Raw genomic sequence first — 288,358 nt, forward strand, 5'->3', positions numbered from 1 at the left:
AAGGCCAGCCCCTCCCCAACAATCCACTGGACTCTGGAAACTGCATCGTCTCTCTAGCGAGGCCTTCCCCCACCACGTCGTGCCCCTAAGTCTTTCCCTAGTTCCAGGCCTTTCTCCCAGGCACCTATCAAACTTCTCTGGCGCTGAAATCAGTTATTCCTGCTATTTGACTGAGATACTTGAAATGTGTGTATTATCAAGACCTCCTCACTGTGATTCTTAACAGTAATCCAATCCAGCCTGGTTTCAGAGGGCTGGTGATCTTAATCTAATAAAATACAATCCTCAAGAAACGGAATGTTTAGAATATTTGAAAGAAAGATCAGGGCCATTAGAGCGCTTGTGTCTTAATTTTAGGAAGATTTCTTTCAGTTTTCAAATCATTTCTTTGCCTAAAAACATCTCAAAGTTTCAGGCATTTATAAGACTGTGTTTTAACAAATCAAAAGTGAAAATGTAACACAGTTGGGGATTGGAAAAAAAAATTGATGCAAATTTCACTTCTAAGAAGTCATTTTGAAAACTGCAAACGTAACTCTTTGTAAAATAATTTTACCCACTAAAGAACTAAAATTGGAGGATGGGAAGGACAAGAGAGAAGGAAGCAACAAAAATAACAGATTTTTTACATTACGTTTTTCTAAATTCACTTCTCTACAGTTTTGTAATAAGGAGAGTGCGAGTATCAATCTCCAATATGAAATAAATATAACTATAAATAAAGGAATCCTCCTAAATCTCTGATCTCACATAAAACCAGATCTCACAAAAATACCAAAGAAAGAATCACCAAATTTTATCAAAAGCCAGAGACAAAAATAAGTTCACTTTAAGTCTAGAATCAGTTCATAGATTATACTTAAGAAATGGATTTGGCAGGTTCCTATATTTTGAAACCACATCAGGAAGTCAACAATAGTTCGAAAGCCGCCTTAAACCTGGTGGTTTGGCCTTTTAAAAAGTATTTGCATTTATACCCCACCTTATTCCAGAAAAAATTCTAAATTGCTCTAGTTGGCACGTGGATTAGAGAATAGCCATGAAGTATCTCTCAGACGCTAGAACAAGACCAACTGGTTTGCTTTCCTCATTATCCATCTGTAAATAACATACCATAGGAAGAAAATACACATTTGAGTATTGCACTTAGTTCTTTCAGGGATCCAGCATGATTTTACTTTTCCTTTTCCACAGAATAATTTATAATCATGAATCTAAACATAAAAGTAAATGCTAATGATCTGGTTTACCAAAAACAAAACAAAACAAAAACTGTTAACTAGGCAAGTAATTTAATTTAGAAGTAGATAAATTTCAAATTAATTAATATGCTCACTTGTTATACCTTGAATCATTTCAGTATTAGAAAGAAAAGCCAAGTCACAAATAAATATGTACAGGTATATTATTAGTGTTAATTTTCAGAAAGCACGGATCACAGAAAATTAAGAAAAACTGATGGAAATCATCATTGCCCTCAGAAGAAGCAAATATGAAGAAAATATTTAGCTACCCTATTATTAATGTTGTGTCTGGAATAGTATTTGTTAAATCTGTTAATAATTATGAATGGGAATAGTCATTGGGGTCATGTATTCTCATTATATGGAGAACAGGCAAATTTTCTAATGCTGCAACACCTATAAAGGCCTAGGCTTATCTTTGCTATATGATCAGCACATATTTGTGTATGTGGCAGTAGTGAGGTTAACATGTTTACTCAGTCAATGAATACCATTTTTAATGTTTGTCAGAAACTATACATTCATATGCCAATATAAATACAGAAGAGAAAGGGGGCACTCGTAGAAGGAACAATAAGAAAAATTGTTTTGCAGTTTAGTTAGACTAGCCCCTCTTTTTTCCACAATAGCAAAACTTAAATCTATCCAATAGAAACCCATTCAAGTTCTCTAACCTACTCCATAGCTAAATATGTATAATTACATTGTGTGTTTAGTATAAAATACCTTTAGTAAGCAAAATCCACATGTACTCATGCACTGAAAGTATTATGCTGGTAGTTGTTTCTCATACGGGTTTGTTTTTTTGATTCAAGTGCTCTGAATTATTTAATCCATCATATTTAAGCTATTCTAAATGTTAAAGTGTTTTCAAATCACAATTTATAACAATATGAAAGGAACCTGAAACTATGTTTTAATATTTCCTCATATCTAATGTAAGACTATTGGAAAACTTTCCAATTTACTTCCAGTATGGTATAAGACACTAAAACTAAATGTGGGTAGAAGCAACAATAGAAATATAATATTTCACGTGGTAACACTACACTCAATCATTACTGGGAGTAAAATACATGTTTTCATTATACCATCATTTATTTGTGTCTTCTAAATCAGCTGCTTGATTAATTTAGAAACAATTATTTAACTCTGTTACATTTTTCTTTAACGCTGATATTCCAAATTTTCATTTGATTACCCTAATAATAGCAACTACCACTTACTAAGAATTTACTGTGCTCCAAGTATACGGAAAACCAAGGTAGCATGGTGTATTAGTTTTTTATTACTGTGTGCAAATTATCACAAACTTAGTGGTTGAAAGTAACATATATTTATTATGTTATAGTTCTGTGAGTCAGGCATTTGGGCACAATTTACCTTGGTCTTCTGCTCAGGGTTTTCATAAGGCTGCAAAGTATCAGTCAGGCTGTGTTCTCATTTGTAGGCTTGACTAGGGAAGAATCTGCTTCTAAGGCCATTCATGTTGTTGGCAGAATTCCTTTTCTTGTGGTTGCAGGACTGAGAACCCTAGCTTCTTGCTGGATGGAGGCTGCCCTCAGCTCCTAGAGGCCTCCTGCAGTTCCTTGCCACATAGGTTTTCTCATCATGGCTGCTTACTTCATCAAACCAGCAAGGAGTATCTCTAAAGTCTCTAAAGTGAGTCAGCTATCAGTAGAGTGGTATTCTATCATCTTCACCACGCTCTGTGATTTAGAAGCAAGTCACAAGTTTTGCTCACACTCAAGGAGAGGAGATTAACCAAAGTTGTGAACACCTGGAAGTGGGAATCATGGAGGCTACCCTAAAGTTTGTCTACCACCTGCAGTGATTAATTATACACAGGCTTTGGAATTAAGCTAACTTTGGGTTTTCAGCTAGGTTTTGACACTTTAACTATGTGACTTTGATCTCCATTTCTAATTCCCTGTGTCTTCATCTGCCAAATAGAAGTAATTTATTACTTTATTTTTCTCATGATAAATAATAAAATTGTGGTAAGGAATAAATAAGCATTTTAACCCAGTAAAAGATTAACACAGAAGGCCCAATAAACACTGGTTTTCTTCCTTTTCCCTCTTCTCTTTTTTATTTTAATCTTGGTCTACTGGAAGTCCCCGTTGTCATTTCTACTTGCAGCTGCTACTTTGTTAGCCTGTGTGTAGAGTACATGTGTGTATACCTGTGAGTAGGGTTGTGCAAAATCAACTCTAGTATCAAATCTATAAAAATATTGCAAATTGTATCTGTAATTTCAACTAGGCAAAATTAAAAACTGATAAATCCATAATATTAGAAAGACAATTATTAGACATAGAGGCTTTGAGAGTTTAGAGAACTTTGTTGGGATTGGCTTTTTTTTCCTCCCTTTGAATCATGTTTAATATGCATATAGTACAAAAGGACATGTTACAGCTTAGTAGTATCCGTGTTCTCTGGGTTTGCATCCTAGCTCTGCCACTTCCTAGCTGAGTATCCTTGGGCATGTTAAGTTCTCTAAAGCTCAACTCCTTACAGGAATGATAGTACCCACTTCACAGACCTGCTGTAAGGATTACATTTAAAGTGTACTTAAATAGCATCGCTTAGTGCCTAACTCATAGTCAGTACTTAAAATTGTTAGCGATCATACTTATCATTATAATCTTTACTATCTTATTATTATTAGGAAAGCTGTGTTAATGAAAACCCCTGAACAGGAAGCAGTAACACATGACTATGAATGAGGTGGGTGAAGTGAGGCATGAGAACCCACGAGATCTCAAAAGTCCTCATAAAACAAAAAGGCCAATATGTTAGGTAAGTGGCCAGAAGCATGAAAATTTGCAAGTCAGAACTTGGACAAATAGGAACTAGGGAACAACCAAACTGCAAACTGTGAGGAATGCAACCTAAGACATTAGCAAGAGATGATCACATGAAACCTCAGACATGAAGCCTCTTATGTACTTTCTCCTGGAGCAGAAGTCAACCATAGAACACATCTAATCCAGCATTTGGAATAGGAAACACACGAGTCCTGTTACAATTGGAAAATAGTGATAAATTGTTGCATAGATTAAAGTCTAGTAGTTGGAAATGTGGGCATATCCTGACAAATAAAATTATTTTCAAATTGGACCATTTCCCTAGAGAAGTGGTTATACATATACCATTTTATTAATCCTATATCATATTTTTTCTATGTTGCCTCATGTAATATTTGGTCTTTTATTGTTTCATTTGGTTATTTTATCTATGGAAGTTTTGTCTAACAAACTAAGTGATAAATATTTCTAGGACAGGATTTTCTGTTGTTGCTGTTATTGTACTTTTTAAAATATCCTACAGAATCTGGAACAATATACTAATAGTTGACTTTCAATAAATGCTTACTGAATTAAAAAATAAATATGAATTACTCCCCCTTAGTAAATGGTATTTGGCATAATGAATATTAATAATTCATGAAATTAATAGATGACCTTGAAATTATACTTGACTCTCTCATATTCCACATCTACCATGTTAGAAAATCCTATTCGTTTTACCTACAAAATATATCTAGACTAAACAGTTAGCACCGCTCACATTGCATCCATCCTGGTCCATCTTGCCTGCAGGGCTGCTAACTACAGCTACTGGACTATGTACACTGCTCATGACAGGAAGTCCCATTCACAGAGACTGAACAGTGAATGATGCTTCTTAGAGTTGTGTAGTGCAGTGATCCTACTTGCCTGGATTATTACAAAGTCTCCTAGCCTTTGTCCCCTACCAGTTTATTCTCAACAAAACAGTCAGCTTGATCCTACTAAAATTTAAGTCAGATCATGTCATTCCTCTGCTTAAAAGACTCCAGTGGCTCTGTCTTACTCATACTAAAAGCCCACTCTTACCTCTCTAACTTTGTCTCCTCCTGCTCCCCCCATTTCTCACTCTGCTCTAGTCACAGTGAGCTCCTCACTTTTCATGGGATGCCAGGCATGCTCCTGCCTCAGAGCATTTGCACTTGCTCTTCCCTCTTGCCTGGTATACTTTTACCCCAGATATCCAGATGGCTAACTCCCTCACCGCCTTCAGATCTTTATTCAAGTCTTACCTTCATAGTGAAACATTCCACGACACCTGTATTTTTCATTGCAACACCATGCCCTGCCTACTTTTCGAGTTTATATTTCTCCTTAGCCTTTATTATCATCTAACCCCTCCATGTTTTACTTATTTGTTGTCTGAATCTCCCTCACAGGAAAGCAGGCTCCATGAGTACAGAGGGTTTTGTCTCTTTTGTTTCCCGCTTTACCCCCAGCCCCCGCCAGTACCTGGAACAGTGCCTGGTGTGAGTTGAGAGCTCAATAAATACTTGTTGAAATAATGAATGAAATATAAAGACAAACTGGTGCTTATAAACATAAACCATTTTTTCCCATACATTAAGCAGAGTGACCAATTAGTCTAATGTCTTAAAACAACTGGCCACTGATATGTTATAGGGCTCAAGATTTTTGTAAGCCACTATTAATTTATTGAATAATGACAGACTTGGCTTATTTTACATCTGGAGTATTTTAAGTAATAACTACAGGAAATTATTTTTAAAATATGCAATTCTATAATGAAGTATAAAGACAGGATAGTTAAACATTTATTAGGAAAAAAGTTTTCATTGAAAACCTCCCTAGGAAAGGAAGAAATTTCATTTAAAACTTTTTGAGGAAAAATGTGGTCAATTTAGAAGCCATACATTTTCAGAGAAATAGAAGTCATAGTTGGCCTCTCAAAGGATTTCCTCAAGAACCAGCTTCTTCACCAACTGGGTATGTGACATGACTCACCCACAGCCATTGCTCAGAAAGAACTCCCTAAGCAGCAGGAAAACAAATTCTTACACTGCTATGTAATATTTTTAAATAGAAGGGAAAAAAATCAAACAGGAAATATTTTAGAAGCAAAATAAACAGAGACAAGAAAAAAACCCACTGAGTATCAATAAACCAGGACAATTTCACAACATAATCCAAAGTAAAAGATTAACAACATAACAATGGATTGCAATTACATAATAGACTTTCCTTGTATATCAAAATGCATTAGAAAGGCCATTTAATTTTCATGCTATTGTCTGGTCATTTTGGTTCCCATTCTACCAGGAAGTAAAATGTCTGTGTTTTCTCACTTTATTCTCTTTACTTCTATGAATTCCCAAGCGTTAATAAAAACAAGCTCTTAATCAGAATCTGATTTCAATCTAGAAGTCTTATTTTCAAAAATCTAACTTTAGATCTAGAACAGCACTTTCCCCTTCCAAACTTGTATTTACTACCTTTTAAGGATCTAAATAAAATAAAAGTAATAAACTCAAAAGAAAGAAAACATCATTGAAATCAAAGACTTTTGGAACAGAAGAGACTTCACTTGCAGACAAGGAAATAAAGGTCCAAAGGGCTGAGACAGATAATGTTTTAGCAGTGGCAGATGACTTCCAATCAGAAGCCACGTTTAGGGACTTCTCATCCCTATTCTTTGTCCCACATTATATTGTGGAAATGCTACAGTAACAAATTATTGAAAAAATGAAGAATTATGTTAAAGGGAATTACTTGTTATTTGAATCCAAAAAAATTATCAGATTCCACATCTCCTCCAGAGAAAAGTTAAGGCTTTCTCTAAAATATAGAATTTGAAGCCTCTCATTACTTGTAAGGAAAAAAAAATCTTTTAGGGAAGGTTTTACTTGGTAATAAGTATTAAATAACTTAGTAACAAGTAATCTATGTAGATGAATTTATTATTTTAAGTACTCTTTACCAATTCACAAATCCAAGAGACAATTCCCATATTTGGTTGCAAGAATGCAGTATTTTAGAAAATGTATAGCTTATTTTTTGTGTGTATTCTTCCTTTATAAATATGCAAAAGCCTATTTCCATTCTTCTGAGTTTATCCTAACTTTACTTTGCAGCTCAACATGCACAGCAAAAGAAATGGTAAAGCACTGCATACAGGACACATTTACAAAACTTAAGTATTTTTGTGTCTATTACAAATTGAAAGACAGACTAGTGATAGTTTTATTTCCCCCACAGATCCCTACAACAAGCATATATCAAATCAGTGAGCAAACAAAAAGCCTGTGTAAATGGCTTTGTCTTCATGATTAAACTGGCTCACTGATGCGTGCCAGTGAGTGCTGCTTTGATTCCAGGTGGTCAGCATCTCTCTCTGGTTAATGGCATCCAGAGGGAAATGGCTCTCCTCTGTCTGCCTGATTCTTTACTGCCTGCCTGAGCTGCCTTCATTTTGCCCCAGTTTGTTAGAGGCTAACTCACTACTTGCCCCCAGAATGAGGTTAATTTTTGTCAAAATTTTTATTCCTCTTAATGGTGGAAGAAATATTCTGATTCAAAATCTCTTATTATAATGAAGAGGTAGGGAAGACGTTCCTATACCAATCATCCCTAACCCCCTGCAGTCATCCTCACTCTCACGTAGACATCCAAACATCCACTCACACTCAGGGGGTATTTATCAAAGATGTTTCTGGCTCCTAGATGCTAGTGGTAAGCAAGACTGATTGAATTCACACTCTCATAGCACTCACAATCTGGGGTGGGCTGGAGAGGGAGTATAGAAGAGAGACATTAAGCAAATAATTACAAGCATTGTTCAACAACAGTTGAGATATGTGTCCTGGAAAAGTAAAAGAAGCTTGCCAACATGAGTATAACTCAATATAGGTGAACAGGGAATCCTTGCCCATGGAAGCAGCATTTAAACTGACAAATGAATAGGAAGTGGCCAGAGAAGCAGAACAGTGGTAATGAAGAGTTCCAGGCAGTGGAAACAGCCAGCAGAAAGAAGACATGAAGGAGCTAGGTAAGCAGAGGGAACAGAGGAAAGGCCGAAGTAGGCCTAAGCCAGACCATTCAGGAACTTATAGGTCATGGTAGATAGGAACTTGCTGTGGGCAAAGGGATGACACAAGCATATTTCTGAAAGATTAGTTTGACCACTCTTTGGAGAATAAGTTAGTGGAAACAACCAAGAAAATGTAGCACTAGCAGTTAGAAGTTATGGACTGAATGTTTGTGCCCCTCATACCCAAATTCATATGTTGAAGCCTTTGTCCCCAGTGTGACACTATTTGGAGGTGAGAACTTTGGAGGGTAGTTAGGTTTAGATGAGTTCATGGGAGTGACGTCCCCATGATGGGATTGCTGTCCTAATTAGAAGAGGAAGAGAGAGAGATGTTGCTGTCTCTCCACTATGTGAGGACACGGGAAGAAAGTGGCTGGCTATAAGCCAGGAAGAGGGCTCTCATCAGGAAACGTTTCTGCTGACACCTTGATCTTGGACTTCCCAGATCTCATAACTGCTATATATCTGTTGTTTAAGCTACCCAGTCTATGGTATTTTGTTCTAGCTGCCTGAGATGACTAACACAGTGTCTGAGTGGTCCAGGTGCTGGGCTAAGGTGGTGGTGGTAAAGACAAAGAGCAGTAAACAGATTGACAAGTATCCTAGGAGACAGAATTGACAGTACTTGGTGACTGTTTGGACAGTAATTGGGAGGAGTATGGGTGGTGATGTTCTATTTCTTGATCTGGGTGGTTGTTAAATATGTGTATTTACTTTGTAATCATTTTTTTACTCAAATTTGTTTTGCACGTTTTTTCTGTATGTGAGTGATGTTACCAATAAAAAGATTTTAAAATAAAGCCAAGCATCCTGCTCTCATGGACTTAATATTCTACTGTAAAGGTCCCTGCTCTTGTCTCTGCTGGCTGGCTCCAATTTCAGGCCTCCAGTGGTGGGAAGTGATAGGAAGATGGCTGCCAGCAGCTCCTACTCTACAACTTCCCATGTTCAAACCAGAAGCCAACGCAGCCTTCTTTGCTGACTCTTACAGGCTCAACAAAAGTTCCATATTGCCACTCTCTGGCTCTGATTGAGTGGCGCACTCATCCCAATTACTGAGGCCAGCATGAGGTTCTGACTGGCCAGGCCTGAGTCACAACCAACCCTAAAACCAGAAAGAAATGGAGTCAACTTCACAGGAACACATAAAATAAGGAAAGATGTGATTCTCCAGAGAAAACAAAACAACAAAACAAAACTGGGCCTCATTTCAGAAGAAAAAATAAATATGGGCTAAAAACCCAGGAAAGGTGCACAATGGTTCTCCAGCAAGTGAAAACTCAGATTTGCTACTTCATATTAGGTCGACTTCCCTTTAATCTCTTCTCGGTTATGACACGTTTCAGGGATTTGTACTTGCTTACCTCTTCCACTGCTAACATGATTGCAAATAGGCTCTTTTCTTCCCTTTCATCAACTGAGAAATAGGGTACTCTCGGCTTCTCTGGCTTTGAGATAAGCCAACAACAATCAACCAAACCAAAAAACAAACAAACAAACAAAACACAACAAAAATACAGTTAGAGCTTTAAGGGCCTGCATCTGCTAGGAAGTACAGTGTAACAAAAAGATATAAAAAATAATCAGACCCTGGAAAATAACTTCTATTTCTACCCCCTTCAGAGGCTCCTTTCAGGTGCCTCAGGGGCGGCCTCCTCTGGTGCACCTTCCCTGATCTAACTTACTCAGCTCCTCTGACTCTGCTTGCCTCCACTATACTGTAATTTTCTGCTTACTTACCTGTCTTTCCCATTGCCTCATGTGTTCCTTGAGGACAGGCTTTGGCCTGTATCTTTTTATCACCAGTACAAAGCTCACTGTCTGGGACAGACACGGTGGAGAGTCAATAAATATTTTCTGAATGAATGAATGCTTTATATCCCAACTGCATTTAATTCTGGCAACAGCCTGTGAGGTAGACATTATTAACCCAAGGCTTGGAAAGGTAAGATAGATGACTTGCTCAAGATCACACACAGTTAAGAGGAGTCAGGATTTGAGCTTGGATCTATCTGGTGCCAAAGTCTGGGCTCTTGGCCACTGCCTTGGTCAAAAATGTTCATTTACTTGTAGAAGGTTCAAACTCTAGCTTGCAGAAGTTTTCTGTAATTGGACCTCACCTGCCTTTCTAAGCCTCCTCTCACTTTCATGTATCTTTCCTCACAAGCCCTGAACAGACTTGAGTTTCCCTGCCTCTTCATTTTTGCTAGGCTCTGCCAACCCTGCCTACTAAAATCTTATCCCTTCTTCAAGGATCTGCTCAGATGTCATCTCTTTTATGAAATGCTCCTTTATCCTTTAGCCAGAAGTGACATCCTCCTCTTCATAATTGTCATATTTATTTCCTGAGCCCTGGACATGACATTTACAATACACTAGCTCCTGTTCGAGCTATTTCAGGCCTCTTAGTGCCCATATTAGACTATTGCTCCATGGTCTGTCCCTTTATAGCCCCTAGTACAGTGACTTGCACATGGTAGACTTAAAAAAAAATTTGCTGGATGAATTAATGGTGTTGGTGATGGTTTTTTGGTACACCACCCATTTCCCTGACTGTCTAGGGCATTAGACCATGCAAATCATTGCTAAATCTGCCCTCGTATCCCATATCCTCTTCATATCCTAAAGTCTGTGTTCTCTCTTAGTACTTAAAGGGATATTACCTTTCTGAGCCAGCAGCTATTAAGTCAGAAAATTGAAGGGGCTTTTGATAACTGTTAAAAACATGGTTTCACAAAGAGTTTGGTGACATGGCTTTGTGAAGAATATTTTTTAGTTTAGAAGGCCTAGTGACTATGGGAGAAAAAAATCAGGGAATTTATTCTGGGTCTTTTTAGAGCTGGGGTAATTTGGTCTGCTAACAGTAAAACCTCAAGTTGACCAGAACCCAATCAACTGGCAGTAATTGGCACCTCCAGTTACACACACACATGCACATGCACACGCACACGCACACGCACACACACATGAGAGAGAGAGAGAGAGAGAGAGAGAGAGAGAGAGAGAGAGAGAATTTGCCCTTAATAGAAAGAAACAAATGACAACACCACCACCACCACCACAATATTATCAGAGGTGCATCAAAACAACAACTAGCAGCATGTGTCCTCCTCTCAATAACAGCATCATTTCCAGAAACGAAGCAACTCAAAATTCCATACTGTGTAATGAGATAGAAAAATAGGGTTTACCAGAAAATTCATTTAACTAGCACATGTCATTTCCCACATATTGTGGTTAAGCGGTGTTATATCCTGTGACTACAGGGAGCTGCCTAGGAGTTGTGGGCAAGTATAAATCCTTGAAAAAGAACAACTTTGCAAACTTGTTTAAGGGAAGAATCATAGCAACTAAACCAACTAGAAATGCAAGGCCATTTTCAAAAAGAGACTAGAATCCTCAATGTGCTGCTGGAGCAGAAGATCCTGGTTTGTCTTGTTTTCTGCTGAACTGCAGGCTTCTTCAATGATCAGGTTTCAAGTTTCACTGCAGCAACTGACTCAAAGTGATTATTTAGCCTGCAAAAGTGAAAAGACCATAAAGGAACATGACTGAGGTACTGAAAATTGCAATCAAAGAGGGCACATGAAACTTGCTCTGTTCCTCCTCTTAATCTGGTTGAACAATGCATGAGCAAGAAAATTTTAAATAAAGTTTAATATTAATGGAAATACTAGAGAAGTAAGTATGATTTCATAAGACTTTTTTAAAGGGGTACTACTTTCAATGGCAAATGAGGGGCATGGAGAAAAAGGCTGAAATCAGATATATATATTTTTTAACTGAGTAATCACACATATTAGCATTTAATGACAAAGTCAACAAAATCAAATTTCAGGTGACTAGAATCCAAGAACTTGTGGACTAACACCGAAGATTCTGCTAGAAGAACACAACAATAACTATTGTTGTAAGGTTGGAAGCAAATTAGCCTGGTGAGAAAAGCTGCCAATATTTCTGATCTGTTCACATGATGTTGATAGCTGGTGTATTCACAGCTACTTCCCCATTACTTGGGAAAAAAAATTCTCTGAGTTTCTTTTGTTTTTCTCTATTTCTTGGGTTACCTTCCCTGGGCTTCTTCCCACCTGCCCCACCCCCAACTCTGCATATCCGAATTCTACCTCTTCTTCAAAGAAACTTTTTAAAATAAAGTTTATTCCAGAAAGTGATTCCTGAACTCACTACTAAGAAAAAGCAAGCCTCTCCTCTTTAACCCTCCTCCATAACTCTTGTGAGGTGCTAGTCACCTTCTGCCTTCTGATATGGGCATATATTATGGGGCTTGTTTCCCCTACTCGAACTTAAGCATAAGATTTGCAATTTACCTCTGTATTCTCTGCATTATCATTTCCTTCTTGTATATACTAAGCAACCAACAAATATTTGTAAATAATTATACATTTGTGTTTAATGAATGGAGTAATAGAGATGGAGTTGCACTGATGTAACTTTGTCTTATCCAGATTCTCTTTGACCAATGTCTCATCTTTTCAAAGATTAAAGATGCAGTTCTTATGACTTCCTGGGCTAAGCAAAGCCAGTATTAAGACAGCATATGATAGATATGTTTCAGAATCTTTATCTGAATTAATTTTATAAATTTAATTGTATTTTAATGCCAGAGGGGTCTTGCTATGTAGAGGAACAATATAGGATCCTTTTGAAATATTTACTCCTAATTTAAGTACTTTGTTTTACTTTTAATACACAGGGATAGTTTGCTTTTTAAAAAAAAAGTTTATTTACATAGAATAAAAGTCACTCTTTTTGATACATAGCATTATAAGTTTTGACAAATGCATACTTACATAGTCAAGACAGAATAATGCCATCACTCAAAAAATTCCCTGATGCTGTCCCTTTGTTGGCCCATCCCCTCACCATGACTCCCTGGCAACCACCAATCTGTTCTCTGTCCCTATAGTTTTGCCTTTTCCAGAATGTCACATAAATGGAATCAGATAATATATAGCCTCTTGAGTCTGGCATCTTTCACTTAACAGAATGCATTTGAGATGCATTCATATTGTTGATATATCAAGAATTTATTTCTTTTACTTGCTGTGCTGTGTTCCATGGTACAGAGGCTTAACAGTTGAAGGATATTTGGATTGTTTCCAGGTTTTGGCTATGATGTAGAAATCTGTCATAAATATTCACATACAGGTTTTTGTGTGAATATATATTTCCATTTCTCTTGGTTAAATATCTAGGAGTGGGATTACTCCTAGGTAAGCATGTGACTTCATGAAAACTACCAAACTGTCTCCCAAAGTTTCTGCAGAATTTTGCATCCCCATCAACAATGTATGAGAATTGCCCTGCATCCCAACCAGCACTTGGCATTATTAGTTTTGCTTTTAGAAGCCATTCTAGTGAGTATGCAGTGGTATCTTATCATGGTTTTAACTTGTATTTCCCCAATGACCAAAGATGTGCATCTTTTCATGTACTTACTTGTTATCCATCCTCTTTGGTGAAATATCTGTTGAAATCTTTTTTTCCATTAAAAAATTAGGTGGTTTGCGTCTTATGGTTTGTTTTACTTAAATAATTGTTTAAAATCACATAATTAATTTTGTAGAAAATTAAAATCACCCACAACTATTTTAAAATTTTGGTGTGTGTACTTCCCGCCTATTTTTAATGTGGGTTTAACCTGAATTTCCTTGGTTGCACCAGCCTAAACAAGGTCAGTAAGTATAATAACTCAAATGTTACTCAGGTCCATTTCTACATTTTGCTCACAAAATACTTAAGATAGAAGAATGGAGGATTCTTCAATGGAGGAGCTACATAGCCTCAGAAAAAACATTTTCACATACTGGCATTAGGTAATTGGCCAATAAAAACGCTGGTGTACCAACTGATCACCCTCGGAGAAGCCCATCATTTGACCTGTTCCCCTCACCCCAGCAAGAGCTTTCAATTTACTTCTTCAGTTGATTTTTTTCACCTAAAAAAACAACAGAGACCCAAGAATCACCAGACAATTAAGAAAAGCCCACAATATCATAAATAACAAACAAAAAAGGAACTTGGAGGAAACAAAGATGATACAGGATGCAGAAAAAAGTCTTTTTTTTTTTTTTCAAAAAAGCACTTGAAAATTAAAAATATAATCACTGAAATAAAAAGTCCTACAGAAAATCAGGAGGAGATTGTTGAAGACACCTCCCAGAAAGTCAAACAAGAATACAAGGAGATGGAAATTAGGAGAAAAATGTAAGAAACTTAAAAAAAAAAATCAAATTGAAATTCCATTGTTCAGCCTGTTGGAGTTCCAGAGAGTACAGAACAAACATGAGGCAGAAAAAAAATTATAAATGAAATTCGAGAAAATTTATCTGATGTGACGAACATAAATCTCCAGGTTGAAATATCCAATGCATGAAAAAATAACAAAGACACGATGACCAGACATTAGAGCACTGACAGTAAAGATCATCAGAGCTTCCAAAGAGCAGGGAAATTACTGTATTAAAAGGAAGAAGAAACAATAACTAAGGGCTTCTTAATAGTATCACCCAACTCTAGAAGACAATGGAATATTGTCGTCAACATTATGAGGTGAAATCATGTTTTGCTAAGAATTTTATACCCAACCACCAATAAATGCTGTAAGAATAGAATAAAGACAATTTCAGAGACTCAAGATCTCAAAAATTTGTACCCTTTCTAAGAAAATTACTATCTCTGAGATATAAGGCAGTCAAGAAAGAAAGATGACAAGGAGTCCAGGAAATGGGAGAGCAAACCCAGAGGATGGTGAAAGAAGTCCTGGGATGACAACCAGGCCTCAAAGCTGAGGGCACAGCCAGTCCTGATTAGATCAAGAAGACAGAGGGATTTTTTTTTTTTTGAGGGAAAAAAAATGGAACTGATAGATTATTTGATGATTTTCTGTTTGGAGATTTAGGGAAAAAATATTGCTAGCCATTTGAGATTTGAAAATCTTACATAATTATACACATAATTATACACAAATTCTGGGCTACTGAATTAAAACGTTTTTGCCGTATGACATTTTTGCCAAAAAGTCTTGCCATGTGACATTTAAAGATGATGATGACATTATAGTAGGAGGAGGTGGGGAAAGGAAATGGAGGTGGAAGTTGAGTAAAAGAGCTAAATTCTCAACCACCATAACAGGATGTCAGTAGACAATGTCTTAAATCGATAAATCAAGAAATAGCTGAACGAGCAGATTACTTAAACACAAAGTGGTAAATAATAGATAAAACAGCCAGATATTGAAAGTGGCAGCCTCTCAAGAGCAGTATGGGTAAGAGATAGAGCAGAGGTCCAACTGTATCCCCACAAAAGTCTTTAAGAATAATTAATTTTTAAAAACCATATGCATTATTACTTTGATGAAAAAACATTAAATATTAAATTAAAATATTTGCATACACTCTTCAGATAGAATTGGAGTTGATGGCTCAAAAAGCCTTACATCTTTTAGATTTTTGCTATATACTATAAAATTGTTTTTAAGGGGTTACCCCTTTACTGCTGCCAGCTTATATGGCGTGTATCCATTTCCCTACATCTTTGCCAACCTAGATTAATTTTTTCAAATCTTTACCAGTTGGATGGGGTTGGGGTAGGGGGTGGTTTCCAACCATTATTTGAAATACATTTTCTTTAATGCATCCTACTTATAGTTGAGGTTAAATGGCATTCTCTCAGTTTGCTTCCTATTGAATTCCTGGATTGCTGCTTGATGAAATTATTAATCTGACTGTATGTCTTCACATCTAGACTCTAGATCTGGATGGACCCCCAAAATTGCCTTCATTATGAAGAAACAGAAAATATAACATATCTCAAACAGAATTATCTGCTTTCCCAAACGAGAACTTCTTCCTGACTTTCCAGTTTCTATTAAAGTTCCTATAATTTTGGACCCTTTCCTCCATATTTAATCAGTCAACTAACTGATCAATTTTGACTCTGCGCAGACTCTTATCCTCACCTCCTTTTTATCACCTCTTACTACCCAAATGTTACTTTTGCTTTCAGAATTTTGATAGGTATTTCCAAATTACCCTTCCAAAATATTTTATATAAATTCATATTTCCACCAATAGTGTAGGAGAACAACTTTGTCTTTGAACTGTCAACACTTGGTATTAACAAACTTTTTGAACTTTATCAATCTAATTAGTGAAGACTAGATGACACCTCATTGTTATTTTGATTTGTGTTGCTTATGTATGTAGTTATAATGCATGATTTCTGCCTTCACCTCAGTAAACTGTATTAGGTCACATAGCCAGGCTCAGTGCCAGGGGCTTACAAAGCCAGCATTTTACTTTACAGCTTTTACAATGGAAGGCAGGGAGGAAGGGGGCTAGAATGGATATTGAAGCCATCATCAATTTTTTCATCCATGACTTTTAGGTTTGTGTCCTTCTCCACCTTAAAATTAAAACTTTACTTATTTTAAAACTTTTTATTATAAAACAATTGAAATACACAAAAGCAGAGAGAATAGGATAATGAAACTTTTGGTGTCTATCACCCAGCTTAAAAATGATAAACATTCTATATTTTTGTTTCATTTGTCCCATGCCTAACTATTTTTCTGAAGTCTTCTAAAATAAAGTCTCAGTTATCATATTACTTCACTCATGAATACTCTAGTATGTTTCTCTAACAAGCAAAGGCGTTTAACTGATGTATAACATATAGACATTAAAATTTACGGGTCAATTAATTTTCACAAAATGAAAACACTCATGTAAGTATATCTCATATCAAGAAATTCTAGAACAATACCAATACTCCAGAAGCCCCCTTTCTGTCTTCTCCAGGTTAATACTGCAGGGGAGGAAGAAGCTTTCCTCGACCCTCTCAGAGTCCGTGGCTGGGTCTGACAAACTGACAAAGATAAGCAGGAGGAAAGCATACAAATTTATTTAATATAAATTTTACATGACATGGGAAACTTCCTAATGAAGTGAAGACCCAAAGAAACAGAGCTGTGTATTTTAACTCTAGGTTTGATGAAAAGTGGACAGTCATGGAGGGACAGGATCAGTTCAGGAGCAGGAGGTAATGTAGTAAACTGAGGGGAATATACAAGGTCTCTTTGTTAGGATGCTTCTTGGTGTCCCTCTGTCTTTCAAGATAAGGATGCACCTTTACTCCAGGTAGACGGAGGACACCTCTCACACGAGAGTCTTATGACCTGTTCCAGAGGAGAAGGGTGGCAGGTGGGGTGAGAAGGGTGGCAGGTGGGGTGAGAAGGGGAAGGTCACAGTGACCTTCCTGCTCTGTTGTTTCTCAAATTCCTTCAGTTTAAAATAGTATTTCATTGTATGAAAATTTCATAGGTTTTTAACCATTATATTGATAGATATTTGGAATGTTTCCAATTTTTGGCTATTGCAAAAAGGGCTGTTATGATCATTTTTGTACAAGTCTTGTTGCACATATGCCTTCATTTTCTCTTGTGTGTATACCTAGGAGTACCATCACTGGATGCAAGGGTTCACTTACGTTCAGTTTTAGTAGATTCTTTCAGTTTTCTAAAATTTTTGTATCAAGTTACAGTTTCGCAAGCAGTGTATGAGAATTCGAATTGTTCTATAACGTCATCAACACTTGGCATTGTCAATTGTTATGAGTTGAGTTCCCCAGAAGTAGACTCTGAGAAGGAACTTATCATGCAGGGAGTTTATTAGGATCAAAGGATTATTACTGAGGAAACGAAAGGAAGTTGGCAGGACTGGACAAAGGGAATATTTTGGCTGTGAGGCAGTTTCAACCAGCTACTCAACTGACCCCACAGAGAGCCATGCTTTTGGGCTCTTGCAATAGCCTGCACCCTGCCCCCTTGGCTGCTCTGTGGATACAGCTATTAGATTGGAGTAGAAACTGATGATGGAGGCTGACCGAATCAACCAGCTGAGCCATTTTGTCTCCTGGCTATTTAGTGCCTCTTCCGTGGTAGATGCTCTGAGTGGGTGTTCCCACGCAATCCTCACACCCACTTTATCCGCATTCCCATGTGGGCATCCCACCCCAGACCTCTTCCTCCCTGATCTTCCAATCTTTCTTCTTCCAGGCCTTCATCAGTTGGCCAACCGTTTGCCACTGCTCATGACTATGTATATTCAAACCTCTGGCCGCTTCTCTTTCCACACAAAGTGAATGACAAGTACAATGAGACAAATATTTATTAAAGCACCTGCTCAGTGGTTCTCCATGCCCAGGTCAAGTAAACAAAAATCTCTGGGGAGTGGGACCCAGACATCAGTGTTTCTTTAAAATTTTCCAGGTGACTCCATTCTTCATCCAAGAGTAAGAATCACTGCTCAGGTGTTCAGCTTTCTGCTAAAACTTGAAAGACAATGGTTTTCAAACTTCATTTTGTGTTAAAACCAACTTGTAAATGCAGATCCTTAAGCTCCAAACCCAGAGATTTTGATTTAGGGGAATGAATTAAGGCCCAAATGTTTGCATTTTTAAAGTCACCCAATAGGTGAGTGGATGCAAGTGGATCAAAGAGCTGTGACAGTCTCTGATGTAAGTAAACAAAGCTTTTTGCTTTCAAGTAACTTAAATCTCATAAATAAGCAAGTTATTTTAATTGGCAGCAGGAAAACTTTTAGAAAAGAGAGCTGAAAAATCATTTCTAGGGGATTTTAGAAATTAGATAATTCATTGTCTGCTAGGATGACTTAAATAAATCTGTACTTGAAAAAGAAGCGGGTCTGAATTACTGAGACACCTAATAAGCTTATATTTAAAACTCTCCATAATATTTTTCTTTAAAAGCCAGGTTATACTATTGAGAATCAGTGCCCAATTTAACATTATAGAAGGCTCTTTGCTGTCCTTAGATCCATGTTCTTAATATTCACGGTGGGCTCTCCTTTCTGCTAAAGCCCCCAGGCAACTGGCAGCAGCAGTTTTCACCATCAGGAGCACTGCTTCTCCAACTCATTGTGCGCAAGAATCACCTGGAGCTCTCGTTAAAATGCAGATTCGGATTCAGTAGGTCTGAGCTCCTGTATTTCTAAGAAGTGATAATGTTCCAACATCGTCTGCATTTCTAACATCCCAGGTGATGCTGATGCAGCTGGTCTGGGGACCACAGTCAGTAATTCTACTCCTCTTGTCCTTTCCCTGTAGCCTATACTTCACCGTCTAAAAAATTCTCTCCCACTTTTGTCCTTTGAGTTAAAGCTAACAAATCCAAACTGCCTAAGATGTTCAAATCTGAGAGGTAAACTGATCCCATTATATGTTCTGCCCAGCAAGTAAGAATGAGGACTTAAAGAAATAATTAAACTATAGTTAAGTATTTAAAAACAATGAAAAACATCACCACACTCTTCATATTGATTCAGACTCTTCATGTCCTTTGATTTTAGCCGTACTATTGTCAAATCTTGACCTCTTGTTAATTAACAAGATTTAAACAGATGTATTGATGGAAATGCTGTGCTGAACAACTTGTCTGATGACATTGCAAATAAGTAAAAATTCTTTTGGAAAGCTATTCGGTAATCTATAACAAGAAACGTCAAGTTTGTTTACACCAGAATTGTTTTACTGTTTGATCCCATACTCTCATTTCTGATAATTTATTATACATAATTTACTTACAAACAAATATTTGCTAAGCATTTACTACATGCCCATCACTGCAATGGATGGTGAAATCAACTTAGAAAAAAGCAAAAAGCACTTTCTACAAAGATATTTGTTTTAGTAATTAAAATGAAAAACTTGGAAACTAAATCTTCAACTGGAGAATAACTACGAAAACTTTGATATAATAGCTCAGAGGAATAGTTCAAACATTAAAAATGCTGTGTAGATTACAAAATTGTGTGTAAAAGGAATGCAGATTAAAAAACTATAGAAGCAGAAAAATGAAATAAAAGCTAAATAAAAATGAAATAAATTTTAAATATTTAGTACTTAAAATATTACAATAAGTAAAATGTTGTCATAAAAAAACTTATTTTAAAAACCACACACACACAAAGACACACACACATTCGCAGCAGCATCAGATACTGTAAGGGTTCATTTCTTTGAATATTGATGTAACTTTTAAAAAGCCTTCTCTTACCCAACAAAAATATTTCTGTCCTTTTCTGCCTCCATAGCCTGCTTCTTCCTGCCTGTAAATGCAGGCAGGAGACAGGGTGGAAATCTAGAGCTCTCCAGTGATTTACAGTGAGGAAAAGAACAGTTTCCTGAAGAGGGTGGCAAACATCATGCAGACATTTTTCATCTGTATCAGTGGCATGGATCCTACAAAGCTAAAACCAGGCATCGAGGTATTCTTCTTTCAGCTATTTCTGCTTAAAAGTTATTGGTTCTTGGTTCCATTTTTCTCATATTGCAAACTTTTTGGACATTGGAGTTTTAGTTGTAAATGTTGTCTTGTTTATACTTGAGTTTACTCGATGTTGGAATCCCTAAGCAATTCTAAGTTTGGTAAGTTCCAGGTACAAAGGCATAGTTTAGGGAGGGGAGTGGGAGAGGGGAGCACTTTTTGCTCGGACTATAATGGCAAGCAAAACCCACTCCTAAAACTTGTGTGTGTGTGTGTGTGTGTGTGTGTGTGTGTGTGTGTGTGTGTGTGTGTGTGTGTGTAGGTAGACCACAACAGTTAGTGGGCGATGAATGGCATCAGGGTCGGGTGGAAAGGGGGGAGGTTGGGATTTTTGCAGAAAGAGTGCAAGGCTCAGGGATGCTATTCTGTAAACTATCAATTTTTTTATTCTTCTCTCATCCTTTCACCTACCAAAGACTTGGCAGGGCTGTGAAGAGTAAACATACACAGAACTAGGAGGATGGAGAACGTGATAAGCCTCTTAGCAGTGGTCACTTTATGAGGGTTACTAGAAGCTAGTTTGAAAAACAGTGTTGCTGAGTGGTGAAGAAAGGATGCTCTTATGTTCAGAGTCAGAGTGATGCCGAATCCTTCTGGCCACCGTTCATATGGATGAGTTTGCTTCTGTGCCCTACGTCAAGGAAATAAGAGGAATGCCTCCTGGTTTGCCCTCCTATTTACACCCCTGACACACAGAGGCGAAGGCAGGTGGGGTTGTGCATTCATTAATTTGTATGAAGGAAGTGGTTGTTCGGTGACCTTGGAAAAGTCCAATGCTAACATATTACAGCAGGTGGCAGCCTTTCCCCAGGAGAGAAGGAAGAGCTAGTCTTACCTAATGAAAACTGTTTTTTGGCTTTATAGTTTTTCTTTGATGTAAGTGTAAAGTGATTTATCGAGGACTCGAAGTTACAGTTGGCTTTATAACAGAGGGAAAATAAGCAGGGACCCTGGAACCCGGAAAAGGGGGTGTGGACTCACTTCCAGGACCCAGCCCCTTTCTTAGTCACTGGCTCTGAGTTCTCAGTGGCTGCCATCAGGAGCCTGGTCAAGTTCAGGCTCAACACCAATAGGTGTGGATAAAGGCATCAGCTTTGAGGCTCACAAGGAGGCTCTGAGCAAGAGTCCTTAGGGAGGTAAAGACTGACCTAAAGACACAGAAGCAAGGCAGATCAAGAATTACCCTGCTGTATATTGTGAGGAAGGGCTTTGATAGCAGAAGTATCTCATTATCATACCAGACATGTAAAAAGGCCTTTTAAACTGATCTGCCAAGCTTTTTTTTTTGGAAATATTATTAAGTTCTTCTCATTCAAGTTTGCAAAAGTGCTTAAAAGAAAGCCAGATTTGGCTGGGAAGCTTAACACTGGATACATACCCAGTTTGTCTCTACTTTCTTAACGGTATGATTGCACTTTATTGTTTATCAAGAAGGAACTATGTTACCTATATTTCAATTTCAGAAAGTTTTATGTAAAATGATGTTATTCAAAACTTACTGTGAATAAGGAGACATTTACTGAAGTCCCTACAGATGAATGTGCTTTGTGCTTAAAGGCAATGAGGTGATGAGATGGGCATAGGAGATAGAAATCAAGGAACTAGCTGTGACTATTTAAGTTAATTAAAATTAAATTAAAACAAAAAATTCAATTCCTCCTTTGCACTAGCCACGTTTTAAGAGCTCAATAGCCAAATTTGACTAGTGGCTACCATATTGGATAGAACAGATTACTGACCATTTCTATGATCACAGAAAGTTCTACTAAACAGCACTGGACTAGAGGAAAAACAAGGGAGTCCTGCCAAGTGAAAAGGTGAGTGGTCAAGAACAAACTCTCCTTGCAATACTGAGTATTGTCATAATAATTCCTAAGTGTGGCAGGGGGTTCAAATAGAGTATTTCACATGATTCCTAAGTGTGGCAGGGGGTTCAAATAGAGTATTTCACATGATTCTCACATGAATCCACAGCCATAACAACACTGCCGCCGCTGTTTGTGGAAATCTTACTGCAGGCCGGGCACTAAGGGCTCTGTTGTAATAACTCATTGGTCTCTGCAAAAACTATTATTGTCCCTATTTAACAGATGAGGAACATGTGGCAGAGAGAGGCTTCGAACTTATCTGTGGTTACCTGGCTTGTAAGGAGAAGCTCAGATTCAACCCCTTGTTTTTCTGGGTTGTAATAATTAGAGAGAAGACGTGGAAAATGCCTAGCATACTCTGTATGTGAATAAAATCTGCTTTTAAGCCACTTTCCCCTAAGACAGGGCAACTCTTGGTTTCTCTGTCACATAATTGTCTTTCTGGCTGAAGAAGGCTTTATGCCAGTTCTGATAGAGTAACAATGATGCCCTGTTTGTCAGGATGTGAGCCACTTCCTTCCCCCAACGCAGAACCTGCTGTGTGCACAAGAGAAGCTGTTTCTCAGACGCTCACCTTTGTAGAAACAAGTCTGTTCGGGTGAAAATTTTTAAGTAAAATATTCTTGCTTAACACGAAAACATTCTTATTTAAGATTAGAAGTATATACTGGAAAATGCTGTTTCTTCTAGGTGGCACAATTATGAAGAATGTTTTCCCTTTTTGTTTTCTCATTTCTGTTCAAAATGTTTGCTCTATTTTGTAACATTTCTACATGAATATGCATAATAATATTTTTAAAAAATCAAAGCCAGATACTGCATCATAAAAATTGTTAGTTGATTAATAATACTATAGGCTTTTGGTAATATAGCAAATACTTTAATACTAGCCAATAAAAAACTTTTAGTTGAGTGCTAAATAATACTTTTATCAATAGCAGAGGAAGTGTGGAATTAAGTTGTAAGGTTAAAAGGAGAAATAAACAGTGTTGAGGGACTCAGTGCTTCTCTGTAGGTGGGGACTCGGTTGTTTTACGACAATAGCTGCATAGATGCCTGCTCTATGTCATTCGGTTCAAGGTGAGGCAGAGTCTGGCCCATAAAACAGGAACAGTCTGAATGATGCTATTACTTTTATTATCAGTTAGCACCACATGGTCTTTGAAAAATGAATAAACTCAGTGTGAGGACAGAGAAGAGGGATCTTTTCAAACTACGGTGTGGATGTTTGTCCTTCCCAGGTGAGACTCATTGGGTAAGAGCACGTTGCAATGGCCGAGAGAGAGAAAAAGAGGTTGAGAACCGGCCAGTAATTGCTAAGGTTCTTTTCTCCTACAAAATTCTAAGACTTTGTGATAGTTTTACTTTAATCGTCTGTCTTTATATACTTTTAAAAAGTTATATTCTTTTAAGTGAATATACATTTTAAAGCTAATTTTATTTAAATTTGGCATGCTGCTAAAGGTTATCTTGATATACTTTTAGTTAAACCTGTAGTGAGTCCACTATGAAATGGTAGCCAAAAATGTGTTCAAATATCTAAATATGCTGGTGGATTACAGTTTATAGAATCATTCTCTTTTAAAAAAATTTTTGGGGGGAGGTAATTACGTTTGTTTATTTACTCATTTATTTTTGGAGGAAACAACTGGGGATTGAACTCAGGACCTCATGCATGCTAAACGTGCACTCTACCATTTGAGTTATACCCTCCCCCTAGAATCATTCACTTTAATGGCCAGATAAAGGAATTTTTAAGTACAGAAGTTAACAGTTCAGAGAATCAGGTGATAATATAGCATCAGAGAATCAAGAATTCATTCCTCCCTCCCTCACTTCCCCACCTCTTAGGCTTCCATTTAAAAGCAGTTCCTGCTAACTTTAGAGTGTAATTGAAGTTAGATGGCTATAGTTTTAGAGCTGAGGAAAAATAAAAGGCATGTGAACTCCCAGCAATCATTTGTCTAGGCAGGCAGTTGGAGATGAGAAAGAATGAACTGAAAAAGGGCAGCAGATTCATTCCACAGGTGGTGTCTGCAGCTGCAAGGATTTGGGCGAGACAAGCCTTTCTCAGAAACACAGAGAAATATTCAGCCTTGCCTGCACTCATTCCCTGCACGGGGATAGACCTGGCAGGCTTAAAAAGGAAGCGTCCTGGAATCAGACCAGGCACTTTGTGCTTCCTGTTTGACTGAAGGCATTTTGAAGCGAATAGAATCCTGAAATTAATTCACTTAAAAAATTATGTACACACACATATGTAAACTATGCATTTTATATCGCCTGATGACACCAAATAATCCACCTTTGCCAACTAAATTGTCTTTGCAGATGTCTTGGAGCTACTTGTGTTCTCTTCTGCTTTTCATAGTTAGATAATATTTCAAATAATTTTTCTTTTTGCTTGATGGAAATAACCAGGCTGAGGTCACTGATCTGACCTCACACGTGACATGTTCATTCTTGGTCCCACACTGCACTTCTGGTTTCATCAGTAAGGCTGCATTTAAGCTTTGGTTTATAGAGTTTGGTTTATAGGTGTATCCTCCATTCTATTTAATTCCCATTGTGTGGCTTTCCGAGGTTGTGTGCTTTGCTCAAGTGTGGCTAGATGGAGGAGCTGTTCACACACAGTTCACATGGATTATCTCAAAAGGTAGGTATCACATTTCATTTACAGAATGAAAAGAACTTCAAGAAAGACAGTAGTTACAGCTATTTTTTTCTTTTGGACTTTAAGTGCATAGACTGGAGTTAATCACCCTGCTCAGTTTCATGATGTTATGTGATCATCCATACAAGGTCTCTTCTTGTTTTATTTCACTTTATCTTTTTCTTGTTTTATTTTATTTTATTATTTTCCCCTTTCATCTCCAGCATTGGCAGCCACTCTGATGTATTTAATATGTGCTTGGATATGCATGAATCCCCAAGTTGCTTTTTTTATGATGTTGTTTTATGAATGTATGTGTTTTAATTCTCTATTGTTTAATGGCTCTTATTCTGTTTCTTGCTTTTTTTGGGGGGGGGTGGTAATTAGGTTTATTTATTTATTTTTATATGGAGGTACTGGGGATTGAACCCAGGACCTCGTACATGCTAGGCACATGCTCTACCACTGAGCTATACCTCCCCTTGTTTCTTGCTTTTTTACACAGTGCTGTTTTTAAGTTCTTTCCATGTTCCTTTACACACATCCAGCTTGCTTCTTTGAACTGTTGCATAAGGTTCCATATCATGTGTCAGATACTTTGAACATATCCATTCCTCTAGTGATGGGACACCTGGACTGCCTCTAACTCCCTTGTACCACAGACAACCTTGTTTATTTGTTGACATCTTCATACATGTCTCCTTCTGAACCAGTGTGAAGAGGGTTTCAAAGTCATAGGTTGCATGTGTGCATGTGAACACACGTGCATTGGTACACACACACACACACACACACACATTTAATACTGCCAAAGTGCTCTTAGAATACCTGTATGTATCTACAGTCCCACCGGCAGCACATGAGGATCCTTGTTTCCTTGTATCTTTGCCAAGACTGCCAAATCAAGACTGTCCAACTTTCTTTTACAAATCTGTGTGTAGGGTGATATTTCACACAGTCTTAATATGCCTTTCTCTGTTTACTAGTGACATTGAACTTCTCTTCAACCCTTCTTAGCCATTTGGACTTCTGTTTCTGAGAACTGGATATTCTTTTTGTCAATGTTTTACCAAAGATTCTTTACATTACCAAAGTTTCATCAGGTTCCTGAACTTTCTTCTAGGCCCATCTCTACACTTGTGAAATCTAGTTTTAGCAAGAACCCTGCTAAGTCAGCTTAACCAGATATCTGATCAGGTTCCTCAGCCTCCACCACCTCCCAGGTGTTGTCTGATCACCTTGGCCTGTTTTCAGCAAACATCTTGTTAGTTTGATTTAGCCAGAACATCCCTTACCCCTGCTTTTCCTCTTAGTAATTTTCCATTCACTGACTGCTCCCCCCACCCACCGCAACCCTGCCCATTTACCCATCTTCTATTTGGAGTTGAGCCCAGTCTCTCTCCCCCACTGTAAACTCCCATTGTAGTAGTCCCCATAGCCAGGTGATGGTCCTGAATAAAGTCTGCCATCTTTAAGAAGTGTTATTTCTTTAACAGTTTCTATTGAGTAGTTCATTTGCTTTGCTGGAACTCCTTACATATGTTAGGTTTTAATTCTTTGTTGGTCCGAAATATCTTCTAAGTATTTTCTTTCAGTCTGTCCTCTGTCTGCATAAGTTTATCTATGATGGCTTTCACTGAACATAAATCCTTAATTTTGGTACCGTCAAATCTATCAAAATTTTATCATCATGGCTTGTGTTTTGGGATCTGATTTACAAAGTTCTTCCCTATCCCAAAGTCTCAAATATATTCTACATGGTCCTATATTAGCAGTACCATTTTGTAGCTTTACAAGGGGTTATGAGGTGCTAAAAAGGTGTGGTTATTGCTACTGGGTACCTCTAACATTTGGTAGAACAGTATAGCCACATAGTGGGAATTTACATAAATAAATAATTCTATTTTCATCTCTACTCCTGTTTCTCTGGTAGTGAATTAAATGATTGAGCTGGCATAGACTATCTGGTGGCTGAAGAAACTGGAAAGCCCTTTCTGGTCTGGGTATCAGTAAGTCAACAGCCCTGCTATCACTCTAACCCAACCACCACCATGTCATGCCTGGACTTCTGCAGCCTCCTAACCAACCTCCAGGCTTATCCTCGCCTCTTTCCTATCCATCCTCAGCCCTCTTGTCAGAGTGACAGAGCTTAGAACAGTGCTGGCACACATAGTAAGTACCCAATAAATGTTAGTTATTTTTATGATTATAGTCATCATTATCATTACAGAGTTTGGCACTTAATAAAACAGTTACAGACAAAAAATGTGTTATCTATAGTACATGTTGTACTAGTTAAAGGCTAGCCAGAAAACCTGTGTTGTTTCAACCCTAGTTTTTAATCTGCCTTTTGCTTTACTAAGTTTAAACTTACAACCTGTCTTTGGTCATTCAGCATCTGTCATGGTCCCAAGATCATCATCCTGAACACATATCCTCACTGTATATGACTTGAGTAGCTGGAGACTGATCTCTACAGGTTCTAGGAAATGTCCTGACTTTTTTAAAAACTCAGCCTCTGGTTTTAGTATATTTTCAATTACTATATGCCTTTTTTCCCCATGGATGTCAAGAGTACTGTATTAGTCCAAATCCAGGCAGAAGACAGAAACGACATAGTAATTCAAACAGGGAAAGTTTAATATAAAGTATATTAACTAAAAATGGGATTAACTACTAAGGCGTAAAGAGACCTCTAAAGAATATGGGAACAGTCGAAATGGGGAGCAGCTACTGAGTCTAGGGAAGTGTTACTCAGATTTTTTTTCATTATTACTCTCCTAAGGAGACTTTTTAGATATTTTTCCCCTTTATTGCTCCCTTTCATGAAATTTTAATACTGTATTTAAATTTAGACTGTATATCTGTTTATGTGCTGTGGCCTTTCAGAGGGCAATAAACCATTGTAATACCTAAGATTATTTCACACACACCACCCCACCAAACCAATTTTTACCCCCGCTAAGAATGCTTGCCCTAGGACTAAGGCCAAGTACCTAAGAAAGAAACAAATTTGGAAGAGCCCTTTCTCCCCTCCAAAGCTGAGATTCGGCCTTCACTAAAGAGGGTGTAGCTGTCACCCATTAGATGGTAGAGAGATTTACTGAGGTGCTGCAAGTCAGGGTAGGGAAGCAAGAAATCACCTCCTGGGGTACCTGTGAGACTTGCTGGGTGGTTGAGTGTGGTTGGGATTCTGGCTCCCGCTGGCTGCCACGCACTGCAGAAGGAAAACTATGTCAGAACAAAGAAGAGATGCACTTTCCTCCTGCAGTGGCCCTCCCGTGTTCTTTACTGACAAAACATCACACCAGCTGCAAAGGAGAAATGTTTCCAGGATTCAGCTCCAACATCACAAAGCAGGGCAGTGAAGAGTGGATTTGTGGAGCTGAGAAGAAATAAATTGGTAACTGGAACATGTCTCAGAAGAAATTCTTTCAAATTAAAGGTTTTAATTAAGTTTTGGCTAGTCAAAGATTTATGATGCCAAGGTTTCACCACACTGTGGTATATACACATCAAAAACATCCAGGAATTTGAAAAAAAATGCAGGATATATTGTCAGTAAAGCAATTTATCAATGTTACATATTGTCATTTACATGTGACGTTTATGCCTTTGACCCAATATCAATGAGATTTATCCTTTGAGTTATTTTCTTGAGAATGAAAGTGAATTTCTGATTTGTCTATATTCTTTCTCTGAACAATTCAGGCATAGACTGTTGACTAGCTGACACCAATTTTGTCTTGTTGACAGTAACATTTCTTAGGGTAATTCAATAGACATTTTTATTTACCAGTTAATCTGTTTGTTGTAAGGTTGGCAGTTCACCAGGACCTGGTTATTCTTGGGTGAACAGTTGAAATGAGTTTCTGCATCCCAAAGTAAGGTCTGAACCTCAGAGCTGAGGTACAAGTCATTATAACAAGGAAGCCTGGCCTGAGACTTCACCATTCACCAAATACTGAGTGATCCAAAGGTAATGTCTGCAGCCAAGGGACAGAGCAAAGGTAGCTAATCAGTGTCTTTGGCCTTGTTTGGCTCCAGTGCTAAGTGCTTCCATAATCCTATAACTGCATACCATATATATGTCTCAATTCATAATTCTAGTTTTGACTTGGGTGTGAAATGGCTTGCGGAACTAGGGCATGTAAACCAAGGTCTCTGAAATTGTTTCATTACTCGTAATGTGAGAAAGCTGGTAAAGATTACAAACGTGGTCTCTTAAATAAGCACAATTCTTTGACCTAATCGAAAAGCAACCTTGTATACCCTCCACTGTTCCCTTACACATATATAAAGTCAGGTGGTAAGGGGGATGGAGGGTCATCTTTCTCTGCTCTAGGATGAAAATTCTGGCAGGCCCTTAAATTTTCTGGCGTCAGAGACTGTCAATTTCAGTTATAAACATAGTCTTGAAGCAGAAATTAAATAAGTCTAAGATATTAATTAAAACTCCAAATCTGATTTTAAGAACACATCTTTTCCTTTCCTCCAGCCCCAAACAGCTTCATTCTGAAAGCTTGCAGTGGGAAGACGGAGGGATGTTGGATGGCTCTTCCTCAGCACATCTTGTCAAATGAATGGAAATGTCATTATGCTGGTTAACTTCCTTTTGTTCCTGAGACCCACTCTCCATGGTTTTCTAGCTTCCTCTTCGCCCAGGGAGGCTGACCCTGTATGAATGTATTCCCTTTCTCTTTGGCTTCGAAGACCAGAGGAAGGGAGAAGAATGAGGTCAAGGTATTCATCTCTTGGCTTTTTCCTGGTGAGGTTGTCTGGGTCAAGGTCATTGCTCCCCTTACTGTGGTCTGCTCCAGACAACACTCCCTTTCCGGAGTCTGATAATCAATCCCTTAGGGCCTAAGGGTGTCAACCCCTCTGTCCCTTCTAACCCCTAGTTCCTAAACTGTCCCTTGGGTTTCCATTACAGCCCAAGAACCCCCTTACAAATAGTCTCCTTGAAATGAAACTCTCTTCAACGTATCCTAATTTAAGTGCACCATCTGTTTCCTGTTGGGACCCTAACTGGAAAAAATTCATCAAAATTCATATTGCATAGCAACACTTGAAGTTTAAAAAATCCATTTTCTCAGATTAAGTAACTCACATCACAAAACTCTTAAATTATTTGCCTCACAATATTATTACCTAAAGTACTTCAACAACTACTGTACTGTACTGGCCCATTCTAGGTTCAGCAAAGCCAGAGTTAGTGCTTCTAATCTCTCTAAGTGCATCTCTTTCCCTCTCCTTCAGGGCTCTCTTGCTGATCTCTCCCACTGAAAGGAAATGGATCTAATTGGTTTCAATAGCTTCATGAATTAGTCTAATACATTTCCAGGAATATATGCATTTTAAAAGAGAACTCCAGGATAAAAAATGAAGCTCTAATGATAGAACTTTCAGACTCTGAGACACTGGGAATGGAGAAGTATGTTTGACCTCATCTATTTTGACCAAGATGAGGCCTACTTTTCCTGTATCTTTGTTCTAAAACATGTCACTCAGAGCTAAGTTTTAAAGTCCCTGCTTCAGTGTTTGTGCAGCTGTTCAGGGCTTTCCAGTGTATCACTTATTCAAAAAAATTTTAGTTCGTATCAAGGAAAGCTTATTTTTAGTTTTGAAAGTACAAGAAGTACCTAAAGATTGTGGGTAATTGTTTTATAGTGTGCCTGAAAAATCACTACTATTGCCACCCTTTTTACGTCTTGCCTCTGATCAGCCCTGCCTCTTCAGCTACACTTAAAATGAAAGAAATCAAGTAAACAACTTCCAGCAATCAGGGAACCTTAAAATAGCAGGTGATCTGCAGCAGGTTAAGAACACAGCAACACACTCGCAATCATTCAAATTTTGTCCCCAGCAAATAAGACTAACAATTTATACTTTGATCTGACTTGATTATTTGAAAAAGCTCCTTTTCTGTGACATAAAGAGAGATGCTAGTTCTGTCTTGAAGCCAAGTTTCTCACTAGAAAGCCACGTTAATCTTATGATTCCTCTACATAAAAACTAGTAGAATTGAATGATTTCTTCTATGTGGTAAACTGAAAAAAAAAAAAAAAAAAAGGAATCCATGAGTGCTTGTCAAGTTAAAAAATATTGTCTTTTTCCTCTTCCCTTCTGGATGAAATGAGTTGGTTTCGGTCCACATATATTTACTGTTTATTATCAGCCAGGCACTGTTTAATGCAACAATACAGAGCTGAAGAAGGCAAACCAAGTCCCTGTCCAAGCTGGGTGCATGACAAGTGGGGGGGGGGGGAGTAATAAACACTGTAAACAAATAATACAATTTCAGGAACTAAGGGCTATGAAGAAGATAAAATAGAGTCATTCGTCCATGGTACCTGGGGTGGGATATGGTTCCTGAGTGACATCTCAGTTCAGACCTGAAGGCTATGAAAGAGGCAGCAGTGTGACAATCTAGGGAAAAGCTCTGCTAGCAAAGAAACGGTAAGTGCAAAGAACCTGGGGTCAAAATGAGCCTGATGTATTTGAGGGCAGAAAGATGGGCAGTGTGGCCGGAGCAAGGTAACAGGGAAGGCTTGGAAGGAGATGAAGAGATGTGGTTGAAGAGAGAGACAGAGCCAGGTCAAAGAGTGAGGAGAAGCTATTGGAGGATTTAAAGCAGGGAAGCCAGGAAGTGATAGGATCTATTTTACATTTTAAAAAGATTAAATCTGGCTGATCAGGGGAGAAGAGATTTTAGGAGATCAAACATGGCAGCAGGGAGACCAGGGAGGAGACAATGGCAGAAGGCCAGTGACAGATGCTGGTGGCTAGGCCGAGGTTTTCAGCAACAAGGCCACTGCTGGCCCAGACAGCACTTTTGTGACAGGAAAAAGTCTCCCATCCCCTTTGGTGGTTCGGCACAGCAGATGGATTATATATGAAGCTGGGAAGGAAAGAGAGGAATCCAGAATGACTCATGCTCTCGCTGCCTAGTTGGGTGGATCATGGTAGAATCAGGAGTTCAGTTTTATGTTCACTTTGAGGACCATGAAGTTTTCACATGAAGTGGGTGGTGTACCCATGTTACAATTGAGAACTCAGTAACATTTACCACACTGACATTGGCTTCCCCTCAGCCTGCACTTATGCTGATGTAATGGAGATAACATCTGTGAAATATTCAACCAGCATGTTTGCCTTCCCAGTAAACCCTGTCCCCATGGCTCCCCCACCCATTGAGTCAATGACATGCTTTGAGTCACGGGGAGGAAAAACCCAGCCAAGAATGGCTAAGTCATCATTTAGCTTTGAGTTTCAAAATAGGATTTTAAAAAAATTCATAGCAAGACAATAGTTTGAAATTAAGTGCTTTTGATTAGTAAAAGCCAGGCTTTGTTGAAAGGAAAAAAAAATGTATTTATATACACGGATGAGGCAGAGATTGGAGGACTGCCCCTGAGCAGATCACAGTGCCAGGAAGAACACAGGATATGATGTCAGAGCCATTTTCCCATGACTGGAAAGGAAGATAAAATTTTAAGCAGCGGGCAGGAAGTTGTGAGAGTCAGAGGGAGTAGGCACAGGGTTGTCTCAGATGAGGGGTAGAGGAGACCTGAAGAAGGAGGGAGGCGTGCCCTGCTTTCCCTTCGGAACAGAGAAGTGGAAATGCGAGGGTTAGGCAGTGAGAGGCCTTGAGACAGTTCCCGGGTCTGCGCGTGGGCTGCAGGAGATCTGTGGGACGACGACGAAGGCTAGGGGAACGTGGGGGGAGGAGGCCTGGCCTTAGGCTAAGGAGGTACACAGGGTGTGGCCTTTACCACTGAGGGCCATGGAAGGGACCATGGCTGTCAGTAGCTGGAGTCAAAGGCCAGAGAGAACAGTTTCCTCACCAAGACCTCGAGGCCAGGAAGGCCTGGTGGTTGGCTGACTTCTCCCACACCTCCCCTATAGCCTCCCCTCCACCTGGGCAACATTTTGGGTAAGGGAAGGGGGAGATGAGAACTCTGGGATGAGGGAGAAAGCTTGAAAGACTGATTTCCCAAGGAGACTGTTTTAAACCTAAAGAGACTGAGATACCTTTAATCAGCAAGATCAAGTGTTTTCCACCTACAATGGGGGCTTTTTAGCAAGTCATTATAGAGAACAGAGTTACTGTATATATGTTTTTGCAAATCTGATTTTTTAAGTGTGTACATTTCAAGGCTGCTATATTAGGAAGGTCTGTATCTTTGCTGAATGGAGAGAACTCAGCTTATGACCTCAGTCTACAATGGAGCAGGGAGGGTGAGAGGCGGGAACAGGGGTTGATACTGTCAACACTGGTTGCCTCCAGGGAGGGTAGCTGGGAGACAGACGAGAGAGAAAGACTTATTTTTCACTGTATACCTTTTGTAACTTTTGCATTTGTACCACATATAGGCATTAACTATTCAAAAAATAAAGTAAAATGGGAAAAATAAGTTTCTGAAATAAAAAAAATGCAGATGCACAAAATCTAATATTCTGTGCTTGACAATTAACATTAAATACTTTTCATCTCACCAGGAATCTGAGCCACTTCTTCTCAGTGCACCCTGGGGTTGTTCCTTTCAGTTGTGCTGATGTTGGTTTTGTCAGTGTCTGTCTTGCCCCTCCAGGAAGCCCATGTCCCATCTGTGCTTTGTACCCTAGACACAGTACCACACATCCTGCAGGTAGGGCATCCATCCTACAGGGGAAAACAATCCTACCCACCCAGTCTTGCCTGCCATCCTGGACTGAGGCAAGGAAAGGATGGATTGATGAGGGGTGGATCTGGTTATTCCCACCCCCTTGGCAGCAAATAGCAATGGGGAACTAGGGGGAAGGGCTTGAGTATTGGAGTCAAACTCACCAGGACTTACCTCTGCCAGCTACTAGCTTTGGGTCCTTTGGTGAGTCTTGAGTTTCTTCTTCTACACATTAGAGTTAATACAAACCTCATTGGGTTATCCTAGCACAATGTTAGAACTGTTCTGATTACCCTCAACCCCCAGTTCAAGAGAACAGAGACTAGTTTTTATAAAATCTTACATCCAGCCAAACTCAGCATACGTCTTCTGTTTTCCTTGGTTTCTACCCAAGACATATGGCCCTGCATTCATCTATCATAATCTTTACTCTCATTTACATCCTTCCCTTTATTTTTACTACCTTGACCCAATCTTCCTCTGCTTCCCTCTTTTATTAATGTTTCATTTGCAAGTAACAGGCAGCTCAGGTCTAACTGGTTTAAGTATTAAGGGCATTTATTAACTCAAGGGACTGAAAGTTCAGCAATGGCAAAGGCCTTGGGTTGGTTGCAGTTCAAAGTTACCAAGGTCTTTGTTACCTGTTTCTTTCTGTGTCTCCACTCCAACCCTCAGTGTCAGCTTCATCCCGGCACTGACTCCTCTAGTGGTTATAGTCTGGATGTCAGTAGCAATTGGGCCCACATAATCCCTCGTTATGTCCAGAGGCACTGAGAGGGAGTGAGTCTATGATCAGCAAACAAAAATCTTAACCTTCCATTAATTGGAATAGCATGAGCCAATGATGGTGACTAGGAGATTGCCATGTGCTAATTCACTCAGGTCTAAATTGTCCACCCTTGAGCCAATCACAGTAGCAAGGGAGATGGGATTACCATGATTAATTTAGACCAGTGGTTCTCAACTGTGGGCAGCAACACCTCCTTGGGAGTACTGGGAAATGTTATGACTTGGGGTGTCATTGGCATTTAGTGGGGAGCTAGGAACTTCGAATGTCTTGCAACGGACAGGACAGTCCTGTACAATGAAGAATTAGCCTGCCTCAATGCCAACAGTGTCTCTGCCAAAAAATGCTGGCTTAGACCATCAGGGCACAACCCCCTACCCACCCGTCCACAACCCGAAGCTGGGAGTTTACTTTCCTCTGAGGTTCATAAGCCACACTAGGGTGAATGGATATCTGAACAAAAATGACTAAATCACTCAGCTCCTTCCTAATCTTTATTGGCTCCTTTGTGTCTTCATTTAAATCCCTCTTAACAATATCATTTACTTTCTAGCCCCATTCTCTTGTACCTACCCAGACAAATCCTATCTGGGTGGCAGTGACTCTTAGTATCTCCCAAGGTCTGGGCTCAAACTTTAATTTAAAATGTAACTGGTCACATGACCATCCATTATAAAGACTAAAATTTTCAGCCTCCCTTGCATCTAGATGTGCCATGGGACTAAGCTATGGTCAATGGATTTGGGCAGAAGTGCATATGCCCTTCCCCTGGCCCTTCCTTCTCCCTGCTGATTTGAATGCAAACAAAATTGATGGAGCTGGAGAAGCCATATTGGATGGTCCAAACCATTGGATGACATGGGAGCCAAATCTTGAGGATGGCCAAGTAGAGAGCTAGAAAAGAATTTTGATTTCTGACATAGTGGTGCTCTATTCTAGCCTTATTAGTCTACCTAGATTTTTATGTATGAGAGCAATCAACTTCTTTCATGTTTAAGCAACTGCTATTTGGGTTTTTCTGTCACTTGCAACCAAACATAACTATGTAACAATACTGGATCAATCTCACTGTCTCCCCACACCAACACCGGGGGTTCTAAATGCTAGTGGCCAAATTGCATGACTAAGCAGACCAGTGCCAATATCTAATATCCCCTCCACCCTCACCTGGGTCATTAGAGCTGCTCAGTACTGTTTCCAATTCTCTCCAGTAGCCACTTCAAACCTCTTTCTTGTTCCTCAAACTTTCACCCTTCCTTCTCTTGTTTTCCTCTCAGCCGTTGACCTCTGCTTATTCCAGAGGGAAGATACAAGAAACCAGTAGATAAGAACTTTCCCCCTCAATCGCCCACCTCCAAGATTACTTATATCCACACTATTGTTTTTTCCTTTCCTCCAGTTACAATGAAATTAGCTTGTCTAAGGCTAATTCCTTCCCATGTGTAGTGGATCCAGGCTCCTCCATCTACTGCTCTATCCATTATCTTCCTCCCTTCCTCCACTGGCTCCTTCTTTAATTTTAGCTTTCAAACATCCTTAAGTAAATATCATCTGCAAAGCAAACACACCAAAATCTTTCCTTCAACCTTGCATCCCTGTCCAGTTTTCTTTTCTTCCCTTCTTTTCCCTACCCTTCCTCTCCCCTCCCCTGCTCCTCTCCTCTCTGGCATCTTTACTCCCTTCCCTCTCCATCTCTTTTCCTTTCTCCTCTCCCTCTCCTCCCCTCCATAACCAAACAACTTTTCCCTGTCTCTACTTCTTCATCACTCAGGATCTCCTCAAACCTTTGGAGCATGGTCTCTGCTTCTCCCACTCCATAAAAATGCTGTTGTCAAGGTCACAGACAACTTCCTTGTGGCTAAATCCAATGAATATTTCTCAGCCCTCAACTTGCTTTGCTCCTCAGTAACGTGACACTGTAGTCCACCCTTCCTTAATACATTCTCCTCTCCTTCTTGCATGCCATCGGTCTCTTCTGGTTTTCCTTTTTCCTCTGGCATCTCTTTCTCAGTCTTTGTCAGGGGTTTCTCTTCTTCCACTCCACCCCTTAATGTTAATGGTCTATCTGCCTGGGTCACAGCTTCCTGGGATGATCTCACTCACTTGTAGGACCTCAGGCTGATAGTCTCCAAATCCGTATCTCCAAGGTGAATCTTATTTTGGGGTTTCAGACTTATACATTCAACTGCCAACAGAACTGACTCATTGATCTTTTGCAGTGATCTCAAACTACATCCCTCCCAAGTGTCCTTCCCTATAAACCCGCTTTTCTGTTACTCCAATACAGGGAATCAGCTACCCAGCTACTATCTTGTTACTCAAGCCAAAGCCATGGCTCCTGTATCATGTGGTCAATCAGAAAGTCCTGCCAAGTTTAGTCTTAAGTATGTTAAATATATTTGCAATCCATCCACCTCTCTCCATTCCCAGGGCCACTTCCTTTATGCAGTTCTCCATTGTCTCTCACTTGGGCTCTTCTGCAACCTTTTGTCTCTCTGCATCCAGGCTTGCATATCCATTCTCCGCTGTATAATCAGAGTGAGCTTTCCAAAGTGCAGATCTGACCTCGTCATTCCCATGAGGCTATTAGAATAAAGCTCATCATTTTGCTTTTCTTACAAAAGCCCCATCTTCTGTATCTCCTGCCTGTATCTTTTCCTCCCCTCCTTTCACTCTCCACTCAGTCACATTGCATTTCAGCTCCTCAAATATGCGCTGCTCTCCATGGATGCTGAGCCTCTGCACAAGCTAGCGTCTCTGATGGGAATACTCGTCCCACTGTCTACACCTGCCACCCTCCCCCATCCTCGGCTGCCTCCCTCTCCCTTCAGGTCAGGCTTCTCTGACCTCCCAAGTCTGGTTTAGTGTCCCTCCTATGTGCTATTAAAGGATCTTTATTTCTAATGTCACAGCACTTACACTGTAATCACTTATTTACTCACTGCCTTCTGCTAGATTTTCAATCTTGTGAGGGTAGGGGCCGTGTCTATTTTGAATTATTCATCTTTCTATCTCCAGTGCCACTCACTTAGTAGATGGTCAATATATTTTTTAATTAAATAAATGAGCCAGAAGTAAGCATTCTGTATTCAATACATGCTTCCCTTCCAGGTGGATAAACACATCTGACTAGTCAGGCAATTAGGAGATATTCAGTGGAACAACCACTCTCATGATGCCTGAAAAGAAAGAATCCCTCTCTCTGGACATTTTAGTCTTTTTTTTTTTTTTTTTAAATCACTGAGTTTAATAGAGCACTATAAACTGTGATGCTCATGTAGAGAAAAATATCAAATTAAAATCAGCTCTTGCAAGGGAGAGGGTACAGCTCAGTGGTAGAGCACATGCTTAGCATGCACGAGGTTCTGGGTTCAATCCCCAGTACCTCCACTAAAATAAGTAAATAATAAAAATATCTAAGTAAAATAAATAATAAGTAAAATAAAGTAAAATAAACAAGTAAAATAACTAATTACCACCCCCCTAACCTCCCCCCACCCCAAATCAGCTCTGGCATTCCAATTTAAGTTGTCAACAGCCTTTCTTCTTGAGGTCTCCCCAGGACTCCCACAGAAGAAGGAAAGAGAGAGAGAAAGGTATATCACAACTGTCAGCAAAGACCCTCATTACTTTCCTGCTCCACTTGAGTGGAGGTCCTCTCCCCTATCTTGTGATCTCAAGATTGCTAGATTAAAAAAAAACTTCATCCTTCATGAAGCTTCAGGTGAAGGGTCCAGTTCTGCTCAAATATTCAATGAATATTTAACTGAAGGCTGACTATATGCAAGACATCCTCTTGTTTTTCACAATCTCTTCAGATTTTCTGAAGGATTAAAATTTTTGTCTCCTGCAAGTATTTTATTCTCTTGCACAGACTTCCGTCCAAGAGAGGGGCCTCTACTCTACTGCCAAAGGCCCTCTGGTCTTTAAGAAGCAGAATGAAATCACATAAAAAGTTTCTGATCCAGCCATACGGGTCCAAATCACATTACTCATCTAAGACAGCAAAGAGAATTTTGCTCTGAGCTATTTTTCTAATCATATTGATCATGATGCATCGCACAACTTATACTTTCTCATCCATTCATTCCAGTATATATTAACCCCTGGTCATAGAATAATTTTTCTCCATAAGAAAACAATTGGTCCAGGAAGGAGATCAAATTTTAAACCAAATAGCAAACTAACTCCACTATCTCCAATTTCATTTGGAGAACTGACCTTCTGGAATTTCAATAAAATGTGGCATTACCTTGTTGGCACCCATGTAAGTTTAGTTTGCTTGGATACAGCACCAGAAAACACAAAGCAAATGCTGGCATTTCAGAAATGCTGTGTTGGCTGGAAATGAACCATGCAAACGGAAGCAACTGAAAAGAGGGCTTGAAAGTCAATGTGTTCTTGCCAGTCAGGAAGGTGATGTTCACTGTATACGATTCCATTTTGTTAACTGAACCAAGTTCTCCAAATAAATAGACTTCAATCACCTTTCCACATAAAGAGAAACTTTAAAGAAACAAAGTCATAAAGCAGATTTTCTGGAAATATTCTCACTTAACAAGATGTGAGCTTCCTGTTGTGTATAAATCTTCTCTAGTGAATGCTGGGTCCTCTGGTTACAAGTGGCTTACAAATCAGATCAAGGGTATTTGGGAATCCAGAAGGTTAATAGGTGGCTCAAAGTATCAGCCATAATGAGCAATGAAAATGATAAAAGTTAAATTAATGCAATATTCTCAGAATAAATATTTAAACTAGTACATGTTGTATTAATTCTTTCACTCATATCTCTCCCAATTTGTAGTGTATCTCAATGGTAAGCAGGGGTAATTCATCATAATGAAGAAATGCATGAAAAGGTTTCTGTTTGAATTCCGACTACAACCAAGCATATTTGCAGATCAAAAAGATGTTCAAACCGTGTCACAAGTCAACATATATAATTAAATTCCAACACAGGCTTATAGACAGTTCCTTGGAATTTGTTGTTAGAAATATTTGACATGTTGGGTCACTTCCCTGAACTCTGTCTTCTAAACTATGCCCTTTCAGAGGTGTTTTCAGCTATGAATAATTTAGAATATCCTTTCTATTAGCCATTGAATAGTTAAAAAGGTCATTAGACTAAAGATAGCTCTATAATTCATTTAAGATTCTTTGACTCTGTTGAATTTCAAAGAAGCTACTGAGCTTCCCAACTGAAGAGGCCATAAATTTATTAGTCTGGGACCATCTGTTCTTACAAGTCTAGTTCCATACATAGGACCAGTACCAAGGTCCTAAGGAACTAAGATGAGGTAGAATGAGTTAATTAACTGATTAATTAACTGATTAAAGGGTTGGGTTTTACATCATTAATTAACTGATGTAAAAGGGTTGGGTTTTCTTGCCCCATAGGATAGCAGGTAATGAGATTCATGACCACAGATAGAGTCAAGGAGTTAAACAAAAAGTATATTACAAAATTACAGGAAACACTGGCTTTAGTATAACTGGATCCTCTCTGAAGGGGGACTGTATATCTTGATATTTTCTCACTCCCCTCACTCAGTCTCTAGTTTATTTATAATGAATAACTGCCCATTGTTACTGACTCTGATAAAGGAACACCTAAGGACTGGTATCCGAGGCCAGACTGGATTAAAGCTTGGACTCGTGCCTCGTCTGAAGAATTCCTTGTGTTTGTGAAATTCCACCCAGACAACACTTTCAATGGTTCTTTTGTACTTTAAAGAGGAATTAAAACACTTTGGTAAATAAATAGGGCCATATTTGAAGTTAGTAGCAATAACGAAACCATAAAAGCACTTTAGAACAAACTCTTGATTGTTAATGCTCAAACTAAAACTCCTACAGCATATACCAAAGCAGTATACATTCTTTTTTTTTCTAATTTTTTTTGTGGGGAGGGGTAGTTAATTAGGTTTATTTATTTATTCTTGGAGGAGGTCCTGGGGATTGAACCCAGGACCTCTTGCATACTAAGCACACACTATACCACTTGAGCTATCCCCTCCCCCCACAGTATACATTCTTTTAGTGCTTCTCTGTGAAAGGCAATATCCCAAGAGTAATATCTTTTGACTTTTCTTTCATCACAAGTATCACTTCACAGTTATATTATGTTACCTCTGCAATTAGATACCAACTTTGCATAGCATACCTGACTCAGGGCTTCTTGCCACAGTTCAATTCTTTGAATAAAATCAATCACAAATAGAATTAACATTTGCATTCCAGCAGTGTGACTAATACAGAAAGTACACTAACAGACACCAGCATTTACACACTCAGGTGAGCACTGTTTCTTTCAAAAAATTATCCTGAGAAATAGTTATTCCAAAACTGGGAGCAGGAGTTCACGGTGTATGAGGGCGGAAAGAAAGGAACTGACTGACAGAGAGGTAGAGGTGGTGAGGGGGGAGTCCAACAAAATGCCTGTCTCTGGCTGTTATGATTCCTTCCTGTAATTTCCATACCTGGACACTTGGCTAATTACTATGGTTTTTCTGGTGGGGGCTACAAGTTCTCTAACTTCCCACTCCCACCCCCAATCCTTGTGCAAACTCAACTTGGGAAATAATTACTTTAGGGATCCTAACATGTTAGCCAAACCCATAGTGGGAAATTCCTCCCATAAGCCCCCTCAGCTGCCCCCGGAGCCCATCCCTGCTTTGGGAGCCCCTACCTGCTAGAGACCTCTGACAGCCACTCTGTGGAAGTTCCTTCTCTTGTGCCTGGACACCTGGCCCAGTTTAGCTCCACTCTCTCCACTGAGAGATCTGCCCCTCATGATTCAAGATTCAGATAACTTTATGGGCACTTGAGACTTGGGGTTCAGGTTGCTATTGTTATTCAATTACAGTGTGGATTGAGAAAAATTCTGAGTTGCCTGACAATATAGTAATTTTAACATTTTAATGAGACATTACAATCACCATTTCAAATAACTTATTTTCCAAAGGTCAATTGACAAAGAAGCCTATGGAAAGTGAAGAGTATCTGAATGTGTTGCATTCTTGCAGAGCTGGGGTATGCAAAACAACTGTGCTAACTTCATAATAAATAGAAAAGTAAAATAAGAACTTTGTCACTGAGTGAGCACTCCTGTTGGCTGAATGATTCAAGCAAAGACCAAAGGGCTATAAGTGAAACTACTGGACAACTCTTCATTTCCAAACTATGTAGCCTTTTAGTGAAAAGGATTCTGAAGCAAACCATCCCCTGTATTTGGGAACCATTGTTTACCTGACAACGAGAGTTGATGTTTTTTAACTCTGACACTTTAAAAATAAAAATCATTGAAGTACAATGTACTTATCTCTGCTTCAACAAACAAGAATTTAACTGAATCTTGGTGACTCAAGTAGATGGTAACAGGGACACAGAGGACTGAGGTTCCAGTACCAGGTTTATCAATCAGTAGCTACTACCTAATGAGGCCTTGGTTTCTCATCTGTAACTTAATTGCCAAGATCTCTTCTAGTTTACATTCTAAATTTTAATTAATAGTTATACTGATAGTGATATAGTACAACTTCGGGAAATTCCAGGTTGGGTGGATCTTAGTTTTCCCTTCAGTCTTGGCTGTCCTTCTGTGCCTTTCCTGATCAGTAACAGGCTCAAAAACGTGAATCAATCTCTGGGTGACGTGCTTTTCGGCTGTAACTATTTCTTCTCTTTTTGTTCCCCTCAGACACCATCCAGGGGTCTTCTCCTTGTTGCCCTTCCAACCTTCTAGTCCTTGTCACTTTTTGTAGTATCTCCACTTTTCCATTTTTGTCTTCTCAGCCAATGAAAACACATTTTCTGATTAAATAAATCGCTTCTGTAACCTTCATCTTTTGACTGTTGTTGTTAATGCTCCTACTCAGAGACTATTTTGGTAGCTTAATGGTTCAGAGTCCTCACAGTTTTCTGTAATTATCTCAGAAGTAGTTTTTGAGCATCTACACATGCCAGAGACCATGGCAGTCTTTCATCAACTTGGGAAAGAATTCCCTCAATGTGTTCGTTCCATCATTAAAGCAGGAAAGCAGCAAATATACCAAAAACACAGGCAACAAAACCAAAAATAAACAAGTGGGACACACTAAACTAAGAAGCTTCTACACAGCAAAGGAAACAATCAACAGAATGAAAAGGCAACCTATAGAAAAGGAGAAAATATTTGCAAAGTATATGTATGATAAGGGATTAACCTCCAAAATATACAAGAAACTCCTATAATTCAATAGTAAAATAAACCAATAACCTGATTAAAAAATGGGCTAAGAACTTGAATAGTCATTTCTCTAAAGATGACATACAAATGCCCAACAAGTGTATGGAAAAATGCTCAATGTCACTAATCATCAGGGAAATGCAAATCAAAACCACAATGAGATATCACTTCACCCCTGTCAGGTTGGCTATTATCAAAAAAACAAAAGACAACGAAGTATTGGTGAAGAAGTACAGAAACTGGAACCCTTGCCCACTGTTGGTGGGAATGTAAAATGGTGCAGCCACTATGGAAAACAGAACCACTATATGACCCACCAATCCCATTTCTGGGTATTTATCCAAAAGAATTGAAATCAGGATCTTGAAGAGATACTAGCGCTCCCTTGTTCACTGCAGCACTATTCACAAGAGTCAAAAAGTGGACACAACCTATATGTCTGACAGATGAATTGATAAAGTAAATATGGTATATATGTGTATGTGCTTATATATATATGTGTGTACATATATATATTACACACTGGAATACTATTCAGCCTTAAAAAGGAAATCCTGCAATATGTGACAATATGGATGAAACTTGAGAACACCATGCTAAATGAAATAAGCGAGCCACAAATACTGCATGAATCTACTTCTTTGAAAACATGGCACTGCTTCCTGGATGTGAATTTCTCTGGTTGCAGGACCAGAAATGATTATGAATTTCTGTAGCAGTGGATTTGTTACCACCTTCCAGGCAGCTGCATGGATCTTGTAACTGATCATGTTCCTCTTATGAATAATGTACAAAACACCTTTGCACTAAATAGATTAGCGGCTCACCTTTAGCAAGTTTATAGGCCTTCATTAAATCTATTCATGTACAAATACCACTTCTGGTTCTGCCTCATTCTTTTATAATACCAAATTCTTTATCTTCTCTTTTTCTTTAAAAGATTTTTATAGTTGATGTTTCATATTCCTCATTATAATTTCTGTAGGCCACTTGATATCATTTTTGAAAAATTATGATTAGAGAAAGACTTCAAATTCCACTAAAAAGGTGGGGGGCAGGGAGTGGATGGACAGCAAAATGTGGTGGCTGTGTACACAGGTATGGAGCAAAACTTTCAAGGTTCAAATTGACTCCTCTAATTACAAGTCATGTGAAACCTTGGCACATTACTAGACATTGTCATAGCTGGTTTCTACTGTAAAATGGAGACAACAGTTCCTAACCCACAGGGCCGTTTTGAGTTTTAAATAATATCAGCAGCATAGTTAAAATAGTGCATTCAGAACAGTGCTTGCGCAGCAAACACTCAAATGTTAGCTGTGAGGAATTTTTATGCTGCAGTTTAACATACATAGCTGGGTTTACAATCTAATGTCAACCTGAACAAATCAGCATTCCTATGATAGCATCTAACAGAATGTTTGGACATATTTTACAATGATTACTAGGAAAACTCTTTTGATCTTCTTTACTGCATTTTCTGCTGATAATATTATCAAATACAGGCATATTTCCTTAAGGGAAGCTGGATATTAAAACCTGGACTTACAAAATAGTTTTAAGAATTCTATTTTCCATTAAGTATTCAATTTTTTTTTTTTTTGGAAAAAACCAAACACAACTGTGTTCTGTCATTGCCAGAAAGGATCTGAAGCAGCAAAATATTAAGCGTCAATAAAACAGAGAACTTTTTAAAAAAGAAGGCCAGAGCTAAGGAGAAAGGTGTACCTGAGTGAAAAGGGAGAAAAACTGTATCAGAACATGTTGGCTCAAGGAAGTTACCGCAGCTGAAAACAGAACTTCATTTCCTTAGAGTGCAGCCAAAGCAAAGAGAAACATGAGACGTATCCCAACTCTATTTCAATGAGAGGAAGCTGGCATTAATCAGTAGGAATACTTTGTTTCTAAGCTAGCATAGGGAATATGGAGAATGCTGATGGTAACAAGAACTTGGACATCAGTTTAAAAATAAGCAGAGAGAGACAGTTACTGGTAAGTATCTTGTCTAAGAAGAGTCTCCATCTAATGTCCAAGACTAAGTTTCTGATTCCACAACCAGTGCACCCTCCCCCCAGACTGTTTTTGTAATCTTCTCTGCTTTACTGAACGACAATTCAATCCTTCTAGTTACTCAGGCTAATTAAGCCAAGTCATCCTTGACTCCTCTGCCTTCTTTCACACCCCTTATCTGATCTGCCAGCAATTACTGTCAGCTCTGCCTTCAAAACATACCCAGATTCTGCTTACTTTTCAAACCAGCTCCATTGCCCCCACTTTGATCTAAGTCACCATCATTTCTTGCCAGGATGACTGCAATCGTCTCCTAACTGGTCTCACTGCTCCACTTGAGTCTATTTGGATCCTATTAAAATGTAAGTCGGATCATTTCAGTCTTCTGCGCGAAGTCCTCCCACAGGCCCCCATCTCACTCAGAATGAAAGCCGAGAGTCTCAAGAGGCCCTCAGAGATCTAGCTCCATCCCCACACCCCACTTCCTCTCTGCCGCTTTACCCCTTTGACCTAACCTACTCCGCTTCCCTTTCACACACACAACTAGTTACAGAAATATTCCAAGCACACTTCCATGTCAGGTCCCTTGCAAATGCCTCCTAAGTAGCCACTTCCTTCAGCTCCTTCAGATCTTTACTCAAATATCACCTTTCCAGTGGGGCTTTCTCTTGCCCTACTTAATACTGCAAACATTTCACACACCCACACACTTCACATGAGACCTTTTGTATCTCCTTTCCTGCTTTATTTGTCCCTTCAGCACTGTTCACTATCATGCTGTATCTTTTAATTTTCTCGTTCATTTCCATCTTCCCCCATAGAATACAATCCCCACAAAGGCAGGGTTTTTTTGTTTTGTTTTGTTTTGTTTTTGTTTTCCTGCTACACCGCCCAATGTTTGGAATAGGGCTTGGTGCATAGTGGATATTCAAATATCTGTTGTTTGAATGTGTGGGTCAAATTTGAGGGCATGGCTTTAAAGTATACTTACGTAAGAGTAATTCTGAAAGTGGAATGGGAGATAGAATAACACAGCTGAGTTATGTAGTATTTTGGTGATCTGACTGCTACAAGGTTAATGCTTAGAACACAAATACAAAAGAATGGATCACAGATCTTTCAGCCAGGGGTCTCTAAAGTGGGGCAGAACAAGATGATCCCTTGGGATGAAGGGTCAACATGTTGGAATTACATTTATCTTATAAATTTAAAGAAATAACAGATGGACTTTCACTGGTGCCCTCACTCGGTCTATGTGTCAGAAGGCCACCCATCACACATGGTTCTGATGGAAGAGTGGCGTGGGAGTACTCGTGTTAGATGTAACTATACATTTACATTATTATTTATTCCTTTTCTGTTTTACATGCACTAGAAGATTATTATCTGATGAAGGTAAGCAACCCCAAATTCAAGAAGATAACCTGGTTAAAGACTCCTCTTTCAAGATATTTACCCTGTCTTGGTTCACGACCCTAATGCTTTAGATGAAGGGACATTTACTTCCCTGTACAAATTTAGGAACATTTAGATATTATGATCACTTTAATAAAAGAATTAAGCCATAAAGATGATCTTTTTTGAGAATACGTTCAAGAGACCTAAATACAACTTTTTTCTTTGGTCAGAATACTGACATTCCCCTAATACAACTGAGTAAGTAAAAGCATTTTATCAGGCAATGGCAAAGTGACAGAACTAATAATCAAAATACTTGAACAGAAAAACACCTGACTAATGATTTAAATTACCTGAGTTTTCAAAACTTCAATCTGATAGAAGATGAGCCAGATTTTTCTCAGTTGGTAGGAGGAAACTCGGGCACCTCAGGAAGAACCATTTATGGTCACTGTGGCACTGAACAGTCCAGTATGCAACCTGCAAAGAGCCAACTCTCTAGCAGGACTTAACTTAGAAAAAGATTTCAGTTATTTAACCACTAAACCAGCTCTTTATTAATAAGTAAGAGACTCTTTCCCAAGAGAATTGGAGATTTAACAGCTACATTAAAAGCAAACTCCTCATCTATTTCAAGTGAATACTTTTGGACTGTGGGCTAGATTTGTCCACAGGTTTTCACTTCTGGTTTCCCATCCTCAGTTATGCAAAAATGAACTCACAGAGACAAATTCAAATATCTATTTTGAAAAGTATTTACTTAGTTTGAATAAATTAATTGCAAATAAAAATAGCTACAATATATAGCCTGAATAGAAATGACTAGAACAAATACAACACAGGACTTGATTTCCTTGCATTAGTCACAAAGCATGTGACAATCTAGAAAACTTCAAAATCAATGATATTTCTTTGAAAAAGGGGTAACAGCAGTTACTGATACATCACAACTAGTCAACTTATAATACAAGTTTCCTGACATGCATTTCCTGAGTGAACCCAAATGCTCATTTTTTAAAACAAGGAAATTTTGACAAGTTGAAGTAAAATAAAATAGTTCATGGCTTCTAAGTAACAGGTTTTGTTTTTTAAAAACCAAAAGAAAATTCAATAGGATAAATTAAAGCTATGCTACCACATATGAAAATTTGCTACAGTCAATTCAGTATTATACAACTTTTCAAACTAAAGGAAAACAAATCAAAAGATTAAAAAAAGATACTGTCTAATCTAAAGTATGCTGATTTCTACAAGTGTCACAAAGGGTTTGATGTAGTGCAACTGTCTATACTTTCCTTATGGTGTGTTAAGAAAAAAAAAAGGCTAGGGGGAGAAACGTTTTCTTGCTTTTGAAAGCAAAGAACTTTTTGGGATTAAGGAATAAACTGACCATGCAAGTATGTCCCTCCACTTGGCTGTCACTGGTGCTCATCTGCCAACCAAACATTTCCTTGAGTCACACTGTGGCAACTCTCCTTCTAGGATTCAAGCCCACAGTTAAGGCTGGTCTGTTAGATTAAAAAAGAAAAGAAGAAGAAGAAAAAGAGCACTGTCATTCAACCCTTTATATCTTTCTAAATTTCTTAACACTGGGATAAGGACAAATACAGAGGAGTTAATTAATTAAGCATTTCTTTTTCTAAAAGCAAATCAAGTCACTCTGCTTTCTGGTTAATTTATGCTTTTTCTCATGGGAATGATTTTTTTTTTTTCTAGAAACAGTGAACAGATGAACCACAGTTTATATCAAAAAAATAAACTTGCCAAATGTTGCTGATACTAAAAACAGATTAGTTATCCTGGGAGAAAAATAGATAATCTAGATTAAATTGCATATTCAAAGGAGCATATAAAATGTTTCTTAGCATTAAGTTTTTGTTATAGTACTACACTCAAGAGAAACATTAAGGAAAAAATCTTTCCCTGATCATCTTCAGTGTGGTTAAAAACAAACACCTCTTACACAATGGTAATTAATATGAATTTTACAAAGTATTCTAATTTACCAAATTTCATATTTAGATGGGGGTGGGGAGAGAGGCTCTCCTGTCCTTCTTTCTAACCTTGCAAATCCCTTGAGCTATGCTTGCTAAACTACCATTCACACCAAGAGTGTGAGACCATCATTACCATGCTACTCTATCAAGAACATTCTAAGATATTTTCCATAATAAAGATAAATAGAAAAAAAGTTAATATACATGTTGCTGTATTTTACAATGTTTGCAACAAACTGTAAACTAACATAGTTTGAACCAACAGTACCCTCAGTTATACAAAACAAATTTTCAACACCGAGGATGGGTGATTCAAAAACACTAAAATGAAGGCATCAAATTAGACTATGTCTTTTTCTCCTCAAAATATATTTTCAAAACTCAGAATTCAGAAGTCTGGTACTTTCGGAAATTCCTCTGCTTGAGTTTCTCAGATTTTTGCTCAGAAATTGCTACTATTTATTATAAATGTTTAAAAAAATTCTTCATCTTAATGCAAATGACCAGAGCAGAAAAACTGTGACATGGACAATAGGTTGGAAACCGCAAATCACTTAGCTTATAAATTTATAATGCAGTCCTGGAGGACAACTGTCTGTTAGTCTAGAGGTCCTTGGAAAATAAGTCTGATGTAGCCTTGTTCACCAGCCAACTGATGTGCACAAAAGGGACAGGCTGCATGAAAAGTATGAGTACCATGAGGAAGTGGGATCTGGGACCAATAGGCAGTTGTCTTTTCTGAACACACATGCCCACATGGGCTAAACGCATGGGTTGGAGGGCCGGCGTCCACATAAAATCCAGCTTCACATCCAAGCCACAGAGGGACATAGGGACCAACAGACCTACACATAGGACATTCACGATCTTTTCCATCACGTTCTTCTTTGTTTCCCCAGTTATGATAGCCATGCACATGGCCGCAGTTTAGATACACCCATGGTTGTTTTTCATCAACAACATCTTTCCTCTTCATACTAGGAAATGCTAGTGTGTTGAACCCTACAGGGCACTGAGGTCGCGCTGCATTGATTTCCTGTCTTAAAGCTTCTAAATGCTTCACTGTAGGAGTGTGGGAAAGGCCTTCTGCAGTACGCCACAGCAATGTTGCACCACAGAGGTCAATTAGTGAGCCATCTTGTAACTGATTGGTTTCAATTTCCACCTAGAGGAAACAAGAATCAAAAAACATTCACCGCAGTGTTTAGATTTTTACATAAGAGTTTTGGTCTACTCCTTACTCAAGAATTGAGATTTCCTCCTGTTGTTACTAAACATTTAAGGAACTCTTATGACAGTTATGAAAATATGTTTTAAATTCAAGGATAAAATATTGAGCAGTAACATTAACTCTTTTCAGCCTTATAGTAGAGATAATTTATGATTAAAACATCTGGCTAATAAGTAAGTTTAATATTTCCAATTTGGTAAGTATCTTGATCTAAGATATACAGATGTAAGTAGAAAATACAGAGAGTGCTGTTTAATTTGGGAAAGCTTAAGTTTTAAAATATATTAACATAATATAAAATACATTTTTAGAGAGTCCTAATTGAAACATTAAGATATTATCCTCCTGGCATAGTAGTTGACAGTCAGACTTAGTACTCTACATCAGCAAAAGATTTAGCCATTCTGAGGAATATGTAATGTATTCACTCCAACCCACCCTGTGAGTTTACTGTAGTTAAATAAGAAGCTACATCTCTGTACTTACCATTTTTCCTCTCTGCTGAGCTGACCTGGTTTCACGCAGGCTGAATACATTTCCACACACTGATATTTCTCTCCATATTCCAGGCTTGGAGTCTTCCGTGAACCCATTGCGTGGATGCATAACAAGAACGCCATTAGTGGTCAAGCCATCCATCTGTCCATCTGATGTCTTCCATTTGGCAGCCTTCTCCTAGTAGGAAAAATATCTAGCTTCCATTTATTTGTAATTGGGAAATAAAAGTGGCTATAACATAATGCCAACATTTAGGAAAGAAGCTTTTTACCCCAAGAAAGATGTTTTTTGATGAGTCAAATCCTGCAGCATAAATCCGTGCTGTAAAGGGGGGATTCCGTTCACATATGATTCTACAGGCAAATCTTGATATGGTGCTTTGCACTGACTGTGTATCAGAATTACTTTGACTTCCAGGAACTGTGTCAGTTACCACAAAATCAATGGGACTTTCAGTCGACCGACCAATCTAAGGAAAAAAGAAATATCTATAAACCTATTCAAAGGAACACAGTGGAAAATCCATTCAAGAAAGGCACAATGAGGTGAAATCATTAAGCCTGTGACATTTCTAAAGCTCAAACTTATACTTAACTCTGGGGCATCTATACCCTTGAAAATCAATCTGTCAGATTTCCTCTGATGTAGTAATCACTTAGAGCATAGAATTAAGTAGGAACTTATGACTCAGAACACATGAAACCCTCAGGGAATGAAGAGTTTGGAGTGACTGAGATTTCTAGGTGGCAGCAGATTTTAATTTTAACCCCTTTGGACAGAAACATGTCTACCATGTATTACTCTAGTTTCCTTAACAGAATACAGTGAACATAAAAGTAAATCTTTTATGAGGACTCCAGGGCATTACACTATGAATATCACTGATTTTAAGCTAAAATGCAGTGATGTCAGCTGTTATAAAGGTGTACTTACATTAAAGGCATACACAACCCTGCTTTGAGGTCTTATGTATATTTCAAAGATTTTCTTGTGTCTTTTCTATCAGACTGTCAGCTATCATTTCCTGCTGTTGGGCATATTTGTCTCTAGCAGCATACCCCTCCTCTAACCAGTTACTCTATTCTGCTATGGGCTGAGAAATCAAATAACCAAACTTCAAAGAATAGTATCTCAAAAGGTTCATGGTGAATGCCTAAGGAATTCTCGAGGGAGCAGGGAAAAGGAATTTCAGTGCATTCGCTTTGTGGCATTTATCTTATATGCCTAGATGCCCTTTTTGTTTTCTTCTTGGTTGTTGGCCATATTTCAGAGACAAGGTACCCAGAAAGAAGTTCTGGTGTGTGAGGTGTCAGTGAATCAAAAATACCTTCAGAGGTACTAGATGGTAAATAAATTAACTTCATTTTGAAAGATCAAAGTTGAAAAGAAAAAAGGAAAACAGTGTACTAGATGACAAAAGTGACAAGTGTCACAGAGTTTTAAATGCTTAGGAATCAGTTTATTAATGTATTTGTTATAAAGTAATACCATAAAATTTAAAGAATGTGGTTACTGAGAAAAAATACTGACCCTCTTAAAAAATGATGACACTTAAAAGTCATTCTTTGCATAGTTGAGCCTTAAGAATTCCTTGTATGAGCACACTTTTAAGTAAAACTCTTCAGTGTTTTTAACCTATCATCAAGTATAAAGTCTTTATTTAGTTTGGATAGTTTTAGGGGGAAATTGTTTGGCTAACAAATGTAACATTGGATGTGCCTTCTCCATTTTTAAGAATATGATATCCAAAGAAAATGGTCTCAGACTTTGGAACTAAAAATTATTTCCACTATTCTAAAAAAATTCAGCATTCCATTAAAAAAGTTGGGGGTGGGGTGGGAACAGTGACTTTAAATAAATATTTTGTTATTGACTACAGCAAAGACACCTCTGGGCTTTTTTACCTTCAGTTAATCTTGTAAAATAAAGAAACATTGAAAAGCCACTGGGACAATAATTTTAAGAGCAACACTATCACATACTTATGTCCTATTTAAGTTTGTTTCAAAAAAGCCCAAGGCTTTACAAAACCCAATATTAAGGGAGAAGGTATCATGAATATCATGAATTTTGCTTACATCGTTGGGTTTGGCTATTCTGTCATCTATTAATGTATAAAAACATCAGCACTGGATTGGTACAAAAAATGAGAGAAATAAAAACTTTTACTGCTCCAGTAGCTTTGACCAAATATGTGCTGAGAAACAAGTTTGACTTCACATATATGATATGAATAGTTAGAGACTGCCTGTTCTTTTAGTTGCCTAGAGAGGAAGGTGAGAAGTAATAGCAAAAAAATTCATAAATCTGTGCGAAATATCTCTTGATTCCTTTTTCTGATAATAATAGCTAACAGAGTTGTTATTATACTAGTACTATTAATAGCTAAGTGTTTACCAGGTACCTGGCACAGCTCTGAGTACTTTTTAGATACTAACACATTTAAGCCTCCTAATAGTCATCTGAGGGAAGCTCTAATATCTGCACTTTACAGGAGGAAACTGAGGCAGAGAGTGACTAAGTAATGTTCACCAGGAATTCTGATTCCAGAACCCGTCTCTTAACCACACTACATGGATGTCTAGATATGGGGTTTAGAAATCAATATGTATGCTAATAAAATACATCATTAAAACATGTATTTTAAGCTGACCACAGCATAAGTTATTTACAACGGGGTTTTAACTTTTTTGCATTTTAAGAAAAAAAAAATTCAGATGTTCTAACCTGAAACATATCAGTGTTGCTGTCATGAGTATATTCAACCACCACTGTCTGGGCCCGAGATAAAGTGTATGATATGCTATGCTGGTCCTTGTTGCTTATTGCCTAAGAAAGAAAAGATTAATAAGCAAAAATCAGCAGGCAGGTCAATCAAATCAGATAATCTCTTCATTAAAAAAAGAAACATAATTTATTACATATGTAATGTATTTTCCCTCTGAAATTTAGGGTAGAGATTAATAACTCTTGCATAACCTCAACTGTGACAGTGGGTTCTCAAGGTGAGTGGGATGTAGAATAATACAGGCAGACCTCATTTTGTGCTTCGCTTTTTTACGCTTTGCAGATACTGCATTTTTTACAAATTGAAGGTCTGTGGCAATTGCATTGTCAGATGATGCTTAGTAGTTTTTAGTAATAATGTATTTTTAAAATAAAGAACGCACACTGCTTTTTAGACATAATGTCATTATTACACACCTGGCAACAACATAGTATAAACACAACTTTTATATGCATTGGGAAACCAAAAAATTCATCATGACTTGCTTTATTGTGGTGTTCTGGAACTGAACCTGCAATATCTGAGGTATACCTGTACTTTGAAGCAATTATAGAGTAAGAATGTAAGTTTATTGTTTAAAAACAGTATCAAATCTGAGTCTCCCTTTTAAGTGTTTCAAATTATAAGATAATCAAAACCAAATCCCAGGTAGGAACTGAAATCAGTGGTCAGTACTGCTCTGATAAGGAGAAAATACAAAAATCTTGCAAGTTAAGAGGAATCTTATTTTTTTAAAGTAACTCAAAGAGATATAAAGTTAACAAATAAGCAGAGTTATCTGGTTTTCCTAACCATTCTGGAATCTATAGATGACAAATACTTGCTATATGCTGAGCTAGACACAGAGAAATTCATAGAATGACTAAATATTACCAAAGGAAATTTAATAGGATATAATGGGTATAGGATATAATGCCTATGACTGTACTTCTGACTTATTCCGAACTAAAAACATTGCTACAAAGAACTTTTCAGTTTTATTTTCAGGCATTTTCTATATATATTTGGTGTATACACACACACACACACACACACACACACACACACGCACGCACACACACACACACAAAAATAATATTGGGGAGGGACGAGGAACCTGCACAAAGGAAGTGGAAATAAGTTGCATAAAAGTAAAACAGATACAAAGGCACAAAAGAATGATTATATGCAGCAAAGAGGCTAAATGAAAAAAATTTTCTTAATTAAAATTTTGACATTATAAAATTTTACTTGGTTTCAATTTGTAGTTTATCTGTAATTGCTAAAGCCCTAAAATAATAGTTTTAAGATCATTAAGATTGTGAAACTTCCGGTGGGGAGGATATAGCTCAAGTGGTAGAGCACATGCTTAGCATGCACAAGGTCCTGGATTCAATCCCCAGTACTTCCTCTAAAAATAAATAAATAAACCTAATTACCTTCCTCCAACAAACAAAGTAAAAAAAAAAAGATTGTGAAACTTTCCAATATACAAAGAGGATAAACAAACACTCGGGTACTAACTACCCAACTTTATCAAAGCTTACTAATGCCATTTTGGTTTAATTTTTTCAAAGAAATTAAACTACAGAAATAATGGAGGCTGCTGACCTGTCCTTCCCTACTGCCCCCTCTCCAGAGGTATCCATCCTCAAGAGTGCAGTGGAGGTCTTTTCCATGCATGTGCTTAACATGATTTATTACACATTTGTGTGTTCACAAACATTACAAAATAGTTTTAAAGGTTTAAAAATGTATAATTACTTTAACTCAGTATTAAGCAGCTGACTTTTCAAGGAAATACTCACTCAGTATTTTGGAAGTTAATTCTTAATCGCTAAAGGGATTTAAAAACACAGGTTTTTTTGTGTACTTTGGGATTGTAATCTCCCCCTGCCACTAGCTGGTTTTTTTTAAGCTATTAGACCCTACTCTTAGATCGAGAATAAGAAATTATGTCAAGTTAAGTTCTCCCTAGACTGGAAGGCAGGTTTAACCACTCATCCCAGATGACTGCCAGACTAAACAATTAGTTTTCTTCATGACCTCATTACTGCATTCCTCCAAAATTGAAAGAGTCACTCTTTGATCCCTAAGATTCTTGTTGCCTAGTAAAGATGAAAAGGAGCCAACAATGAAAACATTAGGAGGATGACAGTAAAACTAAGAAGAAAAGTACAGAATTGGATATTATAGAAGTAAACATTAGAACAGATATATTTTCCCTGTTAGTGGTTCTCAATCTGAGGTAATATTAGCTGTGTAAGGGCACTTGGAAATACGTAGGTGCATTTTTTGGGCTGACACAATGATTTGAGGGCTTAAATAGCATTCAGTGGGTGGGGACTAAGAATGTTAAATATCCTACAACATGTAGGACAGTCCTGCATGAAGAACTGGCACATCCCAAATGCCAAAGCACTTCTGTGGGGAAACACTGGAAAGCATCTCCTTAGACTGGATCAATAAGCCCTTCACTTCCACTGCCTGCTTATTATTAGCACATCCCTTCTCTGCAAAGGAACAGAAAGAAACACCTAAAAGAAACTGTCCTTCTTCTACACTCACTGGCTCTCAAATAGTAAAAGAGGAGATCTACTGAAGGCATGCGGTGTCTTGTTTAGACACCACACTGGATATAACACAGTGTCAAAAATCCATCTGACTTCAGGACTGGAGCTATGAACTAAAACAACATACGCCAATTTCTGTTTCTTGTTTATTTAACTTAGAAAGATATATTTGAAATGGTGGAGTATTAATGCATATTCTGGGGCTGCTAAGCTAAAGATATAGATGCTTTCAGAAGTCAAAGAATGCTTTGTAATTTTTGTTCGCTCATAGAAGTATCAAATTCAGCTGTGTTATAAAATCAGAAGTAGAGGAATTCACAGGAAACAGAGAGATCTGAAATTTCCCCTTATTTTCTACCACTCTGGGAAAAGTCCAAATGTCCTGAAATGCTGGCCCAGCTTCTGGAGATTCTGGTTGGGAAATAAAAGGGGGCTAGAAGCATGAAATAGGCCAGGAGATTGAAAAGTTATATTATAGACAATTGGGTATTTGCTTTCATAGCTTTGATTCAATCTGATAATTACTGAGGTCTACTTTGTTCAAGGAACCATGCTAAAAGGTATGAGGGTCATAAAACAAACAATAAAAACAAAGAGGATCCATAGAATCTTTGACAAAGATTCTTAGTTTAAAAATTACCTCATCCAAACATGCTTCTAGTATCTGAATACATATATTATGCACCACACTCCTTGCCCAGCCCAGGCAGGGCCCTCTAGTAATAGTGGGAACACTCTACTTCTCAGGGCAGACAGCTGCACAATTGTAAATACTAGATAAAGTCCCAGCCCTACCCCACTCCCACTTTTTTTTAATAGGAAAAGGAAATGTTTCCTTCTAATTTCCACCCACTTATCCCAGTCTGTCACAGAAAAAAAAGTCCAGTGCCCTTCCAGATAGCAGCTCTTCAAACGTCACGTCTCCAAAGCATCTTCTCCCATCCAAACAAAAGGAAACTTCTGGTATAGAACATGAAGGGAATGCTAGAGAATATAAACAACATGTACCAGTCTTTCAATTTCTCCAAGTTAATTTAGTTTAGCTTTTTATTTACCTTTGCAGCCTGAGGAGTACAAGCAATATGCACAGTGCTGGGCTTCACCCCATTTGCCTTAGGTCTTTTAAACAAAGCAAACCTACTTTTCCTCCTTCCTCTATCGCCGTTTGGGAGAGACCCATTATACCTGATGGAAGGAAAAAAAAGTTTAGGTGATCTCTTTTAAGAACCATACAATTCTAAAACAAATGGTTTACTTTGTCTTAGAGCATCCATCCCCAGTTAATTATCTAATAGCACATTATAAATACCTTGAATTAACTTTAAGCAATTGCTGATCCCTAGACCAGTTGCCTAAGTGTGAAACAAAATGAGATTCTTCCTGGTCACATTCAGTATCACAGAGAAGTACCTTTGGGTTACACATACCTTTGAATTATCTACGTTTTCCTTCCCTCTTTTAGTCAAGATAATCAAGAGCTGATTAATGGCATATCTGACTTCTTATGACTCATTCTATTTTCTTTTAAAGGTGAGTGTTTGCATGTGCTAATACAACCTTTAAAAGTATGTATGAATTGTTTAAAACAGAATCTCCTTTAATTATGAACCAAACACTTTATAAATAGCTGAACTTTGGAAGAGGAATTTTTAGACTTGTTTGTTAAGTCTCAGCTACTCACAAGTACACATTCACATTATGCTCGCAAAACCTGTCCAACTGAGCTGTAACTAACTAGTAGTTAAACATACTTTTGTTGATCTTATGACCATTTCTCCATGATAACGCATATATACCTTAAAGGTAAGCAAGTAAGCAAGGACCAAACTAAGAGGGAAAAAGTTCAAAACAAAACATTTGGGAGTTTACTATGTATTAGGCACTAACTCTATATTATCTCCCCAGTTTCTCTTACATTTTTATCTGAAACAATGGACACACATTCTTACTTAAACAAAAGTTTGTACCAACCTGACTCTAAAACCTATTGTCGTGTCTAGAGCTCCTTTTTTTTTAGGCAGGAGAGAAACAGTTGGGTGAAAGTAAATTTCACAATCAAGTTTCTGAGATCTCTTAGTCAACAGACTAACACTGTGTCTTAATTTTGACAGTTGTGGCAAGTTTAGAATGAATGAACTGAAATAACGGAATCATCTATTCCTCAATCAACTTTTGAAGCAAACAAGCAGCAAGGTCCTGGGCTTCAGAATCATCACATCATGATGTCTATACAACTGTTTTCCTCAAGTACAGGACCATAAGCACAAAGCAACAACTATTTCAGAGGGCAGAGGAACGAACAAACACTAACACCTACATGAAATGACCTAAGCAGGGAGGGAGGGATTTTTGGTAAAGTCAGCTGAGGAAAATTTCTCTGAAAGATGGGATAGGGAAGACAGATGGACTGGCTATGTGACTTCAGACAAATACATTTTTCACTTCACTTCTAGGGATGAAGGTGAGTGAGGCAAAGTTTATGCAGAATTTGAGTATTTATAAAGATGATATAAAAATGAGAATTAAAAGACTTTCTTGATTTGGTAATATTTCTCTGTAGCTTTAAATCCTCTTTGGAAACAGGCAGGATATAAATTCTAAAAAAAAAGTAGTTTTAACCTAGATGTTCAAGTTACCATATATTATTCAATTTTATGCTTATCAGATGGGGAGACCTTACCCTAAGACAATGAGTTCACCATATTTTACTGGTGCTTTGGATGGATGATTTTCTTGATCAGGAGAAAACATGAGCTTGGCTGTTTTTCTCAAATCTCTGTTCACTGGTCAGGAGCCTTGGGACACCTTTTGCATTATTTCCTAGAGGGAAAAAGTTCTCATTAATAATATGAACAATGAATTTCAGTTTAAATAAAGATGTTCCTTTCTAGCAGTTCTCGTGAGTACAATATTATGTAAAGTATCACATAATATATAAAGTGTGTGACATTTCCCCCAATAATGGTTATATATTTGATACATCTGTTTAAACAGATTAAAAATGTAAATCTGGGGACTTCTAGTTCCAGGAAGATGAAGTAGACATACTTTCTCCTATAATTTCTGCTAACTACAACTAAAAACCGTGGACATTATATTAAAAAAATAAGAAGACTCTGAAAAATAGAGAGAAGGCAGACCAGTTAGAGACCTCAGGGCTCAAGGAAGGACTCAGTGGTGAGTTATCTGGGCTTTCTTTTTGCCTGTATATCCCGGCCTTGGAGCTTAAGAATCCAGCAACCTGGAAATGCCAACTGGCAGAGATAAAAAACAAACACACCCAACAATGCCTGCTCTCTCTAGTCAAAGGAACAAAAAAAGGGCACCCTTGGCAAGATAGAAAACTTTTGACACTAACTGCTTTACTGCAGCTTAACAACACAGAAAAACATGGTAACTCTACCACTACCCACGGCAGCAAGAGCTGAATGGGGAGCCCAGACTTCTACCTCATGAGGCCATAATGAGGAGGCCTGACCTCCCCTGGCCCCCGCCCTTGTTATAGGTAGTGTCAGAGCTGGCCAAGTAGAGAGCCAGGACTTCTACCCAGTTGGCTGGTAGTGTGACCCCCTCTGTCTGAGTGGTATCAGTGGAGACCCCTGGAGCCTGGACTTCTATCCTGACTCGGCAGTGATCTCCGACCCTCACGTGTCAATGGAGGCTGAGTAGGGAACCCGGACTTCCATGTCTACCTGGCAGTAATGAGGAGGCTCCCCATATTCCCCTGACAGAGTTATGTCTGGAAAAGCCCATGAAAACAGAAGGTTTGGATAACATCCAGAGTGTCAGAATATAATACAAAAAAAGTCCAGGTTTCAAAAGAAAACCATTTATTGTATCATGAACTAGAAAGAATTAAAACAATGCAAAAATGCTAATCAATAGATGCCACAACTGAGATGACAGAGATTTGAGAATTATCTAACAAAGATTTTAAACCACTTATGATCAAAATTCTTCAATAATCAATTACAAATATGTCTGGGACAAAGTCTCTGCAAAGAAACAGAAGATACAAAAGAGCTCACTGGATGTGCTCAACACCAGAATGAAAGGGATGCAGTAAAGAATCAATGAACTGGATGATAGAAAGTGCCCAATCTGAACAACAGAGAGAAAACAGACTGGAAAAAAAAAAAACAAAACAAAACCCAAAAACAGAGCCTGATGGATCTGTGGGGCTACAGGAAAAGATCTAACATTTGTACCACTGGAGCCCATGATGAAAGAATAAAGAGTTAAGCTGAAAGAGTACTCAAAGAAATCATGGCTGAGACTCACCAAATTTGGAAAGAGAAACAAAACCACTGATTCAGGAAGCTGAACAAACTCCACACAGGATAAAACTAAAAAAAATTGATGACAAGATGCATCATAATTAAACTTTAGGAAACTAAAGGCAAAGAAATTATCTTGAAAGCAGTCAGAGAGAAACTACACCTTTCCTGCAGGGGAAAAACAATTAGAATGACAGTGGATTTCTCACCAGAAACTACAGAAGCCAGAAGAAAGTGGCATGTTTTTTTCAGGTGCTGAAAGTAACTATCAACCCTGACTCCTATACCAGGCAAAAATGGAGAGGAAATCAAGACATTCTCAGATGAGGGAGAGTTAAGACAATTTGTCACTGGCAGATCTACTATAATAGAATGGCTAGAGGAATTCTCTAAACAGAAAAGAAATAACATTAGAGAAAAAAAATAAAACAAAACCCTGGAACATCAGAACAGAAGAACATAGTAGTAAAAATTTTGGTACATTATAAGCTTTCCTTTTTTTTGAATTTTCTACATTGCGTCTGAAAGTCAAAGCAAAAATTTTAACACTGTCTGATGTGGTTCCAAATCTATGTAAAGGAAATATTTAAGGCAATTATTTAAGGCAATATATATATTACACTTCTGGGCATTTTTATTCCAAAGAAATCAAGATTTATGTTCCCACAAAACCTGTACATAAATGTTTATAGCAGCTTTATTCATTATAGCCCAAAACTGGAATCAGCCCAGATGTTTTTTACTGAGCGAATGATTAAACTGTGGTACATCCACACTGTGGAATAGCAATCAGCAATAAAAAGGAACAAACTACTGGTACATGAAACAACACAGATGAATCTCTAGAGAATTATGCTGAGTTTAAAAAAAAATCGAAGCTCGAAAGGTTACATAAATGATTCTGTTTACATAACATTCCTGAAACAATAAAGTTACAAAAATGGAAAACAGATTAGTGGTTGCCACAGGTTGAGGAGGGGTGGGAGTATCAGGGGCAGTGGGTGTGGCTGCAGAAGGGTAACAGGGAAGAATCACTGTGGTGATGGAAATGTTCTATACCTTTATCAGTATCAACATTTTGGCTGTGATATTGTACTACAGTTTTGCAAGATATTTCCATTGGGAGGAACTGGGTAAAGGGTACACAAGATCTCTCTTTTTCTCTTATTATTTCTTACAACTGCATGTGAATCTACAATTACCTCAAAATAAAAATTTTAATTAAAAAATACAAATTTTACACAAGTATGAAAAACAAAAGACTAGCCCTTCTGATAAGCTAGAAAACTCACTACAATAAACAATCCCCACAGTACTATCATGTCTATTTTATCAGCAGCTTAATGGGACCAGGTATCTCCTATTAACTATTCTCTCCCTGGTCTTCCTGTTAGCCCTATTATGAAGGTTTCACAAGAAAACTCTTCTAGCTAATCCATCAAAGTCTCCTGGTTTTATATTTGCACCAATTGGTTTCACAGGCAACTCATGAATGAAAAATGCCTACTTGTCTTTTCCTGCATTATAGTGAAATATGCCTGTATAGCAGCACTTATGGAGAGATGGCAACACAGAATATTTGTAGCCCAATGAATAAGAACAAGTAAAAGGACAAGGCTTAGCTATTCTGACCCCTCTTTTATACCTTGTAACTGACATATACATTTAGACCAGCAATTCAAACACACTATTTTTGTTGGTAAATTTTAAAATTGCTTACTAAATTAAAGAAATGAAACATTCTCAAGAACTATTTTAAGAAAAACAATTCCTCCTTTCAAATATGCTATAAAATTTTCTCATTTCCCCAAATGAATTTGCTTTTGATGATCAGATTTTAATATATTAGATTGCTCAAAGCTTACAGAAACTGGTATTTAGGTATATCATCATAATTATGAGACATTAGGTTTGTGCAGAAATGTTCACTTAAGTAAAATAAACTGTACTGATCAAATTCTCCATTTAGGAAAAGAAACTGATGTGAAGCTAACAAAAACCTGCAACGTAAAAATGTGGAAGTATTTTTAAGAACAATTAACCAAAGAATAATTTTTGTCCCATAAAACAAGACCTTCTGATCTACACTAGACTGTATTTCAATATATGAACATGTACCCATATCCTTTTACTTCCCCCCTAAAGAAGCAGCCCATTTAAAAAAGCCTAACAGAAGCTTAATTAGAGGCTTCAACTGTGCATTTCTTAAGACAATTAAGGTACTGCCATCAAACATGAAAACATTGCTTTGACACATTTCTGATCAAGGACAGTAAGAATTAAAATTTTAATAATAATAAATAAATTTAAAAATTAAATTAAATTTTAGTAACATTGTGTTATCTTGATTTGGATTCCTATTTAGAGTTACTTTCTATTTTTAGGAAGCGGTGGTTTTCCATTTATAGTACCAAAAGATTTCCTTAAAAAAACTTATTTAAAGAAGCCAATTTCAATAGCATTAAATAGTATTAGTGAGTACATAGATATGGCAAAAATCTGAAAGTGATACGAGAATGCCCATATTTGGCTGACACTAGTCTATAGCATGGCTAGCAAGTATTAGCCTATGTTCTAGTTCCCGCTCTCTTTGAACAAAGCAATCTGTTTCCTCACCTCTAAAAATGAAGAGACTAAAGTAAAATGAAGAGAATTTTGGAGGTGGAAATATATGAGACCATCTGGTCCTAACATAAGAATTTACAAGTAATGTGCATATAGAACTACTAGTCCTATTGCCTCTACAGCAAAGGAACAATTTTTAACTTTGACAAGGAATTAGAGTCGGGCTAGCATATGCCCACCATTCTATACTTCCTAGAGCCCTTGACCAAATTAGTCAAGAAAAATAACATATTCCCAATTATTCTTACTCTGGTTAAGTCCCTTAGAAGGCCTGACTTGGGACATTTTGTCAGTGTTCTCAAAGTTTCAATCACAGGAACACATTCAAACTTGGCTCCTATTTCTGTATCTAATAATCTAAAATCTGTAATAAAACACTTCAGTAGTATTGGTTATTTATACACTTACATGACCCAAGATAAAGTTCTATTAAATTTAAAATGGCATTTAATCGATACATAACTGGCAGTCTTAAACTATGAATAAAATGTGCCATGACAGCTACTTCTCCTGGAACCTTTCTCTGCAATTCTAATACATGTTGACAGATAACTGTTAGAAAGAAGTTGCTGTAATCTTTGGGTGTTCTGAAGAAAGATTCATGATCTTCACAATGGTTTAGAATCTTAAAGCCCAGCAGCTGGACAGTGCACTTATGCTCACTTTTTATACATTCTCTGTATTTTAAACTCTGAAAAGATACAGAATTCTTCAAAATCAACTCCTGAAGTCATGCTCTAGAGAACATGAAATGAGATGTACATAAAGTATATTCTAATGTCTCAATTACTGGTCCCACCTGTTGGTATTCAATCATTTGGCCTGACCCCATATATTCAGTCCTATCCCAATGTGATCTAGCACAAACATGAAATGGCACCATGAATTCTACATGAGACTGGAAAAAAGTGATAGAGAAAATCTTGGTAAGATATATAAGGCTGTTTTCTATAATATCTATTACTTTGAAGCTTTGCCTGATTCTTGAAAATTAAGCATGCTGTTCTAATCAGGAGGGACCTTCCCAAGTTAAGCAAATTTTTTAAAAGAAATATATTCTGGAATAGTGTTATTTTCTGTGTGGGCTGGAAAACCATGAAAAGTTAGCCATAAAATATATATTTCTTAGAAATAGTCTCATTAATTTGACTGATACATTCTAAAAATCTGTTCTTTAAAGGCCAGTGAAGGACAACTGTTTTCATATCAAGTCTTCCCAAAGGAAAGACTTTCTGTAACATGTAATTGTCAGTTTTACCTAAAGAGGGAAAACTGGGAAATCAATCTTTGTCCAAATTGCTCCCTCAACACTTTTTTTTTCTTTTATTATCTACCTTGCACACAGCCTTTTTACTAACTACCTACTAAATCCAAGTACAAAATTCTGTCCTGAAAAATAGAAGCAAAACAAACAGTAAGCAAGAGACAAAGCAGATCTTATGAAGATGTTTACATAATCTTTTGAACACTGCAGGCAAGTGAGTAGGCATAAGGGGTGCTGGGGAAGAAAAGAAAATGTTTTAAAATATGGAAATGTTACAATGCTTCTTCATGGTGAAAAATATAATGTGGATTGCATATATTACCTCTGATGAAACATACTTCCATCTACACTAGAGTTCCCTTGTGGCTGATTTCAAAAGGATGATTCAAACAGAAGGAACTGTTTTGGTATATTTGTGGTGGAGCCATTTTACGAAACCAATTTAGCTGATGATTGGAGGGAGGTAAATTTATAGCAGTTTCTCGGTAAGAGTGAAAGTTTAATCACTTTCTTCCTTCTTTCACAATCAGCAGGAATAATAAGCAGCATTTTTCCATAAAAGGAGAGGAGGGATAGGAGAAATAATGGTATCAGCTGTAGGAGTATGAAGTTACTACTTTACTTTCTGTTGCTGTCTTCCAGCTTCTCAGCATTGCACTGAAGGAACTGAAGCCCATGTTCTCCTTCTCAAGATACAGGGCACTTCCTGGACAAACTCCCAGCCTCCCCTTTCCGGGTGGCCAAATGACATGCTGATATTCTATCAGCTACAGTGGTAGCATATTTTCATCCTGATGGGAAAGCAATTAACATCTTTCCCACAGACAGTATTTGTTCCTCTAAAGTAAGGTTTTTCAACCTTGCCACTACTGATATTCTGACTACATATTGACTACAATCCTATGCATAGTAGGAGGTTCAGCAGCACCCTGACCTTTACACTCCCTAGATAGATTAGCACCCCTAGTTGTGATAGTCAGAAAGTCTCACCTTCCCATCCCCCACCCCCTAACTTCCTTCCCATCCTTTACCCTGAGAACCACTGCTCTAATCTCAAGCTGGAGAAGACAATGTTTTTAGGAGGGGTATTTCCCTTATTTTTGGCATAACACTGGTACGTAGTAAGGTATTTAATAAGCGTTTGCTTACTACCATAATCATACTGATGTCTTAAAAGGTTGTTACTAAGCTTTGGGATAGGGAAGGTAATGGCTTTTAAAAGTAGCTGCAGTTTCAGTATTTTATTACATTTGGTGAGAATGGCTGGGAGTGAGAATGGGAGAACTATCATCTTACCCTGACGGTGATGAATAACTAATATTTCTGTGCATTTGAAATACTTTAATATTGTAGCAACCTCTCTCAAGTGGTTGAAGGAAAGGGACTGGAGTTGGGGTGCCCAAAGAAGTAGCTTTAAGGTCAATGCTGGCCAATCCTGACACTTAGTGAAAGACTAATCTGTGAAGGCCAGATAAGGAATGACCTAGGGAACCGGTATCTAGAAAAACTAAAAGCAGGTTTTGGAAAGCATGGGGGAATGCTTTTAAATCAAAAGGGGTATCAATTTGAATCAACCTTGGATTAAAGTCTATCTAGCACTTACACAGAATGTTAATTAGTAAAGTGCTTTCACATAAGATTATTTTATTTGACTCTCACAATAATCCTGTGAATTAGGTAGGAAAGTCTTACTAACTCCATTTTCCAGATAAGAAACAGAGATTGTCAGTCAGAAAGGCTAGTGATTGGTTCAAGGACAAACAGACAATATTTGGCAGAGCCAGAATTGAAACACATGTATTAAATATACATTAACTCATTTAATTTCTATCACAACTATATCAAGTATAATCATTTATCTTATCTTATAAATGAGAAAACTGATGCTCCTAGAAGTTAAGTAGTCCCCTTTTTTTTTTTTTTTTTTTTGAAGTGTAGTTGGTTTGTAACATTAGTTTCAGGTATACAGCAAAGCAGTTTAGTTATACATATACATATATTTTTTTTCAGGTTATTTTCCATTATAGCTTATTACAAGAAATTGAATATAGTTCCCTGTGCTGTACAGTAGGTCCTTGTTGTTTATCTATTTTATATAGTGTACATCTGTGAATCCCAAACTCCTAATTTAGGTTTTCTGATACCAACCAATCACACCCCAGACAAGCCTGGGTGGGGCTGACTCCTAAATAAGAGTAAGAGACCCTATTATGAGACCATTTGGGAGAAAGACTAGAAAGTAAAACAACCTCTAGACAAGTTACACTCCAGCATAGACAAATAACAACTGTGCAACTATGACTAGGGCTTTTTGACATTATTTGAACCTTTGTCACTTCCTCAATGCTCACTGTATTTGTCAACCCTGCTTCCTGGTAGTGAACAACAATAAAAATCAGTAAATGAAGTGGATTTTGCAAGCTTATTTAAAAAATGGGGAGGGGAGGAAGGAACCCAAGGAGAAAAACAGGGTATTACACTAAGACAAATTCCTGGCCCCAACAGGAAGGAAAAAAACACGTATTAGAAATCTGAGTCCATAAACAAGTTTCCATTGTGTAGCACAGGGAACTATATTCAATGTCTTGTAGTAATCTATAATGAAAAAGGACAAGAAAATCAATATATGTATGTGTATGTATGACTGAAACATTTATGCTGTACACCAAAAACTGACACAACATTGTAAACTGACTATACTTCAATAAATTTTTTTTAAGAAGAAAAGAAATGAGTCCAGATAGCCTAGGGACAGGAGGCTTCATGTACTCCCAGGAAAGTGCTAGCCAAGAGAAAACTGCAGGGCAGTATTCCTAACTGGGGGAGGGGATTTAAATACAACCTTGCCACTCTACCCCCAAATGACCACTTAACTCCCCACATCTAGAAAATGTATTTTAAAAGACACAAAGGGTGAGGGGGAAGATACAGCTAAGGACTCATTTTTATTGTCTCTGCCAATGCTTGGCCTGCATTCAACCCTTTTAGATTACCGAAGTACCAAGAATGATAATATGCTTTTCAGAAGGCAAGATTAGAACTTCCCCTAGGTTTAACCACTAAAGTTACGAACAAAAATCTGCAGAAAGCAGCAAATTCGGTGGGATTAGATAGATATTTGAACAAACAACATTGTATAAAAGTATATTCATGGGAAGTTCTATACTTTTCTCAAGTCAGCATCCAACACTGGCAGGCAGCTCGTGCTTGCGCCACCCTTTCTTCATAGCGTCCGACGCCTCCTGGGTTCTGTCTCTGTGCCAAGCACCATTCTCAACACTTTACATATGTCAACTGATTTAATCCCTGGAACGACCTTATGAGGTAGGAACTATTATATTCCTCCTTTTATAGACAAGAAAACCAAGGTTACAACTCAAACTCTAGCTAGCGCTCTGGAACTGCTGAAACAATTGAGTTTAAAATTAAAGTAAATGGGGGTGAGGGGTGGGGAGGAGAGAAACACATTGAGAAACTAAACAACAAACAAGAAAATCCTCCAACTCTTTTCCTACTATAACTCTTCATATACGGAACTGTATCATAGCTTCTGAATTAATGCTATGCAACTGAAACCTTTAACAGCATTTGAATTTACTTGAGTTCTGTCCACCTATACACATGAATTCTAGTCTTAAAAAAGAAAGGGAACAAAAAGGGGAGTTGGCAGGAAGAAGAGTTGGAGAAAAGCAGCCCTGGATAATTCTGACACATTTCTTTAAAAAAAAAAATTTTGAAGAGTCAGAAAGTCAAATATTTTCCTGAACTACTCACTAATTATTTCATTATGATAGTGTTTTCTTCAAACCAGAAGAAACACTTGTGAAGGACTAAGTTATGACCGTCTAGGGTCAACCCTGAGAACTCTGGCCCTTGACCGTCATGAGGGCTACATCCAGAGTCCTTCATGAATTCTCAGATTTACAATCCAGTTCTGCAGCACGCGGTCTTTCACCCTACGAAATGGGGACAATATTTTCCACACCTCAAAGGATTTGTCACTAGAACTGAATGAGAACAAGTAAGTTGCACTGAGATTTGTATGTTGGGCCATCTGCTTGATTCGCTCACTAGATACACAATTCTGAGTCTCTTAAAACTATTCAAACCATGAGAGTTAAACCAGTGATTTTCAAGGACCTAATGTAGTATTAAAAAAAAAAATCAAGAGTTTGTTAAATGTACTGTTAGGCATACAAAGTTGGTTTTAATAATACTTTGTTAATTTGTAGTGATGCTGCCTCATCACTTAAGATTTAATCATTTTCTCAGAGATGCATTTTTATTTCTCAGTATCTGAACAAATGTTTATAATCTGTTCTTTGCACTCGGATACGATGAAGAAAGTTCTAGTTTTCTACTGCTCTGAAATATAATCAAAAGCCTCAAAGATCATTGCAATTAGTTTCAAGGCTGAATACTATATAAATGTTTGATACTCAATAGTGAAAAAAACTGTATCTAAATCAAATAAGATTCAGTATATGTAGTCCCTGCTCTTACAAGGAAGTTAACTTTAATTCTTTTATAGTTTCACAATTCCATCATAAGCTCCATTAAAAAGGAATGGGAAAAGAAAAATACAACTGATAATTCAAATTACAAATGAATCTCCAATATTTTTTCTAACAGTAAAATCAGCTACCTATAGAGAGAAGTCATTATTAAAAGATGACAACTACTATAATCTCACTAATGAACAAGTTTCATGTTGTGAGTTTTAGTTTTCTCTTCACTTCATGCAAAGTTCTCAAAAGTAACGGCAGCTGATCTTTCTCTGACCAAATCATAGTTTTTCCCATAATTTTTTATAGCAGTAATTCAGAGACATTATATGTGGGAGGCTAAGAACATCTATTTTTTAGCAGAGTGAATATTTTAAATCACTCAGTATGGTATTTCTACTTAACTTTTTTCATTAGGAACATAATACATACATATAGCTGGGATATTTCTACAAATCTCTCTCCACTCTTGATTATTGTTATATGTATTACATTATACCCCAATTATTATGATCAATGTTTTCTCCTAATCTGCAACTTTTCTCTTGTCACTGACTTAACTTCTGTGGTATACATAACAAGAGTAAATACTACTCCCTCACAAATAGATAAGAAAATTTGATCAAAAATGAACACACATTACTCAGCAGTATGTAAGTATTCTAGCAAAAACATTGTTTTTCATGACTTTCTATAAAAAGAAAAATCTCAGTTATACCTTTTCTTTTAAAGAAAATAAAATGCTTCAGAAAAGAACACTGCTGGAAACTTATAACTGTTCAATGTTTAGCAGAAAGAGCCCTTTCCCCCTACAATCAATCATCAGATCTAAAATTATTAAATCTCTTCCTATCACATCAGAGGAAGAGCAACAAAACATTCAGGTAGACACATTACCCAAATTCTTATAAAGCAAGACTCTCAATATTTTTTTAAAATTCTTTATAATTTTTCCCTATCTTGTAAAAATGTTTAAATAGTAAACTAGTCAACTCAAAGTCCTAGATCTCTTTCAGAGGACCTCAGGAAATTTATGATCGAAAAACTAGATTCTGAATAAACTGTCAACAGTTAACCAAAGTACAATGAACAGCATCATCATTCTGGCTACCAAACAATTTCCTTGGGAGGGCAATGTAATTCTCAAATTTAATAATGGAAAAGAAAACAATGGACAACACTGAGTTCCAAAGCATGTTAAAAACTAAGTACTGAGCTTGGATTGGAAAAATATTGCAAATGAAGAGCTTTCAGTTTTCTGCTGACCAACAGTCAACAGGCAATAAACCCCTGTAGTTATTTTTCTTATGCTTTCTTTAAGACTGATGGGAGGTGAGATTAACAGTACAAACCTCCCTAAAAACACAAAAGCCTTGGAGCCTAAGATTTATTCAACCCTTCTCTTAAGAGGAAAGGAAATATAACTTATACAGAACACATTTCTAAAACTGAATGTGAAAAAATTAAACATAAACCATCTGATGACTCAAATCATTCCTTTTACAACCCTACATTTAACGTTAAGCACTGACAATGTGACACTTAAAATCAAGCCACAGAACACCTACCTCTTTATTCCATCGCTATCACCACAGCTAGATAAACAACCTTCTAACCAGAGGATAAAATCCAGATAGTACTAAAGCATCTTCCAATTACGCTGGAATCACACACAGAATAGCAGTGTGCTCGGTGTTTTTTCACTTAAGCACCTCATAATGTGTGTGGGTGGGCCTGTGTTATGCAAAATAGGTAAACACGATGTAATTCTAGATTCTATTGGCTGAAGTGAGAATTCACTTCTCCCTCATCTCCTCCCTAAGGAAGTCTGTGTCCCAAAAGGGAAGAATCGGAAGTAAGAGGAAAGCACAGAACAATTTTTAACACAGGCTTAATTTCAAATTATGGAATAAGGTACTTCAAAAGGGAGTGTTCTATTTCTTAAAAGACTGAATGAATTAACTACATAAATGCTCTATAAATGTCAGAAAGATACTGAACTACCTTTTCATGATAGAGTAATAGCCTATTTTAACAGATTTAGTATTATAATCTGTAAGAAACAATCCATTTATAAAAAACAAAAGCATCAAACACAACTCACAGTAATGAAAACATTGCCCTTTTAGCACTAAGAAATGAAGCAGATTTTTTTGGTCTTGCTATAAAATACTACATTATCCCAGGCATAAGAATAGGTAAACATTCAGTCACATTTTCAGTTGATCATGCTTGCTTATTTCCAGCTTTATAGTTTAAAACAGATCAACTGGGTGCTCATGAACATGGAGAAATGACAGCAGTACACAGCGGGGGCTGGCACTGCGCAAGCTTCACCAAACAGCTATTGAAGGCACCTTACTTACGGATTTTAAGCTGCTTTTAGATTATCCTACTCGTATGCTCCATTTGAAGAGTTACTGCCTGCTTCTTTAAATTCCCCTGTACCTTTTCTTAAAAAATGTTTTCTTATGGTGAAGGGTTGTACATGGAACTCAGTCTATTCCTCTGCTTGCTAAGGGCGAATCTGCTTTGTGCTTAATTATATTTAAGATTTTTTAAAGTATGCTAAATTTAAGTCACAAGACCAAATGCCGGTGCATATCTGTTCAATAAGCTGCATATGCAAGCCATCCATACTCTTCACCCATTAAACTGTGTTCACCTTGAGTCTAGGGGGCATATGCTTTTATATGAAAATACTTTTGGTGGCCCTAAGTCTAATAATATCTTGTCACAAAATGAACCCTCCTCTATCTTATGGCTACATGTCTACTTCTGTTGCTACCCAGCATTCCGTAACTGTGTCATATCCCCAGAAGCTATTCGAGTAAATCTGCATAATGTTTATTTTGCTCATTTGGCTGGCAGCAGGCCCACTTAGGTTACTGTGAGGTAAATCAGCTCAGGTAGCCTGCTTTGTCCTGTGCAGGAAACATATTTGTAAAAATGATATTCTAACACTTTGCTATTTGGTGATCCTGCCATGTCATGTGATTCTAAGCTGATGAAACTGCTCAAGAAGCCGGACATGATAGGTCCAATACTCATACTACACAGAATGCAGTTGTGACTGACTCTCTAAGCCTTAAACTTGACTCTACAACAAAACCTGAGGACATGCTGTTCTTCAGACAATATCCTGACTCTTTTTTGGAATTTTATTTCCTGCTCAACTCCTAAGGCAATCAAGATAATAGCTCATACACTATCATCATGAACTACCTTACTGATTAAAAATAGAGCATTAATAGTATAAAAATTCCTTATATATTTCAAGCTCTGTTTCTACCAAATAATCTCCTAAAGTAATATATTTTTCTTAAAGAGCTCTATGAAAACACTGAAGACAAAATCTCCCTATTTCCTAAGTGAGCATGATGAGCAATTTTAAAATGGGACAAAGCCTCATATTCATAAGGGAAAGAAAGGCTAGAATTAAATTTTTAAGCTTTTCTTTCCCAATCTGAATTGACTAGTTACTTTTTTTTTTTTAAAGAACTTTCTTTTTGCTTTTCACATGTGCTTCATTTACAATGATGTCTGATTAAATAACATCATGGAGTCAAATACAAAAACAAAACTTTAAGAAACTTTCTTGGCTGTTAGGAATCAAAGTCAACAAACTTTGGCAAATGGACCTTAATCTCAATGACCTTTCCCCCACTCTCCTTCTGTACCTGGCTTGTCTTGTCTTAAATTTTCTTGTCTTCATTTACAATAAATGAACCTCTGGCACTTATCTCAGGTGGGCTCAGATACCAATGACAGATCTTCAGTACCCTGAACACTTAAAAAAAAAATTCATCCAGAAGAAAACTAAACAAAACAAAGTGTACTTACCTCACAATTCCTATGCCTTTTCCGATGTTTCTTTTCTTAAGTCCTATTTTCCTTCCTATCTGTTGTCGTCTAGGCTTTGATTTCAGCTTTGGACACAACTGATCTCTGGGACCTTGCTTCTCCTCTAATGATCTCTGAATACTTCCAAGGATGCAACCAAGGACTCATTCCTCATAGTCCCTTTACCTCTAGCCACACCCACAGCAGGTGTGTAAATGATTTCCTCCTTTAGTCCTACCTCACTGGTGACACTTAGATCATGTTCTTCTAACCCATAAGGCAAAGTCACACAGATGGCCTTGGATATTCCACAATAAGTTTTTACTGCATACCTACGTGTGCCCAGTTTTTTACTTGCCAAATGCTCTCACTCTAATCCTTTTGAGGAAAAGGTATTTGCGGCCTAAGATTTTTAACAAAGCTTAATTTTTCCTTTTAGGGACAGAAAGAAGAAGAAGAAAAAAGTCACTGGTATTACTGTATCATATAATCACACACTAAAGCAGGAAAGAACCTTAAGGAATATCCTGTCAACTTACTCAATTTTCAATTTCCTCATTTTACAGATGAGAAGAATCTATATCCAGAAAGGGTAAGTTATTTGATGAAATCATAGGGCTAAGTAGGAGAGCCAGCTAATAGATCTTTTGACTTCTGTTAGGCTGTTTCATGAGTTTTGGAGGCAATACCTCAAACACTGAAAAACACAGCAGTCTGCTAACAAGTAACCCATACCTTGTACCACGGTATTATCACATGAGATGGCCAAGTATTTACTTAAGCTCTATTCTTTGCTGTGTGTTATTTTATACCACAAAGAAAAAGCTAAAAATTAGACAAATAAAAGTTTGATGGTATGTGTACCATGGAGATTTATTTCATTTTATCCTCCAGCTGGGTCCTGCTTCCCTGAATTGGTCACATTCCCACTCTGTTGGCTTTGCTAACCTGGAAGTGTCCTTAAACAAACCAAAGAAATCTAGACAAAAGCACTGCCTTAGATAATCCACACAACGGTATGTATCTATATCCAGATACAGGTACATAAAGAACTCTCACAATTAAATATAAAAATATAAATAATCCAATTAAAATTTGGTAAAAGAATCTGAATAAATATTCCTTCCAAGAAGACATACAAATGGCTAATAATTACCTGAAAAAACGTTCGACATCAAAAGCCACTAGGGAAAGGTAAATCAAAATGTCAATGAGATACCATTTCACACCCACTAGGATGGCTATAATCAAAAAGAAATATTGTCAAGAATGTGGAAAAGTTAAAATCCTCAATCACTGCTGGTAGGAAAGTAAAAATGGTTTTTCAAAAAGCACTCTGAAAACAGTCTGGCAGTTCTTTAAAAGATTAAACATAAAGTTATCATATGATCCAGGAATTCCACTCCTAGGTATATATCCAAGAAAAATGAAAACATATGTCCAAATAAAGACTCATCCACCAATATTCATAGCAGCAATATTCATAAAAGCCAAAAAGTAGAAACAACCCTAACGTCCATCAACTGATGAATATAAATAAAATGTGGCACATCCATAAAATTGAATACTATTTGGCAATAAAAAGGAATAAAGTACTGATATGTGCTACAGCATGGATGAACTTTGAAAACATGCTAAGTGAAAGAAGCCAACCACAAAGGATCACATATTATATAATCCCATTAATATGAAATGTCCAGAGTAGGCAAATCCAGAGACAGAAAGTATGATTAGTAGTTGCTTAGGGCTGGGGTCGAGGGTGGGGAATGGGGCTTGGGGAGTGATGACTAAATGCTATGGACTTTCTTTTCAGGTGACGAAAATGTTCTAAAAATTGATTGTGATGATGACTGGGGAACTCTGTGACTATAACTAAAAACCATTGAAGTACACACCTTATGTTGGTTAAACTGTATGGTATATAAATCTTACAATCTTAATAAAACTTACAATAACAAACAAAGCGTTACCACATTTTTTAAAAAAATGCCATAGACTCAAGATCACTGGATGCTAGCATGCACCTGGAATTCAAACACTGATCTTGAACTTGCTACTTTTTGAACCTATAGAAACTGAGGGAAAGAATCATTGACACATTCTACAAGATACATAAGTTTTCACAAACAGAGCTGAAGACTTTCCCAAACCAACTGCTTTTTGTACCAGAAATCACAAAATTCACAATTAGGCTTGTAATTTCTAATCTCATATTCTGTTTCAATCTACCTTTAATTACAGACATGGATTTTTTGGTTTATGTTTTTGCAGACATCTTACATTACCTTCAATGAATGAGAATGAATGTGAATGAGAGGTGTTTCCTCTAACACCAACCAACTTACCAATTCTCTGACACCAACTGGGTATTCAACAATTCAATTCAACTCTGATACTATCTACCTCGAGGTAGCTCAGATTCCACAAGTTAAAAGGCTCAGGCCCACAAAACCCCCCACTTCAGTTGCAAGTCTCAGACTACCCTTCATTCTGCTATAAATTTGGGGCTCCCAAGCCCACCTCCTCATGTCCCATAATTTACTAGTACAGCTCACACAACTCAGGAAAACACTTAACTTACACTTATGAGTTTATTATAAAAGGAAATACTAGCTAGAAATATTCACTTACGGTCTTATTTGGCTAAACAGCTGAAAATAGTTAGAAAACTAGTATTTCTAGGTTACCAGATGATGATACCTCTCCACACCAGGATTATAAAGAGCCACCCTTCTCCCAATATTCTAAACTAGTATTTTCCATTAAATGCTTACGAATGATTTCTTCTACTAACAGCAGCAATTGCAGGCTTCCTTGCACTTTAATTAACTTAGATGATTGAGCAGTTTTCAAACTGAGGCTTGTGGTCTCCTTGCTTTTAATTTTGTGCATCTAGAGTCACTAATAATGCGATTACTAATCCAACAAACACTGAGCATTCACTACAATGCCAGAGGCAACGGGACTACTCAAACTAATGCAAAGGTATTATTCCCTACACTACCACTCATTTACTTATAATCATGAAAAAAAAAGTATAAATCAATTAGCCCAACCCAAATTAGTATAGGATTGGTACCATATTAAAGCAAAAGACCACAGGTAATGTAAGACTTCAAAGAAAAGTGTTACAATTTGGTGGAAGAGGATCCAGGAAAAACTGTACAGAAGGAGGAGTATCTGAGTTGGGTCTCAGGAGACAGCTAGATTTTGGTAAGTGGGGAGATTTCAGGTGAAAGAAACAACATGCATCAAGATAAAAAAGGCAAGGGGAAAAAAATGTATATTGTATGCTCAGAAAAGGGTAGGTTCCCAGGAGTGAAGGGTTTGGTTAGGAGACCAATGAGCAGCTAAGTCTGTGAAAATCAAAGACCATGTAACCTTCTGTAAGCTTGATGCCTATCAGCAAGTAGCGAATAAATGTTTAATACTGAATAACATTACAGTAAAATGACTTTTTGCCAAATTTGGGTAGAACACTGGGATAGTCTGACCCAAAGTATAGGCTGTAGTAAACACATCAAATTCACTTTGGGTATTCTTGGGAAGTCATCTCAAAGAAAGAGTCATCTTTCCAAACAGGTTAAACTGATATAAAAGAAGTTAATCTGAAGATAGAGAGGGTTAGGTTAGCCACTGCATTAAGATGAAATGATTGATGTAAGCCACAGAAAGCCCACAAAAGACACAGGCAGCATGGTTACTTCTTCTAGTTACTGATTCTCCTCACAATGTTTTGGTGATTTTTTTTTTTTTTACTGTTTATTTATGAAAATCTATATTGATGAATACAGAAGGCTAGTGTGGGATCCCTTGGCATTTGTGTATGTTATTGTTCAACTTCTCCCAGAGGAAAGGCGCTTTCCCTAAGGAAGGCAGGAGATCCTCAGTATCACCACACAGAGATGGGTTTGTACCTTTCCTTTTTCTCAGGTTGATGGATCAAGAACAGACCAGCAATGTGGCTCTCTCCTCAAGTGAGATCGACTGCACACATGTTTTTGAAAAGCAAGTATGTAAATAAGAAGCTGTAAAAAGCTGAAGAATGCTTATTAAACTATTTAAAACTAGCCAGGCCAAAATTGATCAAAAGGATTCTGTTTGATATTGGATATAGTTTTCATATTTTTAGGTACTGAGAACCAGGATAAACTTGACTAAGGATGACCTCTAGGGATGAGCTGGGTGGGGTAGATTGGAAGAAAACTAAAGAGATCACTCATTAATTATGATTTTTAATATTTTAATAATAAAATATAAAACTTCACTTAAAAAATAGTTCAGCTTAAAGAAAAAGTATGACAACAATGACTGATTCCTCTTTGCATCTTGACAATAGAGAAAATCTCTTTACACTGTACTTTTTCAACCATGGATAGACTACCAAGACCAGAACAAATGTTCTCTTAAAGCATATTAATTTGCAAAAGCCCAGGATATTTCACAATCCTTTCACTGATATTTATTAAACAACAATAAAACAAGGGAGAAAGAAAGCACAAAATCCATCAAATCCAAGCCATTAAGAGTTGATTTGAAAACTTTTCAAAGACTATGATTCTGTATAAACTTGTTGGAAGACTATTCTTTAGTAGATTATGACATCATAGCAACGTTTCCTAAACAATGTTAAGTGAGTCAGGCTTTTAACATTGATGAATTAATTGGAAGTGGATGCCTTCTGAACTTTGTTGTGTTAAAACTATATGCTGGGTTTTTTTTTTTTTTTTCCATTTAATGCTGTTTTAACTGTTTTTCTTGAACCCTATTTCTAATCAGACTTTGATGGCAATGCTGCAATTTTGCTAATAGCTCTTTTCCTTGTTGTGCAAGGATTTCTGTTCCTGAAACTGGAACTAATCTGGAAAATCTAGGCTGTTGCCTCAGTTTACATTTGAAAGTCAGAATTTAGCTTCCCTCTAACTACATCTGTTAGGACTGACCACTAGACAAGAAGAGATCCTTTCTTGAAACCAGTTCTCCACCTTAATTTATTGCCTTTTCCCCAATCAGTTATCTCAGATGAAAACAGATTCTTCCCATTCATATCATTTAGACTGTATAGCCTAGACTGCAGATACCTGAAAAGAAGAAATGCTATTAAATCAAGTTCCTTTTTAAGTAACTTCAGCTCAAGCTAAAACTGGGTAAATGAAAACTATCAGTTTTCCTCATATTCAAAACTGAAAACCTATGTATATCAAAATTGAGATATAAAGGTGTATGTCTGTTGCGGGGGATGGTTAGTTTTAAAACACAGAAAAATTATACTGTCTTATCCTGAAATTTCTAAAATTGAGGTTAGTTCAGTAAACATTTAGGAATTGCCTACTATGGGAGAGGTACTGTGCTAGGAGTTATAAAGATTAAATGAAAAATATTCCTATCTTAAATGAGCCATTAATATCAGAAAAAACACTTTTTGCTGCTAGAATTTTTCTGAGACTTTCTCTTTTTAATCATATAATGGTCTTATAAACAAATACTGTTACATATGATACAATTCTATGCTTTTAAAACTAAATGGTCAGATTTGTAAATGTTCCTTTTAAAAAGTACTGTGTACGTTTTAATTGCCACCAACATTTCTTTCTTTTTTCCTCTCCCGCTGAAGAATATTTTTTTACAGGACCTTAAAAATTTCCTAAAATTTTACATTTTTTATCCAGAGCTACAGATTGAACTAATATGACATCTATAATGAGCTTTTTAAAAAATTCTTAATTTGATTCCATTGTCATCTTTAATCATTTGTCCTAATTATGCTTCCTGCCTTTACTGGAGTTTTATTGTACAGTATATGATAGTATGTTTCAATTTCCACACATATCTTTGGATTTCATACAGCTTACAATTCTTAGGAAGGATCTCTTCTATTAATATTTTTCACATATTAACATTTGTCAAAGCATTGAGTTTTCTGTAAGTTACCACGATTTTTTTATGACAGAAATGAACAAGATTCTAATTAATATATTGCTCTTTCTCTTTGAAGGCCCTGACATAGATATAAAATTCTATTTGGATCTATAAGTTTGGAGGGTTTTTTTTTTTACCTTTGACCATATAACATTTGGTCTATCACTGTGTTTACTGAGCCAAGTATCCACAAGGACAAACAGCAAAGCTTCCTATTCATTCCACTAAATCAATTAGGTTATTCACACATTTATTGAACGTCTGCCAAAAAGCCTTTTTTTTTTGGTATCAATAAAAAGCAATCTTATAATAAAGGTTTATTTTGATTTGAAGAAAAAAAGCCAGGGTTCTTAAATTCACTGTTACTTTGCAACTCTTGCTTCACTTGCCTTCAATATTGTGTAGGTGGAGGAAAGAAACCAAGACATTCAGAACAAAATGTGAAGTCAAGGGAAATTTTTAGACAGCAATAAATTGTGAAAATGACTTAAAAATGCTGTCAGAACAATCTTTTGTAGAGAAACATAAATGCAGGCACTTTTAATATACCCCTGGTATTCAATGAAAAAATACTAGGCTCAGAATACCATAAATTCGGATCTTATTTGTTTAAACTAATTTGGGCTCTTTTTCATATAACTCAATAAACTACAATTAGAATGACATTCGAATAGGCTTTGTATAATTGCTCTTTTTAATACTTAAAAAAAAGATTTAAATTCTTAATAACCCATGAAATATATTATTCCCTTTTTTGTTTTTATGAAAATGTTCTTCAGTAAATATTTAGGCTATTTATAAATTTTCCAAGACCACTCATTTAATATCACATTATATTGTGGGAAAAAACCACTTTAAATGAGCCATCCTCTATTTGTAAAATGCACTGATACCCATATAAAAACCAAGCAAATTAATACATTGCTGATTCTAGAAGATGGAGAATACAGTCTACAATTTCTAAGACTGCTGATCCATATACAGTCACAGGAATTTCCTTAATAATGACTCCAGTGTTAGAAAATGAATTTAGCACCTCCTAAGGCAAGGTATTCACTATTAAATTTTTATTCAAATCACTGACTACCTACAAAGAAACAATGTAATTTTTGTTACAAATGATTCTCAACTCTTACTTATACCAGGAAAAATTACTGTAGTGGCTGAAATAGAAAGCAGCCCATTTGATGTGTCCCAATAAACTCCATTACTTTCAATTGTTAAGTTTTAAACCATGTGTCTTTTGGAACCACTGTAATTCAAATTCTTTCCAACTTTTCCCCAAGTACAAAATGACATGGCTGTTCCTCTCTGTGTCACACGTATCACACATTTTTGACAAAAATTAAACTAAATATAAATTAAGTGCTCAGTAAACAACAATTATTTTAATGTTATCATTATGTACCTGTAAAAAATTCTGTTAACCTTTCAAGACTCGTTTGATATTCCTTTTCCAATCAGGAAGTCTTTCCTTAACCCCTAAACTCTGATCCTTATATCCAGCTTTGCATTATAGTTATGTATGACCTTGTGCTGTCTACTATTAAAGCTGAACACTCCTCCAAGAGAAAAACTGCTCTGTTCATTTTGCAGCACTTAACAATAAAGAAAAAGATGATGGTAAATATACATTTACATTAGATCTCATAGCATCTTCATTTTAATTTGATGTATAAATCATGACTATTTCTCTGGTGTCAAGAAACGTAAAAGAAAAAAACTGAAACTTCCTAGAAACTATAGAATGTTAAAGCCTTAAGGGGATAGGTGTACTCATTTGTATATATATTTATGTGACATAAGAACTAGAAGGAGGTATCTAAATGATTATATTAGGACTGAAATGTAAATACCATTTTCCACTTCAGTTTTTATTTCTGGTGTTAAAAAAGCAACAGTAACCCTACAACGGGTATCTTATTTTCTTTTTCAGTAAGAATCAAGTTTTCATTTTCTGACTGAAATCAGTCATAGAAATCAGTATGTAAAGCCTTCATTAGTGTCCCTCATCACTACTTACTCCTCCTCTCCCCAAGGCTTTAAGTGTCCAAGAGAGAACCTTTAATTTTATGGTTCTTCATGAATTTTTTGGTCCAACAACCCCGTCTGTTTAAGACATTAAAGAAGTGTTAACCTAGAAAACATGTAAACCAATAAAAGACACAGCCCTATATCACAAGAACCAGCTATCAATAAATCAGATTACTACAGCTAATAGGAAAATTAATAGTATGGTATTTGTTAAAGCAGCACCAAATTTAAAATTTTGATACATTCTCAAAGTTCTTCAGAGGTAAAAAGTCCTAGCAATTCCTATCTATATATTGCTTTAAAACAGTAATTTGGAAGTGAAATCATACAAATTCCAAATTACCACTAAATATTAAGTTAAAAAAATAATCAAGCTGGTCTTCCCTAGTTGAGTGCTAACTCTTAAAATGGAAAAGGTACCATCAAGTGTTAAGTACATCTATTTTCTACTGCCTAGCAAACATTCACCCTTCTGGTGGTATAATGATATCTTCATTTCCTTTTATGGAAATACATACAGTTTATGTGTATCTGGTGGAGCTGACTACACCCTCAAACTCAATGGCTGGGTATATGGCTCTGTCCCAGACAATCTGAGCTTCACATTCCCTTGGCCACAAGGAAAGTGGGCCAGTATGAGCCAAAGAGATGCAGTGAGACTTCTGCTACATTTCTAGGAAAAAGATGGTTAATCTTTCTGGATACACGTGAGGATTTTAGGGGCTGAAGGGACTGAAGTTATCTTTTGCTCATGTAGGGCTGGAGAATAAAGCTAACACTGAGGAAGAAGGGCTAAGAAACATACAGAAATTGAGTCTTGATCACATTATTTGAGCCTTGGGTGGAGCCATTGTTGAAACCACACTTATCCTGGACCAGTTTACATAAACCATTATAAATCCCTACCCCCGCCCCCCCCGACCCCATTTACGCTGGTTTGAGTGGAGTTTTCTGTCACAATAGAAAGAGTCTTAACTGATACAACAACTACTTTAAGTGTTTCACCAAAAGTAAATACACTAGGTCACAGAATTCAGTTCCAAAAACAAGGTAAAAACACTCTTCCTTCACAGATGATTCTGGTTTTTCAAAGCCTACTCTTCTTTGCAAGCACCCACCCCCCACTCAGTTCAAAGGCTTCGAAAGACTTTATACCTTCTGCCTGTCTTTACACCTTCATACTGTCTTTACAAAGAAAAAAATTTGAGTAAGAATAAAAAACCAACAACGGAAAAAAGAAATAAGTAACTGGGGGATGGGGGAAGCAAATCATCTATAGAAACTGTAAATAAATCTACAGAAATTGTAAACCAGATGTGCTTTTTTACTAAAGGCCTAAATGAGTCAGAGACTAAAGCTTATAAAAACAAGTAGATTTAACTACATCTAGAATCTAATACAAAGACATCAAAATACCAAAATCAAAGTTCCTATTCAAAAAACAACTGATAAAATTAAAATTCAAAGAAAAACTCCTTGGGAATTTGAGATGTTAAGATTTTTGAAAACAGACAAATCCCTACATAATTTCAAAAGAGGTAATAATTAATCAAAATAAAAAATTATTGATTTTAGGCATACAACATACTATTCCGCCCCCAAGTCATTCTGAAAATTTTAGCCAAAGAGGATTTAACAGAGTAAGTAAATGACAACAACTAAAGTCACTTAAGAGTAATATAAAATTAGTACTTCCACTTTCTAGGGATTTTGGTGACTTAACTCCTAACAACAAGGGGAGAAAAAGAAATAATACACATGAAGCAAAATGGAATTAAGATGTGTATCTTTGTGCTTCTCAGATCTTACTGAAGTGAAATTTTACCTGCGTATTTTAGATCTTCTACATTTTAAACACCAAGTGTGAGTGCTGGAATGAATTATGATACTCTTAGGATCACAATGAGACCATTAATTTGTAGTCTGTGTGAAAAAGGATACAATAAATTCTTAGTAGTTGAGATGAAGTAAAACAGAGTGGTTAAAGCAGTTCTGGAGCCTGACTGCCTATGTTGACTCCTGGCACTGTCATTTAATAGGTGTGAGACTTGGACCAACTTTACTGAGGCTCAGTTTCCTCCTCTGTAATCCTAAAATAATAATAAGTAATAATCTTAGCATGCATGCAGTGCTTATCATAAGTGCCAGGCATTTTTCAAATTTTTTAACTCCTTCATAGATGTTAACATTCTTAGGAAATAAATAATAATATCATCTGTTTTATAGATGAGGAAACTGAGGCCTAGATCAGTAAATTACCCAAGCTCATACAGCTAATCAGTGGTGATAGGGCTGGCAGCTGGCATGGGAACCTGAGAAGACTTAGTTAAGAGTCTATAATGTAAACATTACAGTCTATTACCTGTCAACAACACAGTATTACCTACCTCAAAGAGTTCTTATGAGAATGAAACAAAATGCCTGGTACAATGTAGTAACTCAATAAAGGTTTGTCATTACAGTTCTTCTCACAGTCAGTTTCTATTTACTTGAATACTTATATTGTTAATTATTTTTAAATGATTACTTAAATATACAAATTATTTCCTCCTGAAGAGAATGGGGGGGGGTGCAATGCTGGAAATTGATTTTTACGAAGGATAACAAATCATCTTCAAAAACTTCTGTGGTCTAATGAGGCTCCCATTAGACCCTGAGCATCAGTTACTCAAATTTGAGTTACCTTTGAGACATACTTGGGAAGAGTTAGAAACAATTATATATACAAGTCTGGAGCTTGGGTTGGAAATATAAACTTGGAAACCTTCAACACACAGATGAAAAGAGTATGGAGTAAGAGAAGGAAACCTAAGACAGCCTTGAGGAATTAAAAACCTTAGGAGTCTGAAAGAACTTAGCAGTTTCTGAAAGAGATAAAAAAAGCAACAGCATCAAGATGCTCGTGTGCAGTATACTGTGTCCTGAAAGTGAAGAAAAATGTTTCAAAAAGTAGGAAGTAGTCAACAATGTCTACAAATGCTGCTGAGAAGTCAGGTAAGATGAATAATGAAAAAGTGTCACTGAATTTAACTATATGGAGGTAAGTGATCACAGCTGTTTCAAAGGAACAATACGATTTTATTTTATTTTGAACATATGTGTATATCTTTTTATCAAGAATAGCAAGCTAGCAGTTGAGATATGTTGGTAATTACACTGATCTTCCTTCTTTTCCCCTCCAGCCTCCATAATACCCATCTCCTATGAGCTATACTGGTTAGCTATTCCACAATGAGACTGGTCTAATGGAACTTCCCTGATTGCAAGCTAAGCGCCATATTAGGTTCTAAGGAGACAAGGAAAATCTTGTTCTTAAGAAACTTACATAAAACAATTCAGTGTCAATGTAATATGGTAAAAGCAGTGTCTAGGCACTATGGAAGCAAAGAACACTTGTCTCAGTTCAGGGAATAGGGGCAGACTGTTTATGTAAGAACAATACCCACTCATTCATTTTCTGAGAAACTACATACACTGTATGTTAGACCCTGAGAACACAAAAACAACAAGCTTTTAGATCTCTGTACCCACACAGCTTATGGTTGAGCGAAGTATATCCAGATATGTTAAAAGAGAAATTCTAATACAATGTGATAAGTGAAGTAACAGAGGTGTTAACCAAATGTCAGTAAAAAGGTTGAGACATTAACCTAAACAGAGAAGCTGGAGAACATTCTATAGAAGAGTAATATTCAAGATGTGCTTTGAAGGATGGAAACGACTCAGCTAGAGATGTTTATTCCAGGAAAAGGGAATAACATATGCAAAGGTTCAAAATGAATTTCATTCTGGCTTAAGCACAGTAATGAAGAGAAGCTGAGGGAGAAGCTAGAGTGGTAGGTTAGAGTCAATTATTTAAGAATCTTATAAGACAAGATAGAACTTGGAATACATCTTGTAGGGAATGGGGAACCAGAGGGAGGGGACTGACAACTCTATTTTTTTTCAGATTCTCAAATTTAACAAAATAAGCCATGATTCTACCTCTCCTCCAGCCTGTCCTTTGCCTAATCTGTCTGTTTTAGTAAGCGGCACCACTATTAGCCCAGTAACTGCTCATACTAGAAACCTGGAAGTCCTTAATAACTCCTCTCTGTCATCCTCCGTAACCTGTCCATCACCATGTCCTATCATCTCACTTTTTTTTTTTTTTTGGTGTGTGTAGGGGGCAGTTAGGTTTACTTATGTGTTTATTTTTAATGGAGGTACTGGGGACTGAACCCAGGACTTTGTGTATGCTACGCACGTGCTCTATCACTGAGCTATACCTTAGCTGTAACTTCCCCCCTATCATTTCACTTCTAAAAGACACTTAGCTCCTCCCCACCAGGGTCTTTGTTCATGCTGGCACAATACTATCCTGCTCTTTGCCTGGCTGGCACCTTCTCACACTTGAGATAGCAGCTTAAGTGTTAATTCCTTAGAAAGCTTTCTCTAACCACTGAATATAACACAGGATCCCCTCCTGTTATTTTCTCTCATAGCACCTTGTTTTTGTATTTACCTGTATTTACTTGTTTTTAGTATCTATCTTCCTCTGTAGTCTGTGATTTTCATTAGGAAGGAACTGTCTCATTCTGTTCTCTCACCATATATTCAATGCCTGCACAGTGCCTTCTACCTAGTAGGCATTCAAGAAATAGTGGTTTTAGGGAAAGAATTTTTAGGAAAATAATTTTGAAAGCAGTATGGAGGATGTGTGAGGAGGAGGAGGAGGATGTGAGGAACATGAGGAGACTAGCATCAGCAAGATCAGACAAAAGCAGTCAGGTAAAAGGAGATGAGCAGCTTACCTAAGATGGTTTAAGTTAGGATGGAGAAAAGCAGTATTTGAGAAGCGAGGCGGAACTGACAGGTTCCTGGCTAGGACATGTAGAGAGTGAAACATTAACTCTCATCAGGATTAGAGGAGGCAGAACAGATACGGAAAGAAAAAGAAAGAGATCTTTTTGACTATGGTAAGTTCAAAGAATTTGGATTAATATGTCAAGTAGGCAGTTGAAGATTTAAATGTAGCATATGGGGCAGGCGGGGGGTAAGTGGGGGTGCCCTGGGCAGGGGGAGGAATAAAAAAACTATACTACTTCCCTCTCTTTTTCCCTCCTCTACAAAACCAAATCAGGATGCCAATAAGAATAATAAAAATAGCTTCTAATTTTTGAGCACCTACTTTATGCCCCACACTGTGCTGAGGGTTTTATATATTACTTCTGTTTCTTTCAAAGTATTTCAAAATGTATTCAAAGCTTTGAGAGATTAAGTAAACTGAGTCAACTGCCCAAGGCGCTAGGGCTGCTATTCCATGGGGGAGGGATTTGAATGGTTTTTTTTTTTTTTTTTTCAAATCAAAGCCTCTTTTTATTACACTACCTTTCTCTAACTTGAATAATCACCTATCAAGTTGGTTCTGAAAAGGGAAAAACAGCAAAACTAAAGAAGCTGTCAGACTGAGAAAACAGGGAATGAGTCTAGGAACAAGGGTCTTCAAAATGAGTAAGTTTAATGAAACTTGATGTAAAACAGTTGGGGAGAAAGACGTGGAGTTAAGATTTAAAGACCTGGCCAGAAGGAACCTCATATTATCATTGTGCTTTTATAAAACAAAGTGTGGTCCACTGCATATAACAGTAGCACATCTGGGACCTTGTTAAAAAGGCAGAAACTCAAGGCCCATCCAGACTTACTGAATCAGAACATGCATCTTAACATGACCCAGATAATCTACATAATATATTAATGTCTGAGAAGCACTAGGTCTGATACCATTACAGAGATGAAAACACTAACCATGTCAAAAAACAGTTTGCAGAGCTAGAACTCAGGCCTCTTGTCTCTCAGTTTAGTATTCGTTCTACTTCGTTGTGTGCCCTCCAAACAGACACAACATCACTTAGAACTTCACTAACCTGAGGTTTCTGCCATAGAAACATTTAAGAGTTGAAATGAGTTGCTCAAATTATTACTGATCATTCTGACTTGTTGCCACTCGACTTGGAATTTTAAGTATCCCCACAAATTTTCTCCAATCGTTTGTTCTTAACATCACAACATATCTTAGACCATTTGGGCTGCTGTAACAGAATATCATAGACCAGATGGCTTATCAACAGAGATTTATTTCTCACAGTTTTGGAGACCGTGAAGTCCAAGACCAAGGCAATGGCAGATCTGGTGTCAGGTGAGGGCCCACTTCTTGATTCACAGATTGTCATCTTTTTGTTGTGTCTTCACATGACAGATGAGGCAATGGATCTCTCTGGGGTCATTCATAAGGTCACTGATCTCATTCACGAGGGCCCTGGTGACCTAATTGCTTCCCAAAGGCCCTACCTCCGAATACCATCATATTGGGGATGAAGTTTTAACATATGAATTTTGGGGGAACACAAACATTTAGTCTGTAGTACTATGTGAAACATTAATGTGCTATCCCTGACCAAAAAGAATTCTCAAATTTGCAAAGTAAGTTTCAACTCTGAACACTTGTATAAAAAGACAGTAAAGACTCGAAAAGAAGAGACTTCCCATAGACAAATTGTTTAAAGTCATGGAATCATAGAGCTGGAAGAGACCCTACAAGGTTGAGGTGACAGGTGGATTTCATCTAGACGGCCAACCATATAGCTGCTGACAGTGCCATCCCAAAAAGAAGTCTAAAGCTGGTTTAGGGTCAGCCATTAGCTATATCCGCCATCAGTTGGTTTCAAAGAGAACTCTCATTAAGTTGCTGAACTTCCTTGTAAAGAAAAGGAAACTAAGTCTCAGTGAGGTTAAGTGAAATATATGAGGTACATCCTAAATAAATGGACCAAAACTCTATGTCTCTTGACTTATAGTATAGTGGTTTTTATCTTGCATCATCCTGCTTCTTTCTGGTACATTTATTCAATAATAACAATTAAAGAATCCTTTTCAGGTAATAGATAATAAAAAAAAACCCTATTAACATGTAACTGGGAATAAACAAGTCCTCAGAATGTACAAGTCATATAATAAACACTTACATATAAGTACATTCAAAGATTTAAATGAAGTCTACAACCTCTAAGTTGTATCATTGTAATCAATGAATGATCTCTGACTCAGCTTGTTTTCTGACAATTTTACTTCATGGTGAGTTTTTCCATGTGACAATTCTTCTTTAGAGTTTAGCCATGATGACTCAGGTACCTAGATGCTATGAAGGAGCTTTCAATTTAAGACGTAGGAGGAGAATGAGGGGGCATACTGAATCATTAACAGCCTACTTAGTTTTGAAACCTAGCAAATCCTTTTTGGAAGCCATTTTAAAGACAACTTCAGGAGGCAAATTCTGGCTAAGGCCTTAAAAGACTGGTGTTTAAGAGCTGAACTATATGCAAATAAAGTGGCAAGCCATTTCTAACAGATACAATCAAGAAGCTTCAGCAAAATGTGATATTCTTTTTGTTAAGTGTTAGTGATGAATTTTTTTAAAAAGGTCTGGCATAACTGAAGTCACAGATCTGCTCTGTGTTGTATAGCTTAAGAGTCTCACCTCAAAATTCATTACTCCTTCAGTGAGCTGATAGGACTAATTTACAGACTGAATCATCCCATTTTAAATGAAAATTACAGCAATAAGTAAATTTTAAAAGCTTTCAGATACATGAAGTCTGTCTATAGGACTGTGGTTTCTAATTAGGAGCAGCCAATACTTTATTCAAGACTCATATTTCACATGCTGTCTCATGAAAAACTTAACTAGTTTTGTAATTTGTACGTTTTGGTCCTCTGGTAAATTTAAAGTATGGTAGTGAGAAACAATTCAAAGAAAAATCCACTACATTAACTGTAGTCTAAAATCAAAGAAAATCAGCTTTTAGTGTTTCCAGTACATGCAGTTCATTAAATCTGGCATAAACCCAGAGGAACATGAAGTACTGTGGATAGTATCTGCCAAGAACCAGGAATATAACACTAAGGTTTTGAAGAACTATACATCTCCAATTGTTTTCACTTATTGTGAAAAAATAAAATTAAGCTTAATTGTGCCTTTTGAAGATTAAGCCAATTGACATGTTGAACACTACAGCTAGCAAAAAATCAGGGCCAGTCATCTCTTAATTCACTCCATGGAAAGAAGAAGTTATAAATGACTCTACCACATTACCGATCTTTTTATCCTTTCCTCTTGACTGTCAAAAAGTAGCTCAACAAAAGTCCAGATACAGTTTTTACCCAAGGCCATTTATGACTATTACTACAGTGATGACGAAGTCCCCGATTGTTTGACATTTTCAGAAAAGACAACATACACCAAGAGTGAAAACAGCTGAAAATAGCTTTTAAAATTCCACTACACTAGTTTAGGTATAAGTTCTAGATGGATGTAGGATTAACTTAAGAGGCTTTCAAATCAATGAGTTTATTACTATTTCCTATATTACTCAATTCAAAAAGTATTGCATCCCATTGGTTAGTTATCACTTAGTGTCTAGCTGATGGAATATAACATCTCTCCACCAGAACACACACCAAAATAAAAAAGGGGCAAGAAAAGAGAATAAAAAGAAGCTAAGTAGGTAAGACACGAATAGAAAATTATACTTGCTATCTACATGTCACTTCTTTAGGCCCTTAATTCATTCCAGGAGCACTTTATAAGTACAAAAAATGGCAGACAAATGTAAAAAACATTGCAGAAGAGCAATGGGCACTACCCAAGCTGGCAAAGGAAGATAAACAGAGCTAGTGGTGGAGTGATGGAGAGATGAAAGTGAGAGAGAGATGAAGTGAGAGACAGGGACATGGAATATGAGTTATCTGCAACACACAAGGTAAAAGGAATCTGATGCTGCAAACATCTACAGAGCCTAAGTAATAACCTGAATTTCCAAATAATTCTTAACTCTTGTTAATCATTATCATCATCATTATTATTATTAATTCCAAAACGAAATATAGGTTTTATCATGGTCAAAATGTTTAAGTCAACATGAATGTCCCTTATGCAAAGCAACCTATTCCCCCCTTGCAATGGAAGCTGTAATATCATTACTATCCTTTACTTTGTAAGTTTGTGTCTTAGCTCATTAGGTCACAGACACTTATGTAGATCCAAGTTACAAGAATTATTTACTCATGGTCATGTTTACTATTTTGTGAGAGCCAGTTTTTATTTTCTTTCCTTTTCTTGCTCCCTCTCCTCTCCCTCTTTCTCCTCCATCATAGGTTATTTATTCATTCCACAAAAATAGAAATGAAAAACAGATTCATAATCCTACCACCAAATCGAAAGACTGAAAGCTATTTCTAAATTGAGCCACACATCAGCATGACCACCGTCTTAGATTTCAAAGTCCTTTCTGAAAAACTACCACCATTTTATTTTATAGATGAATCAAAGATAGCTTGTTAAAGACTTTCAGAAGTAACAGAAAGCCCAGAAATTAAACTTAGGCTCTGTGTTCCATGCCAACGGATTAATGTTTAAAACACATTAAATACTCCAGCCTATCAGCTTAATCCTGATAGTATATGCAATATATGAAGAAAGGGTCTGGCTATCTATCTACCCACCTATAGGATAAAAACTTTGAGTGAATTAAAGACTACATTCCTAACAATTTTCTGAAAAAATGCTTAAAACAGAACCTTTGTTAAAGTATTCCTTATACAGTTTTATATTATATGCTTAGTGGTCACTTTTTGCAATTTATTATATAATAAAATCTCACACATTCTACTTAATCCCATTAAATTCTACATATTATTGGTTGAAGAAAATATTGTGCCCTCCATTACGCATAATTAACTAGAAAAAGAATGTTTTCTTTATTCAATCTTATCAATAGAGTAAAAATCATTGAAATAAGTTTAGTTTCTCAGGTTGGAAAACTTATTCCTATAAAAAATGAACTAGTATAAAATTCAAAACTAGTAATCTCTACATGTATATTGTCCTATAAGCAGAAGGTTTTTTGAAAAAAATCCATATTTATGGAGGGGTTTTGGGGGGACTTTCAAACATTTGGAGGATGAGATTTCATTTTTCTTTAATTTTAATAAAGATTTTAAAAAGAGTTCTTTATGGGAAATCAGCATGTTCTTGAAACAACTACTAATCTGAGGACTGATGCATGAATACAAGACGACTTGAAAGCCAGACTCCTCTCCAACTAAATGTGTGTTAGTCTTTCAGTTCCCAAGTGTATGCCATAGCAACAAGAAAGTTATACAATTTCATTATATTATAAATGCTATCTCTTTAGTCTTGAATGTATGACACAAATGAAACTTATCTGCAATGACTGTTTTGAGTACTTAAGTATTAGGAAATGTACATGGTCTTCTATGTACATGTGTATGTGTTTTAATGTATAAGACAGAACTTAAATATCCAAATAAGTATGGTCTCTTCCATATTAAGTCACTCTCATAAATTATATCCTTATTCTAAATGGTGCAACAGTTGTCCAGAACATTATTAAAACTCCTTTTTAGTCTATAGGTGGATCTGATTTTTAAAAACAGTAATTGCTTTCTCAGAGTGGATCTGACTTTTAGAAATAGCCTGAAGTTATTTCCTATTTTCTTTCTGTCAAAATCCTTAGTCATATCTGATAAATAAAATGAGATATCACGTGGCTAATACCCTCTTTTTCCTTAAAAGCAAGGAGCAAATAGAAAATAATGAGCTATTTTCATGTGTGGCTCTAAAACTGGCTTAGAAGGCAATTAAAAAAAATTCCAAATTGAGTAATTGCTGAAATAAGTGTAGTTTCCAGGGTGACTAAAGTAGAAGACTTATTTTAGATAAATGTATAAAATAAATATTCTTACTTTAAAGGAAAGACAGGCAACCAGGTTCTACACAATCTGGTCTCCTCTACCTTCCCTTTATCTTTCTGACTACCTCCTGCTAGTCTCTCTGACCCAGACACACTGGCTTCTTGCAGTTCCTTGCGTTTCAATCAAGCTCTGATCTCAGGGCCACTGTACTTGCTATTCCCTCTGCCTGGAATGTCCTGCCTCAAGATTACCCGCAAGGCTTACTCCCTCACCTCCTTCAGGTCTTTACTCAAATATCTATCACCTTCTCAGTCAGTCTTTTCTGCATCCTCTTCCTATCCCATTACTGACACCCCACAGATTCCTTCTTCCCTTCTCTGCTTTATCTCTGTGTATGTGTGTAAAACTGTTAATTATAGAAATTTGCAAACATATAAAAAAGTAGAGAGACTGTAAGAAATCTCATGGATCCATTACCTACTTTCAACGATTTTCAGTATGTGGCCAATATTGTTTCATCTTTGCTCCTCTCCTCTTCAAAGTATTTCACATAACCCAGGGATCATATTTTACTCCATAAATACATTGTATCTCCAAAAGGTAAGGACTCTTGTTTAAAAAACATAATACATTATCACACCCTCCAAAATCAACAATTCCTTTTTATCAAATATTCCATCAATGTCCAAATCTCTCCAATTTTTCATCAATGTCTTTTCATAGTTAATTTGCTCAAAGCAGGATAAGGTCCATACAATGCATCTGGTGGTGGATATGCCCCTTTAGTTGCTTTTAATCTTATATTCTCCCTCCCTCTCTTATTTCTTGCAAAAAATAGGTCATTTGTCATTAAAACACAAAATGTTTTACTTGTTTTATTGCCTGTGTCTTGTTATTAGAATGTAAATACCATAAGGGAGAGAGTTTAGTCTGGGTGATATTAACATCTAAACCAGAGCCTGAAACATAAAAGGCATTGATAAATACTAAATGAATATTTGGCACTCATGCCAAAAGCCCACTCCCCATCCAACAACAGAAATTGCTAATCACAGCACTCTTTCCTGCTGAGTCCGAACCAGGGCTCCCAGTTTTCTAAACGTAACACTCCAAGTAGTCACTTTCAGGCAATCAGATTTGATACCCAAGGTGAAATCTATTGGCTATACATCCTTGCTCTAGCCCCCTGCAAAGTAAGAAGTAAGTATACATCTATCTCTAAAATAGATTCAACATACCTTGTATGTTGAAATTTAGCTAAAGTTTAGCATAATAAATTTGACTATTTGATTGACTATATTTCTTGTCAAGTATGTATAACATTTCTTACCTTATTTTGACAATTTAGGGGAAAAAGCAAATTGTAGCCAAAAAATTAACAGAAAAAGAAACTGTGGAACATGGTGGGAAACTGGGGGCACTACATATTTTTAGAACTAGCAACATCCCAAGAGGTTCATTATAAAATAAAAATCAGCGATAAATTCTTTGAAAAGGAAGTAAATTACATGTGTATTCCATTAAAAACTATTTTTTAAACTACATGAATGGTCAAGATTAACTGGGGAATGACTAATGTCAGGATTTTCCCATTTACAGGCAGCAGCAACATATTCTATTTTTCTGTAAATGGTATTTTGAGGTGCAAAAAAGTATTTTAGGGGTGATAAAAGGAGTACTATCTAAAACTATTTCTCTCAAGTGGAGTTCATTGTGGCAAAAAATATCTAAGACATCATGTACAACATTCTGAAAAAATAATCAGGTCTTCTTAGACTTGTTTACAATTCACTTCTCTTAAATTACCTGATGAAGCTCTTTTCCTCTTAAGTTTACTTCTAAAGGAAGCTATGCTAATTGAAAGGCTCCAACTAGATGTTCATGTTTCATTTACTTCTATTTAAAAATCAGAAATCCCCTGACATTCACTCAAGAAATCTTGTGCTTTCTCTTTATTACTTTCAAATTCATTCAACAACAACAAAAAAACAACAAAAATAGTAGGACCTACTAAGTGTCAACTATTTTCAACTTTTGGAAAGAACAATTATTAGAAGTGGTCTTTCAAGAGAACGTAAAAATAGCTAGTGGTATAACTTGAAATTATATCTAACTCTGTGTCCATTACTTCTTGTTCTGAGGTTCCCACACATTAGTCTGGGGGAAATTGTTCTCTGGCAGAGGTCAAACTTAGAAGAAAAAACAATAACCTCCCCAATACCACATGTGTAAAGCAAATCTCCAACAACCAAAATCCCTTGAAAGAATGATTTCTATTTACTTTTCCTGCGTGATGTATTTAGAGGGAATCTGGGAAAGATGGCTAGAGATCTATAAACAGAAAGTGCTAAGTGGAATTCACTGTTTATGGAGTTTAGCTAGAATTTTGTCCCCTGTGTAATGTTGCCAGGAATCTGTAATACTGTACTCTTTAAAAACGTCTTCAGTAGGTTTCGTTCATTCTATTAATTTTCTTCCTTCTTTCTACTGGCTTTTAAATTTGTCTTACTCTCCTCAGTTAAAATTAAAAAACATAAATGTAACTTTACAGAATAACTTTTCCAAAGAAATGCTTAGAATCATCTCTCAGTGCCATTGTGTACGTGTCATTATGTTTTCAGATATGCAGTTAAAATAGACGTAATAAAATAATCCATATAAGCCTGTGTGATTTAATAAATATGAGAAGAGGTCTATATAGATGTCCCACAGTAAATGTATGTATGTGAGACTGTTAGAAAGATAGTTTTCAATTCTAAATCCTCCAGCTGAAAATCTCTATCAGCTACAGAAGTTTCTGTCTGAAAACAGTTGCTCACAAAGCAGTATTACTATAGTCCTTAACAGCTGACCTAGTGGACAATCACCATAAGGTATATTCTGAATTGACAGACCTCAACATACTGGTGACACTTTGACAACCTGAAAGGATGCTGAAACAAAGTCGGATGGAAACATATTTAAGCCTCCCCTTGAAACTTGGTTCAGCAGCATTCAGCAGTACCTGCCCTGTCTTTCTGCCTTTTTCAGTTATTTCCTTTAAGGGATCCCAAAGAAACTAGGAAATCTGCAATGCCAGTTTTTGACAGTCAACACTAATTTCTGCCTTTGGACTCCAGTGACTGAGCAGACAGTGTGTTAGTAGATTCCTTAAAGTACAAATGCCTCTGGTAAATCTGGTTTGTAAATGCTACAGAAAAAGTTCAATATAACCAACTGTAAGGTCACTTAAATGCAATTTTAAGGGGAGCACAGATTTCTCCCCTCTCCCCCACAAATCTGCCACTAAGGCATAATTCCCAGCTCACTTCTTTTTTTCCCAAGTCAATAAACACTACTATTATTACATTACAGCATTTCTGTAACACTACTAAAAACCTAGGTGAGTTTTCTCTTTAAAAATCCTTATATTTATTAGATGAAGCATTATAACCACTTTATTAGGTACAACTTTCCATACACTTAACTGTTCTATTTTTCAACTGTTCACTTTAAACTCAAGATTTCTTTTAACATACTACAGAAAGGGGATAGGTTAGAGGGTTGAGGGAAAAAAAACCAAAATAACAAATATCTTTTTCTTTTTTGATATAATCACCAGAATCTAAAATCCGGGGGTGGCTATAAAATACAAAATTAAATTCAAGAGAATTTAAGATAATTGAAAGTACTGTTACTGCAGTTCTGACATTATTCACCTCAGGAAACAGCTAGTAGAAATGATGCTTGATTTAAATTTTCAGCACCTTCTAGTTTGGTTCAACTACCAAAATAAACAAACTTGTCCTCAGAATTAAGTATTTTACTCCAGAAGAAGTTGTTGGTGTGAATTTTTTTTAAAAAGGAATTCATATGCTGTATTTGTACAAGGGCAATGTTTTGAGAGATGTAAATCTGATCACTCTGAGAAAACATTTTCTGTGTTAGTTATAAAGAAAACGTCATAAACTGAAACAGAAAAACTGAAGAAACTGAACCTCCTCCACAACTCAAAACTTTAAATTTACACTACTATGCAAACTAAAAAAAAAAGAGAGAGAAAGAAAAAAACCCAACAAAAAACTCTTTAACGTTTCTCCTCAGTTATAGAATACATATTCAATGTAGAAAAGGACAAAGCCAGTTCTGAAACAAAAGATCAGCTGCTATGAGAACAAAACAACATTTTACAGAGCAAGAGAAGTACACAGCCTTTGAACCAAAACAAACAGATGACCTTTTTGTACACTTAATGCTTCAGTTCTTAGCACAACCAGCGCCTTATGGATAGTGTTCACTCAATTATTTGATGACTAAACGATAGGAGGACTGTTGGTGCTATTAAAACCAAGATACATTTCTTTGTGTGTAGAGTTTAAAATCTGTTAAACCTACATTAAAAAATCCGTCTCCCCCACCCCCATCATGGCTTTCTTGCCTCCTACGAGACCTGCATGTACAAAAATAAAAGTAGATGAGTGAGGTGAGTTTATGATGTACAGTATTTTCCCCACTCGGAACATTTTTCAAGAGTCCTTTGAGGTTTTAAGATTCAAACACTATGTAATAAGAGTTATTATTTGAACTACCTAACAATTACCCAGACTTCTTTTAGACTTCAGTTAACCTGTAAGTAAAATGAGTATCTTTAACTTTTCCACGGGGCACTGGAGAACAAGTTCTTACTCATAAATGCTTTCAGATCCTCAGACACCAGGCGCGGTGGTAGATCACGCATATCCATCAATTAGAGAGCTCCTCTGGACCTCAGTTTACCCACTTACGGAAGCTGGTGTTTTAACTTGTTTCGTAGGGGCCCCGGAGGTGTAATTAATTAATGTTTTTAAGTGCTGTGAGATCCAGAGATGAAAGGAAACGCGAGGGACACGCAGAGATGATGACAATAATCATAACAATAAAAAGAATGACTAACTTGGAAGTCTGTGTTACGTAAGGAAGGAAAAAGAAGTTACCAGATTCTCACAAACAAAAGAAAAGCCCACCGCCCCCTTTGTTTCTTTTTCATTTCTGTCTTGCTCCCCGCCCCCGCGGATCTCCTCTCGGGCAGCTGGCGGCCGGACGCCGGGCGCAGGGCGCGGGGCTCGGGGCTCGGGGCTCGAGGCTCGGACTTGGCTGCCGCGCGCCCGCTCTCAGGCGAAGGGGGAGGGCGCGCCGGGCCGGCTCCTGACAAAGGCGCTTCCTCCTGCGAGGGCGCGGGATGCAGGCGCCGCAAACTCAGCGCCCGGGCCGCCTACGGCGCGGGGGCGCGCAGGCTGGCGGGGAGAGGCGGCCGGCCGCCCGGGAAGCCTCCGAGGAAGTTGCGCGCCCGCCTGGCCCGTGACCCTCGGTGGCCCCGCCGCGACCCCTCCCGTGGCGCGCTGCGGCCACACTCACCGGACAATTGCTGGTGGCCGGAATCCCAGCACGGCCCCGAGGCGTGGAGCGAGGGGGTGAAGTATGCGTGCGCGGGGAGCGCGAGCAGACAGCCCGGCGTTCCACCGCCGCCTTCCTCACCAGCCGGCAGAGCCCGGTGAGGGGAAGTTGGCCACGGAGCCGAGCACTGAGGAACCGCGGGCTGAGGGAGAGCCGCGGGGCCCGCTTTGTGATGCGCTCCCGGAGGACTCGAGGCAAATCCGAACGCGCCGCGCGGCTGGTGCTGCTGCTGGAGGCGGCGGCGGCGGCGGCGCCCCCCGACGGTCCCTCCGCCTCACACCGCCTCTGGGTCACTGACACACACTCCGAGGGAGGGGAGGAGACTAGCTGGAGGGCGGGGCCGGAGGGAGGGGACGGGGCAGGGCCACAGCGGGAGGCGGCGTCGCGGCGCCGAGTGGTCTCTTGGGAGTTGTAGTTCTTCCACCAGAGAAAAGAAGGGATACATTGTTGAGGACGCGTCCCGCTCGCTCTGCACTGCGCATGCTCGGGGGGAGAGGTTCGGCCCCACTGTTACTATGGTCACCGACACACCGAGGAAGGGAACGTGTTCAGTGCTGCTGGTGACTGAACAAGGCCCTCCTTGTATTATGGATCCTGCTCTTAGCTAGTCCTTCTTCCTTCGCTCCACCCCCAACTTCTAGCCTCACCACTCACAAGTGCCCAGTGAAATCTGACTTCTTCACCATATCTTTGTCTTCCCTGTTGCTTAATTTTATCCCATAAATTTCAAATCACAAATACCCACATCCCTCCCTTCCTTTATGCCTTAAATTCAAGGTTTTTTTTATGTATTCGTTTTTGGTTTTTTAACCTAAAACTTGTAAAAATATAGTTGCTTTCAATAACTTAACATAGGTTGCAAAACTGTTAGGAATATCACCACTATCAGATTCCCCTAGTTAATTTCTTCATTCAATTAGTCACGTCTAACTTTAAGGCCAGCAAAGGTAAAGTTCGGGATTAAGATCACTTATCTTACTTGATCGGTGCAAAATAATCCAGATTTTTTAATTTTAAGGCCTACAATGTTTAAGAAATACAAATTTCTTAAAAGTATAAGTCCAAAAGATAAATGGAAAGTTGAGAACTGTTTACTGTATATACACTGGCAAACGTTCATTTGGCAATGAGAGAAGTCTGAACCAAGGTCTGAGTATGCTGTTGGGCTGGTCAGCTAAGTCTACACCCATACAGAGCACCCAGGTGTGAACAGGTGGTGCAGAAGGGTGGTGAAAGGTAGGACATGTTACTGGATCCTCAGAGGACTAAAGGCAGCCTGTCCCAACCTCTTTTGTTATCCTTCTCAGCCTACCTAGAACCCCATACTTAGGAAGAAAAAGATTAATGTTGAGAAATCAGAAACACAGGAAAAGTTGAGGTTTCAGACACAGAGTTTCAAGATCAACGATCTTTATGTTTGCAGACCACATAATTATTCATTCAAAAAACATTTATTGAGTATACTATGTCTCAGGCACTTTTATTAGTTCTCAGAAATAGAGATACAAGAATGTAAAAGAAATTTATTGTTTCAAAGTGTTTACTGTGCAGAGGTGGAGACAGGTAAATAAACAGACTCGGTGTGATAAATACCTTAATAGGAATGTAAACCAGGTGCTTTGACACACAGCTCCTCCAGACTCAGGCGAGGTCAGGAAATGCTTCAAAGAATATTTAAACTTGATAATGACTAGGAGTTAGTGTGTCTGTGTGCTTTGGTGGTGGAAGGACAAGAGGGAAGTTAGTGAGAGCACTGGGGGCAGGAGTGGAGGGCAGCAAGAGCAAAGAGGCATAAGACCAAAGAGTTCAGCATTGCTTGTGGCAGGATGGGGTTGAAGGGAGTGGCAATAAGAGGCACGAAAAGATAAAGGAGACAGATCATGAAGGCTCTTGTACAATAGCTAAGGGATGCAGACTCTTTTAGAAGCAATGGAAAACCATGCCACAATTGGAAGCACAATTGGAAGCAGATGAAATTTTGATAAGATACGCGTTTTAGAAATGCATTTCATTTAAAAAAAGATGAGAGCCTGAACTGACACTGGCAGTGGCAAGAGACAGAACTGAGAGAAATCAGACACATTTAAGGAATAGAATTAATAGAACCTAGTGAGTAATTTACCTGTGTTTGAGGGTGAAGGGTGAAAGAAGGTTATCAATTATGATGCTTTGGGTTGCAAGCAGCAAAAAACCCAACTCTAACTGGCTTAACCAATAAACCAATATTGACCTGTCTAGATAGAAAGTCCAGTGAAAAGACAGGCTATTGGGCTGAATGATTCAACAGCCCAGTGATGTCATTAAGGACACATTTCTTTCTTGTTTCATTGTTTTTCCTTCCTTAGCATTGGCTGTATGGTTGCCAACAATTCTTGTGGCTGTAAGTTTCACCATCCAGGCCCAAAAAGAGAAGAGGGAGTCAACCTTTCAATAAGGAGAGAAAACTCCTTTCCTAGAAGCCTCAAGAACTGAATCATGGTGGCCAGGGGATGGCGTGAGGCTAGTTATCTTAGGATAAAGACATATGCCCTGCACCTAGATCCAAAGCTGTGATGAGAAGGTTGGATATCCCAATGTAAATTGAGGTGACTACCCAGAAAAACAAGAAAGAAGGCTGAGAAGGGGGGGACCACAGTATCTACTGCAAGGAAGGAGAAGGATGATAAGTCATAAATGTTTGGCTTGTATGATTATGAGCTAGTGTTGCCATTCACCGAATTAGGGAATACAGGACATTGAGCAGCTTTTGAGGGGGAATTTGATGAGTTCACTTTGGATATGCTGAGTTTGAGATAGCTCTGGATCTAGGTGGAGAAGTGGAGTAGGCAGTCATATATATGACTTTAGTCAGAAGATACAATTGGAATATACCATCACATAGATAGTAATTGAAATTATGAGAGTGGATGAGATCAGCCAGGGAGTGTATGCACAGCAGAAAAGGAGGAGTCAATAATAGTACCCTGGGGAACACCTGCACTTAAAGAGTAGGTGGGAAAATCATGAGGATGTCTGGGAACTAGTGAGAGAACTGGGACATACAAAGTAGGAAAATGTCATCTATAAGCAGGAAAAAAGTGTCAATAAACAAAGCCAGAAATGACACAGATGGTAAAATTAGCAGTTGAAATATTTAAACAATTATTATAAATGTTCTATATGCTGAAAGAGAGAAATTAAATGTATAAAAAATAGAATTTCTAGAGATGAAAATTGCAACTTCTGAAATAAAAATTTCACTACATAGGGTTGACACTCAGAAGCAGATTAGACACTCGTAAGAAAAGATGAGTAAACTTGAAGACATAACAGTCAAATCTAGCCAAAATAAAGCACATAAAGAAGAAAAACAAAAAACAAAAACAAAACAAAACAGAAAAAACAATCAGAGAGCCTGAGTGATCTGTGGGATAATACCAAGTATTCTAATATATGTGTAACTGGAGTTCCAGATGAAAGAAGGGTGAGGAGGTGATAGAAAAATTATTTGAAGTAATACAGGTGAAAATACTTGCATATTTGATGACAATTTTAAACCCAGAGACTCAAGAAGCTCAGTGAGCCCTAAGCAGGATAAGCACACACATTCCCACACACTACACAAAACCACTGCAAAAGACATCATTAAATTGTTGAAATCGAGTGATGAGAAGAAAAGATTAAAAGCAGCCAGTGGAACAAAGGTAGATTATGTATAGAGATATAAAGGCAAAAATTCAGTAAACTTCTTTAGAAACTATGCAAGTCAGAAGACAATGAAAGGGCATTTTTAAAGTGCTGAAAGAAAAAAAGGCTTCACTTAGAATCCTATATTTAGAGAAAATATCTTTCAAAAATGAAAGCTAAAGAAAACAAAAGCTGAGAGAATGTTGCCAGCAGAACTGCACTACAAGAAATGTTACAGCAGTATCTTTGGCATAAAAAACCAATACCACATGGAAACTTGGATTTATACTAAAGAATGAAAAGTGCCAGAAATGGTAACTATGTGAGTTGATATAAAAGACTTTTTTAAAAGATAATTGACTAAAGCGAAAAAAAAAAAAAAGATAATTGACTAAAAAATTAAATAAGTAACACTTATAACATATGTAGAAGTAAAGTGCTTGACAATAACAGTTCAAAGGATGGAAGGGGGAAATGGAATTACATTGTTAGAATTTACATTGTATGTGAAGTGCTATACTATTATTTGAAGGTAAATTGTGATAAATTAAAAAGCGTATTTTGAACATTAAAACAGCCATCAGAAATAAAACAAACAGGTATAGCTAATAAGATAATAATAAACAGGTATAGCTAATAACAAGTACAGCTAATAAAAACAGAAATATAGGAAAATTCTGTGTCCCTAATAACCATGGAGCTGACATACAGCTCTAGACTTTCCACTGCCTGACTTCCTTTAAGTGAGAGAGAAATAAACTTCTATCTTGTTGAAAGGAAGTTATTTTTCAGCCTATGATATGCATAGCTGAATCTAATCAGAACACCCAGAAGCCTAAAGTAGAAATAAACTGTACTTCCCAGAATCAGGTAGCCCCATACATTGCCCAGCATTTGGTCACATGGCCTACAACATCAGCAAAGTTCTGGAGTTCAGATATTTGTCACTAGAATTCCAGGGATAGGTCATCTTTTGTATGAACATCACTTAATTCAATCAGTTTTTCTTGAAGGAGCAAATACATGCAAATTGTTTAGTGTAATCCTTGGAATATAGTAAATGCTCAGTCAGTATATATTACTTTGAAGCAGAGCCACCAGAATAAGGTAGACACATCACAGTTTAGAAATATGGTGAGGTTTGTACTCCAAAGTCAGGTGTGGAAAATCTGAGTGGCATTCACTTATGTATAAAAATCTGTGAATCTCTTTTTGACATTGTATCCACCACACAGTTCCATATCGGTCTTCAAAATCTGCAGTCCTTTGACTAGAGGACAGTTCAGTCATGGAAAATGAGTGCACTTCCAGTTACCATCTACTCAGTCTACCTGTCTAGTTTAACACCTACATTCCCTTGACCAAAGTAGTCATCTTTTTGTTGCTTATCTGCTGTTTCAGATTTGGTATATTCAGATATCTAGTCATTTTAGTACGAAAGTGAATCTTGAGGGACTGATAAATTGGATTATTTAGATCTCCTAAATTCTAAAAAGCTCTTGATTTTAGCAAGTTGATCAGTAAATTTCAACATTCTCTCTACCATATGACCATATAAAAATCAACTAACAATATGCCTCTAGTCTCCCCCAAACAAATATAAAAATGCTATTTAGGATATGAACATAAGGAAAAAAAATCACAATATTAATACCTTTCTCTAAAACATCATGCAATAAGTCTAATTTACTAGTAAATGATGCAGAGAAAATTGGACACACCAAACTTTTCTTATGACTTAGAACTGTTGCAGACTTATTTTTCTCCTTTTATTGGAACTGTTTCATCTGCTGCAAAGGAACATTTCTTTTCATGTTTAGTCCAAATTTTGCATATTTTATACCAACAAATGATTATATCCTGTTAGTTCACGCATACTGGAGTTACTATTATTTTTTTTACTAAAAATGCAGGCAGACTTCTCTTCGGGATCAGGAAGGCCCTAGACTGCATACTAAACTTTAGCTGAGATTCTTGGATTTGAGAACAATAGTGTGTGTGTGCCCACGTGTGTTCATTTTAATATTCAGATATAGGTTATCTCTCAAAACTTCTACCTTCCAACATTCCTCCCCAAAATAAAATTTTTCTTTTCTAATGTCCTCAAAGTCTCCAAATAGCTCACAGTCAACATGGAACATGTTCCTATTTTAAACCTGTGAATGGCACACAATTTGAAGGCCTGGGCTTTCACTCAAAAGATTTGTAGGCCCCAAATGCTGGCTCTGACATTTCAGATATATTTGGAAAATGTCAAAGACAAGCTAGTTAAGATTTTAATGTTTTAAAGGAATACGCTTGTACACCAAAGAATGCAGCCTATATATTCTCAGCATTAGTTCAACAAACATGTGTGCCAACAGTTATTTTGGAACTTTAAAAAATACTGAATAATGAGAGAAGTGGAAAACTCAAGAAGAGGAGATTTAGATTGTGTTTCCATCCCTATTGATTTGTTTACTCTTGGAATAATTACCTGTATTTTTGTACCTCAAATTTCATGCATTCATTCATTCACCAAATACTTATTGAGCATATACTGTGGAGCCAGGCCATGGACACAAAGATGAATTAGCCATGTTCCCAACCCTCAAAAACCTTATAAACAAGTAAATGGATAAGTGCAATCAAATTTTATGGGCACGTTTCTCGAAGGATGTTTAGGGAATAGTGAGAATGCAGACGGGAATAATCAATGTTGTGTGAGAATGCAGTCAGGAAGCACCTCTAAGAGTAGTTGGTAGTTGAGCTGAGTCCTGAAAAATAAGTAGATGCTCACCAAGTAAGCAAGGACATTTCAGTTTAGCTATCACTCTAATAAAAGACATGGAAAAATGAAATAGCCAGGCCTGTTTAGAGAACTACAAGCAGTTCAGTACGGCCAGATTATAGGGTATGATGTGGGCACCCTGAATGATGAGGTTGGGGAAATTCTCTGGGATCAGATCATGGAAGTCATTGTATGCCATGCCTTGCCAAGGAGTTTGGCAATGAGGAACTGTTGAAAAATTTTAAACAGAGGAGTGACATAAGTCATATTTATGTTTGAGCATGGTGATCAGTGGAGAGAATATGCAATAATTCAGGTGAGAAATGAGGGAGAAACTAAGTAGCTATGGGGCATGAAAAGAAGAGAATGATACCAAAGGCACTTAAGAGGCAGAATGAACAGGACTTGATTGCTGATTGGATGTGGGAGGTGAGGGAAAAAGAAGAGAAGTATAATGTTGAGGTTTCTGATTGTGTAACTGGGCATTACATGTTGGAGTTATTCACTAGTAGAGTGAACACTAGAGGAGAAGCAACTTTGAATAGAAGGATAGTGATATATTTCTCTTTTTAAGAATATTTTATTTTATTTATTTCACTCTGGGGGGGAGGTGATTAGGTTTATTTATTTATTTATTTTAGCAGAGGTACTGGGGATTGAACCAAGGATCTCATGCATGCTAAGCATAAGCTCTACCACTGAGCTATACATCCCCCTGCCTCCCAGGATAGTGATAAATTTCATTTCCAACAGTTAAGCCTGAAGTGAATTCTGTGATAACCAGTAAACATGAGATATATAGTTAGAACTCATCCCATCACTGAAACCAAGAGTGTGGATAAGATCACCCAGGAAGTGTGTAGAGTAATAATGATGACAGTATTTAACACTTATTGCATTACTGAGATCTTACTTGTGCCAAGCATCCGCTATACAGTATTTCATTTAATCTTTGCTACCACCCTATGAGATATGTGATAGTCAATTTCATGTGTCAACCTCACTGGGCCAATGATATTTGCCAAACATTATTTGGTCAAACATTATTCTGGGTGTGTATGTGAAGGTGTTTTCACATGAGATTAACAACATTTGAACTGGTAGATCGAGTAAAGCTGATTCCCTCCCTCATGTGAGTGGGCCCATCCAATCAGTTGAAAGCTTATTTGAATAAAACAAAAAGGCTGACACTCCTGCAAGTAAGGATTTTCCTCCTGTCTGACTGCCCTGAGCTTGGACATCCACCTTCTCTGCCTTCAAATGCAAACATAAGCATTGACTCTTCTGAGTTTTGAACCTGGAGACTTTCAGGCTGGAATTACACCATAAGCTTTCCTGGGTCTCCAGTTTGCTGACTGTACGTCTTAGGACTTGTCAGCTTCCATAATTGTGTAAGCCAATTCCTTATACTAAATCTGTGTGTGTGTGTGTGTGTGTGTGTGTGTGTGTGTGTAACTATCTCCTATTGCTTCTGTTTCTCTGGAGAACCTTGACTAATAGAATACTTGTTCCTTTAACAGTTGAAGAAACTAGGGTTTATAGGCTTGAGGTTACTCAACTATACAAAACTGTGGATCTAGAATTCAAATCCAGGTTGTCTGAGCTCAGAGCTTGACCCTTAGAACCAGAGAAAGAATCTTGAGGAAAACCAACTTTAAGGGCTGGCAAGGGGAAGGAAGAGGCATCCATAAAGGAATCAGAAGGAAGAGCAGAAAGTAGGAATAAACCCATTATGCATTATCAAGGAATCTAAAGGAGAAAAGTGTTTTAGAATAGGGGAGGTGGGGTAAAATGAGGTTTGAAAGAGTCTATTACATATGGCAGCTAAGAGGTCCTAGTATGTTTTTCCAAAGCAGTTTCTTTTGAAGTATATCAATATTGACAATGAAAAGAAATAAGAAATTTTGAAATATTATTTTATCAGAATTTTTTATTTTCTTATTCAAGATTTTAAAAATCTGATAAAAGAAAAAAAATTAAAAATTAGACCTGGGTCTAACCAATAAATTACATGGTGATGAAAAACTAACTAATGCTTTCTAGATTCAGACCAGGTAAGGGTTATCATTAACATATAATATTAGAGCTTTGAGATATTCCATTAATTATTCACTTTAATGGATATATTATTGAGGAATATATGTTCATTAGGTTGTAGTCAGTTCAGTTTTTCAGACAAGGTTTCACAGGAAAAGGACAATAACCCTGACTGTGATACAGGAAATGGGATTCTTTTTGCAAAACAAAATATTCTTGTGAAAATCCAGATGGTAAATGAGTGCTCTTTTAAATAAACTAAGATGTCTCCTAAATTTAAGAGTCTATGAAATAAAACCAATGGATGTGACAATGTCCTTAATTGATTCTTCCTTGTTTTTCTTCCACCACCCCTTTCCCTAGATTGGCTCATGTTTTCTTTATTTCCCTCCTTTTATCTTTCTCATAATATGGTTCTCAATTAGTGGGGTCACCAATCTCTTAGAGGGTATTTAGAAATATGTGAGGGCATTTTTTGTTTTTCTCGATGACTGAGCACTGCTATTGGCATTTCCTAGGCGGGGCCCAGACGACTGCATAGAGAACTGTCTCACTCAAAATGCCTGTTGCAATGATGGTTATACACACCACACCCACCATTCCAATGGTTACCCTTAGATTTTTAATAGGGTATACTTCAGTTAATAAAGTGTAAAGTTAATCAACAATTTAAAGCAACTCCCAAACAATACAATGAATTCAGAAAGATTCTGATATACCCTGTCTGTCCCACCTTCCATATTATTGTTAGTATTTAGTTCCACCTTATTCTTAACTCCCTAAAAATCAGTTGCCATTGTCATTTTTTTACAGTAAATGCTTATTTATATTTATGTGTCTACATTCTCACCAACCTTTATTTTCTGTTACTTTCATTTTAGCTGTTCTAGTGAGTGTGTAGTATCCCACTGTAGTTTTTATTTCCATTTCCCTGATGATTAATGAAATTGAGCAACTTTTTATAAGAATATTGGCTATTTGAGAATCCTTTCTTTGAAAAGTATAAGTGAAAATTTTACCCATTTTTCTAGTATACTCTTTCTTTTATTATTAATAGAAGTTCTTTAGATATTCTAGTTATAGGTCCTTTATCAAATATATACATTTTCACCCACCTGAACTAGTTTTCATGCACGTTTCTTAACTTGGGATTCTCTTATCACGAAGGTAGTGTAAATTCATACGCTACACTCACCAATTATGGAGCTTTGGGTTTAAATTTCTCCCAGGAGGTTTTTTTTTTTTTTTTTTTTTTTTTTTTTTTTTTTCTATTTCTACTCAGAGCTCAGAACAGAAAACAAACTGCTTGCTACTTGTCTAGTCTGGTGGACAAAGCTCTCCCAGCTACTTTTCATGGATTGTGCAGCTTTTTAAAATTCCTGGCATTAGCAGGAGACCCAGTTCTAACCTCTGTACTCCAGGCAGGAGGACACATCTCCTGTCCCCATGTGGGCACTGAACCTTGACTCCCAGCCCCTAAGGCCTAGATTCAGGTCTCTGGTTTCGAGTCCCCTCCCCATGACACAACTTTTTTTTTCCCCCAGCAATAGGGATTTCTTTCAAGCTCAATTATGTATTTCATTCTTGTTTCTGTTGTTATATTTACCCACCATGTCCACATATTTGTATCAGGAAAGGTGACTCCAATTAGCTCTGCCTTTCTGAGGACTGATTCTTCACAACTAGCTCTCCTAAACCCCACTGCTTTAATATTTTCTCCAGTAATTCCCCCATGCAGTTTCACATCCTGCCTTAATCATCTGTGTCTCCTTCTGCTTGTCCTGCCTCCACAGTTGCCTCTCAGAGATCAGTTTCTTCACAACCTCACGTGACTGTGTCATGGGACAAAACCCCTAGCCTCCCAACCTGAGTCACCACACATCCCCTTCTAGTGTTACCAGCCCAGGCTCCTGTCCTCAACCTACCCTGACTCATCTCAGATACAGTACAGTTGCACAGTAGTAGACATACAGTTCCATCCATTTGACTAGACTTGGCCAGCCTGGAGTTTTTCAATTTATGAGAGTATTTTTAAAAAATTTATTATTTGAAAATCTTTTTATTATAGAAAATTTTAAATATATAAAATGACAGTGAATAGTCTAATGAACCCCAATTTCAAATACACAGAATGACAGAGAATAATCTAACAGACTCATTATCCAGCTTCAACAATTTCCAATTCCAGGTCAATCTTGTTTTATCTCTACCTCCCCCCACTGGTTCATTACAAAGCAAATCCCAGATGCTATATAATTTCATCTGTATTACAAGATGTGTCTCTTAAAAAGTGAGTATCTTTATTTTAAAAATATAATAATAATGCAGTTATCACACCTAAAAATACTTTCCCTTGAATATTTCTTTAATATTTTTAAATATCCAGACAGTTTTTATGAATTGAGATCCAAAAAGGAATATACATACCATTGGTTGTTACATCTCTTAAGTCTCTCTCTTTGTAAAAAAAAGAAAAACAAGTTTGTATTGTGGAAATTTCCAAACATATACAAAGTAAGCAGAATAATAAATGGGCTCAACACCCAGCTTCAACAGTGATCAACAGTCTATCATTCTTATATCATCTATACTTCCAGTCACTCTCCAATTTCCATTCCATTAATTTTTTATAGTTTTTTTTGAGGTAAAACGTACATATATTTAAATATACAAATCCCAGTGGTACAGTTTTGACAAACAAATATACCAGGGTAACCCACACCTCTTTTCTCACACAGGACACTTCCATCTCCCTAGATGGTTCCCTTGTGCCTCTTACCTCCTCACAGGCAACCACTACTTTGATATTTTTTAAACCTTAGATTAGTGCCTATTCTAGAACTTTATACTATTTTACGTCCATCTTCTTCTCCATATAATGCCTGTGAGATTCATCCATATTGCTGGATTAATTTGTTTCTTATAATTACTATCACTACTACATATGTTTATCCTTTCCCCTGTTGTTGGATATTTGCTTAATGCAAGTTTTTGGTTATTGAGAATAAAGCTGTTAAGAACATTCTTATATAAAACTACCAGTAGTTAAATCTCTTTTTAGCTTCAAGTTGTGTGTATATGTGTGTGTATGGAGGTTGTTAGTTGTTGAAGAATCCAGGTCATTTGTCCAATAGAATTTCTGGACAAATGGATTCTGGATTCTGCTGATTGCACTCACATATGTTTCACATGTTCCTCTGTCCCTTAAATTTTCTACAAATTGGTAGTTATATCTAGAGGCATAATCAGATTCATATTCAATTTTGTTGAGACTGTTTCAAAGGTGGTGTTGTGCACTTCCATTAGAAGATTCATAGTGGTTGATGTCCTTCTATTTACCACTGTAACTTTGGGATAGATTTCTAGAAATACAATTGCTGAATCAAAAGTTAGATGTACATATAATTTCACTAGATTTTATAGGACTTTCAGGGGCATATTATAAACTATAATATGCTGTTTAGTGAGGTATTAACCAGTTGCAGTAATTTTACTACACGGAAATGCACACACACACCACCAAATCTCATTATTGGTGGTAGTTATGTTTTATAAAGTCGCTGTGAACACTTAATTAGCAAATGCTGAATGATTGCTCCTAGAGGAAATACAGGGTTAAATTCCTGTGAGTGCCTGGTCCCAACATTTTAGTCAGCTGATCAATACTAAACAAGTTTTATGTGTACTTCTGTTTAAAGACACCTTATTTAATATATATTGTTGATTCATTAACATTGAACTCACAGTCAACAACACTATAACTCACGCTGAAGGAAGCTTATTTAACATACATATTTTCTCTGAAGGCAACATCACAGCTTTCTTGCACTTAGGAACATTAGACAGAGCCTCAGCACTATGTTTGTGGGCCACTTTAAATAACGAAATCACCAACAAAAGGCACAAAAATGTGAAAAATTTGGCACTAAAAGGACCACAAAATGGAAACTTGTTTACAGCATGAGAGTTGAAACAAGAAGGCTGAGCATTGCTGCACTCAGTCTTAGCTTATAATGTGAGCACCAGGTGATTCAAATTTGGCTGCTCTCCATATGTTCATGAAGGGTCTGCAAAAGCACTATGAGTATTGATTGCAGGGGTGGGGGGGTTACAAGTAAATTTTAGTGAGTAGGTAAGTTCACAAATATGTACTTCGTGAATAATAAGGATTGGTTGTATACATAAAATAGGAGGTTTCACCTCTTCCCAATCCCCAGAAATTGGGCAAGTAGAAAGGTTTCCTATTTTCAGCGAACTTGATGGACTATAATCCCAAGAGACTTGGGCTTGATTTGGTATCCTACTCCCAAATATGTATAGAGTTAAGGGTAACCATGACTCACTGTGATAGGAGAAGATGTAAGTAAATTGGGTTTTAGATATGCTAACATTTTTACTAAAAAAGAATCCTGCCTAAACGACAAAAAAATCATATATAGAGGCAGAAATGGCATGAGGTCTAGAAAGATAAATATAAAAGTGTCTAAGGAAACTAGCTAAATATATGACTTGAAAGAAAGAGAAGACTGAGAATTGAGTACTTAATAAAGGCAAAAAATCTAGTTCTGAGATATTTCAATGAATGGGAATTGAGAGACATACTACCTAATGAGGATGTCTGGTGGCCAGAAGAATCAGTTTACCTGGGAGCTAAGATGTAGAGGTGGGGCACAAACAGAAAAGACTTTGCCTCACCAATGAAAAGGAAAATAGTCCTGACTTGGACTCGAGGGTATATATATATGGGAAGCCTTAGTAAGAATAGACTAAGTGATTGCAGAATATGGATAAAGAAAATTGTCTCAATCTTGGCATGAACCTTAGAGAACAATTTGTTCTGAGTCTGATTAACTAATTTAGTGACATTAAATTACTACAATAAATAAAACTGAATGCCTGTGATTTACGTATTGAGATTGATTTTACTCCTCCCAAGACATCTGTAAATTGTAGTCATACATTTTGTTTTCTACTTCACCTAGTAACCAAATGCTGGAGTGAAGAATGTTATCTGGCGTTCTAGAGGGGATGCAGAAGATAAAGGCCACGTTCTCCAAACATTACCATAACAATTACCCATTCCCACCTCTAACCCCAGAAACTATTCTCTTAGAAGGTGACAACAGAAAATATACCACTATACTTTTGCTTTGCACTCATCCTTAAAACTTCTCTCTAGGTCAGATAGCCAGACAAAGGCATTTCTTGGAGGCAGGTCACAGAGACATTCTAGTGCCATCTTGCTACCCTTGACCACAACACTTGTATCCCTATGCTGAGAGACTCCAATCTCCTTTCCAACCTCAACCAGAATTCCTGTAAAGCCCTTATAATTTCCTCGTCTACACACTCTCATATTAGCATGCCCTAAACCACGGTTTGCTTGCCTGGGTCTCCCTTTGTTTACTGGACATCCTACTTGTACTCACTGGTTTCTCTCTGGATTTAAGAATTTCAAAGACTATATATAGGAAGTGAAAAAAATAATCCCTTGACATAGAGGGGAAAATAGTGCTGAAAAAGCCCACCAGTGTTATACACTTTTAAAGAAAGCAACTTGGCTAATAAGATTATCATTATTATGATAGACACCTACATTTTAGTTTCTGGCTGACCAGACTTAACAATATTTAGGAAAATTGGGGGAAGTAATTCTTACCTCCCAGAAGATTAGAATTCAAGAAAGCTCTGCCACTCAGAAGTAGTTTTACTGATTGAGAAGAATAAATTCAGTGAAAGAATTCAGTAAAAACCTTGTCCTGTCCATACAAAGTAGAGGGATTGATATAAAATAACAAAATAAGCTCTTCCATAATTGCAGATTCAATTTAACTTTTGTTGACTCCACTTCTAAATTCCATTGTTCAGTAAAAATCCCTATAATAACACTTATGAGATTATTTTGCTATCCAAAGCAGTTTGTTGCTATTTACCCCTCAACCGAAGCTATCATTTTTTACTCTCCAATCCAAATTTCAACAGATAATACAAATGGAGGCTTAGACTGGGCTAGGGAGAGCAGACAACTAGGTGATATGTAATAGTAAAATCAGAACAGGTCAAATTACTCTGAAGACAGATCCTCATGTAAAGCTGTGAGAGTAACAAAGGGCTTGATTAGTGATTGTGTGTAATGCTAAATTTAGAGTTAGATCTGAGATTTGAGGATGGTCTTCACTGGCAGTCATTGTTGCCTCTCACCTTCCCCCTTGAAAAAATGTCTGCTATGTGTGTTGTAATCACTGAGCAAATACCAAATGCCTTCTGGGATGTTCTGATCTTGTCAGGAATACCTCCCTCTTTCAAGCTCTCATCTGCTCCATGGGAAAGTTTTTGAATTTCCAGTCTGTAGCTTGCCGCACCTAGATCCTGGCCAACCAAACCTCACAAGTGTGTGGTTCAAGAGGTCCCTTAGATCGCATGGGTAACCAAACATGTCCAGGGAACAGAAGAGAATTAGCACATTGGTGATAACATCTGCCTGTTTAGAGCTAATGTGTAACTCTTAAGGTAGAGGAAAGAAATTGCCATTAGAGTACTGAGTTAGGATCAACAGTCAAGTTATGTTTTGATTGATAAGCATAAGAAGGAACACAATAAATACCTTGCTTTATAGGTATAGAGTAGTGAGATGGATACAAAATAAGAAAATAATCCCTTTCATAACTTGAGGTTCAGTTAGCACTTTTGTTTATTCAATTTGTTTATTCAATTTTTGTTTATTCAATTTAATTGAACCATGAATGTGTACCACTTAAAAGATTATTTTGCTATCCTCAACAATTTGTTACTATTCACTCTTCAGCAATAGCTATCGGCTCTCAGTTTTTACTCTCTATTTCTAAATTCCAACAGATTATTCACCTGGAGGACTAGAAGGAGCTAAGAGTTGAAGACAGATAGGTGACACTTAAGAAATGGAATGCATAATGTAAATATCTGACAGTTCTATACGATTATGAAACGAGTTAGGTGTTGAGATTTAGAAATAGAACTACTGTGAATTTTTACCGATGACATGCTGAATTGTGCCTTGGCTATTGACACGGTTGGCCACACCATGTGAATAAAAGGCAAACGTTAGTACGTGAGAACACAGGCAAATTGGTTAGCTTAGGAGAAACTTCATATCTATCTCTATAAATGTAACAGAGAAAATGGAATCAAATAACATAGTAAGAAAAAAAGAAAAACATAGGTTATCTCACATTTTATATGGTAAAAATTCCAATTATCTTGAGATCATTTATCTAGCAATCAAAATAGGACCCCCTAACCCAAAGGTAAGAGTAGAACTTCTGAGCTGCTAAAGAAAAAAATTAGGAAAGAAAGAAAGAAGCAAGATAGAAAGGAAAGAAAGAAAGGAAGGAAGGAAGAAAGAAAGGTTTAAAAAGCCAAATACTAAAGCACACACTTTATTAGTAGTAATTTTTCTAATATTTAAGCTTATTTAAATAAACTTGATTATTTCATTTCAGGGGGCACAGAAGATTAGAAGCAGTAAATCGTTTATTGTTCTCCAGTCACTACAGTCATTATACATAACATTTACTGTGTGTTAGCTATGTCTGAGGGACAGTTACATATATAGCTAATTCAATCCTATGAAGTATGTGTTATGAGTCGCCTCATTTCACAGACAAGGAAACTGAGGTGGAGAGAGGTTGATAAATTTGCCCAAGATCACACAGTAGAAGCTGATAGGGTCAGGATTCAAATACAAGTGTTTTCCCAGAGACCACACTGTCAGGTATTCATGGAAGACGTCAGGTGATGAACGGGTCAGGGGGGTTCCCGCTGTACAGTCTACAAGAGGTGAGGAAATGCAAGAGAAGAAAGTTGGCAGGAGCCAGAACTGACACTGACAGCAGAACAAGGTAGGAGGCTGAGGGCTGGGGAGCACCAGTCCCTTTACAGTTATTATGTAACTCCCTCTTTGCAGCCATTCTGCAAGCTAGCATAAGCACTTTTCAGACAAAGAAACAGAAGCTGTAAAGAGTTAAACAAATTTCCCCCAATTGCATAATTAGTCAGTAGTGGACCTACGATTGGAATCCTGGTCTGCATGACTTAAAAGTTTAATTTCTTTCTCCTCCACCTCATGACTCTAACAAAACCCTCCAAACAGAGGAACTTAACATTTCAGTCTAGACCACTCTGTATGAAAGGAAACAGCCCTGAACACACTACACCAGCCTGCGAGGAGGGTCTTGCGTAATGCATAAAACGGTTACGTGTAAAATGGTACAATAAAGAATGTGTAGAATTGAGACCTGAATAATCAAGAACCAGTTACATTGTGTTGATTACTCTCTGTTTAAGAAAATGTACAGCATATTTTTCAAAGTCTAAAAATAGACATGGTGAAAGTAAAACTAATTTGTGGGTTTAAAGAGATGAGCTTCAAGTGTCTGGAAAATTTTTTGGAATATCTCTTTTCTAATGAGACCAGATAAATAAAGTTTTCTATGTTTGGAAGTAGTACTAATAGACAAATAAAGGTTAACACTCTTTTGTGTCACAGGGCTCAAGAAAAATAGTCCCAATACTTTAATACCAAGTTGGATTCTGCGTTAATAATGAATCATATAGCATCTAAAAAGTGTTTCTACAAGTTATAAGAAATTATAATTTATCAGGAATTCAAGCTATTAGAAAGGTAAAATAATGGGGTTTCCCCCCCCCCATGCCATATTTCTGGGAGGGGAAAAAAAGGACACCAGATGTTCTTCAAAGGCTTCTGAACTTAAAATTCAGGTAATCAATGCCAAGTAAACAAAGGGTTTACTTTAAAGAACAGTGTATACAGCATGTGTTAAATGCAATGTTAACTGTGTTTCCTACACTTTCCCATGTACAGGGCTGTATTCAGTTGGTCTCATCATGATAATTATGATCCATAATGTGCCTTCTGAGCTCTAGAAAGGCAAAGAAGCTAAAAACTACAATCAACAGAATTTGGGTGTAATGTATTTATTTCAATCTTTTAAAAAAATTAGCCAACTATTGCTTATCAAGTAGCTTTCAGATAACTCAAATATTAGTTAGAAAACATTACGTTCCAGTAATGTCAAGGGAGCATTTGAAAAAAGAATTGATGGAAAGTATTCCTAGAAATATAAGAAAACCATGTTTTCATCTGTTGCATATTAGTTTTATTGACTTGAATGCTCCTTTGAAGTCCCATGTCCTGCTTAGGTGTTTGCTTAGGTGTTTGACGTATTTTTAATAAAAATTTGTAATAATTTAAAAATAGCTACTAAAATTGTTTCAATTGGTCAATGATCACAGACAACATTCAAACAAACAAAAACACTATTCGTTACTGAATAGCTTTAACATTTTACTGTGTTGCAAGAAAACCATGTGTGGGAGATAATTACTTAATTTAGACCCATATATTTGTGAACTCAAAGGTGGTGCTTTATGTCAATGACAAAAACATAATTACAAATAAAGGTTAAGTTTTGTTCCAGCCCTCTTGTTAATTGTGGGTTTTTTTTTAATCAAAGAAATGGATGTAGTTTAAAGTACAAGAGAAAGGAAAACATTTTCTTCCTGAGCCTTCACTTTTTCTAAATTTTCCAAAAGAGTTCCAACGTTCATATTCTGCTTAGAAATCACGTTACACCATTCACTTTGATTTTTGTCTCAAAATGTTTGGATCATAGAGGATAATGGTCTAAATATTTTTTAGGAAAATCTTACTTTTACTATGATTTCTAATGATATTTAGGAACATCAGAGTTTCTAAAGTTAGGTTCCACACTCATTAGAAACTTAGAATAAATAATTAATTGAAAGTAACTGATTTTGAATAGGTCTTCCGATAGACTTCATACATTTTATGAAATAGGATCTGAGTTTATAACAATAGAGAGAAATCTATTTACGAAGCTTTCTTATGCTAGAGATACTCTGAAATTTCTTTCTTCCAGCTTAGATCTTCATACGGTGCATGTATACTGATTAATCCGTACGTGAGAAAGAGTCTATCATCTATTATTTCAACCATGTAAGAGAACATACTTCTTTTAAAAACATTTAATATAATTATATTTTCTAAGGAATCATTTAAATATTGAATCAGAATGGCAGGACTTGTCAAAGCAACAACTAAGTAACTGGCCTAGAATGGTACTTCGCACACTTCGATGGGGCTCAGATGGTAGGCTCGTTAAGAGAACATAATGTCCTGTATCCTCCCCTTTTAAAGGAAGCATTTTAGCAGAAGTAGAAAGACAGGACATACCTATTTCCTGCTTATTAAAGAAAATGTTGAAAGGGAAACTTATCTCCACCTGCTTGACATCTTCTCAGAAAAGACTAATCTTTTAATTTCCTTTCCTTTTTCTCCTTACAATTTTTAATTGGTTCACATGTTCCAGACCTCAGGGGACAATGTCTTCTTTCATTTTTAATGTAGCATATCCTCAATTTCCTGATGTCCATGCATACACAATAGATGTGATATTGGTGGCTCTTAAGACATACTTATCTTTGTGTCATACTTGTATTATATATCTTTTGTGACAGTTATGATGTACTTCTTACATCTCCAATAAAGATTTTAAATTTACTTCTTTTTTGAGATAATGCATATAGATGTCCCCTAAAAATTATATTTTTATATATTATATATAATTATACATAGAGATAGAAAGTTAGAAATCAGTGTCTTTATTACTGACTCATAGTATGACCCTGAAGGTATTTTTTAGTGACAAGATCATACACATGTACCAAACAGGGAGGCTCTTAAACCATCTACATATTCATATAGATTGGATCTAAAAGCTACCACAGAAAGCCCAAGACTCAATTCAAGTCAGGAGACTAGAACAGAAAGAACACTTCATTTTGTACTTGATTTCCTGGTGCTGTGTCTTTATATAACTAAGAAATGATACGAATTCACATAATCATGGCCAACAGCCAAATCTCCCACAAGCACTTGTGAGTATATGTGTAAGTTCATGAATAGATATAGCAAAGATTCCTGTCTTTGTAATTCATAAACTTTTATGTCTAGACAGAAACAAATACAGTGCAATGTTTGAGCTATATCTCTGTGTGTGATAATAATTTGTAGAGGCCATTTAGCCAGACTAAAAATATGTGAATTAAATGTGGTGCTTCTAAACAGAGCCCCTCTTTTTTCACTCTGGAGAAAATAATTTGCTCTTTTACTTAACTATTTTTTCCCCTATGACTCAAGGGAACCCATGACTTGAATATATTTTTCTTGTAGGTATTTTAAATAACATACTATAAAAATAACATATAGTGAATTCAAATTTAATTAAATAGGGAAATATTTAAGAATGCAATTTTTAGACTATACTCTTTCTTGAAATTTAGACACTACTCATCCTTGAAATTTTGGTGAGCCTCAAAATTCATAAATGTTTTTGCCCTTTCTTAAATAAAACATCATTCCACATGTAATTGACAAATAAAACCTTATATATCACGGTATTATCATTGTGTCTATTCATCATATATGACACACTACTTCATGTGATTGACCAATTTATCTGGCAGGGACTTGTGTGACCACTATTTGCCGCTTAAAAGTCACAATGAACTAGATGTTGATTTTTAAACTTAAAGAGAGCATTAGTGATTTACTAAATTTTCTCAATGTAAGTTCATCATTTGGGCTGAACAAGACCTCTTGCCATCCTTTAGGGTCAAAATTCATTCTCCGGTTATGTCATTCTACTTCCCTCGTGTTCGTTCACCAGCATGAGATTCAGCAGCAGGTTGCAAGGTCCCTATTTACCATCATTCCGTCTCGCACAGCTCACAGTACTGCTTCTTCTTGCTATACCTTTGATATCTCCAAAAATCCTTTTTACTAGCTCTCTCCTAAACATGCCCTCCGGGACCTACAATTTCCTTTAGCTCTTACCCTACCCCTCTCCTTCTTTTCCCAGTCAAGTTTCCTGAGAGAGGGCTACATTCAGTCCCTCCATTTTCTCATCCTTCATTCATTCCTTTATTCTTTCTTTATTCTTTTTTTTTTTTTTAGTAAAATATGTATAACATAAAATTAGCCATTTTACATTTTTCAAGTGTACAGCTCTGTGGCATTATGTACATTCACATTATCATGCAGCCATCACCACTATCTGTCTCCAGAACTTTTTCATCTTCCCAAACTAAAACTCTATATTCATTCAACAATAACTCTATTCCTCCTGCCCCCTACCCCTCCATGAGCCCCTGGCAGCCACCATTCTACTTTCTGTCTCTGACAGCTCTGTGTACCTCATTAAAGGGCAATCATACAGTACGTGTCCTTTGGTGACTGACATTTCACTTAGCATAGTATCTTCAAGGTTCAGCCCTGTTTCCTTTATTCTCTTCGTTCTGACCCTCCATGTCTCCATGTCATTGAAATGTGCCTTGCCAAGGTCACCAGTGAACCCCTACTTACTCACTCCTCTGGAAAATTGTCTGGCTTGATTTTTTAGCAGCATTCACCGCTCTTGGAACTTCTTAATACTCTCCTCTCTTTTCTCTTGCAAGACATCCCTGTCTCCCGATTTTCCTCCTACAGTTTCTAGCACTTCTTTGTGGACTCCCCTCCATCTTAAATACTGTTTTTCTTTTGTATCGATGTACATTTTAGAATATTCTCCTTGGGTGATCTTGTCTATTTCCATGGCTTCTACTACCATCCACATGTGGATTCCGACTCTATCTCCAACCTAAATTTCTCTCCTGAGCTCCAGAGGAGGGCACATATCTGTAGCTGGAGATCTCCACATGAATGCACCATGGACAATATATTCAGAACTGAACTGAGCCTATTTCCCTCCAGATTTATATCAGCAAATAGATGGAACCAACCTCTGAGTCATTCTTGACTTTTTAATTTTCCCTACCCATAACATTTAATTGATGTCTTAAAGTTTTCTCAGTTTTGCCCACTGAATATCCCTGGGAATAGTCTGTCCTCTTCTAGCCATTCTCGCTGCTACCGCTGCTTGGCAGTTAAAGTATCACTCTTCTCTCTGGGATCACTGTCACAGCGTCCTAATCAGCCTGCTTCCCTCCTTCAGTTTCATCCTCATCTAATATATTCTCTACCTGTTGCCAGAATGATCTTTCTACAAAGCAAATCTGATTATATCACTCTCTGAATAAAAATTCTGAATGCCTTCTCATTGCCTTCAGGAAGAAGTCCAAACTCCATAGCACGGCAGGTCATGTTCTGCAGGGTCTGGCCTCTGCAGCTAAACCTCAGCCCTTACTTCTTTCCCTAGTGTGTTATTCGTTCCCACAGGCCTGATAAACTGCCCTGAATGCACACTCCCCAGGCTGCCACGTCTCTGTACATGCCCTTCTCCTGGGTAACTCCTGCTTGTCCTTAGGACTCAGCTCCAGGGTCACCTTCTCCAGGAAACCTTCCCTGGAGGTGGGTGTGATGGATGTGATGGTGAGCTGCTTGGATTCCCCTACCCTCCTCAGGACGAAAACACTCACTCTCCTAACTCCTGAGAGTGCTGGTAGCACTTTACATCTCTGCCAGATTTCATTTTGAAGACTACCTTTGGTTGAAGAGAGCCACTTACTTAAGGTCATGCCTTCCTTCCTAGGGGCAGCTCATATGCAATGACTAATCACAGAAGCATACAGAGGTATAAGTGCCTGGTCCCACTGCTCCAATTGGGATAACTCTGCAGGCCATCCTAGCCCCATATTTCTCTCGTGGAAAGGCTGGGGACTTTGCTGCAACTGCATCACAGCCGAGCTTATTCTTCTGTCCAGTTTTCACTCCTTTCTACAGGTGTTGATCATGAAAGTAAGCCTTCCGCACATAAATCTCCATCTCAAAGTCTGTTTCACAGGGAACTGAATGGTAACATTGGGTTAGGACCCTCAACACCACTTGCTTAATCCTATCATAACTCTTATCCTACTATATCATAATTGCCTGTTTCCTCGTGGGGCTCTGCTTAAATTTAGTGAACAGCTCGAGAACAAGGATTTTTCAACCTTTTCACCTTCACTTCCTTTGCATCCTCACTCATTAAATCTTTCTGAATAAGTGAATGCATGAGATCACCATCTTCAAAAGCCTTGGGGGCTTTCCCAAAATCAATTCAATCCTTCCTGAATCTTATTTCTTCTAGGAAGAGCCCCAGAAAATCTGGAATGTCTCTCCCAGAATGTATTTTAGGTTTGCGGCTGCTTCTGCTTCATGAAATTGTGAAAGCATGGATTTGGAGATCTGGATTTAGAAGACCAGATTGAATTCTGTCATCATAGCTGTGTGACTTTGGGAAAATCATACAACCTCTTCATGTCTCGGTTTGATCAGCTTAGAAATAGTAATATCTAGCCCATTGATATTGTTTGGTGGTAAATAAATGAGATAATGTCTGTGTGAAGTATGGTGCATAATGGAGACTCAGTAAATTTTAGCTCTTTTTTTTTCCTTTTTAGATTGAACTTACTCTTTTTATAGTAATTTGCAAAGAAATAAATTACAGTAGTTTGGTTCTACTGAGATGATCTCATTAGCTCTTATTATCTTCTCCCTCCTCCTTACCACATGGCAAAAATCTATCATTCTCTGCTACTGTTCTTATTTTAGAAGGGATAAAAGGGTTACTGAAAGCATCTACTCAACAGTGAAAGTCCCTGCTTGCTATAAGATTTGCTATTTCTCGTGAAGCATCAAATTTGCTAGTGGCAAGAGGTGTGGCTAAGGTGTGTTTGAGAGTGAATCAAAGGTGAGTAAATGACATGAATGTAACACTACCTGATGGGTTTCAGTGAAGCACAGGAAGGGCTAAAATGATTAACATAAGGCATGAAGGAAAGGTTAAAGGTATGGTAGCAAGTATCCCATATTTAATAACCTGATTCACCCATATTTCCAGTTTTCTCCTCAGTCCTTGGAAAAATCCCATTTCTCATCTTCCTTGAGTAGACCCTGTAATAAACTCTGGCCAATGGCTGCAAGTAGCAGTAATAGATCACACATAGGGAGAAGTATTTAAAAGCCAATGATCAGTTTTCAGCTAGAAGTCTGGAATGCTGAAGGACATATGCCCTAGACAGTCTCCTCGACCTGGAGCAGATCCTGCAAAATGTGAGATAATCTTCTGTTGTGTTAAACTACTGAGATGTTCATCCTTGTTACAAAACTTAGCCAGTTCTGACCAATGCACTGGGGCTCAGGAAAACTCAGGATGAATCTGAATAAGTAAGACATCTCAGGAAAAACAGTATTCATGGCCAGCGGTCTCAGAAAATAGAACTGGAGGGGTGTTCAGGATCCTTGCTGTCGATCACTCCTGTTCCACTACTAAAGTAACTTAGATTCTCCCTTTGCATCTGCTCTTTCTGTGTCGGTCTCCTCCTACTTATGATTGCCAGTTGTCTTTTTCTGCATTATTGCATCCCTGTTCCATTCGTCTTTCAAAGAGCTAGAACTCATTTCGACACCATCAGAAAGTGCTCTTGAACCAGATGAATTCATAGGCTGCTAAATAGTCTTCAAATCGGCTTTCCTTGAGTCAGATGCCTTCCTCTGGTCCAATTAGCAAACACCATGAGATTATGTCATGAGATACAAAACATGACCACCTACGCTTAAGGAAAAGGTTGGGGTCTCCCTTGACCTCCACATCCCCTGCCATCCCCTTGTCAGGAACTGTAGGTTGAAGTGCTGTTAGATGGTGCTGTAGATATGGTAGGCACCGTGTTGGTTTGCACAGTAAACTGGGATACAGACCCTTCAGGTGAGTGAGACAGAGGCTAAGATTTCAGTGCTTTGCCCACTGGGCACAGAACTGGATGCACTGGTCTTGATGTAGAAACTGACCTGTGACTTCTGGGTTGGGAAAAAATTTTTGTTGAGCTGATTAGTCTTCCTAGATGAGACAGGAAAAGTGGATCCAATGACCCTGGGTCAAATGCAGGAAATTTCTGGCCTCCTAGATGCTTGTTGATCAAGAATGAGATATTTAATTTTGAGAAATTTTTTGGTTGATAATAGACACAAAAGGTGATCGTTATTTTAGAGTAGTGCAGTAATTAGTGATTTTAAAATGGTTTTGGCATCAAAATATAAATGAAGGACTATTTCACTTCACCCTGAGCATTGGGTTAACTTACTCATAAGTGTGAAATAAGAGCTTCCTTCTGCTCATCATCCTGCCATAGCCTCTTACAAATATTCTTTTTAATGTATGTTAGTCTTTGTTTGGACTGTATTTATTTACCGTCTTAAAATGTTTATTCTATTTTAAACTCCACTCCTTAACCCAGCCCCCATTCCCCTGAGACACTTTCTTATCTTTCCCCAAATACTTCACTGACCCTTCAAAGAGCTTCCACTCCCTAACTGCCCTCCAGTTCATGCCCGGTCAAAATCCTCATTGCCTCTGAGATGATCTCAGTTGGGACTAAAAGGAACTATGCCAATTAAACTGCTATAAATTAAGCTAAGAATTGCTGATAGTTAAGTGATGAAATAAAAACAATGCAGAAAACATTGTTGATCAGAGATGCCTTCCACCTGTTCTTTAAATTATTGCAGTTAGGTTCTTTCAGTTTCTTTTTGACACTAGAAATAGAAGAGAGATCCCCAACTCTAGCTCTGGGTCAGAAGTCATGACACAGGATTGGGATGGTGAATTTAATATTTTTTAAGAAACTATCACCACATCTCAAGTAATTTAAGAGACTATCATTTACAAAATGCATCCCCATTTCAGGAATGTTAAGCTGTGAAAGAAGTGTGCCATAAATTCTACCGGAATATGGTGGAGGGTGGACATCGGGTTGGTGCACTGGGGGAAGCTGCAGTGAGGGAGTGGCAAGTGTGTTGATCTTTCACTGACACCAGGTTCCGTTTCCAACCCTCCCCCTTATTAGCTGTGTGACCCCGGGCAAAACATTTAACTTCTTTGAGCCTAAGCATTCTCATCTGAAAAATGGGGATAAAAATAGCTACAGGGTTATTAGATGTTTTACGTAAGACACTGTACTGACACATAGCAGGTTCTCAGTGGGTGTTAGCTGAATTTGAATCAGCCTTTTAAGCACCCTGTAGACTTGAGGAAAGAGGTTCCTGTCCTATCAAGAGAACTGATAGATGACTGGAAAGAATTCTCTAGTTGGGAGAGAAAAGGCCTCATCCTTGGAGACCCAATCACCTTTGTATCACTGTTCATTAGATACCAATTTCCCTGTTCCTTCCTTCATTTGTTCCTTCACCCAATCATTATTTTTTGGGTCCCTACTTTTGTCAGGCACTGGGGATAAACAGATGAATAAGACATAGAGGTCTCCATGGATCATAGAACATAGTAGTGAAAGAAAGGCATGTAAGCAAATAAGAAACATTAGACAATCTATTCATTAAAATTTTGCAACCCTTTCCATTAAAGAAACAATTGAAAAAAAAAAAAAACACAAACCTAAGGTAGAGTCCTAGTATCTTCTATGATTTGTAAAATGTCATAGAAGCATGGGGGATCTAAACTGAGCTCTATCACAAAGAAAATTGCCTTCTTCAACTTTTCTCTCTTGGTAGAGTTAATTTTGACTTTGGCATCAGGACACATTTTGTTTTCCTTCTGCTTTCACACTCTGCATCTGTTACCTTCTCTGTCAGGCAAGTACAGAAAGTAAATCATCAGGCAAGAGACAGAGCACAGCACACATCTAGAATCTGAAACAAAATTGGTGGCATAATTTTAGCTTTACCTGTTTTCAGAGTGCTTTGTGCATGGAAAACTGTATCTACATGACTTTCAGTTTTTTCTGTGAGGTAGCATGGCCCAGTGGGGAAAATAAAGGCATAAGAATCAGAATAAGTTTAAATTTTGGCTTTCCTGCTTACCAGTTATATGGTCAAGTGGTCATTTATGGTTATATGGTCAAATATGGTCATTTAACTTCACTGACTCTCAGTCTCCTCATTTGTAAAAATGAATGATAATAATACTTATGGGACTATAGTAATGAACATATATGCCTACACATAGTAGTCCCTTAATTAATATGTTACAATTGAAACCTTAGGACACCATCAACAGATAACTGGATAAAGAAGTTGTGGTATATTTATACAATGGAATACTACTCAGCCATAAAAAGAATAAAATAATGCCATTTGCATCAATATGGATGGACCTAGAGATCGTCATTCTAAATGAAGTAAGCCAGAAAGAGGAAGAAAAATAACATACGATATCACTCATATGTGGAATCTTTAAAAAAAAAAGAAAAAAAGACACTATGAACTCATCTACTAAACAGAAAGACTCGTAGACATAGTAAACAATCTTACAGTTACTGGGGAAAGCTTCATTCATTCATATGGTCTTATGTATATTTTATATTTTAGGTAATAATCTAATGCTATGTTATTTATTTTGCTATTCAAATTGTTCTAGCTTTGGCTATGGGGAGCCCTTTCATAATGGTTCCTGTGTCCCTTTGATATGTCCATATACTTCGTTTTTTGGAGCACGCCTTTCTAGGACTATAACATGCTTTGGGCTCATCTTAAATTTTCTCCGCCCCATCCTAGAATCAGCCATCTCTCCAAAGAGCCCTGGTTCCTTTTATTGGGGAATGGCATTTAGAAACCAAGATCTTGGTGATAGAGATGCTCAACCAATATTTTCTGAGCATTTTCTGTATGTCTGGCACTGTTCTGGGCACTGGAGATAACAACAGCAAAAATCTCTGACTTCAGGAATTTACATTCTAATGAATCCTGAAAATTAAAGGTGATACTATGAACAAAATGTCCAGAAGAACACTAAGCTTATATAAGTACTCAAAAATGTTAGTAACCCTTTCCTCTCTTCCTCACTATACTTACTCTACAATTGTTCAAATCCCTTTCTTGGGGATTGGAACAAACCGGGTTGTGCTGGGGGCTGGAGTCCCATATAGGAGTGGCAGTAGGGATTGTGGCTGGGGCTGGTCTAAGTAGCACATATGTCCCACAGAGCATGTTTGAAGTGTTCCCAAGAAGGTAAATCAAAGCCTGTAAGAGAAGATTAGTATCTAACCCTAACCCAAGGGGTACAACTCAAACTATTGAGGAGATGAGTCAAAAACTCAGAATTTCAGTTGATCAAGACCAAGTATGGAAGCAGAGTACAAGTTGAATCGAGTAAAAAAGGTCCCAAGTGAAGCCATTAACAAGGTAGTAAACTGGGTCTTTATTGGGTGCTGCCTCCAAGGTACAGGAGTGCCTTACCTGTGTATAAACCCAGGCAAGGCAAATACTTGATCTCTGAATGTTCGTTTCTCTGTTTTACATCCCTGTTCAGGTTTCCCGTCCACATTCTCCAGCTGCCCTGCCATGCGTTTCAGAGTTCAGGTAAAGAGCCCACAGCCACATGGAGGAACTCTTAGTGCAAGCATAACATTGATAACATGATGGCCATACTGTCACCCAGAGTGACAAAGCAGGGACTGGAGAATAAGTTGTTAATGGCTGTCCCCGGAATTGAGGCTTACTTAGGGAACACCATGTCTCTCAGCTTTCTGCCTTTGTGTTCAGTTCCTCTTTGGTGCTGGGTAAACTAGGAAGTGGCAGCTTGGGAGGGTCTGTGCTGAGGAGTGGGAGCCCATGGTCTCACCAGGTATCCAGATTGTGAACAAGGGAGAGGCAGAGGTCAGCACCAGGGAGGTAGTAAGCAGTCATGCCTGAGACTACAGACAGAAGGAAAACCCAGGAGGCCAGAATGTGGGAGGGCTCAGAACTGGCAGGGAAAAGTAGTGCAAGCTGGGATATACAAAGAAGTACAGAACAAAGGCTGAAGGTTAGGGCTCCGCTGCCCAGTTACCTGTGGTGACAGCTGCTGAGGGGTGGGGCTTGAGGGGCTGAAGGCGGTTTTCCAGGCCCCGTCCCAGAAACTCCAAGGGACTAACATTTCCCCTTCTTTTCACAGTGATAGTAAATTGTGAGCAATTATCTGTTATGATACAATGATATATAATTATAAGATAATTCACAACCATACTGATTATCATTATAAATATATACATAAATAATAATAAATCAAAAATTTGCCTTCTGATACCTTTCTGAGATAATCTTTATTTTTTTTTAACATTTTTTATTGATTTATAGTCATTTTACAATGTTGTGTCAAATTCCAGTGTTGTTCTACTCCGCCATCTTCTCTATTCCGAGATAACCTCTTAAGAGGCAGAACTCACCAAAATCTAGTGAGATGAATCCAGAAGCAAGGTAGTCTTTTAAAACAACTGTATTTTTTCCCACATTTTTATGGTAATTTTTATTAGATGTCTGAAATAGATTTGAATTTACAACAAAGTGAGATATTAGCATTCTCCTACTATGGCTAGATTACAATAGATTTATAGGACTCATAAGAAAAGCAAAACAATACATTTTAAACAATACAATGAGTTGCTCCTGCCTCTCTCAGCCTCATCTGGGGATAGGAAGAGAGCAATCGGTTGTTACAGCAAGTGAGGTGTCCCCTCATCCATTTGCAGCCTGGCCCCTTGACTGCGGCATCATGGAGCTTGGAGGAAGGACAAGGTGAAAGAAGAGAAAGAACAGTGTGGGGCAAGATTATCGTAAAACCTGTTTTCCTGGCATAGTCTTGCCACAGGCATACTAACCAACGCTTAAAATGCAAGTCAGGAGCAGTGCATGGGCAGTCACCCGGGATGATGGCAGGGATGACACGATTTGTCCTTAGAGTCAAGCACAATGTCCTCTCACCTGTTTGCACATCAGGACATTTGAAGAGGGCTTTCTGTGCCTTAGAGTCTTAGCTGCCTCAAAGTGGAAAAGAAAACCCAGTAAGATTTTTAACTAATTTCTATGCCTCCTTGGCAGGTATAATATTATACATAGTAAATATCTAGGGGAAACCAAGTAGTCACATGGGAAAATGGTATTTCACACCTCTATTCTGGAATTATGTGCAAAGTTTGCTGCATCCCTCATGCTGAGTATCACATAGTTAAATTGATAATTACCCTAGCTGAACATGATGCTCCCAAATTAAATTATTAGTCATTGTTCTGTTGCATAAAAATATCTGATGTCTCAACTCATGGACAAAGTCTGTAATAACAGCTGTTGGCTTAGAAGTTGATATTTACCAGCGACTTAAGAAAGGTTGTAAAAATTGATTAACAAAGGCTAAAAAAAAAGAGTGAAGAATTTAAGAAATTATCAGGTCCTCTGTTAAAAAAAAACCAAACCAAAAAAAAAAAAAAAAACCCTTTTCTAAAACTTTGGATTCAATTTCTAACAGAAGGGTAAAACTGAAAGGGCATTTGCTTCCTCAACAATTGAGCACCAGATACACAACAAATTCATACTGTATAGCACAGGGAACTATATTCAATATCTTGCAGTAACTTATGGTGAAAAAGAATATGAAAATGAATATACGTATATTCATGTATGACTGAAGCATTATGTTGTGCACCAAAAATTGACACAACATTGTAAACTGACTATATACTTCAATAAAATATACATACAAATTAAAAAATAATTAAATTTAAAAAACAATTGAGCTCAGCAGTCCTCTGGCATGTATTAGCTGTGCTTAAAATTCCCCCTTTGTGCTAAAAAGGAAGTACTGGCAGAGCAAGTAGAGCTGGGAATGCTGCTATCCCATCCCCCTTTATCTTTGATTCCTCCTCACTTTTCTCTTCTCCCCACCTAGTTCTCAACGTTCCCTCCCTCCTTAGATATAACCCTCAAGCCTCGCGTCTTGGCTTACTTCACTACCTCCTTCTTCCTTGTCCCCCTCTTCAAGGCAATGCTGCACTGTGGTTATGAAGAACACGGGCTCTGGAAGCAGATCAAGGCTTCCCATTCCAGCTCCACTGTGCACTAAGTGACCCTGGGTAAGCTACTTCATCTCGCCTTGTCGCCACTACTTTGCATCAGTCAAGGTTCAATTAGGGAAGCAGAACTCCTAGTGTGGGAGGCACTGGGGAAGTAAAGGTCTGAAGGGGGAGTTGGAAGATCAGAGGGGTCACCCATCAGTCCATCTGAGAAGGCAGACATATCCGACTGCCTGAACATGCCTGTGAGTAGACAAGCTGGTGGAGAACTCTGTGGGGAGCTGTTGCCTGAAAAGGTTGGCATCCAAGCATCTGGTGATGTTGAGCCTGACTGGGAGGGCCAGAGGTCCTCACAAAGAGCAGGATGTGGACTAGAGGAGAGCAAACTGCTGGAACCTACTGGCACCGCCATGTATGCCCATTGCTGCATCTAACCATGAGGACCTTCGGAGAGTAATGGCTGCTGCTTTATTCTGCCTTCCAAATCTCATGCAAATTCCACTTTTGGCCAAATCAAACTCAGAAACATACAGGGAAGAGGATTCTGGGGAACTTAGGTCTAGTTTACCCAGGTTTGTATAGTACAAACCATCATGTAAGTCATTTTCAAAGTGCAGTTACTAAGAGCTCATAACTCATGGAGATGTGAAAAGTAAGAGACAACACATGTAAGGAGAGCACTTATCACAGCACTTATCTGACACACTGCAAACATCCACTAAATGCTCAATGTCATTTCCCCCTCTTTGTAATCCACTTCCTTTTAAGTTGCATGCTTCTAGCTAAGCACTCTGACCAAATTTCTCAATGTCATTGTCATTGTATCATCAATATTCAGGATAATTAGTAAATGATGTGGGAAGTATAATAACAAAACAGATATTATTTATTGAGTACTTACTAGATGACCTCTTGTATGCATCAACACATGTGATGCTAATAACAACTCTATAAGCTAGCTATCATCTTCCTTCACAGTAAAAGATGAGGAAATTAGAGAGGTTATTTATTTGCCCCAAATTGCACAAGATTTAGACAGTACTAGTTGAGAGTGGCATAATGTAAGCCCATTTTAGTTATTCTGTTTCCATTAAGAGTGGGAATACCACCCACAGGAAGGTCATCTTCGAAACACAGCACCTTCAAAACTGACAAAGGATCTCAGAACTCCTGTTATCGTTTCACACAAAATTTGGACAAGTTATAAACTTGCCCTCCATGGTCTGGACTATAATGTCAGTGGTCGGAAAGAACTCAGTATGCAGCAACGTTGGGCAAAGCAGCCTTGATCAAGCCAACAGAAAAGTGAGGTATTTAGGGAGGGGGATGGAAAAAAGTTGAAGAAAGGTTAAAGTTCGTTCATTAAATAGATCTCATTTTACAACCTAAAACTTGAAAAACTTGCTTCACATGGACTCATGACTTTTACTGGAACGCAAAGTTTGTCAGTTTATTCCAGCCAGTAACCCTCTTCCCCCTGCCCCAAGCTCAAGCTGTCCCCTATAGCAGAAACTCCAAATCTGTAACTCCACAGATTGCTCTCAATGGGCTTCTTCAGTCTTTTAAACATTTTCCAAAAATTTACATGTTTTCAGATGGGTTTTACAGTTTCCACTCATCTCTATTTTCTGTCAGCCTTACTTCACTCATTGATGTTACGTGCCTTGACCTAAAAGGCATTTGAGCTTCCAACACTTGCAAAGTAATGGTCTCTAGGAGCACAGATTTCAAAGAGATTGGTTGGTCTTGGATTTCCACATGGAAATCAGCAGAGATGTGGGGCGTGGACCTTCCCAGTTCTATTTTCTACTCATTTGGTCCCTCATGGCTCCACCCATTCCTTATGCTGTGTGACATTCTGACAACCCCTATGTTTACCTTCTAAGAAGCGAAATCTGAATTGCTCAAAAGCCAAGTGGTGAAACCATGAAATTTCACCTTTGCCAAATGTGACATGCGTTTTTTAGACAAAAAATCCTGAGATATAAGGGCTGACTAAGTACTGAAAGAGTGAAGCAGAAACTCTAACAATGCTAGTAAGTAGAAGCAGGTGCAATCCCTGCAGATGCACTTGAAAAAGGGTTAATTGTGTACTTTCAGTTTGTAGGGCTTGACGTTTTAAGGTATGCTATTAGGGAAATATTTGATTTCCTATGGTTTGGAACACCTGTGGTATGAAAAGTTGAAGGTACTAGAATATGATAAATGATAATGTTTTAGTGATGTCAACAAGCATGTTTGGCATTGAGGTGGCTACCTGTCAAAAACAGCGCTGGTAGTCATCACTTTTATTAATGGTCACTGAAACCTGGGACATGAAAGTGATGGTTCTGTAAAATGCATTTGGTCCAAAAGCTGGTTTCGGTAGTGTATGATACAGATTGACAAAAGTTTGTGGTATGTAATTTAAAACATGTGGGTGCAGTTAAGGTAACCATAATATTAACTAGAGAGAATCTTTTTTTTTTATATAAAGATATGGAAAAAAATAGAATTTTTAGAGTCTAGCTTGCTACAAGGAGGCATAGAACCTTGCCGTTTATCACAAGAAGCAAAGCCTCCTAGGGATTTGTATTTGCAAACTTCTCCTGGTGTGCTTGGTTTCCTGGTTTATGTACCTGAATCTGAGAACCATATCATCCTTACCATTCTCTTATCCTCTCTAACACTTACATCACTACAGATGCTTATGCTTATGTAGGTATTTGAGTCAAATCATTACTTTTAAATAAGTATAAATGTTATAGTTTTGTTCTCCTAACCCCTGGCAACTTTCCAATCTCTGCTCTCAAAAGAAAAATACTTGCTTATACAGTACAGAATTAGATGGTTGTAACTAGAGTCTCAGATTCTTTAAAATACTTAAGTGCTGAAATAAAAAGATCTCAGTAAATGTATAGAATATTATTTATTTGGAAAACTATACCAGTTTAACAGATAATTAGAATTTCAGAATGTGTGCAACCATGCATTTAACACAATTGAGTAAATTAATACAAACCCAGATTCCTCACACACTAATGATGACTCCTAAAATACATTATATCTTTCCCATTTTTATTCTAAGCATAGTACACAGAGGCCTGGCCTGTGTAATAAACACACTTTTAGAACAGTGGATTTTCTCAATTTCAAAGATTCTTTTGAGCACTCAGGGAAGTGTATAGAACTATAAGCCCTTGGACCCTCATTAATCAAAGCAGCCAAATGATTTGTCAATGTTTTAGAAGAAAAAGAGGTGAAATATTCAGCTTATACTTAACATTGAGTAGAGAATAGTTTTATAGGAAAGGGGTTTAAATCACATAGCTAATATTAACAATAGCAGCAGAAATAATGAGCTGATTGAGCCTGGAAAAATAATATTCTCCTTGGGCTAGAATTTTAGAATTACTTGAGCTGGACTGTCCAATAGAACTTTCTACAATGATGGAAACGCTCTATAATCTGCACTGTCAAATATGGTAGCCAATAGCCATGTGTGAATATTAAGTATTGGAAACGTGGCTAAGGCAATTGAGAAATTGGATTTTAAATTTTATTAATTTTAATTAATTTAAGGCTAAATTTAACGAGCCACATATGTGTAATGGCTATTTTATTGGACAGTACAGTTCCAGAGTGTTAATGATAAAGGCCCTTTCAGCAAATTCTTTAGTTCACTCATTTATTCATGCACATGTTTTATATATTTTTACATTCATTAATTCAACAAATATTTCTTGAGCACCTTTCTTGTTTCAGGCACTGAGAATATGATGATCAAAACTGACTAGGGCCCTACCCTCATGGAGCTTATACTGTCTCATGGAATAAATGAAAACCAATTAAATAATCACACAGCTGGTGGAAATTAGGAGAATGTGAGGGCTGTAAGATTATCCTATGTGGCTGATTTCTGTGAGGAAATCCAGGCTTTCAACTGCTTTAAAGTCTTCTGATTTCCCCCAGGGGAGTGACCTCTGACCTGGGATCTGAAAGATGTTTGGCATTTTGAAAAAGGATAGATTTTATCATTTGACACTACAGAGATCAAGCAGGGCTGGTTGAAACAAATTTAGATAAGTATCAGACTGACTACACGTGTAAACAAAATCACTGTTTCTCTTCAGAAAGAAGAGGAAGAATACCAGGAGCCTGGTGGCTTAGAAGCATTAAAGCTGTCAAAACTGAAAGTAGAGCAGTTGATCACAGTATATCCAGGGAGTTTCCAAGTCATTCTGTCTCACAGTGAATAAAGGCACATAAAGGCACAGACTCTTTAAAGTGCTTCTTTCTCTTTTATTGACGTAAGGTGTAGAAAACACACATACACACACGCACGCATGCCTGGGTATAATTAAGAAATAAGAAGTTAGGTAAATTACACTTCCTTAAAGAAATATTTTGATGTTCTCAGAAACCTATACCCGTCCTGAATACTAGGTAAGTTTCTGATATGGACAAACTACGTCTCTTGTAAACACGCCATGTGAAACAGCACTGATCTCTTCCACCGAAATATTTCCCAGTGCCCTATGGTGGTCACCTGTGAAACAGACGCTCTGAAGGTTCAGGAAACAAAACTATCCAAAAGGAGCATAAATAGTCATCAGAATCTAGTTTGCATGTAGAATTCCAATCTCCCTGGAAGTTCTAGCTGATAATCTAATTTAACCATGAAATGATATATGATGATTTGAAAATAATTATGTACTCTTAAATGAGAAGCCACTAAAGCACAGCAGCACAGAATTAAAGTAGCATGTGACACTCTCTAATTTTACCATCTGTAATTTTAATTTGGGGTTTGGAGTCAGGGTGGCAATGCCTCTTCAAAATATTCTGATTTTTGTAAAAATATCCAGGCAGAATATCTAGAAGTATACTCTATCATCCTCAAAAGAGTAAGAAAGTGTATCTAGCACCTCCCCCAGTGCAGTACTTCATGTATCTGTCCGGTTTTAGGAAATGCTGCCAGATGGCTGAGCTCTAGTCCCTTTCCATCCCCCTTTTCCTGGCATGTCTGAGAGCATCTGAGTTAGGCTAGAGGCATGCCTATAGCACTGTTACACCCTGCTTAATTAACAGAAATCACTACATTACATACCTATGGACCGTTTCAGGGGTATGTGTTGGATAGAGCCACTAGGAACTCATGAGTCAATGCAGTGTTGAATGCTTTTGTCTCACCTACAAATATTGACATATATCCTTCCCTGAGCCAACAAGGAAGATCTCCATGAGTGATGAGACAGATGGGACACTGCTCTATAATTCAATTCAGATACCCTGAAGCCTCTGAATTTAATTGATTGTGCTGAGTTCAATTTTCTATAAAACCAACACTGACTGTTGTTTTCATCAGAATACATGCTCCCTCCCCAGAGGCAGGCATAGCTACTCGGAGACCCCTGGGTTGTTACGACCCTACACTCAGGCTTTCTAATCTATAGTTTCACATGGAAGAATTCTCTGTGTGTGGAGGGGAGGCAAGGAGGAACAGCAGTTTGGGGAGGAGAATTCAGTTCATTTCACTGGTAGTCACTAACCCCTCTCTGTCCAGTCACTCATCCAGGCCCAAACTATTATATTACACATTTTGTAGCCTTTTGTATGTAGCTTATTACATAAGCAAATGATCTTGTGGGGTACTTTAACTTTTTATAAGGTAAAATTTCAAACATATCCGAAAGCAAGGCATACTAGTGGGATAAAGCTCTATGTACTCCCATCACTCAACTTCCCTGTGATCAACTCATGTCCAGTCTTATTTCATCTGCACCCCTACCTACATACCCTTTTCTGTATTATCTTGAAGCAAATTCATGAATAGTTTGCACTTAGATGGAGCAGTTAATAGAGGAGGTCACGTTTCCCCTAAAGTTGACTTTGACTCTTCACTTTGACTCTTCTTTTCCCAACGAGAAGAAACTATGATCCTTGAGATTCCCTAACATTTTATTTCTACCCTTCTTCTAGCACCAATCACTTCTTGTCTGCAATTATAGGTCTTTTTGTACATCCTATCTTTCCTACCAAATCTTTAGTTCCTTGAAGGCAGGACTTAGGACTAAATCATCCAGCATTCAGTAAGTACATGTTGGATGAAAGAAGAAATGAACAAAGATGTGTCACAATGACTAAAATCCAAATTCAGATTAAGATAGGTACACATCCAGCACCAGGAATCAAAGAAACACACATCTCTTCATCTGTGATTTACTCCTTCTGTTTATAAATCTTAAGTAGAGAACTTGAGTTTCTCCCAAATGGCCAAAGCAATCTTTAGGGAAAATATATTTATCTTGAATGATAAAGGACTTAAATATGGTGGGAAGATGTATTTGTTATTTATGATAATGTAAGAGAAAAGCAGTGGTTTCTTTTAGCTATGCATTAAAAAAATACAAATTTGAAAATGGCTATCCACATGTCGCTTGGAACAACAAGAGAAGCTTGGAAAGGACAATGTTCTTCCACGGGGGAAGAAAATGGACTTTGGAGTAAGGCAGGCTTGGCTGCAAAGCCTAGCCCTGCGTACAGCAAGTCACTTAATCTCTCTGACTCTTACCTTCCTAATTTACAAAAGCGAAAGGAGTTTTTTCTTGCTTCACAAGATTGTGAAAGATTAAATGAGATAGCATATGTGAAATCTCCCAGCACTGCCTGTCATATGGTTGGCAGTCTTACACATTGGTAATACTATTAGCAACTGCTTATTAAGAGCTTCCTATATGCTGGTACAGGATTAAGCAGGATACAAGTACTATTCTAATCAATCTTCACAGTAACTTTGAGAACAGTGTAGACATTTCTGTTTTGTTGATGAGAAAGCCAGGCTCTAGAAAACTAAGTAACTTATTCAAGGTCACATAACTAGTAAGAGGTGGAGGTGGGGTTTGGAGATTTCAACTTGGGCATCTGACACTGAAGAGGAATTCTTTGTAATCGCTGGGTTGCCTGACTTTCATTAAAATTTCTTTGAAATTTTGCATAGAAAAGGGCCTTCCTTAAAACTTTAAGGAAAATATCTTTCCTTTCAATCACTTATTGCTGTTGTAATCATACAGAACAGAACCTAAGAAATATGTAGTTTTCAATAATTGGGAATTTTTTTAAGTGGGAGAGTTAACAATGGAAGGATGAACTTTTATTTTAAACACGTATAAGAACAGTGATCAAACGGAAAATTAGTATACTTATTTAAGGGATGTATAATACACAGAGACTTTTTGGTAACACTAATTCTAGTGATGTAGCAGAAAAATATACCTAAAGGCACAACTAAGGCACCAATAGAAATAGCAACATCAAAAATGTATAAAATTTATAAAATTTGGAAGATCTTAAGTGAAAAAGTAGTGCTTAGTGCATGATATATAATGAACATGGAACAGGTAGTTGTTGGATAACATGAAGGATAAGTCATAAAACTTCCAATATATTAAGCCACTCAGAATCTGAGGCAGTGTCCAGTGCCTAATTAGGTCTGAGGAAAACCTCTAAGAAAATGTATTTTCTTTTTCTCCTTCTCCTTATTAAAAGTTCTGGCATTTCCTAAGTCTATTAGTTCCATTGGTTATCCCAATACAAAAGCCTAGAAAGGCTTCCTCTAAAATATTCAGGTTGGCTATGAAAGTTTGTCATCACTGTCCTCTTTGAATAAAAATATTTAAAGGGTTTGTTCTTCTAGAAAACGCAGTCCAGCCTAAAAACTTGTCTTTAAGATTGAGCTGGAGTGGCTGGTCCCTACAAGTCTCCCTGTTCTGAACAGAGATCCACTGTAGTAAAAGAAAACTCTAAGTCAAGTGTCTGAAGAACAGGGTGTGATTTAGCTAAAACTGCCAATTTTGTTACAGCATGTTTGGAAAAGTTGCCCCCGAACCGGCTGTCATGAGTATTTGTTAAATTTAAATAATTCCCATTGAATCTTTGGAAAGCAAATAGTTGATGTCCAAGAATCTCCCAGGATAAGCCGCTGGAAAGTCTCACCAGGGAAGGAACCTCTGTCCGTGGCACTCACCTCTAAGTGCTCAGGGCCCAGCACCTGGCAGGCGTCATAGAACTGTGCTGACTGTGGAATAAGGGGAAATTATTTATGCCCCAGTTCAGCTATACCAGGAACCTAGCTTTGTCCTTATTCTTACAGTTAAAGTTTTCCCTAAGTGATCTCCAAACTCCTGGGTATTATAGTAAGCACCCCTCAAGTAAGTTTTAGATAATAATCTTGATATGGTCCAAGTCACATGTGGCAAAGATAAACCTGCCCTAGTATTGTCACATCCTAAAACTCCCCATGGATTTGGACGCTGGCAGAGATAAAGCAGACCCCGAGATGGTCTCAGCTGGACAAATGTTGAGTGGAACAATTGCTCCCTCCAGTTGCTTTTGACACAAGTATTTGTTGGGGTGGGGAGTGGAGAAGGAGAGTATGTTTGCTATTCACAAATGGGCTCTTTTCTTTTTTATCCTGCAGGCTTTGGAAGCTAACAGTAATTCATTAATACTACAGGGTCCTCAAGGTAGGACACACAGGTCAGACACCCTGTACCCTGTGGGGCACCCGGACTTCTGATCCACTCAGATAAAGGGAGAGACGAAGGAGCAGTAGCCACCTGCCTTTATCAGAAACGGTGCTTGGTGCCCTGTTAGTGCTCTGCCAGTCAGTCGGCTTTGGCTTGGGTGTGCGCTGGGCAACTCCCCAGTAAGAGGACCTCAGGTGGAGAAAGGCTTGAGGGAGGTGGGCAGCGTGATAGGTGAATCACCAGATTGAAACACGAGCCAAATATATTCATCTGGTCCTTATCTCATCTTTAATGTAAGCATGTGAGGAATTAAGTTACTCCTGTATGTTAGGGTGTCTCAGTTTCCCCAAGTTTTGCTCTCCCCAACTTTAGCCATGGTGGAGAATACACTTCTAGCCCAAGGGCTGCTGCCTGCAGCAGGAGATAATGCTCTTGCATGCGTTACTAAGCACAGCGTGAAATTAGTCCCCAAAGGGAGGAGGCGTGACCAATGCGTGTCAGATGTTCCGACTTTCTCTGAGACTCCAGCCAGGGGCAGGGATGTGGCTATCTATCGGGAAGACAGGATTTGGGGAAACAAAAAATCTGCAGGCAACCAGAGTTCCAGGCTAACCCCAAAGTATAAAATGTATGGGGCAGGTGTGTGTGGGAAGGAGAGGGGGTGGGAGGCAGTAGAATAAAAGAGTGAGGGAGGGGGAGATCTTTGCAAGCCATTTATTAGGGCTCTTGTTAACTGGCCTGGCCACTCACCAGCAGTATGACTTTGGGCAAGTTAACTTTTCTGGGTCTCACTGTCCTCCTTTATAAAATGTCATCAGGTTGTTAAGAAGTCTAAATGAATACATGGAAAACACTTAAGTCTGTACCTGGCCCAAAGAAAAAAAAACTCAATAAACATTAGCTCTTATTATCTAGCTCAGGCTTGCTTTTATGATGTGATTTGATTAGCTTGTCTACAGTTTGTACCAAGACATGGTTACTATGGAACATAGAGGTTCCACTGCATATCACTTAATAGTTTGAGTAAAATCATGTACGTCTGTGCTCGGAAAGGCTGGAGATGCCTAAGAAATTTTCTTAAGAAGGATTACATCTGCCGCTAGATGTGAATTATTTGGCTAATTCAGTGTTACAACTAACAAGAAGAATTCTTAAAAAAGGCTTTCCTTACATCTGCCCTTACTTGGTAATATAATAGGATGCTTAATGGCTCACTCTCTCACTTGTTCAAAAAAAGGCAATTAAGGAACTTTACAAAACATTTGGTTGCAAAGCCTGAAGAGCGTGCACAACTCAAGAGCAGTTCCTTTCTTCTGCAGGAATACCTTCTCATTAGGTCTTGGGTCAGCCTGCATCTGAGTTTCGAGAGAGAGCATGCTGGCCTGGGGCAGGCCTCTGTACCAATTTACAGCAGGATCTGATCAAAAAGCCCATGAGAAGAAGAAAGGTGAGGTAAGCTTCCAAATAACTACATGGTCAAGACTTCACAGGACTTGAAATTCAACATCTGATCTAGGCCAGAATGTGCTTTTGAGAAACACAGGGGAGAAATTATTGTAAATGTGATATGTTAGCTGGCCCAGTAGAAGGGGGATAACAACGTAAAAAAATTTTTTTTAATTTTTATTATTTAAATCCTGGGGTGAGAGGGAACTCAATAACCATTTAGGTTAATCTTAGCTACCTATCTTACCAAGGGAGTCAAAACACTTGATACAAGGTCATTTGAGATATAAAACCAGAATAATACATATGTGTAATCATTTAATCCAAAACATAAATCACAATAAACAGTGGGGAGGGGTGGGACAAGATAGGTCATGGGATTAAGAGGTATAAACTACTAGGTATAAAATAAATGAGGATGTAATGTACAGCACAGAGAATATAGCCAATATTTTATAATAACTTTATATGGTGTTTAATTTATAAAAATATCTAATCACTATGTTGTGTACTTGAAATTACTACAATGTTGTAAGCCACCTGCACTTCAAATAAAAATTTTTTTTAAATCACAACAAACTTGGCTAATTTTGGTTAGGAAAAAAAATCCTTGGTGTGTGTTCACTGGAGTCTACCTTCATAGTGTAACCTAGGGAGGAACTAGAGCTGGAGTTACTGGAAAGTAATTATTGTCTAGTATCTTCTATAATTAGTCTATGATTAATAGGTCCCTGGACGGAAATTAACTCTGAGAAAAGCATCATAGGGAAACTCAATTTTAACCTAGGGTTTTTCAAGCTCATACACCTGGCAGTGGCCTAAGGAGCAAAATGGGTTAACTGAAGTGGGTTGTTACCCAAGGGTTTGTGTTCAGTCTGAATTTTGCTCTTATCTTATTAGGTTTTCAGGACAAACATTGTGAATGCTTCATAAGTAGAAAAAAATTAGAGTTATAAGTTAAATTACCATGTTTCATAAAGAGGGAAAGAATTAAAAGAGGAAGAAGTTGAACTTGATACTTTGCAAGTTTCGTGGCAGAACTTTGGAGTTTGGATCTTGCCTGTTGGTGATGGTGTAATCCTGAATAGGTAATTCAGTTTCCCTACGTATGGACTTGAGTAAATAACTTAATCTTTCTGGTATAGATTAGGAATACTTTATGAACAGTGTCTACACAGCAAAAAATAAAGGAGTGCTGGTTGCTTGCTTTAGGTGATCGGTGAAGATAGCAGAACCAGCCAAGACAAGTCTGAGATTTACTGCCCTTGACCTGTCTGCCTTAGTTACTTACATGGCCTTAATTAGCCAGCTTGGTGCAGACTTCCCTTCACTTTGTACTCAGCAAATTTGACTGCTGTGTTGTTTTTCTCCCCTGTGAAAATGAGCAATGTTTATACTACTAAGATCTAAAAGAAAAATTTTGAAGATGACTAAGAACTAGAGTGGAAAATTTTCGTTTATGAAGCCCCCGCTTTCTACTTTCTTTTATCACTCAAAGGGTGGCTCCTCACTCCCTGGGGTCACCTTCAGCTTGCTCAGTGGCCCTCAAACTTGACTAACTTCAGACCCACCTGGAGGGCTTGTTCAAACAGATGTTTGGGCCCCACCCCCAGAGTTTCTGATTCAGTAGGTCTGGAGGGGGTATCTGAGAATTTATATTTCTAGTAAGTTCCCAGTGATGCTGGTGGGGCTGTTCTGGGGACCACACTTTGAGAACCACAAAGGGAACTGGCCTCCTGTCAGCTACTTAATTGTCCCCATTATATCTTCCCTTCCCCTCTTCCCACCCCCAGACCTTTATCTCTTCCTTGGGCCCTTGATTCCATCACTGCAAGTCACCAGTGGGGCCCCTGACTTCTAGCTGCTCCCTCTGGGTGGCCCCTGCTGGGAGCTGATGTGAAGGAGGCCTTACTTCCCCACACCCCCTCTAATGCAAGACTCCTGATTTTTTAAATGAAAGGACAGAAATGACCAGAGGGAATTACAAACAGAAGCGGATAAGGTGAAACTAAAGCTAACGTGATCGTTTTAAGACACGGAAGCTTGGGTTGAAAAACCACATCTCTGGCCGACTGGAGATGGTGGCTCCATTATAATGACCACTGTGTGCCATAGTAGTGACTCCTACTTCCTGGCCTGGAGAAGACATTAGAGGGAGTCTAACTGAGCCCACTCTTTCTGTACTGAGGAGTGAGATCCAGATGGGTGCCCTGGCTTGTCCAGGGTTAGTCAGATGAAAAGGAATAGAGCCAGAGATCAAACCTAAGATCCTCTGACTCCTGCCTGACTGGTTCTTTCCACCACATCACTGCTCCCCATGGTTCCTTCCTCTTCCTTTGCTGTAAGTTCAAGAATCTGGTTTCTTCACAGACACTACCGAGATGTGTAAAGTCTCACAATACAGAAATCTTATAGGCCTGTCTGGGCTTAGACTCCAATTTTCTGAAGAATTGGAGGAAACAAAGTGACGTCTGAATGTGAGGATAAGGAGAGACTACAGAAGAGGCCCAGAGGTTTATGAGAGATTCCTCACATTTTCAGGAACCTTACAGTGAGCTCCAAAACATCTTCCTACGGTTGCCACACAACCAAGATGGAAATCAAGCAAGGAAAAAAGGAAGCTGAGGGTGAGGTCTGGATAAAGATTTCCCTTTCCCTCTCAAGTTTCTCTTCTAGCACATGATGCTGCAGAAGCAAGATTCAATGACATCAGCATCTCTGGTGAAAAGGAAGACAGAAGTGGAGGTACGTAGGAAGGGAATTAGCAGTCTGGAGGCACCCGACCTAGCAAATGTAACGTGGGCGTCTAGCAGCTTAATTAGTGGAAGCACCAACTTAATGTGGCCTCAGTTGCAGGTTTGGGCCCAGATTCATCTGTGACTTGACCTAATTCAAATCAACAAGTAAATATTAAGCATTGATTATGTGCTGGGTAAGTGTTGTGGGACATTAAGCATAACATAGGTTCTTCTCACAAGGAATTTACTATCTAGAAGAAGAGAGAAGAATTGTATATAAACCAAGGTGCAAGACAGAATGTGACTGCGCAATTCAGGAAAGCTCTCTTGGAGCCCTAGGCTATGGCTGTGGATGAGCTCCTGGCCAACATTCTGTGCATCTGGGCAACTATCAGCAGGTTTAGAGAAGCTGAAGTAGCAGGCCTGTGCTAGGGTGTTGGTGGTCGCAGTTAGTTGGGAGATTTGGTGGTAAAGGGTTATCAGTTGACTGCAGAAGCAACTACATTCTTCCAACTAGCTTTCTGTGATCGTTGAGGCCAATTTTCAATTTTAGTCTATATATGTGCTCCCTAATTTGGGTGAGGTCCCTCTTCCTACTCACAAATCTGTGCTTGCACATGACCGGTTGTTGTTCTTTTCACGGGGGTAGTTAGGCAACTAAATGATTGCCATGTGCAAATTCAGGGGTTTGGAGACAAACACAACTGTGTTAGTGGTTGTGTAACCCCAAGGTGGAAAAGGAAAATTAATAGGCAACCTGTGAAAATCATTTCTAATGTTTTCCCTTCTGGACTATCAAGAAATAAAATTACACACTTGGATTTTGGAACATGATAGACGGGGTAGACATCTATCTTAAACAAGGAACAGGGCAATTTTCTAAATAGCTGATGATGCCTTGTTATTTGAGTCAGTAGGATCTATATCAACAACGACAACAAAAATAAAACCAAACCATGAGATCCTGAATATTTTGGGGCCATTCCAATCTCAGTTTAAGTGGGTCTAGAAATAAAGCCTAAGCACACCCAGGGTAGGGAGTCTGAAATTCTGCATGGCAGAAATGGCTGAGTGATCACCCCAAATTCATCTTCCTCCCTCCATAATGGAATTGTTGTCAGGAGGTGGGCTGAAGTCCAAAGAAAGAGATGATCCAACAAAGATTCTCATGTTCCTACAACCCTAGAACCACTTGCCCCTGCTTGCCCCCTCTTCCTTGATGGAGCCCCAGAAAGGTGCAAATAGGGTAGATGCAAAGGAACATTTCCACTTCTCGTTTTTGCATCAGGCTGGACCCTTCACGTGGCTGGACTCTTTTGGAAATGCTGGAAGAAAGGGGTAGGGTCATTTTGGAGTTCCAGAGCCCTTGGAGATGGGCATGCTGGTTGGGTGTGAGGGATAGGATGTGGGAAGGGATAGAAAGGAAAGCTTGTGATGGAGCCAAAGTGATCCAAATGCCCAGAGGCTCCAACGACCTAATACCCAGGCACCTTGGGCAGGACACTCTTAACTGTCTTGTTTGACAGGATGTTTAGGCTCCTGAGAAGTGAGTAAAAAAAAAAAATTAATTTTATCAAGAAAAAAACGAAAATATGCTCCAGTAGGTGAAAAAAATTGTTAGGTGTTTTTGTGTATGTGTTTGTGTGTGTGATTCTTATTATCATGACCAGAGGACTTATTTCCACATACAATAAGTTTATGGGGAAAAGACAAAACATAAAAATGATTACTCATAAACTAGAGGAAAAGGTCCTTGGTGATGTCTAAGCTGCAGAGGCAATAGCTTGCAACCATTAAATCTGCCATTTTCCATGCTCTCCCTCGCACCCACCACAGCAGCACGGGATGGGAAGTCTTGTCATACTCCGTGCTATGTACTACCTGGCTCTTTTACAAATCTCACCGGCCCTGTCCCATCATCCTCTGACTGTGGCCTCACTCCAGTGATACTGGTCATTCATTCAACATATTCCATATGACAGATAACTTCCATTTTTACCCTGGCAATAATCTTTTGCTATTTCTTAACTTAGCATCCTCTTGGTGATGTTAATGGATGCACTGTAATCAGAAAAGGTAGATGGTGACCAGGACTGAGCTTTGCTCCTCACTGAATGTGGTACTGTACCACATTACCCTGCCTATTACCAACACTCCCAAACTACACCACCAGCTCCAATTCCAGAATATTCTGGTAGACAAAACTGGCCTTATTATTCCAAAACTAGTCTTAAGTTTCTTCTTTGCTTTATTAAAAAATTAAACTAAAATGTGTGAAAATTGGGAGGTAGGTGTATTGTGTGAGTTGAAGCCTTGGCAGCAGTGTGTAAAATGTGGGAATAGTTGAAACCAAGAGTTAGACTGTGGCATGCTTAGTACTACAGGCTTCAGTGAACAACAGGGATATAAAGTAATTAGGTAATTTTTGCTTCTTCCTTTCACCTGAAAGGAAGTTAGTAAAGAGTAAAGTCCACCTGGTTCATACTAAAAATACATTGAAATGTTCAAAAATACAATAGCAAAAGATTTAAAAAAGCCAAATCTTGGTGTTAACAAAACGTAAGTATTGTGATTCAAACTTTATATTTTGTTGAAAGTGCCTCTACATTTGCATTTCTATTATTTCTAGTCTATTTTCCCAAAAGAGCAAACTGGAGTTAGGGGTGAGGGAACTGGCAGAACAGGAGGCCATAAAAGTGATGGAACGCCCAGAAGGGATATAAGAAACTAAATATTGATCTTTGTTCTTTCAGTGAGAACTCTCAAGTTTCTAGGGATGTCATTACAGCTATGGTGGCATTGGTTAATCTGATCTGCTATTCAGCTGTGGTCTTGCTCAGCACTGAAAGAACACTTTGTTCATGAGCTTCAGCTGACAACCAGAGAGCTTTCTAAAGCAAGGGTTATAGAGAGAACATTCCTTTCCATGTGTTATGTAAGATATTCAAGGTATGCAGGACTCTGAGGCAATAATAAAATTTGCTTTAAAAAATGACACAACCAAAAAAAAAATGACACAACTTATACATTCAAATTAGTCTTTATCCTTCTAAGAGTCATATTGGAAGACATATATACTCATCCTAGCAAAGCACTGCTCAAAGCATTTTGGAAATTTTTGTTTCAGAGTTGCCTTTAAAACCAGGGTTAAGGTTTGTGAACCACTTATGACTAAATATTTAGCATTTTACCTCAATTTTTAGCCATGACACAGAAGACTGATTACTTGTTTTCTTCCCCTTGGATTTAACTTAAATAATTTGGGATATTAAAAAAACTAATTTAATCATTCATCCATTGATTCATTTAATTAATAAATATCCACTTGGTGCCCCTTGTGCCAGGCTATGTATTAGAAGTTGGGGATTCAGTGATGCACAAAACAGAAATAGTCCCTGCTCTGTTGATGCTGATGTTATAATAAGAAAGACAGACCAAAACCACCCCCACAATATCACGGTAACAAAGAAATTTGAAAAATACTTGCCAGTGGGGATAAGTGGTATAAACGAAACAGATAAGAAGCTGAGCTAGAGAAATAATCAGAAGAAACCAGTTTGTTAAATGGGAAAGGTGATATTTAAGCACAAATTCAGCCGTTAAAGATGTCTACTTGCCATCATTAGGAGTATTCAAATAAATAAATTTTAATTTGGAAGATAATTTTGAAGCCTGACTGGACTGGGCAAAGCCTACTTTCCCACAGCAAATTTTCCTTCTGTGGGATATGAAAGGGTGACCCTAATCAGCTAAGTGAGATAGCTGTAGAGAGTGATACCTCAGTTACCACAAATAATCTGTGATAGCAAATAAGCTGTATCTCACTTGGTCGTCCTGACCAATTAGGAACACCCCTTTCTTTTCTTCTTTTGGATGAAACAAACACACCCAATTTTCTCCCCAGGTGGTTGAGCCATCTTAACTATCCCATCTGCAAGGCCCCAGGATCTTTAGTCCTTCATCTACTTAAGGATCTCAGAGCCACCTGGGCAATGTCCTGGAGGTCCCCATCACTGCAGAGACGGCACCACTTTATATTGTGTCCAGTACTTGCAGGCCAGACTGGGAGGCATCAGCATTATGTTTCAGTTCTCAAACTCTTTCTCCAGGATGATGCAGATGATCCTAAGAAAGATTCTAAGGCTGTGCCCTGGCTCCATGAGAAACTGTGCTGAGAACGATTAATGGTGTCTGCTATGGTCTTGGAATGGGGTCACATCATGTCAGTTTGCCAATTATTGGCAATGTTGAGTTTGATCATTAGGTTAAGGTAGTGTTTATCAGGTTTCTCCAATGTACAGGCATCTTTCTCCCTTTGTAACTAAGAAATACTCTGTGCGGTGACATTTGGAGACCATGTTAATTTCCATGTTGAGACCATGCTGTTCTCCAACAACATTTCACTGCCAAATGACTTGCCCAGGTTCATAGCTAGTAAGTCACAGAATTGTGACAGGAACCTGTTTCTCCAACTCCTAGCACCAAGAACTTTCATTCTGCTATGCTGGTTCCATTTATTAGCATGTGAACATTTCAGGTAGGATGTGAAGAAGCCAGGGTTTCTAAAGACTCTAAGAAAATCTAGGTGCCACTTAGACCTTTATAGTTTATTAAATGCATTAAGAAATAAAAGTTTCATTAGAAACTCCTATTTCACAGGAAATAATTAGATTTCCCTTGGTGTGGCCAAGGAAGCAATAAATGGTAACACTGCTAGATATGAATTATTACTATTATTACTCAAAAGAAACAGACAGATATTGTAGCCAATTCTCTTACCCCCCTCCAAATAGTCTTAAACAGGTTTGGATCCTGTTTCCTCTGCCCTTCTTCACTTTGAATACAGTGTAGATTTGTTCAACAGAAGACTGTGTGTTGCGTGTGAGTCCCAATATCTTTCCTTAGAATCATTAACTATAACTCTCAATCAGATGGATTAATGTTCAATTTCATATTTTAAACCACACTGTGGTGGCTTTTATATGAGTCAAATTCCCATTGTTGAGTCTTTCTAAACATCAGAAGCTGTCTCAAAGACTTCCTGCAACAGTGGAGTCCATGGGGTAATCGTATCCGGATAACAGGGTTGAAACATTTCATAATTTAATGAGTTTGTAGATTTCTTATTCCCAGAATTAAAAAAGAACCTCTGTGAATGTCAAATTCGGTAATTATCAAACTGAACAGAATTTGGCTCTATTTAACCAACTGGCACACTCTCTGCAGATAACAACATGGTTTGATATTTATAAAGGGCCCATTTCCCAACCCCCTCCACTCAGACACCAGAAATTCACTACATATAAAACCTTACATAATTCTGTAAAGAAATTCACTTCTCTGTAGCTTTCTTAGTCTCTAAATTAGATATTAAAGAAGCGGTATCATTCTTTTGGTGCAGGCTTTCAGCTTCCCCTGAAATAAAGTGACTAGTTATGGTCCAGCACACAAACTGGCTTGGATTTTATGGAATTAATGAAATAATCATAATCGTAATCATAGAATACAAAGTCCCCTTGGTGTTAGAGTAACAAACAAATTCTGGGGAGAGAGATAAAAGAACAGGATGTAGATTGAGATTATAAGTGGCCTAGGCCTAAAAAGCTTCTGGCATTAGGTACACACATTTAGATTTATTTGAATTAAAAACATAAAAGCATAATTTTTGCCTTTAATTAAAAAATTTTTCCAATAGAACTCTTGTCAAATGCCCAAAGAAATATTAAGCTGAGTAAGAATAATAGCTCACTTTCATATTCCAGGTGTTTTACATGAACATCATTTAACCCTCACAGACAACCCTTTAAGAAGGTATGATGGTTATTTTCCTTCTTTGAAAGATGAAGAAACCAGAGCCCCAAAAGTTTAGGCAACACTGTATAAGACAATCTGGCTCGCAAACCCAAACAAACAGCATAACGCAGACTGAGATCCTGAGGTCCCAGAAATAGGCAATATCACTTCCCAAATTCTGCTGCCTCTCCACAGTGGGGGTAGGGAGATTTATAGTGCTTTCCATAGAAGAACTGTTAAGTGCTTCTCTTGAGTATTATGATTACTTTCCACAGCAATCCTTTCATGCAGCTTATAAACCAAGAGCTGGCGGTCCATCAAATGGGAAAATGACTTGTGTAAGGCACACATTATGCTCCTGGGAGATCCTGGTAGAAAGTGAAGAGGCTCTTACCTTTACTCCTGGGAGTTCACTGATGGCTAGTACTCTTCTCAACTCACCATGAAAGACAAATAGCCTTCTTCCTAGTGGGAGGGTACTCATTCAATGCTTGTTTGGTGTTTCTCCCTAGTGGCCAACATTCCTGGCAGAGAAAATGAAACCAAGATAATAACCATTGTAGAGATTCTGAAATTGCTTCTTATCTGAATCTATACTCTAACCCTTCTTTAGTGCTTTCATAAACCATCTCACACTGAGAGAATTATTTTTTATGACTCATAGATGTATTTCCATTTTTATCCTCTTTACTTTCAAGGAGATCAAAGGATGAAGAAGATTCATCTTCAGAGCTATGTTGGATTTCATTTAACCCTAATGCATAGACTGTGGACTGAAATAAAAAAAGAAATACACTCAGCTTAGTATTATGTATAAAAATTGATTTTATAATTTTTAAAAGCTTTACAAAAATATAATCCAATTATAAAATTCATTCACTTAACAAGCATTTATTGAATTCTTTTCTTAATAGGTGCTAACATACAAAAATAAGTAAACATCACCCCCACCCTCAAGATACTTAGTATATAATATCGTGTGACCATTTATCTGGGCCTGCCTGGGGCAATCTTGGTTTACACTTGTTTCCCCAATGTAATTATAAATAACACCCCCTTTCATTCTCAAAAGTGTCCCAGTTTAGCTGATAAATTATATATGCCCCAGCAATATTTCCCACTAGATGATGTTTTTGAAATACTTGTAATTCTTCAATGTAAATAAAAAGTACAAAACAGTGAAGGTCCAAAAAGTGTAGTGATACTGTGTCTTCAGTTTGGAATCACTCTTCCTGTCACTGTGTGTCCACTAAAGTAAATTCATTGGTAAAGTGTGGCATTTGGTTTTACATTATTTTTTTTTAAATGCAACTACTATTCAATCTCTGTTGGGAGGATGAAATAAATCTGCTGGCAAACTTAAAAAGATGAGAAAATACTGCAGTAAATGGAGATAATAGTGTGCATCATAAACTCAACTCCAGTTTTGTTAGAAGCCAAAGGTGACTAGGACACAGGAGCCCTTGGGGGCCAGGGAAGTGTCAGGTGGAGCAGACAAAACAATGGTTGGAGGCATTTGGGGTCATGAGCCTCTGAACTTAGAATTCAAGGTGGTGTCCACCTTTCCCTCTCTTGGACTCTTTGGTCCCTACCCATTTCTATAGGAACTGAACTCATTGGCTTTTAAAGTCAACTGCAATGTGCTCTTGTAAAAGGTTGGTGTCTGCAGGACTTCTAATCACACATCATTTTGTGTACTGTTGTCTGAATATGTATATGTACGTGTTTTGATATTGAAGACAAGCTATTTTTAGTTTCCTTTTGGGTATGTTTGGAGAAACTCTTAACTGTTGCTATGCTGCTATGGTAACGGTATCCACGAATACTGACATGTTTACAATTGTTTAAAACACTATAAACTTTCCAGGGCAAAGGCAAACAGCTTACTTCCTTCAAAGTTGCTCCCTGGTTTCCTTTTTTATTAGTTTATTTATTACTCTCAGGCCCATGTTGGAATCTGTTTCATCTGCGTCTGCATTAAAGGGCTGGTTTTATTGCTGACGTGTATCATCATTTAATTGATTTCACATTCATAACTGCAGTAGTGCTGAGAACAGATGAACGTTTACCCTGAAGTCAGAAATATTCCTTGGTCTTGCTAGGAACTGAGAATTAAACACCTCCTAGACTCCCAAATGAAAATATGGAATAATAACTTTGGAGGGTATGTAGACTATCAAGAATTTTCAAGTAGGATAGTTATTTAAATGTAACTATTATTATTTGTGTATGCAGAATGAATTTATTCTAATTGCCTGGAAACATGTAAACCCAAAAAGGAGTTTTCTGGCTTATTCCCAGCATGGAGAGAAACAGGTGGCTAAGAATCTACAATTTTTTGGAAAAAGAATCTTAACAAAGCCACATGAATTGAGTTATTAAGAATCATGTTTGTTTGAAGGTACCAGGAAAGAAATTTTTGGCAGGATTGTTGTCTAGGAGTCAAAAAGTATTTTAAAGTGGAATGTGTAATTGTGAATCATACGATGGTGAGGTCCTTATGATGTAAAAGGACACACGCTCCAGCAGAGCATAATATTTTATTGGACTTTAAACCTAGAGTACTTACTCCCTTAAAAACTTCTCTTTTCCAAAATTCAACATCTATTTTGGGTAAGCATATAGTAAAGAAAGTTTTAGCTGTCTACTTTCCTCTCTCTTCTACTAAAATCTTATTTTTTGTCATCTTCCTGAAATGGTCATTTAAAACCACAGATCAAAAAAAACACCCAATGAAAGTCCTATGTGAACAGGAATGATGTGTGGGGAGCTGGGTGACCTGGGCCTCAAATACATGGAGCAATCAGGAAGCCATAGAGCCAATAGTCCCCCCACCCCCACCCCCAGGCCTCTTTCCATTAGTGTTTATGTATTTTCTCTGCTACCACTCATTGGCGGATATTCCATTCTAAGCCTTTCAAAGGACAAGGCCTATGTGATTTTTTTTTTCCTTTCCTTGTGGGAAGGATTCCTCCCAGTCTCTTGGAGCTTAGCAGCAGCTAAGAAATGTGACCCCAAGGTCACATTCAGATTAGAACCCAGTAAAACCTGATGGGTTTGTTACTGCAAGGCTCTAAAGGAAACTCACAGAATGACAGTGGTAGCTGGCGATCCTACCAAGGGTACGGAGGAGAGGGTTTACAGGGGGTCCTAACGGGAAGCAAGCCTGGCTTAGCAGACATCCAAGTCAAGAGGCTGGGAGCTCCTTTCAGCCCCCTGGGGTGGGAACCTGGGAAGAGTGGGTCTCAAGTGGCTCTGACAACCGGGTCCCTCTAGGGTTGCCCTCAGGATCAGGATGAAAAGGGGGAAGCCGGGTGGGAGCAGCAGTGCGGCTTCTCACAGAGCGCTACCCGGGCGGCCGCTAATTGGCTTGCTGCTTTCAGATTTCTCTCAAGAAGCAGATTTCCGTTTCTGTTCTGCGGCCTCTGAGGGGATTTCCCAAGTTAACCTTCTCTAAGCTTTCTTGAGGGACTGTTTTTGAGGGCTGGCGGGGAATTTACCTCTTCTGACCAAACTGTTGGCGGGTGAGATTTATTGCCGATCCTCATCTGGGGGTTTTCTCACAGGCCTCTCGCTACTTCCTGTTTCCCAGGAGCCTCCGCTCTCTGGGAACCGAAGAGCGTTCGAGAGAAAGGGACAAGCAGACTTCAGAAAAAAGGGAGGGGGCTGTATCTGGTACAGTGGTGCTCCTCTCCCCTCCTCCAGTTCTTTGAGAGCTTGTTTGGAGGTTCTAGCAGGGGAGAGCAGCTACTCGTATACGCTTGACGGAGAAGAACGGTCCTCCTCTATCGGGGACCGTTGTCCTCTTGGACCGAGCGCGCAGCTTCGGGAGGGACGCACATGGAGCGGTGAGGGAGGAAGGGGACACCCGCCTAGCCAGCCAGATCGCCTGAATCAACCCTGGCGATCAGTGGGGTGACATTTGTCGCAGCCAGATCGCCCTCACAATCTCCTCCAGTTCTTTGCCATTAGTAATACTGGACTTGAAGATCCGGCCCAGGGACCTTGCTGAGGGCTTCACCTCGATTACACTAAACGTTCCTCAGGAAAGTGGGCTGGACACTGAAATTACAAACCACACTGACCACTGGTTTATTAGAATAGCCCTCCTGAATTTGGGATGGATGGAAACTCCTATGTGAAAAGAAATCGTTAAAAAATGGTAATACTTGATGGTAATACTTTACCACTTCTTGAGCGCTTTCTGTGTGTCATGCATTGGTGCTGGGGGCTTTGCATCCATTTCTCACTCCGTCCTGGCAACAACCCAGGGAAGCAGGCCTTATTAAGACCCATAAACAGAGGAGCAAACCAAGGCTGTGAGAGGTTAGGTAATTTAGCCAAATTTTCCTGGTTGGTATTAAAAGAGCTCCAGTTTTGTGGAATCCCAAAGCCTGCGCTTTATTCATTCAGCTATAAATTTGTCCCAAATTTGGGATTTGTTTCAGAGCTCTTTTAGGTGCTACTACCAGTAAAGTAGTGCAGAGGACACTGAGAAGTAGCAACCCCCCAAAAACCAGGGGTAAAAATATTTTATGGGCAGGGTTGACAGTTGTTAGCTTAGCTCTGTGCACCTGCCAGGCCCTTTTTGCTGTATATTCACTATTTTCATGTCACCTGGAAAGTGATGCCGCTGACCTGAGAGTAGGCATCAATATATAAAAGAAACTCCAATCAAACCAATTAGTCCTTTCTCTTAGAGAAGCCTTCTATCTAACCACTGCTTTTCACCTTGCTACTTTCCCCCTAGCTTTGTACATTTTATCAAGGTTCTTAGAAATAATTCCCCTGAGAACAGGTCCCAGAATATCTCTGACCCTGCTCTGACCTAGGGGAAAATGACATTTTAGAATTTCTCTATCTCCTTCATTCTCAATTACTTTGAAGCCAGATCAGCGTCTGTGTGTGCATGGGTGCGTGCGTGTGTTCTTGTGGTACGAATTTCTTAGTGGGACAGAATGTTAGCCACAGTTGACATTTGCCAAGTTCTCCATGTATTTTCAGTTCCACTAGAGAAGTTACTAGCACAGGAGAGGGTGTTGGGGCAGCACCAGGACTGATGCAGCAGTTCCTAGGAGATTCTAAGAAACGGCATGCACCTGCTGCATTAACGCCCCTTTCCCACCGCACACTTTGCAGCAGTTCCTCCTCTCTAGGCTCTGTCTCGGAGGGCTCCTGACCATACCCTCTTTGGTATCAAAATAGTGAACTCCGAGAGCCACCAACTGTTGAGAGTTTACTAGCTGCTGAGTGATTTACCTGCATTAACTGACTTGATCCTTGCTTATGAAGGTAGACAAAATGATTCCCATTTGTTTGGGTCTGAAGGTAGCCTTATTAAAACAAAACATCCAAATTATAGTCAAAATCAGTCACGGGGATTAGATCTGACTTCTGAGACACCACTCCTCCCATCCCCTCACCTTCCCAACACCATGGTGCCCTCACACTGACTCACACTCCCTTTTCCCCTGTTTTATTGGAAGTAGGCACTGGAAGCAAGATTTTTCCCAAGGTCCTGGGAATAAGGAGCAAAGGGAGCTGAACTCCTGCTTCACGGCGCTATTCCATCACCGGTGAATGGGAGAAACACCCAAGCATCTATCAATTTGAGAAGCCTCCTTCTGCCTCAAGGATCTTTTATAATGGAGATGATTTTATAATCTCTGGAAATGGCCTTGTACAGAAAGTAATATTAATGGTTTATTAAATAACTCCACAGTAAATAACTGTGTTTAGGACATACTTGCCTGCTTGAAAAAAAACAGGGCATTCATTTGGCAATTATTAATTTTTCATGCTAATACATGAAGAAAACACATATGAAAAATGGGGGGCCACAGCCTCATTTCTTTGTACTCTTTTAAGCAAAAGTTTTCTAAAGGGATATCTATACTTGCTGCTTCTAATTTCTCTCTTCTTATCATCTCTTAAAACTCACTTCAAACATGTGTGTCTCCCATGAACGCCTCATTGAAACTACTCTTCCCAGAGACGCCAATGACTACACTTGTCTAAGTCCATCCGTCAGTTCTCAGGCCTCAGCTTAGGTGTGTGTCAGCAGCATTTGACACAGCTGATTCCTCCCTCTTCTCTGGAAGAGTTTCTTCACGTGGCTTCTGGGACACACCCTCTCTTGGGCTTCCTCCTCCTCACTTTCTACCTTCTCAGTCTCCTTTGCTGGTCCCTCCTCTCCTCCCCAACCTCATAACCCTGGAGGGCCCCGGGGCCTTCTTCCTGGGCCTCTTCTCTTCCTTACTCCCTCCCTTGGTGATCTCACCCAATTTCACGGCCTTAAACATGCTGCCAAATGTGTATCTCCAGCTCAGATTCCTCTCCTGAACTCCAGAACTTTATCCAACTGCTGGCTTGACACATCAGACTTAGCAAGTCCAAACTCGAACCCTCATTCTCCCTTCTCAAGCCTGCTCCACCCACCGTCTACACCTCAGTTGATGGCGACTTGATCCTTAATTAGTTCCCACCAAAAACTTCAGCGTCATCCTTGACTCCTCTCCCTTTGTCTCCTTTCTCACATCTAAATCTTGTTGGCTCCTCCTTCAAAATACATGTGGAATCCAAGCACTTTTCACCACCTCCACCTCCACTAGCCTGGTCTGAGCCACCGTCATCTCTCTTGGGTAACTGCCATCACTTCTCAAGCCTCCCTGCTGCTACCCTTGCTCCTTGCTTCTCCTACAGGCCAGTCTCAAGAATTGAGTTAGAGAGATACTTCAAAAATAGAGTCAGACCATGCCACTCCTGCTCAAAAAGCTCACAATGGTGTTCTGTGTCACTCAGAGCAATACAAGTGTCCACAAAGGCCTGTACAACCCCATCACCTCTGTGGCCCCAATTGCTACCAACTTGACCTTCAACCATTCCCCTCCAGCCATGCTGGTGTCCTTGCTGTTCCTCAAACACCCTAGACCTTTGGCCTGGAATGCTTTCCCTGGATAGCCACGTGGCCCACTCCCTCTCCTTCTCATGTTCCCCAGGTTTTCACCTTCTTAAAGGGGCCACTCTGCCACCTGTTTGAACTGAACTGGCCTTCCCTCTCCATACCTAGCACTCTTGATTATCTTACTCTGGCTTAATATTTCCATTTTCCATAACATTTATCCTTCCTAATGTCTATTGACGTTACTTACTTGTTTTGTTTATGGTTCATTCTCCGTTTCCCACCTATAATGTAATCTCCATAAGGACAGGGATCTGTTTATTTTGTTCACGGATGTATTCCGAGCTCCAGATCAGTGTCAGCCACCTGGCAGGAAATCAGCAAATATGTTTGAATGAATGAAAATTCAGATCTTCAGACACAGAAATGACAGAAATGAAAAAAGTCTGCAAAGATCATATCTGTGTTGATTCGGTGATTTTAAAAGGGATTTTTATCTCTTGCTTCCTGATGACAGAAATGAGCATACAACTTCATAAATTCACATGTTAAAAGCACCCACAACAGTTTGTTCACTTCAACTGTTGGTTTTGAAGAACTTGATAAAACATCTTGTCCTTCAATACCCCCTTTTTTTTTTTTGGTAAACCTCCTTTTAAATACTCAAATAACCTGGCTATTTCTGCTGGACAGAAAGGCATTTAGCTGAAGGATAGAATTTATCAGATCTCACGGTCAAAACAACACCTCAGTATTTATTCTCTGTTGTCTTTGAAGGATAATATTCACGGTTCCCATCTGGACGGGACTCATAGTGCTCACAGTACTGTGAGGAGCCTTGAATTCATGTGACCTGTTTTCTCCGCTGAAAGTGGGAGGGATTCTGACAGCAAGTCGGTTTGTGGGTGAAAGCATTGACACCATTGGTCCAGGTCTGACGGCCGCCACAGCTGTTACATGTTTATAATAATACTTCCTTTTTGAGACATTTCAAGAAGTACTTTTCTCAGTAGTATGAGGTAGACTACATGTACTAATGACAGAATTTCTGAGGTTGCTGGTAAGTGTTTCCTGGTAAGCCTAACCACAGCATGATGGGTGCTTAGTAAATGATAACATGGTTGGTACAGAGGTTAAAATAGGGTCACTCATCTCAATGTTCTTCTCTACAGATGGCCTAAAACAGTAAAAGCTATTTTATTCTCTAGTTTTCACCTATGCCTTTTTCTTTACTCCAGGGAAGCCTTAAGTGGATTTGCTATAACTGTGTTATCCATGTGATAGATAGAATCTGTTATTATGATTAAATAATTGATTTAATTTTTAAAAAGCAACTGTTATTTATAGTGGCAGTTCTATTACTTAAAGGAACTTTGGATAGATCAAAATTTATCACTCAATTTTTAACACTAGGGCTTGATATTACTGTTGTATTTTTTATTAAAAGCGTTAGAGGAATATAAAATAATTACAGGAATATGATAACACTGTAGGAAGTTTGGACAATAAAAAAAATTACCTGTAACCCCATCTAACTGTTAGGATCAGTTGCGAACCAACAGAATAATCAGTCCAATGTTGGTTATATTTAATCAAGTCTTAGATCCCCTGAAAATCCACTTATTAATTCATTCATTTGGCAGTAATTTTTTAAGCACCTGTCTATACCAGGCCCTGTGCTACACTGAGGGTATTTTGTTGGTTCACAGGAAGAGGCCAAAGTCCCAGCACTTGGCAACCATCAGCTGTTTTGTGACTTCCTTTTCTGCCCAGAAATCTAGAAGTACCATACTGGGGGATGACAGTCCAGCGGTGACATGGTCACTCTTCTGCCTTGCTTAAAGACAGTGGCACTAATTCCTTTGCTTCTCTACTCTGTCTGCAGATTACCTGGGTCTGGATTGTCCTTAAATCTCTGAGACAGGCTGAACGCTAAAAAATGGGTTGATAGTCCTAAAATAAAATTGTGAATCAGGTTTGGAGTCTGATGTAAAAGCCTAAGAGACACAGGTTTGTTGCTAATTTAGATGACAAATGTCATCAAAAATGGAAACCAAAAAGGTTAGGTAATTTCTAAATTAAACACTCTTTCTTAGAATAATTACCATGTTACAGCATCTATGTACTTTAGTAGAAACTGAATAACACTTTATTGCTCAGAATAGTGTTCTATTCTTGTCACCAAATAATAGTTGAGTACATGCACTTGTACTCCCTGACTGTGGGAAGGGTGTTGACCTGATTGCTGGCACACCCTCTGCAGCAAAGCTTGGTTTCAGTGGAATTTTTCAGGTACTAAAAAAATCCCCTTTTTCTATGGCCCATTCATTCACAGGCAAGAGACCTGAACTTCCTTATTTATTTATTTATTTTTCTAAATCTAAATGGACTGAGTCAGACTTATATAGTCACCATTAAGAACAGACCCTGGCAGCATGGAGAATATGATTTGAATCTCTTTTCCATAGGAAACTGGCTATGGAAAGGGTAGGCCCTTCGATCATAATTTGAAAGGCAAGTTACAAATCCTCTGGTGAAACTTTCTCAAGCTATGACTGCAGCAAGAAGAACCAGGAATGCTTTTTTTTAAGATGAGGAAATACAGCTGGTCATTTTGGACATTTCCATCTTGATAGCTTAGCCAGTGGAAGAAGGTTCCTGGGCTTAAATAATAGCTCTTCAGCACTTCGTGTTTCTGAGTCTGAATTTAAGGCATGCACATCCTTAACAACAGTTACAGAATTCCACAGAATTTTGTCTAAAATGACATGAACTGGTTGTCAGTATCTAGGAGACAGTTCTTCACTAGGACACAGCATTGCCTTTATTCAAAGGCCATACATGCACAAGCAAACAATAGCTGTATTTTGTATATTTTTCTGCTACTTTAATGCATTCAAATTTCAATTACGGGAGTACAAGACATGAGTTGTATTATTAACCTCCCCTTTATGTTTCTTAATGAGGATTATTATTTTTTTCTTTCTGAGTTAAAAAGAAACCCTTTTAGCTTAAAGGCCTGTGTATTATAAAAATGAATAATCACTATACAGAGACTACGATCACTCTGCTTTTTCTCCCTTAATATGTGCTCTCCTTTCTTCCACAGTAATAGAGCCCCTGATTTTTAAGCTAGGCATGTAGCTGTCCAGTAAGAAAAAAGGCTGTTTCCCAGCTTCCCTTGCAAAGGACTGGGTGGAAGTTTTATATGGCAACTTCTAGAACATTCCTTAAGTGACAGTTGGTGTGTACCTCTTGCCCCTTCTTTGTCCCTTCCTCCATCCTGCTGCTACAATTCTGGACATGCTAGCAGGGGTTCTAACTGACATCTTGGACCATGAAGACAAGGGCAACATAGTAGATGGGTGGGCAGAAATGGCATACCAGCTTGCCTACCCTTGGAGTTTTATATGAAAGAAAGATAAACTCCCCTGTCTGAATGCATGCTCTTTTGGGTCTATGTTTCTCAAAATGAAAAATAATCCTCATATATGCATTTATAATGGAAAATGTTGGACTATTTAATCTGACATGGAGAAATAAACATACTGTAGCAGACACCTATTCGCTCACCTGCCCAACACCATTTCCCAGAACTGACTCTCTCTCTGCCACCATCCACTTGGTTACAGTGGGAGTTTCTAAGCTCAAGAACATGACCTCACCTTTGATTGAAGGATAAGCCCCTGACCCCACCTGGGCCCATCAAAATCTTTCCTCAGGAACTTGAAAATAAAAAGGAGAAACAGAGATTAGCCTCTTTGAATTGTCAGACTGTAGTAGTAAACACAGGAGCTACTGGAAGCTTTGTTTTCCACCATGTGTTGGGAGAAGTAGAAGAAAACAAGCTGTGAGGAGAAAGAACAATGAATCAGAGACAAAGAGAGAAGCAGAGATTTAGGGATGGAGGCAGAGATGTCTAGGTTCCCCTCTGATGCCTGGTTGTCTCAGCACTGTTGGTTGCTTACTTAACATCCACTCTCCACTTCCTCCTTTGTAAGCAACGCTGATGCTCTGGATGCCCCGTCCTTAGAGGGGGCTGCAGATTGGCTAAGGCAATGTGTATGTGGCAATCCCCTGTCAACTGTATTGACCCAGTGATGGGCATGCATCTTAAATTGGCTCAATCTGATTGAAAATTTATATCCCGATGTCTAGCAGGGAGGCTACTCTTTCTCCTGCTGGACATGAACAAGGAGGTCTTTGTCACGACTTTGCCATTGTAGATCTAAAGCAGCCTTAAGAAATATGCATATGAATGGTTCTGAATATATTCCAGCAAAACAGGTGACCAACCTGTGGGCTGTCACTTGCCAATCCCTGTTATAAGCCAACATGAGTCAGAGTTTTCTGTCCCTTGTTGCCCAAACTACCATATATGACACACAGGCCCTAGTCCATTTCTGAGGGCCAGCTGCATTTTGCCCTGGGAGTCTATGAGGAACTCAAGTGTCCAGAGCAGAAGGCTGAAATACTTAACAAAGGGTACAGCATAAACACCACCCAACCATAAATACATAGGATGGTTATCTTGGGGTGAGTTGGCTGAAACTCTCATTATCCTTCTATTAAGTCCTCTTTGTTACTTAAGCCAGCCAGAATTTGTTTCTGTTATTTCTAAATAAAAGTATTTTCACCATTCTTTTTAGATTTTCATTTTGGGTTACTGCTTTAATCATTTTACTCTTTTTGTTGTTGTTGTTAAGATACTGATCAGTTTTATATTATTTCTTCTTTTTGGTTCTTCATTTCTTAAATTCAGTATTTCAGTGCCAAAATTATAATACTGATCCTTTTAAAAAATTGGGTAGACAAAAACTTTCCCTGATAATGAGCTCTTTTTGGAATTCCTGCAGGCCTTATGATCAATAACACACAATCTAGCACTTGCCACAGGAGGTATGACTATAAAATAATGAAAAGATTTTTGCACACATGCCACTGCTCAGACAGCCAATGTATTTTTTTAAATGCAGTTGCAACTAAAAGTTATATTCCAATAATGTGGCCATTTCTCAAAGTATCTTCAGAATTCCTCCAGTCTCCCCACCTTATTTTAGTATCTGATGTTGATGGAGATCTATCACACTGTCACCCGGCTTGGCTCTGAATGAATTCCTGCCATTTGCAAAAAAAAATAGATACATCTGAAATATTTGCAATCATCGAGTATTTTCTTTTTCCCCTCCCTTTCTCACATATATATTATGTGAGAAGCTATGCCTAATATGCACCTTTAACTCTTCTACCTGCTGGTGAGATAAAGTTCCTATTATCAATGTGTTCATAGTTTGAAAGGGGAGAAAGTAAATAAATAAGTTATCATGTAACCCAAATTTGTGCAGGCTTCACCAGTCCCTGAGTACAAATATGGTCTTCCTAAGACAAATAACCCAAATTTCACAAGCTCTGCCCTACTTACCTACGTGGGAACGCAGCCTCCTGCCAGGCTGTTGACATGGGCTCCCACACTAACCACATATACGTTTCCATTTCAGGTCTCCCCTGCTGATCTCTGCTGCTTTCAAGCCCCAAGGATGACAGGTTTTTGGGGTTGTTTTTGTTTTGTTTTGTTTTTTGACTTCCAAAACTTTCTTTAACGATGGAAGAAAACAATACTATATTATAGTAGTTTAAGACTTTTCACATTGTTTTCAAGAAATTCTAGAAAACAATTTTACAGGGAATAAATATAGTAGGCAGCCTGACTAGAAGCCAGCATCTCTGGAACAGTTCAGAGCAGAAAATTGTTACTGTTTTCCAGGCTGCCCTGCAGCAAAAAGGAAGAGGCAAATTTAACCCAGTCAGCAAACGTAGAGCTAAAAGACAGGAGAGTGATTGAGGCCATATTTTCTTCTCAAGCTCAGTCACTTGCCCCTCCTTTTTTGGGGTAGATTTTAAAAGAACATGAATTTCTACAGATGGTGCCTCTTGGTCATCACATAGCAGCAGTGAGCTCCAAGAAGGCAAAGTCTTTGTCCATTTTCTTCAGTGTTGTCTTCTTTGGGCCCAGAACAGTGCCAGACACTTACTAGCAGCTCAAGACATATGTGAACAATAGAATGAATGAAAGAATGAATGATGCCAATATTAAGTTTGCCCTTCAGTCCACATCTCACTGTGACCCAGCAGTCTTCTGCTCAGAAATGGGAAGAATGCCACTTGCCTCACTGGTGCTACATTTTGTTTTCTGGGTCCTAATGCCCTTCCTCTTCCAAAGTCCTTGGTGATCACAGCCTTTTTCAAATTCTCTCTCAGCTCCTTTCTCTAAGAACTTAGGCCTGGTCCTGGGGTCATTGGTGAGAAACCGACATACTTGAACCCCAACTATGGCCCAGGCTCAAACTTAATTTCCTGACTTAATTATAATACGGAGTGATAAGAATTACACTTAGATGCACATATAAGGACATAGCAAAGGAGACAAGAAAGTGAAGACAGCAGGAAATCAGAGGGAGGGGGACAGACGGTGTAGATAGATGGTGAATAAAACTGCCTGCGTCATAGTCCTGCCTGTATGTGCCCTGAACATTTTGTCTTCATAACCTGATTGTAACTTCCTCTTCCTTGTTTTATAATTTCCTCTTTCCAAATATGCAATAGGTGCTAGTTAAGTATTCGTTGACTGGCTGACAAAGAGAATTAAGACCTTAGTGGAGCCCCATTGCTTTTCCCCTAATATCTGCTTTTCCATATTTATTGCTCTCTGGTCACACTGGTCTATGAGATACTGAATAATGAGAACTCAATAAACCCTCATTTGTTCAAATCAAAGACTACTTAGGGACTGTACACAATGTATCAAGTATTGTGCTGGGTGGAAAGCCACCAAGATAATAAGGCGTAGCTCTAAAGAAGCATGCAGTGGAGCAGTGGAGATAAAGCAGGGCAAATAACTCTAATGTAAGGTAGAAAGAGTTCCATGGTGTACTAGGAGATCACATCATTGGCTGCGAGAACACAGAGGAAGCAAACAGAACTCTAATTTGTAAGCTCTGAGAAGGTTACACAGAGGAACTCTGTGAAGAATAAGCAGGATTTTTAACCAGTGGAGGTGGGTGGGGGAAGCAGGCAGGCAGTGGGAACTCTATGAACAAATACATGGAGGTAAAATTCAATCTACAGAGAACATATACCACAGATGTTTCCAGTATTTTCCCTCATTCGTTATCAGTTGTTTATCAGTCTCTAAAAACATCACCAGTAGAATAGCAGTAGGGCACATTTTTTTCGAGTTTGCATTGAAGGAGAGGGTTTCAATGAACAATGCTGCTGGCAGTATTTTTAAAGAAAGACCGAAGTACCACGCTGCATGTGAATTGGTTATACCAATTGTGCATGCAAAGCAGATGGCTGTTAAACATTTGTTCCATCCCCGGTATCGTCTGCCTTCTAAATGCTACAGAGTAGCCAAAATGGAGAATTCTATCATGTTAAAGGAATTTTTGCCTATAATTTGTTTATAACACACTCTTGACTAACCAGCAAGCTCCCTGCTCCCTGGGGGCTGTGCTCCAAGTGCACGCACATTCCAGAAAGATTAGCCTTTCCCCCTGTTGCTGTTAAGAGCCCTAAAAGCCATGGAAATCAATACATACAATGATTTATCACTGACAGATTAAAATTTTCTATTGATTTCTTCTGGAATGGAAACTTGTGGCCCCCAAAGAGCTTTATTCTTTTACTTAGACAACTAGGCAATCAGATTGTAATTTTAAGTTTTGAATGCTTTGGCAACAGTTTTTAGGAAACACACAGAAGAAAAACAGCAAGAGGCCCTGGATAGTTTCAAAGTCTTGCTGATATGTACAGAAGAGAATCTCACCAGCCTGCTGGTGCTGACTGTGAGCCTCGGTCCCCTGAAGCAGACGCTCTGTCCCTTGCCATAGATCTGATGATTCCTGTCAATTTGCAAGCACCAGAAATCTAGTGGGCCCCTTATCCTTCTCTCCTTTCTGGAAACAGCTGTCCACCTGAAATGCACTCTGAAGCTATCCATCTCAACAGACAAGCAGGCAGTTAGTATTTGGAGAACCCATCATTCCAGCAGGCTTTATACTCATGCTTTTCAAACTTGAATGTGCGCATGAGTCTGCAGGGGACCCCATTAAAGCGCAGATTCTGATTCTGGAGTGAGACCTGCGATTCCACAGTTCTCACATGCTCCCAGGTGTTACCTGGGGCAGGATTTTAAACTCATCCCTCTCCAAGGCAGGAAGGACAGGTGCTGTGACAAGGGCAGGGTGCTAAGCACTCAAAGGCCCCAGATAACAGGATGCCCTGACCAAACATCCCACAAACATGAAGAACAGAACCCAAAGGGAGAGTCTGAACTCTTCACTGGGAAAGCTTATCTGCATTTATGTTTCTCGGAGGCAATGTGGGGATGGGATAACAGAAGAGAAAGAAAATAGATGGTTCACTCTTCTACTCCGCACATTTCAATCCCTACTCCGTGCCAGGCACTTCAGGCACAGGAAATATAAACACAATAAAAACATGGACAGAGAAGTAGTCTATTTTGGAAAGGCAGACATTGAAAGCATTCCATTCAACCCCTTTATTTTTGTCAGGAAACTTCTACTCCAAGAAACCCTATAAGGAATCCAGCCGTTCAGCATTTCCCAGGAGAACAACATTATCTGTCATTGTGCTTTGTGTTCAAAGATACTTCTGGCAATGATGTTACTATTCCTGTGTGTGAGTCTGGCAGAAAGCCCTAAGATGTGACCTAATTTCCAAATAGCGTGTCCTTCTGGTGAGCTGTTATTAGTAAAACCTGCCTTAGTTTATGACTCTACCCTATAGAGTTTGAGAAAATATGAGGGCGAAGGAGATTTCCACCTGGATTAGTTTTGTGCCTAGATGATCTTTTTGAAATAATAGCTTAGGCTCATTATATGAAGAGATCATGTAGAAACCAACACACCATCTTTTCTTTCTGAGAGAAGGGCTCTTAAAAGCCTGAAAGTGGAAGATCATTAGGTAATTTGTTGTTAGCTCAAGAAGGGCACATCCTGGTATATTTACAGTCACGCTGCCCAGGGGGAGAATGTTTATGGTATGGACCTGTTTTATCAGCCTTCTCTCCTGAGTGGATCTTGAAAGTTAAATTATAACACTGCATTATGCTTAAAAGGGAAGGATGCTTCATAGAAAAGGCATTTACTCAGCTCTTGAGGGACTGTTGTGCACTGATCAAATGACAGATGGCGTTCTGTTTTCACGATGTAGGAGTGCTAAAAGAATGTAGGGTCACAGTGAAGCCATGGAAAATCAGAGTAAAATACGGTGCAAGTTGTTCTAAGCCTGGTATAAGAAGAGGAGGTACCAAGAAAATGATCCCAACCACCAAGGAAAGGAAACCGAAATGAAAAATGACGGTACTGCAATTTTGGGGAAGCAGGTGTGCCCCCAAATTTAGCTGCAGGATGTTGAGTAGGTCACCAGGATCTCTGGGCCTTGCTCTACTAGTACAGCAGATAAGAGGTTTTAGAGGTTTTAGATGATCTTTAAGTCCCTTCCCAGCTCTGTTAACACTGAGTGCTTCCTATGTGCTAAATGCACCAGAAAACAAGCACCCTCACATGATTATCGTCTCATCTCTGGGAGGGTGGTTGGTTTGGTTTTTTTGTTTGTTTGTTTTTGTTTCTTTTTTTAACCATCCACATTTTGCAGAAGAAGAAACTAAGGTTCAGAGAGCTTAAGAAATGAGGCCAAGATTACCCATCTAATTGGAGACAGAGCTGGGATTCAAACCCAGGCAACTTGACACCATAGCTAATGCTTTTAAGCTTTACAATGTGTTGCCTTAATAAGAATTTTATGGGTAAAGAAGGAAGGAATGTTTTGTAACTTTTTTATAAAATCAATTGATAGGGTGGGGTGGTCCCTCACAAATGTTTGTTATATACCTGCTTGATAATTCTTGACATACTGGAGTTTGATCCTGCTAAAGGAAGTTGTAACCGGTGTCATAATCTAACGTCCAAGAATTAAGACGTCAGAGGAGCAGCACACACCCTCCTCAGCTCCCTTAGCTGCGGGTTCTGACAGCTTACGTTTCAGGTTCTGGCCTGCTCATCTGAGCCCACTTTGTCAGGCCAGGCTGCTAAAAATTAGCCACATGAGCACTGACCAGCGACATCTAGGATTCGTGTTCCTGTCTCCTGAACTCCAGATCCTGGGAATTGAGAAGGGCTGGGCTGCAGACAGCAGCTTCCTCTCACCCTCCTTCCAACAGAATTTCCCACGCCCACACAACAGGGTTCCAGAGAATGTCCTAGTTTACACACTATTTGCACTCTGGCTTTCCTCCTGAGACTAGAGTTCTGCACTAAACACCACCCTGCCTGGATGGGGCTAGCTACGGTCCCCAGCCCTTGGAGGCAGTGTGGCAAAGGGCAGCAGTGCTTGCCACCTTAATGATTTTTGCGTATCTGTACCCCACCTGTATATATTCTCATTTACATAATATATAATAAGTGTGTATATACATATATATATATAATAGATTTAAATGGACTCACTTTAAAAATTTAAATAGCTTAATCCTTTTGAAAAAGAAAACTTGAAGATTTATAGTTTTAAGTTTTATATTGCGGTCAATGAGTTATTTTGAGTTAATTTTTGAAAGACGGTGAGAGCTACAGATTGAGGGATTTTATTTTCTGCATATAGATATCCAATTATTCCAGCACTATTTAGTGAGAAGATTCTCTTTTCTCCAAAGGATTGTCTTTGCATCTTTGTCCCTCTCCTTGAGAGTTGGACTAGAACCCAGTTCCAGTTTGTTCCTTTTCATTTCTAGCTGGGGAACCAAACTGTGAGCTACCACGCACCTGGCTTCAACTACTATCCCTTCTAGGAGGTCCCCGTTGCCCAACCATTAGCCTGGACTCTAGTTTGCTATATCTTTAGACATTGTAATTTAGTCTCTTATTGACCTCTTTTTGGTTATTAGTGATATAATTCTCCTTTTTCTTGACAGTTTACTAAGTAACACAGTCCCATTCTCTGCCAACTCCTTAAATTCTCTCTCTCTCTCTCTCTTTTTTAATCAACTTGCCCTTGATGTCCCCAAAGTCACAACTTGCAAAATGAATTTGAAATTCTGTAAGGGGTGGGATAGGGTAAGAAAAGTTTCGAATTTTGTACAAAAGAAATGGGTGGGTATTCACAAAGCAGTGTCACTAACTATTGGCATGTCTCAACTGGGATTCACTATTTAAGGGCTCTTGGGTGTAATGAGTTACTTCCCTCATGTGAGTCCTGTTTTAGGGTAGGACCAAGGAATCTATGTACTATCCCATATCTATGTACACACAAAGGTGCACAGACAGACATTAATATATACACATACATAGATATCTGCAAATATTTTGCACTTAACTGTGGCTCTCCTTCTAGTTAATTTACAGACATATTTTATAGTTATACTATGGGGGAAATTTCTAAGTTATTGGATCTTAGAGACTCTGAGGGATCATCTGGGTTGGGTGGGCTGTCAACTCTGATAAAATGGTGGTGATGGCTTTGGAGCACTGCATTGAAAAGGCCTGCCAGGCCGAGTTTAGCTCAGTGGGGAAAAAGAGCTTTCACTGATTAGCCATGCCTGCCATGGTTGGGGGTGGTGGCATGTAAATGGTATATTACTAACTCTAAGCTAAGACCAGGACGTTCTCTTTTCCAGTGCAATAATCTCTTCTACATTATCTTTGAATGCTGGCCTCTATCCACTGCAGGAGTACTTTTGGTAATTGTGGGTTTGCTATTTTTCAGGAATGCTCATTGCATTGTTGAAGAGCTTACATGTTTAGTTCAAAATCTATCATTGCAAATTCCAGTCATTTGTCCCATTTCTACTATTTGGAGCTGTACAGACCAAGTTAATACCTTATTCCACATCATAGCTCTTCACATATCAGAAGACAGCTATTATATGATCTCTTCTCCTAGATAAACATCACCATTTTTTTGTTTTTTATTTTTCAGATATTGTGGTTTCTGAGGCTCCTACCATCCAGGATATTACTTAATTTTTTCTTGCTACCTTTCAAGTATGCTACTCAGAAAGGGACAAAGAATTTTAGACAGGATCTGACCAACTGGAATTAACTGGGACTCTTTCTTACTGGGTTCACATACTTAACAAGCTTTAGTTTACACTTGAAACATGTCATTTGCTTATTTCACACTGAACTTTTTAGTAAATGTAAAAAAAAATTTTTTATATGAATTACTTAATTAAGTTCTTCTCTTTCCTGAGTTCATATTTGAATTTTTACCTTTTAAATTGTATCTTAATAATAACTGCCCTCTCTTGAGTACCTGCACTGCATGGTCTATTTGTATTTCCTTCCATACCTATGAAGTATTCTATTCCCATTTTATAGTTGTGAAAACTGAGACACAGATATGCTCAATGTCTCAGAGCTACTGAGTTGCAGAGCTTGGAATCAAACTCAGTTCTTTCTGGCTCTAGAGTCTGTTCTCTTTTAGGTGCCAAAATGCTCAATTTGATAATTTTTAAATCTTGAATCCATCACAGAAAAAAAAAATGTGGGAGGAGATAAATAACCTGTCCTTTCGTCAAGATGTCCTTTGTTTCCAGCATTCTGATGCACCAGTCAAGCACTTCATTTAAATAAATAAAAAGGAAGTAAACTGGCCTGACCAGTTCCTGGTGAAGTTGATTCCCAGTGGTCCTCTTTTTTAAGTGCCCACCAGCTGCCTGCTTAACTATTCAGTCTAGAACTTTGTTGGGGATTAATGGCAAGTTCATCAGTCTATAATTTCCAGAATCCGTGATTACTGGGATATTAGATTGTGCCCTTTGTCTGGTCCCTACTTCCCATAAGATCTCATGGCTGCTCTCTGTGGCTCCACCCTCACATCTGCATCTGTGTTCCATTCTCTGGGGTGGAAGTGCAGTGGAGAGGGAGTCTGCCCTCCTTTAAAGCAGCCAAGTGCTTTCATACCATATTCCCTTGTCTTTTCAAAACAATTTCCTGTCAATAATGTTATTTCTTCCATTTCCAATTTGTAGGTAAGAAACAGAGCCTCTCTCTTAACGGAGGATTAATGGAATAGATGTACTCAACAAAGTTGCCAGCAATTCTGTTAAGTGATTCTAAAGTGAACTCTAACAGCCCCAACAACAACAGACAATAAATGCACTTTGCCCCAAACTCACCTTGTATTATAGGTCAGTGAAACGCATTTGGGCACTATCTACTCTTTCAGATGATCTGAGCTGGGAAATTTCTCTGTTAATAAAAGTAAGAGAGTCAAATATGAGTATTAGCAGGTATGGTTAGTTTCCTTGATAATGTCCCAACTAGATCTAAGAGTATATGTATTTTAAAAGTTTACTTATAAGCTTCTAGCCTATGACATAGCCTGACACCCATAGAAACTCATAGATCAGATCATTAGAAAGTGCAAATTAACGTACCTGCCAGGACCCTGTGTGAGACGGGTGCGCTGGTTACGGGTTATGAAGCAAGCACTTAACATCCAGCTAAAAACTTACTCTGGGTTGTTTTCATGCTTCCCAGGGCTACAAAGAGAGCTTGTCTACGAAACACCAGTAATGGCACGTTGCTGGTGTGGAGGGACACTGAAAGACTTGATAAACTAAAAGGAGCAGCCAGCTCCCTTTATAAATTTGACTTCACCTAGATTAGCAACCGTGGGCTTCCATTTCCATGTGCTCTCTCCTCTTTGTAGTCCTCAGAAGCAAGCCTTGACAAAGCCCACCCCCTCTTTCCTTCTAACTTCCTATCTGGAAGCCCCTATGGTTCTTCTAATCCCTTCAGAGGCTTTTAAATCCGGGTCTCTGAGCACAAGGCGTTCATGAATATTCATCTAGGGGCGTGGCCCCGTGGCGTGCGCGGCTCCGGGCAGCTGGGACCCGCTGAAAGGGCGCGCCAGCTGCGTGCAGGCGAAACAGTCCTCATTTTGTGCGCCAGGCTGACAAGATGTCCAGCCGCAAGCCGGCTCGAGACCGCACATTGTGCGTGCGTGGGAGGGGCTCTGCCAAGACGAATGGACTTCTCTGAGGCAGGGCCTGGGAGCTGTCATTTGAGGGGCTCAAATCTCCCTGCCACCCACCTGCCAGGGCTGTGAAATTCCATTGATAAAAATTCTGGCATTATCCTCTCCAGGAGTTTGTCTCTTTTTAAGAAAACAAATACCCCTTGTGTGAGTAATTGGAGGCTTTTTATCCTCTGGCGGCACCTCCTTCTTTGCAAGTTCTTCCCAGTGAAGACTCTTCTGCCTTCTCAGGGCTAATCACAACTGCTCCTCACATTTTTTTTTTTAAAGATCATCAAGCCATCTTGTCTGTGTCCTCTCCTCTCCATCATTTTTACTTAGTAGTAGTATAGCAGTAAGCGGTTAAAAAACAGATATCCTGAATGTAAATTCCAATTTGACTACTTACAATCTGTACCAATGTGGCAAGTTAACTGCTTTTGCATCAGTTTCTTCAGCTGTAAAATAATGGGAGGTAATAATACAACCTACCACATGGCAGTGTGAAGATGAAATTTTATTTTATTTATTTATATACACAGGTGTTTAAAGTATGATATTTTATTATATAACATACTAATCATACATGTTAATATGTATTAGTATGTAGTGGTTGCATGTATTATCCATACATATATTATCCTAAGTACAAGATGCTTGTAAAGTGCCAGGCAGATATTAAACACAGTAAATGTTAGTTACTGTCATTATTTTGTCTGTTGACTGGACAAGAGTGGCAGAAGACAGCTGAGTGTCAGAAAGCTGAGTGTAAAACTCGGAAGTCAGCTAGGGTACAACTCCTGGAGATGGACTTCCCATCAGAAGCAAAGGAGGCAAGAAACCAAGAAGAAATTCAAGCTGAATCCAGAGAGAACAGGGAAGTCAGCCTGCAGTGAAAGCTGGGATGCAACATAGAAGGGAGTACCAGCAGGGAAGCATGGGAACCAAGTCACTTAAAGAAGGACCACACAGTTTGCAGAGATAGAGTTCACAGTACCACAACACACTTTTTGTTTGATTTTAGGCTGAGTCCCAGACGCTAGCCTGCACTCCACTGAATCTCAAAACAGTAGGAACCTCAGGTTGGCCCTGGGAGCAGGAGCTGGCCCTTTACTTAGGGGGATCTCAGGCTGAAAAGTTTTAGCTCGAGGATCCTCCATTGACCCCATCTCCTTGTCTTTGCACTATCCCCATCTTTAAAATCCCATTACCCACAGCACAGCCCTCAGGCTCTGAACCCCACCCAATCCTAGTTATGTTGGCTTTGACTTTTCCTACATTCCTATCTATCCACCCTTTCCCCACAAGACTTATTACCCTTACCACCTCATTGATTTCCTACAGTATCCCAGTCTTCCTATGGTTTCCTAAACATGTGGTTTTAGAAACAATGCTTTGTGTTCACTACTTCATTTCATTTTCCTGGACAGATGAGAAGATATTTCCCAGTTAGGTTGAGACAATGACCAAATTCTTAACAAGAGAAACATGAGCAGAAGGGATATAACACTTCTGGTTTGAGGAAGCTAAGAGGGCATCTGAGTTCTTCATGGTCATTCTCTCTTGTCTATAAGTCAGGAAGTGCAGGAGTCTAAGACAGTGGTTTGCAAGACGGAAGCAGACTGGATCCTGAGCTTCTGTTGCAAGAAAGCTGACCAACTGGGGTTGGAATTTTTTTTAAATAATAAGAAGGAAAGCTATAGAAATTATGGGGTTTATTTATTATCTCAGCAGACCCTATCTTATCCTGACTAATAATACACATGCTCTACTCTTTCTCATTTGGGTGTCTCTATAATAACATTATGTCACCTGGAATGCCTCCCTTAATGTCACTTGGAATGCCTTCCTTATTTCCTACCCTGCAGTAAATTGCTACTATTTTTGGAGTTTCCTCTGTGCTCTTATATTGTGCTCAGGTTTCTGAACTGAGTGATTGAATGGATCTTGGCACCAGTAAAAGAAAAAGAGAAAAGAGGAAGGGGAGAAATTTTGTGGAGAAGAGCTCCCTAATGTGCATGATGAATTTAAGAACAGGATATGCAGGCAGAGATGTCCAGCAGGCATTTGGAGTCTGAAGCTCAGAAAAGAGGCTAGAATAGGTAGACAGTTGGGAGTCATCAGCCTGTGGACAAGATCACCCAGGTAAAGTCTGTAAAGTAAGATAAGAAGGTGGAAGATGGGTAGACAGAGCTTAGTGAAACCCCTGCATTTAGGGGAAGGCAGAGAAGGCAGAGCCCTTATAAATTTCCCTAACTTCACAGTGTCCCCCTAGGCCATTCAGGATTGAGCATGAAATCTGGGAAACTGGCACTAGTTTGTTGACCAAAATTTACAAACATGAAACTTAATTCTGAAGAAAACAGGATACTGTGCAATCAAAGCTGTTGAACAGACACGAAAATGTCTTTGAAGGTGGAATGTCTTGCTTTTATTACTGGGAAAACTTCCCTGCAAAAGTTTAGCTTTGATCATGTTAAAGGAAACCATAAATTGGTAAATTTAATTTAAAAGCCTACCTTAGCTTTTATATTCCTGGCTTTCCTCAACCTGAAGTCTTCTGGCTTAGATCAACCTAAAGGAGTGAGAAAGTTGCAAGGATTTAAAAGTGATTGTTTTCACTACCCTCTGTTTTTTTTTTTGTTTGTTTGTTTGTTTTGTTTTTCTTCATGCGATTGCTCTTTGGAGGTAATTCTTAAATTATTTTAAATGGTCACCGTATTGCTGCAGATCTTTAAATGGCACCAGGACTATCTTCATGGGACAAGAGAGGTGTAACTGTACATATTTCAAGGCTATCAGCAGACTACTGAGGTTCTTTCAACACTGATACTATTTAATATCCATAGTCTTGGAGGCTCCCAGGTCCAGATCTCTGAAGTATCTCTCCCTCAGAAGTGTAACTCCCTTTGAAATCAGTTCCCTGTGAAAAAAGGGTGGTTTCTCTTTGATACGGAGATATAGATACTATCATCCATCATATTGTCAGATAAAATTCCAAATGCAGTTCACCATACTGGTTTAATGCAGTTTGGGGTTGAAAGGTGAGAACCCCCAAATGCATTTTCAGTAGCCAATTCTGTCACAAATCCTATCATCAGATGTAGCATTAAATAATTTAAACCTTTCTTAAATTTTCAGGCAAATTTAAGTGCCTATTACATCTGCCCTCAATCTTGACAGTCTGTATGGCATCTGGGTATACCCCCATGCAGTCTGTGGTGTATCTGATGAACATCATATATTAAAAGTCACAACTGAGAGACAGAGAGGAAGGAGAACAGACAATGAAAGGCAGGCTGCCTTGTGTCAAGGGCACCAGTCCAGGATGACATCTGCTCATAAGCTGCTGGACAGCATTTTTCTCATACTGAAAAAATTATCTTTGTGATCTGCAGATTGAATGCCCTGTCCATGTGCTTATTCATGATTTTAGATTTTCTTTCATCAAGTAGTCGGAAACCTTCACGTCCTCTAAATGGATGATACCTTCCAATTCTTAGTGGAATCATGGCTGTAGTAGCGTTTTGTTTGTTGGCTTGTCTTTCAGTGCCTATTATGGACTAGTCTGCATCTTAGGGGCTTATATAACAACTTCAGTTTCCACATCAACCCTGCAAGATGGTGATTACGATCTTCATTGTATAGATGAGGAAACAGGTTCGGAGAGGTTAGTAAATTGCTTCAGGTCCCAGCTGGTGGGTGGTAGAGTTGGATCCAGAGCCTCCAGCGCTCATGCCCTTTCTGTGGGACCTTGCCACGCCTCAGTTAGTCCCCCTTTGTGCCATCTTAAGAGATTTCCTCCATAACTTCTTACTTGAACTTGGAAGTTCCAATTTCCTGAGCCAGCCCCTAGGAGAGTTTGAGTTAATTTCAAATTTCTTCATCTGCTGAGAGACCTGAGAATTCTCTGAGTGTAGACTTCAAATTCCATTTATCGTGGAGTTCCTCCCTCAGTAGCAAGTGGCCTTGTCAGTGGTTGACCAGGTCAGTGGTGGCTGGTAGGTGTGCATTTGACAATCATCTTGGCTCTGCCTCCAACTCAAACAGTGACCTGAGGATGTCACTTAACCATTTAATGTCTCTGGCTTTCCAAATATAAAATGGAGGTGTATTAAGAATGACCTTCTTCCCCAACGGCTTGTGTGGACTAGCTAATGAGGCCCTGGACTATGTTTTAGAACTAAGAAGCATATTAACTCAAGTTAATAAACATGTATTGAGTCTGCAGAGCAGGGGGAGGTATGATGTGCCTGGCATGTGGATACACTATTCTAAACATTGCCTTCGTTTGCACCTCTGTGAGACTCCACCCCATCTCTAAGAATGCCTTTACTTCCATCCACATGTTTGGAAAAAGACCTCTTCCTGTTCTACTAAACTGGTCATGTTTCTCTAGGTTGGAGTGTGGCATGATCCATACAGGTCTATGCTATTAGCTCAGAGGAGCATACTTTTTATTTTTGATTTCAAACATGGCATCGGACCTAACATTGAGTCTTCCCACAGTGAGATCATGATCATGACAACAGAACTTTCCTGTGTTTGGCGCTCTCTGCCAAGTGCATCCATGAGCTGGATACAGCATTCTTGAGATTCCCAGGTCAGATCTTCCTTAGTTTCTGTGCCAATCCAAGAGAGAACAGCATGCCATGAACAAATCCAGAATCTCCAAAAGTTGAAACTTCACCCTATTTGTCTGAACCTGTTTCCTTATATTTTCATTTGGGATCTTTTAGTAACAAGACAGCTTTCTGGGACTCTGTTGTGAGCAGTTCTGGAATTGATGGGTATTTTTACATGTGTGTAAAAAGTTGCTTCTAGTCCTTCTTTGTTGAGCTACCAGAGGGAGGAGTTTCCATTTGGCTGGAAGTCTGGGATGATTTAATCTCTACTATTTGGGTGGCGTTAATTAATGTAGCAAATGTTTCAGGAACTTAGTTATCTCAGGGATACAAGGGGAGGATCTTCAAAGTATCTGTACTGTAGTCAAAAATGCATAAAGAAGAATGAGCACCCCTGTGGACCAGAAGCAAAACTCCTGAGAAGCATCAGTGGAGGACCATTAGCGCCCTTGTGGGTCTTAATGTTCCATTTCAAGTTTGAGTGGGGTCCATTTCATAAAGCATTTGACCCGAGCTAAGTGTTGTTCAAAACATGATAGCCAGTGACTTGCTGTAATGGACTAAAGGGAGAAACACTACAATTTTGGAAGAACAACAACAATTAATTAAATACTCAAACTTGTAAAACGAAACAAAACAACCTAGAACAACAACAACAAATAAAAACCTCAAAATCCACAGAAGTATTGTTAAGGCCACTTCTCTAGCTCTTCTGGTATCATCCCTGGAAACCAAATTTTGTTAGAAATGCGAAAATGGGGTAAAACTTTTGAGACAAGTTCTTGTCTTTTGTACTTTTCCTTCCCAGATCCCTTAATTATCTGATCTTTATTATAAGGGATCCAAATACATCTTAAGGGCTTTGTCTTATCCATTATAACAACATGTAGGTTTGAAAGATTAAAGACGGGATGGAGAGTTTTATAGACTGGGGAATCTATTAGTGTTTTCAGAGATTGGGATCAGTTATTTGAAAAAGCTTTTCAAGGTAATGATTGACATGCCAGAAGGCCTGGCATCACAAAATAGCAATCCTAGACAAAGTCATTCAACGAGGTTCATTAGCTGTACTGTATTTTAGTATCTGAGAAGCAGTTATCCTTTAAGAACGGCCACTGCTGAAAAGCATCCTGCCCAATAAGGTTTCATTTAGCGGAAACATTGTGATTCCTCATCTATAGTTTCTGGCATTAACTTTCACTCCTCTAGGAATGTGAGCCAAGTTGACTTTCTCATAGACCCTGAGTTCTGTTATTTCTGAAATCAGTGATTCTATTCATTATTATGTCACAGTAGGACTGGTTTCATACTGATTTTAGAACCTCTTTTCTCTTTGAACCACACAAGCCACCGAATGGCCTGGTTTGCCTTTTAGGAGGTAAGAAATCAAAAGTATTCTGTTTTGACATTTAAAAATTCTTACTAGTGTAGAAAACTAGAGATTTTTCTTAGCAGAGGGGTCCACGATTGCTTTGTAAGATTATCACTTAATTTCACACATTAAAAAACTCTCCAGAGTTAGAAGAAATATCATGACAAGTATTTTAAATATCCATAGTCAAGAACATACCATAGAGGGGGAGGGTATAGCTCAAGTGGTAGAGCTGCATGCTTAGCATACCAAGGTCCTGGGTTCAATTCCCAGTACTTCCTCTAAAAATAAATAAATAAACTTAATTACTTAACTCCCCCCCTCCAAAGAAAAGAATGTCCCATAGACCAAGGTCCTGCCATTCCCAGATGGCTCCTTTAGAATTTCTTTTAATTTAACATTGCTAACATTTTGCTGCTTTGATTGAGGCAAGATGAAGAAATGGTAAAGCAACTCAATGAAAGTAAATTAAAATGCTAAGTGTTGTTAATGCTGTTAAATGTTTTGAAGTTGTTAGCTTTGTGCTCTGTGAATTAAAGGAAGGATATGATCTCAGGCCTGGGTGTGAATCCATTTTCTTCTCAAACACAATTGGAAACACTGGCCCCTATAATTTGATCCCTTCAATATATTAAATTTACTCCAAGTAAATAAGGATAAGGGCAAAGATTTAACTATGAATTGATAATAGCAAAAAAATGGAGGTAACCTAATGTTTAGGTTGCCCAATCTCAGAGGAAGAGTTAAATAAACAATGGCAAGTGTATGCAACAGAATTCTTGTAGCCACTTGAAAAGACGTTGCAGAAGAACATTTGATCATGTGATAAGATGATCAAGATGAACTGAATGAACAATGCAGTTCACAAAATAGTACAAGCAGCATTAGTTTTTAACCCTTCTAGGGTCCACAGACCTCTCTGAAAATCTGAGGAAAATGTACATTTACTCTGGGCCTCCTAACTGCTCTTTTCTCTGGCTACTACTGGCTGGCACCTTACTCTTTTATCCTGGATGGTCTTTTCCAACCTTTGCCCTTGGCAGTTTACCCATAAAATTTGTTTCTCCCTGGTTTGCAGGTTAGGTGGATGATGTAATACTGACTTTGGAACGTTCCCCTAAATTTTACGTAAACAAAAAGACTTCACACATAACTTGTTTAAGATGAGATCTACTATTCTTTCAGATAATTTTAACATTCTTAGCACTCACTTTTGATGGTCATTCATTCATTCATTTTCACACGTGAAATACTCAGCAGAGAGCCTGACATATAGTAAGCAAGCATATAAATGATATTGTTATTTTTACTCACATGCGTTGATTTATCCATTCAAATCCTTATTGAACAACAATCTTGAACATGGCTGGCAAGTGGTGAATAAGGGAGATGTGGTTCTTCTCTCCTAAGGCTTCTTTATGTTTGTCGGGGGAAGCAGACAGCAATCAACCACTAAAACAAAGAGGAGATAGTGACACAAAGTGGAGATAGAGAGTACCATGTGAGCATATAGGGGGGCACTTGACCTCTTCTAAGGTGAGGGAAGCTGAGATCCTAAGGGTGAATTGAGATTAGGTTGGAAGTTGGGGTAGAGCAGAGGGAACAGCGTGCGTAAAGGTCTCTGAGTGAACGCTTGACCTGGACCCCAGCAGGTTTCATAATTTAGTAAAAGTATACTCTTACTCAGTCACTGGCAGTCAAGAGAAGTGTAAGTATACCTCCTTCAAAATGGACTCCTTTCTGTTTTCAAAGTTTATCTTCCTTAACTCTGTTTAGAAACTGGAGGATGTCTGTTGCAATTATGGTGAACTCCCCAATAGCTCCAAATATATGTAGGATATCTTGTAGGAGGTAAGCCAGCAAGATTTCAACAAATCTACAAATCTCAAATTTGAACACCTGGCTCTGAGATCTAATTTGTCCTAGAAATTTTAATAATGTTACCTCAAATTCTGTTTGGGAAAAAAACTCAGGTTAAATTCAGTGTTCTGCATTCATAAAATCCTCAACATTCTTAATCTTTAACTATATATATATATATTTTCTTTTGGTATTAAGTGAGATTAATTCAGAATGGGACAGCATTTAATCACCATTATTTTGCTGCAGGAAAAAAAGTTTCCGCTTGCCCCATAGTGTATGCAGATGTGATTCACTTCCTTCAATGCTTGTTTGTATATATAAATAGATGCAGGTTCACCAGGCACTAAATGTGTGGTAGATCATTTTGTAGGCATACTTGACTAGACTGGACCCTCTTACCAAGTTTCAGTTGTATCAAATGTTGCGGCACGCTTAAGTGCATGAAACCAGGCTTTCTGGAAGAGAAAGTTCAGTGTAAATTCATAGGCAAAGATGTGAGAGAACCACACTCTGCAAATATGAAAGATTGAAAGAAATGTTACTTCCCCATATAGAAGCATTACTAACCTCCCTCTTCCTACATAACATCACGTAAGATAATATTACAAATAAATGCCCAGGCAGATGCTGAATTATTTATGAGAACAGACTACTGATGTAGATTGGACAGAAGAAATAACAAAGCAAGAAATGATAATGTTACTGAGGCTGATAGAGTAAACGTACATAAGCAAATGTGACTGAACAATCTCTCTAGAGCTTTACACCCACAGCAAAGCTGCATATGCTGTCACTTGGTTCTTGTAGATCCTTACTTGAGAAGAGAAACAACACCTGGGGAATGAGCTGTACTGTATTATTTAACATTTATTTATAACTTTTCAGCAATTTCCATAACCAGCATTATTTAGTCACAGATGTCTTGGTAATCAGGATCACAGGCTCTGACAGCCACATTTTTTAAGAGCGATGATTTGTAGTATCTTGTCGATGTTTGACAACTTGGAACTTTCTGGTCCTTGCCTCTTCACTATTGTATTTTTACACAGACTACGTTAGCAATGGCAGTTAGAAGATTTAGACGCTCTATTCTAGTGTTCTTTTCAAAAGAAATATCTACAGACTGTCTGTTTCTAGGACTTCATTGTTCTGTTTTTTTTCAGATGTGAGTGGCCAAGATAGTATTTAGATTTTGGCCAAGAGCCAAGAGGAAATCTCAATGGTTACTACTGGGGGTTGGGGTACGGAAGAGCTAAAAATCTTTAGAGGGCATTTTCACTTTTCAGAAAGTTATTCTAGGGTGAAGATATACTCCTAAATCCTCCTGATGTGCCACATCTACTATATCATCCTAATTCTTATGGACTGGATCAGATTTCCTTATAATTTAGCGAAAGCATATTTAAATCATAGCTTTAAAAATTCAAATATTGATAATTCTCTCTATTCCTGATTAGGACTTAAGAGATATACAATGTACCTTGCAATGTGGTTTTCCCCTCTGTGGCCAGAGACTTTTTCATAAAGTCAGATTTGCCTTTCTTTTTTTTTAAGTCTTTTATACTTAGTGCCTAGAACAGTGGGTGCTTCGTACAGAGTAGGTGCTCCATAAACATGAATAAATGAATTTAAGCAACTAAAGTAAACTGGAACAGAAACACTCATCTGACCTACATGTATTGACCTTTGTAGTCTGGGGCCACAAAACTGAGTCACATTTGACACCCACTTTATAATAGCTTTGAGCCTCTGCTAGGCTTCATGGGAAGTTAACCCCATCAAATACCCCCAGATATTTCTTAGGGGCCCTAAGAGTGAGAGCTTGTGTGTTTTTAGAAATAGAACCAATAGCTTCTTCTCTAGCCACCTTGCTGAGCCACCACACCCCAGCCAGCCTCTACCTGCAGCACTGGCAGGGAAGTTACATTTTCTTCTTTCCTACTCCATCTCAAGCCTGATGCAGGCTCTTCCCCTGAATTCCCCAAAGCACAGCTGAAACGAGGCTGCAGTTTGGGGTAAGACTTGACTGAAAGTTTAGTACAGGATGTTAAATACAAAATTCACTCTTCTCCCTTCTGGGTGGATGGACTAGAGCAGCCTTCGAAGCCACGGGCTGAAGATGACAGAGGCACTGCCAGCCTGAGCCCTCAAATGACTATGTGGAGAAGGGCTGTCTGCCAATCCAGAGCTGGTCACCTTAGACCAAAACACAAGAGACCTGGTCTTCCATATTCTCTCTGAGTTAGTGGGCCCCAACTTCAAAAAACAGAGATTTTTATGACTTGGACCTATGATCTTCTGTTTCTGATGCTGAGTCATCAAGTCAGGTGTCAAGTGTGACTAGAGGCCCATGACTAGACCTGCAGTGCAGATTCCAACACTAACCTACCAGCTGTAGGGGTCAAAAGTCCTCTCACTGACCCAGCCAGGGCTGAACAGGGAGGGAAGGAGGATGGTTGGCCTCCCCTTGTGAGAGGCCCTTCCTGGATTCCTACTATGGAGACAGGAAACACAGGAGCAGTCAAAAAGAATCTATTTTTCCTATTATGACATTCAGCTACCCCACCATCCTTAAGAAGCAGCCATTCCTCCCTTGGGCAGCAACAGCAAGTAGTGGGGAGAGAAATTGGAGGTTCCTGTTCCATCATTCCTCAAAAAGGGGGGAGAGTGAAAGTTCTATATGAAAATGTTCCTGCTACTCAAATAAGTCAACTGTCAAATGTGCTCCCTCAGTTGACCTGTTGGAAGAGGCCAGCAGGTAGGATCTATGTTAAAATAAGAGAATGCTTGTCAAAGACAGTGATTTTAGTTTCAGTGTTTGGTAACCCTGGCCTTTTCAGGCCACACCCTCTGGGAGAGAACATACAAGATGATAGATGCAAAGCTAAGGAATCCCCAGACAGCAGAATCACTGCCACCAGTGTTCCCATCCTGTTCCTTCCTGTGGCTGGGTCCTGGGTCACTCACAGACAGGGCCAGCCTAACATTCATGGGATCAATGGAATTATGTAATTTGTGCAGCCACTATGGAAAATAGTATGGAGATTCCTTAAAAAACTAAAAAATAGACTTTCCATATGATCCAGCAATCCCACTCCTGGACATATATCCAGAGGAAACTCTATTTCAAAAAGACACATGCACGCCAGTGTTCATAGCAGCACTATTTACAATAGTCATGGAAACAACCCAAATGTCCATTGACAGAAAGTTGGATAAAGCAGTTTTGGTATATATACACAATGGAATATTACTCAGCCATAAAATGAATGAAATAATGTCATTTGCAGCAACACGAATGGACTTAGAAATTATCACACTAACTGAAGTAAGCCAGAAAAAAGAAAGAAAAATACCATGTAATATCACTTACATGTGGAATCTAAAAAAAAAAAAAAAAAAAAAAAAAAAGATAAAACAGATTAACAGACATGGAAAACAAACTTATGGTTACCAGGGGCAAAGGGATTGGGGAGGGATAAACTGGGAGTTCGGGATTTGCAGATACTAACTACTATATATAAAATAGATAAACAACAAGGTCCTATTGTTGTTTAGCACAGGGAACATATTCAATATCTTGTAACAGCCTATAATGGAAAAGAATAGGAAAAGGGACATATATACACACACACACATATATATAACTGAATCCCTATGTTGTACACCAGAAACTAACACAACATTGTAAATTAACTATACTTCAATTAAACTTTTAAAAAATGTTTTAAATCAAAGTAACAGATTCTAAAATATGTGCTGCTCTTGGAATGACAAACTGGAACATTAAAAAAAAAAAGCAAGAAAACTGTCTTTCAGCAAAATAGTACTTTGTTCTGCAATAATCTATCCCATGTATGCTGAGAGGAAAGACTGGGCAAGTTACTTGTGCTCTTCACTTACCTAAGTGCTTTAGCTACTCAACTCCTATCCACCCTCTGAAGCAGTATCCATCTCTGAAGTCCACAGCAGCAATACCCACTATCCGTGATGGCATTTGGATGCAGGGCAAAAGATGCAGGGAAACGTTTCCCCAGGGCCTGAACAGAGTAAGTCAGGAGAGAAGATGTTTAATGTTAGGGTCTTAGTGCATCACAGCTGAAACCCAGAGCCTGAGTGACAAAGCCGTCCATGTGTTTGTTAAATTTTTTTCTTTGTGTTTGTGACATATGGGGCCCTCCAAAGCATGGTTTCCTCTTGCCTGACTCTAAGGGCAGTGTGTCTTACAGATTCTCCTTGGAAGTCACCAAAGTTTTCTTGCAGCTGTCACTGGGGCCACCCCTGCTTTGCTGTCTGAAGACTTAATCTGCTGCTCTGATTCAAGGTGCATTTTCTTTCTAATGGTTCTTTCATTAGCATCCCAAATGGACAGACTTATCTTTTCTATTCCCTAGTAGGCCTCTCTCTGGGGAACATGGAGTTGGCTCAGAGGATGTTTGGGTAGCGTTACGTGTGTATTATGTAAAAGCATCCCTCCACACCAACACTCAGCCAGGGCCCCCAGGGCAGAATTCAGGCATCTGGGTCCTTGACCCCATTCCCCAGGGTCGCTTCAGTTCCAAAGTCCTCTTTTCCATTCTTTTCCTTCAGGGCTCACTGGGCCCTCCAGCAAGTAAACCTGGCTCCTGCTCCCCACCCTAGTAGCCAAGGGCTTGAAAGGGCCTGCAGATCAGCACTACTGTTTCCCAACCCCCACTTCCATTGTTTATGCTCAGCTTTCCAACAACATCAGACAACAGGTCCAACTGCTTCATAAAGCTGTCCCAAGTTCCTAATGATAAACTCACAGGAGCACCAGGGAAGACACTGGCCTTTCTATTTCCAGTGCCTGGAGGGCATCCATCCAATTCACCTGAGAGCTGTGCCAAATAATTTATTCAGCCGGTCTGAGGAAGAGGGAGGGGCTAACATATAGCTCTGTTTTATGTCATTTAAAATTGAGATTTCATCTGTCAAAAGACTATTCCAACACACTCTAGGGTTGGGCTTGTGCCTTTAAACAGGATTTATAGCCTGAAATCTACATTTTGATTATAACAGGTAGTTTCTGTTTATGGACAGACAGGTTAACAAAAGACCTGTGGAGACTGAGACAAAGATGCTGCTGCCTGTAACCATGGCTTTGGTGAGATGAGGTCGAATGTTGTAAAGATTAGAAGAGACATGTTGAGCTTAAATTGAATATTTAATATTACTAGATTGAGAGATTTGGTCCTTGAGTCAGCTGAGAAGAAAACCATCATTCAGTTTCGAAGGAAGTGTAGCAAACTCGTCTCAAAACTTGGGAAGAGGGAGTGTGTCCTTTTTTCCAAATGGGGTTGCTTTGTACTCCAGTTCTCTCCTGAGAACTGGATACATCTGTAATTAATTAGGATAGTTCAGCAAGGATTGAGATGCAGTTAGAATTCTACATTCCCATTTTGGCCAACTCTTGGTTCATTTGTTTATGTAGTTTGCTTTTAAAATAATAATCAAGCACTTGCTATGTTCCAGACACTATACTAGGCCCTTTCCCAATATTTACTCCTCACTAAAAAAAAATTCCGTAAGTTCAGGGTCGTTGTGTTCATTTTATAATGACAGAGCTGCAGAGAGAAAGGGTAAGTAACTTGCCCGAAATCTCACAACCAGCAAATCTCAGAGCAGGAATTTTGAGCTCCCAGCTGTCTGATTCCAGGGCCCTTTCCACTAGGGCATCTTGGCTTGTACAATATTTGTAAATACACAAGTTCCTAATGGTTGGTCCAGACAACAAATGCTAAGGACTTTCAGGTACAGGTGGTCAAAGGTGGCTTCACTGCAAAGGTGAGAGCTGCTGCTGCTTGAAAAATGTAGAAAGGAGCTAAAAGGTGATCCTGATGTTAGGTAATGCAGCTACAACTACCTTTAACAGAGGAACGTCTGCTTCTCAAGCTAAACAGTCAGAAAGTTTAGTCTGGGTAGAAACTGCCCTGGACTATGTCAGAATGCCAGATCCTACAGCATGTTGACTTCACATTCAGCAGTAAAATTAGGCCAGATTAAAAAAAAAAAAAAAAGGAATCCGTAATAGGTCTTTAATTTTTTCTGTTTAGGTTTAGATTTGCTTCTGAGGCAAAATACTAGAAAGAATGTGACGCAGGAGTGGTCGCTTTAACACAAATCCACCCCTTCCTCCCCACCAGTTTCAGTGGAACATTTCACCTCCCCATATTCCATTCACTTTTGGTGCCCACCCTTGATTACCTGACTACGTGGAGAGAGCTGGCCATCCGGGCTGTTGGTGTAGCGAAACAGTCTTATTTGTGAGTTTTATGCCAACAGGGAAATGATTACAGAATAATTCGTGTTCCACAACCTCTGGCAATGAGAACCTTTCTGAGCAAGGCATTGACATTTCCTTTTCTACTGGTACTGAGCTAACTTTGTGGCATTAAATGAAGGGGATGATGGCGCTGCCTTTGAGTTGAGAAGCAGGACTGAGGACACGGCCCTTTCAGGGCCTTCATACACCTGACTAACTCTCTCTACACAAATGCTTTAAATAGATCAGTGATTTCGCTGAGGGTTTGTTTTTTTTTTTTAATGTTTCCTTATGTCACCTTCAAGTTTTCTCTTTCTTCCATGTTTATTTATACCACATGAATTAATCTTATTGAAGAGAGATGTCATGTAACAGTTAAGAACAAGGACTTTGGAGGCAAGTGGGTCAGCTCTGTCACTGTCTAGCTGTGTGACCTTGGGCAAGTCATTTCATATCTCTGAGCTGACTCTGCAAAATAGGGACGTAACTCCTTCCATCCAGGGCTTCTGAGAAGTTAAAAAGTAAAACTGTATGAAGGTAACTTAGCAAAATGCCTGCCACGATGTGACTGCCCCAAAAGGGGTAGCTACTATTCTTGATTTTGTCTTTCATGTTTCTAGTTTCTTGGTGGAAGAGCCACGATTTTTTTTTTCTTTAACAGGTACCCAACAAGATTGCTGACGGTGTTTGTGTCTATACCAGCATTTTCTAGTCGTCAATAGAAAAAATGTTCCTGCTTTAAGTTTATTCCTCTCTGTGCCCTGCTTCTGGGTGGTCTCTCCCCAGAACCCACTTATCTCATCCTCCACCCTTTACCATCCACTATCAGAATTAGGGCAGAAAATATGGGCAAACTATCAGTTTTCAGCATAGTTTTAATCAAAAACATTCCACATAATCCAGTAACACTAGGTGGTTTCTGTTTAAAAAACAAAACAAACCCTAAAACTGTTGTATAGGCCAAAAAATATTTGGTGACTGGATTTAAAACTTTTTTTCAACCAGTCACGCAATGTATACTTAATACAACGCTGAGACTCTTTGAGAATACACTAGCAAGAATTGATTAAACATTTTATAAACTAAAAATTCCATTTAAATTCTTGTTTTTGACCTGAGTGAATAAAGGGATAGGAGTGCTGAATGGTCTGTCCCCAAGAAGGGGGCTTCATGGGGGAGGTCATCGCCTGTGGGGTGTCATTGGCAGAGTCCAGTTGACATGGCCTCAGCCACACTTTCTGACTCACCTGGAAGTGTCCCTCGGGCATCACTCAGGCTCTGGGCCAGCTCACCCCTACTCTTCACTCCTGCTGTGGCCACACCCTCAGCCCAGCAGTCCTTCTTCCTTCCCAGGGAATTAATGTGTTCAAGGCACTTATTAGAAGAGGTGGTAGATCTGGAAAAGGAAACCAAAATGTGGTAGAATGGGTGGAACATTTTGGGGAGTAATTGGCAAACCTAAGTTCAAGTCTGGGCTCTAATATGTTCTGGAGCCTCTGAGTAAATCATTTAGTTTCTTAAGCGCAATTACTTTACCTGTAAAACAGTTCTTCCTTTATTCATAATCAGATATTTATCGAGTGCTTAGTAAGTGCCAGGCATGGTTCTAGGTACCCACAGTGCCAGAGAAAAGGATTAGAGGATATGGGTAAAGGATGTGGGTACAAAGTCCAGTTTTAAAATAGGTCAGACAAGTGTTCATTGAAAAGGTGACATTTGAGTGAACACTTGAAGGAAGTGAGGGAGTGAGCCCTGAGGGTACATGCTGGGGAGAATGTTCCAAACAAAAGAAGTAGCTAGTGCAAAGGCCCTGAGGTAGGATGGAGCCTGATGTGCTGGAAGAAGAGCGGGGAGACTAGTGTGGCTGGAGCAGTGAGGAAAGCAGACAATAGCAGCATATGGGGGCAGAGGGAAATAAGAGGGAGCTAAGTTGTGTGCAGTCTTGGTCATGTCGAGGACTTGGGTTCACTGTGAGGAAGTCCTTGGAGGGTCATGAGCCAAGGCCTTATGTTTGGAAGGGTCTCTCTGGCTGCTGTGTTAAGAATAGACTGTGGGTGGGCAAGGGTGTGAAAGCAGGGACACAGGTTAGGAGGCTGCTGCCTCCAGGCGAGAGATGATGGTTGTTTGGATGAAGGGGTAGCTGTGGAGGTGACTGGATTTCGGATATATCTTGAAAGCAGAAAAAACACAGTCTGCTGATGGACTGGATTGTGCATGAAAAAGAAAACTGTCGAAGAGGCCTCCCAGGTTTTTGGTCTGAACAATTGGAAGAATTGTGTTGCCATTAGTGGAGATGGGAAAGCTGTGGGGGAGCCGGAAGGGGAGAAAGATTTGGGGTTGGGAGAGATGGGGAGTTTAGTGATAATAATGCTATCTGCCTGCCTCCCTCACCGGATTAAACGTGATGATTCATGCGTAATTTATCATCCTAACAGGCCTTACAGTTTCTAGTATTCAAAGACTCTCTCCCTTCCTATTCAGAAGCGGTCTATTCTATAGAGAGTTGCCCCTCGTTCATTCCAGGTGGTGGTAGGTGGAGGGTTCCTAGCATGTGGATACTTGGATCTGACAGGTATTATCTGAGCTATATTTAGGTGGATATTTTAGGATGGGTCCTCACAACCATGACTCAAGTATGACTTAACAGTTAATACCTTTATTTCTCCCTGGGGGAATATTGTTTCTAATTTTTCTTTTACATAGCAACTGATGTTGCCACTGCAGATCTCTTGGTTGCTTTGAGATGGTAACACTGCTCTGCCCGGCAATTGGCCGGGGCCTCCTAAGCTATGTGGTTCTCACTTGGGTGACTGAAGCTGAGCTGTTACTATGGTGAACTTTACAATTTCCTTTGATTGGTGGATTTCAGAAATAGGTCATCAGTGGAATTCATTATATTTTTTAAGTAAAAATGAAAAATAAGTATCATAACTTTTCCCCATCATCAACATGAAGGAAATGTGACACAATGCCATAACGAATCACTATCAAATGACTTAGGAACATTTTGAGAACTGAAGAGTGATGATAATCTTGTGCTAAACCTTTGGTGGGAAATCTTTTCCTTCTTGCTCTGAGTTGATTTTTCAGAATTAGGGACAACAGGCTGCGCAGAGCTGGGAAGGGGCTAGGGAGATGTATGTGGATTGAAATGTAAACGCCCTTCTCTCTGTGGGATTAAGGGTGATGCTAGGGGCCTGGGTGTGCAGGGCAGGAGGGGTGCGGGCTCCAGGCAGTGCTGATGAAAGCCACATCTCAGGACCAAGTGTTCTTGCGGTATCAGGAGGGTGCTAAGACTTGGGTCATCAGACTCTCTCCTCTGGAGAGGAAAACCCCTGAGTGCTCCTGGCTGGACATGGCTTGACACAGGGGTCCGAGTCCAGCAGGGCTTGTACTAGCTGAATCATCCTGCCTCCCATGGTCTCCCCAGCCTCACTCACGTGGGTAGGTGGCTCCTGGAGGGTCAGTCTTCTGCTCATCTCTGCTCGCAACAACTGGGAAAAAAGGGTAGAGGAACGAGTTTTAATCCTACTTTTGTAATCTAACTCCCTTCTTTACATGAAAAAGTAGGAGAAAGATGAAAGAACCTGGGAGGATGGATGAATGATTTTAAGTACATCTGATCTACCTTTCTTGGCGTGATGGGTGGGGGTGTTGGAGGCAGGGGTGGGAATGAGGCTGGGTGGGAAGGAGAGAATCAGGGAGCCCCTAAACAGAATGGGTAACAGGTTGAGGTGCTAGGGCTAATATTTGACACCCAGAGTGCACCTTCTTTCTATATGACAGAATTATTTTTAGTAATAATCATGCAATAAAACCAATAATAAGCCCCAGAAAATGTATTTTCTTTTATGAAACTTTGTATCATATCAACAACAAAAAAAATACAATAGATGTCACAATCTAAAAAAAGGAAGGGTTATAAGTAATACTTTCAATTTCATTAATGTTATTTTGAAGAAAGAGATGAAAACTTAGACCTACCTATTGGTCTTTTACAGTAATGAAGAGTAATTTTATAGTTTGTGTTTTTGCAATTAACTTCTGCAAATTTGTCAATGACTTCATCAAACTTGTTATTCTTCCCATATTCCTGACACATCGATCCATCTTTGATCAAAGAACACTTTTCACTAATTTTAATTCTGGAAGATTTCTTTCACATGAAGCAACGGTTTAAGTAAATAGGAAAAGTCTTCAACTTGAGGACACATTTGGCAGGGATGCATGAAAATCCTATTTGATAATAAATCCCAGAAACTTTAAACACAACTAAAAACCTTAAGTGGTCACACAGAATGATGGTATTGAAATAACTCGAGTTCAGTTGTCTTTACAATCACTGTGCTATCATTGTTTATTTCGAATTAATTGTTTGAATACTGGGATTTGAAGGACCAGAGAGGATGGACACTTGTGCCCAAAGCAAACTTTCTTATGTACTTACTCTCAAAATAAATGCACAGTTAATCCTCCAAATCAACTTCCATGTAGGCTATGTTTACTGAAGGAGAAGCAATAAAAAATGTGCTAAACTGAAGCTTACATTTATGTTGTTAAAACTCAACAGCAATTGCAGCAATTGTTTGGAACCTAGACTAAGGAAAGTTTTGTGTTTTTTTTTTTTTTTTTTGGTGGGGAGAGAGCAGTTTATTACTGACATTGTTTAGAATTGCTTGCCATGGCAATAATAGAAAGCAGACTGGCTTTTTTGCTGGTTTTATGATTGTCTTTAAGTCTTCTCCAGGCTGTGCACCCCTCAAGGGCCTGCTCCTGGGATGGACCACTCCTCCTGCCCTGGCACCACAACGAAGTAGAATCTCATGATAGTGTCTTGCTGGAGCCAAAGCAGAGTAAAAGGCGATGGTGCAGGCGTCCGAAGGAATGACCGAGAGGCACTGAGAGGCTGTTGGTGGGCGAATATCTGGTAAATTCTCTGACCCTGATACGACCAAATGGATTTTTTTCTCTTCTTACCCTCATAGTAAAAAGGAAAAATAATCAAGCATCATTAGCTTAAGTGTCCTTCTTTCTCATTAAAAACAGTAATGATTCTCTCTCCTTTGCGCGCTATTTGTATAGTTCTTGTGGGGCCTGACATTTCCTCCTGGGGTTTGATTGTTTGTTTCTATTTTATTCTGTTCCATGGCATTGTTTTTGACCTCTAATTTTATTTTGCACTGAACTCAGCACTGAGTCTATCTTGGCTAATAAAACATGTGACAGGCTTTGCTGATTCTTCAGAACTGGTTTAGTCACGGGGCAAAAAGGCATTGGACGCATGCAATTGCAGGAAACATTCTGAGGGCTAGAATGATTGGTAAAGGAAGGAGGAAGGGAAAATAGCAGACGTCATGACTTACCCTTCTAGGTTTGCTGCGCATGACTCTCCCTTTTTTTCTTGTCACCGCATCAGACAGATATATTTAGATCCACTCTTGTATTAAGAGATGGTTTCCTGGGTAGGGTGAGTTGAAAGTGCTGGTGCCTGAATTTCTACCATTAGTTCTGTATATTCATTTATGTTAAATATTCTTTGCCCTCCACTGGCCTCTAGAAAGTAATTACCTCTGGAGTGTAGGTGCCTCTGGGAGAAGTAACACATCAAGTCTTTAACACTTTAGTATAAATGAGTATATTCAATTGCTTCCTCTGTTATCTGATCATCAGGATGGGGACTCTGGATAACTAGAAAGTCATGGAGACACTTCTCCACTCAGCCTTGCCCAGCCTTGAATGTGTGCCTTTGTTTTAATAGTTCCAGTTCCCTCTCTGAGGATAAACAACAGAAAAAGAGCCACCCTGTTGATAACAGGTCTGAAGGATCTTCATCTGTAAAGGAAAACATGCTTTAATTTCATTTCTTTCCCAAGAACTAGAACATCCTCCTAGCCTACAACACAGAACCCCACCCCCTACTTTGCCCCAAGAGTGCTAGAGGCTTTGTGCCGTCATTTGTGTCTCATTTTTATTCTACTCACACTTGTCTGGGGAGAGGGCCCTTTGAGACTTCTTCTTGGCTCTGCTTCAGGCTCCATAATAGCAATGGATCCACGCTTCTTAATCTAGTAAGGGCAGGTGGCAGCAAGCCAAAGTGGCCTCTGCAGAGTACGTTCATAGGAGTGGCACTTCCAGCATGCATTAAAAAAAACCAGGAGCCAACCAGGACAAAAGCCCAGACTAACAGCGTGCCCCTAAGAAGGGTGCCTGCACCAAGCTTTTAAGAAAAGAAAGAAAAAAGCATTTTCTTTTCTATTGAATTGAGTTAATGTTCTGCACCAGCTTTCGTTCATAGAAGCATCATATGTGCATGTGAGTGTGTGTGTGTGTGTGTGTGTGTGTGTGCATGTGGACATGCACATGACTAGTTGCTCACACAGATGCTACCTGAAAAATCACACAGGCAAGTTGTAGAGATGATGCGGGAGGGTGCTAAGAAGGCAGCGGAAAGGGTGCCCACCAAGGTTATCAAGAGCAAACGAGGTGACCTTGATGTTGTTAATCCTCTGTCTCCTCTCGAAGTTTAAAAATACATTTATGTCAATATATAATCCACGAATGTTCATTAACTACCTGTTTGGGTGGTTCTGTTCATAATATGTATTTATTCCAAACATAGTTGTTAATAGGGAGTAGGAAACCTGCTCTGGATAACACAGTGTCATCAACCGACTATACTTCAATTAAAAACAATTTAAAAACTAAACAAAAGAATAAGTATAGATTAGGACCCGGGGGAAAACTAGATTCATCATCCTCGGGTTTAGAAACGCGTATATAACTGTAGTACCACTCAAATTCACACTCCCTTTCAAGAGCCGTTGTCCTTCACTCTACATAGGTATTTTCCTAAGAATGTCTGTATGAGAGAAATATTTTCAAAATAAATCATATTTTGATTGCTCTAAAAAATGAAAATTCCTTTGGTGAAACTTTCCTTTCTGAAAAGTATGAGTTAGGGATGAGAAGGTCATTGGCCTGGTCATTCTCCTTCTGTGGCTCAGTTTTCTCAGCTACAAAATGAGAGGGTGAGTGCAATGAACGATTTCTAAGACTCCTTCCCAGCTTTACCCTTCTGAGTTCCAAAACCGTTTTTAGTGTGACTAATCACCTCATAATCTGTCCATCATCTTTTTAAATCTGGGATTTTGACTCTGGACTGACTTAATTAAGAAGGGCTCACCTAAATTGGTACGAACGGGCTGTCTGAATTCATTGTTCCTTTTCGCTATTCTTTTGGGATGAAGTAGAATGAGTCATGTGTGGGGAAGTTATGAAAGCACACACAGATCAACAGGAAGACGGAGACAGGAAGAGAGGTAGCGAGAGACGTCAGCATTTTCCCCCAGACAGCTTGAAAGCAAAAGCGGAGGCCACGTTGTTTGCTCACAGCTTTTGTACACTGACCTGTCAGTGTGGGACACCCGGCCACAGAGCACAGCCAGGAGCATTTCCTGGAACCCGGCAGGGTTCGCATGCAAAGGACTGTCCTGCAGGCGTCTATGAAGGAGAGAAAGCGTGGGAACCGTATGAATGGCAGGAAGTGAGTCTTAGGCAGGACGCCCCCCTAACCTTTACCCTGTTTGACTATTTCTTGAAATTCTCCCCACATAAAAAAAAATGCCTTGAGAGAGGTTTTTTTTTCCCTTAGTATTTCCATTGTGGGAAATTAAAAGCCTCTTCCCTGGTGATTGTGAAAATTAGGTAATTTTGCACCATTGGTGGCTTTTTGGTGGTATAAACCCATTCTTCTGGAAAGGGCCTATTGGCTAAGAATATTGTTGACATATTTTTAAAGAAATTGATAGCAAAATATGATCTGCCTCTAAATCATACAAATTACTCAATTTGTATATGTATAATCACACTATTTACAGAAAAAAATAACTTGGTTTACCTTAACAGTTATTTTCTGAGCACCTACTCTTTGTCCAGTTGTGTACTTGGGATGAAGAGAGAAAACCTTGTTTGCCATATTTTAATATTCCTTGATGCCCCCTCCTATGGCCTGAATGTTTGCATCACCCCCATAATTCATATCTTGAAAACCTACCCCCTCAATGTGATAGTGTTAGGAGGTGGGGCCTTTGGGAGGTAATTAGGATTCGATGAAGTCATGTGGATGGAGCCCTCATGAATGGGAATTAGTGCCTTTATAAGAGTCATGAGACATCTTGCTTCCTCTCTCTGCTCACTACCACGTGAGATTACAAGGAAAAGCCGACAGCCTGCAACCCAGAAGAGGACCCACACCGGGACCTGATCACGCTAGCCTCCTGATCTCAGACTTCCAGACTTTAGAACTATGAGAAATAAATTTCTACCGTTTATAAGCATCCCAGTTTATGTACTCTACAGCAGCCTGAACTGACTAAGATCTCCTCTTAGTATCGATATTTTCCAGAACCACACATTTATCTATTTTTCCTACCTAGGATTTTGTGCTGTGCGATAGCACATCAATAAATTCTAGTTTATCTTTGGTTGGCTATAAAGCAGCAACCTTGCCAAAATTCTCTGTTCAGCATATCGTGGCGCTATGCCAGTCAATGATGTTCTAGTAATGGCTGTTTGCTAATATAGCCCCTGATTCATAGCATGCTGCTGGATTAGCTGAATATTACCAGCTCATCTGCCCCACAGTTTCAGCATTATGGCACCGCTATCACTTACCACAGGAAGGGGAGTAAAGTGTACCCCCATTGGTGACTTAACTCTGTTTATACATAATATCAAAAGGTTGGTTTCTGTATAATTTTCAAAAACCATAACCCTCTTATAAATTGTTTTAACAGACTCTTATGTCATCAGAAAACATACTTCAGCTATATTTTACCTACATAATCTTGGCTGGACGGATGCAGGTAAATACAGCAAAGGCGTACTCTAACCTGGAGTAGGATATACTCTGGAAAACACAGGAGAATGTCAAAGTTCTCTAGACACCTCATTATTTGTCAAAAGTTGATGGAGATGATCCAGGGCCACTATATGCACCATATAATATTACATCGTGAAAATAATAACTACACCCCAAACCCTATAACAGAATAATTAAAACCCAAATCTGAATATGGTAGAACATAGAACTTTAAAGGGAGGGGTATAGAAAAGGAGACAGGAAGTCGTTGAAGCATATCCACTTGCTCAACCATTTTTATGTGGACCACGGTGGTAGTAATTATCAGAACGAGACTGGACATGATTTCAGTGACCCTTCTTGGCACACTGGATAAATGCAAGGCAGGGCACCTTTCAACTGAATGTGTTCAGTGTAAATCGAACCTTTTAGTCTGAGGATCCACTTCTACTCCTGCTTTATCGTCTTATTCTCAGTACTACCTGGTTTCGGCACATGAAGAGGAGTGGCTCCTAGCTCCCTCTCCTCCTGCTTTCTTGGTAGCTACACCCTAAGTTAGCCTTACTGGTCTTTCCCAGGATTAGCTGGAGCTGCCATTTTGCTCTTGAATCAAGCCTTCCTTCAAATCCTATGAAAACACAATTCAAAAGAGGATTGTGAGCTCTTGCTGCCTTTGATCTCTGAGCAGGAAAGATGGCTGTAATGTGATTAATGAGCTCAGCTGGACTTTGCCCCATGGCCAAGAGGAGGCTATGGGCTCCCAAGAACATTTAGAGGAGGAACGGGAAGAGACCCAGCATGTTCTGGTGGCAGTAGGCCTCTCGGAAATGTGTAGTCTTGGAGGAGGTGTCCTATCCCAGCAGGGTTGCCTGTCATATAGTGACAGAGATGCGCTGAAGGGGATGGCCACCCACCCGCTCGCAAAGAATAATTCCGCCCTTCTGCTAGCCATATGTTCCCTCCAGTTCAAGGATGTTTCCATTCAGTGTAGCAGCACGTGAATTAACGGGAGAAACAGGCTTGAGTGCGACACGGAGAGGGGCTCAGCCAAGAGGGAGAAGCAGGTAGAAGTGAGATGAGCTGGACTGTGATCAGCTCGAGTTCTCCAGCTCAGAAAGATTGTCATCACTACCCAAACCATACCGAGTCTCGACTCTAACTGTCACCTTCTTCGTAAATGGTGTATTGTTTACTGTCCTGGATGGATTCAGTTCTTCTCAAGAAGGTTACCTTTTAGGGGTTAGGGACAGCTTAGTGGTAAAGTGCATGCTTATCATGCATGAGGACCTGGGAGGCCTCCTACTACCTCCATTAAAAAAAATAAGAAGGTTATCTTTCTTTTTAGCATCCCCTCTTGGTAAAGGAAGCTCTCTGAACTGAGTGGGCACAGGATGGTTGTACCAGCTGTGCCTGGACAATGATGCCTTGTCTAGATGAAGGACTTGAGCAGGGGCTGGATCTAGCCTGCTCAGCTTGCTGAGCTGAGCCCTGGCCCAAGGCTGGGTCAGCTGGAGTAAGGAACATCTTTGTGTAGTTGGTCTGCATTTTTCTAGTTTGCAGAAAGCCCCCCTGAAGTGCTAGTGCTATGTGAGCACCATCCCAGGAGGGTCCAGGAACCATATGTGATGACATTCTGGTACTTATCCTGGGTAGCTCATGGGGACACCTGAAAGCAGCCCATACCTCTTTAGGTTGCCACTTACCGCTCTTGTACCTGAACAGCGACGAAACCTTGACCTTTAAGAGTTCCATAAATGACTACACTGGTGTAGCTGCTTTTGATGATGCCCCAGGTTCCCTCCAACGTGAGCTCAGAGAATAAACCTTCTACCCTGAGAGGACTCTGAAGACCTGAATTTTTTGTTTGAATTTCTCCTCCAACAGCTGTTTGATCTGAAGTGAGTCATTTAACCCTTCAGATCCTTCGTTTCCTTGCCTGCAAAAAGGGGGTGACAATTTTCATGTTAACAACCGTCCTGAGGATTAAACAAGAGAATTTTTTGGAGAACATTTTGGGATGTAATATCCTGAACAAATACGAATGTTAGGAGTGATCATCACTCCCAGGCATCACCTCGAGTTGGGAAACTGGATATTCTTGCTCCCATTTCGTACAGCGGCCACTTCAAAGTCTTGTGAAGTCTGCCTAAGAATGTCGATGAGAATCCAGCCTCTGTGCTCTGGAAGCCAGGCTGTACCACGAGCTCACTGCTGCTGCTTTGTGGGAGGAGACTTCTTCACAGATAAATAACACTGCTTATGGGAACTTCAGAGAGAAAATCTTCTCTGTGCCATAAAAAAGATTTATTTTCGTGAAGTTAGATATCTGTGAAAAGTAGAAAGGCCAAAGTTTAGGGGACAACCAAAGTCAAGAATCTGATTCTTTAAATGGACCTCAAAATATTTTTGTTAGTTTATAAGCGATAAGAGTAAACATTTGAATCAGACTGAGACAAATGACAATCTCTTGGGTTGTGTGTTTCCTGCTCCAGAATGCCATCTGCAGCCATCCCAAACTCCTTTCAGACTGACCTCTCTTTTGAGTCTTTCTCCAAACCAGCCATAACCTCCCAACTTTATCAAAATTCTCAGTAGGTGGCCCTCCAACTGGGTTGATGGGTAGATGGAATAGGTAGTCATTGAACTTAAGAAATTCCCCCAACCCAAAATATCTCCTGAGTATCCCACTGCTGATGACCTAAATCCTGCTGTTAGCCATTACTTTCATCAAATTAAGAAGTTACCTACCTATTAAAACCCAAGTAATGGATTTCTTCTCCTGGAGAAGTAACATATCAAAACTGTAATACCTTTGTGTGAAGGACTTGATTTCAGGGACCAGCAGACTGGTAAAGGATCAGATAGTAAATATTTTACACTTTATGGGCCATCAGGTCTCTGTTGTAGCTACTTAACTCTGTCACTATAGGGTGGAGGCAGCCATTGATGGTACGGAAGGAATGAGCATGGCTGGGTTTCTATAAAATTTCATTTACAAAAACAGGAGGTGGGCTGCATTTGGCCTGTGGGCTGTAGTTTCCAACCCCTTACTTAATTGAATTCTTTTGAAGGGAGCAACCAGCTGAGAACAGGGGAAAGAGCACCTGACACCTGGTGTGCGGGAGGGGAGGTGACCAGTCAGGTGTGAAAATGCGGGACCCAGAGCCACAGGCAGAGATGGACCCTATAAGCTAAATTGCGTAAGAGTTAGTCCTGTCTAGACATTTAGACTTTTTTTTTTCCTGGTCAAAATTATTTGACTCAATCACTTTGTCTACTACAGATATTTCTACAATTTTTTCATTTGGTGGAAGGATGACATTCATTTCAACTTTATTTAGTATATCATTCTTATTTAGTGTGTCAATTTAGTAGTCACAGGGCAAGTCAGCTCTCATGTTACCATTTAACAGCTTAGAGCACTAGTCATATCATGGAAATTGCTAAACATTAAAAGGGAAACACTTGAATACAAAAAAACTTTCACACTATATTATGCTTTCCCCTTCCTCTGTTTACGCTGAACACTTTTTGACACTTGAAATACGTGATGGATAGTCTGAGAAGTGGATGGTGTTCTGATATCCTTGAAGCTGTGCAAGAAAGAAGCTTTTTGGGGTTTTTTTGTCCAAACAGTATTTTATTTCAGGATCAATGGTAGCTGATGCATGGTGCTCAGTCTTAGCTGTGACATGTTCTTCAAGAAAAAAGAGAGCTTTATGGAAGTCTTTTCAAGCCTCATTCAGATGTGGGGAGGCACATGGAGGAAAGTGCCTGGTCCCCACAGAGCGGCACTGTTGACTCACCACGGAGGGCGTGAGCTTGCTTGATGCACCAGGAGCGGGGTGGGATTTGACCTAAGACATTACTCCTTTTTGCCAGTCCCTCCTACATCAGACAGTGTGACATGGAGGATGACAAATTTATAATTCAGCAGTGGAGCCTGCAGCTGTGGACCAGGCAAGCTAGACTCATAACCACAGCCTCTGAGAAGACTAAAACTGACCAGTTGGGTGAAGAGAGGAAGGGCAGTGGGTTGTTAAATTGGTGCTTCCATGTCACTCTGAGACATGCTGGCTTCTCTCCACTTTTGGGAAGAGGCCCAATGCCTTGGAGACAGTCTAATTCTCTTTTTTATGCATTCATAAAGAAGTTTATTTTTGGTAAAGTCGCTCAAACTGGAATAGACTTGATTGGTTTATATTGGAAAAGTAATTTGGGGCTCATCATCCAAATTACATTAAAAATGCTGAAATGCATTCCAGTTATTACCTAATCTAGCCTACTTCTCACTTTATCAGGGAGATGGAGTAACGTCTAAATTATAGGGCTTGTGTATAGTTTGTGTCCTTAAATATCGACTAGTAAGAGAAAAACTTTGCTTTTAAAAGGGGACTATTAACATTCACTAGATGGTTTATGCATGAACCCCTTTCTTCCTTCTGCAGAATATTGCCAGAGATCTGAATGCAGAAAGGACAGAAGACCCTCACCCTCTGTGCCTTGCACAGCTAGCCCTGAAGGAAAGGGTGATAACCACACCTGCATCAGTCAGGGTACCTCCAGAGATACAGAGCCAGTAGGGCACATGCACATGCGTGCGCGCACACACACACACACACACAGAGTCAATTCTCACTACTCATGGTAGTTACATTCCATAAAGTTGCCACAAACACTGAATTAGCAAATACTGAGCCATTGCTCCTAGAGGAAATACAGGGTTAGGTTCCTGTGAACTTCTAGTCACAACATTTTCATCAACCGATGAAAATACAACCTTGTTTTATCTGGACTTCTGTTTAAAGACATCTGACTGAATATACACTGTTGATTCATTAACATCAAACTCACAGCCAACAGCACTATAATGCATGCCTGAATAAAGCTTCTCTAACACGTATTTTCTCACAAGGCAAATCACGGCCTTCTGGCATTAGGAACACTAGACAGCACTTCAGCGCTATGCTTACAGGCCATTGTAAACAGCAAAATCACCAACAAAAAGAACAGAAGTATGAAAATCATGGCAGTACACAGACCATGTAAAGGACACTTGTTTGCAGCCTGAGAGCTGGACAAGAAGGCAACGTGTGCTCTAGGTGACAAATTTTTCACCCCTCTGCGCATCTCCGTGAACGACAGTGGAGGCACCACGGGTATTAATTTTGGGCTTATAATAAATTTTAGCAAGTAGGCAAATTCAAAAATTCAGAATCTGTGAATAGTGAAGATCAAATGGATATAGAACAAGATTTATTTAAAGCAATTAGCCTACATGATTGTGGGGACTGGCAGAGAGGGGGCTGGAAACTCTCTGGCAGGAGATGAAGCTGCACTTAATGGGTGGAATTTCTACTTCAGAGAAACCTCAGTTTTGCTCTTAAGACCTTTCAAGTGATTGACAATCAAGACGATCAAGAATAATTTCCTTTATGTAATGTCAACTGATTGTAGATGTCAACTACTTCTACGAAATACCTTCACAACAACACCTAGACTGTTATTTCATTGAACAACGGGGTGCTATAATCTAGCCCAAGTCCACACATTAACCATCATGGCGTCCAATTTAGAGCCCAGGAATGTGGCCCTGGAGGAAGTCTTTCCTTTGCATTTCCCTAGAAGGTTAGTATGAAAGAGAAATAACCCATAAACCCCACCCTCTGGCCTGCGTCAGTGTTTGTTCAATGTACTTAGACAACTTTTACTCTGCTGAGAGAACTCACTCAGTCAGAGCACGAACCACAGCGGGAGTGATGAGCATCCTTTATTTGAGGCATTAAAAAGGACAGAGATTTTTAAGGCTTTCCCTTTGATTCACTAATATAACCCACCTTTGTTTATAATTTGTCCATTTTCTTATGCCCATTGATTCAGGCTCTTTCTGCTCTGAGCCTCAGCCAGTTGCTCGTGGAATTCATGAAGGGGCTCTGACTGCTCCCAGTCCCTGTGCTGCTGCATCTTGTCAGGAATGTTGCTGGGCAATGGTGGTGTTATTGCCCAATCTCCAGGCCTCCCCACTGGGACCCTGAAGTTTAGGAGAAAAAGGAGGAGGGACCTTGCCCTGTACTGGAGCCCCTGTATCCAACTGTGATGCATGAAGCAGCAACACTGACATCACTTGAGAGCTCATGAGAAACGCAGAATCCCGGACTTACTGAATCAGAATCTGCATTTTTAGGCAGATTCCAGGTGATTCATATGCACAGTAAAGATTGCAAGCATGCTCTGGGTAGCTATGTGGAGCCTACAGTTCTTGAATTCTCATTGTTTAGGTCTTGAATCGTGACCTGTCTTTTCACTTATTTTGAATCAGATATCCCAGAATAACCCTGCTCCATCTGGCACTAGTGGATGGACACCTCCATCCCGATTCCCACAACTGGAGGTCCTTGGTAATCCCACCTGCCAAAGCTGGCCAGCATTTTTCCTTCCCCTGGTTGTGCACGACTTTCTATTCTCAGCACCTGCCTGGGAGCACCACTTCTGCCCCGTCCTGCCCTGTGTTCCTGCCAGCTCCCCTCTCCCTTGAACTCGTTGGGTTCTCCACGCAGAAGTATAGGGGGAGGAGTGACTGGAACTTCCTCTTCAGAACTGACTTGGACAGATTCAAACACTGATGAGCACAGTTCAGAGAGGAAGTAGAATCAGCTGAGAGACGCAGGGAACAGGACATTGGTTTCTGGATGTCTCATTTCCAGAGCAACCTGAGGTCAACACATCAGTTCTGTTTAAGTCTCCATTACCTAATTTTAAGTTGATGAGAAAGCTACCTTTGAATCCTTCTGTGAAATCCGTTAAACCTCAAAGTTTCTCTGTATATTTGCTCTTGAGGTCAGTTCAACAGGGGATGTGTGGCCAGCAAACAGCTAGTGTTGACTTTACTAGAAGTCTAATGGTCCCTTTTGTTTTTTTATTAAGCATGGACTCCATTAACCTGTCATTATGGGATACCACCATGCCATGGAGTCGAATGGTTAATTTGGTATGCCTTTAATAGTAGTCTCTAATTATAAAGGCTATTTTCAAAATCTCACATCTGATCATTCCTGAAGAGGAAGGATTTCTCACCAAGAAAACCAGATTTAAACTTGGGCAGCAATTACTCATCTTTCTTTTTCCCGGCATTATGACTATAGTAGACAATGGATTGGTGCCTGAAATAATCTCAAGCTTTTCCCACTTAAACTGTGTCAATTTCTAGGCTCACTCTCACATCTGCAGAAGTGGAGACCATATTGTCATAAGCTGATCATCAACTTCAGCCTGCAATTTGCTGAGGGTCATCTTCTTGACTTGTCTGAATCAGCACATGGTTAAATTTGATTGCCATTGCGTCCAGATAGACTAAGTGCTTGTCAATAGATGTGCAAGTTGACTTGAGAAAAGTAAATTAACTATACAAGTGAATTGACTCACGTATGCTTGGAACACTCTGAGCTGCTGCTGCACTGCACATCTCTAGGGGGTGCCATTGCTGTCCATGTAAATGGAGTTCATGAGCAGTGCACAACCTGTGAGACTGCATGTAGTGTCCCTGGGAACATTATTTTCCTGACTTTGCCTGTGGCTTGGTGCCTTGTCATCCATCTGTTTCAGCTTAAATATCACCTCCTCAGAAAGTCTTCCTTGATCATTTAATCCAAAAGAGCTGCATCCTTACTTCCCATTCTGTTTATTTCCTTCAAGGTACTTATCACAGTCTGAAAGGATCTAGCTTAGTCTTTGGCTCTCTGTACTAACCTGGAAGTTTCTGGAGGGCATGGATGTTGTCTGTTTGATACACAGTAGGTGCTTAACATGCATTTATGGAATAGGCAAATGAGATACTCAATGTGTGACTTTTCAAGCAATGCCTACAAGGAGGATAACTTCAGGAATCTTTTAGTCTATCACCAAAATGCTGACGTAAACTTTCTTCCATGGTTATTCTTTCTGAAAATGTTTTTTTATAACTTGTTTTATTTTGTCTTGTCTTTTTACCTCTGCTATCTTAAGGTACAAATAATGACCTTAAACCTCCCTGAAATGAAAAAGCCAACTGGTATATGAGTGCCTATTGACTACCAGGCATGGTTATAAATGCAAAGCAGTGAAAACCATAGTCCTTACAATGATGACACAAGACATAAAGGTGAAATGCTGATGCTTTTTAAATATTCAAGCCACACCTATGTTCTTAAGGACTGACAGAGAAGAGGAATATCCTTCATTGCTTAATATCCTCAGAATCAGAAAGATATTCCTTTAAAATATTTTTTCTGGTACAATAAAAATTTTAACACCAATTTGAGGAAAGAACAGAGCATTATCATAAGGAAAAAACATGATTAATTACGAAATCAATTGTACAACCATGACTGCTACAGAGGCTTGTATGTTTATTTAGCCTGAGAAAAAGATTTTATAAAGGTTGGTGCTGAGTCTGACGGTCTTAAAGGGAACGTAATGGGGTTCCTGATTTGAACCTTAACTAGTTCCACCAGCAAGACTAGAACACATCCAAGTATATCCGAGTACGTCCAAGTACAGACGGACAAACAGCTCTCGGATGTGTATTTGCATGAGAAATTGTCAAGGGTGCCTCTGTGGGGGAGACTGGGAAGGACTCTGGTCTGAGCCTGTGGAAAGAGGGCAGATGCCCAAGAACTGCTTTCAGGAAGGATCTGCGTCATAGAGCTGTGAATAGTGTCCCCTGGAGTCCAGAGGGTGGAGGCTGGCCTAGCACCTGTGCTTTGAGGACTCCAGGGGACACAGTGCTGGCACCTCGAGGGTTGAGTCTTGGGTCCATCAGGAGAAAAGACATTACAGTATTTGTGGAGGGCACGTAAGGAGTAGTGGCCTTGGCTAGAAGCACAAACATGGGGCATAAAGGTGGCTGGAGTGGGAACAGTCAAACAACACGTGGGGTGAAATTTCGGGGTGTGACTTTGAAGGGCCTCAGAGATCTTGCTTCACTCGGATGGGGCAACGTAGGGAGCTGCTATTGCTATGAGTCATAGGCCAATAAAGCTAGACAAACTCAGGTTATAGAGTTTGAATGCAAATATTCGAAGAGAAGAGCTGGGCCTATAATGTAGCAGAAAGATGTGAGCAAAAGATAGGGAGTAGGAATGTGCACATCGTATTCTAGAAGCAGGGTCTTGGGGTGGAGGGGGCGGTTGATGGGAAACCAGGGTGCAAAGATAGATGGTGGCCAGAAGCAGAAGCTAAGGAGGGTGCCCTTGGCGGTTGATCAGAAGGAGAGTGATGCAAGGAAATCAGGATTCAGGGAGATTTACCCGGTCCTGGTGTTTAGCAGTAGTTTTCAAACTTGCTGCAGCAGTAAAAACATTCTGTGAAACGAAATCTAATGAGGACGCTTTGTCGGTGTGAAGTAGATCCGACCAGAATGGTTGACAGGGCGGGGAGGGGGTCGGGAAAAAGACGGGGTCTGGGCTGCAGGGTGATGCCCGCCCGACAGTTACTTCTGGGTGTTGGGATAGTTGGGAGTTTAAACTTTTTTTTCCCTAACCTGTATTTTCTAATATAAACAGTTATTAGTCTTATAATTAAAAATTCCAAAGCTATTTTAAAAACAAAAACAGTTCATTGCTTTGTATTTAGAATCAGTTCATAGCTCACCTCCTCCAAAAACTTTTCTTCTTTCTCTGAACCTCACGCATTTCCTTCTAGCACATCTTGCACGTGTTTTGGAGCCTGTGGATAGAATCACAGAGGTGCCACCGTGGTCCATTCAGGCCATGATAACAGAAGCCCACAGACTGGGTGGCTTACCAGCAACAGAAACTTCTTTCTCACAGTTTTGGAGACTGGAAAGCCCAAGATCAAGGCACCAGCACACTGGTGTCTGGTGAGAGCCTGCTTCCTTGACTAGCCATTGTGTCCTGACACGGCACAAGGGGCAGGGGGCCTCTTTTATAACCGTACTAATCCCATTCATGAGGGCTTCACTCTCATGACCTAATCACCTCCCAAAGGCCATCACCTCCAAATGCCATCACACTGGGGATTCAGTTTCAATACACAAATTTTGTGGGGACACAATCAGTCCATATATACAGCAAGCACCTACTGCCCAAGGTATGTTAATATTCCTTCCTAACTAGTCTGTAAACTAAGATCTGTGAACTTACTAAGGTCAGCTTCTCTTAATCCAGGTATCCTTCCTATTCATCAATAGGTGCTCAGTTAATACCTATCATCTAAGGAAAGATCCTTCTGCTAAAGTGCAAGGGAGCAGGACCAGAAGCTTGCTTGTAGCTATTAAAGCCCTGTTAGGAATACGGCCTACAGCCTTAGGAACTTTTGCATATATCTTGAATGTTGACTCGTTTTTAAATTAATTACTGGATTCCTACTGCTATCTGTAATGTTACATATTTGGTCCTAGCCAAAAGAAACTGCACCTGAAGCAATTCTGCCACTTACTCTGGAGAACTTAATCTTTTAATAATTAGAGTAGGACATGACAGAAAAAAGTGTGGGAGGCTGAATGCCAATACAGCTCAACCTTGAGGAAATACTAGGTGATGGGTAACAGGGAGCATGTGTGTTAATCTCAGGCTTCAAACCAGCTAGGTGTGTGTCTGGTCATAGGTGTTTCAAGTCACACCTCCATCTGCCCACTCAAGGCCATTCTGCTCTTTCATCCTCCCTCCTTCTGCCCTTGTGTTACACACACACACACACACACACACACACACACACACACACACACACAATCTTGGTGCTGTGCTCCTTTGTAACTCTTTCAATAAGCCTTTGTTCTATAGATCTATATGTTTTGGTTAAATCCTCGTCCTTCTGAATAGACTTACCATATGACCCAGTAATCCCACTCCTGGGCATCTATTCAGAAGGAACCCTACTTCAAAAAGACACCTGCACCCCAATGTTCATAGCAGCACTATTTACAATGGCCAAGACATGGAAACAGCCTAAATGTCCATCAACAGATGACTAAATAAAGAAGATGTGGTATATTTATATGATGGAATACTATTCAGCCACAAAAACCAACAACATAACGCCATTTGCAGCAACATGGATGTTCCTGGAGAATGTCATTCTAAGTGAAGTAAGCCAGAAAGAGAAAGAAAAATACATATGAGATCGCTCATATGAGGAATCTAAGAAAAACAAAACAAAACAGAAATACAAAACAGAAACAGACTCATAGACACATAGAATACAAACTTGTGGTTGCCACGGGGGCAGGAGATGGGAAGGGACAGACTGGGATTTTAAAATGCAGAATAGATAAACAAGATTATACTGTATAGCACAGGGAAATATATACAAGATCTTGTGGTAGCTCATAGTGAAAAAAAAAGTGACAATGAATATATGTATGTTCATGTATAACTGAAAAATTGTGCTCTACACTGGAATTTGACACAACATTGTAAAATGACTATTACTCAATAAAAAAAGTTAAAGAAAAAAAGAAAGAAAGAAAGAAAGAAAGAAAGAAAGAAATCCTAGTCCCTTCTGGATCATTGAACAGGCAGAGGTTTTCCTTTCTCTCCAGTTCCTGGCTCTCCTGGTAAGAGCCAAAGAAGAAACAGACATGAACAAAGAGACAGAGGGCAAAAACCAGTCCCAGAAGCCTTCATACTGAAGCCATTTCATTATGGAACAACAATTTTAAAAGTCCTAAACAAGTGGAGACCAGGATGGCATACAGATGACTTAATCTTTTGAATAATAACAGTCTAAAGGAAGTTGTGGTGACAAGTCAGGGATTAATGTTCCTAACTCTTTACATGCATATCTGATCTATTACCACCACTGGGCATAATGGGATTCTATAGTGTCAGTCATATTGTGCAATCAGAGATCAGTTTTTCAATGGCTGAAGAAAACAAAGGCCTAATATCGAGGAATTCCAGCAGAGAGGAAGGAAACGAAGCTTCCTGCCAGCTGAAGCTGCTCCCCCAAAGGGAAAATGGATTAAATAAAGTGACAGGTGTTTCTCAGAGATGAGCCCAAAGCTGCTTCTGTTTTATTGTAGCCTCAGGCTGGGTCTCTCTTTTAGGACATTAAGACCCAGAGTGACTAAAGGGAATTAACTGCATCCTCTCTCAAGCTCCTACCAAGCCAGGGCCAGAAACCCTCATCTGTCCCCGACGTGGAAGATCACTGAGTCATGAGATCCATGGTCTGCCTCCTTCTCCACCTCTGGAAGCCAGCCAAGGCTAACCGACCTGGGGTTTCCATCTGGGACAATGAGGGACAGTCCAGGTGAGCTCTGGGGCTTCAGTACAAACTGGTCTTACATGTGTCCCCAGGGCAATTCTGACTTCTGGGCTTGTCTCTAGAGTTACCCTTGGCTCTCTCAGGGTTCTGTGAACCAAGGAGGTGGGGCTGTGAGGTGTCCTTTCCTAGATAAAGAAGGGTCTTCATCCTGCTATCACTTCGTCCCTGCTGCTTAAAATCCTCGCCCAGGCTTATTACCTTTCATCTGGACCAGAACTGAAAGCAGTTTCCATCTCATGGGCCAATTCCAATTAATTGGTAGTGGCTACTGGAACCCTATGTTGAAAGGGATTTTGAGTTTAGTAGGAAAGAATGTGGTTGACCATTAATAGTGACCGACTGCCATGGGCACAGGAGGGAAAATGCAGCATGCATTCTGAATTGGATGGTTACATTAGCCTTCTAAGGGGTATGCTTCCTCTATTTTCTTCCAGAAAAAGATTAACCTTCTAGAAGATTATTTGACAACATCTTACCAAAATACTTCAACCCTACTCCACTTAAGCAACTCAGACCTGCTCAACCTGTCATCTGTCTATCTATCCACCTACTATCATCTCTCTCCCTAGTCACACTCACCCTTATTCCTTCAGTTTCAGTGCATCACCCCCTTCTCCCAGTTCATCTGCTGCTCATCTCCCCTCATTTCCAGCCCATCACTGACACCATGGCTGGTCCCCAGGACACAACTCTTCTGTCACTCTCTTGTGACCAGCCCCAACCTCCTTGCCCATTCCTCCTGCTGTGTCAGCCCCACAAACCCTCTTCTGTGGATCACCCCTGACCATTTTCCTTCTTTCTTTCTATGCAAGGGCTCCTGAGAGCAGCACAGGAATTCACCATCTTGTGGTGTGGGTTTGACAAACCTTTGTCCTCTGACCTCTGCCGGGTTCTCAGCACAGCCACAGCCCTTGATCAGCATCCTTTCTTCCCCTGATTCTCCCAGCTGCAGTCTTTAACCTTCACTGCTATACCCCTGGCCCCTCCTCAGCAATGGCCACCCTTCTCTCCGCAGATGACCAAGGCTTCTGTTTTAGTCAGAAGCTACTGTAACCATAGGCTTAGGGGTTGTTTAAACAGCAGACTTTTATTTCTCACAGTTATGGAGGCTGAGAAGTCCGAGATCAGGGGGCTTGCAGTTCCAGTGTCTGGTGGGAGCCCTCTTCCTGGTGTGCAGATGGCTGGCTTCTTGCTGTACCTTCAGGTGGTAGAATGAGAGAAGGCTCTGGTTTCTTCCTCTTCTTATAAGGACATTAATCTCATCATAGGAGACCCACCCTCCTGACCTTATCTAAACCTAATCACTGCCCAAAGGCCCCCACCTCTAAATATTATCACAATTATCACATTGGGGTTTGGGGCTTCAATATATGAATTTGGGGAGACATAAACATTTAGTCCATAACAGCTTCGATTACATGAACTCCCTCCACTCCCACCCTCGAACTTCAGGCACTTCTGCAATCACACTCACCTTCCAGCTTTTGCAAAGGGAAGGCTGGATTCTCTCCTGCCCAGAGCCTCTGCTGGGACATTGGATCCAATCTCTCCTGGGCCTCTGCTCTCTCCTTTTTACTTCTTCTCCCCACTTCTGGTCCCTCCCCTGCAGCCGAGAAACATGGTCAGGTCTCCCCCTTAAAATATAACCTCTCTCCCCAGCCTGCCCACCACTGTCCCTGTGCCTCACAGCCAAGTTCCTGGAAACAGTCCATTCCTTCATGATCCGTCATGTACCTGTCTTACCTGTCCACTCTGCAGCAGACCTTGTCTCTTTTCTTGGCTTTCCAGATACCAGGCCTTTCTCGTTCTCCTCTTCTCTTGATTAGTCCTCCTCAAGTCCTATCCTTTAAATGATGGAGTGGCCTGGAGGTTTGAAAGTGGGTCTATTCTAATGCCAAAGGCTGATCCTGTAAGCACCATGCCATGCTCTAGTCCTTTCGGAGCTGTCACCAGATGAAGAGTGAGCTACCTTCTAGTGGCCCAATGGAAGGTGGGCCATTATCACACAGGGTGGATAAAGAGGATTAAGAAGATACCATTGTTTCCAATAGAGAGAAGCATGAAGAACATTCACATTCCACAAATTCCTAATCTGCACTGCTGCTTCTGTAGCATCCTCCTTAGCTCTGGCTAAAGAATGTGAAAAATGTAAATTTCCTGTTTGAATAAGATGCCTGTATTTAACTGCAAGTATTGTCATGAACAGGGTACCTAATACCTGTTTACAGTGAAGGCAGTAGCCAGAACTGAACTGCCTGCCTGATTCAGGGACCCGGAAAATCCGAGGGATCACCACCAGGGTTTTGCTCCAAAAAGGATCTGAAGAAGAAGGAAGACCTTTCTCTAAGTCCTAGACTTTGGGGTTAGGACCCTCATGTAAAGGAGAATAAAAAGGAAGAGACCCTTCAAACTCCTTTATGAAATGGAGAACTTGTCCTGACTGGGAGGGGTTGGGCTCAGAGGCCCCAAAATGGTATGAGAATCAACCCTGGCCCCTTTCTAGCTGGTCTGGTTGGGACCAGTCTCTGGTTCATCAGACAGAGCAATAGATCTGAAACGAGCAGGCCTATGCTTTCTGAGGCCCACAGGGAGGCCTGCCTTTCTACTGGGCCACAAAGCTCAGACCTGGGGCAGGAATAGACCAGACAGCCTCTCTGAGCTCTGGTGGACGTTGACATCCTGGGAAGCCAGGTGGTGCCTGAAATCAAATACCTCTTTATGAATTAGACCTTTGATTTCTTTCCCTGTGGCTGGTTAGGTGTAGGAAATAAGCTCCCCTTGGAAATGAAGCCCAGAGGTGAACAGCTGAGAAGCTCACCAACCAGCTGGAGAAGTTCCACTTCCTCTGCAGAATGTGGGTTGGGGAATAATAATGCTCTACTTCATAAGCTGCATTCCAGTTTTGAGAGCCCAGTGACTGTAACCATTCATCTCCAGAGACAATTGGTCTCTCAAAGAACTTTTCAAGCCATGGAGGCTCTTGTGCCTGCCCCACATCCCCTCTCCCCCTTTGGATGAGGCTGGGCCATAGTGAGATGGGTCCTAAGATGCAAAAATATAATTGGACCCACCAACTGAGAGACCAAAATGCTAATTTCCTAAAGCGTTTAGTCACTTTTAGCCACTGACTGCCTCCTCTGTGACTGGGCCCAGTGTGAATTTGAGTGAGTCATCTGTTGAGGCAGGGCATATATAGGAAACAACAGCAGGACTTTTTACCAATCTCAGACTTACTGGCTAATGAATTTGGCATCTGGGTGGTGGTCCTTGTACCTCATCATTTCATTCACTCATATATGTATATTCCCTTGTGTGTGTGTGTTTGTGTGTGTATAGATATAGATACAGATACAGATATAGATAGGTAGCTTTTTTTTTCTTTTTAAGAGAAATAGCCTGGAGAAATAACACTTCAACTGTTTTGGTAGAAGATCAGCAGTAGTGGCTCACCTTGCAGTTTTCTCAGCATGAATTCTGAGCGGTTTTCTTTTTCTACCTTGGTGGTACAGATTATTCTAGCGTTTAGCCTGCAGGCAGAATCCCCACTTTCCAGCCCCCCCAGGAGTTATGGAATGCAAAAGGAGAAGGCAGGAAAGCATTTGGGAGAGCTGCCCACCCACAAAATGAACCCAACCCAATTCCAGATGACTTGGCTCCATTTCAAATGGGACTTTCTTATTGTTGCTTCTTTTTCCCTTTGAGATTGGTTTTCATTACCCAGTGTTTCCCTAAGTGGATGAAAACTGAAAACTATGAATATTACCTTTTAACTGGGGATGGTACTAGTCAAACAATTAGGAATTTAACTGATATTTTTTAGAAAACTCAACTTGCTGGCATGAAAAAATAGCTTTTGCCCTAATTTTTCATATGTCGATGGAGGAGTGTAGGGAAAGCCATCTATGTCCCAAACAAAATACTTTCAAATAGTAAAACTATTACTCAGTTCTACATTTCTTTTATTGCCTAACTATGGGGACCCTTGTAGGTATCACCACTAAACTGGTACCTGTAATTACAAATGTCACCCTGTAGCACTCTTACTTTCCTCATTAGACTTTGTCACATGGTTTGAGACAGAAGACCATTCTTTACAAACTTCCAAAAAGAATGGTTTTAAAGAATTAATCATACCCATTATTAAAAGTAGAGCCAGAATATACATGATACGATACACTGTCATACATTCTCCACTTACAAACTTAAGGACATCAAATAGGAATTAATCTACTTGTTACAAACTTAGGGACATAAATGAAAATACTCATTCTATATTAAAGATCTAATTAATTTATCAGCTATTTGCTTCATCAATTGATCAAGCAAAAAAAGTGCCATTTAAAGAAATTATATAGTTTTTTTTCATACTTTATTTTCTAGACTAGTTTTATAATTATCTTAGCAAATAGATTTGCAGCTATATTATGTCTTTTGTTATTTATTATTGTTGTTCTCGTGACTTGGGATGTACTACTGAAATGTTCTTTAGGTCATACAAGTCATTTACCTTAAAAATTGGATCATTCAATAGTTCAGTATCTAACCTACCCTCAGGAAATAAAAATTGACTGAATTTTTATCTCAATATCAGAGCTACACTACTTCATAGAACCTAGATTTAGTCTTCAGAAATCTGGAGGGAGAGAGGGGAAAGGGAAAAATCACTTGCTTAGTTTTTAGCGGGACAGAACACAAATGCACCTGTTGCTCCTAAATGGTCAAAGTTGAAAACACAATGATCCATCAACCTGTGAATGTTTAAAATCTGTCTAGTTCAGTTCTTTCCAATGCTTGGAACATTCAGGAATGTACAACTAATTTAAAAAACACACTTTAAAAGTGTTCCAACTCAGGAGGAGGAGAAAGAGAGCTGATAATCATCTGATTAGACCTTCTGTTTTCTCAAGAACTCATAGAATGACCTTCCATTATGACCTTTCCATTCCTACCATACTTGCCTGTGTTCTAGACATCAGGGTGTTAGACAAGTCTTGTCTGTACATTTCACTACCAGCTAAGCAGGGTAGCGGAGACTCTGAGTGAAATCTGAAACCAGAATTGCCTGATTCTTGTTATTTGGTTACATAATGTGTAACATAAAAGGAATTAGTGTTACCATTTAGGATTTAAGTTAAAGCACTCAAAGCAAAGTGGACCTTGAAGAGAATGATATGGTTGTACATGGATTCTGGTAGCTATTGCTTTTGCTCTTATTAACTACTTCAATTCCCATTTTTGCTTCCAGAGATGATTAAAGTACTGTCCTCCAGCTCCTACTTGGATTAATCTCTTAATCTTTTGACTATATACTGACTGCTATACAAATGATACTCTTCTTTGCATAGAAGGGATCTGAGGATGTGACTTACACTTACATAGCTGTAGCTTGAAAGACATTGCTAGAAAATGCAGACTGTATCCATGTGCAACTGGGCATCAGGGCTGTTTGGAAGCATAATTGGGACTTGGCAACTGACTGACTCAGGGATTCCACAACTATGATGACAGCCATAATCAGGTGAGCTAGGAGTCTGCCAGATTTTCCATTAACTCCACACTACCATGGAATTAGGCATATAGGATCAACCACAAAGCAGAATAAGCATGCGCTTCAGCCACCAGCGAAGCAAGGACAAATCCCTCCTTCTCCCTGCCCATCGAATCAGTTGAAGGCCTTAAGAGAAAAGACTGAGATCCCCTAAGGAGGAAGGAATTCTGGACTCAAGATTGCAGCATCAACTCTTCCCTGGGTCTCTATTCCACCATGCAGATTTTGGACTTGCTAGGCCCCACAATTGTGTGAGCCAATTCCTGAATATCTATCTATCTATCTTCTATCATTCTATCAGCTACCTATCTATCCATCCAATATTGGTGCTGTTTCTCTGGAGAATCCTAACTAATACAGTGGGAGAGGTGGACATTGAAGAAATGGGGTGGGATAACATTTCTGAAATTTTACTGGTGTTTTATGTTTCTATTATTTCTCCCCTTTGCCCATTCCTCCAGCCAAGGTGCTCGGTTGCTTTACAGCAGATGTAATAGAAAGAAATGAATCTTTCTTGCTTTGGTTTCCAAAAGCCCAGTGGCTCTTAGGGGACTAGAAGGACTCTGTTCAGAGGCAAAATATTTGGGAGATGTGGGGTTTCAGAAGAGCAGTGTTTTCTCTGGACTAGAAAAGATACTCCAGGCTTTGGCGGGGTGGGGGGGACAGGACATAAGGAGGCCAGAGATGTTGCTGGTCCTGAAGATCATGTGTGGAGGGGTGGGTCAAGAGGAAGAAAGACCCTAGCTAGGGAATGGCTGTGCCACAAGTCTGGACAAACAGTTATTACACAGCCAGGCAAAGTCCTGGCTCCCAAATGAGACATGAAAACCACAAGGAGAGCCCAGACCACTCATGAAGGGGCAAAGAAACCAGGAACTCATCTCAGTGATGACCAGCAGGTCTCCATGGCCTACAACTAGGAGAACAAAGGATGTCTCAGAGGATACCCTTGTGGTCAGTTGGACTCAAGATCAATGGGCCTTCACCAACCCAATGTCCTGATACAATTTAAACATCCAGGAAGATAAACACCACCAAAGAAACTGCAAGTTGGCTTAGATAAGTTTCTACCACTCTGGAGAATAAGAACTCAATGGTTTAGAGAAAAAGATATGTCTTAGTCACCTGAATTGTGACAAGCAGCATATAGGAGTGGGATGGCTTGGGGGAACTGAAAGATGGCCATGATGGTGCAATATAGTCAGTGAGGGGAAGGTAGCCCAAGCTGAGGTTGGGAAGGTAGGCAGGGGCCAGATCATGCACACCTGCATGCAGTATGTCAGAGAATTTGTAGTGTAAGTAACATGGGAAGCTGTTGATAGATTTTAAGCACTTCCCAACTTTGAAAAGACACATTGCCTGTTGCATGGAGAACGGATGGGGCTTGCATGTAGGTTAGGATAGCAGATGAGAGGCTACTGCATCATCTACGTGATGGAAGATGGTGGCTCAAACCAGGTTGGTGGCAGTGGAGCATAGGGATGGATTCTTAGTATATTTTAGTGGTAGGAACAACAGGTTTTGTCATTGGGGTGGATTTGGGGAGTGAGGGGAAATGAGGGGTCAGAAAGAGCTCTCAGCTTTCTGTTTAAGCAACAAGTAGAAAATGAAGCCACTTACTGAAGGGGGTGAGTATGGAAGAAAACCAGCACATGTGAGGAAACCCAAATTTCTGTTGTGGACATAATAAGTTTGAGATATCTGAGAGACAACCCTGTGGAAATGTCCAGAAGGTATAAACAGAGCACAGAGTAGCGGTCTGGGTTGGAGGTAGGACTGTGGGTGTCCTCAGCATTAGCTCTTGCTGTTTTTCATTTTGTTTTGTTTTGCACCTGCCCAACTCCCATTCTTCTTTCAGGTGTTAGCTTAAATGTTGCTTTCTCAGCAAGGTTGGGCTCTCCACTGGGCTCTCTCGATTTAAAATTCCTTCAAAGTACTTATCAAGGTTAGAAATGAAGATTTATGTTTGCTTGTTCTTTAGAGATGACTGTCAGCCTCCCTGAGACGCTCTAGGAAAAAAAAAAATGACTTTATTTTTCTATAATGAAATCATCTGAGCCCTACATTTTAGGAGAAAAAAAAAAAAAAAAAGAAGGCAGGGAGAAAAGAGGGCCCAGAGCTGAATGCAGATAAACTGCCACATTTATGGGTTGAGTAGAAGAGGAAAAGCTGACAGGAGCAGCCAAGAAGGAGCTCGGAAGAAAGCGGAGTCTGGATGCCAGGGGAGACACGAGGAGACCGGTTCAGGACCGAGGGTGTGTCACTGTATCAAATTCTGCTGAGAAGTCATGTACGGCAGGAAAACTAGAGTGACTGTTGGATTTACACAGTGGTGGGCACGGGGTCCTTTCTAAGAGCAGTTTGGGTGGAGCACTGCGGATAAAAGGCAAGTTGCAGTAAGGGGACAAATGGAAATAATACATGAAGCCTATTGTTGCTACAAGTTTTCCCGCTGGGGGAGAGAAAACTAGGCAGTGGCTAGACGGGTACGTGGGGTTAAAGGAGGATAGCTGGGCGATACTGAAGTGCATCCCTGTGTCAATGGGGACAGTGGATTAGGTGAGGAGGCAGGGAGAAACAGCAACAGAAGGAATTAGAGATGGATAAAGAAAGAAGAGGAAGGGAGAGGGCAGGTAGGAAAGCGGTGACACACAGAGAATGGAGCTAAAAAGCCTTTGAAGCCCGGGACCGGAGCAGCCCCGGCCACGCCCACGGGCCGGAGAGGCGGTGTCCGCCGCCGCGCGTGGAGGGAAGCCGTCGCTCCGGCTAAGCGGTTAGTCAGTCTGACGGCAGCCAGACCCTGGCCCCTGGCCAGCCACATATTGGGAGCAGAGTAACGAGTCTTCTGGCAGACGTCGTTGAAGAGGAAGGACGGTGTGGGCGAGCGCTGAGCAGCGGGAGGGCAGCCAGGACCGACTTTAGAGGGAGCCAACCCAGCGGGAGGCTGCAGGGCCAGGGCGAAGAGAGGCTTCTACCCCCGCGTCCCCTTTGTTTTTCTCGCCTCCACAGCCTGCAGCCAAAGGGGTCCGGTGCAATTTCACTCTTTTCTCTTACCACCTCTCAGTTCGGCCACTCCAAGGGGACTGGCCTTGCAGCCGCCTGTCCCTGCTGTGGGAGCAGACGGGCATCACTCCCAGCTGCCCGGGAAGGCGAGCTAGGGAGACGCTGCAGCCCCGTGCTGACCTCCTCTTCGTGGTGGAGTGCCCGAAGCGGGACGGGGAGATGGTCCTGGCTGCCGGGTGGGAGGCCCAGGCTGGCTGAGCCACAGAAGGGCACAGAGGAGCAGACCAGGGATCCTGGAACTGCAAGAGCCCCGGAGAGGGCGTCTGCTATTACACAAAACCACTCAGTGTCCCCGCCCGGCCTTAGACCGGTGCTTTTCAAATTTTAATGTGCAAGAGAATTAGCAGGGGATTGTGTTAAAATGCAAATCCTGAGTCCCTAGAGCTGGAGTAGGGCCTGCGAGTCAGCGTTTCTAACAAGTTCCAGGGCTGTACTGACACTGATGCTGTTCTGACCCTGCTGTGAACAGCAAGGCTTGAAAGGCCTGATGGGGTTAGGGCCACTCTTCCATGGAAAAGGCTATCGGCCCATACGCACAGATCCTTCACACCAGGTGGGTGTTACAGAGACAGGGGAGGCTATTCACTCCTTGTGTGTCGTTTGGCCCCCCAGGATAGTGCCCCTGCCCCAAATGCTTATGGTCAAATTGTTGCCCTTACCCTAACTCCACCCCAGAAAGTCTCAGAATGGAGAGGGTGTCAGAATCACCTAAGACACCTGTTAAATGTACAGACATCCTGCCCCGTTTCTCATTCCTGGAGGAGCAGATTCAACAGGTCTGGGGCAGGGTGCAGGTATACACGTTTTTATCAAGTTTCCCAGGTGATTCTGATGCATTGAACTATTTTCATTGAACACACCTGAGAAACACTAAATACAAATGCTTAGGTTCATGGTTTCCCAGGAATATGTGTACTGAAATCTGAAAATCTGAAGATTTGAAGGAATGAAGCTCTGACTTAGGTGCTGAGGTTGGTATTTTTGCTCAAGGGACCCTCCCAAGCATTCTCTTGAAGCACCCTAGAGTAATTATGGTGACCACATGCACAAGCTTGATTGACCCTACCTTGCAGCAGACCAGATACTGCCCCCCAGGGAGGTGAGAACTATTTTTCAAGCATTGGTGATGGATTTGAAGAGGTTAATCAGGTTCCCCAGGGGACTAGGGACACCTCCCTACTAGCTGCTCTGTTCTCCCCTTTGTGGGAGGGTTCTGGGGCCTTTCAGACACTTTCAAGTCATAGGACAAAACTTTCTCTCGCTAATGTAGCAGGCAGGAATCTTATTACACTATCCAGGGACCTGAGAAATACCACATTAATTTGCTTTATTTGCTTCTGATTCTGTCTCTGGCCCACTGGGCTGGTGGGAAATTTGAGCTCAGTCATTGCTGGAGATCTCCAGGGTGGTGTGAAGAGCCTAATCGACCCTCCAGTGCTTAGCTCACACAGGTCTCCCTTGAAGGCCCCTTCAATCCAGTGACTTTAATCAGAACTGTCGCTCTATACTTGGAACTTTGTGGAGGCTGGGAATCCCGTGCTTAGGATGCAGCCTCCGAGGTGCCCTGTTCAGTACTCCCCCCTGGAAATCCTGCTACTTTCCCAGGACTCTGTGGGAGAGTGGGCCCGGGGTCAACATAACCTTGGGGAATCTCCCCAACTCTGTCTCCCTGCTTCTGCTTTATTTTCCTCCCCATTTTGCATAAACTCAGAAGCAGCTCAGGCCTTTGAAAAACAAAAGCCAGAAAGAGAAGTTGTCTATAATAGAAACCATTTTTGAAGGAGTGTAAAATTTTCAAAAGATTAAAAACCATGACTCTCACGTAAACATAAAATGAATTGCATTCAACTCCAATTTATGAGAGAACTGATAAGGCTGGTCCAAAGAGCTTTTGAGAATCTTGTATCTGTGCACAAGTTCGTAGACTGCTGGATTAGAAACACAACTGGCTAATGTCCAACAGGGCCATAAATCATAACCTTGCAGAGTGGTTATCTGTTCAGCTGGACAGACATTATTTGTGTCTCTACTCAATAAAAATCTGTAAGTTAATCTCACCTCTACAGAGTTCTAAAATTGCCTTAGTAAATAGAAAGTCAAGTCCAGCACTGCATTTAACATCTAGTACTACTCCCTCTTGCCTCTTTCCAAGTTTTGGAAAATTTTCTGGCAGAAAGAACCCCATAGGGCCTAGCTACCTTCTTGGAATTGGGGAGAAAAAAATAGCAAGAACAAACCTCAAAATAATACCTCAATTATCCCATCATAGAAACATATGATCCCCATTAACATGACATTCTTATACTAACAAAGTATCGGTGTGTTTACTCTTGCCAAAGGACCACCCTCCACTGCGCCGCCGCTTCCTACTAGGGGAGGAGCATGATGAGGACATTAAACTTCTTCCTGTACCATATTAAATACTCCAGTGGAGACTCAGCCCTCTAACCTGTCCCTGAAGCACATTTACAGATCCTTCTGAACACTGCTTGAAAATCCACAAAACAGAGGAAAGCCCACCCTAGATCTCGTTGGTGTGAGATGTTAGTCCTGCCACCCGCCCCCTCCCAGTTGTCTTGTCAAAATCTGCACCTTTACTACAGCTTGCTGTCTGCCCAAAGCCTGGCTAAGTCACAAGACCACTTCCCCAGATCTCACTTTGTGCATTTGGGCCGCAGAGAATACCTGCTTCCTGTGAGCAGACAGTGTTCGCTTCCTTAGTTCTTGGGTTGCACTTTTAAGTCTCCACAGCTGTGCTGCTCCCCTTCCCCGTTTGCTCTGCCCCCGTCTTTTCTTTGTTTCATATGAAACTCATCAGCAAGTCAGTCTTTGAGCAGGAGACGATGTAGCCTCTGGCAGGGATCCTGAGTGGGAGATCAGAGAGACCAGACCATGATAATAATGTCAAGCCTACTCCAACTGGATGTGTCCCAAGATGGGAGGAAGGTGGGTCTCAAAGAAGAGAAACTGTTATTCATCTCAGTTTTTTTTTTATTTGGAAGCCAAAGTTATACACAGAGGTTAGGGTATTGAGCTAACCCCCAAGACTCTAGAATACTCAGCTGGCCAGATTCCCTTAGTGGATTCTCAATCTGAAATACTGCTTTATTCCTCTAGATTTTTGGTTCTGAAATGTTAGCATGCACCAGAATCACCTGGATGGCTTGTTAAAACAGAATCCTGAACTCCAACACTCCAGAGTCTCCCATGAATTTGCATTTTTAACAAGTTCTCAAGCGCTGCTGCTGCTGCTGCTGCTGCACTGGAACACAGTTTGCGAATCACTACTCTAGACCAGTGCTTCTCAAACTTTTATATACAAGAATCCCCTAGAGAATCTCCTTAAAATGCAGATTCTGAGTCAGTAGGTCCTGGATGAGATTCTGCATTTCTAGCCAGTTCCCAGATGACGTATATACAGCTGGTCTTCAGACCACACTTTGAGTGGCAAGTCTCTAAAGCAGTGGTTCTCAACTCTGGCTGCACTGTAGAAACATCTGGAGGTGTCTTGAAGAGCCCTCATGCACAGGCAACACTCAACCAGTGAAATCAGAATTTCGGGGAGTGAGGTCTGGGCATCAGTAGTTTTTAAAGCTCCCCAGCTGAATGCAGTGTGCAGCCAAGATTAAAGACTATTGTTTTAGAACAGTGGTTCCCAACCCTACCACATATTTTAAATGTGTGGGATGCTTTTGCAAAATACCTCTTCTTCAGTCACATGCCTAATACCTTTCTAACTGATCTCCCCAATCTGTTATCCAAATAAACATCACCACACACACACACACACACACACACACACACACACACACACCCCACCTCTTAAAATTGTGAACAGTTTCTCCTTCCCTTTAGGACAAAAACAAAAGTCAGAATTTCTGGACATGGGGCGTGGAGCTTTTATATTAAAAAATAGTGATTCAAATGTGCAGCCAGGAATGAGAACTGCTCTAGTCAGTCTCTAATCACCTTCCACCTGCTCTTTCACTCGTGCCCATTAAGTGCGGTCTGCCTCCCCAGGCATGCAGAAATCTGCCCTGGGCAACAGCCTCTGGTTGGTGAGCCCTCCCACCTACCTGCTTAGCCTCCTCTTCCTCACTTTGATCACTGTCAGTTTGATCTTCTGCATTCGTTCTTTGCCTCCCTCGAGCTGCCTTGGGGCTCCTCCATGTTTTACTAAACATAGGGCCCTCATCTCTGGGTTCTGACTTTGCTCCACAGTCTCCCATACCTGATTTGAATTTTGGCTCTGCCCACTCCCCTCTCAGCATCAGCTTCCCCACCATTCCCCAGTACTGGCTGCCTGCTTAGCCTCCCAGCCTCCAGAGCTTCTTACCCATGGGGTTTACTCCCCACGAATGTAGGCAGGTCCTTGAGTGGCAAGAATAGACAGGAACCAGCCTTTGCACTGGACCCAGTGAGAATAGCCTAAGCCAAGGGAGGGAAGATGCTAACTGAAATAATTTTAATTAAAGGCAGAAAAAAAATGAATTTTTTTTTAAAAAGCTGAACTGCCTCAACTTGATAAAGACTATCTACAAAAACCCTACAGTTCACATCATGTTTAATGGTGAGAAATAGATGCTTTCCACTAAGATCAAGTACAAGGCAAGAATGTCCCCTTACCACTACTTTCAATATCATACTGAAAGTCCTTACAAATGCAATAATGCAAAGAAAGGAAATAAAGGGTGTACAGATTGGGAAGGAAGATATAAAACTGACTTTGTTCACAGATGACATGACCATCAATGGAGAAAATTCAAAAGAATGAACTAAAAAACTCCTGGAACTAATGAGTCATTATAGCAAGTTTGCAGGATACAAAGTTAATATACAAAATTGTTTTCCTATATACCCAACAGTGAATAGGTAGAATCTGGAATCAAAAACGATACCATTTACATTAGCACTCCTCCCAAAAAGAAATACTTAGGTGTAAACCTAACAAAATGTGCACAAAATCTATACAGAAAACTCTGATGAATGAAATTGAAGAAGAACTAAATAAATGGAGAGATAATCTATGTTCATGGATAGGAAGACTCAATATTGTCACTATGTCAGTCCTTCCCAATTTGATCTATAGATTCAATGTAATCCTAACAAGAACCTTGCAGAGAAAGGCAGCCTGTACAGATAATGGAGAAGATAAGCAGAGCAAAGAAGAGATGAGAAGCATCATGGTTTCAGGGGGTGGGGAGTGGGGGAAGAAAGAGAGAGAGGGAGGGAGAGACAGAATCGTGACATCCCCTTTCTAAACTGGCTGCTAGGAGATTTCCTCTCTTTCCTTATAATTCCAATTTTTTAAGTTCCTTTAAGTGTGCTTCAGTATCTTATAATCAAAGAGTCTTCAACCAAACAAGTAGGAAATCAGAGCTTCAGAGATAACTGAAATGACATAAGCCCAAAGGAAAGCCTAAAGAAGGCTATGAAGACTAAAGGTGAAAGAAATCCCACAGCACCTGCAGCAGAGTTTGCCCCTCCTTACTGAAAAACTATTTAAATTACTTGGTTGCCAGAAATGGACGTTTAGTCAGAGAATTTCAGAGTAACAAACAAGGCCTGGTGAGGAGATACTGCATGCCTAGCACTCTGTGTACCACTCCAACTTACAGCTGACCTGCAGAGAGATTTAATAATCTCAGATCACAATGAAAGTTTAATAACCAAGGTGAGAAAATTGCCCCGGAATATTGGCTCTCAATCCTCACAACTTCTTATTAATGATGCACTTTTACATGATTCTTATATTATTCAATCATTCTTTCTTTCCTATGGTCATCCACCCATCCATTGATTCTACAAATATTTCTTTAGCACCTACTGAGGAACAAGCATTGGAAATATCAAGACAAATAAGACATAATCTCTGTCCTCAAGGGCAGTGAGTACTGTTCATTCATGAAAATTTACAGCTTGCAACTATATGCATTCGTGGGATTCTTTTTTCAATCTCTCTCTTCCCCATTTTATCAGTTTTATAAGGGCAAGCATCATGTCTTTTTTGTTCCTTCTTATATCTTAGCACCTGGCAGAGTTCCTGGCACACTATGGGCACTTGATACATATTTGGTGAACAAATAATGAATAAAGATCTTTCAGTCTATTCAATTGTCTTTCTTCTGTTTTTCCTTAACCCTTATTACATCCTTCCCTGCAAAAGGAGATTTTATAGGCGACTCAGGCAAGAATACATTTTGAAAGCTAGGTGACTAATGTCCCACAGTGTTTGAAAATTGCATGCTCTGTGACTGTTGCCTGAGCCAACAAACTGGTAACAAGAATTCTCCCTTGTAGTGTGGATCCTCGGTGTCTAGGACCCTTCCTTTTCTGGTAGCTCTCAGATTAAAACTGCTCAGGAGACAGGATGTATAGAATGCAGCTGATTCTTTGACCTTGAGGAAATGGACCGTGGAAAGCAGAAGTGGATGTGAGAAATGCCTATCTGTACACTGGCAGGAGGAGGTGGGCAGAGAGGACAAGGCATTCCTTGTACAGCTGTGCAAGTTGTGTCCTGCACAAGGCACCCAGCCAAGGGGGTAAGTAGAGACTGGAATTTGGCAAGCTCTTCTTCCTGACAATGAACCTTGACAAGAGGCTATGTCAAAGGGGTCCCAAGGATGGAGGTAGTCCAGTGAGGAATCCTCACGTTCTTAGGAAGACTGATAAAGTAATGAGAGAGGGTGGAAGGAACCCACATTTAGCATTCAATCAGAAAGCAGAGAGGAGGAGTGTTGCCTACTCTGATGGCCTCATTCTGTGAACCATTGACTGCCTCCCACCTCTCCACCCCCTTATACCCACTCCAGTACATCCAGTTCTCAGAGTGATAAGGGCTGTCTCCTAGTAAGAGCAGGGAGATTTGTAAGAGGACATCTAAAACCCAAACTGTCAGCAAGAGGAAAAGAGCCACCCTGTTTCCCTGGAGATGAAGGGGGTTGGGATGGCCAACAATGGGGCTGCTGCCTGCCGGCCCAGGTCTCAGTCCTAGCTAACAGCATAAGGCTTCCTCTCCCCAAACGTGGATGGGGTCTATCGACACTGGAAAGAATTCAGGTACACAGCGTAAAAGAAAAACCATTTAGTGCCAAATAGCTTTAAAAAAAATTACCCACATCCACCCCTGTTCTGCTCTTTATGGTACATGGAAACTCCAGGGCTATTTCTAGCTCAAGATGCAGGGGGGCTGATGAGCAGCGGGGTTTCTGCAGCTGACTGCTGATAGGACCGAGCTGTTGCCACCCCGCTGAGGTGCTAGGGACAGACAGCTTAACTGCACATGGCCAGCACATGGTGGGTGGGCGGGAGGACGTCTGGCTGGTTCTGCGGGGAGGAGAGGGGGATGGAAGTGGCTCTGAAATGGCATTTGGGGAACAGTAAGCTGAAGATATTGTAGTTCTGTGTGCCTCCACCACCAGCTTCCTTCCAGAAAGACAGAATGAAAACTCTGGGGATATCAGTGCAGCTTCTACGATTGTTTCTCTTGCTTCCAATCTGGAAGGTCATTGCAGGGGTCCAAGAGGCAGTTCTTCTGATGGAGAACAATCTTAAAGAAAGTGGTCAAATCTCAAGGAAAGTCATCAAAACACCATGGGGAGGTAGAGAAAGGGAAGGACTGACTTCAACTATAAAATTTCATACACTTGGAAATCAGATGAATTTGAGTTCAACTCCTGTCTTCATTATCAGCAGTGTGACTGTAAGCAGCTACTTAACCTCTCTGCAGCTCATTTCCCTCATCTGTAAAGTGGGGAGGATCCTAGGGATCGCATGACCAGAGTGTTTGATTTTGATGGGGGGCAGTTCCTGTGTGGTCATCATTCTAAATGCTCATTCCAAAACCCAGGATCCTGCTGACTCTTGTTCATCCTCTCCTATGAGGGTACTCATTGTTTTTCTTCATTTTTATTTTTTATCTTCCTGAGAAGCTGGCAATGTTTGCAAACTCAAAGAACAAGTAGAAATGTGACTTACTTTACGTAGTTTAGGTTACTTACGTAACAACATCCACACACTGCCTTGTTTTCAACAGTTTAAATATTTTTGCCCTTTAGCATGTGGGATGTCAACATTGCTTCCCCTTCAAAGTCATGTCTAAAGTGATAGTAATACATACATTGAAATGACTTTTTTTAAGAATTAATGATGTGCTAATCAACACTGTGTGTGCCTCCTTACTTAAGAGATGTTATAACAAACAATACTATTTGTGAGGGCAGTTTGCTTCATTCAAAAGAGGGTTATATGGAACTGACACACTTGTAGACAGCTGGTAATTTCTCTAATTAACTTATTCTTTAAGCTTTGAAGTGCTTTTCCATCACTTGATAATGATAATTTCCAATCATTTGTTATCAGTATGCCAAGAAGGTAATAAAAGGTGGAGTTAAAATGTCTGTGGTGTCTGTATCATTTAACTTCAACTTCCAAATGTTCATTGCTAGTTTATAAAAATATAATTGCTTTTTGTATCTTTACATATAAAATATATTTCTTGTAGGAAGCATATAGTTGGATCTTGCTTTTTGAAAGAATTAGATGTGACCATTTCTGTCTTAAAAAAAAAAAAAAAAAAAGAATGAAGGCTGTGAACACTAGCTCCATACCTGGCATCTAAGTGCAAAGGAAAAAAAGTGGCTTTGATGGCAGGTATGTGTTTTCAAATACCACACTTGGGAACAAAAATTACCCAATTACTCTCTAAATCAAATTACATATTATCCTAAATTTCTACTTTCTACATCTTATTCATTACTGGGGCTGGAGTATTCTCCTCAAGTCATGAGAGGGTCCGAGGAACCTCACGCAGAGCAGAGCTTCCAGGCAGACTCTTTGGCCCCTAGTGACACTGGTCACTCAATGATGTGCAACTTGTCCAGGTGCTCAGACGGGGCTGCTCTGCTGCTTCGACTCCTTGCCTCGGGTCGCAGTGTTTGCAGTGGCCTGAAGCCCCAGCTCCCAGGTCGCCCCCGCCCCGTCCTCCCCAGCCCTCCAGTTTACCACCTAGCTATTCTCCTGTAAGACAGAGACATCTCTCTGGTGGCTGCAGAGAAGCAGGGACTCTACTGTATGAACGCCCTTCAGACTCCTGAGCCCAAACCACTGTCATTCTCTCCTCGGGATTGGGGACTGTCTTCTTTTCCTGGAAGGGAGGAGGGGGCCAGACAGGGCTGCTTCAGCCTCTGCTCCTCCAAACACCAAGTATTCTCCCTCCACGGGAGATTTCCCTTTTCATTTCCCTTTTTACTCCAGTATCATTATTATATTTGAACAGGATTTGTCATCTTGTCTCAGGAATTTAGGGCTCTTTTGCTATACTTTTGAGAGTCATGAACAGCCTTAGAATCCCATTCATTCTGGTACCAAACGGATCTAAATGCACAGAGCAAAAATTAGCTCAGATCCACTGAGAAACAGAGGTCTGTTTTCTAATTCTGTTTCCTGCTCCCTTCAAGATAGCACAGTGCTTTACATCCTCTGCGAAATGTCCTCTGCTTACCCTTCGCTGTTAAGAGAACTTTCGCAACTCATCTGTGAGTTATTTCACTTGACTGTCCTGGGTTCTGGGGAGAGACAGCGGGTCTGTGGAGTCTGAACCTCTCAAGAAAGGGTTTGCCTGGGATTTTTCTGCAGAAGGCAGCCAGCAACACAATGCTGTGGCCTATAAGTAAAACATCTGACTTTCTTACCAACATGGCTAAATCTTATGTTTTCTTACTCAGCAAGAACTTGCTGAAAACTGACATTGTAGTTGCCGGCTGGGATCACAGCTCTGCAAATTATTTCTAATGGTGCGCAGATGTCCTAAAAGGAATCAAGCAAGGTTGGCACGATGGCTATTTATCTGATAGCCTCTGGGGTTAATGGGCATTTTTGTTTACAATGAGGAGGGAAAAGAGAGGAGAAGATGAAGACCTGTGATCTGCAGTTAGAAAAGTTCTGCTATTGGCTTTACCATGGATGTTTCTGAATTTTTCCATCCATGAAGGAAATGACTAGTAAAATATATGCAAACTTAACAGTCAGCTGTTAAAAGGTTTATTTCTACTATGATTAAATGCTTCTCTATTTTAAAAGATCTTTAAACATTTTTTTTACTTTCTTTTTGGTGAGGAGGAGGCAATTAGGTTTTATATATTTATTTTTTAATGGAGGTACTAGGGATTGAACTCAGAACCTTGTGCACGCTAAGCATGGGCTCTACTACTGAGCTGTATCCTACCCAACAAATGCTTCTTAACAGTAATCAGAATGTTGAAGAAATAGATGTGCCCTTGTTGACAATTCATATAACTAAGGAAGCCCAAAAGGAGAATGATGGACATTAGCCCAGACAGACATGGCCAATGATAGAAAGTCGTAACATCTCTATCACAAACTTTCCAAAGCTGTGGTTCATTTGTGAAATTGGGAGAATTAGGGAGGACTTCAGCTAAAGATGAGACACACACAAGTGGAAGCCCTTGACTCACTCCAAATACTTAAGAACTTCTGGATAAAATACAATCAAAATGTTTTTAATGTATAACTAGGCATGGAGTCAAGAAAGGAAAATCACCAAGTTGCGGAAGCAAAATGAGAACTCAAAAGTCAGAGGTGAATGGGAGTTGTACTGTGCATATGGTGAGATCTACCCTCATATTATCTATAGAATATGGAAACCCAAGCCGTGATATTAATGTTAAAAGCTTGTCTTGACCTCGATGTAAAAATATGAGTTCAATAAAAGATAGGTTAAAAAGGCCCCAAGATGAAAGATAAATCAAGTTCAAGGATAAGAGGATTCATTATCATTAAGAACAATTTACCCAAGTTTATCTTAGTTTTAATCAAAATTTTTATGGGGATATTTTGTGGATATTCTACAGAAAAATCCCAGCTGCTTATAAAATGTATATGAAAGGACAAATGTCCAGAAAGAGAGATGATCCTGAAGAGGGAGAAGTACAGGAGGAGGAGGAAGTGGACTTGACCTACCAGATGGCAAGAACTGGCTATAAAACTCTAGCAATTAAGACTTGGAGGAGGGGAGAATTGATGGGGGTGGGGCAGATAAAGAGATCATTCCAATGGAATGGAAGAGAACTTAGAAATAAACTCACTGTATGAGAACAACCTGATTCATTACAGAGAAAGTATTCTAGATAAAGAAAGGAATGGGATGATCAAAAAAGGAGCTGGCACAAAAACATCCAAAATGGATTAAAGATAGCTGGAGAGGGTGTGGAGAAAAAGGAACCCTCCTACACTGTTGGTGGGAATATAGTTTGGTGTAGCCACTGTGGAGAACAGTATGGAGATTCCTTAAAAAACTAAAAATAGACTTACCCTTTGATCTAGTAATCTCACTCCTGGGCATATATCCAGATAGAATTCTAATTTGAAAAGATACATGTACCCCAATGTTCTTAGCATCACTATTTATAATAGCCAAGACATGGAAGCAACCTAAATGTCCATCAACAGATGATTGGATAAAGAAGTTGTGGTACACACACACACACACACACACACACACACAATGGAATACTACTCAGCCATAAAAATGAATAAAATAATGCCATCTGCTGCAACATGGATGGACCTGGAGATCATCATTCTAAGTGAAGTCAGCCAGAAAGAGAAAGAAAAATACCATATGATATCACTTATATGTGGAATCCAAAAAAAAAGACAGAAATGAACTTATTTACAAAACAGAAACAGACTTACAGACATAGAAAACAAACTTATGGTTACTGGTGGAGGGGTAAGACGGTAGGAAGGGATAAATCGGGAGTTTGTGATTTGCAGATACTAACTACTATATATAAAATAGATAAACAAGTTTATACTGTGTAGCACAGGAAACTATATTCAATATCATGTAGTAACCTATAATGAAAAAGAATATGAAAACAAATATATATATGTATATGTATGACTGAAACATTATGCTATACATCAGAAATTGACACAACATTGTAAACTGACTATACTTCAATTAAAAAAATGGATTAAAGACTTAAATATAAAACCTGAAACCATAAACCTGGAAGAAAACATAGACAGCATGCTGTTTGACATTGGTCTTAGCAATACTTTTTTGGATCTATCTCCTTAGCCAAGGGAAACAAAAGCAAAAAGAAACAAATGGGACTACATCAAGTTAAAAAGCTTTTGCACAGTGAAGGAGATTATCAATAAAATGAAAAGATAGCCTACTGAATGGAAGAAAATATTTGCAAACAATATATCCAACAAGGGGTTAATATCCAAAATATACAGAGTACTCATACAACTCAACATCAAAAAAACCAACAACTCAATTAAAAAATGGGCAGAGGACCTGAATAGACATTTTTTCCAAAGAAGACATACAGATAGCCAATAGGCACACTAGAAGATGCTCAATATCACTAATCATCAGGGAAACACAAAGCAATTTAATTAAATGATAATATAACTACTAGAAGGATGGAATTCAGGGCAGCATGGGTGACTGGTGGGGCATGAAGGTGAAAGAGAATTAAACTCTTATTTTCCATAGGGGGATTGCAAGAAACAACACTTAGAGCAGTAAATCTCAAACAACTGGCTGCAAGAGCTGAAAGTATCTCCTCTGGGGAGGAGAACACAGGACCTCCCTTTAGGACTATTTGCCTCTTTTAACAATGAGCATATATAGCTTCATAACAATAAAAACTGACTCTGTGACTGACAAATAATAACAAAGAACCAAACTGAAAATCTAAGAATAAAACAATTAAGCCACTGGAATTAAAAGCTCAAGTAATGGATTAAACTGAGGAATAGACACAGCCCCCTGTGGAGGTTTTGGTCCAACCAATAAAGCAGGAAAATTAGAATGAGACTACGTAGAGCTAGTGTCTCCACCAGGAAAATGAGGCCTGCTGAACAGAGTGGTGATTTCTAAGCCGTTTACGACTACCCAGTCCTCTCTTTCTTCTCTAAGGGTCCCAAGAAGAGGGACCTAGATTTTTGGCATCACCTCCCTGCCTACCCCACCTTACCAATAACCATTAACACTAATGGAGCCCCTCTTCCAAGGACTTTACATCTATTAATGTATTAGCATTTCATCCTCACAATCACATTATGTGGTAAGTAGTATTATTCTCATAATTAAAACTGAAGGGCACAGAATTAAGGAACTCACTCGAAGTCACTTAGCCGCTAAGTAAAAATTTGGGATTTGAACCCAGGCAGTCTGTCTTCAAAGCTCACATTTGTAACCATGATGCTATAATGTGTCTTGCTACACACACACACACCCCTTCCTGAAGTTCAGTGAAACAGCAAGTTTATCTCTGAAAACAGGTTAAGAATCACTCCTATACCACAAATGAGAGTAAACTGGAAGTAGAATGAACTCACAAAAAAGGGGATGCATAACCGTTTATTGATTTTTATTTCTTCTCTACTTCATTTTCAAAAAAGATATAAAGCAGCTTCCAAAAATGCCATCTACAGGAACCAAGTAAAATATGGCAAAGTTAAAAAAAAGAGCCAAAGAAAGTGGATAAATGAATACGCCAGCCAAAAAAGTCAAGAAGGTTGCTGTATCTGAAAATAAAACCGAAATATGATCCTCCTGGCAGCCAAGACAAAGAAAGCAATGTAAAAATCTCATTATAAAGTAGGAGAGAGTTGACTGAATGTTGATGTGATGTACAAGTTAAGTGCATGACAGAGAAGCAAGGGTAGGCGAAATATCATGTTATTACATATTGAGTCACTGTGATTTTGGAGAAAGTTACCACTTTTCTTTCATCATTTGGGAAAGTAAATTTGGAAATGCTTCACATGGCCCCTCTGTCTACTGTGAAGATATTCAGCTCCCTTTCTTAGGTTTGCAACATTAAAACCACAATGCAGACTGCTTTCTGAAGTCATCAGAGCCATCCTTAAGATGAATCAAGCTAATGCAGGGTAAATAAAGGAAGCAACCAGCACAAATCCAGTGGGACTTGAACCCAGGGCTGGAAAAGTGCAATGTGAATGTATTTCCTGTGCTCATGGGGCTTGTTGGCAACCCCTTTCCTCTGCTGTGTGGGGGAATGGATCGCACAGATTTTGGAAGGCTGGGATGGAGGCCAGCTGTGGGCTGGCAGCCAATTGCGCCAGACATCAGAGTAGAGAATAGAATCCTTAGATGCTCCTGGGATCCAGGGTGCTCAGGGAAGATGGCAGCCACAGCCACCATGACAGTTAAGAGAAGAGAAGACAGACAACCAGCCAGCAGTTTAAGTGCCTGCACCCTTCCTTATCTCCTTGACCCGATAGCTCAGGCATCCTGGAACCCTCTCTTTTCTGGGAAATTGGTATTGACCCTAAGCACAAGAAGACTTGGAACTCAACAGAAATTCAAATAACCATTTGAAGTTACCAAAATGGTCTTCCCTGTTGGGGCTGGGTCCACTCTCAGTGCAGCCATCACACCCTCCTCCAGCATCCACCCTATCTCTCCCTGCCACAGCCAGACTTCTTGAAGGAACTATCTACCCTTGCTGTCTCTACTTCTTTATCTCCCATCCAAGCAGTCCAATGAAACCGCTCTGGGCAGAGTAACTGGTGACCTTCTTGTTGCTCAGTGGACACATCTCCTGTCTCCCTTGGTCTTTTTGTATCAGGGATTCTCCTTTCTTTGGCAACTCACTTCCCTTGGCTTCCATAACTCCGCTGTCTCCTAACTTTCCTTCTCAGGTTCTTGCCTTTGTCCTGAGTTTTCAGTGCCCCTCCCTCTGCATGTGAACCTGATGCCCTGGGAGCTCTATGAGGGGAGAAAGATCTGTTTGTTTACCATTGTTTCTTTCTCTACAGTTTGGCTAAAGTACCACGAGGACGGACGGAGGGCAGCTAGGGGTACCACCTCCTCTCCACTTCTGCGGAGAGACTTGCAAAATGCTGGGTACACAGAGGGTGAAATATTTTTGAAGGAATAAACAAATGTAAGTTTTGCTCATATTTATTTAGGATTTACATCCTGATGACCTCAAAAAAAAAAAAAAAGGATTGGAGGTGGTTTATAGAGTAAAGATATATTGAAAAACACAACAGAATATTTAAAGAGAGAAAGAAATAATGGAAACCAAATAAAAGTGAAATGAGATAAACATACTTGCTTGCCGGGCTGAATTAGTTGCTGCACTGGAACATTCAATTTAGTACTGAGCTGCCTGGCAAAGCAAAGCAAAATGAGAAATACATCAAGTTACAGAGTTCTCAATGGCAAACAAAAGGAAGCATACAAGATTGAGTATGGACAGAAATACCTTCTGGTACTGAATTTTAGTAGAGTTTTATCAAATAGTTACCCTTATAAGGAAGGGACATTAGGTAATATACTGGGCACTGTCTTTGACCATCATTTTTCAAAATGTCTAGATGCTTTTCCAAGTTGTTCTTTCAGACACCTGGATGATACTAATAGAAGGGGTAGATATTCCAAGACATACCATAGCTGTCTTAATTAGGGAAGTGAATTGAGATTGGATGGGACAGACTCCTTCTGGGTACCAGGCATTCACAAGATGCATTTGTAATATGGACTCAAATACTATGGCTCTCTTGCCCTTACTGGGAAGCCTAAGTACATTTTAGTGGAGGCCAACAAGGACTGGCTATACTGATTTTCACAGGAAAACAGAGAAACCCTAATTCCATATTCCTTCAGCGATTCAACATCATGGGTTCATAAAAACTCCAACTTAGAAATGGGGAAAATCTGTGTTCAAACAATCAAGGCTCTATTGAGCATGTGATGTGAAAATCCCAGAGGGAGTCCAGGCAGGATTTCTGCTGGTGCATTCCTCTCTTACCAAATTGGGGTTACATCCAGAAAAACCGAAATTCAAAATGAGGTACAACATTCAAAATTCAAAAATTAGTTACAAAGAGGTAGGAAAAAAGCCCAGTTAGATTATTCTTAATGCCCTCTCAACATTCAACTTAAAAGAAGAGATGAGAATGGGAGTTTAGAGACAAGATTTTCAGTGAGAATTTTGGAGAAGGCTGACGGTATGCTGTGGGCCCCACCATCCTTGCACACAAGTGGTGGAGATGTACCTCCTTCCCCTCACAATAGAGAGGCTTACGAAGAACTTCATGTATGTCACCTTCAGTTTGGGGGACACAGTGGATTGGAGGAGGCCGGAAAACCCATGTGGACTGGCTGGTGGCCTTGAAGCAGAGCAAGGAGAGAGGACTGGGAGAGTGGGTGTAGGGCAAAGAATACAGACAGCAGACCACATATGATGAGAGAACCAGCCTGGGGACTTGGATGCTGTCCCCCAAGTCACCTCGGAGTGGGGTAAAGGGACCTCAGCTGAGAGAAGCAGAGACATCACTGAATTTCCAGGAACCAAGGGAGTATAAGCAACTGCTGGGATCTAGATGTACTGACCCACGTTGTCCTGAGACCCACAGGTGAGAGAACCCAGGGACGCTGAGGTGCGGGCCAGGGAGGTGGTGGGGTGTCTCTGAAGAAGACTGAACTATAATACTGGCCAAGCCCTGAGAAGGCCCTCCCTAGAACTTTCCTGCTCCCTTTTCCAGATCTCCCTTCTCCTCCAACTGTGTGTGTGTGTTTGGGGGTGCAGCTGGGGGTCAGAAACTGCAGTCAGCAGTTGAAGGGAGAGAGTCAAACACAGCTGCCCTCCCTCGCACGGGTGGCCTGAGCTGGAAGCCAGGAGAGGCCTCAACTTTAAGTACGGTTCGTACTTTTTATTATTACATAGGACTGGGCATTTTTATTTCTGGATTGAGACTCTATTTTGTGACTTCAGTGACTTCAGGCCTCTTTTTCAGCTAAGAGGGACCAGAAAAGTCAGAGGGTCTGCCTGGGTTTCCCTCCAGAGCCAGAGGAAGAGCCCACCGTGCAAGGTTTTAGGGATCCTGGAAGACAAAACAAAACTTCTGGATGACGCCTGTTCCCAGTCACACTGGCACAAAGTCAGGGACATAAGCAAGCCCAAACCCATTCCTGACCTGGAGCTGGGATGAGGGGAGGGTGTAGAGTCCACCAAGGGCAGGCTTCCAGCCGGTTCAGAGGAGGGGCCCTTCCCAGGCTTAGAGGCAGGAAGCCGAGCTCACTCCCTGGCACCGGGGAGTCTGGGGAGTGGGGGCGCCCGCGCAGAGGCTTCCCGGCGGGAAGGGACTGGGGGGAGCCTGTGCAGCTTCTGAAAACACCCGAGGGTCAGGTCCAGCCACCAGAGGCCGGCAAGGTGAAAAGCTCCTCCATCAGCTATAATGGGTGGAGGGCAGGCAAACACCCAGGAAAGTTAGCCTGGGTCATGCACCCTTGTGCCCTAATTCTTGGAAGGAATTTGAGTTTAGAAGCAAAGTCCAAAGAAGGTGTAATTAGAATCTGCAAGTAGACACAAATGGACCTGTCATACCTGCCCTCACGCAGCTGGGAGTGCTCGGAGCACTTTGAAAGAAAGGCACAGCGAAAATACAAAATAGTATTATTATTGCCTTAATTATAATTAGAACCTACAAGTCGAGTCTTGAAAGACATTTGTAGCACACCCTTGCTTATTTAGGTCAGCTTCCCAGAAAAAGGGGGAAAAATAGACTTGGGACTTTTTAAATTTAGGCAAGAAACAGATAGGCCTATGGGTCAGGGCTACTAGCTGTAGCTCTCCGATTTCAAGAATGCCTTTTGGGGTTCAGGTATATTCATTGCTAGAGCCTAAAAGCTCAACATGGTAGAAAATAGGCTTTTTGTTTTAGCTTTGGAGGGCTACAGGCCAACTGGAAGCTTCCACCCACTGCAAAGTAATGTGGCCGGTAAAATAGCTGGTGAATTATCCATGACTCAGGGCCTGATGAGTGATGTGTGTGCAAAGCAGAGCATGAAGGGAGAATGCTGAACAAATATCTAGGGGAACCCCAATGTTTCCTGATTATTACAGGGCTTATTATCCCAGTTGAGGATAATTCAGACTCACTGACCCTTTTCCTCTGACCTCCCGCCCTTGTTAGAGGGCAAGAGGCAGCAGAGTGCAGCCAGAGGGGGTATGTTACCTGCTCATTAAGGTACTATGGGCAGCTCTGGTGGAAGAATCCATGGCAGCAGGTGAGGGCTGATGGTTGCAATGAGTCTCTGCCTCTGTGGATTTCAAGCACTCAGGCTGGTCCTGTGCTCAGAGCAACTTGGAAGCAAACAATCCAGAAATGGCTATGACTGGCAGAGACACTGAAACCAGAGCTGTGTAGACCTGATGGAAAGAGTCGCGCCACTGCGTGGTACAGCGAGGTTTGAGGCTTCGTGACTGATGAAGACAAGTGCTGCATAAAAACAGCTGATGAAAAACTGGTTTAAAAAAAAAATGTCTGTGTACCTGTGCCATAGTCAATGAGGACTTAATGGAGATGCAGCCAGGGATGATCTGCTTCTGTCCACCACCTGTTCCCAGAATGTAGGCACCAGGCTTCCTGGGCTACCTAGGGCCACCTTCCTGCCTGGCACTGACACATCTCATACTCTGGACCAATTTCTGGGTCTCCTTATCCTTCTCCACTCAATACCCACATCCCAAACTTACTCATTCTTAGTCTCTTTCTTAGGGACTCTGATAATTCGAAAATCATTAACGTTGGATTAACGTATCCCTCCTTCCAGACAACATTTTACTTGCCTTTGTGGAGATGTGACTTTTCCTAAAAGGAGACTTGTGGGGAGCCTTTGGGGCACCACAGAGCCCAAAGTGTGGGACAGGAATCCCCTATAAGCCTGAAAAGGAGCTTCTGCCCAATGTTGCTCTGAGATTTTTGGCCACTATCCTCACTCAGATAAGTTTCCTTCTTCCTAAATTTCTAATCCCTTGGTTTGTCGTAACTCATATTGAAAACAAATTTTCCTTTTTTACCCCTAAGTGTTGTAGCTATTTTTCCTGGGTGGGAATAAACTTAGTGTCTGCTCCAAAAACTTCAGAAATGGAAACTCCAATCTCTCCAAAGATCACTATACATTTTTTCAGTCCCAGGAGGGTTTACTGAAGTAAGGAGCATGTGTACGCTTTCTGGGTAATTTTGTGCAAAAATCCACAACATCAAAAGAACATGGTTATTAGGAGCAAAATGTACAACCCCTTATCTATTTCTTCACAGGCTCTAGCCACAGGGGTCAGAGCCAAGTGCCAGCAATTCGTGCTAAAAATGTTCACAGTTCTGTGGTCTGTGCCAGCAGTGAGGACTGCAGTGCGAATGTGCAAATTCTTGCTCCAAACTGGCTAGACCCTCACTTTGCAAATGTCATTTCGCAGGATCCTTGTTTTATCTGAGAAACCAGATTTCCCCAGCGGCACTGACACTAGCTGATGATGCCATACAAGTTCTGGATCCTGCAGGGAAAGGCTCTTTTGAGACACTTTTCAAATGCAACTGACATGCTTCTCCCTTAGGAGCCTTTTCAGGACAAGGTTAGATCCTCAAATCACTCTACAAATCTGAATAAATGAAAACCCCATGCAGTGCTTTTACAAGCTGCTCAAGTCCATCTTCTCCTTTACAACATCTGATGTAACTGCTGATATAACAGAAAATTTAAAAACCTTCTCCTTGCTTTCTACTAATGGAGTGATATGGGTCCAATATACACCAAGATACAGAATTGAACATACATTACAAACTTTAAATACAGATTTTTATATAACAGGATGACCATCCTGGACCTCCTCCTTTAAAAATTAATGTCATAATCTCCAAAGTATTTTTGACAATGCAAAGTCAGTATCAGATAAACCTCGAATTCTAATTCCAGGGTAAGAGATGCTACCTCAAAATGGAAGAAACTGTCTCCTTCCAGAATCATTAGATACTTGGGTGGGTATGCAATAAAAGAGTTAAGCTGACAGTTAAGACGGTCCCTAAGTATTTATTAACCCAAGAGAGGACATAAGAGAAACATACCATGTATACAGTTTTCAGACACTCTACTGTGTTTTTAAATGAGCTTCATTAAGGTTTGTACTCAATAGAACTACTCTCCATGTGTATTTAAATGAAATATAATTTTCCTACTAAATGCAAAATTTAGTGAAAATGTGTGTCATTATTTTGGCAGGCAACAAATAACAAGATGAGAGAGCTACATGTTCAGTAAAGTTAAAGCTGAGTTTGAAAATGACCATTTATTGTTCAAATTACAATCAATTCTTTGCTTGCCTGGAATCCAAAAACGTCTTGAAAGGTCAAATGACAGAAATGCTTTGGAAACATTCTGCTTTTATGATTTTTATGATGTGATCAGTAACTAAGGTGATAAACAGATGTACATAACTAACAAAAACAAAACCTTCTAGGCTGCAACTTAACAGCCATGTGGTTTCACCCCAGGATATTTGCCATCTGAGGTTATAGTCCCCTGCTCTAGGTTCTGTGCTCCTGGGAGGGCTGCTGATGGTTCTGAAGGGCTGTCTGCACCCAAGGCCCAAGTACAACACCCACAGAACAAAGAGGCAGAAAATGGTAGTGGCTAAGTGTGTGGATGCTGATGGCAGCTGGCCCGGGTTCAAATCCCTGTCAGACTACTTACTTGCTTTGTGACTGTGTGCCAGTTATTAATCTGCTTTAGCCTCAGTTTCCTTATCTGTTAATGTGCTTCATAGACTTGTTGTGAAGAATATATAGAATATAGAGTGTTTAGCATGATATTGGTACATAGAAGGCAATAAACATCAATGATTGTTATCCCCAAATGTTTTTTCCCAATGGATCCCAATCTTTGGTCTCTGCCTTAACCTGACTGAAGATGTGATAGGACCAGATTCAGGAAGGTTACCATAGAAACGCCTGTTACCTTTCTATTGCCCAGGTACAGCTCCTAAAATTCCATCACTTGAACAAATGTAAACAGAGTATATTTGGGTGTTGAACACAAGTGTTACTATTAGCAGTAACAACTGCAAACACTCTTCCCAAGTGTTATATGCTCTGCCTCAGGAGCCAGTTGAGACACGGGGCTCTGGTTCCTCTCAGATCTGGAATTCCCAAGCTTCTGCTCCCTTCGTCTCCAAGCACCAGGCTCACTATTCCATTCTGGTCTTCTGACCAATTATAGATTTTCTCACTCTTCCTAATGACTGTGTGCTCTAGATTAAAGAGGAGCAGATCTCCTTTAGTCCAGGCTCATGCAGGGCAAGCATGAAGGAAACATTTGTTTCTCCTCCCTGCTTGGCTGTCAGGTCTTTGGCAGCTGGCCAGGAGGAAAGGGAGTGCCATGGCAAACCACAAAACCAGGGTCAGCGGCCTGGATATCTTAGGCTACACAGACTTACTGGGTGACACTTTTCTCTAGTGTTCAGGTAGAGTGGCAAGAACCCCGGCCCCAGTGTGGTAAGAGCCAGACTGCTCCTCCCTGCAATGTCTCAGGGGACTCTCAGGGAGCTTCCTTGTCTCCTTGTCACCTTTTGCTCAGATTCCTTGCTTCCACTTCACTCTTGAGCTACTGTGTGTCTTGCCTCTTAGAACTGCTCCGTTCTCCCCACTGTTTTGTCCCGTGCTGGACACTGCCCTAATTCCTTCATTTTCTCCAAAGCACCAATGACACGAGCCTGTGGTGTGTTGCAGTGTTCGGAGCAACGGAGAGGTTACAGAAACAACCAGGACATCGGACGTCATTGATGTGAAAGCCCATCAGTTATTGTCACCTGCGGAAATTTCTTGCCGGTCATGCCATCCCTGAGGCCCATTCCAATGCCATTTCTCAGGTCTCTCCTCCCCTTTCTAGGCTTTTCTTCCCTTTGTAAGGGCCACTCCTCTCCAAATTCTGACTTCTTTCTCATGCATAGCATCTAGCTCTCCACCTCTTTCTCCCCACAAAATTCAGGTCTACCTGTGCACATCTACCAGCTCGCCAAGGCACTTTGCTAAGCAGAGGCCTCTGACTTTGGATTCTGCCCTTAAGCTGCAGAAGCTTTGCAATCACGTGATCAAAACCACAACTAGGACATTTGTTCCCCACAATTTCTGTAGAAGACAGGAGGGCGGTTAGGATAGGATATAGGTGCAGTTCCATGTCAGAGACCCAAAATAATAGTGGCTAACTGAAATGGAATTGTAGTTTCTCCACACAGAGATGTCTGAGCTGGACTTGGGGCACTGCTACCTGAAGTCATTCTCAGGGATGCAGGCTCCTTTCATCTTATTGCTCTGCTGTCCCTAAGGTGGTGTGTTCATCACCTGGTCCAGATGGCACACAGCTATATTCTACTCTAGCCAGCAAGGGGTAGTAGAAGGTGAGGGGAAGGGCTGCTTCCCCCTAGGGCATAACTCGGAAGTCACCTACATCACACCCCTTCGGTAGTGGCCTTAATCACATGCCTGCAAGGGAGGCTATGAAACAGTCTTTATTTTGGTGATCATATGCCCAGCTAAAAATTGGGGTTACTCTAGAAATTCACTGTTCAATCCTGGTGGCTGCTAGCCACATGTGGCTATTTAAATCTAAATGAACTAAAATTAGGGGAAATTTCAAATTCAGTTCTTCAGTCAGCCTGACCACACTTCAAGTGCTCGACAGCCACATGTGGCTCATGGTGATGGCACTGGACAGTGCAGATATAAGACATTTTCAACACCACAGAAAGTTCTACTGGGCAGTGCTGCTAGAGAGAAAAAAAAAAAGTGAAACACTGGGGCACAACTGGCAGTAAGTCACCAGCAATATAAAGATTTACTCCGACCCTTTCAAAAGTAAGTCCCTTGGGGTTGGGGACTTTGTCCAGTCATACAGCGTGGTTCTGTGCTGTGGTTTCTCCCTGGTATAAGTGTGCCCTGCAGCTGTTCACCAGGCAATATCATGGGTCAAGGATCCAACACAGGGCTGGCACAGAGTAGCCAGTCACTAGATGTCGGTTCTCTCTCCCTGTGCGTCCCCCTCTTCCCGCCCACCATGTCCCCATCGACACTCACGGTCCCCATCCCCTTTGTGGAACTTAGTTATAGAGCCCTGTGTCACCTCCCTGAGGGGAAGACATCATTAATCGCTCCCCCATCACAGAAGAGGAGATAGGACTTGGCCTCTCCAAGGTGAGGGAGTGAAGTGTCTGCCAGGGTGGGGGCCCCGTTTCTCTCTCCCTCTGCTCACTAATGCCTGCTTTGATGCAGGGGAAAGCTTCACAGTGACAGACGACCACATTCTCAAGCCTTTTTAAGAATTCATGGTCACATATACTTACAGAAGAGAGAGAGGTCATCCTTTATAACCAGCCCAGCCCCCAGCCTGCAGGTATGTTCATCTTGGACAATGTTTGCTGGGGATCTCATGGGCTACCTGTGAGCCCACACCACATCTTTATTCTGAAGGACTGCTGGATCCTCAGAGCCAGATCACTTTGTCCCTTTGACCCTTGGCTTCTGGGTGCTCTGTGACCTTAGATTCCCTCTCTCTGGACTAGGAACTTACAGTGCTGTGATTTTCCAGAGCCCCTGGATGGCGAAGGGGTGAGGGAGGAGGCCAAGAGTGTGTAAAAGTTTCAGCAGGAGTCCCTCAAGTCAAACATCTGTGTTTGGGCTCTTGGGGAAGTGGGAGGAAGCATGAAACTGCTAATTCTTCAACTTTGTGGGGTCACATACTAGGATGAGAATTTGAGACTGTCTCCTCAGAAAAATGCATGTACACACCAAAATCTACAAACATCTTAGAAAGCTCATGGACTGATTTATTTAAATTATGTTACCATTTGGCTTGGAGTCCCAAATGGTCACTGTGGTTTCTTCAAGTTTTATGAGATAGCATTATCAGGCTTAAAGAAGTCTTCTGGGGCCCTAAGCTCATTAAGGACCAGGCTTAATAGAAGCCACTCATAAAGTGATGTCATCGCTCATAGGCTCCATTTTCTCTTTTGCTTTTTTTGATTTATTTGTTTCTGGGAACATAAGGAACTCCTTCTCCGGAATGACACCCCAGGGATAAAGGCAGCCACAACCACCAAGGCTGATAAAATACCAGAAGGTTCAGCCAGCCAGGAGCAAAAATGACCCAGAATGGAAGATAGGGAAATGGAAATGCACGAGAAATAAAAATGCACGTGGCTCAACTGCATACATTTTCAGATGAGAAAACAGAATTCCTGATTTAACCTCTTCTTGGGGCACAGAGTTCCTTGCTCTGTGATGGGAACAAAAGGTTACTGCCTTGCATGGTGGAGGTTTTCCCAGTAGAGTGTGGGTGGTTTGATGAGAGGCTTTCTGAGGCCTCTTGGCTCAAGTGCAGGGAGCGAAGCGTGAGTGGAGGGTGGGGTGGAGGGTGGAGCCGGCCACAAATGCAGAGACTGAATTGTTATGACATGTGTCGTCACCTGAGGCTGCCATCCATGACACTTTCAGCTCTTCCTGCTTTGTCCAGAGCTGCAGCACCTGAGGCAGCTGGTGTTCATAGCCTTGGAAGCTCTGCTCCTTTAAATCAGTGGTTCTCAGCCCCTGCTGCACATCAGGATCCCCTGGAGGACTTTAAAACTACTGCTTCCTGGACACCGTAATTTGGTCTGGAGTGGGACCTAAGAGTCCCTGGAAATAAAAGCTCCCCAGGTGATTCCAATGCACACCTAGGGCAGAGAACCACCACTTTAAAGTGTTGCTTGAAACTATCGTAGGTTTTCTGAGGAGCTAGAGAGATTTAGGAAACTGATAGTCAGAAAAAAGCTAAAAGGGACTGTTCCTTTAACAAACATGACTGCCTTAGAGATAGGAAAACTATGTTGTCAAAGAAGGTTGACCAGGAAAATGGGTTTGTGGGTCTGACATTCGTCCTCTTTTCAGTCTTTAAATAACAGAATCTGATCAGCTTCAGTAATGAAACTGAACTTCTGTTAAATACTTAATAAGATGAAAGTTTCCAGAGAGAATTAATCAAGAATGAGTTTAATACTATCCCAATTAGGTGTGGGTTAAATAATGCACTGCAGAAAAACTCAGACCAAGCAGAGATCAAGAAGGCTGTGGGAGTGCCTCCGATCAGGGAAGGGTTACTGACCTTATTACTTTACTGCACATCACTTGGCAATGAAATCTAGTGTTTTTATACTTTGTCAGTGTTTAACACTATTCCAATGAGGTGTAGGTTAAACGTTACTTTTCTTCCAACTAGATTATTCTTGTTTTCAGGAAGCAGACAGAAGGTTAAGGGTGACACCTGGGGACTATTCAGTCACATGTCAGAACAATCAGTTAAGTTGAGTGTTTTAGTTTGGGCTCCCATAGCAGCATGCTCTAAAACAAGGATTCCAGGACAAGCAGTTCATCTGGAAGGTGATCCCAGGAAACACTGGAAGGAGAATGGAAGAGGGAGACCAGGAAGGAAAGAAAGGCTATAAAGGATATGTTATCAAACCGTTACCACCGAGGGCAACTGGGTTCAATCCCACCATACAGACACATCTCGATCACCCCACTGAGACGCAAGGAAGCTGGGCTCATTACCTACCACGTCCCTACCCACCATGGGGTGAGGGCTGCTTCTAGACCTGAACTCTCTGCTTCTGGCTCCCAAGGCCTGAAGTGCTCCTCTGGCCAGATAAAGGCTTGCAGAGCCAGGGAGGCAGGTTCATGAGATAACCCGCATTTGGTGTGCAGAAGTGAGAGCAGAGGTGATACGGGCAAGGCATGGACAGTGTCTGCCACAGTGCATGACCACTGAGAGTAAACCTGTCATCATTCGTCCATCCTTCCAGCCATCCAACTGAATGACTACCAAGTGGCAGATACACACAATTCAGAATAAAGGCTGGTCACACGCTCACATAAACGCTTACAGATTTCTGTACAGCAGTTTGCCAAGAAGAACCAGGAGGGTATACTAGCCCACCACGTTAATTTTTATCTGCTCGCCAGTCTCCCAGCCCACCCAATCATAAATCCAGGAAGTATTGCTTTCTCTGACTCTCCAAAAATCTGTTATGCTTAAAACTTCTTCCTTCTATCCCCCACTCCAACACTCACACCTTCATGACAGGTTAGCAGGTGGGATCCCATTGGATCTGGTCCACCAGAGACAAAGGGAGAAAAGTCACTTGGTGAGATTCATTGACACTAGAGGAGATAAGAACCACCTGACTGAGCTGGGACTGCGTCCCCTGACCTTTTTGCCATTTTTAACTGTTCCTGTCAACGCAGCCCTTTACTGTGTCCCCCGGACCCAGCCAGAAGCACAAAATTTTTAACAGCTATCTGATATTTCTTTCTACTAACTGAGTAATCAAAGAGATTCTCACCAGTGAGAAGCCAGAAGTGAGCTGGAACCTAGTGTCATGGCAGAGAGACGGGCAGCACCAGTTCAGGTGAGTGAAACTGAATGCAGTCGTTTTACGTGCTGATCATTTAACAGGGCCAAACCAAAACATCTACTAAAACTTCAGGCTTTGAAAAGTAACCAACGCTTTGCAAAATCCAATAATCTCACTCCACTCCTGGCCTTCCCATCTGCAGGGCAGGGTTTAGGGGTGAGGCAGGAGTCAGGGAAGGAGGTAGTAGGGGAGGGGAAGACCAGGGATGGGGGTGTTTGAGGGGGAAGGGTTGGCACCACTTGGCACAGAGAACCAGGCTCCTGTGTTTGCTCCATTTGCTCATCTCAGGAGATGCCATCAGTCAGACAGGCAGCAATTGCCCCTTCACTCAGAGATCACTTGTATCTTAATGGTCCGCCTCTCAAAGTCTCTGCTCCATCCATTAAAGTTAACAACACATGGTTGTATCAGGGGGCCTTGAGGACATTTGAACCATAACATTATCTCTTTTTCTTATTTAATAATGACCAGGAAGATGTCAATTAAGTTTCTAGTGCTTCTTTAAATACATTCAATTAAAGACATACATAAAATACATTACGCTTCCTTCCAAATTATGATTTTTAGAGCCAGAACTAATGTAGCCTTAGAGTCTTACCCATTTCTGGCAGACTTTACAAATTCTCTTTATGGCCTTTTCTGATTATAAAAATAATTCACCTCATAAAAATTCAAACAAAATAGAGATCAAGAAGGCTGTGGGAGTCCCTCAGGGTCAGGGTGGGGGTTATGAGCTGCACAAAGTCAGGAGTGTTCATTGTGCATATTACTTGGCAATAAAACCTCGTGACTTTGCACTTTGATGGGGCACTAATGTCAAAATGGCTTCATCACACTGGCCTCTTACAAATGTCCTGCCTTCTGGGAATGGGGAGGTGGAGGCCACAGGCTCCTGGCCTGTTCTACTATATACACCATGTGACATGGTTCTACACACGTTCACTGAGTGCCAAGCACTGAGAAGACACTGATGAGCAGGGCAGACAGGGTCCCTGCCCTCCAAGGTCTCCCCTCTTCATGGCCAGTGGTAAAAGGGAGAGACCTTAATAAAATGGCCACACTCTTCACACACTATAATTATAATCAGCGATGAGAGCTGCTGAGGAAAGGAAGCCAGTTTTTAGAGAAGATGTAATGGAGGACTCTGCCCTAGACTGAGGGTTGAGGAAGACTTCCTTGATGAAATAATGCTGAGATTAGAAGAAGGCAGCATTAATCAGAGGAAAGGGTGGGGCAGTGCGATGGGGAGCCCTGGGCATTGTAGATGGCAGGGCAGCATGTGCAAAAGCCCTGTGGTAGGAGAGGATTTTTGCAGTTCTAGGGACCAAAGGTTTGTGGGGAATAGAAAATGGTGGATAGTGCCTTGGAATCAGGCAGAGCTTGTCAGCAAGGCTAGGGGTCTGGGAAAACTCAGGAGGGTTTAAGCAGGATATGTGAACATGTGGGTCAGTGGAGGGTGGAGATATGTTCATGCTGGTTGCAGTTGGAAGGTGCACAGTGGCATTGTGGATGGGTGTAACCCTAGCTGTTGGGCTACTGCAGGAAGGGTACTGGCAAAAGCATCCTGACACTTGCCTGGGGCCGGCATGTGCCTCCAAACCCTCTTATAGCCACAAACACAGCATTACTGCTTCTACAACTGGTTTCCAGACGCCAGTCTACCCTGCCAGCCCAACTGCATCAGCTCTCCTAGGGAGCTTCCTGGGCTGCTGTATACATCAATTCTTACTTAGTAGGTCTCAGGAGGGCCCAGGAATGAGGAGTTTTAAAGCTTCATCAGATGTGCATCTGCATTTTTTCCACAAAGACTTGCTTGGAAAGATGGTGTTGAACCCTGGACAGAGACCTGGATGTTAATTTAATTCCACCACTCCTAACAGTGTGACCTTAATCACATGGCTCCACCTCATGAATCTCAGTTTCACCAACTGTAAAATGAGCATGATCATTTTCTTCTCATTTGCCTAGGAGGTTTTTCTGGGGATCTAATGATATGATGAATTTGAGAGCATAACACAAATACCCGATATTCTTTATCTGCAAACAAACAATAGTTTTCGGTGTGGGAAAGGCATTCAGGTTCTATTACTTGGTGTTTTGGCCTTTTTTTCTCTGGCTACCTTGGGTAAGTGAGGGCTGTCTAAAGGCGCTAAAGCTTGGTTGAAAACGCCCCCTCCCAATTCACTGAGGAGGGGTGCTTCTCCCTCCGTCCTTCCCTGAGTGTCTGCCCTCCTTCCAGGCAATGGCTACTGTGTGCCCTTTCATATGCTCATACACTCGTCCCCACTGTGGCCAGTATTGCTGTTCCCCTTGCCTTTGCCTGTACGTCAGCTAATGTGTGCTATGTGCCAGGCACTGAACTAAACTGTTTACACATATTATTAAAAACTTATGGGGAGGGAGGTGCCAAGATGGCAGAGTAGAGAGACTCACAGCTCGCCCTCTCCCACAAATACACCAAGAATTACATCGGCAAACTCACTGAACTGCACAGAACGCCTACTGAACTCTGGCAGAGTGTCTCTCGCTTCAAAATACAGGAGAATTCTCACAAAATCCAATAAACAACAAGTTCATATTGTTTAGCACAGTGAACTATCTTCAATATCTTGTAATAACTTACGGTGAAAAAGAATATGAAAACAAATACATGTATGTTCATGTGTGACTGAAGCATTGTGCTGTACACCAGAAATTGACACAACATTGTAAACTGACTATATGTCAATAAAAAATATATATATATACAAAAAAATTATCCCCATCACTCCTTTTAAGAGATGAGAAAACTGAGTCATAAAGAGGTCCAGTAATTTACCAAAGGTCATGTGGCTATGAAAGCAAGGAGCTGTTTGAACCCTTTAACCGCTCTGTTACACATCATTTATAGGAGATGGCATTTCCTTCCTCCCTGGGGGGGTGACTCTCAAATCCACAGTGGCCTTTATTTCCACTCCTTACCTGACTTCTTAATCTCTGTGTCCAGAGGTCTGACCATTAGGCTCAGACTTCACCTTTGCCTTTGTCCCAGAGGAACAGGGTGCCATCAGGCAATGGTGACTCTTGGGGTGAGTGTTAATCCAACCTTGAACCTCACTGAGCAGTGGAAATGGTCATAAGGTTGTGACCTGCTGAGGGTAAGAACACCCTCATTTGTCTTTGTGTGAATGGCACAAAGCAGGCATATGGCTAAATTTGTTGATGAATGAATCATTGGCAAGATGACTACGGGAAAAAAGCATTGATCAATCTCGTGATGGCTTCTAACACTTTGCTTTGAATTTGGAACAATAGCAATGTTAACTTAAAAGGCGAGTGGTGATTTACAGTTTACACAATGCATCCACATAATATTTATCCTGTGAGATGGTTTTTATCCCCATTAGAAGGAAGGCAAAACTGAGTCTCTAGAGGTTAAAGGACTTGCAAGGCTGCAGACTGATTTGAGAGCACAGCCATAGAAGTCAGACAGGTCTGAGCCTTGAGTGAACTGGTTATCCTGTGGCTGTGTGACACTGAGCTAGGTACTTGTGCCCTGGAATCCCCACTTTACTCATAGGTAAAATGGAAATGATTTTAGCACCATTTACACAGGCTCTTCTTGAAGATTAGATGAGATCATGCATAAAAGCACCAGGCACATAGTAAGTGCTCAGTAAATATTGGCTTTTGCTAGTGGCCATAGAACTGGAGAACTCTGGTCATCTCACTTTAGTCAGATGTTCTTTGCCACAGATTTGAAGTCTGTGGCCAGTATGTTTATATTGAGCAAATACACAGCAGAATATTATAGAGAATTTATGAAAATACATACCTAAAGAGTTGGCATTTGCATTGATGAAAACCAAAAGTAGGAGGACCCTCAGGACTAACCAGGGGTAAGTGTCTTTGACAAACTTGGGTTCTTATTTCGAAACTAAGAAAGGATGGTCCCTGCTGCTTATAACTAGAGTTTCTAGCACAATGACCCTGGCTTATTGTCACCAATTAATTCCAATAGTTACCCGAGGCATCACTTGAGATGGAATATCATTCATTTACTCAACAAACATGTACTGTGTGCCTGACACTGTGCTTGGAGTCGGGATGTGATGGTGAGTGTGAGAGGGAGAATCTACAAATGCATGAAGTTCACAGTCTGGAGGAAGCCCGGAGAGGCTGCTCTTAGCCCTAGAGAATCCTGGCACCCAAAGAGCCATACCTCCTGGTGGAACAGGAGACCACTCGGGCAGGCAGTGACCATGGTCTGTTATGATCTGTTTTCTCTTAGTGGTGAAGCTGTGAGCAAGTCTCAAAGCCCATTTCTTCTTGGAGGAAATACAGGCAAGAACCGGTCATAGAAATAAAGCCAGAGAGGAGAGAGGTCCTTCTTTGGCTGGGGTCCCAGGACCCATGAAAACATTTCCTGATGGCAGATATCCTCTGGCTGGAGGGAGAATCCCATGCCTTATCCTGATCTAATCCGATTGTCTTAAATGCTATCCCAAAGGATGTGTATTCTTGACTGGATGGGACAGGGAAGGAAGCTCCTTTGATTTTCCATGATGAGACTTGCCTCCCTTCAATATAGATTCACAGAGAGATGGTAGTTTAGAAGAGAGATCTAAATTATCCAGAATTAACAACTGGAAACATAGAACAACATTTATAAGGGGCTAAGCATTTATGATCTTAGCCTCTTAGCTACTGATATAGAGACAACCAGAATTAAAACACTGGTTTATAAGGTCCTAAGCAATGTGTTTATTTCCAAAGAAAATGTGTTCTCACTTCCAGATCATATTTTTAAGTGTCCCCAACCCAGCACTGGAGCTGGCAGAAAGGTCCTAGCTTGCTTGTGTTGCGTCTTCTCATTTGTAAGAAAGGAAAATGTCTTCCATAGGAACTGCCTCATAGAATCAGCTTGGGGATCAAATCAGATTACATATGTAAAACACTTAGCATGGTGCCCAGCATGTTTTAAGACAACATTTGCTAACTATCCGTAGTGGATGTGTGCTGTTGGCTGCCTAGCAGCTGTCTCTCCTTTGGAAACAGTCCCCCTCCCCTTCCACGTGGCCTTGGTAGGCGTGGAGCCCAGACTGGCCTGACCATGGTCCCCTTTCTCCCACCTGCAGCGAGAGAGAGGCCAACGTACAAAAACGTGCAGAAATGAAAGCTGAGTGGACAGAGAGAGGGTCCTGACATATCTGGGACCAATTCTGGTTCCTAAATCCAGGTTCCTCTACAGCAGCTCTTTATTTAATTCCATGAGCCACCCTGGGCTAAGCTGCAAAGGTGAGCAAAAAGTTCCTTTTTACATAAGCAGTTTGAGTTGGGTTTCTAGAATGTCCTGTTAGGATCATGAGGCTGTGAGGACACGAAGCTGTAAGCCCGCACGGCAGGAGGAAGGGATGAGGCCATGCCCTTTCAAGTGCCCACAACTGAGAAGTGAGAATGTCCTCAGTACATTCGCTGGGGCTTAGTCAATGACATTTCAACAGGCTGCAGGACTCCTTTCCTCTGCCTCTTACCTGTCCTGGGTACGTTCCATCACATGGCTCACCCCCGAAAGTCACACTTCCCTGCTGTGTCTCAGAGACTACAAAGAAGCTGAGAACCTGGAACTGTGTCTTAGTGATGGGACCCACTCCCTTGTTTACATGAGAAAGGACATCAGCAGTCCGTGAAGGTCAGCCACAGCCCAGGCCAGTGGCTGGAAGGAAAGCAAAGTGGGCATAAAGAGCAGTGAATTTAAACTGGGAAAAAGACATTAATCCCAGGGCAGTTTCTGCGTTTTATTCACCTTTGGATGCCTGGGCCGAGTGCAGCACCAGGCACTTTATTAAGTTATCTATTAAGGTCTCAGTGGATAGAAGGAATCTGACCAGGAAAGGAGCATGTCTTTATTCACTCCAGTTATAAGGCCACACTGGACGAGGCCCTATGGGGTGAGTTCTGCCTCCTGCCTTGAAGGAGCTCCACCAGAGAGAGGGAGGTGAGAACACTGATGCGCTGGAGGAATTCATCATATCATGGGAGAAATGGTTCCATGTTCACGGGGTGGTGCTCTCTACTGAGGCTGGAAAGGCTGGGAGTGTGGGGTTTCCGCTGGCCTCAGAGGGTGAGTGGGATTCCATAATGTGGAGAATGAAGAGGAAGATTGGGCAGCTATGAGCCAAGGGAAGCAGGAGTTTTAGACCTGCAAGGGCAGGGAGATACAGCTGAACAGCTAAAATAAGAAGTGTCTGGGCAGGCACAGAGGGCTGCAGTGGTTAGGTGGGGAGGCAGGGTCCTGGTGTAGTTTCTACTAGCATGTTCAGTTTTGCTGACAAGCTAGCATTTGTCCTGGACCAACTGGCGGAATGCAGGGGGAGGGGCGCCTTTTGTGGCCACGCAGTGAGGTGGGCAAAGTGTGGTTCCTGACCAGCGCATCTGCACCACCCAGAACTTGTGAGTAAGGCAGATTCTCCACCCCTACCCCAGATCTATTGATTCAGAAACTCTAGGGGTGGGACCCAGCTAGCTGTGTTTTAACAAGTCCTCCAGGTGATTCTGGGGACTGGCCTAGTGCAGTCCGTGTGCAGAGTGTCTGAGAGGGCTGGGCAGGCAAGGTGGTCGGGCATCTGATTGCAGGATCCTAAATAACAGATTCTAGAATGAGGGCATTTTACCTATACCACTGAGAAGCTACCGAAAATTTCTGAACATGAATCATTTCTTCATGCACTCATCCAACTAATATTTATTGAGAATTTGCCATGTGCCAGGCCCCACACCAGGCACTGGAACCCAACAGTAAACACGCCCATGTTAGTTCAGGGCAGCATTTTAAGTATGGGCTTATCTGGAGACAAGATTGCTATTGTCTGTCTTTTTTTTTTTTTAATCTCACTTACTCATGGAACAAATACCTGTTGTGTTCTCCAGAAACAACTCCATTGCTTGTCTCTGCCATCAGAAGTTGTTCAGCTAAACATTTACTGAAGTTTCAAACACTAGCGATGGGAACTGATGAAGGGAAAACAGGGGCTCTCAGACACACAATATACACAATGGAAAGGTATGGCAGGGGTCGGTCAAAAGAACAAACTTCCAGATATAAAATAAATAAGTCCTGGGGGTATCATGTACAGTATGGTGACTACAGTGAACAATGCTGTGTTGTATATTTGAAAGTTGAGCAGATCTTAAAATTTCTCATCACAAGGAAAAAACTGTAACTATGTGAGGTGACAGAAGTTACCTAGAGTTATTGTGGTGATCACTTCACAGTATATACCTATATCTAATAATTATGTTGTACACCTAAAACTAACACACTGTTATATGTCAATTATATCTCAATAATTTTTTTTAAAGAAAGGGGTGGAGTCAGTAGGCAGAAGCATTTTCCTTTGGTCCCAGCTGCTTTCCGGAGAGCTGCTGTTTTACTGAGTTCTCAGATGGACCTGCAGCCTTGGCCTTGGACTCTGGTAGGTGAGGGCAAATTTGGTAGGTGTTTCTGTGTTTACCTGACAGTTTTGGGAAGCAGTGCGCAGGAAGGGTGGGGCTGAGAAAGGAGAGATAGAGATTGAGGAGGCAGGCTGTGGGAGGCTCTCCCCTGTTCTCACACGTCAATTATGCCGGTGGTTGCTTGAGGAAACTGAAGCTTGATGTCAAAGGCAAACAGGTCTTTTCATCTCAGTTCAATGAAACAGCCAGTGTGGTCTTCTGGAAGGTCAGACGTCCTCAGGGCAATTTTCAGCCTCAGTCCCAAACTGGGGATGAGGATGGGGAGGCAGGAGCACCTCTGGGGTCCTGGTCTCTGGACTCACGGTTCCTCCTGGTTCCCACCCCACAGACTGAGGATGGTGGGAGTGGCCCTCTGCTAGGAAGAAATCAGCTAAGGCTAGCGGTGGTCGCACCAGGTGGTGGAGGACAGGATTCGGAGGCATCCTGGGGCTATTCCAATTCAAGAGCTTTGACTCTCTGACCTCTGAGAAAACAGAGATGGGTTTCTGATCTCCCCTAACCTCTCTGCCTCCTATATCAGCACCCTTGTCAGGACCCTGGCAAGAGTCCAATTCCTCTCCTACCCCAATAGAGCGATCGTTTACTCCTTCCTCTGAGCGGTCCTCAGCTCACCCCAGATTAGAGGAAAGGACCGAGAGAGAGGCTGAGAAATCTCTGTGTCCAGCATCGCCAATGCCACCAGCCCTGTGTCCAGTTTCCTTGTCCCACATCTGACAATGCAACAGCAGGCTCACTGATGCAAGACACCCTCCTCATTCGCTTCCTGGGGATTGTTTTCTGGAGCTCAGCATTTCAGAGAGCCAGGGCCAACTTTAACGTATCCGTAGGCAGGGCACTGTCATCCGCAGCGTGGATCTTATTTTAAACTAATTACGTTAAGGAGGGCTGGGTGGGAGGGAGGAGAGTGGGTATTTTAACTGGGGGAATTTTTTTTAAGACCCAGTTTTTAAAAAAATCTCAGACTTAATTTAGTAAAGTTCAATTACAAGAGGGAGTTACTAAGCCGAAGATCATTTGCATTATATCCTTAATTATCACTTCATTTGTCCCCAAGATCATCAATAGAGATTCTCGGGAAACTGTAGTCAGAATGAGTGATGGACCCTAATGAAGCTTTTGTTCTTCCCGAGCCCCTCTTAGGAAGCTCATTCCTCCCTCTGTGGAGAGGGACAGAGTTTTCCAAACTGGGTAGAGACACCTTAAATTAGACATGGAGCCTGTGAAGAAATCAAGAAGTTTTCAGTCTGGCTTCACTGCCGGGGAAAGAGGATGCCACACTCTACCTCCGGCTCTCTAACAGCTCCTCATCAGGGTTTTGTTCCTCTCCCCTTGAATGCTTGAGCTCTGCTGGGCTGCTGTGGACATGTCTGCTCCCCTGCGGGCCACAAGCTTCCGTCTTTATTAGCCAGCAACAGAGGAAATGGCCTTTCTCTTGCAAATAATGGATGCTGCCATAGATCTTCCTGCTTCTGCTTTTCCGCCGCCTCTAAAGAAAGTGCATCCAGCAGTCTCTGGCCACTGCGTATTTATTGGAAAAGCTGTTTTCCAAGATAATTTAGCTCTGAAAAAGTGATGAGTCCACAGGGGCTGCAAGACTGAGTGTGTGTTAAAATCCATTCTGTAGAAGGAAATAGTCGCTTTTTTTGAGGGGTGGAGGAAGTAAGGAAAGTGAATAAAAATCTACCTGAATCCTGCTAATGCCTGCTGTTCCTTTATATGCTACCTCCCACCCAGAACGTGTGATTTACAAAGCACGCGTTCATCTATTACCTTGTAGGTAAGAAAAGAATTGCCCTTATTCTATAAATGAGGAAATGAGGCTCAGAGAGGTTAAGTGACTTGCCTGAAGTCACTCAGCTGGGGGTGACAGGCTGGGGATTTAAGTCCAGGTCTCTTAATCCTGTGCTTCTTCCAATACCCCAACCACCTCCCATGGACTGCCAGCAGCCTAAACATTTACCCCATTTGGGGAGGTCAGCATTTGGTTCCCACCGCAGCATGTTACCCATTTAAACCTTATTTCTGAATCTGTAAATTTAAGCAAAATTTTGTTTCAGAGGAATTCAGAGAGTGGCCTTACATAACCTTCCTCTGGAGGTGTGCCTATTTGGTGGAGAATAGTGAAGGGGGTGGAGGAGGGGAAGCGAAGGGAAGAACCAGAGGGAATTTTCCCAGTTTTCCACTGGATGAGGCCAAGGCCCAGGGAGTCAGACAAATCCATGCTTCTCCTGGCATTCTGAACGTTTGCCAAGTCCCTGCTCTTTGCTCTCATTCCTCTGGACTGGTTCCAAGTGTGGAGGAGTGTAGTCTGCAGAAGTGTTTGTGTTGGGGGTGGGGGAGAGCAGGACTGATGCTGTGAGGAAGGAGGGTGTTTACACCAAGAGTGCAGCCAAGCCTTGGGGTCACAGGGGATGGTACAGAGTAGGAAGTGTCCTCTGAGCTGGAGGAGTGTTTATCGCCTCCAGAACCTCCTGGATACCGTAGCTTCCTTTGCACTAGCTGGCTACCCTCTCGCGGTGCAGATGGACTACTCTGGTGAAATGAACAAAAACTTTAGTGCTAAATGACTAGGTTCAAATCCCACTTCTGCTTATTAGCTGACAGATCCTGGGTAAGTCACTTAACCTCCCCAAGGATTGGTTTTCTCTTAAGAATGAAAAATGAGAATACTAACATGTACTCTCTGGGTTGTTCTGAGTTTCAGATGAATGATGTAAAGGAAATAGCAAATGGTGACTTTGATTAGTAGAGGGTTTTAGCAAGGAGCAGGAGTAGGTTCAGTGATGAGACAACTTGCAAGGACTTCTGCAAATCGCCCATATTCTAGCTCTGGGGGAGCACTGAGAAACTAGTTTGAAAAGCATAAAAGTCATAAAATAGCACAAGTATTTTTTTTCCTTGGTGTGAGCAAAAATATTCAAGCAGACAAACCCAAGCCAATCTTCTGGGAATAAGACTAAATATTACTTGTGAGTCACCCCAGCTTCCTTCCAAGAGAAAGACACCCCCAGCCCCTCACCCAACACCCCCATCTATGACGCATTAGGATTGTAGCTTCTCAGCTTCTCCTACCAAAATCATAGTCCCTCGTCGTGGGCTTGAGGACAGCCCTGAGCTCAGGGTAATGTGTTTCCTCATTTAAGTCCCTCTGGTGGTTAGAGCCAGTTTCCGAACACCCCAGCAGGAGAGCAGGATGCCTGCCAAATCCTACAATGGACACTAGGTGGCGCTGGACCCCACGTTATTCAGGGAGCTCTAACGCTGCATCCCTTTCTGGAAAATTGTTTCTGCAGTAAGGTCCTCGCCTTCCCAGAGACTGGGGAGGGGCTGTTTCACTTTAAGCCACAAGCATAAAGGGCCACCAGAAGACCGTCCCTGGCTTTTCTGCTAACTGGGACACTGTCCGGGTGTGGCTCTGGAAGGCAGTTCCCAGGCCTGAGGCTGGAGATTGAGCGGTCAGTTGCTGAGCTATTTATAACTTGTTAGGAACAAGTGGCCCTTTTCAACTTCTGCTCTGCCCAGAGGGGCAGGAAGGAGAAGACATTTCTCCCTCAGGAGGTGGGGGTGGGGGGAGGGAAGATCCGTGAGGCTCCTTTGTGAGCTGCCCAGCATCTGCCCTTCCCTCTGGGAAGAGAGCTGAAGGATTTCCACCCTGATGCCAGGCCACTTCATTCCAGGCCCTACCCCGTCTCTGGGTGAGACCATCCAGCATCAGTGGCCCCGAGAAGCTGAGTTGTGGGTTTATTTTCTGTCCAGGGATCTGGGCTGAGGTGGCCAGTAAGTACCTGCTTAATTTCACTGCACTGAGAGTACACACCCTCACATACATCAAGAGCATACTGGGATCCTGATTGCTGAGATCACTGAGCTTTTATGAACAATAAATATTAAGTGCCCGTTTTAAAGGAATTTGCAGTTTTCTAAGCATTCGGAGCACTCTTATTACCTGAAGAGGCAGGTGAGTTTCATTTTCTGCAGATAAAGTGACTGACACCCTAGGGCTCACTGGAGCTGCTGGCACTGATGTCCCTTTGAAACAGTGATGATCATTGTTGCTTATTATCATTTTCACTGTTGTGTTCCCTTCCAAGTGCAAGAGGCCAAACAGAACACTTGCTGAAAGACAGCTTTTGGCTTATGGGTTTCTATTTGGCAGATACCACCTGGGCAAAGGGAGGCTAAGTGTGGAGAACCACTGAAGAGGGGTGAGCACTGAGCAGATCCCTGACTTCTTGGTCAAGCAGGAGTTTTCTGTGGCGGGAGGCTGGGCTCTGCAGAGTTGGAAGGTGGATGTGCTGGGAGGGCAGGTGTGTTGGCAGTGCTGTTAAGAAGCCAACTGGGAAGTCCCCATCAATCAGCGGGTCAGCACATTCATGGGTACCTACCATCTGGAAAAGAAATGGTGTGCCTCTGTGAGGTCACAAAGACCTTCAAGTCTTTGCCTCCAGAGAGCTTATGGTGCACTGTTACTGGGGCAAGTATAACATATACAAATAAAAATAAAATGATGCAGAGAAGTCCTAAGAAAAGTGTAGGAGCCCAAAATCCTAGCTTGGTTGTGTGGAGCTTCCCTTTAGAGCATTAAGGAAAGAAAGGGTTGGCAGGGTAGGGAGGAGGGGGGAGGAAGGGATGGGGTGGGGATTCCTGGTGACTTGGCTGGACCTTATTGTCTGCATAACATGGGGCTTGCCCCTATATCATATCCAGGCTGTAGATGTCCTGTTGGGGCCAAAGTGGAATCAAAGGCCCCGAGTGTCTGAGTGATGTTTTGTACCTATGAGATGTTTGTGTTGTGGCCCAGGAAGTCAAAGGGAAGTCACCTAGAGGCAGGTGAACCTTCTACCCTCCAGCCCTCCTCCCTACAAGGTCCTTAATTATTTGGATATACTCTAATCTGTTCCTCAGGTCCCTGGGGGTACGGGTGCCGTTCCAGGCCCATGACCCCCACTTCCAGGGAGTCCTGACAACTCTACGTCTGCCTTTCCCCTTCCTCTCCACCCCCACCCACCACCACTGCCACAGTTCAGGCCCCATCACACTTGGTCTGAAGGGCTTTTCTTTTAAAAATAAACAAAATGATTTCTATAGGAAATAAGTGCACATGGAAATGAATGCACATGCAGAAATCTGACAAAAGTACTTAGAGTAAAAGTAAATCTCCCTTCCACCCCTGGTCCCCAGCCTCCCAGGTCCTCCCCCAGAGGCAGCCACTGATCCCCCACCTCCAGTCCCCTCCTTCTCTTTCTACTGGCCTAAGCCTTTTCCAAACACCCTTTTCTGTTTTCCAGAATCTCATTTTTTTAAAGCACAAATTGATCCTGTTGTTCCTTGTCCTTGGATATGTGAAAATGCAAACTCTTTGGCCTAGCCTACGGGCCCCACGGACTTCTCCAACCCTCTCCCCACCCCCAGCCCTGCTCACAAGCTCTGTTCCCACCAGGCCTGAGCACTCACAGTGGCCTGAATCCATGTTCTCATCTGGTACAATGTGTTTTTTAAAATAATTTTTAATTTATTTTTTTGAGTAGACACCCAGACCCACACACAAAATACCCTACGCCCCCAACCACCACTCTTTACTAACTTCTTGTATTTCTTTTCCATAATTTTTATGCATATTCTTCCCTTTTTTTACCCAAATGATTATATGCAATTCACACATTTTCTTTGGCAACTATATCCTCCCTTTTTTATCCAAATTATAACATATAATTCACACTTTCTACATTTGCTTTTTTAAAATTGAGTAATAATATCTGAGAAACCTTTCCTTAGCAATTCATGAAGAGCTTTCTCATTGTTTTTCATAGCTCTGTAGTATTTAATTATTTGGATATAGTCTAATCTGGCAAACTGTTTCTGTTAAGGACCAGACAGTCAATATTTGAGGTTTTGTGGACCATCCATTCTCTGTGAAACCACTCCCCTCCCTGCTCTAGTGCAAAAGAAGCCCCGATGGTGTGTAGACAAAGGGACCCGGCTGTGTTCCATATGACTTCACTTGTGGACGCTATTAGAATTTTATATGATGGTCACGTATCATGAAAAGAATTCTGATTTTTTTCAACCATTAAAAAATGTCAAAATGAATCTTAGCGACAGGCCCTACAAAAGCAGGCAGAGGGCCAGTTTAATGAGTTTCCTGACCCCTAACTTAGTTAACCAGTTCGCAATTAGTGAGCATTTAAATTGGTTCTAATCTTTTGCTGCAGTTTATAATCGTATACATATGTTACTTCATATGCATGCAAATAGATTTATCCAAAGGGTCAGCTCTAACACGTAGGGTTGCTGGGTCAGAAGGTATATGCATTTATTTTGACAAAGATTGTTAAATTGCCCTTTTAGGCTGGACTAGTGGATTTGCCCATCAGCAATGGATGGGAATGTCTGTGTTCTCACAACCAACCATGTATTTTCAAGCTTGGATTTTTTGCCAAGCTATTAGGTTAAAAGAACACAAAGTCCATCTCAGCCCTTTTAATTTGCATTTTTCTTATCATGAGGGAGGTTGAACATCTTTTCATGTTTAACAGTCATTTGTATTTTATTTTTTTTCCTGTGTCATCTTTTTATATTCTTTGCTCATATTTTTACAGATCTTTTCTTAGAGATTCATTTATATCTTTATAATTTAAGATTAGCCCTTGTCTGCCGAGCTGCATATATTCTTTGCAGGTTTTCATTTGTTTTTGACTGTGCTTATACAGGTTTGCTTGTTTGGCATGCACAAGGTCTAATTTTTTTTTTTAACTCTTATTAGCTGAATTTATCAATTTGTTATTTTATAGCCTGTGTTTTTTGAGTTATAATTAGGAAGGATTTTCCCACTCTAAGACTGTAAAAGAATTTGCTGACCTTTTCTCTTGGTACCTGTGTGGTTTCATTGTTAACATTTAAATGTTGAGTCCATTTGGAGTTTATTCTGGTATTTGGTGTGAAGCGTGGCTTCAACTTAATTTTTTCCTTGATGGCTACCTAAGAGTCTCAGCACCACCTACTGAAGAGTCACTGGATTTGGAATGCCACCTTTACATACGTTAAATGTACTTATATTCTTCCTAAACTGTTCCATTGGTCTATCTATCCACTCATATGCTATGAAGTTTTTAATTATCAAAGGGCTATAGTAAGTTTTTATGCTTGTTGATCTAGTCCAGGATTTCTCAGTGTCAGCACTATTGACATCTTGGGCCAGATATCATTCTTTGTTGTGGGGGTGTCCCGCGCATTGTAAGATATTTAGCAGCATCCCTGGCCTCCACCCATTAGATGCCAGTAGCAGGGACACGGACACACACACACACACACACACACACACAGTTGTGATAAGAAAAAAAAAAAAAGAAAACTGTTTCCAGAAGTTGCCATATGTCTCCCGGGGGACAGAATCACCCCTGTTGAGAACTACTAGTCTAGCCATTCCTTGTTGCTCTTCTTTCTTCATAGCTTCCCGTTTCTTCTTATTTATCTCATCAGTGTGTTTATACGTGCTGTTCCCTCTGCTGGGAATGTCCTCCACTTACTTTCCCATCCGCATTCAGCTCAGGCACTGTCTCCCAGGAAGCCTTCTTGGACCACCCTGCTCCATCCTGTTTCCTCATCCTCAACCCAGGTGCCAACCCCCACTATCCTCCAGGAAATGCGCTTGTCTCTCAGCCCTGGCCATGTTGTCAGCTCCAAGAAGAGAAGGGTTTTGTGTCTGTCTTTCCCTCCGGTGTCTGGCCCTGAGCCTGGCACGGGGTGGGTGCTCTATCAGTATTGTTGGGTGAATGGGTAAATGGATGCTTCTTTTACCCACCTCCCACCAACAGCCACAAGTTCGGTTAAAGAAGAAGACGGATGAAGGATGGGCTCTGTTACCCACAGTGAAGGCCTGGTGCCGAGAAGCAACTGGGGGTAGGGAAAGCTTGTGTGTGTTACGTGCCCACCATGCCCAGGCTCGGTAGTAAATGAGGTGTGTGCAGTTCTCCTGTTTAACACTCTGAAGTCCCCAGCTACTAAGGTGCACTCAGCTGCTCAGGAAAAGGGAAAGAAGAGCTGGGGACAGCTGGCCTCAGGGGTTTCTTGGGAAAGCAGGATAAACAGCACTGACAGCATGAGCCCTAGAGTCTCACAGCTTATGTCAGATTCCTTCTCTGTTCACTGACCAGGTCCTTAACCTCTTTCAGCCTCAGTTTCTTCATCAGTAACATGGGGGTAATAATCATGCTCACCTCAGAGGGCCCCTACAGGAATGCAAGGTGTTTAAACTGCTCTGATACATAGTAATATTCAGGCCCTTATTATTTCACTTGCTATCCTCTGGCTGCCTGACAATTTTTTTCCACCTGAGGGTAGGTTTTAAAGGCTGTAAGCCTGCTGTGGACCCAGGGTGGGATGGTTCTCCTCGGGTGGGGTTCCCTGCAAGGAGCTAGGGGAGCCTTGACAGGAGCCTCCTCCAGGAAGGGGCAGTGCCCCCTCTGGCTGATTGTTTATAGTCTGACAAGTTCTCACAGTTCTCTTGCCCTGAGAGCTTTGGCAAGAGGAGAGAGAGACAGAATGATTATTCTGAGGTACGAGCCAGACCGTGTGTGGGAGAATGAGGTGTCTGGGGGCATCCGTCCGACTTCTCTCCAAGGCAAGGAGAGCCCAGCATTGATTGAGGCCTCAGGGGCTGGGAAAGAATCAGCCGTTAGGTAAGAAGTGCCCTCCTCCAAAAAATAAAAAAGCTGACACCACAAGCATTTACCCAAGATCTTAAATGAAGTGAAATTATTCAGCTCTATGCATAAGAGAAGATAATAATAATAATAGTAAGTAGCAGCTAAAATGCCGATGGTCTGTGCTCACCGGTTTACGTAGTTACAGGACCGGCCCACACCGCCCCCTCTCGGAGCAGGTCTGCACCTGGTGACGGGATGGGGTGGAGTTGCTATACGCAGCTCTCCTCCCCCACTATCAATTCTTTATTAATTCTAGCCCTGTTTACCTCCAACCTAAAAGCTCTCTCCTGGCTGCCACACCCTGCTCTGCGGAGGCTTCGCTGGGAGCTAGAAGCTCACCGAATGAATCGCATGTGAGTTCAGGCTCTGGTCTCAGTTTGGGGAGGCTTTTAACTCACAGCCACTCGTGGTTGAAGGAGATGGGGCTGTGCAACACGGCCCTGCCTGCACCCTCGTTGCTGTGCCTACAGCACCATAAAGAGCACGCCTGCTCCCGGCGAAACACCCCAAGAGAGAAAGCAGACGTGACCCAGGGAACCCAGGCTTCTCTTCTGCATTCCCTCCGATGCCTGCTCGGAACCTAGATGATGTTGCTGAGGATTTGCTCTGGTCTTCACTGCATTTCTGTGGACGTGGCCCATCCAGGCAGTAGGGTCCATCTCCTTCCTTCTTCCAAGAAGGGAGACAGTCTGTCCCATTTAATTTTGTTTTCATTGCCATCTTTGTCCAGGCCAGCTGTCACCTTCCCCCACAGAATCTACAACCCGTTCAAGGATTTTTCTGGCCCAGGTCTTTACCTGCCTATGATACTGTGATTTATAATAAGAAAGATAGACTTGGTCTTTGTCCTCCCATCTGTACTTAGTGAAACTTTACCTGGTGAATGAATCAAATAGGATGTAAATGCACTTCCTCAAAAAGGCCTGTCCCCCGGATAGTCATTACCAGCTCTCAAGGGTCCCAGTACCACCACTCATCACAGTTTCAATTTTATATTATTTGTATAATTATTAATTAACATTTCTCTCTCAGTCCATGCGGGCAAGTGGTGTCCTTTTTTTTTTTTCTTACCACTTATCCTCAGAGCTTAGCATCATGCCTGAAACATAATAGATACTCAATATTTATTGGGTGAATAGTGAGTGACACATAGTATAATCTAGTAGATAATGCTAATGTTTATGTGCCAGGAAAGTTCTGAACATGTTAGAAATATTATGATCTTCCTAACAATCTACAGGGTGGGTAGTATTAGCAAAAGTCAGGATTTGAACCCAGGGAGCTGGCTCCAGGGCCTGAACCTTTGACCACTGTTATTCTAGCCTGTGTTGTTATAGTAAATCCACGAATTTCATTTCATTCTAGGTTGTTACCATAGCATGACTTGTACCTCTTGCAATGAATTGTACTCCACTTCATGTGACACTAGAAAATTCCCTTGACAAAGTGTTTTATCTGCCAAATAGCAATCTAGTAATACGCACCCCGTGTTTTAGCAAAAATAAACTGTACGTATTAATAAAAATGTGGTGGCAAACCTACGAATGGATATCACAGTACATGGGTTGAACACCACTGATCTACGGGCTGATAACAAATCTTTAGTATACTTAATCATCTCATTCCCTTTTGTGGATTATAGATAAAATTTTGCTCACCATTCCCCTGAGAAAAGTATGTCTTCCTGGACTTGGTGGCATGCTTCATCTTTCTGCTTGGCAAACTTTTGATCCTGAAGAGAAGCAAGGTGTCCTTCTGTCCCTAATTCCCCAGATACCCCTTCTCTGACATTTGCAGTGGTCCATCTCAAAGGGCAAGGCCAAAAAGAGGTTTTGACTTCTTTATGACTGTGCTCCTGGTTCCTCGGGACTATGCAAAATCACCCTCACCCCCTTGCAGCAAAGTACCAGGTATATTAATCTAAAGCTTTCTTGGGTGACCTGCACTTTCTCACTTTTCTAGATGGAACTGGAAGTGGCCTACCATCCCTGGAAACAGTTGAGGGCCAGTATTCTGGAGATTTGTTTGGCTCTTTTGCCGAGGTCAGCCACGCAAACCAGTAGGTATCAGGGAGCTGACAGTGTAGCCGGGAGGTTCAGATCCCACCCAAGCTCAGGTTGCTACCTTTCACTCCACCTCTGAAACCCCAAACATTCTCTTCTGTTTGCCTCACCCCCTCCGCCACCTCAGGTCCATTCTCTGCCCTTTTGTGCCCTGCTCTGCTTCCAGGTGGGTTTGGCCATTGGGATTCACTTCGGTCAGAGGATGGGAGGGGAGGGAGTGGTGGGTACCAGCAGGCATGAGGCTTCTCTGCCTTTATGTAAGTGGAACCTAGTCAAGATGGAAAACATGAGAGAAAGGCTAAGGAAATGAACAGACTAAGGAAAATAAGCAGAGACATTTAATGGAAATAAATGTTCAGAGAAAAAACCCTAGTAAAGCTGAATAACGTCAGAAAGTCAGTCAGAGATGGTTTGGTGTCCCAGAACATCCACAAACATTTTCACTTGGTTCTGCACACCCTAGAAGCCTCATGTCACACTGCAGCTCTGTCCAGACGATTCTAATAATAGCCCAAAGGAATCCTGTGGTTGGAAGAGACTATGAGAGGTCACTGAGTCTGTCCCCTGCCTGCAGAAGGGAGTAAGTGTTCTCCTAATGGGAAAACCAAAGCAAGGAGTAACTTAAATTACTAGATCGAAGTCACTTCTCACCCCCACCCTCAATGTCAGCAAAGGAGTTGGAACCGTGTGCTGGAGTCAAGGGCACTGACAGCCTCATGAGTCAGCATGTGGAAAATATATTCATACCGCAGCTCTTTACAGAGGAAACAACTGCCCACCCTCTTTTTCCAGCTGTAAAACATCTGGCTGGTGCGGAGGAGGGAGTGAGCTGGGGAAATCAAAGAGTCACTATAATGCCTTTTCTCCCAAGGAGGCATCGGGAGAAGGAATGGGGATGGTGTTGGGGACCTGGGGCTTGGAAGGAGTTGGGTGTTAGTAGTTCCTGCATCGTTGGTCTTACTCTTTCCTCCCTCAGCAAACTGCATCAGGCCAAGTGCATTATGAATGATTAAAGGCCTTGCAAGAGATTAAGAGAATTATATTTATATATATACACTCCATCCAGCCAAAGGCTGAAGGACAATGGCTGGCAAGTCTCTGAACAGCTTTACACGTGAAACATAAGAATAACTGAAGCTGGTTCCAGGGCTTAGTGCTTTGAATCAGGAGGATGTGATGCAGAGACAAGTTCTCAGACAGCAAGTTGCTTCTCAGTCACACGCACGGAGAGGGCTGTTGATGGTAGGGTAGGATTTGAATGAAGATACGAGTGTGACATTAGCCGTCTAGAAAGCAATCCATAGGGCCACCTTTGGGCCACTGTGGTTAACCAGGCCAGGATGAGGGTGGAGCGCTCACCTCCAGTGCAAAATTCAAGGGGATGGCAAAAAAACTCAGTAATCAAGAAAAATAGTATTTTAATGTCATATTTTTAAAAATTAATTAATGCAAAAAAATTCATGCTGAACAAAATATCAAAATTTCAAATAAAGTCTAGTATGGGGCTGAGCCATACTGGAGCCTGAGGCAAAAAGAAAAATGTGACCCCCTGGCTTTAGTGGAAGCCAACTCACCAATCATACCTCCAAATCTACTTCTTTGCGTCTCCTGTTCACAACTGAGAGAATTGTCCTATTTGACAATTTCTATTAACTAAGTGACAATCCTAAGTAATTTTTTATTAATTAAGCAGAACTAAAGTCATAGTCAATTCTATTTGGGTATAAATCAAATATTCGAGCTTAAAATAATGTGAGTTTTAATGTATCTATTTTTCAATCTTTCAGTATTTTTTTCAACTACTTTAACATACTCAGTAGTAGAGTGTATGTCTAGCATGCACGAGGTCCTGGGTTCAATCCTTAGTACCTCCATTAAACAAACAAATAAACAAACAAACAAACAAACCTAAAAAATGCATACGGGGTGCACAGCTTTCCTTCTGCCTCGGATTCCAACATGGCCTCACATGGCTCAGGTGGTAAATAAACCACATCTGATGGTCTCCAGTTGGAAGTGGGGTGTGTGTGTCAAGCATGGGGATTCTTGCTGATTATTCTTCACCTCAGTCTCCAAAAGACACTTCTGTTTCTCTGGGGTTGTCCTTTAGGACTAGGGATTCAGGAAGTCATCTCATCCCATTTCACACCTTTCTAGAGGCCATGAGATTACTGGCAAGTGGAGACAACATTATCCCACCCTCACTGCTTGACATGTTGGAGTCTCTGACCTTTGGGGAGGGGTCACCTTGAGCCCAAGGGCACATCCTTGATACAGAACCTAGGACTGTGAATTCTGTACACCAGGCAATTTTAAGAAACACTGTTTGGAAGTTCTTGGCTAGAAGAAATTATCTGAGATAATGAGGTTTTTTCTTTTCTTCTTTAAAAAAAAAAATATATATATATATACACAATATGCTCATGTAGTTCAAAACTCAAAAAGATCTAAAAAGGTAAACATTGAGCAGCCTTTCTCCCACCCTTGTTCCACACGGTCCTCCTCCCCACATACAAATAGGCAATAACTTTTAGTCCTTTCTTGGCAATTGTGGCTTCTTTAAAAATAGTATTGTAAAATAGGTTTTATGAGTTAGACTGGGACCCACTCAACTCCTTGTGGACAAGACTATCTACTGGTGCGGAGGGCTAGGCAGAGTTGTCGTATTGTGTGTGTGTGGTTGACACCGGCAACACGGAGCCAATGTCATGCTTGAGTGCCACCAGTGCCACAGGTATCCAGGCCTCTCTTCCAAATGGGCACAGTGCCTAGTGTCGGTGCTACTGGATACCCCAGGATCAGGCCAACAGGGAATGGGGCTGAGGCCACCAGCATGGTTGGGGTTTTCCTCCTGTGACATCTTGGTCTAATAATAATCCCCAAAGAAAAGGGTATCAGTGTTTCCTAGAAACACACGACAGAGTTGGTAATCTGTCCCCACTCAGCCGCAAGCAAGCTGCTGCATACTCGGGATTACACTCACCCTTGCCATCGGAATGACATTCCAAACCACAAACACAACTCTTTGTTTTTGTGGTCACCATGTACCCTCAAGATATCAGTTGCTCCCAAGGGGAAAGACTTCCTTTGCTCTCTTAGTCATGGTTGAGGAGGTCACTGGGAGAGTGGTAGGAAGGAGCCCCCTTAGAGGCAGAGCCCCCCAGGGCCCAGAGCTGCTGTGCCAGCAGCAGCCGGGCTGAGAGAGATCAGTCCCAACAGGGGAGACGTGCTGACTGAACCACCGCGCCACGTTAGCTTTATAATGTGCCAAAGGCGTCTTCTCCTCATGCCACTTTTGGCTGCATCCTTACACACCACTCTCCTCCATAAAGTTGTTTCCCACTGAGTCACCCTCTGGGGCTTGCTGGCAGACTCTCACCTCCTTCTGGCTTTCAGCCGAGGGGCCCCTCCCAGACCTCTCCACGCATTCCCACCCTTCACAGGGCCTCGGAAACTTTGTTGAAAACTTGAGTGGTGTGGGAACTCCCAGGTGGCACAGCATGTTCTGAGCAGGGAGGGCGAGGAGAGCAGACTGGATCCCCGTGCTCTCTCTGGGCCCTCTGTCTAATGCGAATTTAGGAGGACATGGAGATTACAGGGTAAAGAAAAAGCAGAGTTTGTGGTTCCACCGTAGGGCAGCATTACCTAGCCTAGAGAAGACATGTTTTTTGGTTCAGTTCAACTAGTGTTAATTAATGTGTTCAAGAAGGTGATGATTGCTGTGGAGGCAAATTTAAGAGTAAGAATCCTGTGTTGGGGAGGAGGGGCAATGAGTGGCAGCCAGTGTTCAGAGAACAGGAAATGTCCATAGAGCTCTAAAAGACAGACAGTGGAGCTATGCCAGGGATCAAAGGCTTAAACGCTGAAGGAAATCCACGTGAAGGAAAGAGAAGCTGCAGGTTGGGTTCTGAAGGGAGGTTACTCAATGAAGCAAGAGCCCAAGCACTTTCCCTAGTTTCCTTAAACCCAGGGACGCCTCTCCCTTCCTTCCTTTGTGCAGTGCATATCTGTACCTACTTTACGATGGGCACTCAAGAATCAACTCAAATAATGTATTTCTCCCTACATTTTTCCTGTCTCCTTGGATATCCCTTCCTCCATTTTTGAGAAGAATCATAAGGTTTTGAAAATCCAAACCTCTTCTTCTCTGGAAGACTGATTTCATCACCAGCAGTCCACCTCCAGCGCTGTATCTCAGGCTATGTCTTGTGTGCTGCGTCCAAGGGGCCCTTTATCTAATACACTTTCACAATCATCAATATGTGCATTCCCAGGGGTTACTGGCTGTTCTTCTGTCAGTGACTGGGGTAAAGACTAGATCACCATTTCATAAAGTTAGACAAAAACAGTATTTGGGTGTTGCTTTAGCTTCCTTGACAGTTTGACTATGACACTTGCTGTACTTTTTCTACAACTCTATGATTTGGGGGTCGCACTGATGGAATGTTCCTTTGTACTCTTACTGCTGTCTGGAAATGTTTGTTTTCATCTCATGGATTAAAGAGAGCTCAGATTTCTGTATTTTAATAAGTTCGACCTAGATAGCGGTAAATGGCTCACGCTTCACCCATACCGTCCTGATGTGATACAGCACAGCCAAATGTGCCTTTTGAAATTCTGATTAGCTCGGGACAGGGGAGTTTGAATTGCTTCCATTCCATTGCCAGGAAACTTGCTGTTAAAGGAGATTTCTCCCAGCTTCACCCCATAAACACAAACCACCTGGGAGGAAAAGAATCAAGAAATATTTTCTCTCCCAGCAAAGTTGAATAAACTTTAATTTCCTTCCTTCGCACATGAACTGTTGGATATCCCTCATCTTACCAAATGCCAGTTCCTCCCTCCCAGGGCACAAGCCCCCTCATCTTCCCAGGGACTTCACTCCTTGGGGTGGCCCCTCTTTCTCTGCTGCCCTGATACCCCTCTCTCTCCTGAATCATTCCCATCCGCGTGAAAAATGAAAATGAAAAGTTCCCCTTCTCTCACATCCCCAGATTCAGCCCCACCTCCCTGTTCCCCATCATACCCAAATTCCTAGAATGACTCCTCTGCCCACTGCCGAGGCCTTTGCCTTCACAGCACCCCTGAAATGACCTCTGTCAAGGCTCCCAACAACTGCCCTGCTGCCCAAGTCCAATGGTCGTGTTTTTGTCCTAACCCTTTTTGACCTGAATATTCCCTCCTCTTGGGTCCTAGACTGGCTTCTAGCTCAGCTTCTCTGCTGGTTTCTTTCCTCACTCCCTGCCCCTGGCTCCTCAGTCTGCACCACCCAACACCAAACGTTGGGGCAACTCGAGGGTTTGGTCTCAGCCTCTGTCTTCCTCGGTCTACACCCTCCCTAGGTTGTCTCATCAGTGCCCAGGGCCTGAAATTCCCTGTTTATGCTGCTGCCTCCCAGATTTCTCTCACCAACAGAGACCTCTCCAGCCCAAGACTGGCTCACAGAACTACCTGTCCATGTGGCTTCTCCCGGTTCAGTGTCTCATGGATGCCCCACAACCAACCAATCCAAAACAAGGAATGATATGCATTTCTGAGCATCTGAGAATTAAAGGAACTTATTCTTGTCTTCAGCCTGGGTGATGATGCCAGCTGCTAAAATCTGTGTGTGTGTGTGATGTATGGCTTGGGTATGTGTGAGTATGTGACCTAGAGTTCTATTCCCACTCACTGTGTGCACAGTATCCTGATAGGCAGCTGTGTGTCATTTTCCTTGGGCTTATTTCTGTTGGGCTATTTGGACTTTTCCTACCAGTCCTATGGTATTTTGAATCATGGCCCCCATACCTCAACACCAGCACAAGCCCACATCCCACACATTTCCTGAGAACGTCGGGAAATGCTCTATAAACTATGACGGCTGCCTTGCTGGGACCACGGGGCCAGGCCGTACCTTTTCAGGTGGGATTGGAGAGAGGGTTTCCCCTGAAGCAAAGAGATGTTCTCACTGCCAGTCAATCCCAGAGGAGTGGTTCTGGGCCTTAGATATGAGGGAAACCATAATCCCTCTCTGTGTTCAAGGCCTGGAGACGTTGAAAATGCTAGTAATGGGCAGGTTCCTGAGTTACACGAACATAAACAACATTTGGAAGCTTTTTTTGTGTGTCAACTTCCTCAGTAGTCCATCTGCCATCCTGGCTATCCCCTGAGGTCCCACCTCATCAATCACGAAGTTTCCCAACAAGGGGGGCTCCCTAGAGGAAGACCACGGGAGAGGGGCTGTGCAGCACTGGCTGTGGCTCTCCACCCCTGCTACACACTGGGATTACTGGCAGAGCTTTAAAAACTGCTGACGGCTGGGACCTTCCCCAGAGATTCTGACGTACGTGGTTGGGGTGTGGCCTGGTTTTCAAAGCTTCCCAGGTGATTCTGACGCACAGCCAAGGTTGAGAGCTCGACTCGGGGCCACACTGGCACCAGCTTCCCAAGGGCTTTCCTCACCACAGATGATTTCTAGCAGTAGGATTTCAGCTCCAGAGTGCCTCGGGCCTGCGTCTGTCTATCATATGGCACCTTCCTGGAATGTTCAGTGTAGATTTCTCTTTCCCAATAGACTGTGAGTGCTCTGAGGACTAGGGCTGTGTCCTTGAATCTGCCTCTCCGTGTCCAGTACACCACGAAGCTCAGTAAATGTTAGCTCCCTGCACAGAGGCACGTCCCAAGCAAGGTGAAATGGACGGCTGCCCCCAACCCCACGCCCTGGCATGCACCTTCAGAGACCTGGCACCATCAGCTGCACAATGTGTGTGTGTTTGCATCATAATACATTCCAACCTCAGTCCCCAGGTTCCCATGCTGGGCGCTCCGTGCGGTATTGTCCTCCAAGCTTACAATGTTCTACTGCTGCCTCCTCTGTAGGGCGGGGAAGCTCACCACCATAGGTCACTTCCCTGCTTGCTATGGCTGGGGACTGTCTGCCCGGAATGTGTCATCAGCCACTCCAAGCCTGCCCTCTCATTGGCCCAGAAATGTGGTTCCCGGAAAGCTGGGAGGTCTGGAACCAAATGGGTGGTTCTGAGAAAGGTCCTGGAGGCCTCGGAAGCAAGCGTTCCATAAAGGATAGTTTCTCTTTGGGATGTGTCACTGGTTTGACATTGTCACCTGCCATTCTTTGAGTCGCAAGATGACATCATATATGGCACAAGACTCGGCGTGGTGGGTGGTGCTGCTGGCATTGTTTGTGTTTGCTTTTATGCAGCTCTAGTGCTTAGGACCAGATCCTTCAGAATGGGGTGTCTCTACCCAGGGCTGGTAGATGGGTCTTGGGGAGGAGGATCCTTGCCTCTCTGAAGTTGTGTGTATGGCATTGCATCTGTTGGCTTTAAGCATATGTTCTCTAAAGAGAGAGCCCCCTAATTTTCTTCAGATATTTAAAATTGCCCATGAAACTGCAGGAGTTTGGGCCCATCGACCTCCCACTGTCTTCCCCAGAGTTTTAACTTTCTGCTATTCCTAGAAGACCTTGAGAAGGTGAGTTCTACCATCATTCTGGCACAAAGAAATGGAATGAGGTTATCTGGGTTAGAGCAGCCCTCTGCGGACACAGAAAGAGACTATGGGTTATTGGTTTTTCTGAGAACCTGGAAGGTAGAGGAGCGTATTAGTGGCCATCTTCCATCCTCCATCCTCCATCTGTGAGACAGGGTGTGTGAGAGAGTGTGTGTGAGTGTGTAAGAAGGAATGTGTATGAAAGTGTATGAGTGTGTATGAGAGTGTGTGAGAGTGTGTATGAGAGAAAGTGTGTGTGAGAGTGTGTGTATGAGAGTGGGAGTATGACAGCATGTGAGAAGAGAATGTGTGAGATAGAATGTGTGAGAGAGAAAGTGTGTGTGTGAGTGTGTGTGTGAAAGGGTGAGAGACTGAGAGTGTGAGTGTGTCGAGAGTTGTGTGAGCATGTGTGTGAGAAAATGTGTGACCGACTGCGTATGCAAGAACATGTGAAAGTGTTGAGAATGTGCGTGCGAGCATGTGTGAGTGTGTATGTGAGAGTGTGAGTATGTGATAATGTGTATGAGTGTGTGTTGAGTTGTGTGAGCGTGTGTGAGTGTGTGTGAGACAGCGTGTGTGAAAATGTATGAGTGTGTGACCTGCAGTCCCCCTCACATTGAGCACATGTGTCCCACCTGACAGGCGGCCGTGCCCCATTTGCCTGGCTGATCCCAGGTTAGCAGCCGGAGTTGTTCAGCTCTGTGCCGCTTACTCAAAATGACCGGGATCTCCTCAGAGAGGAAGCTCCTGCCCCCAGCACCCTCACCCTGCTTAGGTATATAAGGTACCGCAGCTGGCGCCTGCCCTCAGGGAGACTGCAGTAAAGTGTGCACACCGTATCTGCACACAAAAATAATGACTATCATTTCAAAACAGTAGCTGGCATTTAACGAGCGTGGATCATGCCAGATACATTGCTAAGCACCTCCCATTTTAATCCTCACAGTACACCTGAAGTTGGTACTGCTATTATGAGAGTTTATAGAGAAAAGGAAGGCTCAGAGAAGTTAAGTAACCTGCCCTAGGTCACACAGTAGGTAAGTGGCTAAGCTGAGCATCAAGTCTAAGTCCACTTCCAAAGCCTGTGACAGAACTCACGACTGTGAGCTAACCCTACCCAGATGCCAAGTAATATAAGCAGCCCTGGCTGTGGCACAAATGGTGTAATATATGGGAATTCAGAAAAATGAAAGAAACAGGTGATAAGAGGAAGGGGAAGAAGTGCAGTGGGAAGGAGAAATGTAATTCTGCAAAAGAAAGCCTTGGACTCTGCTATGAAACTCCCTTAGTTCCACTAAAACCTTGAAATTGAAAGGACTTATGGGGATGCCTGGAATGATCTCAAAAACTGTGCCCAATCGCTCGACTCTGACAGGCCATTCTGACCACCAGTGTGGGAGCCCTTTGTCTGCTCCCAGCCCAGCCCTAGCCCATTTTGGCTGGTTCCCAGGGGCCAACAGCCATCCCTTCACCTCTGATGATGCCCCACCCCACCCTTGCAGATCCCTACTCCCAGCTGTGTGTGCTTTACTTTGAACAACCTGCACCCGTGGCTTCCTTAGAGGCCCGCCCCTGGGCTAATGGAGCCACTTTCTCCTTCAGGAGCAGGAAGCCCTGAGAATATATAACCCCTGCCTCTTCAGGGTCATCCTTAGCCAAGGACTGACTGCAGGATATAAGCTCAGGAACCTTCTCTTAAGGCAGTACAGACACTGAGGTGTAATTTCCACTCCAGAGTTCCTTGGGGCCATGCTGGTGCCAGACTTCACCAAGGTCACATCCACATCCCCATCCCCACCCTGCCTACTTCCCGACTCCTTCGATTTTTTTGTGGGAGCACTGCCTTCAAAAGCACCTGTGCACAAACCTCCTCTCAGGGCCTGCTCCCAGGAACCAGACTGCGGACAGTGTGGCTGTGAAGTTCCAGCAACATCTCTGGGGAGACTGGGTCACCACACCAGGCCTGAGGCTCTGGGGACACTCATGGGTCAAAGAGCCCCTAAAGAAGGAGAGAGAGCTTCCAGAGAGCAGGGCAGGGATGTGATCTGACATTCACCCTCCCACAGGAGTGCCTACTGGAAGGGCGTGTGCCCCTGCCCCCCGGAGATGGGACTGTGCTCTCCTGCCCTGCTCACTCCCCTGTCACAGGCAGGCGAGGGGCTCGGGGCTCGGGGCTCCTTATGGGGAACGGATGGAGGGGAAATCGGGTGGGAGGAGGGGAAATCGGATGGAGGACAGGTCAGAGGGAGAGGGAGAATATTCATGGAGGGAGGAGCAAGGTGAACCATGAGGAGGAGGTCCTGGTGGGTCTTCCATTCCTCAGGGGAGCTAGGCCTGCGGCCACAGCCCTGCAGCCAGCTCACCGCAGGTCAGAACCCTCTAGTCCAGCTGCACAGCCCCTGCCCCATGGCTGGGACAGCCACTGAAGAGGAGCCTTTTCTTTCTTCAGTAACTCCTACTCCTTCCAACCACAGCACACGAAGGGGAGAGAGTTGGTGACTCCCACAGGGGTTACCTCACCTGAGGAGCCGTGTTCCCTGAGTTTCAGGTACAGATGCTCCGATGAGGAGACACACAGTGATTAGGACTCCCTCTGTGAAGACTCCCCCTCCACGTACACACACACGCACACATGCACACACGAACACACACACATGCACTCCTCCTGTATCCTCTCATCCATGCGCTGACCTCAGTCATGACCTGCTGGGTCAAGGCCGGTGACCAGGCCTGGAAACCTGTTGTAAAGCCAGACTCTGGGGTGCCTGTGTTTTCCCGCCTGAGTAAGCCCTAGCTGGTAGCCTGACACAGATAACCAGCAGCTCAGGTCCCAGGAAAAGTGGTGGGATTGGGAGAAAGAAAGTGAAACACCTCAGGGCCTGGAGACCTGGCTGACAGTGATGGGCCCCTCCCCTGCTCGAGTCACCTCCACTCTCTCCCTCCACACCTGCTCAGAGAGTGTGACCTGCTGCCTGGGGAATGCAGGTGCCTCCCTCCACAGCCTTGTCACAGGAGAACAGCTGTTCCACCTCTGGGGAGAAGGAGTCTCTCCCTTGGCCCCAAAGGGATGCTGTCTCCTGCCTTCTTCCTCATTCCTGAAGTTGTGGCGATTCTCCCTCCCTGGATGATGCTAGGTGTGGTCTTCACTGGGGTTCATCCTCCACTTGTGGGTGTTTATCCATCATGAACCAGGAATGTGCTTCCTCCTCTCAGTCTGGGAAGGTCCTGAGGTAATGCACAGTTCCCCCTCCCCTGTCAGAACTTCTGCTGATACTTCTCCCCACAGTCAAACCAGGCTTCAAAGTGGGCTGAGAAAATCTCCAGCAGGAAAGGTAAAGTTCCTAGTGGTGTATTCCTCTCCATTCAGGAAAAGCAGCAAATTCAGATTCTCTCAGTAACAATTCAGTTGACCCTTCTGGCCACTGTGGACAGTTGTGTAGGTTGCATACTGCACAAATACACCCTGCTGAAGGCATGTGTGGAGGCTGAAACTCAACCAGAGCTCTATTTGCCAAACTGAGTATGGCATGGGTATGGGACTGAATCCTTTTTTTATTTGCCCAAAAGCACTCTTTGCTCACTGATTTGTGTACCTAGAAGGAGCACCTCTTCCTAATTCATACAAAGGCTCCCTATAATCTAGCTTCTGACCTGGCAACCTTGCTTCCCTCATATTCATCTGCCTAGACATGTTCTCATCTTTGCAGTCTCAAAAGACAACATCTTTCCCTTTTCATCCTCTTCCCCTTCCGTCTGAGGATGGTCTAACAGAATCAGAGACCACCAGTCTATCCCTGCCATTGAGAAAGTAATGCCCACGTGTCTTCTCAGATTCTCCATCCCCAATCAACAGCAGCCTCAGCCACTCTGGACAGAACTGGTTTGCCCATCCACTCAGCCTAGTCTTCCTTCTTTTCCTCCCACAGTGCCCAGCAATATCTTTTCTTACGAGGCTTTCTCCCTGGTAGGTGAACAAAGATGAACTTGAAAAGATCCCCCTGCCCCTGTTGCAGCCGTTAGAAATGGCAGGTGGAGCTCGTGATCAGCCTGGTCCCAATTCCCCTTTGCTCTCCTATGTAATGTTTATGTCCCCTTTTTGGGTCTTGCTAGGCTGTGAGCTGGAACTAAGCCCTGCAGCTGGGGGCCGTGCCCAGCACAGAGAGGAGCTTAAGCAAAGACTGTGAAAAGTGCCTGCCAGGTACACTGCCCTCTCCAGCTTCAGTCTGCCTGATGTGGTGAAGGCACACTTACATCTCAGACAGACTGCCCCCTTCCTGCCCGCCATCCCTTTTACCCCTGCTTTTTCCTTTGTAACTTCCCTCCTTAGCTGTTTGCAGGAAGCAGAAATGAAGAGTTTGTTCTTGTGTTCTTGGAGACCCTCAAGTTTAACTCTGGAGCCCCTGGCTGTGCAGACCTTCCTCGGGGCCCTGAGGGACTCAGATAAAGGACTTGGAGCTGCTTTGGTCCCATGGGTTGGGTCCACCCTGCAACCCCAGGCTTCACCAATGGCACAGGAGGGCCTGGCCTGCTTATCTACAGTAACTGAGAGCACGTGTACCCTGAGACGGGGCTCTGCCAGGTTCACGTCCAGGCCTCAGCCTGTTCCCATGTCATGTTGGGAGTCTGACGACTGCTTAAAGGGATGGGGGACAAGGCTCAGACAGATCCAGGTCTTGCTTTGTAAATATCATTCTCCTTTAGAGGAATCAGGGCTCCATGGAAATTCTGGGGTTGGAACAGAGAAAATACATGAGCCTGGAATATCCTGTGCCAGAGAGCAAGGAAGTAATCAAAGAATGACGGGAACAGGACACAGAAGCCAGCTCTAAGGAGCTCCCACTGGACATGTCTGGAACAATCTGAGCATCAGAATAACGATGGTACCTCACACCAGTCAGAATGGCCGTCATTCAAAAATCCACAAATGACAAATGCTGGAGAGGCTGTGGGGAAAGGGGAACCCTCCTACACTGCTGGTGGGAATGCAGTTTGGTGCAGCCACTATGGAAAACAGTGTGGAGATTCCTCAAAAGACTAGGAAGAGACTTACCATATGACCCAGGAATCCCACTCCTGGGCTTGTATCCAGAAGGAAATCTACTTCAGGATGACACCTGCACCCCAATGTTCACAGCAGCACTATTTACAATAGCCATTACATGGAAACAGCCTAAATGTCCATCAACAGGTGACTGGATAAAGAAGATGTGGTATATTTATACAATGGAATACTACTCAGCCATAAAAACCGACAACATAATGCCATTTGCAGCAACATGGATGCTCCTGGAGAATGTCATTCTAAGTGAAGTAAGCCAGAAAGAGAAAGAAAAATACCGTATGAGATCGCTCATATGTGGAATCTAAAAAACAAAAACAAAAACAAACAAACAAAAACAAAGCGTAAATACAGGACAGAAATAGACTCACAGACAGAGAATACAGACTTGTGGTTACCAGGGGGGTGGAGGGTGGGAAGGGATAGATGGGATTTCAAAATTGTAGAATAGATAAACAAGATTACACTGTATAGCACAGGGAAATATACACAAAATGTTATGATAACTCACAGAAAAAAATGTGCCAATGAGTGTGTATATGTCCATGAATGACTGAAAAATTGTGCTGAACACTGCAATTTGACACAACATTGTAAAATGATTATAAATCAATAAAAAATGTTAAAAAAAAGAATAACGATGGTGATGAATTATAATCCATTTAATAAGATAGGAATCTTTGAGTCCATATTGATATTAATAAATGAATAGATAAATTGACTGATGAAAAAGCAGGCTATTTACACAATCTTAAAGTACTTCCATATAAAATACTTTTTTATTACAAAGGGAAAGATAATAATTTAGAATGTAGAAACCAATAGATGCCACCTTAATCAAGTGATCAAAGTTAACACCACCCGCCGCGGGACAATTGAAGTTGTGTGCCCGCTGATAAGAAGCAATGCCCAGAGCACGTAACGCCATTGCTCTGGTCTGACTACCCAAGAGGCGCAGCATGAACCTATTTGTGTAGAAGCATAAGACAAACCCAAATTATACAAGATGAATGGCCCAAGTTCTACAAAAGGGTCAACCTTCATCACAAGGGAAATGAGAGCGAAGAACCTCCAGGGTTCCTTTTATTGCAAATATTTGCTGACTTTCCTGTGATCCAACTAGAAGCCAGGCCCATGAAGAAGCGGGCTGATTTCTAACTGCGCCTTGTCACCACAGTGTAACTTTGTTTTCAATAGCATCTTGGTAAAAGAGAGCATCTCTCTTCCGAAGAAGTCAAAGCACATATTTATCTCTTTAGTCACGTCCTACTGGACCTCTTCTCTCTGCAGATGGCTTCAGGGATGTTTTATCTATTTATCTTCTTGAGCTTGGTGTAAAATTGAAGAAAAACAGTTTCTCCTAACCAAGGAATACAAGAACTTTACGTAGGGCAGAGGGCAGAACAGGAGAGTGGCATTTTGACACCAGGGCTCAAGTTTTCCTTGAGGATGAAGAAAATACATAATATTTGATTCGCATGGTTGTAGGACCAAGTGTGGTTGAAATGCTTTGGTAAGCCCTCAAGTGCTGAATATTTATACAAAATAAAGAGAAGTGTTCTTATATTACATAAAAGGGAAGTGAAACTTCAGTTAAGTAGACTTCCTGAGGTTACATAGCTGCAAGATGGTGGTCAGTTTTTGAGGCAAAACCACCACCTCAGTTAAGACACATCTTGTTTCCATTACCCCATAAAGTTCTCTCTCTCATTCCCCCTCCGGTTATACACAACCCTATGGGCAACCACTGTTCTGATTTCTATCACCATGGATTGGTTTTCATAGGTTCTAGACTTCGTATAAATGGAATCATACATTATTTACTTTTAGGCCCAGCTTCTTTCACAGAATAGGTTTCAGAGATCCATCCACATTACAGGCATAACTTGGAGATACTGGTTTGGTTCCAGACCACCGCAATAAAGCAAATATTGCAATAAAGTGAGTCAGATGAATTCTTTGGCTTCCCAGTGCATGTAAAAGTTATGTTTACACTATACTGTAGTGTAAACGATAGTGTACTGTAGTCTACTAAGCATGCAATAATAGCATTATGTCTTTAAAAATGTACTTTCTTGCTAAATGATGCTATCATCTGAGCCTTCAGCAAGTCGTAATCTCTGCTGGTGGAGGGTCTTGCTGCTTGTTAATGGCTGCTGACTGATCAGTGTGGTGGATGTTGAAGGTTGGGACGGCTGTGGCAATTTCTTAAAATAAGGCAACAATGAAGTTTGCTGCATCGATTGATTCTTCCCGTCATGAATTATTTCTCTGTAGCATGCACTGCTGTTTAGAGACATTTTACACCCAGTAGAACTTCTTTCAAAACTGGACTCAATCCTCTCAAACCCTGCTACTGCTTTATCAAATAAATGTATGTAATGTTCTAAATCCCTTGTTGTCATTTCAAGTCTTCACAGCATCTTCACCAGAAGTAGATTCCATGTCAAGAAGCCACCTTCTTCACTCATCCATAATAAGCAACTCCTCATCTGTTAAAGTTTTCTCATGAGATTGCAGCAATTCAGTCACATCTTCAGGCTCCATTTCTATTTTAATTCTCTGGCTATTTCCACCACATCTGCATTTACTTCCTCCACTGAACCCCTCAAAGCCATCCATGAGGGTTGGAATTAACTTCTTCCAAATCTTTGTTCATGTTGATATTTTGAGGAGTTCAGTCCTTTTCAGAAGGTTTTCAATTGACTTTGCCCAGATCCATCAGAGGAATCACTATGTATGGCAGCTATAGCCTTACGAAGCGTATTTCTTAAATAATAAGGCTTGAAAGTCAAAGTAACTCCTTAATACATGGCCTGCAGAATACAGGTCACATTAGCAGGCATAAAAACATCATTAATCTGGTACACCTCTATCAGAGCTCTTGGGTGACCAGGTACATTGTCAGTGAGCAGTAATATTTTGAAACAAGTCTTTTGTTTCTGAGCAGCAGGTCTCAACAGTGGGCTTAAAATATTCAGTAAACCATGTTGTCAACAGATGTCCTGTCATCCATGCTTTGTCCTTCCATTCATAGTAGATTTACCATAATTCTTAAAAGCCCTAAGACTTTCGGTAAATGATGGTAAATCAGCATTGGCTTCAACTTCAAGTCACCAGCTGCATTAGCCCCTACATGAGAGCCGGTCCTTCGAAGTTTTGAAGCCAGGCATTGACTTCTCTCCAGCTATAAAAGTCCTAGATGGCATCTTCTTCCAAGAGAAGGCTGTTTCATCTACACTGAAAATCTGTTGCTTAGTGTGGCCTGAATTATCTGATAAATTGGCCTAGTTTCAATACTGTTGTGTCTCAGTGACTAGGGAGGCCCAAGGAAAGGGAGCAAGATGCGGGAACAGCTCGTCAGTGGAGCAGTCAGAACACATACAACGTTCACTGATGAAGTTTTCTCTTTTGCACAGGTGTAGTGTGTGGCACCCCAAAACTGTTACAAAAGTAACATCAAAGATCACTGATCACAGATCACCGTAACAAACATAATAATAACGAAAAAGTTTGAAATATTGTGAGAATTACCAAAACGTGACACAGAGACACCAAGTGAGCAAATACTGCTGTAAAAATAACGCCGGTAGACTTGCTCAATGCAGAGTTGCCACAAATCTTCAGTCTGTAAAAAACATAGTATTTGCAAAGTGCAATAAAGCAAAGAACAATAAAACAAGATATCCCTGTATTTCAGTAGTTCATTCTGTTTTTATTGCTGAGTTCATTCTATTTATTCTTTTGTGTTCCATTGTATAGATGAGCACAGTTTATTCTCCTGGACTCTGGGCTGTTTGCATTACCTGTGATTTAGAACTATGATCCGCGGCACCTCAGAGGTATGCAGGGTCCACTTAGGATTAGCCGCTGAAGCAGAGGTCAAATCACTGCGTTACACCCTGCTGGGAAAGAGCTGATTAGCTTTCTAGGGGCTGGGACTTCCCTGGCTTGTTTGCCCTTGGTGCAGCATCCGTGCTAAGGGAGAGGCAACCAAGGTTAAGTCAGTACCGGTAAGCCAGGGGCAGACATAGCTGCCTGATGACTGACTGCCAAATAGACCTGCCCAGATATGCCCCTTCAGCTCAGTCTAGTGAGTAACCCTGCTCCTGGAACAATGGCCCTCCTGTAATGAACACAGTTTGCAAAATGAATTGGACTCCGACCGTCTGCCACATTCCAAAATAATGAACCAACTGATGGGCCAATTGGCTAAAGGGAACCTCAGCTTCAGCTGGAGTTTAGGTCAGACACATAAGTACAAGGGGATAAAACAAAATGTAACTGCCTGGAGTATCTCCAACTTATCCCAGAAAGTGAGATATGGGTGATGTATCTCTCACAAGAGGACGGTAAGGTGGGTGACAAGGCTGGAGTTTTCAAAGTGGGTCCATCAACTGGGTTTGCTGAAGCCCAACTTAGACAGCTGGACAAAACAGGGTGGCCATCTACAGAGCTGGATTTTCAAAGTTATTCCTCCCTCCCAGCCCTCTCTTCCTCTTCACCCCCAAAATATTGGAGCAAGGGGAAATGTAAGACTGGGTCCACCAACTGAGCTCCTCAAAAGAGATCCACAGTGAACCACCTATAATCTCCCACCAGCCACAGTCCCACTTTCCTTTCTGTGTCCTTACCTAGTTTCACAGGAAGTTTTGTGCCTTCTGCTTTTGATCACCAGCAAACTCAGAGATACATCTGCCACCCCATAACATCTCAGGTATATAAGACCCTGTCATCCAGACAATCTATTCTGACTGGTCCTTTCCATCATCCTAATTTTATTCTGCATTTATATTTTACTAATGCACTGTGCATTTCCTAAGCCACATGTAATCCTTTTTGGAATGAGGTGGGGTATGAAAAAACAATTAAGTCATAAAACCTTACCTCGGAGCTAAATTCAAACAACCTACATCTCTTCTGCACCCCCACCCAGCAGGGGTGGCTGAACGGCTCCTTCTTCCTGCAAGTGCAGCTGCCTTTGGAGGTGATGCTTTCCAACCTTCTCACTAGCACTTTGAATTTTCACTTGTTTATTCCTTCAACAAGTATCTATTGAGCACCTGATGTATGTCATATGGGAGGGGAAATAAGCAGGTCCCTACTCTTATGGAATTTACATTGTAGTAGGGGAGACAGAGATAAGGAAGTAAATGAAAAAATAAATCACATGCTTTCACATAAGTGCTATAAAGAAAAATAAATGAGGTAGGGTGATTTATTGTTTTCGCTAAGATGGTCAGAGAAGGCCTCTGGGAGGGGATGATATTTGAAAAAAGGCATGAATCAAGTGATGGGGTGAGTCAGGAGATGTTCTGGGTGAAGAATTTCCAGGCAGTGGGAACAACCATACAAAGGCCATGTGATGAGAATGAGCTTGACCCATTCTGGGTGAAACCTGACTGCCTTCACCATCTCCTCCACTAGCATTCTGGTCTAACCCACCCGGCACCACTGTGGTGGCCTCCTGACTAATCCTCCTGCTTCTACTCTTCCTCCTTTTCCATCTATTCAACACCAGCAGCGGGAGAGATCTTTAAAAATTATAAGTCAGTTCACCCCACTCTTGCTCAAAAGGTTCAACAGCTTCCCATTATACTCAGAGCAAATTCCAAACTCTTTACCACAGTGTATGAGGACCATCATGACCTGATTCTTCATTTGCACCATTGCCACTACAACCACCATCATCACCCCATCACCACCATGACTACTATCATCACTACCATCACCACCATCACACCATCAGCACCACCATCACCACCATGACTACTATCATCACCACCATCACACCATCAGCACCACCATCACCACCATCAGCACCACTATCACCACAATCATCACCACTATCATCACCACCACCATCTCTACTATCATCACCAGCATCCCCAACACTACCACTTCATGTGCACCAAACGCTTCCATGATAATTATACTAATTAATATACATATAAAGTACCTATTGTATGGCAGACACTATTCTTAGCACTTTCCACATAACAGCTTATTTAAGTTTCACATTTAATATATAAATTTCTATATCATTTATATATATTTAATTTATATATAAAGGTAAAGCCTCATATTTTCACATAATAGCCAATTTAAGCTTCGACAATGTTGAGGGAAAAGTACTATTATTATCATCATACACATTTTATAGATAAGGAAACAGACATTGAGTGAATAATGATCTGTCCAAGGTGAACTAGCCAGCAAGTGGTATAGTCAGGATTCAAACCCAGGTAGTCTGGCCCTGGAGTCCACATGCTTAACCACTGCTCTCTGTGGCCGCGTTCCTGCAGTGCAGCTCTACCGCCTGTGCAAGGGCTGATGGGTGAAGTACGTGGTCAGGATGTTACAGGGCGGGTTATGCCCTCCTTACGCCTTTCCTCCATCTCTCTGGCTGGGATGGAGATATGGTGGTGAGCTATCCTGGAGAAAGTAGATGATGCCAATAACTGAAATTTAACAAAGCAGCAAAATAGAAAGAACCTGGGCCCCAAAAGGATGAGCCCCTCTATCCATCCTGGATTGTTTAGGGGAGAAAGAAATCAACTTCTGCTTGGTTTAAGTCTCTATTATTTCAGGTCTTAATTACAACAGCTGAATCAATATCTGTAATGATACAGTGGGCAAAGTCAATCTGGAAAGTGGAGGTTTGCCAGCGGCACAGCCACCTGTCCCCATCTCAGAAGCTATGACATGCTAAGGGGCCAATTCTGTCTCCATGTGAGCTTGGAGATTTCTGAAGACTACTGTACCAGGCTGCACAAGCCAGACTCACAGGCTGGAGGTGGCAGGGACCCATCTCCATGACAACAAGGCACTGATGTTTTTATTTATGTAGAACCATAAACGGCCCAGTAGTTTTTATGAGCATAAAGCAGAAAATTATCAGATCAGAGCAAGGCTTCCTAAGCAAAGAGCTGACACTCCAGAAAGAGGCCTCATCTCACAAAACTGGGTGTGTGTGTATTTGGAGAACGTAAGATCACAGGAGAAACTAGATACACAATCTAATCTGATCTGAAGGATGGAAAAGAGAAAAGGGGAGTGAGGTGAAGGAGGCCAAGCTGTCACAAGGTTTGAGCATGGTGGTTTGGGAGGTGCAATGAAGGAGTCCAAGTGTTTGTTCAAATCACTTTTTTCATTGAAATCTCAATATAATAGTAAAAGAATTTTTAAGCTTCTGTAATTTCACTAATCTTTAACAGAATCTTTTATATATCCATCTCTTCTAGTCTCTGTACCCATAATTATCCATCTTATCTACAAATTTATTCAACTTTTCTTTAACTTCTAATTATACTTCCCCATATTTCTACATACCTGCTGCAGTTGTTGGGAAAGTCACTTAACCCACAGAGTCTCAGTTGCTTCACCTTTAAAATAGGGCTAATAATACCTAGAGGGGTTGCTATGGGATTAACTGAAGTAAACAGGGTCAGACTCCTAGTGGGAGGCAGTCAGACAGGACACTTGCAAGAGAGAAGTCTACATTGGCTGGTTGAAAAAATAAATGACTTCTAGAGCCTTCCCATGAGTTATTGGCTCACTATAGTTTCAGTGAGAACTTTTTCTGTTTCTTTCAAGGCCAACTAGGATAAGAGATCAGAGTAAGATCTCATAATGATAGCTAATATTTTCGAGCACTTACTACATGGCTGGAATAGTTCTAACATGTTTCATACATATAACCTCACTTAATCTTCACAATAATCCTATAAGATAGGCACTATTTTTATCCCTGTTGTACAGATGAAGAAAGGAAGCACAGAGAGGTTAAGCCACTTACTCAAAGTCACACAGCTGGTGCCTATGGGAGCCAGGATTCGATCTAGGAATCTAGAGCCTACACTCTTTTCTAATCACTCCTCCCAGAGAAAGGAACCACATCTGCTTTCCACTAATGCCACGGGACCAGCCAAGCACATCCCCAAGCTAATCCCACAGATGAGACGTGGACTCACAGGATGAGATGGGTCAGGAATAGTCAGCCATTTGGGGACAGAGGCTGCTTTGTGTAATTAGTTGGAAATGCACAATATGTCTGAAGTCTCAGAGGACATTCCTGGGGGAATGTGGGGTCTAGCCATTCCATGTTCCTGTCGTTCGTGTTTTCCGTAGTCACCATACCAAAGCATCCTCATCTTCAAGGCCCTATTTTCCACTCTCAGCTGATGGTCTCACCACCTCGTTCCCCCAAGAAAACAATGTACAAGTCCCTCAAACCCCTGCTCCCAGAAACTTACTGGTATCTCAAAACAGCTCCAGGTTCCTGTATTCAGCCTAAGAGGACATGTCCCCTGTCTAATCCAGCCTTCACCTGCACTCCTGATCCCATTCTTGTTACCTCTGCAGACTTCCTGGGCCTGGTTATTTTCTCTCCACCTTCTCCTCAACCAGTAAGCCTCCCAACCTTTAAAAAAAAAAAAAAAAAAAACCACCACCAACTCCTTGTAATTGCCGCACTTCATCAGAGGTCCACAGTAATGTTTCTACTTCTTCAAACTCAGTCCCTCCACACCCGCCACAGTCTGGTTTCTGCTCACCACACCGTTCCCTTTACAAACTGTTCCTGTGCCAGGGCTGGATGACCTCATCTTAGACATCCCTGCAGCACTGGCAGCCTCCTTCTCCTTTTGTGAGCCTGAATAGTAATGTGGCAGTAAAGAGTGCTGGCTCAGGAGGCAGACTACCTGAGTTCAAGGTCCAGCTTCTACCTGTGTGACCTTGGGCAAGTGACTTAACCCCTCTGAGCTACACTTCCCTCTTTCTTAGAGGTACTTATAATAATGGTGGGTTACACAGTCAGGTACCTGAGATTAGAAGAAATGCTGTACCTTTTAATCTCTCTACCTAGCAGAGATTAAAGAGATTATTAAAGTCTCTTTTGCCTGGAGTATGAAGTCCAACTCCTAAGCCACAAATATAGGACCCATTCCCGTCTCCTGGGGAACAAGGTGGGGATGCTGTGCTGGAGCCTCTTTTACAGAAGTCAGCAAGCTGGACCTGCATTCTGAGCTCCCCCACCACGAGTTATGGCTTGAATATTATTTTTCAACAAGAAATTAAAATACTAATTTTCCTGGTTTTATCTCACAAAGATAGAGCAATTTTGAAATTAAAAAGCATTTAAAACTAGGAGTAAATGTGGGAAATGAAGAAAAAGAGCATGTTTGGGGAAAATAATCTTATTTCATACATGTATACGTATTGCTCAATATGCAAATATTTCAAACCCATATTTAAATGGTTTCTAAATTTTGTAATAGAGTTGATTTCAACAAGAAATGTAATACTTGATTTAAGTAAAATTTTGCAATAAAGATTTGGTATGATGTTCTTGACCTCGGTTGTTGTTTTTCATTTGTTTGTTTTTCACTATTTTGAAATAAGCATAGACATAGGAAGTTATAAAAATAGTGAAGGAGATTTTATGCACTGCTGAGACTGGTTCTTAACAGATGCTAGAAACCAATATGATAAAATATGTCCATAACATTCAAAAGTTCAAAGAAGGTTTACTAAAGAGGAGTTTTATGCATTTTATGTACATTCCTAGAGGAACTTCCACTTGATCACAATGCATTATTATGTATTGCTGAGTTTCATTTCCTTACATTTTGTTAAGGATTTTTGTGTCTATGTTCACAGGTATACCCATCTATTACATTTCCTTAGACGTCTTTGTCAGATCTTGATATCAGGGTTATGCTGACCTCATAAAATAAATTAGAAAACTTTCCCTTCTCCCTTTTTGAAAGAGTTTATGCCAGGTTTATATTATTTTTTTCCTTAAAAGAATCTAATTCACAAGTGAAATTATCCATGCATAGAGTTTTCTTTGTGGCAAGCTTCTTATAATGAATTCAATTTCTTTATAAAACATAGATTATTTAGATTTTTTCTTTTCTTTCTTTCTTTCTTTCTTTCTTTCCTTTTTCTTTCTTTTTTTTTTTTTTTTTTTAGAACAGGCAGCTTGTGCTTGAAACCCTGAACTCTAGATTTTCTGTTTCTTCTGTGTAAATTTTGGCAAATTATATTTTTCAAAGAATTTGTTCATTTCACTTATCAACTTTATTGGCAGAAAGTTGTTCATAGTATTCCCCTATTATTGTTATAATGTCTATAGGATTGGTAATGATATCCTTTCTTCCATCTCATGTATAATTTATATTATCTTTCTTTTTTTAATTGCTCAGTCTTGCGAGGGGTTTATCAATTTTATGAAACTTTTCAAAGAATCAATTTTCAAGTTTATTAAAAAAAATCCCTAGTTTGTTTTCCAATATATTGACTTCTGTTTCTATACTTACTATTTTTTTCTACTTTCTTTGGGTTTAATTTCCTTATTTTTTTCTTTTTAAGTGGAAATCTGGATAATTAATTTTAAACCTTTCTTCTTTTCTAATATGATCAGGTTATTTAATTTCTAAGCACTGAGTCAACCTGCACTCTACAAATTTTGAAATGGAATATTAAATTTTCATTATCATTCAATTTGAATATTTTCTAATTTCTCTTAAAATTTCTTCATTAATCGATGGTTATTTGGAAATATGTTATATAATATCCAAATATTTATAATTATCTAGGTATATCATTAATTTTTTATTTAATTCCATTGTGGTCAAAGAACATACTCTAAGATTTCAATCTTTTGAAATGTATTACTATAAAATAAATGCATAACTCACCTTATAGAAGGTGGAAAGTGGACATCAAAGAGGTGTAGATAAAGTGCCATGGGAACTACAGAAGGGAGAGGGAAATTCCAACTAGGGTCAATCATGGAAGGCTTATGAGAGGAGGTGGCATTTGAGCTGGGTCTTGAAGGATGGATAGGATTGGGAAATTAGGACTTAGAGGAAGCAAAAACTACAATTAGACTCAACTTTCCTTAAAAGGAGAAATTATGATTATCTTTTATGAAACCCAAGACCTCAGAGCACTGCTAGGAAAGTGACTACTGACCTACAGCCCCAAGAGTCTCCTCTAAACTTCCTTGAAACACCTGCTCGCAAACAACTACTTAGATACCTGGAACTCTGGATCTTGCCACCTCCTGTTTTTGAAACTGAAGCAGCACCACGTATTTAAACTAGCAATGATAACAACCAGATTTCATAACTTGAAAAGTATTTTTCTTTTTCTTTTCAGGACCCTCATCATTCTAAGGTTTCTTTTTATGCCCCCAGATCTGGGAGTCTAAGAAGTGGGATGTGCTGGGAAGTCTGTATTCCCTGCCATAGCCTCTCCCTTCTTGGGAAGTCTGGAATTCTCAATGACATCACTGGAGAAAAGCTTCACTTGTCACTACAGTCATGTGGCAAGAGTCACTCTTAGAAGTGTCAGAAGCAGGAGGCAAGTGCCTCGTGGGGATCTGTGTCATCTGAAAATAGCTCCTGGTCAGAGCCCTCTGCGTGAATGATGCAAGTAAGTTTAGGCCTGAGTCCATTACCCTTTAGCCAAGCAACATGAAGGCCACCATTCAGCCCTGCAGGCATCTTGGGGGCTTACAGCCACCATCCCAGAGCTCAGGGCAGGGATGGTATTCTTTCCTGCTTCGCACACCCTGGTCTCCAGAGTAGCGGTTGTGGAAGCCCATCAAGTGAACGAGCAGGGCCCAGCTGAGCCTGTCTCTCCCCTGAGCTCTTCACATAGCAGGGTGGTCTCTACCCTGCACTGCCCTCTCACAGGTGAGCTGGTTGCCCTTATCTTGATTCTCTCTTAGGGACTGAGTTCCCAGTGTGGAAGGGTTTGGTTTGGAATGTTTTCTCAGATCTACTCTGACGTGCTAACACCCACATTCTCGCCTAAAGTTAATAGTCTTGCCAGGCTCGCCAGATGTCATGGGCTTGTCTGTGTCACAGATGCCCAGGGCAGGGTTGGGAGGGGAGAGGAAAAGGGGGTGAAGGGCTGACCCAGAATAAATATAAGCCCTTGATAGCTGACTCTCAAAAGACTGAGAAGCTACACCAAAGTCTATCAAAACATTCAGTTCCAGATAGAATCAAGTAATATAACTCCTGGCAAGAAAAGGGTAATCCGAAGTCAGGGTTAGGTAGGGGAGGATCTAGCTCAGTGATAAAATGTGTTCTTAGCATGCACAAGGTCCTGGGTTCAATCCCCAGTACCTTCATTTAAATAAATAAGTAAATAAATAAATAAACTTAATATTCTTGCCAGCTCAAAAAAAAAAAAAAAAAAAAGTTAGGTTTAGGGTCAGTCCTCTATGGGTCTAATGAAGCCTATTTGAAAAAAATCAGCTTGCTGTTTCCTTTGGTCTTGCTGAAGTCCTCTGACCAGAGGCTGATTTGGGACACACTAGCATGCCTGCCTGCCCACGTGTGACACATTTAAGCCACGTGTTTATAATGAAACCTGCAGCAAGGTCTCCACCTCCAGTGAGTGGTCCCTCCCTGAGTTTTGCAATTTCTAGTCTGCAAGGATTACCGAACCAGGATGGTGGTGAAGAGGAAACTCTCCCCAGAATGCTTCTCTTCAGAGGCACTAGATGCTTTCATGTCCGAGACACAAAGTGTGAAGGTAGAAAGTACTTCTTCCTCTGGAGGCATGCCATCTCCAGTGATGGCATCTAGCTGTTTTTCAGCCTGAGTTCTTAACACTGGACACAAACTGGGCATCTGGCTCCTCACCTTCCAAATGAGGAGTGCAGAATATATGGGGAGCCCCTGGGCTAGAAGTCCCCCTGAGGCTGTTAGCTGGGTGAGTCTCAGAGAGTTTAGGGACAAACACTTCAATCTCGAGCCTGGTGACTTCTTCCTGATGTGTTTATGTTACTAGTCCCCCTCTTCAACTTGTCAATGACTTCTCTATCGCTTCCTCCCTGTTTTCCTCTCTCTTTGCAGAGGGGGCTATTATTTGAAGAGTGCCACATTTGGAGGCTTGTGGACTTAGACGGGAAACTAGAAAGAGGTTCAAGTGAAAAACGAAAAGCCTTATCAGGCCCTATGGGATATGTTTGTCAAGGGAGAGAAGGAGGGAAGTCTGATGACCAGAGAGACCAAGGGCTCCTTGGAAATGCCTCCTACAGATTTTGACAATGCATTTATAAGCCAAGCCAAATGTTACAGAAAGACAAGTTCCAAATGTCATGGGTTCGACAAGCTGGGGTAACATCACGTCATACTTGTTTGAAAGATTTCCAGCATCTTCCCAGAATGTGCCCAGAGCAATAACTATTACAACAACCTCATCGAAACAGGAGTGCCCTGGAGTGCTCCACCCTCCACTTTAGGGGTTAGGCTTTGTGTATTGGCATACATTCCCAACACTTAATAGAACTCCCTCCTTGTGTATAAGATGCTTGCGCTCCAACATAATTGGTTTGCATTTAAATGCCCAAATATGATTATATAACCTTGATTCAATTAACAGGTCTGGCTTGATTTAAGCCTTGCTCAGGAATGAGCCAAATAGTCATCTAAATAATAATTAGAACAAGACAAACCAGCCTTGCTGGTCTCCAGTATTGGGGATTGAAGGAACTTCCGAGTCATCAGATGGAGTTGATGGATCTAGAGTTCCAACTCCCAAGACTATGCTCACTCACCTTCGAGGTCCTTGGCTAATGGTCTGGAGTTTGCCCACAGTGACCATCGAGGGCTCTGACAATTGCTCCCTTTTTCCAACTCAGCAACGATAAAAATGGAGCCCAGGAGACATGACATTGCCAGGCCTGGTTTGTTCTATCAGTTGTGAGCAGAGTGAAGACTTAAGTTCGGCACAAATGGCTGTAGAGCTCATCTTATCCAATCTCCCACGTAGTATAAGAACCCCCGACTGTCATCACATCTCTGCTTGTGACACCTCTGTCAACAACAGAAAGCCCACTACCTCCACCAGTCTTGAGTGGCTCCAACTGTGATAAACTCTTCCTTATTCTGACCCCAAACCTACTTTCTTTTAACTTTCATCAAAGAGCCCTTTAGCCTTATACCTCCCAATGTCATTTCTTAACTTCTTCAATTCTACTCCTTCAACACAGATACTGGATCTGAAAAAACTTGCTTTGTTAAGGTATGCTGACTATCAGCTTAGACTCATGGTTTCTTATGAAACCCAATCATGGGTCTTGCCTTGAATTTTGAATGTTTCAGCTGCCCCACCATTGAACACCATCACAGCCCCAGCCCTGGCAGGGGTCAGAGGAATTAAGGAATCCAGAACATTGCTGTACAAAGTCATTTTGAAGACTAGAATAAAATTGGAGAGGAAAATGAAACAATTAATCAGAGCTTCTGCCACTAGAGTGGCATATGTTGATGACAGAATCTGGATTGTTTTTCTGAATAGATTTTTGTTTCAATCTGACAGTGTCATTTATGATTAATTAATGATGATATTGTGTGACTTTCATAATACTAGACATGGATCCCACTGGGGGCCAGTTTGCAGTAGGGGATGCCAAATAATCCAGTCTGTAGATTAGATAGTCCATTTGAGGAGATTAGTTTACACAATGCACGGCACCTGGGATGCTAAACCATAGGGAGCCGTGTGCCTGCCTGCCTTTGCCACTGGACTATGAAGTCCTCGGAGGCAGAAGCATGTCTCCTTCATTCCTGTGCCCTTGGGGTAAGTATAGGTGGGTTCTCAGCAAATATTCGTTGTATAAATGGATTCATAACAGGATTTCACTCCATGGCTGGTATACCAGGTGACAGGAGTTAATCAGTGATGTGTTCTGACTTCAACCTCACACTGTGCATCTCAGCACACCTGTTACACAAGTGAACACACCTGTACCAGAAATCCCTAGGTCTAGATAGGAAAAGATTTACAATACAAGAGAATTACTGGCTTTAAAAAAGGATTTGGAACAAAGCCCTTCTAAACAATAAGCTCCCCTACAAGATTTAAAAGATTTAATTTACAAAATTTTGGTTATTAATCCTTAGGAGCATGTATCACCAGTGAGCAACATCCCATGTAGCTACTGAAGATACCACAGGACATGCTGAATGATGTGTTTGAGTTTAGCTCTGCCAAATTCAGGGATCAACTTTGATATCGTTTTGATCTTTTCCACATTTCTGCTGGCCAGCAAATCAACGGGCCTGGAGGAAAAGTAGGAAAGAAGGACTTTCAGCAATTCAAGATAAGCTCCTTTCACATCCCTGAGCTCCAGGCGGGCAAAGCCCAGAGAGCGCGGCACGTGAAGGCGCAGGCTCCCAGATCTTAAGAACATATAAACCACAACGTTGCAAATCCAAGAGGTCTCGAGTCAAGGGAAGGAGATCTACATTTAAACGCTGTTATTTAATCAGAACAGCCATTCTGTGGGGTGTTTTTCAGATAATAAAGCTGTAGCTGAGAAAGACTGTCTCCCAAGGTCACACAGAGGTGAGGCGGGGCGGGCTTCAAACCCAGGCCAGCCCATGTCCACACAGAGAGGACCCGAGCCTCCCAGGCCCTGCCCAGAGTACGTGTCTCTGGCCACAGCCTCCGTGAGAGAAGGGCTTTAGCTTCCTGGGTGGGGTAGCCGCTGCCTTCAGATTTTGATTTCTCACCACAGGTCCACTGTCAACCTCAAATTCCTTTGCTTTCCACCTCTAGTTGCAAATTACTTAGAAAACATGTCTGGGAATCCCATTCTGATGTCAAGGGAGTGGGGAGGCCAGCCCTCGTGTGAGCACCTGCCATGGATGGTGAACTGAGTTCTGACATATTCTTTTGTCCCCTCCCCCACCTTCTTTCCCATCTCCCTCTGCCTCCTTCTTCACCCTGAGTCCCTGGGAGAGGGGAGAAGCCACAGTGGTCCTGGCACCCCCAGGCTTCGATCCTGTCTTTGCAGGTGTCAGATAGAGACCCTGGCTTACAGATGACCAACCTGGGGTTTGGTGTGGTCTGGCCCTATAAGCAAGCAAGGGCAGAGAATATCTATCATTAGTCCCTCATCACCTTCAGACTAAGGGAGAAGTGTCACTATGGGAATACAGTGTCCTCAGGTGGTCTCTTTTCTGGCCTTTGCCCATAATGACCCTGTCATGTGGCATCAGGGATGACCCCAGGATAAGGGGTGAGCTTGCCCTCTGGGAATGACCAGGGTTAGAATGAAATGGGTAATTACTTCCGTTTCCCATTGTTCAGCCCAGCCAGAGGAAGCTTTGTATGAGATGGCTCTGGTCTTCCTAGCCCCAGTCAATAATCTCCTTGCCTAATCTGCAGAATCACAGCCCTTTATCCCTGGCCCCACCCAGTCTTCCTAAGTCTCTCCCCCGACCCTGTCTCCATGGATGCTGTGCCCTCACTATACCCACTCCTCATCCTTAAACACCCCATGCTATTTGACACCAACGAGGCTTTGTTATCCCTTCTATCTAAATCAGATCTCCCCAATCCTCTCTCAGCTATCTACACCCAGCTCTGATGTCACCTTCTCGCTGTAGCTTGCCACGACAAAGCAAAATTAATTACTCCTTCATCCAAATTCCCATCGCACTTCGTACATCAGTCTATATCACTTGTCATATGATCTGAGAGCACCTGTTCCCGTGTCTGTCTCACTGGTTGGACAATGCACTCTTTGGGGGGGAGGGATCATTTCTTATTCGTACGTACATCCCCGGGGCCTGGAACATAGGAGGGGCTCCAGAAATGTTGTTAGAAAGTGGTGAGAGAAGCAGAAGATATTGTTTTTGTGCTCCAAGGGTCCTGGGAAGCTCCTTGGGGCCAGGAGCACAGGATAGGCTCCTGAGTGACAGGACCTCTTCTCCCTCCCCAACCACATTCTCCAGGGGGCTCAGCTTGGGTCCTGGAGGGGATGGTCCATCAATTTTAGTGCAAGGAGGGTGTCCTGGGGGCAGAGTTCGGTTTGAGGGCTCAAAGTGCCCTTTGAAGAACATCAAGGTTATTTCCCAAACCCATGATGATGGCTCCATTGGCAAGGGGTAGAGAGAGATGAAGTCATCATTTATGATCTGGGTAACTTTGAACAAGTTACTTAATCTCTCTGAGCCTCAATGCCTTCATCTATACAGATGGGGAGGCAATCATACCTCATTTTGCTGTGAAAATTAATCATTACTATTTATTGGATTTGTGGTAGCACTAGGGCTCTACAAACATCACACAGTGAGAAAGCGAGAGACAGAATCAGAACCACACACCCTATGAAAAGGACATGGAAAACTGCAAAAGACTACACAAATGGTAGCTCTAGCTATTTACTGAAAGTGCATTTAGACCTCAAAACCTTTGTCCTGTGACGAACTGAAACTGGGAAGAAAAAAGACATTTTTCTTGGGCCACGGTAAAAAGTCGTGACAGAAAGGGCAAAGGTGAGGGGATGGCAGGGACAGCTAGTCATCCACCAAACAAACTGTAGGCTGAATTATTTCTGGGAAGTGGCTTCCCAGTCAGGAATTACATTTCCTGGCTCGCCTTGCAGGTAGGTTGGGCCGTGAAATAGGTTCTCCTACGGAATGTGATCAAATGACAGGTGTCACTTGTAGGTCAAAATTGTAGGTTAAGAAGAGGGTGTCAAAAGCCAGAGGGTAAAAACACCCCAAGTGTCCATTAATGGATACATGGATAAACAAAATGTGGTGTATACATACCATGGAATATTATTCAGGCTTAAAAAGGAGGGAAATTCTAACAGGTGCTACAATATGGGTGAACCTTGAAGACATTATGCTAAACAAAACAATCCAGCCACAAAAGGGCCAAATAGTGTATGAGTCCACTTAGATGAGGTACTTAGAGTAGCCAAATTCACAGAGACAGAGGCAGAATGACAGTTGCCAGGGGTTGGAGGAGAGTGGGGAATGGGAAGTTAGTGTTTAATGGGTGCAGAGTTTTAGTTTGGGAAGATGAAAAGTCTTGGAAATGGATGGTGATGATGGTGGCACAACAATGTGCTTAATGCCACTGAACTGCACACTTAAAAATGTTCATAATGGTAAATTTAATGTATATTTTAGCACAATTAAAAAAAAAGAAGAGGATGTGACTTCTGTACATTTGTCCATTATTTGCAGAGGACTTTCAGGTCCCAGGATGGAAGTAGCCACATGACAAAAAGCCACTTGCTGACTAGGAATCTGGCAGTGAACTCTTATGTGAGCTGTAAGTAGACGTCTAACGTGTTAAAGCACTGAAATCAGGGTCTAATTGTTACAGCAGCCAGTGGAACCTTGACTAACACAACCTGTGACCGATACGCATGGCTGATGTCACAGGATGATAACACTGCAACGCAGTCATCTGAGAACAAGATGGGGGATGCTTCCAGAGCTTGGCTTGGTTTGGGGCTGAGGACACATCTGAGAAGGGAACTGTGCTCCTCGGTCAGCCAGGGGCAGACATGGGAACATGTCCCCACATGCTGTCCTGGCCCAGCCTGCCCAGGGGAAGTGGCTCCCTGTGGTTCCAGGTGGGCAGCAGCCTTAGCAGAGCACAGTGTTGGAGGGGCCAGGGGTTGTCCTGTCTTGTGCTCAAAGGACAACTGCCAATGAGACCTATACCAGGGCTACTGGCTGTACCACAAACTCCAGGATCAGCAACAAGTCAGGTCCCAGCGTCAGAATTAGAGGAAGTGGGAACAACCAGGGCAGGCTTTGGGGCTCAAACTAGGCAGCAACTGCAGCAACCCTGCAAGCCACTTCCAGGCTCTGGCCCCTCCGGCTGGGGTGGCCACCTAGGAGCCCTGGGTGTGGCAGTGCCTGAGGAGCCCCCAGCCTGAAGCCTGAAGCATGAAGCCCCCAGCCTGAGGTGGCTCCAGTGGCCCAAGAGACCCAGAGTGACTGTTGGGTTTCAGATAATCATCCTGGGAACCTGGAATTCTTGGGCTCATCACAGGACAAGTGATCCTGGGAAAGAGACAAGGCCATCCTTGCAATAGCAGGGATGAAGCTGGAGCCAAAGCAATGGAACTGATAAAAGAGATGCAACTTCATTTCATTCTCAGGTTTGCAAAGAATTTACTGTTTTAGTAAATCGAACAATTCAAGTTTATCCTATAATGACAATACTCTTACATGCATTCTTCCTGAGCTAAGCTAGAGAGGAGGAGATGGAATAAGGGCCAGGGAGCCAGGAATTGCACAAAATTTGACAGTTGTGTCAAAATCTGGCACTGTCTATAGGAGGTGAGTCATGAAGGTAAAGGTCATGTGAGTTGCATTAAAATAAAGGTTGAGAACGACTGGTTTTTCTGCATTTTTTTTCAGAGATTTAGCGTTAAATGCATGAATATCTCCCTGTCCCTCATTATAGCTTAAAATCTCCAGAATTTTCCTCAGTGGCCATCAACACTGTGGTTGGCTCTCAGCTCTCTTTAGCTTGTCCTAGGCACTCACCGTGTGGTGTGACGCTGGGTCTGAGGCGTTCAGAGATGACAGATAGCACAACAAAGAAAAGATGAAGGGCAGACCCTGCCCTTCTTTGCATCCCCTTGTCTCCTGGAGCCAGCCCCCCATCTTCTGACAGGGTGGTATCTGTTTCTTTCTCCGCCTTTGGACTAATGTTTGCATTTTACTTCACTACAGCCCAAGTGGTGTGGAAGCACCCTGCCTATGGTCTAAGCCTTATTTTTAAAAAGCTATTTTGGCTTTCCTGGCATTTTCCACATTCTTATGCAACCTCAGCCTGGGCCTTGCACAGAAGCCAGCTGATAAGCGTCTAAAGCCAGACTTTAAAATGGTGCCAAGGCTGCATGGGTCCCTGCTGCCTCCCGGGAACTGGTCCCAAGGCCAGCTGCTGAGCACCAGGCCTCCCACCTGCCTGACCTGGGCAGGGCCCAACCAAGAGTGGAAACCCTTGGGAAAGGGAGGCCTGACCTTTGCCAATCAGAGGCTGAGTCAGAGCTGCCAGTCCGGAATGAATACGACGCTCTCCTCGCCACGCGCTTGCCAGGAGGACCCAGCCCTCCTCTCTGGCCTTCAGCGCTCACCTGCGTGGGAAGCGCTCACTGGGTCATGGGAATATATCCCCGTTCCCTTGAGCACCGGTGGTGGTGGGGGGGGGGGTTTGCTGGTTGTGATGATGAGGTCACTCAGAGACCTGCCTGCTCAGTCAGCTCCATGCCTCCTGCCTTCTTGCTGCCACTGGGAATGCTGAGCCATTCCTGACCCCTGGAGTTGAGCAACACTACAGAACGGCCACGGGAGAATGAGGATAACCAAGCTGGGCTCGTCACGCCTTGCCAAATGCAAGCACATGAATGCCAATCATGTCCACTTAAGACTTATGTTCTTGGGATCACCTCCGCCTCCCCGTTTCTGCTTCCACTGGATTCTTTCCATTCGAGTCACTTTGCTACCTTGTGCACTGTCCTAGGTCTGCACCCAGAGGAGGAACTCAGGCCCTTGCCTTCATTTCCACCAAAACCAAACCAAATACTCATGAGAAACCCTTGTGTGTGTAGCAGAGGGCTGCTCAAGCCAAGGGGGTTTAAGGCTGCAGCAATGCAAACAATTTCAAAAGGAATTTTTGATCGTTAATGATCCTCTTTGAGGCCGCCCCACCTGTGGAGATGTCTCAGTGGCCAGACCACCCCACGCTGCTAACCAAGCCCACGTTCCTCAAAAGTGTGGTTCATGAACTGCTTGCACCAGAACAACCAGTGGAGGGGGGGGGGGGTCTCTATTAGGAGAGTGTGTGTATGTGCGTATGTGTGTACATGCATACATGTAAGAGAGAGACAGGGGAGTCTGTATTTTGGCCTTGTTTGTTTGGATTTTGTTTTTTGTTAGGACACTTGTTTGTAAGAGAACCTTTACACTTAGGGATGTTTCCCTGCTATTCACAGGGCCCACTCACCAGAGTGACCTCTCAGACCTCATTCACAAAATCTAAAGAATTGAAAGGAAAAATGAAGAAACTCATAGCTCAGGGGTCTTCAAGCATTTTTCCTACATGTCCCTCAATATGATCCTGAAACATTATGCACTCCCCTCAAACATTTTTGTGTTGATATCTAAAATTTTTCATCTAAGGTTTAAATAGCTTAAAAAAATTAAAGTCTACTGTAAATCTGAAATATTTTAACAGTTTAAACATTTTAAAATAACTACTGTCATTCATTTAAATGCATCCAAACAGAATTTAAATATTAAAGCAACTGATACCCTCCATCATCCTTTTAAAAATATCATGAAGGCGCACTTCAACAGTCAGAAATTTTACATTATTCCTTTTTCTCCCTGAATTTGTATTTCCATTTCTCTTCCCTTGTAGAACTTTATCCTAATATACATTTATGATTAAAATATTTTATTAATCACTTTATCATATTTCTCTTAAAAATGAATACAAATTCAATTTTTTCCCTTTTCTGTAGCCATAAATCTCTAAAGCTGTTCAGTCTAATACTGCTGCCACTAGGCCACATGAGTCCATTAAATTCTTTTTAATTAAATACAATTTGAAATTCAGTTCCTCATATGCACTAGCCACATTTCAGGTGTTGAATAGCCACCTGTGGCTTATGGAACTGTATTGGACAGAGCAAATAGAAAACATTTCCATCATCATGAAAAGCCCTAGTAGACAGGGCTGGTCTACTGCGTGAATATTTTCTTCCAGAATGAGTTATTACAATTAGCAATAACACACAATTCATCAAAATAATATAAATATATCACATGTCTATTGAACATTTTGATAAAATATTATTATGCCCCAAATTTTTATTGAAAATGCTTTTCTCAATGAGATGGTTGGTGCTTTTTTTTCCATATATCCATGGATGAATATTACTTTCTCTAGAAAGAGTGGGTTCAGCATCAATTCTATCTTTAATTTTTCACTTTTAAAAATATAAGTGCCACGAATATTTGTTTAGGATGAAGAGGTTTTATT

At 40.7% G+C, this 288,358-nt stretch overlaps 2 protein-coding genes, 1 long non-coding RNA gene and 1 other non-coding gene across 6 annotated transcripts; all 4 read right to left on the bottom strand.

Annotated features, from left to right (window-relative positions):
• Positions 1-25,440: 25,440 nt before the first annotated feature.
• On the bottom strand, positions 25,441-25,512 carry TRNAA-AGC. The gene has a single exon. It is a non-coding gene; the product is annotated as a tRNA-Ala (tRNA).
• Positions 25,513-46,650: 21,138 nt separating this feature from the next.
• On the bottom strand, positions 46,651-181,057 carry PELI1 (pellino E3 ubiquitin protein ligase 1). 3 transcript variants are annotated; one of them, XM_032497669.1, is made up of 14 exons: positions 180,931-181,057; positions 177,304-177,440; positions 173,800-173,855; positions 172,852-172,989; positions 168,060-168,115; positions 164,699-164,771; positions 151,754-151,869; positions 144,997-145,126; positions 57,864-58,003; positions 56,239-56,368; positions 52,571-52,672; positions 50,115-50,312; positions 49,832-50,020; positions 46,651-49,279 (listed from the first exon to the last, which is right to left on the bottom strand). In XM_032497669.1, the coding sequence occupies exons 9-14, from the start codon at positions 57,932-57,934 to the stop codon at positions 48,713-48,715; spliced, it is 1,257 nt and encodes a 418-aa protein (XP_032353560.1). In that variant the 5' UTR covers positions 57,935-58,003; positions 144,997-145,126; positions 151,754-151,869; positions 164,699-164,771; positions 168,060-168,115; positions 172,852-172,989; positions 173,800-173,855; positions 177,304-177,440; positions 180,931-181,057; the 3' UTR covers positions 46,651-48,712. The 3 variants fall into 3 exon arrangements, with proteins under 3 accessions (XP_032353560.1, XP_032353561.1, XP_032353559.1); XM_032497670.1 differs by lacking the exons at positions 144,997-145,126; positions 151,754-151,869; positions 164,699-164,771; ... (3 more) ...; positions 177,304-177,440; positions 180,931-181,057 and adding an exon at positions 71,698-72,250; XM_032497668.1 differs by lacking the exons at positions 144,997-145,126; positions 151,754-151,869; positions 164,699-164,771; ... (3 more) ...; positions 177,304-177,440; positions 180,931-181,057 and adding an exon at positions 95,776-96,104 and having other exon boundaries at positions 46,857-49,279.
• LOC116668825 lies at positions 95,617-124,234 on the bottom strand. Its single transcript, XM_032496907.1, has 2 exons — positions 124,123-124,234; positions 95,617-96,231 (listed from the first exon to the last, which is right to left on the bottom strand). Exons 1-2 carry the CDS (start codon positions 124,207-124,209, stop codon positions 95,617-95,619), a joined length of 702 nt encoding a protein of 233 aa, XP_032352798.1. The 5' UTR covers positions 124,210-124,234.
• A 55,739-nt stretch (positions 181,058-236,796) lies between the features above and the next one.
• LOC116669003 lies at positions 236,797-256,265 on the bottom strand. Its single transcript, XR_004326369.1, has 3 exons — positions 255,788-256,265; positions 255,491-255,496; positions 236,797-236,808 (listed from the first exon to the last, which is right to left on the bottom strand). It is a non-coding gene; the product is annotated as an uncharacterized LOC116669003 (long non-coding RNA).
• Between the last annotated feature and the right edge of the window lie 32,093 nt (positions 256,266-288,358).

Source organism: Camelus ferus, chromosome 15 (assembly GCF_009834535.1).
Source record: "Camelus ferus isolate YT-003-E chromosome 15, BCGSAC_Cfer_1.0, whole genome shotgun sequence".
Classification (NCBI taxonomy): Eukaryota; Metazoa; Chordata; class Mammalia; order Artiodactyla; family Camelidae; genus Camelus; species Camelus ferus.

Bases quoted from the DNA above. Each gene is read 5' to 3' on its own strand.
- PELI1 (XM_032497669.1), bottom strand. From the start codon at position 57,934: ATGTTTTCTCCTGATCAAGAAAATCATCCATCCAAAGCACCAGTAAAA. The intron at 50,313-52,570 runs GTTAGAACATCT...TTTTTTCCTTAG, and splicing joins GCAACACTGATATGTTTCAG to ATTGGTCGGTCGACTGAAAG. The intron at 49,280-49,831 runs GTAAGTACAGAG...TGTTTCCTCTAG, and splicing joins CTCAGCAGAGAGGAAAAATG to GTGGAAATTGAAACCAATCA.
- LOC116668825 (XM_032496907.1), bottom strand. From the start codon at position 124,209: ATGTTAGTCCCTTGGAGTTTCTGGGACGGGGCCTGGAAAACCGCCTTC. The intron at 96,232-124,122 runs GTAACTGGGCAG...CTCTGGTGGAAG, and splicing joins CTCAGCAGCTGTCACCACAG to AACTACAACTCCCAAGAGAC.